This window comes from Nymphalis io, chromosome 20, assembly GCF_905147045.1.
Source record: "Nymphalis io chromosome 20, ilAglIoxx1.1, whole genome shotgun sequence".
Taxonomy (NCBI): domain Eukaryota; kingdom Metazoa; phylum Arthropoda; class Insecta; order Lepidoptera; family Nymphalidae; genus Nymphalis; species Nymphalis io.
Window position 1 is genome coordinate 719023 of NC_065907.1, and position 232703 is coordinate 951725.

At 34.8% G+C, this 232703-nt stretch overlaps 12 protein-coding genes across 16 annotated transcripts; 7 read left to right on the top strand and 5 right to left on the bottom strand.

Annotated features, from left to right (window-relative positions):
- Positions 1-30291: 30291 nt before the first annotated feature.
- On the top strand, positions 30292-33272 carry LOC126776486 (proclotting enzyme). The gene is made up of 6 exons (XM_050499050.1): positions 30292-30329; positions 30415-31401; positions 31553-31745; positions 32042-32202; positions 32482-32738; positions 32994-33272. Exons 2-6 carry the CDS (start codon positions 30444-30446, stop codon positions 33147-33149), a joined length of 1725 nt encoding a protein of 574 aa, XP_050355007.1. The 5' UTR covers positions 30292-30329; positions 30415-30443; the 3' UTR covers positions 33150-33272.
- A 2078-nt stretch (positions 33273-35350) lies between these two features.
- Positions 35351-41322, top strand: LOC126776516 (protein unc-50 homolog). Its single transcript, XM_050499108.1, has 6 exons — positions 35351-35763; positions 36612-36677; positions 38053-38173; positions 39691-39827; positions 40409-40510; positions 41044-41322. Exons 1-6 carry the CDS (start codon positions 35529-35531, stop codon positions 41178-41180), a joined length of 798 nt encoding a protein of 265 aa, XP_050355065.1. The 5' UTR covers positions 35351-35528; the 3' UTR covers positions 41181-41322.
- Positions 41323-41459: 137 nt separating this feature from the next.
- LOC126776468 (calcineurin-binding protein cabin-1-like) lies at positions 41460-47632 on the bottom strand. Its single transcript, XM_050498995.1, has one exon. It carries the CDS (start codon positions 47561-47563, stop codon positions 41525-41527), a length of 6039 nt encoding a protein of 2012 aa, XP_050354952.1. The 5' UTR covers positions 47564-47632; the 3' UTR covers positions 41460-41524.
- Positions 47633-47975: 343 nt separating this feature from the next.
- Positions 47976-49023, top strand: LOC126776523 (probable 28S ribosomal protein S26, mitochondrial). The gene is made up of 2 exons (XM_050499116.1): positions 47976-48511; positions 48727-49023. Exons 1-2 carry the CDS (start codon positions 48044-48046, stop codon positions 48889-48891), a joined length of 633 nt encoding a protein of 210 aa, XP_050355073.1. The 5' UTR covers positions 47976-48043; the 3' UTR covers positions 48892-49023.
- A 1524-nt stretch (positions 49024-50547) lies between these two features.
- LOC126776508 (DNA-directed RNA polymerase III subunit RPC4) lies at positions 50548-58276 on the bottom strand. Of its 2 annotated transcripts, XM_050499091.1 has the most exons (9): positions 57933-58276; positions 57393-57508; positions 56297-56403; positions 55231-55363; positions 53496-53585; positions 52703-52809; positions 52175-52267; positions 51522-51629; positions 50548-51112 (listed from the first exon to the last, which is right to left on the bottom strand). In XM_050499091.1, the coding sequence occupies exons 1-9, from the start codon at positions 58094-58096 to the stop codon at positions 50954-50956; spliced, it is 1077 nt and encodes a 358-aa protein (XP_050355048.1). In that variant the 5' UTR covers positions 58097-58276; the 3' UTR covers positions 50548-50953. The 2 variants fall into 2 exon arrangements, with proteins under 2 accessions (XP_050355048.1, XP_050355050.1); XM_050499093.1 differs by lacking the exon at positions 53496-53585.
- Positions 58277-59450: 1174 nt separating this feature from the next.
- LOC126776528 (uncharacterized) lies at positions 59451-61074 on the top strand. The gene is made up of 4 exons (XM_050499123.1): positions 59451-59625; positions 59695-59940; positions 60148-60294; positions 60862-61074. Exons 1-4 carry the CDS (start codon positions 59538-59540, stop codon positions 60918-60920), a joined length of 540 nt encoding a protein of 179 aa, XP_050355080.1. The 5' UTR covers positions 59451-59537; the 3' UTR covers positions 60921-61074.
- On the bottom strand, positions 60980-62754 carry LOC126776534 (trafficking protein particle complex subunit 2). Its single transcript, XM_050499129.1, has 3 exons — positions 62531-62754; positions 62073-62222; positions 60980-61574 (listed from the first exon to the last, which is right to left on the bottom strand). Exons 1-3 carry the CDS (start codon positions 62618-62620, stop codon positions 61395-61397), a joined length of 420 nt encoding a protein of 139 aa, XP_050355086.1. The 5' UTR covers positions 62621-62754; the 3' UTR covers positions 60980-61394.
- Positions 62755-64557: 1803 nt separating this feature from the next.
- Positions 64558-70740, top strand: LOC126776484 (caldesmon). Its single transcript, XM_050499048.1, has 13 exons — positions 64558-64721; positions 65030-65213; positions 65442-65537; positions 66289-66374; positions 66444-66630; positions 66978-67112; positions 68310-68398; positions 68619-68734; positions 69012-69361; positions 69454-69587; positions 69808-69949; positions 70061-70275; positions 70479-70740. Exons 1-13 carry the CDS (start codon positions 64669-64671, stop codon positions 70624-70626), a joined length of 1935 nt encoding a protein of 644 aa, XP_050355005.1. The 5' UTR covers positions 64558-64668; the 3' UTR covers positions 70627-70740.
- A 690-nt stretch (positions 70741-71430) lies between these two features.
- On the bottom strand, positions 71431-79072 carry LOC126776479 (nucleolar complex protein 3 homolog). The gene is made up of 13 exons (XM_050499027.1): positions 78964-79072; positions 78617-78894; positions 78318-78535; positions 77661-77881; positions 77079-77244; positions 75659-75779; positions 74811-75024; positions 73937-74125; positions 73461-73642; positions 72922-73130; positions 72665-72843; positions 72241-72446; positions 71431-71847 (listed from the first exon to the last, which is right to left on the bottom strand). Exons 1-13 carry the CDS (start codon positions 78967-78969, stop codon positions 71652-71654), a joined length of 2385 nt encoding a protein of 794 aa, XP_050354984.1. The 5' UTR covers positions 78970-79072; the 3' UTR covers positions 71431-71651.
- Positions 79073-79399: 327 nt separating this feature from the next.
- LOC126776472 (regulator of G-protein signaling loco) lies at positions 79400-168486 on the top strand. Of its 4 annotated transcripts, none has more exons than XM_050499006.1 (10): positions 79400-79980; positions 82757-84267; positions 84870-85097; positions 161291-161380; positions 162287-162447; positions 163035-163224; positions 163418-163549; positions 163967-164182; positions 165879-166491; positions 166828-168486. In XM_050499006.1, exons 1-10 carry the CDS (start codon positions 79575-79577, stop codon positions 166932-166934), a joined length of 3654 nt encoding a protein of 1217 aa, XP_050354963.1. In that variant the 5' UTR covers positions 79400-79574; the 3' UTR covers positions 166935-168486. The 4 variants fall into 4 exon arrangements, with proteins under 4 accessions (XP_050354963.1, XP_050354965.1, XP_050354966.1 ...); XM_050499008.1 differs by having other exon boundaries at positions 166837-168486; XM_050499009.1 differs by having other exon boundaries at positions 164015-164182.
- Positions 168487-169439: 953 nt separating this feature from the next.
- On the bottom strand, positions 169440-172222 carry LOC126776512 (probable 39S ribosomal protein L45, mitochondrial). The gene is made up of 4 exons (XM_050499097.1): positions 172045-172222; positions 171666-171912; positions 171108-171496; positions 169440-169753 (listed from the first exon to the last, which is right to left on the bottom strand). Exons 1-4 carry the CDS (start codon positions 172066-172068, stop codon positions 169472-169474), a joined length of 942 nt encoding a protein of 313 aa, XP_050355054.1. The 5' UTR covers positions 172069-172222; the 3' UTR covers positions 169440-169471.
- A 563-nt stretch (positions 172223-172785) lies between these two features.
- Positions 172786-187190, top strand: LOC126776502 (protein krasavietz). Its single transcript, XM_050499080.1, has 12 exons — positions 172786-172943; positions 173290-173361; positions 180809-180985; positions 181256-181356; positions 181774-181839; positions 182483-182555; positions 183556-183721; positions 184633-184744; positions 184946-185077; positions 185360-185506; positions 186294-186489; positions 186869-187190. Exons 2-12 carry the CDS (start codon positions 173301-173303, stop codon positions 186895-186897), a joined length of 1260 nt encoding a protein of 419 aa, XP_050355037.1. The 5' UTR covers positions 172786-172943; positions 173290-173300; the 3' UTR covers positions 186898-187190.
- Positions 187191-232703: the final 45513 nt, after the last annotated feature.

Here is a 232703-nt window from a genome sequence, read left to right on the forward strand (position 1 = left end):
TTTACGTGGTTATACGGAGGCCGCAAATACAACATATAAATTATACGTGTAAATAGAAAAGACTTAGTCTATTTAATTTTTCTTCTACATTCGGTTAAAGGATTGTGTTTGGTTAAGGGATGGTCAATTAATAGATTATTATTAAAAGAAAAATATTATAAGACAACCCTTTGCCTCCTTTAAATATTTCATGTTAACATTCCTTTATATTTTCCTTATTCATTATCTGTATGCAATAGAAATATTATATAATCTTCTTCTTCTTCTTCTGCCTAGCGTTTTCCCGGCCTAGTAACGCCAGGGTCCGCTTTCCTGCTTCTACGCCTCCACTTTGCCCGATCTAAAGCGTCCTCCTTAGTGAGATCGTGGTCTTTCATATCGTCCCTCACAACATCGAGCCAGCGCTTTTTGAGCCTGCCGCGGGATCTAGGGCCTTCGACAACAAAGTCCAGGCATCGGTTCCCGACATAGTCTGGTGGTCTGCGGCTAATGTGGCCAAACCAACGCAGACGGCTTTCCTGCAACTTATCCGCTACATCGCAAACGCCAAGGCTACCACGGATGTGCTCGTTACGAATGCGATCTAGTCGCGTAACGCCACACATCCACCGCAACATCTTCATTTCCGCGACGTGAATTTGCTGAACGTGTCTCGCGAGCGCTGGCCACGTCTCGCCGCCGTACAATGAGACTGGTCGGATGATGCACTTATACACAAGGCCCTTTAATTTCACCGGTATCCTGCGATCACAGATTACCCCGGTGACTTCCCGCCATTTGGCCCAGGCTGCGTTTATTTGAGCTCTGACGTCGTCGTCGATTGTACCAGACTCGTGCAGTACGGACCCGAGGTATTTAAGCTGTTCCGTCTTGATAACGGAGTCTCCGCCTATCTTTATGGGTTCGGGGTCCGTACAGGCCATATACGCGGTCTTCGCAACATTTAGCATCAGACCGCCTCTCTCTAGCACACCCTTCCACTGGTTCACCTTTTACTCCAATATCTGGTTGTCCTCATTTACCAGTGCAATATCATCAGCATACATCATGAGCCAGGGAGACGGCTCATGGGCTTTCGCTGTGACACCGTCAAGCACTACACTGAACAGAAAAGGATTTAGGGCCGAGCCTTGGTTGACACCAACTGTGATCGGGAAAGAGTGTGTGTCGCCAACGGCGGCGTGAAATATTATATAATATTATATTATTATTAATAATTATTAAATTCAATACCAAGTTAAAAATATAAATAAATTTATTTAATAATAATAAAAGTTTAATTTGTGTCTATCTGGAGTGATACGGGTTCGTTGAAACATAACAATATCAATTGTACTTAACAATTAAATATATCGGTGGGGGAAATGAGGTGACATACCGTCACCACGAAACTACGTCACATCTATATAACACCCACCAAGCGGTACAATGTGAATTTTTCTACTCCCACGCATAATTTATGCCGAAAACATTCTGTATAAAAAGTAAATTAAATTTAAAGGCATTCTATATCAAGAATCTACTCTATTCAAATATTTAGTAATCACATTGGGTGTTGATTTATGAACTGCTCTCGCTACGAAACATTAATACACTGTTATAAATGACGTAGACGTAGAGACATGCCACTTAAAATACATAACACATATCTCATAAATCAATTTGTTTCGGATTACTCGGTAGTACTGTACTAATTTTACAATAGATAAAATCACCGAATATGCACTGTTGGTTAATAGTGTAATTGTTTCTCCCGTGTTAATTGTCTAAAACTTATTAAGTGCTTACAAAAAAACATTATTATAGCGCGATGTAAAATACATCTAACGCCATCTATTGATGAAAAGAAAAAATAATAAGTTATTTGGCATAATGTCATTTGATCTTGAACACAATTTGTATTAGAACCGGTTGGATTCTTTTTACATATAAAAAGGCGTTGTAACAAGTATATCCTTACATCACCTATTCGCTGCCAACTTTAGGAACTAAGATGTTAGGTCCCTTATGCCTATACCTTTTTACTATTAACCAACCCCCTCCCCATTTTGGCCCCTAACCATTTTGACAACGGGGGAACGGTATTCCTATACGGTTAGAGTAAAATTATAGAAAGATATAGAAATAAGACAATAAAATTATGTATAAATTAATAAAGTATTACAAGATAAAGAAGTCTAAAAATACATATGTTGCTATTTTAAAATCCGATAAAACGAAGCAGATATTGAGCTTTCGATCGGAAACGAACCGTCGAGTGCACTTGTGGCCTGTCAAGTTGTCTGTCGGCGCATCGCACGTCAAGACAAAGCAATCGATAATATCATTACCTCACTACGTTCAAAGTTTTCAAAACCCGATATCTTGTGAAATTTAAATACTACAGAATTGTTATTTATTGTGAAGTATATCATGAACAGTCAGATATAAGAATTATAAAGATATATATTTAGGAGATTCCTTTATCCATAAAACAGTATACATAAACGTAAATGTAAAAAACGCGTGCTAATCTCAAGCCGCCATTTGTTGGTGGACAGAAAGATAAGGTCATTTATTCATTATTGGTGGTATTAACCACTTCTCACTGGACAGGGACTTGATACTCAACTTAGGAGGACGTAATGGACCCGAGGCTCAACCTCAGGGCAATGTTGCATCATATTGAACCTAATGCTAAAGGGAGAGTGTCATCAAATCTCTCAAATGGTCTGAAACAAATCGTAAATAAAAAGCACAACGTACCTAATCATATTTAACGAGGTACTCATTAAACAAATTGGTGTTATTGTGGTTGCAATTCAAATGTCAGGAACGCGTGAAACTCTGCTAATAGGAGATATCGACCAGCTGCTTTTTATCGCCCAAAATAACTAGTTCCAACCCAGCTATGTGCGTCCAAAACTTGTCACCAATGACTTGTTATATATACGCACCGGAGCCCAATGGATGGAGCGTATGCCCCGAATAATAAAGAGCGATATGTACGTAATATATAGTACACATTTAAATCTAAAGTAATATAAAAAATAGCCCTAAATGTAATTTGTTTATTCATAACATAAATTATTAAATACATCTATAATACTTAATACATTTATAGAGAGATAATTTTAACTGTGATGTTATTTCAGTAATTAATTTATCATAAACATTTTCTTAATCGTTTCCTATTTCTCACACCAAATTTATAGATCTAATATACACATTTAATTCGATTGGCAACATTATTTCTTTAGGTTTCCAGCAATCACTAATAATAACCTCACACGGATTACGTGTCTATCATAGAATTTTAATACTTTCTTAGTATGAATGATTACTATTTAAAAAAAAAAGTGAATGTTCCTTTACATATTTAAAAATTGACCTACCTGGTTTTTAGTTTATTCATAAATAGTTCTATCCTTTTTTAGAGTGGCTTGGGTAGCTGTTCTTCCTTCCTTCCAAATTAAACTTCTGGTATAAGTTTTATGTATATTGGTTTAGTATTTTATTTAGGCATTAAAGACATCTCATTATAGATAGATAATTAAATATTACATAATATACTTTATTTAAATCAGTTAATGTTCACATTTTTTCGTATAAAAACCATTAACTCAAATATCATTTCAGTAAAATGGATCGCTTCAACACAATAGGTACATATAAAACCGTTTTAAAATAGTCTTGGTATTTTTTTCCATTGTAGCGCCATCACTGAAAACGGGGACGCCGCTCCGTGACAAGTTTGACACCGAGGAGTGGTAAGTCGCGTGGTACAATTGTATAGCAAACACGATTTGCTCATATTTATAATTGAGACTATAATGGCATAAAATAAACGATTTCTAACTTTTTGTACTAGGAAATCGCGGATGCACATCTTGGCATCGATAACATCCAGGTTACGTATTTTCTTAAACTGATATGCTAAATTTAGGCATTGAAGAACACGTAAAACAAATTTCTATTTTTATTTTTTTTAATAAAATCCGGAAATATCCAGTGATAGCAAGTCCTGGCTCAGATTGTGTAAAGACAAGATTTTTTTTTTGTCGCTGGAAAAACGCATTACGCGTTTTCCCCACGGGAACAGTGGGGGGTATGTGGGGCTCGCCGATGTCCGAAGCGCCGAGTGCGCCCCGAACAACGGAATACCCACTAAAAAAACAGCGGTACCCTTTCCGTCATAACAAGGAGCGCCACGGGATCGCTTGCGCATGCTACCACGACGCTCTGACGGTCGGCCTGCCTATGCAGACCTCCATTTTCTAGGGGGATTACCAGGGTACTGAGAACGCCCCTAGTCCCGGCGACGCCTATTGTGTCGGAAGGAGAAGGTGCGCATAGCGCCTCATTCTTCTCCCCGGTCTTCTTCGGCGGAGCAGGCTTGCAGCGGCGTCCTCTTCCCGCTCCCGCTCCGCGGCCTCCTTCTTTGACATCACATTTTCACAGAAGGAGACCATTTCCGACCAGCATTCCTCGCTTCCGAGCATCGCGTTAATGATGCTCGGCATGGAGAGGTCTCCGCCGACAACTGCTGCCAGGGAATGCCTCTGCGGCCCCCACGCGGCATACTCCGTCAGGGTGTGTTGCGCCGTGTCGATTGGCGCACCACACTCGTGGCAGGAAGGTGACATTTCCCGCCGTGTGTATAGACAAGATATGACATATAAAAAAAAAACATTGATTTTTCGTCAGTCTGTGGTAACAGTGCCCAATAATGTGAATATGGAAAGCAAATCTTGTACTATTTTAAAGTGGCATATTTCCACATCATTTCCAAACTTTATTTTTATTTTCTAACGGAAGCTATTTGTGGACCCTCTGCATAATATTCCATGGTATCCATTATTTACCTCACACTTGTATATTAAACCACTTACATAATCGGACGTAGGCGTACATATGATTATATTCAAAGCTTTAAATTGTAAAATCTCAGTAATTATAGGTCTTAGGAATATAAATATATGAACAATTTTTGTATATAAATTGTACGATTTTTGTCTAATCTATTTTTATGATAACACTCAATAACGTTTATAAGAAAAATTAAAAAATGTATTAAATATCATAAACGTCATACAATTTCATTTCAGTGTAACCAAAATATAAAATTTAATTACAGACAATAAATAGGCGTCTCTTTGAGTTTTTTATATCCGCTACGAACTTACAAGTAGCTCGTCCGCTTTGTACCGCCCTAATTGTCAACGAATCGTCACCGCTTTCCGACCGCATTTAAACCAATTCAACAACCAAATGCTATATATTTCTCGCCTTGCAGTTTCTTAATGGTACACCTTTAAGTAAAAAAAATCTATACATGCTATAAATTTTAATCCTTCTCCGCGGAGATTAATATGTTTCATTATTTTAATTAATTTTTATCAATAAACAGTGATATATAATAGCTAACTTTATCTATATTTATGAAAATAGATATTGGTATGCTTAAGATCAATATACCATGCAATTTGACAGACGGTATAGTGGACACATTTTTTTTATGTAGAAGAAACCTCCGTGGAATAAAAAACTTTTACTTTCCACTTCGTAACGCGCCTTTATATGACGCTAAAGCTAGGGCTGCCAGATCGGAAGATTAAAATATCTGGACAAAATTACAATAATTTTTTTTTCGCGATGATATTGGTGATATTTTTAGCAAATCATATACTACCTTTATACAATTGTCAATGCAGCGCTACAAGTGTGGCATACCCAGTCCTTAATGTACAAAAATATTAATTAATTATTCCCGTCACGTCAAAAAAAAAAAAAAATATATATATATATTAATGCATTTTATATATATATAATTTTATATATATATATATATATATATATATAATGCAGTATGCAGTAGCGATGTCTAATTACACTATTTACGACAGAAAAACCCAATAAATTTTTACTGGTCTGAACTGGGAAATTGAATCCAAGATCTTAGAATCTGCGGCCTTATATCTAGCACCTAGACCAACGAGGCAGTCATCCAACCCGCATTGGAGCTCCAAACCTTCACCCCAAAAGGAGAGTAGGCTTAATAATTTTAGTATTCATAATATAGGCGTGAACTATTCTGAAAGGTTGAAGAGAAGCGAAAACACATGGAATACTAAGATCAAGTGCCTTTATAAAAGATAAAACGCTAAACGGCGTATTGCTCGCAATATCCGGCAGGCGCAACGCCTACCGAATACAAATTACGTTATAACAAAGTTTACGAGTTCGAATGAATTAACAAAATACATACCTAAACATATCTAAAAGCCGAGATGTAATAATAATAATAAACCGAGATGAATACTCGTGATGATTAGTAAATAGAACGAGATGAGATTACCCGAAGATAGCAGGATAAATTTCGGACAAACCTTACATCATATCAACCTAACCAAAGCCAAATCTTTAAGTTACTGCATATAGCCATTAAATCTTTCCGTGGTTTTCCGTCTCAAATACATACTTAAAAGCTCACACGTTTATTCCCCGGGTTGGCTAACACACCGTACCCTCGAGAAACCGTGCCGTGAACAAGAGAAGGTTGTGTATGGGTACACAAGGTACTTATGGCAGTATAGATAGAGAAATACGGAGATTCCTTCGCTCTCTGCGGACATATCTGCCGAGCAACGAGCGGGGCACAGAACGGGAAGGTTCGCAGATGAGTTATATCAACGCGATCATGCAGCTACCTCGATCCGTGCCGAGGACGGCCATCGCAGTGGTTTTAGTGGGTAAGAATCCTACGTAGCCCAGTTCCAAGGGGGCCAGGTACTTTCTTAAGGTTTCCACTGCATGAGAAAAAAGGTGCTTGGGGCAAAACTTGTATAGACTTACGACATTTACGACTTTATTTCAAGTTACAATGGATTGCATACGAATATATGCAATGCTTTCTAGTTAGAACGACCAGTTGTGGTAAATTTCTAATTAGTGTTATACTATTATTTTGTATCTATAAAAACTGCTCACGATGCTTACAACGCACTGCGAGTTATACACGATCTATTAAAGATTATTTTTACTCTATGGTAAATTTTTAAGAGGAAAATTTTACAATAATATTTTAGTGAAAAGGCAAACGGTAGCAATTTAATTATATTAACTGAAAATTGGTATTCAATTTATGATCATATCTGTATTCTGTTTTAAAACAATATTTCCTTATAATTTTATCATTATATAAATTTACTTGTAAGAAAATTTATATAGATTTTTTAATTACTACATAACAATTAACTTATATTTTGGTAAGACTAATTTTATTGTAAAACAAATATAGATAATAAAATATTTTATAAAATTTTAAAAGGAGTTTTTATGCCAGAATGTATTTAATCCTCAGTCAGATCCACGTGCTTAAGTCAGTTTTTAATAAAAATGGGTTGCGGTTCTATACAGGTGATTCCTGACAATGGCCCTCCACTGAATACGGGAATAAGAGGGATGGGGGTTCCGCGTCCGGGATATAGAATACACCTTTATTCAAATTGAAAGTCATATATTCTATACCCTATTTATATTAGTTTAACGTTCGAATACACAATAGCGAGGCGAGTAGGGTTCGTTAAATTATATATTTATTTTAATACAACGTTATATGAAAACGAAAATAGCTTGATGTTATAAACGTGAACTCTGTTTAACCCGATAATCTCAGGAAATAACAGTCAAATTGGATAATGTTTTGCTTATTGTTAGATAGCTGTATTATTATCACTATAAGCATCTACTATTGTTTGTGTATTAATTCAAAATACATATTAAATACTATAGATATATTCGGCATAGACTACTATAGCCTTCTGGCTGTTAGGAATATGTCAAAACATTAAAAAGTACTAAATTGTCTATGATCTTAGTCTAATTTCTTTGATCTTAATCAAAGATTTTAGTATTGATAGTACGCCACAGAGCACGTGTGATTAGGGTCAATGCCGAATAACTCTGTGACAATTTAGATATAGTAGATAGTTAAATAAACAAGACAATTTTTTTTTACTGTGTGATATTTGTTGAATTGTTCTTTAAGTGAACTGTTCTTTGAGTAATAATAAAGATCTTTAAACTGAAAAGACCTATAGTGACAATAATACACTTGCGTACTGGCAAATATTATAGATAACAAATAAATTCCTCATGCATTGTAATTTTTCCATAGATAATTTACAACTTTTTATTGATCTGACATACCTATGAATAGCTTACACATAAAGCCCCATCACCAAATAATAAATGTTACCTGTGACTACTATTTTTTACAGTAACTAAGCACCGACGTAAACTTCACGAGTATATTTTGCAGGTGGTTATTGAAGTAGCACATTCCCTCTTCAGTTCAATCAAAGTGTATTCGTTATTATGTTTGCAAAATTTGAACTAGATGTCGTCGAATTGGAGGGCGTTAGTAGTTACGACACAGTATTACTATTGCAATTGTTATCGTTTATAATGATTGTTTGTGTTACGTTTTAATTCGAATTCAAAATAAATAAATAAAGTATCTATTAAGGTTTTGCGGTTGAATTACTAATGAGAGTATCCACCCAGACCGGTAAACAAATATAAAAAAAATCTGTTAGTAAAATAATTCTTCGTAAAATTTTATTCAAAACTCATATTTACTAAGTACAAATAATATAAAATTTTAAATGTTGCTTTAAGTATCCAAATGAATGCAAATGCAGCTGAAACATGCACAACCACGCCAGCGAGGCTCGGGAACGCGTTTCGGTAATTGGGTATAGAGGTTTTATACAGAGCTTGCATTACAGACAAGCAGGTTTAGCAGTTGTAATTACGTTCATATGATAATATCTTATATCCTCACATATAAACGTTATTTAGCGGGTGCTTAGTAAAACAATTTCTCTGTTTCTGTCATTAAAGATTTGACATACGAAAGAAAAAGACAGCATCATTTAGTTTGTTACTTACAGCCTTATTTTTTTTATAGAATAGGAAGGCGGACGAGCATATGGGCCACCTGATGGTAAGCGGTCACCAACGCCCATAGACATTGGCATTATATATATATATATATACATAGCCAATGCGCCACCAACCTTGGGAACTAAAATTTTATGTCCCTTGTGCCAGTAATTACACTGGCTCACTCACCCTTCAAACCGGAACACGACAATATCAAGTGCTGTTTCGCGGTAGAATATCTGATGAGTAGGTGGTACCCAAACGAGCTTGCACAAAGCCCTACCAGCAGTGAACTTAATTATAAACGTTGCTTAGCGGGTGATTAGTTAAACGCTGATTTCTTTCTGTCATTATTTATTTGATATTTGAAAGAAGAAGGCAGCATTGTTAAACTAATTACTCGCTATACACAGTTTATAAATAAGGCCGTTAGTTTATATAGTGGCAGTGTAAATACTAGTCATTATTATATATATGTTGTCATCTTCTTAATAAATAAAAATGTATATATGTTAGTTCTCTACGCGTTGGTGAGCCATTCATTGATGTGATGAAACTTTGGTGACTTGTTCGGCGAACGAATTTAATTTTGATTTAATATGTAGTTCATTTATGTTTTCATTTTATGTCATATGAAAGTAATATTTTAAATGCTTAAAATAATACCTTTATTTATATTGTTTTTATCTACATAATTACCAATTTTCTTAGCGTTTCTTATTGAAATATATTAATGAAATAATTTCATTCTTTCCATTGTATGTAATGATAGTATTTAATTATACAAAAATAAATAAGAAGAAAGATTTACGCAAACGTTATCCAAAATATTTTTTCTTCTTATCCTTAACCACCCGAAGACCACGCGAAGCCGGGACGATTAACTAGTCTCAATTAATTATATTTAAAAAAGCTACCACATCAGCAAATACCCTTGACCTGTTCCGTTAACTTTAGGGAAACTGAATATTAAATATTATTCATAATTCACCTTCGTTTATGTAAAAACCCGATTACCTAATACAACCCATTTCTAGAAACATTACAACAACATGTTGCATAAGAGAAATTGTGTACCAGTGGTTTCCTTTGCCTTATGAGTCTTATTTATTATCTGTATTCATAATTATGTATATTGTATTTAATCTGTGACATCTTATATATTTTTTGAAATACTTAACGTTTAGTATTTTTTTTTAATTTACTAAATCAATACTCACGGTATTTTCATATTTAAAAAATATTAATGTTATTAGTATTGTCTTCTATTTTATCACTAACATAAAATGGTTGTTTTCTTTAATAAGTTAGATAATAAGATAATTAGACATAAGATAGATAGACGTAAGATCGTTATGTTTTAGATTTGGATAATCTGTGGCCTGTAGTAAGTGTCACAGCTTCGTCATATTTAATAAGCAATATAAAAAAAGAAAAAGAAGTTGGAACAGTACACTACGAATATAGTAAGAACACCACAATACGAATATAGCTCATTAAAAAAGAAAGCAACTGCTTATCGTAGACGTCGTGACAATCATTGATATTGTATAAGTCAAAAACAATAGAACTTATTTAAATAATTGCTATTAGAGAGGATACATTATACAGATACATGATATAACCATAGAGCATGCATTGTTTATAATAAATATGCGAAACAGGATGCTTTTGGTATTCAACCAGAATCGATGAAACATTTTTAATATTTTTTATTACAATAAGTAATATAAGTAAAAAAAATATATACAGTTTCGCAATACGCGTTAACTAAATAAAATCCATTAATTAATTATTATGTATCGTTAATCAGAATGGAACTGCTAATCTCAAATACAAATGCGTAGAAGCATGCGACATACACTCTCATATCCTTGAGAGGTACGCGGAGACGACCAGAAGCTTAACGAGCTTTCTGAGGGATAGGGAGTTAGAACTACAAACTTCCTACTATTTAATACTACCTATCTTACCTAGCTAAAAACTATTAAACAATTTCGTCAGGACCAAACTCGAATATAAGATATTTTCATAATATTTGTATTCGTGTAATAAAAGTGCAGTCTACCACACAACCGGTGGAAACTTTTGTACAAATAATGTAACGGTAGTATAATGAAAAGAAGAAATAATTGGTTTAAAGGGTTTGGGCTGATCAAAATATTGTATCTTAATATCCACGCGAATGAAATCGCGAGACAGAATGATGGAGGTAACAAAAATGTAATGTAAAGCACGTTAAGTTAATTTTATGCACAGATAATATTACTGATTTTTTTTTAAATTCTTTAACAATGTCGTTTATCACCCTCGCATGGGACGATGATCACGACAGGTCCGCATAATTCTGATGAGCTCCCCACTGTATTTCGTGGAAAGTAAAAGCACGCGGCAAAACGTGCGCGCCTCACTGCCCGCCAAGAAAGTGAGCGCGCGCCACGCGTTTTTTTTTTCAAATATCTCCCGCCAAAATCTCTCGATTTGACGTTGACGTCCCGAGTTGCGTCCAAAAATCGAAGAAGTTTTTTTTAATTATTTTGAGTTTTTAACGGTGCGTTGAACTTATTGAGTGCAGCGTCCTCTGGTTTCATAAGTGATTATGTTACGCGTAGTGAAAGTGCAGTGACGTAAACGTTACATTAGATCAGACATTATGGCGAGTACTATTGGGTTAGGGAAGTGCTACACTTTTGATATAGTTTTCGGTAAGTATTTTATTTTTATAAAATAAAATTTAATTTAATTTAATTTTAAAATTTTAATAAAAAAAATATACAAATATTAATGAAATATGAATAATATTTATATAATTAAAATTTATAAGTTAACTAATAAAAAAGTTTGCCAGATTTCTTTTTCATTTTAAACTTTTTAAATATATACATATTTTTTATATCAAACATTAGCCGCAAAACAATACCATTGTAAAACGTTGAAGTTACGTTTAAAATTGATTTGTAAAATTATTGTGTCATACTTTCTGAACGATGACATATTATTATGCCTATACAGAAAAATAATAGTAATTACAATGCACACATACTTATATTTAAAACATACAAATTAATTAAGTAAGACCAGAAACGTAGAAAGAGACCTGTATGGCTATTGTGTATGAACATAATGATTCTAACATTTCAAGAACACTCGCATCAAAATAGTATATCACCGTAAGACGGTTGTCAACATTTCACGGGTGAGTGAAATGAGTTCTTACAGAATAGCACTGATGAATAGTTTTCGAACAAAACTACCTACTTTAGAAGATGATAATGTGCCACTAGTACTAGGAGTTTATTAGTAAAATATTTTTATTTTTTATTTATAATATATATTTTGGTATTATATACAAATTCATGTCATGCAAAGTTAACTCATTGGAATTTTACCGTACAGTGCTCGCGACATTAGGTACGTAGTTTTATAAATTTGGTACAACTTAGCATACATTACATTCATATTATATAAAGCTACTATATATATATATATATATATATATATATATATGTTTAGCCCAGCAGTGGGACATTCACAGGCTGTTACGGATTACGGATATATATATATATATATATATATATATATATATATATATATATATATATATATATATATATAACGCCTGCGCCAAATTTGTATCGCCTTATTTAACAAATTCATTTTAATAATCTTTCGAGTCGAGATAAATTTAACATAGTTGATTAAATACAAGCAAAGTTGCAAGTAATCTACTTTAATATGATAAATACGAAAGTAAGTCTGTCTGACTGTCTGTTACGCTTTCACACCTACACCACTGAACCGAATTTGATAAAATTTATTATGAAACAAAGGAAGGAGGGACATAGGCTATTTTTGATAACTAACACCTCGCCTGCCTTAATAAGGGGTGAGCTAACACGCGGTTGAAGCCGTGGGCGAAAGCTAGCCACCTATATCATCTTGACATACTTTGTCAAAAACAAACAAAGGAAATATTGAATTCCAAGATTATATAGACTAGATACTACAACTGCAAAACGCACTATTTAAAATAATTATTTTTAAATAATGACCCCGTTACAAACACATTAAGACCGGACAGTTATAAAACATAATACAACCAAAATATACTAATAACATAAAATACACGGAACAAAACTAGTGATCTAGAAATATGACAAAAGGGTAAAATGGCGGTTTTTATATATATGTAATAACTATGTATTCAATAATTGATTAAATTAAATAACTATAACGCTTCATGTTCGTTTATTACTTGTTATAGTTTATTAGTTGTATTTAAGAAAACTACGACTGGCTTACTGCACTTAAAAAGACTAAGTGAAAAACCAAATTTTCAAATTTATTTTTATAACAATAAAACACTACAAAAACCACTGTCCGTCTCTGGATTCACATACGATATATGCACAATTAATTGATTTAAATAATACAACTCCAACTTCTACTTAATATTCATATTGGTTATCTGTTGTCTTAATCTGTTATTTAAATTATTTATTAAGCGAGGAATCATGTCAGTGCTGGTACGCTGTCCGTATTTATTTTAAGCTAAAATAGTTACCATTTTTTGTTGTCAATTATTCGTTTTGTTTTCTAGTTTATTATATCAGTAAACCCACAAACTCGCACAGATTATGTCTATATATACCTAAAACGTTATCCTGGACTTGTGGGGCCTTCGATACATTTCCAATTCTATTCCGATATTACATTAAAATAAAAATAATAATCCAATTTAAAAATGCGGAGAAGATTCTATATTCGAAGCTTGTTTTTTTTTCAAAATAATAATAATAACACAAAGATTATTTATTTTATTTTATCTATTTATTTATTTGGGAAACATACAGCATAATATATAACACAGATAATTAAATATATATAATTAAATATAATTAAAATAAATATATAATTAAATATATAATACAGAACGAATAAATAATTAGAAAAAATAGACTAAAGTCAAAGACAATAATATGAATTGGGTTTCTTATAAAATTCTTATTGATCTTGTTATCTATGGAATGCTATCAAATCTGTGAACTATACAAAAACTTCTCCTAAGTATTAAGCGTTTTATTGTTTTATTTGTCTAATGGAACGCGCAGAAGAGTAAGTGGGTGCCGACTGCCACTTTCACTCATAATGCCTTGGTTTAAAAACGTAATTACGTAATCTTCACATATAAAAAAACCAAAAAAGTCAAATTTATATAGTGGCGAGCTTATTTGGCTGAATATGAAAACCTAAGATCAAATCTTAATAGTAGGTAGATAGTAAAAAAAAAGTTGGGTTTTCTGTTAAGATTTTCAGTGGAAGCCTGGAATGCATACACTCATCGCGAGGAAACCTTCTCCACAAAGAAGAGCCTTAGCCCAACAGTGGGACATTTACATGCTGTTACTTTTACTTTTGACTTCTATAAAAAACATGTTTTAATACATTTTCTGTACTTACAAGAAAAAGTATAAATTAAGGTAATATAAATATTATTAAGATAATATTTAATACGGGAAATATATTTATTTATATGTATTAAAATATAGTAAACTTAATATAAGCCGAGATGGCCCAATGGTAAGAACGCGTGAATATTAACCGATGATCGTCGGTTCAAACCCGGACAAGCACCACTGAATTTTCATGTGCTTAATTTGTGATTATCATTCATCTTGGGCTTTACGTTGAAGGAAAACATCGTGAGGAAACCTGCATGTGTCTAATTTCACAGAAATTCTGCCACATGTGTATTCCACCAACCCGAATTGGAGCAGCGTGGTGGAATAAGCTCCAACCCTTCTCCTCAAAAAGTGGAGAGGAGGCCTTTAGCCCAGCCGTGGGACATTCACAGACTGTTACGGAAAACTTAATATGCAATTACCTAAAGATTTCACGGGCAAAAATCTTACATACTTTAATATGAAACTCAAACGAAGCCTCGCTTGCTTCATTATATATACTAAAATATATATGCTCAGATAGCTTGGTTAGGTGGAAATATTCGAAAAAGTGAAACTCCTTTTTGTGTCAAAAACGTTACACAAAACATTTAAAGTCGACCTTGTCGAATTCTACTCTCATCATTAAATTACAACTATAATATAATTTAGATCAAGTTAAGTGGACCAAACTTAATAGGTAAATAAAATATATATATCTAGGAACTTTCCATAATACATTAAGAACCGTTAATATAATTCAAGAAACAAATAATGCGTCGAAGAATATTTTCTGCTATTGAATTTGTATGATTTATTCAAAGTTTATCAACTTTTACAATATTCTGAGAAAACCTATATACATATAGATGCGCTTACCAAAAAAATATTAAGTATGCTGTTTCATAACATGTCTCTATCTAAAGTGCTTTAGCTGTGCGTTGTGTGTTAGTCAGTCTGGCTGTTGTTCAGTTTGTGAATTCTCGCATTGTTGTCGCATTTTTTTTTATTCGTTTAATCTCTCGTCTCATACAAGATGCTATTTAAATTACCGATTTTCCTGTTCTATTTTCCAAAAGAAAATCTTTCATATAAACCCTGTCCAGACAATTACAGCATCTTTCAAGCTTGCGTCGATTTATACGTGTCTCAGCTAAATAATATATAATGGAGAGAAATACTTCCCCATTGTCACCTAATATTAAGTCCTCTTGGGCTTCGCTATTACAGTTGAAACAAATACATTTTACATTTCACTGGTGGTAAGGCTCTGTGCAAGCTCGTCTGGGTAGGTACCACCCACTCATCAGATATTCTACCACAAAACAGCAGTACTTGATATTGTTGTGTTCCGGCTTGAAGCGTGAGTGAGCCAGTCACAAGGCACAAGGGACATGACATCTTAGTTCCTAAGGTTGGTGGCGCATTGGCTATGTAAGCGATGGTTAACATTTCTCACAATGCCAATGTCTATGGGCATCGGTGACCACTTACCAGCAGGTGCCCTTTTTCTCGTCCGCCTACGTATTCTATAAAAAATAACATATTAAACGGCAAACGAAAGTAGCGTCAAGGTTGTGTTATGTCCTAATTATTGTTTATTCAAACAACGTACATGCGTCGGCGTAATAACTGCGTAATATGCAACCCGTTCTTCTATAACGTATCGCGTGATACTTTGTATCTGTAAGAACTCACTTCATTACTCACCCATGAAATGTTGACAACCGACTTGTTGTGATATACTGTTTTGATGCGTATATTCTTGAAATGTTATAATTATAATAGTCAATTTCGCATATCACATTCTTACATTTTACGACCGTTTTCTGCGGTGAGTATGAGTTTGACTCATAGAGTAACCTTACAACGATAAAATCTTGAACGATTATCCATATAAATAAATATAATTGAAGATTCTGTCTGTGTTTTCAAAATAACCGCCTATTATGTAGCATATTGCAAAGATTTATCAGTTAATATGGCTATTTGCATTTTAGACATTGTTTTCTTGTCGGAATATCTATATGTTTGTTCGGGGTCCCCAGTTTTTTTTTTATTGATAATAGATTGATAGACTGGCAAATGAGCCACCTAAGTGGTAAGTGGTCACCAGTACCCACCCATAGACATAGGCACACCACCCACAATTTTAACGCCAATGCACTACTATCCTTGGGAACTAAGACGTTATGTTCCGTGGTAAAAATTTTGATGAGTGGGTGATCCCTACCCGGACGGACTCGCACAAAGCCCTACCACTAAATAAATTTTCTTTCGGTACTTCTCAGTGTATTTATTACCGTAACGGTGGTAGATTTTTGACAATCAAAAAGTGTGCCTTCCTAACGCTTCTATATTGAATAAAGATTTTGCCTTTGATTAATCTTCAAAACGAGAAACAAATTTAAATGTAAATAATTGAGTTATTATAGGAAGTATTCCTGTCTTTATTTCATCAAAATCGATTGAGCCTATTTATAATGTTTAACAAAACAATTTTAGGAGCATATGTAGATAAAACTATGGATTAAGTATTTTTCGAAATTCTGGCAATTTAATAGGGTTATATATGCATACGAAAATGAAAACTTTGACTTTCAAAACATTTCGCTTTAATCTACTTCTATGGTTTTTTTATTTTTATGAAACCAATTTCAATTTTTTATCGAAAACGTGCCTAACTTAGCGTGTCTTACCTAACCTTAGCTAAGCTACTGGCCAGGAAGGATTCATTCAAAGTCTTAATTATTTTGTAAATCCAATGCTAAATGCCATCAGCAATGTCTATAGACCCCATTGCTCACTTTCTATCAATCGATATCTATTTTAGTATCTTGTTTTCGATTTCAATGGCTTTCAATGAATGTCCACGCCATGTTTTTGTTAAAAAATATGGCCATCCTACTCTTACGTTTAAACTAACTAAGAGCAGATATAAAATTGATCAAACTGTGTTGGATTTCCGATTTCACCTTTTGGTTTATTATTAGAAGACACGGTTAATTTTCTTGTACATTTAAATGAAAGATAGACAAATAAATCGTTCGCTTGATTGTAACTTGCCACTTTTGCTCATAGAGACTGGCTTTAAAGAAAACTTTGACAACTCCATAAACCATCTGGGATATGAGCTTATAACATTTGTATGTAACAACAAATGCTTAGTGAGTGATTTGTTATATGGCGAGTGCACCATTTATACCGGCACAAGGAAATGCATATAAAATTAAATGATGTTGGATGACAGAACATATTCCAAATGAAACTTTGTTGGCTTAAGTGAAATTTATTTTGTTACTAAATTTTATGTATTATATTATGCTGTATGTTTCCCAAATAAATAAAAATAAAAATAAAATAAAATAAAAAAATTTTCCAATTTGAAATTACTATTTTTAATTACATTTTTTTTATTATGAGTAACATCATTACGCAACAATTTTTTCAAAAATTTCGAAAGATTTTGCTTTTCGTTCCGTATGCCTTCAATCTTTAATGTGTTGTTATACGCAATTTCGAAATTACCCAATCTTAATACTTAACTCACCCGTCTATGTCGAATTACTTTTAACGATAGCAGTATCGCAAATTTACCATTTATAAATAATTTATATATTATTTTCTTTTTTTTATTATCGAGAAATAAACGGGACATAACAAACCTCCATGGCTTTATACTCATGTTAAACGAACTCCATAATAAAACGTCAGTACTGGCAGGTGCGAGATGGCCTAGTGGTTAGAACGCGTGAATCTTAACCGATGATCGTGGGTTCAAACCCGGGTAAGCACCACTGAATTTTCATGTGCTTAATTTGTGATTAAAATTCATCTCGTGCTTGACGGTGAAGGAAAACATCGTGAGGAAACCTGCATGTGTCTAATTTCATTGAAATTATGTCACATGTGTATTCTACCAACCCGCATTGGAGCAGCGTGGTGGAATAAGCTCTAAAACCTTCTCCTCAAAAAGGGAGAGGAGGCCTTAGCCCAGCAATGGGACATTAACAGGCTGTTACTGTACTGGCAGGTGAGACAAAGCGTATTATTTGGCATTGAATAAAATAACTAAATAGTATTGTATGAAGTTATAAACCGTTCCATGTTATATTGTCTATGGACTGCCATTTTCAGTCAACGAGATAAACTCACGTGTAGCCTATTCCAATGGCAAAAGGAGTAGAGATAAACAAACATTAGATTTAACATGTGATTTGCTAAAAGCTCTCCTTTATTATGTACAACAGTTCTTAATGAATGTCTCTTTATTCATAATATAATTCATTTAATCACTTAAATCCACTTTAATTTTACTTTAATCCAATAAGATCGTCACCGACATTCAAAACGCCAATATTTCACGAATCCATTATGAATACTTTAGACTTTCACTTGGTGGTAGGGTTTTGTGCATGCGCAAGTACTTTTGGGTGGGTTGGTAAAATAAATAAAATGAAATTAGTTCACAAGGCTGGTGGCGCATGGTTAATACTTCTTACAGCGGCAATGTATGTGCGATGATGAACATGAAACATCAGGTAGCTTATTTGCCCGTCCTACCGTCCGTAAGATATATAAAAAAAAGATTCAGATCTCGACCAATGATGTCATATGGTCCGTTGGCGCAGACTTCATACATAATGTGCGTTAAAAGTAAGACCATTTATAAATTATAATGCCATAACTTATAAATAACAACAATATAATCTTGAGGCCAGAGATGTTCGTCTTAGAGCCAATGGCGTTCAAAATGTTTTAACAAATTAAAAATATTATACGTAAGTGAGATAATATATATATAGCTTAATAGAAATAGAGATAAATGTTGTATAAACACGATAACTAACGATAAATATGTATCACCAACTTTCCGACTTCGCAATGACAATAAATCGTTCCTTGGACGAGGTGTTTGTTTCTATAATTAAAACCAACATTGTAGATTTGCTTGTTCATTATAAATCATATAAAACATTCATAAATAATAAAGTATATAATTAATTAAATATTATTAATATTGATATGTATATATTTAGTTTATTTATATATAATGCTATACATTGATTGTCTTAAAGAATAATCACACTAATGATAACAAACAGAGAACTGGGATTCGAAGAGCTGACTAAAACGGAGGGTTGCGAATTTTAATACAATTTACGTAAGCATAGTAACTATCTCTTGTTTCTGTTTTTGTTTTTGTTCTTTATTTAAATATTTTTATTTTCTGTTTTTTTTTTCTATTTTTGATTTGTATATTTTGTAATCGTGTTTGTGAATGGTGTGTTCTCCTGTCATTGGTTGTGCATAGTTTTAAGTTAATGTAAAAAGTGATTTGAATGTGTATTATGTTCAACTGTTGGAGATCCAAATAAATAAATAAGCATCTTTGGCGCGGAAGCCACAGCTATATTACAAAGACGCAAACGTGTTAAGTTATTAAGGTAATTAGGTATAAATAATTAATTTAATCATAAATTACGAGCCATAAAACGTTATGTATTTTAAAAAAACGCATCACCTTCAATACTAAAAACTAATATCCACAGTCTAGACTAAGGTGGTGTGTAACGGTATATAGTAATAGTAAATAAAGCCTACTACCACTAAAATAAAATTGCATGCAATTGCAGCCCTCGACACGGGTCGGAAAGGCTGATCGTAAGAAACCTTAGTCCAATCGAAGGAAAAAAAAGCAAACAAATTTACATATTCCAAACAATTTTTTAAGAGTTTTTTTTAAATATATCTTTATTCATAATAGAACACTATTCCACTAAACTATTTATACCCGCTTTGATTTTACATCATAACTGTGCCATCATTTAAAACGAATTTGTTTTTGCATATCCGTAATGAATATCATAGATGATTCAAGATGTCGACCAATGATATCGCGTCAATTTGATGTCAACGTTGTTTATTTGCCTTTCCTCTTGTGGCTGAAAAGAGGCTACTAACTAAGGAGGTGCGTTAAATATAATATTAAAACGAGCAATGACATTTCAGTCACCGGTTGCAACGGTTACGATACACGAACCGGACGTTATAACGAATGAGCTGTAACACATTGGATCCGGTTAGCTTGACCGAGTTACAATGGCGAATATGCAGTCTTATATAATATAAAGACGAATATTGAGAAACATTTTATTTTTCTTTGTTATGCGTTTGTTTACGTGATTTTTAATGATGTGTCATTCATTTTATAAACTTTTTGAACCAGGGAAGTCCAGTCCAACTATAGTATATTAAACGAATACCAATATTTTTAATTTAAGTTTAGTTTAGAATCAAAAATCCCGTGTGTTAACTGATGTTCGGTAGTTCAAAACCGAATCACCTCGGAATTTTTATAATAATTTATCTCGTGAGGAAAGCAGAGAGGTGGCCTCGTACAAACCTTAGTAAGAAAGTCTAAGCCTTTATTTAATTTATTCTCGCATACAACAGAGAATAGATAGTATCAAGTCGTTTCACATGAAAATAACAAAGTGAAATTAAGATTACAGCATATCGGACTCCGATAACAATAACTTTACATAACACAATTCATCTCGGCAACAATTCCTCATTGCTTTTATAAATATTAAAGAGTTCCGTTCACGAATAAGGTTATGTACAAACGATTACAAATTAATTATTTAATCTGTGGAACATTGGTACTCCGTCATGGCAAGTGTTCAAGAGAAATTAACAATCAAAATTAATATTTGATAATCTGTAACGGATTACTAGATAAAGTTACGATTACAAGCAGCAATGGCTATGATTTTTCTTAAATTTTTTTTATATATATAATTGACTTATTTTTGTAAATAGTTCTGTTTGCACTTTTAAATTGCTTTAAGTTGATATAGTAGTCCACGGACTATGTATCTTTAATTAGGAATATTTATCATTAATTAGTAATTGATGCCTTAAAAATATTTAACAATTAATAAATAAACAAAAGATTTGCATATTACATATATCGGTAATTATTTTGTTACAACCTCGTGTATAAGCGCCTTTAGTGTCGACAAAGTACGATTCCGCACGATGACATCACTAGCTTTCACTGACGAATGACGGTCAGTGAGTCAGAGCGGATAAAAACATTTCCAAACGTAATTTACTAGTTTTCGCCTACTTAACTCTCGTATTCATTTCTCGTATTAATTTTATTGTTAATACTTATTTTTTATTTAAAATAAGTAAACTGACAAATGTAACATCTGATGGTTCGTGATCGCCACCGCCTATAGACATTGCCTTGCAACAATCCCTTACGTCGTCAACCGTCAACCTTGGTGATTAAGACGATGTTCCTTGTGCCTGTAGTTACACTGGCTCACCCCTCAAATCGGAACACAGCAATACTTATTACAATTGTGTTCCATACTTAATCATCTATACTATAAAATCTTATTTGAAGGCTGGATGAGTGTAGTAAATATATAAAGATAAAATAATAAATAAACATACATAGCGTGCTTGTGAAATGTGAGGCGCGAAATAAATTTATAGTCAATAAATGAATACTATTTAAAAAAGGTGGCAGGTTCGGGATGGATGCGGACTGCCCAAGATCGGGACGGTTGGCGTTCTATGGGGGAGGCTTTCGTCCAGCAGTGGACGGCAAAAGGCTGAAAAAAAATGCTAAAATAAATTGAAAACCTAACATTAAACCAGTATTAGTATCTCTACATATTATAAAACAAAATTTCCCGCCATGTCTATATGTCTGTGAGAACGCGATAAGGTCCATACCTATCGAGCGGATGTTCATACGGTTTTCACCAATGGACAAGATGGTTCACGAAGAAGGTTTAGGTTCATTAATGTTTTGTGTAAATAGGCCGAAATATGACGATGCTTGTTCAAAATGTCAGAAAAAAATCATGCTGATTTGGATCTTTACCGACGTGTGTCACGTAAACCAATAGTAAATCTATTGGTTGTATGTATATATGTATTGTATATGTATATATGTATTTTTACCCGTGCGAAGCCGAAACAAGTCGCTAGTAATAAGTACAACTATATACAAAACCTAGTCTAGTGGCTATTTAGCTAATAAGGCCTCCAAGATCTCGAGATATGTCTTCTAGTGGCTATTTAGCTTATAAGGCCACCAAGATCCCGAGATATAAGGTTTATCATATATTACATTATTGTAAAACTCTTTATAACAAAACAAAATGTATGAGAATTTTCATAGCCAAAAAAAAACAATGATTATTACTCCTCATTGAGTAACAAATGCAATATTTTTCAGGCCAGTTATTTGTAAAACGCATCGATTTCATAACATGTAACTACACTGATTGCGCTGGGAAATACGCGTTATAAATATTCCGCGCACGTTTTTAAATCATTCATAACCCACTTACGTTACGTATTTACTTTGAAGAATACTGGTTTTATATCTTGTTTTTATTTTCATGGCGATCAAGACATATCTAGAGATAAACGCTTATGAATATTGGGGTAGCCATTCGTTAAATATGTACTCAGTGGTTCTAAATTGTTGTGTTGGCAACATTGGGCTTTCAACTTTTAAGTACACAATTAAAAATGTCTCGAAAGAAAATGTTACATTTTTTTAATGGTCCTCTTCATGACGCGAATATAAAATATTACCTAACGATACATATATACTCATACAAAAAAGCTGAAGAGTTTGTTTGTTTGAACGCGCTAATCTTTGAAACTAATTACTATTCAGATAGAAAATGTTTGCTTTTGATTGCCCGATTATTATAGAAAGGTTATAAGCTATTTAACATCACAATACTGTCCACGAAGACGGAGCAGGAACGTTCAACGCGGGTGAAAACACGCTAAACAGCTAGTTCATTTTATAAAAACTTGCGATACTATATGAGTTTTTTTTTTAATATAAGAACAATCTCCTTTTTTTCAAATCATCGTCTTATTCAAAAAAGCCCCGTCTCTTGTTAAATTATCACAATATATCGTATTTGTACCGTCATAATATATAGTTTAATGTTCCCGCCATCAAATACTTTAAGAGCCACTGACGTACTTTGCTAAATCGCTTCCCAACATATTCTGTTCCTGCACCTTGTTATTGTTAATTACAATAGCCGACCCATCCGTTATACTGCAATATTACATCGCGAAGTACAGCTATTTCACCTAATACATACATATATGACCTAAAATCCGTTCTATGCATTCCGTCCGAGTCTAATATTATATATATTTTAAATAATTTTCATATTTCGTTTGTAAATGAGGATGTTAATTAAAATGTTTGAATAATTTTCGTATCGTAATTATAAATTTAGCGATTAGTAGTAATAATAAAATACAGCGAGATCGGTATGGTTTGCTTTCAATGTACATGATGGGAGGCTTTCGTCCACCAGTGGACGGAGATAAGCTGAGAGTACTGTGAAGATGCAAATGCGTCTATATAGCCCATCAATTTTTTAATCTTGTGGCTCTGAATGAACCTTAGGAACTAAGATATTATGTCTACTGTGCCTTACACTGACTCACTCACCCTTTGAACCGGAACACAACAATACTAATTGCTGATGCTTGGCAATAGAATATATGATGAGGATCTCCTTATAGGAGCCAGTGTACCAACAGGTACATAACATATTAGGTCCCAAGATTGGTGGCGCATTAACAACGTAAGTGATTGATAATTTTATAAAGTACAAAATCAATGGGCAGAATTGACAACTAAACTTTAGGTAGCAAATTATGGTACCTATGATCCGTATATGAAATAAATTTGTTAAAAAAAAAAAGATAATTTTGACCATGACTGTTACATGACGCACGTCTTCTCACGAAAACTCAACTCCAAAACAAAACAACGTGACGACAACCGCGAGTTACGAAACAAAACTTTCTAATGAGCAAACGGATTTAGAGGAATTTTACGAAACGAGAGTTCACGATCACAAGAACCAATGCCACATAAGGTTTGCATAATATATAACGTATTTACGTAAGAATTATTTACCTTTTTTAGTATTTATTGTTTTTTTTAACAGCCTGTGAAGATCCCACTGCTGGGCTAAAGACCTCCCCTCCTTTTTTGAGGAGAAGGTTTGGAGCTTATTCCACCACGCTCCTCCAGTGCGGGTTGATGGAATACACATATGGCAGAATTTCAGTGAAATTATACACATGCAGGTTTTCTCACGATGTTTTCCTTCACAGTATAGCACGAGATGAATTAAAATCATTTAGTATTTAAAAATAAAAATCATGACTGGTTGGAATGGTAAAAGCTAGTAAATAGCTTTTAACGTTGATAAATTACACTAATAATTTTTACTTAGGTACTGACCCAAGACTTACAAATTCAATGATACGCAAATCTTACATTGTCATGAAGATTGCGTTGACCAGCCGTGACGAAGACACACGCTTTAATTTTGCTTGCAATGAATTCATGATTACTTTTCAAGTTTAAATAATCATTCGTATTAGTTGGTCGAAATCGAAACTAACAGGACGTTTATTCTTACATATATAATATTAATAATGTCTTACATATCAATTAAGTTTCCACATATCTCAAGTATGATAAAAGCTGAACGAAAATTTATTAAAAGTAAAAAGTTATGAGAGTAGGGAAAATGTAAATATTGAAGATATAACTTTAAATACGTAAGAACACCAATTTCCTACAGTTTACGATACGATTGATTCAATAAATATACACTAGAAAAAATGCTTATAAGTTAAAATGACTATGTATACATTTCATTTAAAAGAAATAATTACTATTTGAGTTTAAATGTCGAAATGACGCAAATATTGAAATGAAATTGACATATTATATTTACATCCAATTAAAGTACACTTAACATTTTCAAAGAGAAATTTGCGAACACATAAACATTCTAACACGATATAACATAAAATGAAATTATACATTATTTGTTACAAAGCGAGTTTCTTATACATAACACTCTACCTATTTAATCTCTAAATGTAAATAGGCAAAGAATAAAGTACTATGAAGTACCTTTTAATCCTCAGTTTCTCAACAGATTTGTCTTATTTTTTATTTGGCAGCTATTGTCGAGCTTTAGTGTATTAAAATTAAAATTGAAGTTGAAAAAAAAAGAAAACATACAGGGGCGAGGGGTCAAGTGCTTGGTAAAAATAGCCTATGTCCGTACTTGGTTTTCAAAATTGCTACGTATCAAATTTCGTCAAAATTAGTTCAGTTGTTTAGCCGTGAAAACAGACAGAGCTACTTTCGCATTTATAATATTAAAATAGATTTACAGTTTTCACTGCAAATCCGCCTATAATATTTAAATACTACACCAAACAAAAACGCTGCATTCCAATTTGCATAAAGAACGTATACTTTTTTTAATTCGGTAACAATGTACCATGGTTTTTGTGCAACCGGTTCCTTACGACCTCACATATACAAATGCGTTCCTTAACCCCACAAAAGAGGTTATATAACAAACCCGATAACGTATCAAAAGCTTTACTATGTTGTGATCATTTTAATTGCTTTTGACATATATTAACTTATGCGCAATGGGTGTAACATTTTAAGTAATGTAGTAGTTTTTATAAAAAGTAATAATAATAGTAAAAACAATAAGTTTTTTTTTTTATAGAATAGGAAGGCGGACGAGCATATGGGCCACCTGATGGTAAGTGGTCACCAACGCTCTTAGACATTGGCATTGTAAGAAATGTCAACCATCGCTTACATATCCAATGCGCCACCAACCTTGGGAACTAAGATTTTATGTCCCTTGTGCCTGTAATTACACTGGCTCACTCACCCTTCAAACCGGAACACAACAATATCAAGTATTGCTGTTTTGCGGTAGAATATCTGATGAGTGGGTGGTACCTACCCAGACGAGCTTGCACAAAGCCCTACCATCAGTAGCAATAAGTGTAATATTTCTATATTGGATAAAGGACTTTGAGTTATTTTTCATTCAAACTGTATTGTAAGAAAAACGTCGAACCTCACTATACAAATGTATTTATTTATTTATAATAACAAAATATTAATATTTATTTTTATTCTTGGCACAGCAGCCTTGTCGGCTTACTTGGGTGCTGAGTCAATATGCGACTGCGATATATATATGCATATATATTATATACATAACATATAATAATATTCGATTCACTGGGTAGTAGGGCTTTGTACAATCCTGTCTGGATAGGTACCATCTCATCACATCATTCTACCACCAAACAGCAAAACTTAATATTGTTTTATTGCGATTTAAGGGTGAGCCAGTGTAATTGCAGGCACAATGGAATAACATCTTTCTCATTAATATTTCTAACAATGCCAATGTCAATGGGCGGTGATGACTACTTATAATTAAGTAGCTCAATTGCCAATCTTTCTACCTAATTTAAATAAATAATCTTAATGCTATAAACATAATATTTCATGGACCAACAGCTTCAGATCAAGTTTGAATGCATTTGGGATGATTACATTCGAGTATAAGCATATGGATTCTTATCAGTTATATTTTATGTTATTTAAAGCTGTTTTTTATTTACTGAACATTTTTATCTCTAACTAGTTTTTGTCCCTTGCTTTGCCCATATTAGGGAGGGGGCATGAGTTAGGTATAAAAAAGTCTATGTCCTTCCTTTGAGTTCAAACTTGCGTCCTACCAAATTTCATCAAAATCAGTTCAGCGGCTTAACCGTGAAAGCGTAACCGACAGACTCAAACTCAATTTCGCATTTACAATAATACCAGGATATTATTGTAATAGACATGATTCACACACGGCCATCTGATCCCAAAATAAGTAGAGCTTGTACTATGGAAACCAGACAACTGATATACTATGTATACTACTTTTCTTTTGTAAATACATACTTATGTAGATAATGACACCCAGACTCAGAACAAACAGACATGTTCATGCACACAAATGACTGTCATGGGTAGGAATCGAACCCACAACCGGCTCGTCAGATAATATTACAGACAATATCAGTATATTTTAATTTACTTAATGCTTTGAAATTGATATCAACGAAACTTTATCTTTATACATTACCGCTTATGTTTCAAATCTCCACAAACGGAAAATTGTCAAACCTGCCGTCGCCTTATAACATATAGATTAAAGGTACATCTACTTGTGGTAGGGCTTTGTGCAAGTTCGTCTGGGTAGGTACCACCCACTCATCAGATATTCTACCGCAAAGCAGCAGTACTTGGTATTGTTATGTTCAGTTTTGAAGGGTGAGTGAACCAGTGCAATTACAGGCACAAGGGACTTAACATCTTAGTTCCCAAGGTTGGTGGCGCATTGGTGATGTAAGCGATGGTTAACATTTCCTACAATGCCAATGTCTACGGGCGTTGGTGACCCATCAGATGGCCCATATGCTCGTCCGACTTCCTATTCTATAAAAAAAAATGTTTTTAATTTAGCAATTATATTAAACGAAATAATAAAATATATACTAGCACGTAATATCTCGCTTGTGTTGCAAATTTTAAATCGTACATTCGTTATCATTTCCAGTATTTGATGTATTAAATAAACATAAAAAAAAAAATTATTTTCTTGTTTTTTTTATTCAACTGGTCTTGCCAAACGCCCTTTACCAAAGTTTGTCACTACCTATATGCCTTTACAAAGCATTTTTCCTTATTTTCTGTTTTGATACTCTGATTTGATCGCATATGTAAATATATATAATTTAATATTAGTAAGTAACAGCCTGTTAATGTCCCACTGCTGGGCTAAGGCCTCCTCTCCCTTTTGAGGAGAAGGTTTGGAGCTTATTCCACCACGCTGCTCCAATGCGGGTTGGTAGAATACACATGTGGCATAATTTCAATGAAATTAGACACATGCAGGTTTCCTCACGATGTTTTCCTTCACCGTCAATCACGAGATGAATTATAAACAAAAATTAAGTACATGAAAATTCAGTGGTGCTTGCCCGGGCTTGAACCCACGATCATTGGTTAAGATTCACGCGTTCTAACCACTGGGCCATCTCGGCTTATATATGCTCGGATATTATATGCTAGTATATAATATATTTTTATTATTATTTCGTTTAATATAATTCCATTTAATATAATTATAGGTACATGAAAATATATAATATAAAAGTTAACACGCCAATATTACGGTTTCAAGCAGCGCTGAATTTTCTACAGATGGTGTTGTATCATTATCATATTTTTTTGTATGATCATCGATAAATAACGTATTATCGACATGTAAATTGCATGTTCAATGTTTTTTCAAATATGGTGACATTTTATATCTCATTTATATCCAGATAATACAAACCAGGCCGCGATTGTTCTTTGAAACTATCTCTTCGCACTTGAAACGTCTGCTTTTTCTTTTGCCTATTCTTTTTTTGTTTATTAATTTTTGTAATAATCCTAAGCGGATGCCTTTCGGTGAAAAGAGATATAAATAAAACAAAAATAAGTACTTATAATGCCATCTGTTTTCACTTTCAACCGAAACTTTTTTGTAATTAGACAAAAATGAGTGTTTTTAATACATTTACTTGCCAAACATTATGCAGAACTTTTTTCTTTATTTAGTAAAAGTTATGTTATATTAGAATAAATAACCTGTTTAGATTTAAGTAAGTAGTTTAAGTACCTACTTTGAGATTGGGTACGTGGAAATAATCAAACACGGTTGGATGAATGAGTTACGATAATTTATTTAAAAAAAATAATAAAAGTTATTTTTACCATAAACTAGCGAAGACTTTTTTTTTCAACATAAACACACATCGTTGATACATCTTGTTTTAATTGGCATCACATCTTGAAAATATATAAATAAATAAAAGACCGATAATTTCTCATTAAAGAACTGTCAAATTTTACTTAATGTAATAGATTGCCAGTAAAATATTGCCATACTTTATTATTACTAATTAAAAAAAAAACTATTTTCGCATTTTAATAATAAGCTACGAACTATGACAATATTCTTTCTGTTTTATTATTTCTAATGATTATTTAATGTTAACAAAACAGCTACGGTCATAGCCTCTTTACTTTTATTGTCGTTATAACAGGAGTGAAGACTACAAAAGGAGCTAACTAGTGTCGGAAAGTGCTCTGTACACAATAAACATGCAACAACGCTTTCGAGTCCATTGTAATAGTAATAAGGTCACTCATGTAGCATATACATAGCAATAAGTTGAAACATCTTTAAAGAGCATACATTCTTATAGTATATTCGTGTCGTCCGGGTTGTACAATTAGACCAATAATGACTTTTATAGGAAAAAAATGTATATCTTGGGTTACATTATTGCAATTTTTGTAGGGGTTCCCAATTTTTAATGAAAATAAAATAAATATACGCCGAGGAAAAGTTATCGTTGGTTCTTACCGGCGGGTAAAGGTGAGGTAGTTAAAATCCAAAAATCTAAAATAAGTTATTTATTTATTATCAATTTTGATTACAAATGTTATATTACATTTTTTTTTAAATGACATAGGTTCGATAAGTCTTACATTCAAAACATTAATTATATGAATCATCGAAGTGCGTGAAAATTTTCCCAAAAGATGAGGACATTACCAACGTTAGATATTAGATTTATAGTTTTTTTTTTTTTATCAACATAATATTTATTTATCAACATTTAAATAATATAAATGTATTCACTACATTTTTTTATCAAATTTATTTAATTACTTAGGCACGTTGGTTAAAAATTAATAAGTTATTACTTCCTACGAAGTACAATGATAATAAATTATACGAGTACATTATTGATACTATTCTATGTGAGTTAATGAATCTATACTGAAGACCGACCCATACTGAATGTATTAATGTTATATTATTGAAGGCATATTCATAATTCCCTAATAAACAGATTCCTTATAATTGTTTTACTTTTCAGGTATTTTGTTCCTAACGTCACAAGTAAGATGCCAGTATCAAGCAGTCCACCCGGGTAGGTATGCATCAATAACTTTACCCAACATATCTACTTCATAATTAAGATTTAACAACTTATTAAAAACATCCTTATATTTCAGTATCCTTCATACAATCTCCGGGACCACCGATGAGCTCATATCTTCAATCGGGTCATCCACCTTGGCATCAGTTTTCTTCTCCAAGGAAAAGATCACCTGACATCCAAACTTATTACAATGGGGCTCACAATCAACCACATTCATATAACCAAAACCCCTTTCAAATGCAAGGAACACAAAATTTTCAAGATTTTCCTCAAACATACAACAGCCGATCATCATCAGCTGATCTAACCAACTCGGAAACAAGGGGAAACGTAAACGACGGCAGGCTGCTATCAGAATCAGCATTTACCAGAATATCTGAAACTCTCGGGGCGTTTAATACAGTAGGCCACTACATTATTGATATGGTGAATGAAAATGAAAGAAACGAAACTAACCCTAACCTAAAACAGCTCCCACAGGCCCTTTATACAATCAGTAAAAATTTTCTTGGGAGAAACGTTACAGATAAAATTGCGCCAATAGTAAAAAAAGCGTTACCTAAAGTTTTACCAGATGCACCAATAACAAGAATAGCAACAGCAGACGTTAAACCGAATGATAGCAAATCATGTACAACTCCAGAAGGAGAACAGGGTGTGTGCGAAGATTTGAGCAACTGTCCACAGTTACTTTTAAATCTTGTAAGTCTTCGTGAATCGTTATGTTTCAAAGATCTCTTCGTTCCTGGCGTATGTTGTCCGAAAGATGCCGTAGTTCCTTCAACACAAGCAATAGAGAAACCAGTATTAAGTACAACAAGTAAACCCACATACTTAGTGCCAGTGACTCAGCGACCGACACAAAAACCCATAACTACTAGAAAGCCCTCAGCAATACTTGTGTTGACGACTAAGAAACCAAAACCACAAACAACTACCACTGCTAGACCAGCAACGACATATTCAACTGTCTATACAACACGAGCTCCATCGACGACAAGCTATTACACTGTTACATCTCCAATCATCGCCAATTTCTCGAACATTGTGGATATTAACGGTAATTATTAACTGGTATCACTATTTTGAAATTAAAAAAAAATATTGACTCATTTCTAAATTTGAAAACCAGGAACTTTATACAATCCAAACATTAAACGATCATTGAAAATGACCATTGGTGATGATAAATGGATTATAATTCATTTTAGATTGTGGTCAGAGGGAAGACGAAGGTGGACGTATTGTCGGCGGCACGGAAGCCAAGCCCGGCGCTTGGCCGTGGATGGCTGCCATATATCTGCATGGGAACAAACGTCGTGAATTCTGGTGTGGTGGCACCCTGGTTGGACCGAAGCATGTGTTAACCGCTGCACATTGTACAAGAGATTCCAAACAGAGACCGTAAGTCAAGCTGTCATTAATAATGTTGACCTAGATTTCGCCCGCGGATCCGCTCGTGCAATATAGGTTGAGGACGATTTGTAGTCCTTCCCCCAAGGAAGGCTAAATCCATATCAAATTTCATCAAAATCAGTGGTTTAGCCGTGAAAGCATAACTGACATACAGAGTTACTTTCCCATTTATAATATTAGTATTAAGTTTCAAGCTTCGATAGTAAATATACGATTATATTTACTCAAATATAATATGTATATTACTACAAACAATTCTCTTTAATAATGATCCTTATTCCCAGTTTCCCAGCCCGACAGTTCAGTGTACGTCTGGGTGACGTAGACTTATCACGTGACGATGAACCTTCGCGGCCAGTGACGCTGCGTGTGACGGCAGTGCGCGCGCACGAACAGTTCTCGAGAGTCGGCTACTATAATGACATCGCTGTTCTCGTGCTAGGTGGTATGTTGACTCGACAATATATTAAAAAGTAAACCCAACTCATATTGTAAAGCTGGCCTTAATCATAACTCATCCTCTGGGTGTACCGTGTTATTTATTATATTTTTAATATATACCAAGGTACACACTTACCATTGATAATTGTTAAATTATAACTAGCATATGCCTTTACATTTTTCCGTAATTGACTGTTAGACTTAAAGTTATGTACATCATGATAATTATGCTACATTCTTATGGAATCTTTCCCATTACAAGCTAATCTGTTAATTATTGCAGAAAACGTTCAAAAATCGAAGTACGTGATACCGATCTGCCTGCCACGTGGCGAGCTCGCCCGTGAGCAGTTTGCACGCTCTGTGGCTACGGTTGTAGGCTGGGGCACTACCCGCTATGGTGGCACAGAGAGCTCGCGGCAACTAGAGGCCCGTTTGCCCGTCTGGAAAAACGAAGACTGTGACCGTGCTTACTTTCAGCCCATCACAGATACCTTCCTCTGCGCCGGCTATCCACGGGGTGGAGTTGACGCGTGTCAGGTAATCGCGATTGTCGTTAATAATTTATAGCTGTCATAATGAGGAACGGTTTATGCATTCTCATCTAAAGTAAAAGCAGTTTAATGTCAAATAAACTGTTTAATCTGTATTGCTTTCTCTAATTTAGATAATACTGTCTCACTTATTAAGTGATTAGATCCCCAGATCCAAGGTTCTTGAAAATAATGCAAATGTTTTATTTTATTTAGTCATGTTTGTATTATATTCTACATTTAATATTTATCTAATTTCCAGGGTGATTCCGGCGGTCCGCTCATGCTTCAAGCTAACGGCCGTTGGACCCAAATCGGTGTGGTGTCCTTCGGTAACAAGTGTGGAGAACCCGGCTATCCCGGCGTTTACACCAGAGTTACACATTACTTGAACTGGCTGCAGCAGAACATAATATAAGATTGTCTTATGATATCCAATTTTGTATCGATATAATCCGAAATTAATTTCTTCCACAAATATCAAAATTTATGACTCGATCTAGTCTGTTCAATTGCTATTGTCCAATAAAATAATGATATAAATTGTAGATAATATATCTTAAGTGATATATTATGAAATTAAATTACGTAATATATTTAATTTCTTAACAAAACATGTTTTCAAATTTGAATATATTAATTATTCCTATCATATCATATTTTTGAGTAAACACTAAGAAAGCTCCAGCTAAAAGAACTACTACTACTACTCCAGCTAAAAGAAAACACTAGCTGTCAACCTGTCAAAACATCGATATGACATAACCTGTCTTAAAAATGAATGAAAATAAATGAATAAACTAATAAGTAATTTGAAAAGTAATCTACTTGTTGCAATCCAAAATTCAAATCAGGCTTAGTAGAATATCGTATTTTGTAATTCGTTACGTAAAGTATAGGCTGAATACAACTGTAAAATATGTATGATTAAATCTTAAAAAATATAGTCATCTACATTTTTGGGATTATATCGATTCGACTATTTAACCTGTGGACGCAGCATTAATATTAATTTTTCGAAAGAAAACTACAGCTCACTAATAATATTGGTATTATTCCAATTTTCGTATCATGACAATCATGAAACTATTTTAAGTATTTAACTTTACATATATTTTAACCTAAGGATATTTATAATAATTGTTGCGAATGATATAAATATTTTTTTTAATTCGTAGATTTAAAAAATAAACTGCCTTCATTTCCTGATTGCATGAAACTTAAAACGAGCGCATAGAAATTGTTATAGCAACTAATTACAAATGTTAGTCGCCCATGACGTTTGTGCCATTATCAATCGTCGCTAAAGTGAAAATCTCGTGATTGCATAGAAAATAAATTTAAACTTTACAGTTGAAGACAAAACCTGTCAGATGAAATAAAATTATATGAAACCGAAGTCGGAATAAAGCAGTGGTTCATTGACGTTTCCCGAAGCTCTAGTTATAATCAATAAAATGCATTGACATGACAGAACTATGCACGCTCCTTCTAAGTCTAATTCCAAAATAAATTTTCAACACAATTAAATTTACCTTTTGTAAGACACAAAAGAACATACAATAAGATTTTATGTGGGTGATTAAATAATAACTTTGTAACCCAATTAGTTCACCATAACATTAATTATCATTAGATTATTTTGAATAATAAGTCAATACGATGATTTGCAAATATGTAACATTAAGGTATATGATCAAATAAGTAAATAAAATATTCAATTGTTATTTATAGTTTTATTATTATCCTAATATAACATAACAACCTAATTAATTATTAACTTAAAAAATCCTAGATAATGTAATATAATTCGGAGCAGAGTGCACTATATACACGAAAATTTTATATTTTACCCGTATAGCCTTCCTCGTATAGATCGTGAATACACGATCTCATTTTTTATGTTGAATATATGTACATATATATAACGACCGGCAATTTCAATTTTTTTTTTCATTGTCATTAATATAAATTAATTACCAATTATTATAGAATAGACTAGTTCATCTTATAACATTTTTAAATAATAATCTTCTGTAGCCCAAACTTTTATTAATAGCGGCAGCATTACCTCAAACGATAATGCCGTAAGACATTTTACTGTAAAAATCATCGGTAAATAGTCTTATTTTTAACCGCAAAAGCCGCAAAGCTTCGTCTACTCGCCAATTCGTTAATATCCCCCATATTAGCGTAGCGTAGCAGCAGACAACTGAGAGTCAAAGTAATAATAATTATATAAAAATAGTAAATAAGTTATGCAAAAAAACAAAAGAAGGTAATTATAGTATAATGTACTATTGTGTAGGGGCCTAGGGGTTGTAGTGTTTGACCACTGGGACAGGTTTCACTCTACTTTACTATGTCGTCTGCGCGCTCCTCTACGCTTGCAATTACTTTTATTCCGAACCACTGTTAAATTTAATCAATAATATCAATCAATAAACCGGTGTCATAAGCAGGTATTAAGAATATTATATTAATATATTTTAAATAAAATAAATATTTATTTTATTGGCAGGCGTTTTATCAATTTTATTAGTAATCATTTTAAAACAGTATTTCTAAACGTTTCAGTCAAATTGCTGTCAATTTGACTTAACATTTTACGATGACAAAATGTATAGCGAGCGAAAATGACGTTAAAGAGAAAAATAAAGATTATTCGAAGAATGTTGTAAAAGTGACTTGGTGTTCCTAATATTCACATTTATTTATTTCAATATAAGAACAGTTCATATAGAACTAAAAATAAGTGAAATAATTTTGAACATATATTTAAATAAAATTTGTAATAATGATGAAATACTCAACATCACCTACACCTTCGACAAGCTTCCCTCGGAGTACTTCTCCTCTGCCAGCTCCAGCAAATTATCAGCCAACAACGGCCAGCGCTTCTGTGAAACGATACAAATATTTGAGACGATTGTTTCAATTTAATCAAATGGATTTTGAATTTGCTGCTTGGCAAATGGTATACCTCTTCGTAGCACCACAGAAAGTATTCAGGAATTTCAACTATAGAAAACGTAAGTAACAATTAACATAAAGTTACAACTTTGTCTCATTTTACACTAAAAACAATCTTAATTCGACCCAAAAAGTGGATCGCTTAAGACTTTTTTACATTGAATACTTACCTAATAACTAAATATATACTAATCAAAATTAACAAATGGCATGCTAGATACATTTACAATATGGCATTAAAAAGGCCAATATTTAACCCGTTGATGTTAGTTTAAAATAAAAACTTTTTAAAAGAAGCTTTGGGCCAAATCTTGTGTTAACCATATAAAATTATCATAAATATTTTTACAATTTTTTATAAGAGGATAATGCCTGCTGACTGATAACTATAATTTGAAAGGTACCAAGACATAAATGAGTATTAATAAATTTTGTCCAAAACTATCCTAATATGTATACACACTGCCTTTTGTAACACTACTAGTATTACAGCATAAAAATATTATTAATTTGTATGTATTTAAATTTATAATTGGTTTTTTTATTTTATTTAACTTATATTTAATCAATTGTCATAAAATGTATTTCAAACTTTTATCCCATTATAAATATAATATAAAATATTATATAAAATATTAATTTTATAATTTCACTATTTTATTCTTATTAGTTTTTTTACAATGTTGACTTATATTTACCATACACCAACCCGCACTGGAGCAGAGTGGGACATTCACAGGCTGTTACGAAACGGCCTTATCTTTCAAGTAATTTTTGTAAAAAAGTTGGCAATTACCCAAATAATTTTAGATTAGATTTTTGGCTGATTATGTATATTTGTTGTACTACTTGTTGGTATTGACAAACAAATATATAAATTAATTAATTACATGTTTTCTTATTTCAGATACAAAGTCACAATTTGCGAGAGATGATCCTGCTTTTGTAGTGCTCCTTAGTGTATGGCTCTTTTGTAAGTTTAAACATTTATTACACCTTTATGGTGATTAAAAAAAAGGCCCCGACTGCCTCATTAGTGCACTGCCTAATTTGTAGGGCCTCATGTCTTAAGGGTCTTTGGTTCAAAGCCTAGACCTTTTTTTTTAATGCTGGAAAAACGCATTACGCGTTTTCCCCACGGGAACAGTGAGGGGGTATGTGGGGCTCGCCAGTGTCCAAGGCGCCGAGTGCGCCCCGAACATCGGAATACCCACTAAAAAACCAGCGGTACCCTTTCCGTCTTAACGAGGAGCGCCACGGGATCGCTTTCGCATGCTACCGTGGCGCTCTGATGGCCGGCCCGCCTATGCGGGCCTCCATTCTCTAGGGAGGGTTCCCAGGGTACTGTGAACCCCCCCTAGTCCCGGCGGCGCCTATTGTGGCGGGGAGAGAAGGTGCGCATAGCGCCTTTTTCTTGACCCCGGTCTTTTCTGCATGCGGCATCTTCTTCCCGCGCCCGCTCTGCAGCCTACTTCTGTGACATCACACTATCGCAGAAGGAAACCATCTCCGACCAGCACCCCTCGTTTCCGAACATCGCGTCGATGATGCTCGGCAAGGAGAGGTCTCCTCCAACAACCGCCGCCAGGGAATGCCTCTGGGGCCCCCACGCAGCACACTCCGTCAGGTTGTGATGCGCCGTCGAATGGCGCTCCACCCTCGTGGCAGGAGGGTGACACCTCCAGCCGCGCTATCTCGTTCAGGTACTTACCGAAACAGCCATGTCCGGTAAGCACCTGCGTCAGCCTGAACGAGAACGTGCCTCGTTTCCTTTTGACCCAGCGACTCAAGTGGGGACGTACCGCTTCCACTGTCGCCAGGCCCGCCGTGGGGTTCAAAGCCTTGACCTAAACCAATAATAATTTGTTGTAATTTTCTAGAAAATGTATTAAATTCATTTAATTATTGGAATGTGTACCATTTTTTTTATTGAATAGGTAGGCAGACAAGCATACGGGTCACCTGATGGTTATTGGTCACCAATGCCCATAGACATTGGCATTGTAAGAAATGTTAACCATCACTTACATCACCAATGCACCACCAACCTTGGGAACTAAGATGTTATGTCCCTCTTGCCTGTAATAATACTGGCTCACTCACCATTCAAACCGGACCACAACAATAACAAGTACTGCTGTTTTGGGGTAGAATATCTGATGAGTGGGTGGTACCTACCTAGACGAGCTTGTACAAGCTCTACCTAGTAATACTACTACTAGTAATATATGCTCTTATGGCATTTATTCTATAATTGTTAAAGTGAAATCTATGGCTGGCTGGCACAAGTAAATGCCTGTAACCAAAAAAAAAAATTAAAATGATAATATTTTTGTGTGTTTGTTTAGTGTCCTCAATCTGCTTTGCCCTCGCGATGAGTTTGAATTGGAGCCAGTTAGCACTATTCGTCCTTTTTGTAGTATTCGTTGACTTCATTGGAGCTGGAATAATTGTCTCCACCATATTTTGGTAAGTGATTAATTTGGCTATGTGAACTTAGCACCCGACTTTTGAAAACCGAATTTTTTATTTTGATTCTTATAGATATTCGTATGTAGTTGATTGTAGTATTTTTTTTTTCGTTTGTAGTAGAATCGTTTGTACTCTAAAAAAAATTGGAGGACATCGAAAAAACTCATGCCCCTTTGTCGACACTCAAAATAAATAGTTGATTCTTGAAGTGAATCGTTTGTAGTTGATTGTAGTGAAAAAAAACATCGTTTGTAGTTGAAGCAAAAAAAAAATTCTTTAAGTAAAAAAAATAATTTAATCTTTTAAACAAGTTTTTTTTCTTTCACAAAACATATACAAACGACAATGAGATACACCAAGTTACTATAAACGAAATGACCGTTACTACAAACGAATAGAAGGTACTACAAACGAAATTAACGCTTCTACAATCGAAAAGACGTTACTACAAACGAAATGATCGCTACTACGAACGAAAAATATTTTATTTAATTTTTAACACACTGTTGTATAAGTTATAGATTATTATTTATATTTTCAACAATTCGGGTATACTTAAGTTAGCAACAACTTTTTTTTGCATGTTAAGTTAGCTTATAATTGGTACATACTGTATAACTGCTTTTATATACATAATAAAAAAAGTATTACTTAGTGTATATAACGTCGGCTTCCTAATAAATAAATAAAATAACTATAAATGACAAGTGATCATTTCGTTTGTAGTAACGTCTTTTCGTTTGTAGAAGCGTTAATTTCGTTTGTAGTACCTTCTATTCGTTTGTAGTAGCGGTAATTTTGTTTGTAGTAACCACTTTTCATTTGTAGTAGCGGTCATTTCGTTTGTAGTACCTTCTATTCGTTTGTAGTACCGGTCATTTCGTTTGTAGTAACCTCTTTTCTTTTGTAGTAGCGTTAATTTCGTTTGTAGTAACTTGTTTTCGTTTGTAGTAGCGGTCATTTCGTTTGTAGTAGTGGTCATTTTGTTTGTAATAACGGTCATTTCGTTTATAGTAACTTGGTGTATCTCATTAGCGTTCGTATTTATTTTTTGAAAGAAAAAAAACTTGTTTAAAAGATTAAATTATATTTTTTTATTTAAAGATTTTTTTTTGCTTCAACTACAAACGATGTTTTTTTTCACTACAATCAACTACAAACGATTCACTTCAAGAATCAACTATTCATATTGAGTGTCGACAAAACCGGGGGATGAGTTTTTTTCTATGTCCTCCAATTTTTTTTAGAGTACAAACGATTCTACTACAAACGAAAAAAAAATTACTACAATCAACTACATACGAATATCTATAAGAATCAAAAAGAAAAAATTCGATTTTCAAAAGTGCCAAGTTCACACAGCCGATTTATTTAATGTCCAGATTATTATAAAATTGTAATTGATGGTTTCACAATGTAATTGTTAATCTGATTACATTTTCTGTATAGTACATTCACGGGTTTTACTTTAAATACAAGTATTATTTAATGATGTGTTTTACAATACTTGCCAGGTATGTAAGTAACAAGTACCTAGCCGTGGACGGCGCGGGGGGCGACGTGGAGTGGGGGTACGCGTTCGATGTTCACATAAATGCATTCTTCCCACCGCTATCCTTGCTTCATTGCTTTCAGATTTTACTTTTTAACAGTAAGTAAATATACTATAATAACCTTTACTTATATAGCCGGGATGGCCCAGTGGTTAGAACGCGTGAATCTTAACCGATGATCGTAAGTTCAAACCCGGGCGAGCGCCACTGAATTTTCATGTGCTTGATTTTGTCATGTTAATTCATCTCGTGCTTGACGGTGAAGAAAAACATCGTGAGGAAACCTGCATGTGCCTAATTTCATTGAAATTCTGCCACATGTGTATTACACCAACCGGCATTGGAGCAGCGTGGTGGAATAAACTTCTCCTCAAAAAAGAGAGGAGGCCTTAGCCCAGCAGTGGGACATTCACAGGCTGTTACTTAACCTTTTCTTGATTACCACAGGTTATAAAAGTTCGGCCTTTTAGAGAAAGCGTTCCTGACATCTGTCACCTGTCAATTGACATAAAGATATAGTTTTTTAATGCTATTGGTTGGTGACGCATTGCTGATGTACGAAATGCTTAATATTTCTTACATCGCCTATGTCTTTGGGTGATGGTGACCACTTATCATCAGGTGGTCCAATGGCCGCGTCCGCGTATCTATTTAATTAAACGAATGTCCCATGTTTCAGATCTGCTGGTTCATGGAGGTTTCCTGTCGTGCCTTGTGTCGAATTCATTTTGGCTCGCATCAATCATATATTACCTCTACATAACATTCTTAGGTTATAGCAGTAAGTACTAATTTAGCATTCATATTTACTTACACGCTCTAAAATTATTTACGATAAACATTTTCACTGTAAAAAATATTAACTATTCCTTACATTCTCATGCACAATTTTATTTTATTATATTTTTGTATCTCCATAGATGTAAAATAATAATAATAATATCCTGGGACATTTTTCACACACGGCCATCTGATCCCAAATTAAACTTGTACAAAGCTCATGCTATGGAAACCAGACAACTGATATAATACATATACTACTTTTCTTTTGTAAATACATACATATATAAATAATTACGCCCAGACTCAAGACAAACAGACATGTTCATGCACACAAATGTCTGTCCTGGGTGGGAATCGAACCCACAACCTTCGCCGTGAAAGGCAAATATCTACCAACCACGCCAACCGACTAAAATACACAAAAGTATAAAATAAAACAGATTCAGTCTGGTGGCGCATTGACCGTATAAGGAGTGGGAACTTCACAGTGTCAAAGTGACCCTTCACTATATTAAAACATTTCTCTTCCAGATTTACCAATGATCAAGAATGCTCGAGTATTCCTTTTGCCGCTACCAGCTCTAGTATTGGCTTTCTTTGGAACGTTGATCGCGAACTGGAATCTAAGTCATATGCTCATGAATTTTTACCATTATCGAGTACTTTAATGGCGCCGAATTAAAATGAAAATATTAATTATATGTAACAATCGTTTTTTTTAATTGAAAGATTTTATATAAAAAAAAAAACAAAAAGGCATTAATTATCTAAGATTTTTTTTGTCATATTAAAATTAAGTCATTATATTTTTCATTGTGTAATATCATTGTAAATAATATATCGATTAACAATAAAATGTTTAAGTTAAATGTGTTTTCTTAATTCTAAAATAATAAACGAATATATAGAAATCTATTTATTTGTTTTCCATATATGTACATATTGTAATACAGTTTGATAATAAATTTATTACAACCTTACATTTATTTGCATAAATAAGTATTAAAACAGGCTAATCATCGTCTAGTACAATCACTTCATCTGAAGATATGGGCTTTGGTCTCACTTCAATTTCGCTGAAGGTCAAAGATTTTTTAGCTTCGGTCTTCTTGCCTTGATCCGAAGAATGTTTGGGCACGGGTGTCTTAGTTATCGTCAAAGAAGACGGCAGTCTGCTAATTGACGCGTTAATTTCTTGAGGACCGATCTTCCCTGAAGGCATACTTTTTTGTCTTTCCGCCAATTTCTCCTGTAACGTTTTCCCCGGACTGATTTGCTGATGCGGCATCGGAGGCTTCGAATGCATTGATGTTGAAACTATAGATGCAGTCGACATATGTGCTTGTGGAGCTAAACTGTGAGGATTAGCGTGAGACACTTTAGCCCCAAACGAAGATAGATTCGCGGTCATCGATGCAGGTAATGATGACAGAACCGTGCCCATGCTAGGAGTTATTGGATTTGAAGTAGATTTTTGAAGACTCGTTATCACTGGCGTTGGAGTAGCTTTGGTGACAGAAGTCGTAGCGGAATAAGGTTTCGTAGTTTTCATTTGAGTTGCTCCACTTGAAACGGATCGATTTAAAGAAGGCTTCGGGCCACGCTTCTTTTTTTGTTGCGGCATATTATACGACGACAAACTCTGTCCCAAAAACTGTCGATAAAATTCAGCTTGGAATGAATTTTGAAGTGAGGTCTGTAGAGATGACGTTAAACTGTTTTGATAAGACGTGTAGCCAGCTAGTGCACTGATATTACTGAGATAGGATAAAGACAATGCCGCTGCGGCTTGTTGAGAGAGAACAGGATCATTTAACATTGGGACATAATTTTGAAAGGCTGCTGCCATTTCATGTGCTGATATCTTAGGTAAGCCTGTACTAGATGTTGTACTTTGCGACTTTGTATCTGTTTTCGGCTGACTCGTCGTGGTTCGAACTATCTTAGAACTATCAACTGATTTACTACTTTGTTTCTTATGCAAATTCTGACTTTTCTCCAAATTGGCTTCGCGTATACCTTGCTGCTTGTGTGTGTGAAGTAATGAATAACAATATTTCATGCTAACGTCAACTAAATTAACATTTTCTGCCACGGGCGTTGCACTGATGAGCTTATAGGCATCGACAAGTAAATTAGTGAATTGTTTAGAATTCAATTGCTTTTGTGCTCTTTGATGAGCTTTATAAATATCAACCATTAAGCTTTTCAGGGCTTGACGTTCGATCTCGTTACTCTTTAAATCAGCCTGTTGACTAAACTTTACCAATTGCCCTCTCAGTGATTGAACACATAATGAAAGCGCTTGCTGCGCTAGGTCCTCTCTATCAGAATCTCTTAAATACTTTTTGTCTAATTCTGGCGTTCTTTGTAAATGCAAACTTAAATCCAGTAATGTTTTATGGTCATCAATTTCTTTCAATATTTCCAAAGTAAGTAATACGGAACGATTCATATGGAACGCAAAACCACCCGGTCTAGCAACTTCCTCATTTTTCATCATCCAGATATTATTAAAAAAGTTCGTATTTCTTCTCTCACTAAAAAGTCCATTCATTTTATGCCCTGACCTTGAAACGAAGGTCGATAGCATGAGATCTCTGCACCGTTCAATATCTCGACCCTTTTTGTAGTAGAAATGGTAATGTGCGAGTCTGTACAAGGCCTTATAATGCGGTGTATACCGACTCGCACAATCTTCTAAAGCATCCAGACTGGACGATACTATTTTCATTATTTCTTCATCCGTTAACGGTGTAGAATCTTCAGAAGATTTACACGAAGTATCAGAATCGCCACTGGAACTACTACTACTACTACTAGAAGATGATTCACTAGAGTTTGAATCCGACGACGAAGATGATGAAGAGGAACTAGAACTTTCTTCTTTTTTATCCACTTGTAATGCAGTCTCGGATTTGTTGTCAGCCTCTTTAGGGCTCTTTGATTGATTGGTTTCACCATTTGTGTCTTTTTCTGTGTTTACCTCAAGATTTTCAACATTACCGATTTCTTTACTATCCTTCGTTTGGCCTTCGCTTTGAATAGACGAATCTTTAAAACCAATATGCTCAGTGTCATATGAAGCTGATCGTCTTACTTTTGCAGCTGCTGCCTCCATCTTAAGACGCTTAGCTTCATGTGTATCATCTTCGCCCGCGTCACTAACTGAACGCTTGAGTATATTAGCAGCTTGAACAGATTGAGTTTCATCTATCTTAGTGTCATTATCATTTTCTACACCATTATGTTTTTTAGGTTTTCTTGTAAAAGGTCCTTCTTGCCATTCTTCTATACAATTTAAAAAAACTTTACCGACTGATGACGGTATTGGCTTATTCTCATGTTGCTCAATATACTTCAGAATAGATGCGTGCATTCTGTAATGTAGCTCTAGGACTTTTATACTGAGTTGCGTTGTTGTGTTGTAGTTTATTTTCGTCGGATACGTAGCTCCTACTTCTTGCAAACTTCTAATACCTTGCATGTAAAATTTAAGATAAATATAAGGCGGTTTATTTTGCTTTTCAGCCACTTTTCCTAACATGTAATACAACAACCAGTTGTCTTCATTAGATTTATCTACATCAGTTCTATTAAGATCTTCCACAATAGTGAAACATTTATGAGTTGTATCCAAAAGATCTTCTTTTTGTTTCTCGAGCGCTTCAAAACTCTCCATACTTAATGACTCGCTAGCTTGTTTTAAGAGTCTCGAGCAGAAAGAATGTACTATATACACGAAACTACCGTACTCTCTCCATATTTCACTTGTTTTAGTATCCAACTCTAAGGAACGTTTAAAACATCGTATTGTTGATTTGGCCGGATTTAGAAAATCTCTTTCACTATTAAATTTTTTATACAATTTCAATGCTTTCCCCAAATTAGCCGCTTTAGCAAGCGCTATTTGAGCCCAAGAGATAAAGCGATCGTTATTTATAACAACATCAAATGTGTTATATTTTATAGACATTTTATTATCTTCCTTTTTAAAAAAGTAGTCCCCTAATAAAAAATATATATCTTTCATTTTATAAGGTAATAAGGGAGGAACTAATGGCAGCTTGTCCTCTATGCCCTTGATATATTTCTCTGTTTCCAGTACATACTTGGATGGATCGCACTCTGCTGGCAACAAAGACAAAATGCGATGAAATAACGTCTCGATATCCGGTGAAATCGCGGACAGTTTTCCTGACAATTCAGGCAGAGCTACCGGTCGAAATATTTCATACAGCTGTTGAGCTCTCTGCCAGTCTAATGTTAGATGTGTGACTTGATGGTCTTTGAGGTAATTCTTTTTTTTGCCCTTATGACCATACAGACAAAAAACACACTGTTCCATGTATTGATTAATTTGCTCTAATGATTTCGCAAGTGAAGGTGATCGAAGGCGAGGGACAACCGTGTCTAAAATAAAAAAAAGGAGTTTTGCGTCTGATTTACAACACCAATGTTTTTCTCCCAACTGATCGTGTGCTATGAATAAGACTTTTAATGGATTCGGTATTTCATCACAATATTCCAGTGCATCTTTATCCGAGACAGGTCTGCTTCTTCCTTGATCTTCTTCTCTCTGCAAAATGTAATGCATTATAATCCAAGGGGAAACGGTATCGAATGGCATATTATCAGATGCCTTTGTTTCTACTTGATGACCAATTATCCTAATCAAATCTTCAAGTCCCCTGCTTAATTCTTTTTGTGTCAGTGTTTCTAAGCACGACAGCCCCTCAGTTGCAAGTATATGTTCCATAGTTTTTAATATTTTAATGACAGTAAGATTCCATTTTTCATAATCAGCTGAACCCGATGTATAACGGAAATAGTGCTTGAGAGCCTCGTGCAAACATGTCAAAGTCCATTTAAAACAGGAGTCTACTTTATCCAAGGCCCAGTATGTATCCAGTATGAGGGAGAGCTGAACAGCAAAGTCTAAGCACATTTCTTCTTCTTGTTCTCGGGCAATGGTTTTACAATGATCAAAGGAATCAATTATAATACTCAAAACTTCTTCGTAGCTACCCTGGTTAAATAGATCCATTACTGTTGAAAGTTTTTTATTTCTCTCTAAAAATGTTATATATTCTAATATTTCATTTTCATTTATATCCGATTTATAAGTAAAATTGACAAGATTCAAACTATATGTATCATGGTGTTCTCCCATTGCCTCAAATTCACTAAGAAGCTGATAAAGACATTCCAGAGCTAACTCTTCACACTTATTTAATATATGAATATGTAATTTAAGCCAAAGGGATCGAAGGATCATATCCAAACATTCAATGCTGGGATATATGTTCGGTTTTAATGTTAATATTACTTCTACAGATTCAATCACATTCAAATCATGTATAGGCACTTCATCCGAAACTATATTTAATTTTTCATTTACAATAATCTCCTCAGTGAGCATATTAGCCAATGTATATTGCGCTAAGCTTTGGTGATTATCATCTGTACAGGCGGGAATATCAACATGATTGCTATAACACTTATTTGCCTCTGCATATATTTTTAACAGATCCTCCGGCCATTTAATTCTCCACTTTTCAGATAAAATATTTATATAATCATTGAACATGTCAATTATATCTTTGTTATTTTCTATGTATTTATTAATAAAACATTTAACGTCTTTGTTTTCATTATCAGTACCAAAATAGTCATCCTCATTTATTCCTTTCTCATTCTCTTCAAACAATTTGTTCAAATCAACTATTTCAGGAGATGTTTCTTTATCTTGATTTTCATTCATTTGAATAATTTCAGGAACCAAAGCAACGGGTACCATTTTACGCAGAGTATCATAGATAGTATCTTTTACAGGTTTCTTACGATTTGATTTCCGTTTACACCATTCCCATGGTTCTAGGGATATTAGGGCGCTGCCTCTACGTCTCACTGAAGTTTTCTTTTGCACTTTATTTTCTGATACATTCTCCATAACAGGTTCTGAAGGCACCATCTCAATATCACTTTCCACTTTTTCATTATCAGTTACTGGTTTTTCCTTATCAGATAAATCATTATTCCCGCTGTCTGCTATAATCTCTGGAGTATTTCTGTTGTCTATAGTATCTTCTTTACTTTCAACAGGATTAGATTTTAACTCTTCACACACTTCCATTTTATTTACCTCATCACTTTCTTTTTCATAAATAATTTCTATAAAACAGGCATGACTAAAACCATACTCAGTCATATATTTATGCATATGCACTAAAGATTCACCAACGGAAGCCCAACATAATCTCGTAATCGGCTTTTTCAATTTTAAATTAGGTACCATATATTTAAATGTTTCTGCTTTTTGTTGTTCAATAAATGACTCATGTATATCTTCAGCTTCCTTCAGTAACTTTAATGCTTTCTCATCATCAATTGGCTCATCATCCTCGTTCCATTTATAAATTGGATTTATACATTCCATATATTCTCTCATGTGTCGGTAAACTGTATAAATGTGTCTTCTATAAACAATACCTCTCATATAGTCTGGGTCGAGTTGTAAAGCATTGTGAATGATAGCTAAGCATTGTTCCTTATAGTTTAAACCGAGTAATAATATTATAATGTTATCGAGACAAGGCCAATGTCGTGGATTACGTTCAATGCCTTTTTGAAATGCATGAAGTGCCATTTCATAGTGTTTTCCTTGCAAACACGCTAATCCTAAGCGATACCAGAGTGTAACATCTGTTCCGTCCAGTTCAGAAGCGGCAGTGTAAGCTTCTATAGCGGCGTCATTTTCACCGGCTGCGTTTAACATCGACGCGAGATTTTTGTAACACAAATACTTTAAATTGAATAAAGGCCCGGATACTGTCTCTCCGTCGTTCGGTTTCTTAACATCGTACAATAATTCAGTATCCAGGAGATCTTTTAACAATTGTGTAGCCTCAGATATATTACCTTTTTTATGCAGATCAAGAGCTTTGGTATATTGCTGTAGAGCTATCTGTTGTAAAGCTTCTTTTGTTATTTCTTCTTCTGAGCTACTTTCTTCTTCCGATTCGACATTAAACGCTGATATTTTAATCATTTTGCTATCTACTATCAAACTTCATGTGAAATAAGTTACTTGCCGTATTTAATAACAACGTCGAATCAAAAAAACCTTACAATACAAATAGATGTCAATTATTATATATGTAGTCAATACACTTTGCACAGCTTATAAACATAAATATTGAAGTGACTTTAAGATGACAGATTATGCTTACAGGTCTTATTCATTTAATAGTTACGTCCTCAATGCTAATAATTGCAACAACAATCATTTATGATAATTAGGAAATATCAAATTATAAGAATTGTGAAAATTTTCAGTGACACTCTTGTGTAAGCATCAAACGCCAAGGATATTTTATAATTAAATTAAATATTGTTACAATAAGGCTGTAGGGTCCAATGCCTTCGCCTTTTCGTAAAGGGTATAATAATATAATAAAAAAAACTTTTAGGAAATAGGTTATGTTGTGATAATTTTTGTACCTTGAAAACTATAATTTTATAACAAATAATGATACCCAAAAACGTATTTCTTAAACGTTTATGTCCGTTAATTATGCAAATTGCGGAAGCTCATCGGAAACCGAGATGGTTGCCTGTAGCGAAAAGCAAAATATATCGCATTCCAAAACGGCCTGAAATATCAGAAGAGGAGCGATTAGAGTTACTACGAATTAACAACAATTATAAGACACAAATGCGTGCAATACGACGATTTTATCATGAAGAAATGATAAATGAGAAGTCATCTTTACAGAGCGCCAGCTCGGAGATGTCTCAGCGAGTGGAGGCGGATGAATGGGCGAGATGCGTACAAATTAATGAAAAATGGAACGCACAAGTAGCTGCAGAAAGAGAACAAAGGCGAATTGTAGAGTTGGCAGCAATGGAGGATTACGCACTCAAAAGAATGGAAGCAAAGGATAGGGAACTTAAGGAGAAAATAGCAAGGGCGTCTGCAGAAATAAAACGTGAAAAGGTAATGACTACAAGCATAAATAGGTTTGCAGTAAAGTTCTTCGGTTCTTAGGTCTTAAGTTTACAAAACTATTCAGCGCAACACACAATTGGTTCTCATTGACACATATTTTGGTAAAGGTTTATCTAAGTCACTGTAAAAAGTTGTTATTGTATCTTTAACTGTTTAAATTTTAGGTTCATATTTTATAACTACTGTATTTCTCATAATTTCAGGAGTTAAGTTCAACATTTATAACACCGGATAATCTCGAAGCGGCCATAGATCACGCTCTAGCTAACCCAGTGGACTACAATTATGCTATTGATTTAAAAGGTATCATAGTGTCTGGAAGAGACACCCCGATAGTAAAACCAGAAAAGAAGGAGCAGACTGCCTAGTGTTTTAGTGTTATTTTAAATTTTGTCATATTCATTTTGTCAATGAATGCTTACAAAGTTAATATGTAAATAGTAGTATTTTTCAATAAAAAATATATGTTATGTACCATTAAAAGTAAATCAACACATACATTGGTAATTAATTTAATCATATAAATATAAAATAACATTATATTTTTACTTGATGGTAGCGTTTTGTGCCCTGTTTAGGTAGGTACCACCCACTCATCACATACTCTACTACCACCAAACAGCATTGCTTAGTGTGGTGTGGTCTCTAAGAGTGAGTGTACCAGTTAAACTACAGCTAAAAAATGTAACATCTTAGTTCCCAAAGTCAGTGGCACTTTGGTGTTACAAGGGACAGTTAATATTTCTTAGCAATCTATAGTTCAAGACGGTGACCACTTCCCACAAAAAAATCACACTACAACTACATAAGCACAAATTTCACAATATTGTTTCACTGTCAGCAAAGTAAAAGGAAAGTTGTGATAGGTCAGAATATGCAGACATAATATAAAACTTATACTGAGTGTTGGAACCTTTGAGAAAGCATGCCTTTATTTTTAATCATTAATTCTTTTGAGTTACCTTTTTTTACAATTTACATTATAAAAAAATTAAAACCACTTGAAATTGGCACACATTCTGAATCAATGAAGAAGTCATCTGGACTCTATAACATCTAATACAATCCAATAAATAGTAACCATAGATTGTGATGCTTGTAATAAACCCAAGGGCACATTAAAATAATATTAAAAGATATGATACACCAGTGGAATGGACAATGGATAAATATTATTAGAACGAAATAATGGACCCAGGTAAGAATGCCTTATTATTTTGTATTATTCCATAACTCTCATTATCCGATGGGACGGCAATCGGAGACGACCGGAAAGAGTTCAGATGCAGGACCACGGCTTTACTTTCCGAGGCACGGTAGTGTACACACTCCCAAGTTCCAGACTCCAGACTGCTACTGAGAATTTCCTGACAGAAAAACCCAATTACCTTTTTCTGGCCCCACCTGGGAATTGGACCCAGGACCTCCGGGTCTGCAGCCTTACATCGAACCACTAGACCAACGAGGCAGTCATTATTATTACATAATATATTGTATGTATTTACAAAGAGAATAAATAACATATTCTCTTTCATCATTTATCCATAGCACAGACTTACATTAATATAAAAGCGTTTTGATGTTAAATGCTCATCAATGGCAATATTATTCTTTTAATTTGTTGTCTGATTTTCCAAAACAACACAAGTAGTATAGACAATATTATATTGCGATAAATATTTCTTTCGAATGGAAAACCATAATTTTGACATTAGACCTAAAAATTGAGGAAACAGTATGACAACTTATGTTCTATAAAGAAATAACTACAATGAATTGGATAAACATTTAATTTATATATATACAAATGCAAATTGTACAATTTCTTATAATTAACATATGGAGTGTAGAAGTATAGAGTATTATATATATAACCTAAATGGTTACCTGAAAAAGTGTCTATCGAAATAATAATAATAATAATATCCTGGGACATTTTTCACACATGGCCATCTGATCCCAAATTAAGCTTGTACAAAGCTTGTTCTATGGAAACCAGACAACTGATACACTACATATACTACTTTTCTTTTGTAAATACATACTTATATAGATAATTACACCCAGACTCAGGACAAACAGACATGTTCATGCACACAAATGTCTGTCCTGGGTGGGAATCGAACCCACAACCTTCGGCGTGAAAGGCAAGTGTTCTACCAACCACGCCAACCGGCTCGTCAGTATAGCAATTTATGGAAATGTATATAATATTTCCATAAATTGCTAGAATGACATTATTGTTTATTAATATAGTGTTAATTAAAAACTTCATTAACATTCTCTCTTTCCGTTTTACTCTACCGAATATAAACAGCCAGCGGTGACATTCAAATTCAACACATTTCAAGAGACACCTTTTATACATAAACGTACCTCTTACCTCTACACTCCATAATTTAACATCACTCTAATACCAGACACCACCCATCACATTGACATATTGTCAAACATGGTCTGCCAGTGCGGTGTGACGTTCAGCTTGTGCTGCAAGGCCCCGAGCGACACGAGGTTGGCTGAACGAGACGCGTCGTCTACCGCCGTCGACACCACCTCCTGGTAGAACGATGCCTTTGTACCCGAACAGACCTATGGACGAGTTCATAATCTTTAGTAATGATCTGTTACGTTTTCACGGCTAAACCACTGACCCGTTGAATGAAAAAGCTTAACCATCCCCCCCCCTGCCCCCCCTCCACTGTAACACGCGGGCGAAGACGTAAACGAAAGCTAGTTTTATAATAAACCCGAATTGGTTCAAGTCGTATGTTCCGGATCAAAATTAAATACTTACGTTACTCACTAATGGCGACCATAAAAGTTATAAACCAGCAATCATGGAATGCTTGGTCGGTTGGATAATTGAAAGCTCTGCACCGATATTTGATATCTACTTCCGAATACGCGGTTTAGATAATCGGAAACGCGTAGTCGATAACTCAATATGACTTTCAGATAAGACGAGGGTGTGATCACAAGCAGATGGTTGCGGGCTCACCTCGAACAAGGAGTCTCCGAGGAGCAGCGAGACGCGTCCGGAGCGATGCACGCGCAGTTTTCCTATTTTTCCTTCTTCCAAGTCGGTCAGTCTACATCTATTATCGACCTGGAAATCCAATTAACATAATTTTAATCTCATCATTAATACACTGATTAATTAAATATGAGACCTCCGTCCTAATGGCCACTTAAACAATGAGACAATCGTCAGTATTCCAAAAATCTGAATAAATAAGTCGCAATTAAAGAGCCGAGATGGCCCAGTGGAAATACGTGAACCTTAACCAAATAAAATAATTTGCATCTTCCACGTGTACATACCAACCCGCAATGGAGCAGGGGGGTGGAGTAAGCTTAAGCTCAAAAAAGAGTAGAGGTCCTAGCCCAGTAGTGGGACATTTATATACTATTACTTTACTTTAAGGTTTGTTTATTATTTCCTCTACCATTGCTAAATACATTTATATTATTGCATTGTTTCCTCGATTTGAATAGGGCACACATAAAAACTTTAGAATTTAAAAAAATATGAAAATCGATCGAATTCCATAGACAAGTTTCAATATGCTATTGTCCTCAACATATATGCTTTGGACTAATATCGATCCGATGGCTCAGCCCTATGGCGACACAGGAAGTAGAATCACTAACAGGTGTGTCGTCGGGCGCGGAGGTGGTCGGCGCGCCGTGCTGGCGCCGCGGCTCCTCGTCGGCGCCGCCGCGCCCCGGCAGGCTGTCGGACAGCTGGAATATTATTACACGTCTAATTAGTCATCTAACGAAGAATCACTGTCGATTCTACGAGAACAGCCCAGAAGGCGAAATTAATATTCCTTGATTAACTTATAGGGCATATAAATTTAATTATATATTACATAGTTTACTATGTGTTACGTTAGAGAAAAAAAAATATAAATATAATATATTACTATAAATTTCGATTAGGTTAAACCTCGAGGTTTATAATGAGATAACAAGCTTTCATATTATTATACGCAATTGTCTTTCCATAACATTTTATTCTTTTGAAGTGTTTTGTTGTGTTTTTGAAATTGGGAAGTTTTTTTTCGAGAGTGTAATCTTACGTACGTACTTTTTCCGTATTAACTTTTTTTTGTTTTCGTAATAATATATTTAAAAAAACATTTCGACGGGAAATTGTATGAATGGCCGATCTACCTGCAGCAAGATAAGAGCTGGCTTGTCGCTCCGCAGTAGGTTGGCAACATTTGTGTCTTCGAAGACTTCCTTGACGTCCGGCTTTGGTGTCTCCTCCATAACTGGAACTAAGGATAACATTTACTACAAATTATTGTATTTTTTTTAATATTAAAATCACTTATATCACGCTTAGATAAATAAAAAAGCAAAATAAATTCTATTTTTAAAGTAGCACTTTCAAAATAGAAGCTTTTTGATAATAATAAATTAATTTAAAAACTATTTTAATTTGTATAAATATTTGTATCTGAATAGCGATTACCTTAGTCTCGATAAGCCTAAGCATATGCTTAAAAAAACTGCTTATATCAAAAGGACATATCAATCTTTTAATATTTTAATCATAAACAGTATACCATAAAAATAATTTCATAAACATCTTCTAGCTACAGATACAAAATTATAAATTTATTGTTCAACTATTTTAAGCCATTTTTACAGTACAATAACAAAGTAGAAAATGGCGCGAAAGTTAAACTAAAAAAAATATATCTGTAGTTGAATTATTTAAATTACAATGATTGCAACTTTAAATTAAAATAATTTTTAATCGAAAATCAAAACCAAGAACCACCAAAAAAATCATTAAAATATAACATAGCTAAACAGAACATTCCGACAACAAATGTCAAATCGGATGTTCGTTCATATGCAAATAGAAGCGGAATGTTTTCTGTAGCACCATCATAGCCCGAGTAAAACGTTTCACTGGGCGTTTAGGAGATGCGGCGGTATACAAAGCCTGTCTTACGAGCATCGTCCACATCGTCAGTGGGCTCCTGTTTCACAACCACCTCCTGTTTTATCTTCACGGCGGCTTTCGTCTGGCTTTTTGACCAGCCTATAAAAGATTATTCAACCAGATTGATTTACTTCTTTTTAAAACTACATAATAAAAATTATTTACTTATATAATACGTTTAAAAATAAAGAGAATTGTTGATGCGTTGAATTAAAGAAGGATTTAAGCCCACGTTCCACTGAAATCGCGAAATTCCATTCAAGTTTCTAACATGGTTCAAATTAACAAGCTATGCTTTTATAAGCGATATCTATCAAATTATGCCCCGCGCTTCAGATAATCTATCACGAACGGAACATAAACTCCACAGTAATCATTTTACAGCCAAATCAGCTTGAAGATGTTTTTGCATAAATTGATAATAATTGATAAATGTGCATAATTTTGTATAATTGAATAAATAATAATAGATATATTAACAAACATAGACAAACATTTCTCCATTTAGCTAATGTCATTTGTATGACATAAATTTTTATTGTCTATCCTCATATATTTTATTATGAATTAATTAATAAGAAAAGAATAATAAATAAAATAGCATGATACTTCTAACTCTACTTATGCGAGATTTCATCGAAGTGGTTACTAGCGCGTGGTTAATTCTGAATTTAGTCACTGTGTGTGTATTACACCAACACAAATACAAAAACGTCTCCAACCTGAGGTATCTATACTCATTATCATATATTCATTATTATAACATACCACAGTGTACTTACCTAAGAATGTTTATGTACTATATTAAATAATTAAAATGAAAACATTTTAAGTCAAGCAATTGTAATATTAGTTTTTTTTTTACTTAAAAAGGGTATATCTTAATAATATAAAGTATTTAATTGTGAAAAAATTCCTTTTATGGGCTTCAGGCGCGATCTAGTCTTCCAAAACCTTTTTAATTTAGTATCTTCAATTCTAATATACATAAAGCTGAATAATTTTTTAATTGTGTTGAATAATGAAATAGGTTAATATCAGTCTGTTAAATCAGACTTCTTCACTATCAGTCTGTTATCAGACTATCAGTCTGTTAATTCAGACTTTCTTTAAAGAAATGTTTTTGCGTTAGATATCTTTTTTCTCCGACCTTCGACCGACAAAAGCAGAGCACTGACGTTAAACGTGGATAAATCCGCTCTAAGTAACTAGTATAAAAATTTATAAATATATTATTCACCAATTTAAAAAAAAAGGTGTGTTTCATTTAACACTTCAGATGGAATATATAGGAAAAATAATTAAATAACCAAAAATCAAATTAAGTTTTCATTTATATCCAAAATTATTTTTAAACTTAATAGTTAGTAACTCTTTTGTGGGGCAATTTATATGGTTTTACAAAGATATTTCAAAAAGTGTTTCAAACAATAGGCAAACAAAATAGAGGCATCTATTGCAAATGTTAAAAACTTCTAAATGTCCCTTTTTATCAAAAGATTATTATGTAGATAATGATCATTGGGCATGAAACAACTGCCTTCTATTTCATTATAACATTAAAAATTGTAAACAATTATAAAATAAGACTAAAAAAACGGGTTTTCCCAAATCAGGGTATAATTCTTTTCTGAACCGATCATATTTTTCATTACGATTCTAAATGTGTTCAATTGTACTAAATCGAATAAAGGAATTTAAATTTCAATAATAGGAAATTTCAGTAATGTTTCAACTTTCATACCACCATCGTCCATTGGGAGCTTGACCGGTGCTTCAACATCGAGTACCGTTTTGAAATCTTCACTTTCATTTTCGTACGATACATCATCACCAAATGCTGCTTTAATTTTCTTCTCTTCTTGCTCATTATCAATCTTAAATAGAGAGAAAAAATACCATTAAATATACATATATATTTATAAGCAATCCTAATGACTAATTTTATATAATGTTTATACCTTGTGCATCTCATCTGGTAAGAGAGCTAATAAGAGCTTTGATTAGTTGAGCATTGATGGTTTAAGGAATTGATAATTAGAGCATGATATATTATATAGTTTAAGATTCACAGTTAACAATACTATAATATATTAATATATTTCTATGTATGTAAATATATAGTCTACTTAGTAGTATACTTAACTACAAACCAAACTGTTGCACAATCTAGGATGCAACAACAAAAATTATCTAGTTTAATGTCCTCCAGACCAATTTCGGCCACAGCGGTCAATCTCAAGAGAGATTAGCTAACTACCCAGGAGATATTATAGTGCACATGTGTGTGCACAAGCACAGGTGCACTCTCTATTCCCTAACTCTCATAATCCGATGGAAAGGCAACTCGACACAATCGGAATGAGTTAGGGCGCAGGACTTTCTGAGGCATGGGAGTGTATACACTTCCAACTTCCAGACTCCGGCTGCTACTGAGAATTTTCTGACAGAAAACTCAATAAGTTTTAATTGGCCTGAACTGGGAATTGAACCCAGGACCTCCGGGTCTGAGGCCTTACATCAAGCCACTAGAACAACGAGGCAGTCAATAGTTATCTAGTTATCGGTAGCATGAAGTAAAATTAACATGGATTAGTATGCCTTTGATGTGAGTGAAATTATATCGCAATTCAGAAGTATATCAGTGCCATCTTTTGAGTATATGTTGAATTAACATTACCTTATCAACTGAGATATTACAATATTACATTTTACTTATAATTTTAACTGCCAAGAAATATGACTGTATATCAACTAATATAAATTAAATAATAGATCAAAATAATTATATAAATATGTACAAAACATACCTTTACATAATCTTTAACTTTAATTGTTGGCTTCTGAAGCGGGGGACCTGAATCGCTATCTCTATTGTATGAAACCCTGGTAAATTGCCTTTCCACGCTGCCGAGACCTGCAAATATATAATATACATTTCAAAAACAATCTTTTTCGTTTTTTTTAATCATGGGACACTATTCACATATGGCCATCTGATCCCAAATTCAGCAGAGCTTGTACTATGGAAGCCAGACCACTGATATACTATATAGACTGATTTTCTTTTGTAAATACATACATATATAGATAATTGCACCCAGACTCGGGACAAACAAACATGTACATGCACACTAATGTCTGTCCTGGGTGGGAATCGAACCCACAACCTTCGGCGTGAAAGGCAAGTATCTACTTACCACACCAACCGGCTCATCTAATCTTGTATGTACCATAAGTAATACTAAAGATAGACAGTGAGGCAAATGAGCCTCCTATTTATTCAGAGTGGTGCACACCAAAATGCAATGTAAATTATAGTTGTTAAATGATTGAATAAGGTTACTTCAATAAGTTTACATATAACAAATTGCATTAAGTTCACTGTTCACCAGTTTGTTGTTTGGTTATTATCGCCACCTGACTATTAAGGGTTAATATTGTGCCATATGAAATGAATTAGAAATCCAAAAAGTTTAAATATTATATAACTTTTACATTTAGTTAGTTAATAGATATCAATTATATATAGTAACAGCCTGTAAATGTCCCACTGCTGGGCTAAGGCATCTTCTCCCTTTTGAGGAGAAGGTTTGGAGCTTACTCCACCATGCTGCTTCAATGCGCGTTAGTAGAATACACATGTGGCAGAATTTCAATAAACTTCGAGACATGAAAGTTTCCTCACAATGTTTTCCTACACTGTCAAGCACGAGATGAATTATAAACACAAATTAAGCACATGAAAAGTCAGTGGTGCAAGGGTTTGAGCCCACGATCATTAGTTAAGATTCACGTGTTCTAACCACTAGACCATTATATATAGGTTCATAGCTAATTACAAAATTATAGTAAGAATCTATGATAATTTGAACTAGGTATACTATGTATTAATAAGCAATTTACCCTCTGAAAAAACTCCACTTGACTTAATTATATTTGAACCATTTCTGGTTCTCATTTTACGTTCTTTTTTATTTCTATCATCCTTCTTGTATTCTCTACTGTTTGCTGCTGATGGGCTAAAATGAAATTAATTATATTATAAAGCAAATTATATTCTTACAGAACAATAAGTACAAATTCATAATATATCCTATTGATAGGGATAAACAGCTTATTTTAGCTTTATCGCTTAGGACAATGATTTGGAGCATGTCATGATGGATTATATCCATCCAAATTATTTATTGTACATGTCTTCTAATTTCTTTTGACCTTTGGAATTGTTAACTTCACCAATAAGCAGGTAATCAAATATTACGATAAATTTAACCTACAAGGTACATAGTTATTGCCTGAATAAGAAACCTTCATATAATATTCTTCTCTTCTATTTAATAAGCCATCACAGTGCATGCGGAAATATTTCTATCGGCAAATTCATATTTAGATGCCAAAACAATAAATTCTAAAATCATAACAAATTTCACTAATTTTACTAACCCTTTGTTTTTATTTCTGGTGACATTTAAATTAGGTGTAAAAACTTTTTTATTGGGTTTTAATCCACCCAGTGAAAGATCTCTCGGAGCTTTGAATGAAGCCAATCTTTGGAGCGGATCAGCTGCTGTTATGTTCGCATTTGATTTGTCCCCTGAATTAGACATTCTTTGTTTCTGCGGTCCTTTTGTCGTCTATGTTTTGAAGTAATACAAATGCACTATTAAATCTCAAATTACGACAGATATTCTGAAATAGTAGTATTGAATAAAAGCCGTGAAAAAATTAATAAAAATATAAACAAATGATCAGATTTAATTTACGCCTAAGTCGTCTGTCACCTGCGACATTGGCATCACTGAAACTTAGATATGAAAATCTAAGCTTCAGTGATGCCAACTCCTACAGAATATTCCCCCTAGAACCTTCAAATTCTCCTAAATATCGATTAAAATCCGATTTTTTTTGTACACTTGTTTTGAGAGGTAATTTCAAATACAAAAAATAAAAATACATTCAAGTAGTATAAAATTGCTGTTATATTTATGCAGGTGCATTTTACACATTTATATACCATTAATGACCTAATAATATTAATGATGATAACGATGAAATTACCGTAACCGTAACAGCCTGTGAATGTCCCACTGCTGGGCTAAAGGCCTCCTCTCCTCTTTTTGAGGAGAAGGTTTGGAGCTTATTCCACCACGCTGCTCCAATGCGGGTTGGTAGAATTCACATGTGGCAGAACTTCAGTGAAATTAGACACATGCAGGTTTCCTCACGATGTTTTCCTTCACCGTAAAGCACGAGATGAATTATAATCACAAATTAAGCACATGAAAATTCTGTGGTGCTTGCCCGGGTTTGAACCCACGATCATCGGTTAAGATTCACGCGTTCTTACCACAGGGCCATCTCGGCTTTAAACTAAACGATTTGATTTAAATTAAACGATTTTTATTTTTCATTCAGTGACCAAAAATTGAAGCTCGGGCCCCAAAAAACAAAAAAATCTTGAATAATAGACCCCCTAAAAAATCCCCCTAAATAAATGTACCCCCTAAAAACCTCCTAGACGTCTTGAATCCCCCTAAATTTGGGATGAACACCCCCAAGTTGGCATCAATGCTAAGATTGTCTTTCAATAAGGTACGTAATGATTTTTCTACTTGGGCGAAGACCATAGGCTCATCTATATTATAAAAAAAATATCACAATTTTTTAACAACATGCAATGACGTCTTCGTGGCCACCGTCTAGGATGCACGTTATTCGAGTTAGTTTCAGATTAAAAATCCCAAAAATAATAAAAAATAATTATTGATTGATTATCAAACAGAATATCCATTGAAATTATTATTATTTTATCATCAAAGTCATAGTTAGTAATGGGTATAAGGTATAGTGCAAGTAGCAACCAAAGGGTATAATCATACTTACTATCTTTCTAAATATAATTTGCCTAAAGAAGTTGCAGCTTGCAACACTATAATTTAAATATTATTGAAGTTTAAAAATAACGTTACGCGTGAATTGTGATACAAGTTTAAAGAAAGCTACTTCTTAATCCTTTAAAAAACTAAATTAGTATTCTTTTTTGACGATATGGCTGAATCTCTTTTTGATATTTTCGGAGATCATCTATCAAGACAAGCCGTGAAAAATGTTTCACGGCAGCCGTTATCTAACATTGGTAAGAAAACATGCGTGTTATTGTATCATTAATCATATATTATTTATTTAATATTCATTATTTTAATAGAAAATATGGGGAAAATGGTGTCGTCTGGACCAATTAAGCCAAATGAGCCATTGAGAAAAGGCGAAAACAAGAAATCGTTTCTTTCAAATACCGGTAAAGCGTTGCAGAGCACACCTTTGCGGAAGGTTTTTACTCCACGAACAATAAATGTTGGTTCACTTATATACAACGACGCAGACACAAACATTAATGACAAAGGCTTCAGTTTTGCTGAGCTGGAATTTACTAAGCCTTCATACAAATATGGTAAGATTATTTAGTCTGGTTTTGAAACAAAATAATACCTACTTAAGTATATTTTAAATTTCATATTAATTACAGTATTCGTTTTTTCCAATAAGAGGGTAATAACAAAATTTCTTGAACACTGCTTGCCCAACATAGCTTATTAATTTTTCTTTTTTAAAAACTTAGCCACGTAAAAGTTGAATCTTTATAAACTTGTCATTACAGATAATTATCACAGGGATCTTTTGGACTTTCTCCCTGTACCCGAGCCAGAAATAATGAAGCAAGTTTCTCCCCCAAACACACCTCCTCCGTCAATCAAAAACCACAGCTTGGAATTTGATTATTCTTACCAGGATGAATTTTTTACAGGTAAATATAAAAAAAAATTTATAACAAGTTGAGTGATTTTAATATTTGATTACTGTTAAGGGACAACTGACTTGCATGTAAGTTTATATTACTTCTATGAATTCATTGTTTATTGTAAATTTTTGATTACATATTAGATCATGTATCTTTTGTATTAGAAACATGCTTCAGGGTTCAAAAAATATTTTAATTCGTCTTTTATCAAATAGGATCGTCCATTTGATAACAGAAAGACCAAGCAATATGAGATTAGAGAAATATAAAGATGTTTTTTTGGATAAAAACATATTATATGGTGAATGTAATGTTAACTTTAATGGTATAATACCATTAATTTTAGCTCAGTTTTGTAGCAGTTACTTAAATGTTTAAATATTCTACTCCCATAAAGCAATTCTTTCTAAGAAATAGAAGTGAGTAATTATTGAATTATGAAATTAATAGTTTGTATTTCATCAGTCAAGCATAGCACCAGAACTAATGGCAGGATTTATTTGCACATTTAGTATAAAAAATTAAATTCAAACTGATATTAAAAAATTATTTCATTCTTACATATATTTTCAGATGATTTCTCAACTGAAAGCATTCCAGACGACGATCTTGGTCTTCCTGATATTTATTAAATATAGTGGTATAATTATTGTGTTAGTTTATTACGATATTTATAAAAAACAAAGTGCTATTAATATTTCACTAATTTAATTCCTTAATATATAACAATGTTTTATATTTACATTTGGTTTAAATATAACTTAAATATATGATAACATTTTCGTATGAGATAGTGTTTTGGATAAAAACCAATGTATTCTCTTAAAAATAATATTGTTCAAAAGCTTTTTGCATAAGTTCAACAGCTTTATATGAACAGTATTTTTTTTTGTTTTAATAAAAGTTTTGTAACAATTTGTTTAATTTTTTTAATTTTGTCTGAATTAGAAATTAAATAACTTTACAAAATTGTAACAGATACTTTTCTATTGTAGTTTAAAAAAATAATCTTTGAAGAGCTTATAATCCGCTTTCAGAGTTGTTTTTGCAACAAAATTATTGACAAGTACATACAAATTATTCTTAAAATTAAGAATAGCCTATTTCTAAGTTAAATATTTTTTTCCGAGTAGCTGAACTTTCTTCTCAAATGCTGGGAATGCAATAATAGTGTCCTCCTTGTAGAATGGATTTAAGAGGAGTTTCACATAGGTTTCATAAACATCTGTGAAGAAATTCTTGATACCATCTTCGTTGCGTGCATCATGAACCATTATAAACCTCATCTAGAAAGAAAAATACAAATGTCAAAATTAAATTTTTGATAATCACAAAAACTAATTTGAACCAATTAAGAATAATTGAATGAAATTAATTTTTAAATATACATTTTTTATTTACTGCTTTGGGTGAGATATATCATAATATCTTTGAAATTTCTTTACTGATTCATTTTAACTTCATACATATATTTTTTTATGATTTTTTTTATTATTACTATTAATTTAAATTAATGAAATGTTATAATAGATTAACTACAGTGCAGTATTAAAGTAATATTTTAACCAGATAAAAGTATTGGGTTAAATTCACTTTAAATGTACAATATACAACATCAATCTCTGTATTTAATGGTTTGACATTTTTTTTTTTTAATATTTTCAGTAGGTAGCCACAATATTTTGTTAAATTTAAGGATATATCTGAACATAATCAGTAACTGATTTATTTGTGGTGTTAAAATATAAAGTAGTTGTTATAAATATTTATTTATTCAGGTTTACCTGACTAGCAGTCACAAATGCGGAGACAAACCATTGATTGAACTTATCAACTGACTTGAGGTATGTATTGGTGACCTTCCACATGTGCTCATCAACTAAATCAAGAGCTGCGTGAGCTATGAACTGATTCAAGTGTCTGTTGTCTTCTTTCTAAGAACAAAATCATTACATCCAAATAATATGACCTATTTTAATAAAAATGAATATTAGTTAGTTTGTCCTATATATGTTGCATGTATAAACATTCTTTGATTATGATGAAACTTTGGTAAGTTGTTTTACGCCAAAAAAGCTTCAGAAAAAACAAGTTTTTTTATATTTTTACTTCAACACAAACATTGACAAATACCATTATGGATAGTTTCATATTGATTTATTGTCTGTTAAATTAATGTTGCACCGTAAAATATTTACGAAAACTTTTATGATAAATATTAATATTGATCATTATAATTTACCTTTACTTCTTTGGTGGCTGGAATGAAATCTATTTCAAAAATTGGATTGTCCGAGTGGCCTACTATTACAAAGTAATATGTTCCAGCCATATTTAGTTATTGATAATAGTTTAATTGTTCATGGAATTAATAAAGTTAGCAATACAACGTAACAATAACTATAATATTTCCATTTCGATTGTTTTTATCAAGAATGACAACTAGACATTTAGATTTTAGCATATGACAACGGACAATTGACAATGACAACCATTATTTGGAAAATGCGAATGTATTGCTAGATACGGCCACGTGCTTAAAATTAAAGCATCGTCAAGCACTAAATACCAAAGGAGAAGGCTTAATAAAATTTTTAAATAATGTTTATTATATGACAAAAAATATAAAGGAATATGATAATTCAACTTCATGTAGATTGAACAAAATTAATTTATTATTAAATTTTATAGAATTCTGTTGTAATACTATTTAATACAAACATTTAAAAAAAAAAAAGAAAATAAATTGGCGCCAAATTACAAAATATTTTTTGCAAAAAATTACATATAAATGAAACGATAAAGTTTTATTTATAAATGTTGAATTAATGGAAAGTTATATTATTAATTTCTAATATAACTTTTCTAATATAGCTTAGCTATGGCTTACCCCATTAAAAATTTAAGGATTTGGCAGAGTGGAAAGTGGGTTAAATATGAATCAAAGTCACCGTATCTTCTACTAAGGATACAATATGATCAGATTTTAATTACTTCACATAATAAAGTACTAGAATCCTTAAGTGTTAATGGAAAACTCAAGGGTATCCTTAAAGATGACATTTTAATATTAATAGTAAGCGACGTTGGACAAGACGTGAGTTTTTCTTTAATAAAAATATTTATGCTCTATGAATTCTCTTCCATTACAGAATAAAAGGACGTTAATATGACGAATGTTCATTCTTATGACTTTATTTAAAAATTTAGCTTACTATTAAAACTTATTTTTTATTAGGATAAACATTGTCCTATAACTCGTGGTACATCTAATTAATTTCACTTGTAATAAAACAAAAACTTCTAGATCTCAGGACCTTGGGATCTGTAGACTTTAGGCTAATCATTAGATTAACGAAATGATATACACATACATACTTGCCTATTTAAACAAAAAAATATGTCTTTTAAATATTGCTTAAAAACATATAAACACATTTTGAATTTGTTGAATATATTACGTTATATTAATATGAAATTTGAAATACTGCTTGGTTATACGTTCTATTAAAATATTATTAATTCAGGTAAGAAAAATCAAATTTCAATTAAGAGACAATTTCCCAAAGTGTCTTCAAGAACTAAGTGCTCGTTTTCCCATTGTAACTTATGGCTCAGTGATATCGAAGACTAAGTTAATAACAAAATATCGTAAAATAGAAGATGTAATTAAAGACGCCGTAGAGGGAAAAGGTTTTTTTATATTATTTTTTTAATTGTTGAGTAACATCCAGTAATTATAAATTATATATATATTTGTTTTATACTTCTTTATAATTACAGTACACTTAAATCCAAGCCATGCGTTACCAAGGGAGCTCCACAATTTTGTGAACTTATGTTTGATTGACCCTACATTTCCACAAATCGTAATTGAAATCGAAAAAATACTCCAAAACAAATAATATGATTAAAAGAATAAAACTATTTAAAATATATTGATTTTTGATTAACATATTTATAATTTGTTTATATATAAATTATTTACATTCTGAACTTAAATATATATTAATACACAAATTAAAATTAAGTAGACCTACTATGCGTCGTAATGCCAGCACGAGATTTTTCTGCTTCTTTTATTTTTATTCTAAGCTATATATCAATTAGGCAATAATTAAATACCATGTAATGGTTATAATATAACGTAAAAGATAGTTTTTATTTAGTTGATGCTAATGTATACGCACCTTATTCAATGCTGCCAGCATAAAAATATGGAATTATTCAAATTTTGAAATGTCAAGTTTGAATGAAGCCGTTATTTCGTTGTGCTTATTATTTTGAATTATGTTATGATTGAAAACAAAATAAACTTTGAGAATTTTTCTATTACTTATAAAATAATTATATTGAAACCAAATTAGGAAATAAGCTAAAATGATGTCAAATAGATATGCTACTGGGCAATCATCGGCTATTAGAAAATCAAGGTACGATAATTCATCAATTAATTAATACTATTACATAGGATCGATTTTTAACTTAAATGCTTATTAAAATTGCTAACTTTAAAGTAGTTTGTGAAACCTTAATTTAGATTATTTAAGGATAGAATTGGAATCCGTTTTATACAAAGTATTCTTAAAGTAGGTTGACTTTAGGCTGACCTTCGTACATGAGAGTCCGTCTAATGGTCTTATGAGTAGCTTACACAGTGCGCTGATAACAAATGCATGAGATGAATGCTAACGGTAATGATGATCTTTAACAGATTTTCTGTTGGTTTTAATTATTGTAGACTCGAAGGAAAACCGTCGTTACTACCAAAACCGCGACGTCCCGGCTCTACAGATAGGTTGTCGACGGAGGCTCGTCGGCCTTCAACGACGGGACATCGTTCAAGCAGCGCTGAGCCCGCTAGAGGAACTTTTGGTGCTCGCTTGAGTAGAGAGGCCTCTGCTACAAAGTTACAATTGAATGGGGTAATAAATTATATAAATAGAGCAGTTCTTACAAATTTGTTGGCTAATGATTATTATTGGTTTGCCATCAACTTTATAAAAAACCTTGGTAACTATAGATAATATTGGAAATTTGTACAATATGTATAGTCGTAATAAAAACTATATAACAATGATAAATAGGATTATAATATTTAAAATATTGTGGTTAAAAACATCTGTGTATAATATTAAATTATTTTTTTTCAGAGGTCTAGGTCTCAGACAGGGGAGTCAAGATATGGTCAGGCTACTACTACTCCTCTACGAACAACTCACTACTCTAGACCCACCACTACCCCAGTGGTATGAAGCATTAATTTGAATACTAGTATTGATTCAGTAGTTAAATTAGTTAGATATATGTATTTTTTTTTTATATAGAATAGGAAGGCGGATGAGCATATGGGCCACCTGATGGTAAGTGGTCACCAAACGCCCTTAGACATTGGCATTGTAAGAAATGTTAACCATCGCTTACATCACCAATGCGCCACCAACCTTGGGAACTAAGATGTTATGTCTTTTGTGCCTGTAATTACACTGGCTCACTCACCCTTCAAACCGGAACACAACAATACCAAGTACTGTTGTTTTGCGGTAGAATATCTGATGAGTGGGTGGTACCTACCCAGATGAGCTTGCACAAAGCTCTACCACCAGTGAGCAAGCATATATGTTGTATGGTATATAAATGTATATATGTATCTTTGTGTATGTATTGTTTACATTTATATATATGTACGTATAATGCACTCACCCTTTGGATCCTGCAAGCATCTTAATGCAGAGTTGTCTGGAAGAGATCACTACTTAAGTGATAAGACCTTTTTGCACGCATCATGTTGAGGTCTGCAATTTTATTTATATAGCATGGCTTTTCTTGAACCTTTGTTTCTCTCTTTCTTTTTTTTTACTTGTGTTTGTCTTTTCTTTTTTCCTTGTGAGTGTGCAACGAAGTCGTTTAATAATAATAATAAATCTATTTAAAAACTACAGTACAGTACTACAGAACAATTCAATGTTGTCTATTATTATTTTGTATGGCATATTACAGAGAACACCGTCGGAGGACCGCTCGAGTCGCAGCTGGCAGACGTCCCTGGAGCGGGCGCTGGCGTTCGTCACCATCAAGGACCAGCGGTGAGTAGAGGACGCGCGGGTGTGCGAGCGAGCGGGCGAGTGCGCGAGTGCTGAGCGGTGGCTGCGCAGGCCGCTGGCGAGCGCGGCGTGGCAGCGCGCGGAGTGCGCGCGCGTGTCGGAGGCGCTGTGCGCGCGCGGCGCGGGCGCGGGGCTGCTGCGGCCGCTCACCATCGCGCGCTTCGTGGACGTGGCGGGCGCGCTGCTGGCCGCCGTCTCGCGCGACGCCAAGCTCTCCTCCGACAACTACGTCACTAAGGTACCTGCCTAGACTCTACGTAATTGGAGAGTTGTACTCGGTTTTAAATTAATAAATATTATTTTTTCTATGAAATCATTACTTGGAAATAGTCACCTAACAAAATTAGCTAAAACATACGGTTATTGTTTTAAATTGTGAAATTAATAATTCTAATTAAATTTCAAATATATGAATAAGTGAAATATTTGCAAGATATATATATATATGGTTTAATCAAATAAGACTGTGAACGGATGTAAATAAGGGCAAGTTTTTATTCTGGGGTAAGGAAACTGATATCATTACGATATTGCAGAAGAGTAGAGCTGTTGTAATGAACATTATAATGAGTAGTGTGTTCGCAGCTGCCGCACCTGTCCAAGCGCCTGCTGTACCCGGGCGCCGTGTCCAAGTCGTGGCTGCGCACCGTCAACACGCTGCACGCCTTCCCGCACGCGCTGGCGCTCATCGCATACCTGCTCGACCTCGTCGCGCACATCGTGAGCACACTGGCAGCACTTACTGGCACCCCGTGTTATGAGTGACAAGCATTGTAGCATTAGGGCTATGGATTATTTATATATCAGAAGCAGATGTTAAAATTAGTTAACTAGATCAACATTAGACCTATATACTTGCAAGTGTAATATGATATCTAGAGGCTGGCTCATAAGGTCGCCGATCCCGAGTCCTGCTTTCCAATCTCAAATTAGAAGCTATTTAGTTTCCTGTCAAGAAATTCGCAGTCATGAGTTTTATGTGTGAAACTTTAACTGAGACAAAGTAAAAAATAATAATAATAATGAAATAAGTTAACAAATAACTGAACAGTAAAAAAAATATATAATTTCTACAATATTATTGTGTAAAAAACACAGTAACACTGGACATTGATTGTGATGGGCTCTCATCGTTCATGAAAAAATGTGATGTTTCTTTTAGTTTAAACTGTTTAGTTTAATTTGTTTAAAAATTTAATTAGTTACTACTTTTTGTTTGTGTTCTTTATTTAATTATTTCTATTTTATTTTTAATTTGTATATTTTGTAATTGTGTTTGGGAATGATGTGTTCTCCTGTAATCGGTTGTGCATAGTTAGTTTTGAAGGTGTGTTATAATAATAATATTAATGTCCTCCAGACCGATTTCGGCCACGGCGGCCAATCTCAAGAGAGATTAGCCAACTACGCAGGAGATATTATAGCGCACAAGTGTGTGCGCAAACACAGGTGCACTCTCTGTTCCCTAACTCTCATAATCCGATGGGACGGCAATCCGACACGACCGGAAAGAGTTCAGGCGCAGGACCAACGGCTTTACGTGCTTTCCGAGGCACACACTACCAATTTCCAGACTCTGGGCTGCTACTAAGAATTTTCTGGCAGAAAAACCCATTAACTTTTTATTGGCCCTACCTGGGAATTGAAAGCAGGACCTCCGGTTCTGCGGCCTTATATCAAGCCACTAGACCACCGAGGCAGTCAAAAGGCAGGTGTGTTATATACATCTGTCGGAGATCTAAATAAATAAATAAATGTTATGAAATTGGTGCCTCAATAATGTCTTATGGAGCTGGTTTGCTTGTTAAAGTTTAAATAAGTTTGTATATAACTCGCATTTACAAGAAAGTCATAGATTGATGAGAAGTAAACCAAATGTTTTCCATTTTAACATTTATATATATATGTTTTTTACAGGAAATGCCAGTTCTAGATGAGTGGCTTTACGTCGGGAAGGACGAGCTGGCGTGTCTCCGACGCGACTACCTGTATAAGTGTTGGATCAGGTATGTGTTACTATGTAATAGCAATATGTACTTCTTTCTTGCTTATGTTAATTTATGGAACTTGGAACAATTTTTCATTTATTTAAAAAGTATATAATTTGATAGCAAAGCGTCATCCATCGATTGTCCGTAACATCCTTAGAATAATAATAGTTATAATATTTTTTATTATTTTTGCTATTGTGAGTAAAAATAATTAATAAAACATACTGTTAAATAGGTTTCAAGATCCCGGACATCAATTTGAAGATTTGAACGAGGATTACTTGGAAAATTTAAAAGTGCTTCTCGGAAACGATGAGGAGAAGATAGCGGAGCTGCAACAAGTTATCAAAAGTTGGTATTAATTTTATTAAAAATATGTCTTTAATTTAAATTTTCATTGGCAAATGGCAGCCGAAGAAGCAATCGCCAGAGAGCGTTTAGTATCTTGTGTTTAGGGCTTCGTCTCACTTATATGTAGCAATGATTAGTATCTATAGGTTACCTGAGAATTACCGCGCATCTACTCTATGGCGGACACCAGAAAATATCGCTGTGAAGTTGTAATATAACGTAATTATAAACTATAATACAACCAGTGAGCGGCGAGTGTAGCACTTCCCCTTGTCAGAGTACGAGACGTGCCTGGAGGACGAGGCCGAGAGGAGCGCGCGCGCCGACGAGCAGCGCCGGGCGGCGCGGCGCGACGCGCTGCTCGGCGCGCTGCGCTCCGCCCGCGTGGCGCGCCGCGAGCAGGCCGAGCGCGCGCACGAGCAGCGCGCGCTGCGCGGGCAGCACGCCGACGCCGCGCGCCACCTCGAGCTGGACGTGGAGCGCGCCGCCGCCGAGCTGGAGCGCGTGCGCGCCGAGCTGGACGCGCAGCCGCTGTCCGTGGCCGAGCGCGCGCGCCTGCTGGACGACGTGGACTACGCGGCGCGCGTGCACGACTCCAAGCGCGCGCTCGCCGACCAGATCGCCAAGGTACCCCGTCTACTGTCCCCGTCTACGGCTCCTGTCTAAAGCTGAACGTCACGGGATATCACTCATCGTGCTCATCTTCGATCCGATTTCAGATGGTGATGACCAAGGAGACCGAGCTGGCGCTGTGGCAAAAGAAAACGTTGGACAGCTGCGTGGAGTACAAGCAGGGACTCATACACCTCTCCGCGCACCTCCCCGCTCTGGCCGGGCTCGCCGTCGACGAGAAGTGAGTTGGGTTTTTCTTTCAAGAAATTATTAGCAGCCGAGGAATAAAAGTTGTCGGATTGACAATTCAATCCAGCGAGTGTGCCAGCAGCGCGTTATGTCTGCACATATAATATCTCGTAGGCAGTAGATTAATCTCGTTCTAGAATGGCCGTCGTTCATTATTTTCAAAAGTTAAATACTCAATTTTGGTTCTCTCTAAATCGATGGTATGTCGACAGGGAGCTGATGGGCGCGGAGTGCGCGGCGAGACTGTGCGAGGCGGTAGAGGCGCTGCGCGAGCAGGCCGCACGTCTGTCCGCAGCACGCGCCGACTGCGCACGCGCACGCTCCGCACTCGCACGCCGACGCGCGCTGCTGCTCGTGAGTTACCACATCTATACACCACAATATTATCTCAAAGAAATGATAAATTGATGACTGATGGAATATGTTTAGTTTAATGAGTATATTAATCCTTTTTTAAAAATACAGGAGGAGGCTCGCACAAAAATTGCAGAGATGAAATCGAATGTTCAACGGGAGCAACAATCGTTGGACGCAGAATTGAGCAAGGAGTCTTCCGAAGCCGCCGCCTGGACCGCCGAAGAATTGGAGGTGGCCGACAGGCTTGAGAAGCTGAGAGGGTGTCAAGAGGAGTATGCGAGAGTAGATAGTGAGCTGGAGTTCTGGGAAAAGCAGGACTTGGAGTAAGTAGGAAGGAAATTACCTCTGATGGTATTTTATATATTTATAAATATTTTTGCGAAAACATTTTGAATATTAAAAATAGTAACTAGATTTTTACAACTTAAAATGACGCCTCAAAATACTTTGCTGGCTCTCGAACATTAAGAAGTACATTGGGTAATAATAAAGTTTTATGGTTTATGTATTAATTTGTAACGGTCAGATGGCGCACGCGGCTGGCTGAATTGGAGCAATACATCGCGAATCAAAAGATTGAAAGCAAACGAATGCTAGAGAGCGCGCGCGAGCGACGTCTGCGGCTTGTGCTGGACAATCTCGCCTTGTGGAACGAGAAGCTGGGCCGCGACTGATGCAAATTTTGTTTATGATTAGATTCTATCACTGTTTATATTAGGGTTACATACTTTTTTATGAGTTGTGAATAAGTGTTGAACTGGACAGGAATAATTTTTATTTAATACTGAATTGAAATGAACTTTATTAATAGATAATTTGATGAAATTGATTTGTTTCTATTTTATCTAAAAAGTTAATTATGATGAGCTTACGCCTATTTTGTCAACGCGAAAAAAACATTTGACTATTGAGTTAATTAAAAAAAAAGATTTGTTTCAAACCTATGTAACAGTTATAAAATATAATTTAAGCTCGCCTTATATACTTAAATTGTATTTATACCTATAATTCATTCTAAAGCGAGCCGTAGTGTTAATACTTACGTTAGCTCTCGGTTGAGTCTACGTTTGTCATTACTCATTACAAATGCGTTTAGTTCATAAGACTTACATCAGCTAAGGTAATCTAAGTTTATTTAATATCTTAATGTGACACGTCTCATCGCCGAAACGAGCGACGTCGATTTGGGCGTTGCGATGTCGCATTGCGTGTTTATCGGTCGTGAACAAACAACACAAATCTGATCACAATAATAAGATGATCACCACGCCATTTGTTTTTTTCAGCTTCTAAAGCTGTTTTTGAAAATCTAATATGATCATGTGCTACTTTATTAAAGTACACATATGTATAAATCAAAATGATCGCCAGGTTTTAACTATTATATGCAGTTATTTCCAAACTAAAAAACACTGTTAATACTTTTACTGGCAAGCTCATTTACAGAATATCAGGAATCTAAATAAGACAAATTTTCTTGTAACAATTATATTTATTTCCCTGTAAGTTTATATACAAGTCCTAGTACTCCTACTACGAGTACCATGTAGTTGTAAAGATAGAAAATAAAATAAAATCGAGCACCAACTGTTTGTAGATTATTTTTAACTGGGCCGTGCAATCCATACCTTGAAATAGACGAGGAACTAAATATATTTTTTATTTAAGAAATTATTTTTATCTATATTTTCTGTAGGAATCATCTCACAATATTTTCATTAAATTTCATTTGTACACTATCTTCAATATCAGTGCAATAGGTCTTGAAGTCGCTCTGCGCCCACGCCTGGCCGGACTTGATCTTAGTGGTCGGGTCGATGGGTTTGGGCGGCGGTATAGCGGGCTTAAATGCCATCTGAGACGAGTCGTATTGATCCAGAATTTGCATGGGCGTCCTGAAATGATTACTATTTAAATTTCGTTCAAAGTAAATGTTAAAACAAGTAGTAGTAGTTGAGAGGGCTTCTACTTTCTTCTTACTTTGATAAGTATTTTTTAATTTATTATGGACAGATGGATCAAACGGGTCAACTAACGGTAAGTGGTCATTACCACTACTGGACATAGACTAGACTGACACTAAGAAATATTAACTTATCCTATACATCGGTTAGCGTTTTCAACCATCTAGAAATGCATGCCTACCTATTGTTGTTTAGTGGTAGAATAAACAAATGGGTGGTAGATATCCAGGCAAGCTTGTAGATTAGCAGTAGTACCATCGATTGCTTATCATCTATCAGAGTAATAAGAGAGAGTAGGTCGCGTGCAGAGCACGAGGTACGCACATCGAGACGAGGTCGTGCGAGCGTCGCGTGAGCAGCGCAGTGGCGAGGTGTCGCACGTGCGGGTGGTAGTGCGCGCGCAGGGCGCAGGCGTCGTGCGCGGTGGCGGCGTGCGCGCCGCTGTGCTCCGGCGACGGCAGCAGCGGGTCGTAGCGCCCCGACCCTACCACCTCCTCCGTCTCGAACAGGGACCCCAGCGACTTATTTTGCTGTCGAACATCGTGTGTAATGCATTTATAAGTACAATGGAATGATAGACAACGCCCAGCCTAAATCTGTGCATTTAAAGATTAATCGTTTACAGGAGTTTCTTAAATAATAAGCGCAAAGTAGTTCAGTCAGTCAAATGTAATTTTTCGCTGCGAACATAATTTGTAAATTTATACTGGAGAAAAAATTGATGGTTTGTAGGGCATCGAGGAAGCACCTGCAGCAGGCTGTGCAGCAGCGCGAGCGCGGCCAGCGCGGCGTGGTGCGGCAGCTGCAGCGCGGCGCCCAGCAGGCGCTTGGCGAGCGCGTGCAGCACGGCGCCCGGCACGCTGCGCGCGCGCGCCGCCAGCGCCGACAGCGCCTGCAGCACGCAGCGCGCGCTGCCGCTCGTGCCGCCTGCGGACAGCTCACGTGTTTACGTGCTCGGTGTATGTACGCGACCCCGCAGTCGGGGCGGGGAGAGCGGGGGCGTACCGGCGTGCACGGAGAGCATGTTGTGGTAGAGATGCGCGTGAAAGTGCGCGGGGTCCACGTTGAGCGCGTCTCCGGCGCCGGACAGGATGCTGAGCACGGTGTTCACGCACAGCAGCTTTTCGTGCGCCCCCACCCGCTCGTCGCGCAGCATACGGGACAGGATGGCCACCAGGTCCGAGTAGTACTCCAGGTTGATCACGTGTGTGAACCTGGAGTTTATACGACGAATGTTACCGATGAACTTATTTCATAATGTTACACCGACTTTATCATTGAAATAAGTTAAACGCTTACAAAATAAAATGTCTGCGGTGGGTTTTTATAAAATAAGTAGTTCCGGCGTGTGCGTTGTTTCTGGGAATCGGGTACAAATGGATAGAGATCATGTGAGTGAGATTATGTGCTCACAGACACACGAGGGTGAACCTTACTTAATAACTTTTTTTTGGCTCGACCCAAAGTTAGAACCCAACCACTCGAGCAAGCCGGCAGCTGAACGAACTGAACCGAGTATAGACCGAATACAAAGAGGGTCGCACCTCGCGAGGCCGGTGAGCGCGGCGGCCAGCAGCCCCGCGCGCGGCGCCGACTTGAGCAGGCGGAAGTAGATGTGGAAGAGCGTGCGCGTGACGTCCGTGAGCAGCGCCCTGCGCGCCGCCGCGCTCTCCTGCGCGCGCGTCTCCAGCAGCTCGCGCTCCACCTCCTTCAACTTCTTCGCGCGCTGGAACAGACACGAAATATTGATGACATGTTATTTCTTTTTTATCAAATAGATAATGTTACAGAATCATTAACGTATCTGTTATTAAAAAAATATGACATTTTAAACATTGCACAAAAATAATAATGTTTCACTCCAGCCCCTAGCGTCACTTATGTATCTTTGGTGAATAAAAAAAGCTACTTGGTTCAGTGTATCCTTTTGAGCGAGTAAATTCGAATACTTAACAATGTGAAACACTCCGACAACACCGTTTACAGAACGATTAACAAGCAAATATCTTATATTTTTTACCTTTTTCTCTTTTTTAGATAAGTTAATGATTCGTTTCTTATGTTTCTCCTCCTGTCGCTTCTTGTTCTGCAGGTCAGCTTCCTTGTCGAGGTCCACGTCTTTGATTTTCAGCGTGAGGAGGCAGTCGAGCGCAGAGGGATGGATGCGGTCCCCGCGACGTTTCACCAGCTGGTTGATGAGACGCACTATCTGTGGATAAAAATTAAATTTTTATGAAAAACGCACACATTAGATTCTCATGTTTACTCATTACTCTAATTTTACTTTTAATTCATTTTAAATACAATATAAACTAACATGTTGTAACGTTGCGTATTAACCGAATGAAAAATTTCTCAAACGTTATAGTGTAGATCAGTGTTTCCCAACGTGGGGTCCACGCCCCACAGAGGGGCAATTTGATAGTTAAAGGGGGCAATTTAAAAATGGACTCGACACGACTTTAACCCTTTCGTTAATTATTTACAATGATTTACTGATAAAAAAAAAGAAATCGACTCGATATAACACAACTTGGAGACTTGATATTAAAGCTAAGTAAATTGGAACTTAATATAAAATCTCTGTGCAGCAAGGATTAAGCACAGGGATCGCACTAAATGAATATAGAAAAATCAATATTAAAATTTTGAATTTCAGTTTTTCATTATATGTTTCGAATTTTACTTACGGTGTTTCGATAACAATTACATAGTGATTTCTTCCTAAAACTTATTATTTGTATTTCTTAAGGGAACGAAACAATTTTTAAAGGTTAAAAATTATGTATGGGGGGCATAAAAATTTTTGAAATGTTAAGGTGGGGCATGGCCTAACAAAAGGTTGGATAACACTGGTGTGGTGACAGATGGTGGCGGTGAGACAGAGGACTCACGGTGAGCGTGATCTCGCCGCGCTGGTCGTCCGCGAAGACGGCGGCGGCGCAGGCGGCCACGAGCGCCCGCACGCGCGCGTCGGCGGCGCCCAGCAGCGGCACCGCGCTCTGCGCGATGTTGGCGGCGTAGTTGAAGTAGGGCCGCGCCGCCAGCACGCCGCACAGGCAGCGCACGCTCACCAGCGCCAGCGACTCCGCCGACGACTCCGCCTTGCTGGAACCGATTACCGACGCCACTTAGTACCGTTCACCTCCGCGCACTGCTGTCACATTTTTTTATAACATATTTACAGTATTACAGCCGAGATGGCCCAGTGGTTAGAACGCGTGAATCTTAAGCGATGATCGTGGGTTCAAGCCCGGGCAAGCACCACTGAATTTTCATGTGCTTAATTTGTGTTTATAATTCATCTCGTGCTTGACGGTGAAGGAAAATATCGTGAGGAAACCTGCACGTGTCTAATTTCATTGAAATTATGCCACATGTGTATTCTACCAACCCGCATTGGAGCAGCGTGGTGGAATAATCTCCAACCCTTCTCCTCAAAAGTGAGAGGAGGCCTTAGCCCAGCAGTGGGACATTAACAGGCTGTTACTGTTACAGTATACTGCTTATTTTGTTTTTTTTTAGCATTTTTTGTAAATAAATAAATGAATCATATCACAGTCATTAATCCATACTAAAGTTTAAATTTGCGTTGTAGCGCTAATCAAAGTCAAATGAACTAATCTGATTCGCCATTGGTCAGTTGCGGACATGACGCGACGCGCGACCAATGAGCTTTCAGATCAGCGAATCAGATGTTTTAATTGAATATGTATAAACAATAATAAATCGAGCAACTGACCGGTTATCGCCTTTCTTGCGCCTGAACACGTTAGACGCTTTCTCCAACCTCTGCAGATATCTCTTGTAGAATTCCAAAAGTTCCTTTTCGTATTTGTACAATGTTAGTGTGTCCTTTTTTACTGGAAGTAGAGAAAATACATTTTTTAGGTATTTAAATTTTGTTTTGTCTTATTCTTTCAAATGTCAAATTATTGATGATAAACAGAGACAATCGGATGCTGTACATCACGAGTATGAATCGGTGATGCATTGTGTGATAAAGTTTTTAAATATATTTATATAGTTACATTTGTCAACATATAATTTTTAAAGATCATTTGAAAAATTTATTAATGTGTTTAAAATTATCGATATAAAGCATATTAAGGTCCTCCAGACCGATTTCGGCCAGGGCGGCCAATCTCAAGAGAGGTTAGCCAACTGCGCAGCAGATATTATAGTGCACAAGTGTGTGCGCAAACACAGGTGCATTTTCTATTCCCTAACTCTCATAATCCGATTGGGACGGCAATCCGACACGACCGGAAAGAGTTCAGGCGCAGAACCAACGGCTTTACGTTCTTTCCGAGGCACGGGAGTGTACACATTTCCAAACTCAGGGACGTTACCGAGAATTTTCTGACTGAAAAACCCAATAACTTTTTTATCGGCCTGGGAGTTGAACCCAGGACCTCCGGGTCTGCGGCCTTACATCAAGCCACTAGACCAATGAGGCAGTCATAAACCATATTATACTGTGAAAGATTAAATAATTCATAGAAGAGCTTTGTGTTAGTATTCCTTGATTATCATTGCGAATACATTGTAATGCAAATGAGTGACTACTAAGTTCCTGGCTGGTTCTTCTTGAAACTACGTAAAGAACCGGTGATAACTTAATATTAAATATAAGCAAGGCTTTTATGAGCTATAATTAAATAAAGTATATTTTAATTACTTACTGCCCTACCTATAAACGTTGTGACTGTTTAGTTAAACACTGATTTCTCTCTCTCTGATATCATTGATTTAACATACAAAAGAAGAAGACAGCATTATTTAACTAATCACCCGCTAAACACTGTTTATAAATAAGGTATTTATAAACATATATATAAATTTACTGGTGGTAGAGCTTTGTGCAAGCTCGTCTGGGTAGGTACCACCCACTCATCAGATATTCTAACGCAAAACAGCAGTACTTATTATTGTTGTGTTCCGGTTTGAAGGGTGAGTGAGCCAGTGTAATTACAGGAACAAGGGACATAAAATCTTAGTTCCCAAGGTTGGAGGCGCATTGGCTATGTAAGCGATGGTTGACATTTCTTACAATGCCAATGTCTAAGGGCGTTTGGTGACCACTTACCATCAGGTGGCCCATATGCTAGTCCGTCTTCCTATTTTATAAAAAAAAGGTTGTTAGTTTTTTATTTACTAACATTTAACATCTGAGTAGTCCTGGTGTCGTATCTTGTAGTCGGGCAGGATGTCACAGAACACTTCTGCAGCGGATATTGTGGCCAGCTTACGTACTGAGATCAGATTCTGCGTACCATCTTTTAGTCGTTCATCCATCAGATATAAGATTGGAAACAGGTTTTTCAACTGGAATAATTAAAATTAACAATTATTATGAGATTTGCATTCATTTTCTTTTATTATATTATATCTTACGATCAGAGAACTGTCTGACCTTCTTCCAATGAATAAACATGGGACACAGTAGATGTGAACCATCGAACATGGTGGTTATTGAAAAAATTTAAAGGAAATGAAATAAATTTCTTTTTCATATTATTTTAATAAATGACCACAACCGGACTAAGAGATCCAAGACCCCTAGGCACTTTGAAATTTGAAGTCCCTAATTGAGAGGTTAGAGTGAAATTATGTAACTTTTGACTGCGGCCGGTAGGCTGCCATTGTATGTAGTAATTCCTTAAAAATGGGCCTTGCTAGTTTTTTTTTTTTTTTAAAGAATAAATTTGTTGTGATTGGTTACATGTCTATAAATAAGTTACCTTTTTCTCTGGACTTTCCAATAATGATGAGCAAAGAGCTCCTATTCTGAGCTTCTCATGGTTCAACCTGTCACGTCTTTGTGCCATCAGTTCTACTGTGGTGATGACATCTTTGTCTTCTGGCTTTCCTTCCTCTGTAGTTACTTCCATGCCAGAATCTGCCTCCTCTTCATCTGATTTTTCATCATTTTGCTGATCATTTTCTTGTTCTGTTTCTGATTCTATAAAATCATAATAATAAGTTACATGGTTTATATACTTGGTCATTCCAAATCTAGAAAGTATGATTTTATTATTTTATTTATATTTATAATAGGTAGTTTATTTATTTATCTATTTATCTTTGGGAAACAAACATTACAGTTACACAGAAATAATAAATATCAATAAAATAACACATAAACCAATCAATTTTCCATTAATATCTAATACAAATAAGAAGCAGAAAGTAAATAGAGACAAAAATGATTAGTCAGAACTTTAAATAATTATATACAAAATAATTTATAATTATAATACTTTCTGGCTTTAAAACACTATCCGTTCTTACATAGTTTATGATATTTAGCTTTAAACCATGAATACCATGTGCCTCACAGTGAATGCTTAATCAGACGTCATTATTAAAAGCAAATTTTTAAAAAAAGAGTATAATACCGTCGCATTCTTCCATCCTTTCCTCGATTCCTGTTTTAGTCTTTATAGGCAAAAGAGACCTCATTTTTTTGGTGGGTTGTTCAGCCAGTTCCTTCTCGTACTTGTCCTCCATATCTGTATCTGTATCACTCTCAGCACCACTATCACTATTTACGTTTCTGGTGGGTTTGGCTGGTTTTGGTAATTTCTCCTTGCCTCTTTTACGCTTTGATCCATGTCTGAATTAATTCCACACTTTAGTAAAGTAGAGTAACAGTTTGAGAATGGTGTGTATTATATATCATAAATACTATACTTACTTATCTTCCTTCTCTTCGTCAGGTATATTAGACAACAGCTGTGGCTGCTTTACTAGCCTAGAAGTTATGTACTGTTGTTCCTCCTCGTCCAACATATCGGCCCATTCGTTGCTGGATGATTCGCTTTCACTGCTATATTCCAGCTGATTTTGTGTCGGTTGTTTCTGTTTCTGTACCTTTGCTTTGTGTCTTTGCAGTTTTAATTTACCCTGCTTCTTCATTTTATTTGTAGTTTGATTGTTTCTTTTGACTTTACTAATCTTTGCTTTACCTTTTTTCTGAAATATTTAAAAGTTTATATAACGAACCTGCATGTAAAAACAATTAAAGAGATTTAAAATACGTACCGCCATTATTGTATATTTCACTTTACTATTACAAATAAACTAAAAATCTTTAATATAATGAAAAAAAATATAAAATATCAACGTGAGTTCTCTTGACACTGTCGATAAATTTTTGACAACTATTGAAAGCATGCGTTTATGACAGTTGCTAGTAACGCTTCGATCTTCAACAAGCTATAAAGTAAAATGTTGATTTTAGTATTTAGTATTAGTATTATTTAAATTTTATATGTTTAAAATAAATTTACACATAGTTTTATTTCTTAGTTAATAAATGTATTTGTTTCATAAGATAATCATAAAGGAACTAATAGTTTTCGTTTGTAAAATGTTGACAGTCAGTGATATACTGCGTGAAAAGAAAAAAACAAGTTTTGTTGTGCCTATAAGCCGTTTTTGAACGTACTCAAACTTTCTAAACGTCAAGTCTGTTATAAAGACCTCGAAACTTTCTTGAGCTTTGAAATTCTTGTTTTTCTAGTTTACTTACTTTGAATAATCGATTGGCACGCCTATCTCAATAATTTGATATCAGTTTTATTGACGAGACGTACAAAAAATAGACTTTTGTAATGTGATTCCAAGTTTATAATCAGTGAAAAGTTTTCGCGATGGTGCCTCAACAGCAAAGACGGAGACGCCGTAGAGCAGCTTTATCACGGACTACGGAGCGGCGTGTGGTAGTTGTGAGAGGTCCTGGAGGTTTTGGATTTACCATAGCGGGGCAGCGACCCTGTGTAGTGTCGGCTGTTGCTGCTGGCGGGCCAGCGGAAAGAGCGGGACTGCGAGCTGGCGATGCTTTACTGGCTGTTGACGGAGCGAGTGTAGCTAGAGCTCCACATGCTTCTGTAGCTCGACTTGTCGCAGCTGCTCCTGGGCCGATAGCACTGAGTGTGGCGCCAAGGGAATCACCGCCTACAGATACGGAAGACACAGAACCCGAAGAGCGAGCGAGAACAAGACGAAGATATCCTCCTCCGCGCCGCAGACCGCAACCGGCCATGCTACATCATCCAGGTAATAAAAAATACAAATATTATTATTCTTTATAGTCAGCTAAACTTTAAAACACAATATTCCTTATGCAATAAGATAATTTTCTAATCAAAAGTAATTTATTCAGTTCCATAATGTTATAAGCATATTACTATGAAGTAGACTCTTATAAGCACATTTGAATACCATAACTAAAAAAAAGGGAAGGAAATTCAGAAATTAGTTATATTAATCAATCATATATATTGTATAAAACTCGACTAATATTAACTTTGTTTATCATAGATATCATGTAGTACATATTTAATCATTAATACTTACTATACTGAAAAATGATTTAAATAACATGGATTGATTTGTTGATTCTATAGTAAATGTACAATTAATTCCCTTCGCCCTGAAGTAAAAGATGTAAAGTGAAGGACTGAAGAATATATCGGGTTTGTAAAGTGAAAGATGTGTTACAAGAAAGGCAAATATAACAAAACATCACCTGTGGTTAGCTGCACATACTCTATGTCCAAAGTTTTTTACTAACTACTACTTTCAAAAATGACAGTATATCTGGCCTCCAAAAAAATCGACCCACCTACATTTTTTGTAAAAAAGCTATCGTATGGTTTTAAACTAACACATATTTATATTTTTAAGATTGATAATGAAAAAATGCAATTGTAGGATTGTACAAAAACAGAAATAGTGCGCAAAAAATAGGTTTTTAGGTATATATGTGACAAAACACGAAAACACAAAATTTTACGCAATTTTATTTTTTTGATTACAAAACGATTATGCCGTTTGTTTTTAAATTTGGGTGCCTAAATCTTACTTCAATAGGGAGTGTTTCCTCCTCTTGACCTAATCACTGCCTGCATACGCCTATTAAGTGACCTGATTAGCTTTTTAATGTCTTCCTGTGGGGTCCGTTGCCATTCTTCAGTTAGGGCAGCTTCCAGTTGATTCAGGGTTTCTGGAATTGGATTTCGTGCTCGAACCGTACGTTTTAGCTGGTCCCAGAGGTGCTCTATCGGGTTTAAGTCCGGACTATTGACTGGCCACTGCATAAATGGAATTTCGACTTCCCTGAGATAGTCTTTAACAATTCTAGCGACGTGAGGTCGTGCGTTGTCGTGCATAAGTTGGAAATTATCCCCAATATATCCAGCGTAAGGCATCACATAAGGCTCCAGAATGTCCGTTATGTAAGTTTCAGCATTAACAGCACGATTACGGAAAAAAACCAGCTCTTTGCGTCCCGTCAAAGAAATACCTCCCCAAAACATTGTAGAGCCTCCACCAAATCGGACTGTTTCTCGAATGCAACACTGAGAGTAGCGTTCTCCTGGCCTTGACGCATGACGATACGTCGTCCATCAGAGCCTACTAGAGACATTCGGCTTTCATCACTGAACAATACTGTCTCCCATTGGTCCAGTGTCCAATCGACGTGCTGCCTAGCAAATTGTAGTCTTGCTTGTCGATGGGATGCTGTGAGTTTTGGTCCTGTTGCTGGCTTGTGAGGGGTTAAGTTTTGCTCTCGAAGTCTTCTTCTTACAATATTTTCACTCACAGACACTCCACGACTTTCTCGGAGTCTACCTTGAACGTCAACAGCCGAAAGATGTCGGTTTCTTAAATACGTCAAACCAATAAAACGGTCATCGGTTGGGTTCGTGACACGCCCCCTGCCAGATCCTGGTCTCCGGCGATACTCCCCAGTCTCCAACTAGCGTTTATACACTCTTCGCACTGCTGAACGACTTAATTTTAGTGTTCTAGCCACATTTCGCTGACTTATTGTAAGTTTATTTATTTATCCCTGCAATGTGATGTTTTTACTTAGTAGACTTTAGAAACTTTTTTCTCTTTATATTGAGATTTATTTTTGATTGATGAAATGTTTATTCTATTAAGTAGCAATTTCTTTACAATGATCATAAGAATAAATAGATGATATTTCACTCAAGTCTTGGTCAGTCAATAAAAATACTGCACTTATCTATAATAAACTTAATTTATCTCTCTGCTCGGGTGGGTAAGATCGGCAGCTTTATAAGTGGAGTCCTGGGTTCAAAGTCCAGATTGGGTCATTAAGCTGTTTCACTGCTGTGTCACTGACCCTAGTGTAGGAACCACATAATGCACTTAAAAATTACATGTTTGCTAGCACCAAAACCATGGTTTTTATTGCATTTGTAATTGCACCTTTTTTGTTTTGTTGTTAATGTTACTTAAATTATTATATATTTTTTTATTTTGTTAATAAGTTTTATATGTTTCTGATGTGCAATTACACATCAGAAACATAATACACATCAGAACACATTACAAAATGTCAGTGTCGATTTGATATATCTAGGCCTATAAAGCACAGGCCTAGGGGACCCCCAGCCTAGGGGCCGAGCTACCCGAAACTAATTTAATTTTAGTCTAACCGCTTCGGTATGGGCCTGTAATGCCTAGGGGCCTTGGGTTCTAAGTTCGGTCTTGCATATTATGTTTGTACAAAATAAAAGCAAGTCCATAAAAAAACTAACAAATTTAAAAATTAAACACTTGAGTTTTAACACCAGTCAACCTAAGCTCAGCTACCACTGCCAACAATCAACACTTTTTATTGTTGTGATATCATTTGAAGAGTGAGTGAGCCAAATAATAAGGGAAATAAGATTTCAGATGGCATTAACCGTGAAAGAAATGGTTTATAAATTTAATGTGCACTTGTTTGAGCAGATGTCCGTAGGCTTGGATGAGTTTTATGTGCGGATTATTATAAAAGCAATAATTCACTTTACAGGTTGTCACGCAGCTCCAAGTACATCGAGTGTCAACGAAATCTTGCAAAATTTGAGTCGTGCACAGCTCACGCCGAGTCATATCGCTAGACTCGAATGTCGCGCTGTGGTCGGGTATTTAGGAACAATAGAAACACCACAGGCTTCTCCGAGCGCTGCTCCAGGTAACGTACGCACCGCTGTACGAAAATTAAGACAAGAAAGACGTACAGCTGCTCCCGTGTTACTCTCTGTTCTACCAAACGCATTGCTCCTCCGACGACCGAATGGCCAAGTTCTTGCTCAATATCAAAGAGAGAGAATCGTTTACGCAGGCTGTGGTTCAGATGCCGATAGACGGTTTTTTGGACTTGTCACAGCAGCCGAGATTACTGACTTAGAGGCGGAAGCATCGCATAGCTGCCACGTATTCGCAGTCGATCCCCGAATGGCCGAGCACGAAGCTCATTGCGTAAGAGCAAGGGAATTCCAAGTATCCTGCACCAGAGATCCAGTTGCAGAACGTTGTTTGGAATTTCCACCATCCGCGGAGTATGTTGTCGGTGTCATACGAGGTATGTACTCGCTGCCGCCAGACGATTGTGCTAGTCCTACAATACAGCAGATATCAAAATTAGCCGTAAAAGGAGATAGTCCAGCTTTGGGAAATTTTTCGAGATGTAATCGACCAGTTATTAGAGGTGTGCGAGATCGAAGACCGAGAGACGAGGCTCGAATAGAACCGCCGGAGTTCGTAGCTAATTCTCCGCAGCCAAGCAACCACAGTGAAGTAACAACAACATCGAGCAATAGCGACTCTGGTATCGGCTTTCATAACGATTGTCGTAACATAGCGGATAGAATATTAGTCGTCGATTTCGCCGGACAACAACCGGCACCGAATCGTTTCCGTCAAGAAATGCCGCGAAGACCTCTAGGCTTAGTGGGCTGCAGTAGCTTCGAAGCGGATGGCTCATTTCTCTCGAACACTACACCTGTTGTCGACGGATTCGGAGGGCAGGGTAGACCTTTGAATTTAGATGATGTCATTCTGAACGCGAATGATTTGCCGCGTCAAGTGAACAGTAGGAATGATGAAGATACGTACAACTACAACAACGTATACGGCAACGTACCATCCAGCTCGAGGAGTTTCAACGGAGCTGTGTACGATCAGGTGTACACGGAGACCGAGGGTCACTATGAATTCATTCCGTCGCAGCTGGAAATGGATGAGATAGATCGCGTTGCGGAGGCTTTTAATTCCGTTGAAATATACGAAGAAAGGCATCACCAAGTTGATTACCAGTCAACTGAGTCGGTGGAGAACGTCACGGTTATCTCCGGGACGAGTAAGGCGAGTGTTGATTCTGTATCTATTTACTCATCTCGGAGTCATGAAGATACGAGACCGGCACGGAAAAAACATTTGCAAGCATCCCTGGATGATATGTTAGTGTGCGGGCTCAGAGATCCTCCGCCTATAGATAAAGACGATGGCAAGTTTGTCCATCCAGCAAGTGTCAAATGCAAGGTAATTATTTTAACTATTTATAAATTATTTCATTACGTATTCGATAGCGATAATGTTAACTGCTATTAATATGAAATAAAAACAGCGCCGTCTATTGACAATAATCGGAATTCCACACAAATCGAAGTTAACGTGAAAGCTATTCAAGAAGTAAAAAAAAACTATCTGTAATCGTTATTATTATGTAGTTTCATATTAATATATTTACTTTTTTTATATAATAACCACTTGGACGGTCAGGGGGGCTACCTGATGGTAAGTGGTCACCATCTTCCATAGATATTAGCGATGTAAGCAATATTAAGCATTCCTTATATCGCCAATGCGTCACCACGCTCGGGGACTAAGAGGAAATATGTCCTTTGTGTCTGTAGTTACACTGGCCCATTCTAAATCATCAGTGTGTGATGAGTGGTCGGTACCTACCCAGACAGGTTCGCACAAAGCCCTACCAACCCACCAAGTGCAACGGTACTAATGTGAAGTACCATTAGTATTTAGCGATAATTTTTTTATGTTAGTCCCGTTGATAAAGAGATACCGAAGAAAAGTTCTTAATATTTTATACTTTTTTTTTAAATGCTCTCGTTTTACATTTACAGATACGAAAATCGAAACCACTGAACATTCTCAGTAAGACCCGGCACATCCTCACGGGCAAGGCGGACAGGCAGAGGGAGAGGGAGCGCGAGCGGAAGTCGCTGAGTGCGAGCGCGGGGGACGTGTCGGGCGCGGGGGGCGCGGGGGGCGCGGGCGGCGCGGGCGGCGCGCGGGGGGACGCGGACGGGCTGCCCGCCGCCGCCAGCGAGCCCGACCTCAGGGGGACGCAGGTCAGTCGTAGTCCGGACACTTACACGATATGCAATAGAAGATTAGTATACTTTTTGGGATCAGCTTGATTCAAGGTCTTTGTTTCGAGTAGCTAGATACCCAGGTTGTGTAAGAATGGCGGCCCTTCAAAATATAAATGCATTTTGTGCTTAAAAATTTAATATTTAAAAAATTGAAACAAGAAAAGGTCAAATACTCAAGCTCAAATATTCACTTTTATTCACCGAATATGAATTTGCAGGGCTGAGTTTTGAAACGTTAGGCCCGTTGTCGCCCGATACATAAAAAAATAAAAATATAAAAGATCTCTCAAAGGAGTCCACGCTTCTGTTGACCCAGGAGTAGGCGCATATTTAGCTCAAAGGCTGAGTCTAGCGGTGCTGAGAGGCAATAGTGCCAGCGTCTTGGGTACAATGCCACGGGACAATATTTTAGAGTGGTTTATATATATATATATATATATATATATATATATATATATATAAATATAAAGTATATTATATATATATATATATATATATATATATATATATATATTATAATAACTAATAATCTATCAACTGATATAGCTTACACGTAATGTTGAACTAACGGACATGATATTCATTATTGTTTATATATTATTATATTATATATCAATTAAAAATGTTAAAACAGCTTTAATAAATTGATAATTTAAAAAAAAAATCGAATGCGAGTGCTCTTAGCCGTCGACTAATGTAACTAATGGCTATAGGAATGGGACTGGCTTATAAAGAATTTATACATAAGATGTTCATAAAATACAGTTATAAAAAACACCGCGATACTAAATTAATACGTAAACAAAACGAAATAAAACATTATTCTATAATCAACGTGAACTAGAAAACTATATCAAAATAAAGTCATTATTGATAAATAATATTTATCAATGGATATACAATATCGATATTAATTTATTACGATATGATAAATAAACGTCTTACATATTTTCATTGCGGTGTTGTAAATTCATTCAAATAACTTACGTATGAAAAGTAAATGACCATTCATTCATGTATGTTCAAATGATTTGAACAAAAATGTAAACAGAGATGACATCGAGTATACTTGTACTTATTGTGACAGATAAATAATATTATTATATATGAGGCGCCAATAGCGCAACGGCTTAATGGCAGTCAAGGTTCGATCTTGATCCCTTTTTTTTTAACGCTAGAAAAACGCATTACGCGTTTGACCCACGGGAACAGTGGGGGGGTATGTGGGACTCGCCGGTGTCCAAGGCGCCGAGTGCGCCCCGAACATCGGAATACCCACTAAAAAACCGGTACCCTTTCCGACTTAACGAGGAGCGCCACGGGATCGCTTTCGCATGCTACCGTGGCGCTCTGACGGCCGGCACGCCTATGCGGGCCTCCATTCTCTAGGGAGAGTTCCCAGGGTACTGTGAACCCCCCCTAGTCCCGGCGGGTCTATTGTGGCGGGGGTAGAAGGTGCGCATAGCGGCATCTTCTTCCCGCGCCCGCTCCGCAGCCTCCTTCTTTCGATCTTGATCCCTAGGGCTATTAGTCCTATAAAAAAGTGTGCTTGTGTCAGTATTCTTTTTTTAAAAAATAATTCAAAGTCCTACTCAAAATGATCATTGGTTTATGTATAATATCTCTTATGTATACTGTCAGAATTATCAGACGTATGCTAGGATTGATTCTACTAACAAATTGTCACTTTATCGCAATCGAATCGAAACGTAATCGTCGCGGTCTTACCGATTGCCTATTCTACTAACACTCGTTGCGTTGTGGTTAGGTCGATATTGGATCGGAATAGAATCGAGTACATATTATTAATTTAAATACCAATAGTGATCGGTTGAAAGGTATAGAAATTAATGTACTCCAGCGCCATATAGCGTCGCCATCTTTTTTTTTTGAAATATTACGTATTAACTTTTGTATTGTTTCATTATAAATTGTTATTTAGCGGTTGTTTAGTTAAATATTAATTTTGTTCTTTTTATAATTAGTGATTTGACATTTGAAAAAAGGAGACAGCATTATTTAACTAATTACCCGCCATACAACGTTAATAAATAAGGCCATATATGTTTTAAATACAGTCAAATTAAATTCCGTGATTGAAACGTTGTACTCAAACTGTCCTTGAACTTGTATACCCTGAAAGATACTCTATAAAGAAGTAATAAAGAAGTATTACTTGGAGAATGAAATTGTTTGTGTCAGCCATACTTAATCTTTTTTGTATACAAACACATGTTAGGGGGTCGTGGGCAAAAATGTTTATTTGTTTCGGGATTGTTACAAATTGAATTAAACAACTATGAACCGATTTATCGCGTGTATTTTAACATATTTTTATCATTACCTGACGTTTCAAACACTTTGCCGTGTCCGTGGTCACAAGCAGTTTTTTAATACATATTATTTAGATGTTAATAAAATACCTATGAAACCAGGTGGGCCAACTACAAAAGCCCGGCGGGGCGCAGGTCGACTACAGCTGTTATGCGTATACCACATCTATGTTCCCTGTTCTTAGTCCGTTTAGCTCTGTTGCTTATCTACGTAATAATTGCCGATGACGTAAATACAACACTAAAGTTTACAATGGCCGCTATCTTGATGTATAATCTATTTTCGGGTCTTATTATAAACGGACATGTCACGGCGCTGAATGATCGGCTCTGTTTGTTGACACGGCTTTTGCATTCCTGCGTTTTTCCGATATTTTAAATTTTTTTTTCTTTTTTGGCGATAAGACCGCCTTTTGTACAAAATAGTTTTCGTTTTTTTGTGGTTCTATAACTCTTTTTATGTACAATAAAGCATATTCTATTATATTCTATTCTATGCCATTGCAACCACCAATGCAGTCGAATTGCGTGCCCGATAAACAAGGCGCCCAGCTAACACAAATTCTCTTTTTACTAGAACTTACCTCTCAGATGTATTACGAAATTAAAAAATAAAATAAAAAGACATTTTTCTTATAATTTAACGTGAAATTATTGTTATAAAAATTGTTTACTAGTTCTCCTCAATAATATTATATGTGTAATAATGATTTACGATAAAATGTATATATCGTGGATAAAAATCAATTAATAATTCCCGGCTGTTTTTATTTTATCTATATAAACTTGTATAAAATAATATGACTTGTATATTGATAATATTTAATAAAAAAAAAACAAATAATTTTCAAAATCAATTCAATTCTTCTTAACGATAAATGTAACGAAATAATTCCTATGCCTGGGCACGCCGCGCTCGCCGGTCAGAGCGCCTACATGTCTAATTCAAGCTCAATTGATCCTCGTTAAGGTCATGTCTTTGTTTCGTATTGTCTGTTGAAATTGTTTATCTCTTCTGAATGGAGAATGGACGACATATTTATTAATTATTATTATATAAAATAGCATATAATAAGGTACAAATATAATTTCACGGTAGCTTGCCCATCGATTCCGTGGCGCTCCTCGTTCAGACGGAAAGGATACCGCTGGTTTTCAGTATTTCGACGTTCGGGGCGCACTCGGCGCCTTAGACACCGGTGAGCCCCACATACGGGTGGTATGTGTTCCCGTACGGAAAACGCGTAATGTGTTTTTCCAATTCAAAAAAAAGGCACAGATACAACTTATATAGAACAGGATATTATATTTATAAGACCATATTTACAACTATATTTTATTATTTTCTTAACTTAATATAAGTTACAGTATTGTCATTAAATCATTAATTTTTAGGATACGATTGCTTGTTTTTTTTCATATTTATTGTGTTGATTTATGTACCAATTTGTTGTATATAGTTTTGCGAATGAATTAAATAAATGTAATGGTTTAAATTTTGTAATAATAATTATACAGTTCCTAAATATTAAACTACTTGTTATTACAAAAAAATAGTAAGGAAAAGGATAAAATAACTTGTATGTATACAAAATCGTTTTATATTCCTTTTTATTTTATTTTTTTATCGTAATGGGTAACATTGTATTTGTGTATATGGGTTATGGAATGCACGCCAACGGAAGTAATTAGTGATTCAGCATCGAATTGGTATTTCTTCATACATGTTTACGAATGCAGTGGAAGGTCGTTCGTTCTGTAAATAAAACCCTCTTGAAAGATAAAATATAACGTTTGTTTGATCGTGTAATTAATCTATGTGTATACATATGTACCACAAAAGAAGTCGAGACGTCCTTTGTCCTTGGATATAATATAATTGACAATATATATGTAAACTCGTTGAATTTCTTTTGGATTTTTATCAGAACTTACATATTGCTCGTACCCAAACGGCAATTATGTTGTTTAAAAATATTTTTTTTCAAGTTTTTTTTAATGTCAAATTAACTGAATTAAAAGTAAAGTGTATAACGGTTTAATAGCTTAAGAGCTTGAGAGCTAGGTGATTGATAGTCGATAAGTATATATATGATCTCTGCTGAATAAAGATTTTGAATTTAAAGCTTAACCATATTGCGTCACACGAAGAAATTGAAGCAATACACACTAATTGCACCTCAGCGTTTCCCATACTTCCTGCATATTACGCAATAACACGAAGAATTTTTGCATACTACACCGACGACAGTGATGCGTTTGGGAAACTGGTAAATAATATGGTAACTACAAGGAAGATTCTGGACTATACAGGCGACCCCGTCATGGACAGGCTGGCCGAATACCATCCAGACTAGGAATCCGAAATCCCAATAACATAAAAAAATTGCAATCTTAAATTTTTGATTGTGGTGCAGTCTGGAAATTATATATGCAGATTGCAGGTACATAAAATACCAAACTATATACCGATGGGACGATACAACAAAGGCACGGATAACGCGTCTGTTAATACTACAAGATAATATAAAAAAATAAATTTAAATTAGTTTAAAAAAAAGACATAAGATAATTCAAAAGTAAATAAATAAATATTTTGCTTGTATTTTTGTGATGTTGATGCGGAGAAATAAATATAACTGGCACGTGCCTTTCGATGAGATTATTTAATTCTCCTGTTGACTTCCGTTATCGTCATTATCAAGACGTATCGGACGTCGAGAGCCGCTAAAAATAGCTACACGGCTAATCTCTTATGTACAATATAGATTATTGCATACATTTTATTCATTTATGGTCATAAAAATATTAAACCTTACCGATAATAATAATATTAAATATTGTCTTATGTAAAAAAAAATCGGACTGTTTATTGCTGTTGGCCCTAGTGGCCTCTACGACGTCAACGGGTGGGATGGGCGAGTTGAACTTGAGCCGAATGTTGGGAGCCACATAAGGGGCTCAAGAGAAAAGGTCGTCCTAAGGGTGCCTCCTGTGAGGGCGGATCTCGGCTTAGGACGCCGTTGATATCGGGGAGGGGGTGGGGGGTATATAATTCAATAAAAGTTTTTATAAATGATATTTTTTACACCTACGGTTTCGAAGCCAATCCGCCAGCAAAAATATTTCAAAGAGGGATTGGCGTCTGGCAAGCTGTTGGCCTGTCTAAACTTCCACTTAAACACTACGAAGCAAAAAGCGAATTATATTGATTATATCATCATCGAGAATACATTTTTGTTGATATACTTCCTTTATCAGCTAAGATTCTAAACAACTCAGCATATGATTTAAAAAAAATATCAATAGGCTTAAATCTAATCTCACATAATTGTTATATATCAGATTGGATTCAAACAGATACATATCGTTTAGATTAATACATGACTTTTTTTATTATTGATTGAGTGGATTCTGTTTCTAAGAAATTTTGATCATAGTTATATAAATATCAGTAATTTCTGGAACCCGGTTTAAAGATTCCCTTCAAAATTGTAGATAATTTATCCTATTGGACTTTGGGCGTTCGTGTCTGTGTAGACCAACCACCGATTATTCTACCACCTAACATCAATACGTCATATTGCTGTGATTCTATTTGAATGGTGTGTTAGTATAATTACATACATAATATAACATCTTATTTTTCAAACATGGCGGGGCATTGACCTGTGAACAGATAAAAAATTATGTACCATTAGGTTCCTCATTTCTTCTGATATTATTTAAAAAATACACGACAGATGTATGTTGAGATCAATTAACAAAAAGACAGTTATTTCTTACAGTGCGAATGGTTATGCCCGTTGATATTGATGACATCCTGATCGGGTAGTTTCAAGGGAGACTAGCCAACTGCGCAGGGCATATTATTGTGTACAAGTGTGTGCACAAACACAGGTGCACTCTCTATCTATCACAGACGGCAAATTCGATACGACCGGAAAGAGTTTAGGCACAGGACGGCTTTACGCCTTCCATTAATATTAGCACTGTAAGAAACAACCAATCCTATTGTCATCAATGTGGCTTAACCAAAGGTACTATTGTTGCACCCTGGAGTCTATTTTTACACTGGATTACTCATTATTTAAACTTGAACACATTTCAAAGTATAACATTAGTCGATATGCGGACTAGATATTTATTATAATGGTAATATATGGTGTGTTCTCCTGTCATTGGTTGTGCATAGTTAGTTTTGAGTTAATGTAAAAAGTGTTTTGAATGTGTGTTACGTACAGTTGGAGATCTAAATAAATGAATAATTTGTTTATTGAACAAGGAGTGGTATTCAAACTAATATTGTGAAGTGCGTCGTGTTGCCATCCTCATCGCAACATTTATTGTATAAATCGTTATCGCAGGGATCGAATCAACGGCGCTATTTATAGAATGTTATTTATGTCACTGCGATATTACTTACTTGATTAAAATCTATGATTTTATCGGATATATTATTCAGACAGACAGTTTTTAGATTTTAGTAGATTTCATCGACTTCACTTTCGCTCTTGTGGAATTTTTTGGGATAATAAGTAAGATTTGACTCGCCTCGTTCGTTGAACTATTTCTATATATATATTTTATGGACGTACAAACAGATACCTGAACTTTTAATTTAGTTGGGTGGCGTTACAGAACACCCCCATAGTGTTATCACAATTAGATGAACAGTTTATAGGCATAGAGAAGAAACCCTTATTTTTATTTTTTTAAGTGCGGTTCCGCGATTTCGCTTGCGGGTGGAGTGGAGAACCAGGGGATTAGGGTCTTTTTATGCAAAATTGTACGATTATAATTTGAGTAGTTACATATATACTATACAGTTATATAGTTACCTGAAAGCTAACGAACACACTTCCGCATATATTGTATTAGTAAGGAATACATTGTAATTAAGATTACATAAGGACTTTAGAATTTACAAGGACTTTGTTTCTCGAGTTTACTCCGGACAGATATCAACAGTTACGATGTGTAAACTTCTACTAAATAAAAAATTACACACACTTGAATGTGATATATACATTTTTTAAGCACATTATAACATAGTTTAACATTAAAATCAACCATCAACGTATTACTGTACTGATACAGTACAGTAACAGTAACAGCCTGTTAATGACCCACTGCTGGGCTAAGGCCTCCTCTTCCTTTTTGAGGAGAAGGTTTGGAGCTTATTCCACCACGCTGCTCCAATGGGGGTTGGTAGAATACACATGTGGCAGAATTTCAATGAAATTAGACACATGAAGGTTTCCTCACGATGTTTTCCTTCACCGTCAAGCACGATATGAATTATAAACACAAATTAAGCACATGAAAAGTGGTGCTTGCCCGAGTTTGAACCCACGATCATCGGTTAAGATTCACGCGTTCTAACCACTGGGCCATCTCGGCTTTTTTTTACACTGATACAGTGAATGTTATATTAGTTTATCAGTCTTACCTTTAATGGATTTTATAATCAATGCATCATTCGAACAGAGACGGAAATCTATTCACATAGGCCTTTAGCCCCACTAAAAATGATATGCTATTTGATCACACGTCTTGGTGATTTTCTTATTTTTTTAATAAATATTATCATATTGAAACTATATTTATGTACAATATACCTTTCTTAAAATTACATAGCTTACAGTTTATGGCGATGGTATTTTATTGGTCTCTTGCAATCAGATCTTTGGCAGTTGAGTGTAATTTAGCCAGCAGTCGTATATTTATGATTAAATTTATCGTTTCCTTGACATGGTTTGGAAATTATTTTACTATAGCAACAAATGTAGTAGCATTTTTTAAAATTCTTTTCTAAAATGTGATGGTCTGATTTTGATGAAGCTTTTATGCGTTTTCTTTCGAAGCAGTTTCTTCTATGATCGAATGTTTCGTATTGTTTTATAAATACTTGTTAGTCCGCGTGTTAGGAGAGGAGGATGTGTGGCAGGTATTGGGTAAAAAAATTGCCAATATCCTTCCTTTCAATGGGTTCAATGGCTTCATATAAAAATTCATCAAGTCGGTGTAGTATTTAGCCGTGAAAGCGTAAAAGACATACAGAGTTACGTTCGCATTTATAGTATTAATATAGATTATATAAATGACATTTTATTACAGAATATATATATATTAGTATATAGAATTATGTTTTTTTTTTTATAGAATAGAATGGCGGACGAGCATATGGGCCACCTGACGGTATGTGGTCACCAAACGCCCTTAGACATTGGCATTGTAAGAAATGTCAACCATCGCTTACATAGCCAATGCGCCACCAACCTTGGGAACTAAGATTTAATGTCCCTTGTACCTGTAATTACTCTGGCTCACTCACCCTTCAAACCGGAAAAAAAATAACAAGTACTGCTGTTTTGCGGTAGAATATCTGATGAGTGGGTGGTACTTACCCAGACGAGCTTGCACAAAGCTTCACAACCAGATTTATTTCAAATCGATCAAACAACTCTAGAATATATAAAAACGATGTAAGCATAGCTAAGTATCAACAGTTCGTATAGATTCCTCTTATTATTGTCGTCTCGATGTAACGAGGCTTCGACCTAAATACGGAGAGCATACACGCTCGTATTGACACATCATCTATATTTACTAGAAATATCTAACACCAATATTATAAAATCATATTACGAGTTAATAATTTAGAAATATAACTTAACTTGTAATGTGATAATAATATAATCTATGTGAATAGGCAAAGATAAATCAACATAGTAACTTATTCTACATTTTTTTTGTCAACCGATTTTTTTTTTCTTTTGTGTTTCTGTTTAGTAGCTACAGTAATATTAATTACTTTAAATAATAGATAACTGTAAGGTTTTTTTTTAATAATTATTTTTGGGATTTTTAGAAATTAATGATGATATTTTTAACTAAATCAACACTGGCTGGAAATTATTTAGCGAAAAAATTTACGCGACATAAAAAAACAAAACATGGAAAAGTTTGACTCGCTTTATGTTTGTCAGGGTGATTGCGGGAATTTCAATGAAAATTGTAATCGAACTGTAAATATTACAGTACAGTACAGTACAGTACAGTAACAGCCTGTTAATGTCTCACTGCTGGGCTAAGGCCTCCTCTTCCTTTTGAGGTAAATATTAATTAGTATTAAATTATATGGTATTACAAGTTATGTGTGAAAGAGAATAAAATGTTAAAAGTAATTGTGATGGATTGTGTTACTGGGGTGTTTTTACATAACTAATGTTAACACTTGTGGGTTTTATGATATGAAAAACTACAATAAATAATACACTCATTTATAATAGACAGCGTAACGTTGTACCAGGAATTATTTAAAACGAATGCGCTCTTTTGGCGCGTCCTACCCACTTTATACAAAAATTAATCTAAAGTTTGTTTACGAATTAATAAAGTTTAATTATTGTTTACAACGCAATTTAATAATATGATTATTAACGAAATTATTAATAATGCAGTAGCGGATTTACATATTTTTCAAGTATAAACTATCTTGAGATTATACCTTTATTTAGATTTCACAAAAATAACTTATATAGTTCGCAATACAGTAAAAAGGATATACGATATACGAAATTATTGGTAAGCTCTTGAGACTGGTTACACTGCCTCAGCTATAACAAACGCTTTTTTTTTTATATATTAAGTTACAAGGATTTGATAAATTCGGTGGAAGATTGCTGAGAATATATACATTATCTCGCGAAGCGATCTTTCCGCTCGTGACTAAGTAGCAGAAACAGTTATTATCATCTTATCTTCCACTTCGTCTCGCTTTCTTATATTAAGTACTTAAACTAAATAAACAAACACTTATTTCTTTATAAAAAGCAACAAGCTTTTAAGTGTCTCATTTCTAGCCCTCCTCTTTTTGTTTTAAACGGGTTGGTGAATTTGATGTTTATTGAAAATAAATCAATAAATAAATATCGATAGACTTTTTGAGCATTGTTTTTAGAGAATATTTTTTTATCATAATTATAATAATATATGGCAACGGAGGAGAATGAAGCGTCATGTCGTTTGCCGTCACGGTATACGAGTCGGTTTCAAACTGAAGGCGCGCAGAGATGTTTACATCAGTAAAATTACTTCAATCTTAATATATGAATATATTTCAAAGTTTAATAATACTACACGAGAAATCATTAATATTTATCATAATGTTTCGTTATCACGACGCTTAAATTACTGACAAAATGCTATTATAGTGATATAATAATATGATTGAGAGACAAGTTGGTCGACTTCGCGGGTTGTTTGATATGTAGCCTCGACGATAACCCGGTAAAATTGAAAACGACACGAAACTCGGTCATATTTATTGATAAGTAATATTGTTCCTTAATGTCGAATTGAAATTGTGTTTTAAATTTTAACTTAATTAATTGCTAGTGCCGATTTTAGTATGACCAGCGTCTTGGGCATGATTGCTACGGCGCCCCCGCACCCGCTAACCAAACCCAAGCTAAAAACATTAATAAAAAACAAGGGCAAATAATGAAATTATTAGAAATTAATTACTCTCGCTCGCTGAGCTGTCGCCCAACCGCGCCCTATCCTGACGCTAACTGGTGATATCTGAGTTTCAAACATCTAATTTGATCTTGTAAATTGACGATTCAAGAAGGCATTTGTGTCTTCAATATAGGTTTTTGATTGGATTTGTTTAGCTGTCCTAATGATGTGTAAAAATATTATAAAACATTTAGGCCGAGATAGCCTGTTGGTCGAGGACGGTCATCTTAAGAGTTGTTTTGGATAAAAATATCATATGACGATGTTATCCATCGTTGATTTATCGTAAGAGAAAATAATCGCATTCTGGGACAATTCCTCGTCTTATTGCCTCTACTGGTGACAGGGCTGGTTCATTTTTCGCTCAAGAGTATTGAAAATGCGATTCAAAAGGAAAACGCTGATAGCATTCTTGCCAGCATTCTACGCGGTCATGATTTGGACAGTGGATATTTTTACTTCACATTTTTTTACAAAAAACCAACCAACCCTACTGTCACCAGTATATAAATAAGTATTTGGATATATCTCTTAACCTATTCATTCAGATGACAAATTACTAATGTTTATCAGTTATTATAAACGAACACAAATTACAGCTACCTTGCACCGGTTAGGCAAATACCGGGATGTAATGAATCATGTTACACATGAAGGTCGTTTGATTCTGCTTATTTTATTTTATTCTATCCCACTTTATTTGTGACTTGAGATGGTCCGTGGTTAGGATAGAACACGTGAATCCTATCCGAAGATGTGGGCTCAAACCCGAGCAATAAAAAAGCTTATTTTGAGTTTGTAATTCATCTTGTAGTTCGACGATGAAAGAAAAGATTAAGGAAACCTTGTTTAGGATGATATTCTGTCACATGTGTAAGTGCCGGCTAGCATTAGAGAATCGTGTTGGAATAAGTTCCTAACCTTCTCCTTAAGAGGAGAGGCCTTTACATAAGAGGAGAGGTATAACTATGGGAGTCTAAGAGATATACAGACTGTTATTATTTTATTTTACAAGCTTTTATTTAACTTGCAATATTTATACATTATTTTACAAGTTTTCGTTGGAGTACTTTTTTGTTATGTCTATCATTTTGACTATTTATCGTTCGCAGTGTAAAACGAAGCAATTGTTATTGTTGAGATAATTCGAGAGTGAAGAATTTTATAAAAAAAATATAAAATGGAAAATTAGTTTCAAATCGAATGATACTTGTGACGTTTGCTTTCAGCGAAAAAAATATATTCAAGTGTCGTTGAAACTGTAATATATCGTATTAATGTTTCATACGAGGTTCAGCAATAAAGAATATGTTTCATTGGTCAGTCGTTACTAAGATTAATGTTCATCGTATTTACAGCGTCCCGTAATTGACGGCCAACGTTGAACAATTCTAAACCTTAACACAATTGAATAAGATGCATATAAGACGTGTATAACATCTGTCTACAGCATAAATGGTTTAGTAATCAGTCTCTCACGGACCATTGTAGATGGCACGCGTCTTTCACGTAACGAATAATTTAATTTTTAGTTTTCGTTGAACAAATATTATATGAGAACGCAACAGTGTTATTTATCATCTAAATTCGTTAACGCGCGATGTAATAATTCCGCGTCACGAATTTATATGATCGTCTAATTAGGTTCAATAAGGACTGAGAATTTAAATGGCAACACTTAATTGATGCGGGCTCTTTCGAACGATACTGGAATGAGAGGGATGTGAATAATAATATTGGTGCTTGATTAGTGTGACCGTTAGTGTGATGCGGTGAACATGGCGAATCGTGTGATGGGATACGTTATATGTGGCTACAACTCCGTCGACAACTTGATGGTGAGATGTTAATTAGTACGAATTGGGTCCTGTTTTCCTGTTTAATTAGTGCCGTTGAAATAAATTGCGGGCGGGTTGTCGAGCACGCGTTTGCTTGCGGCTTTTTGCTTTTAACTAAAGTATCAAGTTGATTTTTTCATCATATCAAGCATTTTAGATTTAATTTTTATTATTATTATTATTATTATTAAATATTAAATTTTTTATATTCTTACTGACTATAAGTCTTAATTTCTCAAGGTTTGTTGCTCGATAAATAAATTTAAAAAAATAAGTAAGAGCCAATAAATGTGGGCATAGGACACCTCTACTCTTTAGAGTGGCGGAATTTCATCCAAAACATACAGATTTCATCATAATGCTTAACTTCAATACCGAGCACTAGATGAACTTTTAATGCTTATAAACCTAATGGTGCTTACCCAGGTTTGGTCCTCAAACTGTGATTAGGTTATTTTACAATATGATTCTGTTGACCGTACATATTATGTATAGATCAAAATCGATATTAAACCGTATTCGAATTAGAATAACAATAGTAATTATTATTATTTAGTCAACCTTGTATTCTTCGACTCTGAGGGCTGACGATCCTTAGTCCAGGTTACTAAGTAACCCAATAGAAAGCTGCATGATTCTTCTGAAGTTGATGATAGTTTTTTTAAGTAACGTTTGTTAGTTTCTTTTGGACAAATCTTGCAAGCTGAATTAGAACCACTATATCTTATCCTACGGAATTGAAATTTTATAAAATGCTTTAAACATGACCTGATTCTAGACCCCGGCTTAGCTCCAAACAAAGAAACGGTCAAAAGCATAGACAAAAATAGTATATAAATGATTTTTGACTTTTAAATGTCAAGTGTCAAGTATTCGCCGAAATTTAAAGTTTTTTTTTTTAAATAAGCTAAAAGTTTTAAGCCCGATTTATTAAACACTACTTTTATTATTATTTAAAAATATATATAATATCAATAAAAGCGAAGACAGGATTTTTGTAATTGCCTTCGGTAAATACCTTAAAATTATTTAATAAGGCTTAAATGGTTTTATTAAATTAAGGTTTCAAGGAAAACTATGATTATAATATAACTTTAATTGTTATTAACGTAAAAAAACAATCATTCATATACTATAACGAATTAATTTATATAATAATGTCAATACAATAGTACTTAACGGTCTTATTTATAAAACCGTTATATAATAAGATCCAAACCTTCTTCTTTCCTCAAAAAAAAGGAGAAGAGGCCTTACCCCAGCAATGGGTCAAGTTGTTACACAGGCTTGTCATAGTTACTTTTATTTATAAACGTTTTTATTTATTTGTTTATTTGTAATAGCACACAACATACTTTATATGTATGTTTGCATTAAAAAAAATATATTTATAAAACAATAATAGTATATCTAATATACATGTCAATTATAAGTGTACATAGCACATTCAATTTCAACCAGATTCAATCTAATCAAATTCAAATTAACAAAAAATCATCAGTAATTTTTAAAAATATCAAAATTAAATAATAAATTAATGTAATTGTTATAATAAAAATCAATCGGCGATATCATAATTGAAATATATGTAATAAATAATTATGTAACTTATTTCTAAACATTGAGGGAGAATCATAAAAATGTCAATTCCAGGAATTGATTTAACGATATTATTTTTACTACACAACCGTACTAGGGAGCCTGTTTACCAATATGAGACTTTACGCGACCGTTGCGTAGCGGGTGTTTAGTTAATCTGCAATCTCTCTTTCTGTCTTCATTGATTTGCCACTCGTAAGAAAAAGACACAAGTTTTTAACGTACCATCCCTAAACAACATTTATCGGTAATGTCGTAGATTTTGTCAAACATTTCTATTTACAAGTTTTTATTTAACTTTTATTTAACCGGAAAAGAACCGGAGTCACCGACATAGCTTGCAAAATTAGCAGGCTGAAGTGGCAGTGGGCTGGTCACGTATGTCGTAGGACCGATGGCCGTTGAAGCAGACGAGTCCTAGAGTGGAGACCGCGAATCGGCAAGCGCAGCGTAGGGCGCCCTCCAGCCAGGTGGACCGACGACCTTAAGAAGGTGGCGGGCACCAACTGGATGCGGAAGGTGGAGGACAGGGAGCTTTGGCGCACCTTGGGAGAGGCCTATGTTCAGCAGTGGACAACGATTGGCTGTTGATTGATTGATTGATGTTTAACTTCATCTGATTGTATGTCTGTTTATCGCAGTAAACGCCAATAGACGTTATAACAAAGAGTTAGCTATTGCATCTAATGTACCTCATCGTGTTAATCGATAGGTAGAACTAAATTTTAGTTGCAATACTTCACCAAAAGCTTGTAAATATAAATCTTTGAGGAAGACTCTGTACGATCTAAGAAGTTGTTGCGAAACGCACTCGAAAGCAAGATGAGCGTAACATCGGAAAACATGAGAAAATGTCATCTATTTATTGTTACAATTGTTTGTCTTGTTTTTTAATGTTATTCGAAAGATTGCTATCTCTATCGCTCCACAAAAGAAATAGTACGTATAAGAAATATTAGTTTCCTTCAGCATCTCTAAGATATCATTCTTTTGTTCGATAAAGAAGCATTACACTTTCTTACTGAAGGTAAAAGCTACATTGGTTTGAAGAAAAAAAAACCAGAATGGAAATGATTTTGAAAAAGGAACGGGTATTTTTATTAAGCAATATATTTTAAATATTTAATTAAATTTATTCGAAGAAATAAATAAATTTATTTAATTATAATGTTGTTCTAGTAATCTACTGTATTACATAGTATCTACTGATCATCAAACACTTCCAAATTTGAAACCGATTGATCGCATATGTTTCGTCTCTTTTATACGTGAAATTGGCAGAATATTTTGCGGTTTACTAACGTAGATAAACGCCAAAAAAAAATTGATTTACGGCCTTGAAGTTAAGCCATTCGAAGACAATTGGCGTACAAGTAATAACATAGCATTCGAAGCGAAGATGATTTATCTAGAATGGAATATACAGCATAGTGTAAAGATAACGCGGCAAATATAAAGGAGTTCGAGATATAGTAACGTCTAATGCAATCAGCCGAGCAATCTGCAATAATTAGAACCGATAATTGCGGCTTCAAACCCTGTCACTGAATTTTTATGCGCTTAATTTGGGTTTATAATTCATCTCGTGCTCTGTCTAATTTTTTTGATGTCTAATTTTTATTAATTTCACTAAAATTCTGCCACATGTGTATCAACCAATCCGCATTGCATCAGCGTTGTGGAATAAGCTCCAAACCTTAAGGCTAGACGTGGATCATTCACAGGATGTTACTTTATAAAGCTTAAAAAAACTGTTTCGCCATATATATACGATATAGTTCCCATAGCATATTTAGCTCCCTTGCTACAACTAATTATTAGCTACGTCCTTTATTAACATATGTTCTATATTATCAAATAATTCTGTTTCTGTAATAACCAGTACCTTTAATTTCACTATCCATCTTATCGACCGAAATGATTATTGATGCATCCACTGCCAATTAAAGCGTGAGTTGTTAATGACATGAGTTGTTTAAATGTGTGCGTGTGTGTGTGATCTAATGCCTCTTCAAATGTTTTTTCACGTTGTTATTACTATGCTAGAAACCGCGCAAGTGTCAACAACAACTATACAAAGTTCCAACTCAATCGGATGGGTGGCATTCCTAAATGCGACACAGACAATGAAACATATATTTATGTAAGTATATATAAATAAACAGTTACTCTTTTACTCTCGTTTTCGTTCGCGTTCGAGAGGGGGATAACTGCTAGATTTTGTCCCTTGTGCCTGTAGTTTACATATTAGCTGTACTGTTTAGCAGTAGAATATCCTGATGAGTGGGTTGTACATCATCAGACAAACAAAGCCTTACCACCTAATTTTTTCATGGAAAGAAACAAAATATCTGCAAAGCGTTAATCTGGACACATTTGTAGCAGGCATACAGACAGATACTGATGTGATTCTAAAGGTTTAGGATGTATGAAACCCTGTCAAAGAAAACAAAATATTGTGGATAGGCCGCATTGCGGTAACCCGTGTGACGATACGACATAGCCCAAAGGATTATTAAGTTGAAGTGGTAGTGGGCTGGTCACATGTGTGTCACGGACAATCTTTGGAGTAGACGTGGAATAGAGGCCGCGCCTAGGCAAGCGTAGCTTAGGTCGCCCTCCAGCTAGGTGGAGTGACGATAAACGCAAAGTGGCTGGCAACGTGTGTAAAGATCGAGGCCTATGTCCAGCACGAAAAAGGAATGATAATGATGATGAAGATTAATTTTACGATTTCCATTTGTAAGCTTATATTGAACTTAATTCGATTTGAATTAAATGACTAAATATATGGAAAAATTTTCGCGAAGTTAATGACCTACACGCTATATTTACATTACTTTGATAACGTTAAGCGGAAAATTACAATATCGTGGTTTCAAATGTAAAATACCTAATAATAGGTCTATTTATATACTCGATTTGTTTTCAAATACTGTAATTCCAAGGTAAAAAATTCAGTTTTCAGATATCTATAGTAATATTGTCAATATTTATCTCATTATAGTGTCTGTATTTGCAGTGTAAGTTCAAATACAAAATGAAATATGAATTTTTTCTTTTTTGATATTTGATGATGTCCTCCTGACCGATTTTGCCCACGGTGGCCAATATCAAGGAACTCTTAGGAGTGCAAGACATACTATAGTGCACAAAGTTTTTGTGTGTAGTGTGCAAACACAAGTGTACTCTATTCCCTCACTGACAATCCGATGAGACGGCCATCCGACACGACCAGTATGATTTTAGGCGCAAGACCAACAGCATTACGTGCTGTCCGAGGCACGATTACTCACTTCCAATTTCCAAACGCCGCTGTTGCTATTGACAATTTGCGATAGAAAAGCCCAATAACTTTATATTGGCCCGATGTGGTTTGAACCCAGGGCCTCGGGATCCATGGCCTTATATCTAGCCACTAGGCACGCAATAAATCAACCCACAATAGGTAACGCAAGACTGGTACTTGGATTAGTTATTAAAGTTTAAAGAGGCGTTCTCACGCATACCGGGCATTTTCATGCGTTCAATATAATTTTGCAAGCGCAGCGTAGGGCGCCCTCCAGCCAGGTGGACCGACGACCTTAAGAAGGTGGCGGGCACCAACTGGATGCGGAAGGCGGAGGACAGGGAGCTTTGGCGCACCTTGGGAGAGGCCTATGTTCAGCAGTGGACAACGATTGGCTGTTGATTGAATTGATTGATTGATTGAATATAATTTACGTTGGAACGTTATCATATAGCGTTTAATTCCGTGATTTTTATGACTGCAATCGAAGTGTTCTAGCGATAATTCTATTTATATCTTAGTTACAAAAAAAACTCAGTATTAGTAGTAGTATTACCAGAAGTAGAAACCTAATGATTCGCCACCTTCATAAAGTTTTGTTTAAAGTTAGTACTTGTATGTTTTTTCGACAAATTTCGTTCAAAGCGATAATTCTTAACGCAGAATGGCTAGTCATCGCAAGAGATATATACCTATAGAGTACACTTGCACTGTCTATTGCACTTGCGCTAGCCAGAAACTACGGGCACGATTTTTCCTAGATAAACTCAATAACTGTATATGTTGATCCAGCGCAAGACTATTTTTTTTATATTATAGGTAGGCGGACGAGCAGATGGACTACATGATGATAAGTGGTCACCAACGCCCATGGACATGTGCGTTGTGAGAAATGTTAAACATCCCTTACATCGCCAATGCGCTACCAACCTTGACTAAGTTTTTATGTCCCTTGTGCCTGTAAATACACTGGCTAACTCACCCATCAAACCAGAACACAACAATACCAAATACTGCTGTTTTGCGGTAGAATATCTGAAGAGTGCGGTACCTATCCAGACGAGCCTGCACAAAGCCAGCGAGTAACACAAAGCCTTACCACCAATAAAATATACGCGGTTTCTGTATAAACTAGGCGATAAAACAACGACGCAGTGCAGCAAAATTAAAGCGAATATATGTGAACGTACAGTAAACATACATATGTGAACATTAACTCAAACACGCGAACAAAATTATTGTTTTCCCATTAAAAATAAACCGAAGACTCAACAAAGTAGCTTCGATCTTATAAATGATTCATAGAACGCAAAAAGTACTACAGACCCGGTAGTGGTTCCTGAAATAACTTTGCGTTCGTATGAATGACAGCTATTTATAAATTAACGGCCCACTTTGTGTAGATAATGTTAAACACTGATTTTTCTCTTTCTGTCATCATTGATTTGCCATTCGATAGAGGAAGACAGCATCATTTAACTAGTCATCCCCCTGAACAATATCGACGCGTTATGCTTTGTTATCTTCATCATATTTTTGGGACTTATTATTATTACACCCACTTTCAACGCTATATATTATGTTTAATAAATTAAAGGATTTACTAATTTATTTATTTAGGCAAACACAACAGGTTACAATATTATAAATAATTAAATCAAATGAATAGTTGTTTAAAGAAGATTGCAACCTTATGATTGTCAGCACAGCCTGACATTTTGTAACTAAGCTTAATTTAACAACAATAATAATAAAACAAGCTAACAACATCATATCGTACAAATAAAAATTATTATATTATCCGTAAGCAATACGAATCGTTTTTAATAAACTAGATTTATACAGGATTTTCGTTCAAGTCAAAAAAAAAGATTTTATATAAAAAAAAAATCGTTTCGATGTTGTGACCGTTGAGAAGTTTCTTCGTCCGGTCCTGGATGTAGAATCACGTCATCCTTAAATGTTTTCTCGTCGGACTGAACCAACATGTAAATCTTTCAACCCTTGCATCTGGATAAGAGAAAGTGGTTCTAATTCAGTTTGCGAGATTTGATCTGAACAAACTAACAGACATTGCAATTTCAATGAAAGCTTGTAAATAATAACACGGTATGCTTCAGTCAAAGTAACATGCTATATACACATACTTTTATGATATCCAGCATAAAAGTGTATTGAGATAGCGAATGTGCAGATCATCAGCAGAATTTAATCTTCAATTGTCATTGAAATACTTCCTAATTACTCAAATGACCGCGATCATGTTCTTTATTAAATTTGTTTCTTCCTTAGTGTTATATTGTACGTTCACTCGTGACTGGCTCGATGTTCTAAAGATTAGCTGATAAGGCTGTAAATTCTGACGTGTTGGGTTCAATCCTGGTCCCTGGTCGGGTCAATATGAGTTATTTGTGATTTCCTATTAGGATATTTTTACTAACAAAGGGGGCACGTAGATACATACAGTACAGTAGATGGCAGAGTTTACACAGGTAGCCGTTCCTCGGAAATGATGTAAAGGTAGTCTTGCTCCAGAACTCTTACTGGTCGTAACGGATTTGTCGTCTTGTGACTGCTACAATTGTGCGCTATAATATGCCTCGCTAGCCAGCTGTCTTCAAAATTGCTTATGAAGACATCAACATTCCATAATTTTTTTGTGAGGAACTAAAAATATATTAATGATTATTTTTTTACTTTTCGATATGTCAAATATTAACATGTTAGGTATCCAATTGTTAAGTAAAGCGATTTGTAATACATAACAATAATGTAACTTCTATTGTGATTATAATCACATTGACTCATACGGGGATATATCTATCAACGTACATATAATATTATTGTTGGACGTTATAATAACTGCCTTAAAATAAAGTCGCTTATTAAAAACGGGGCGAAACTAAGAAATTACGGCTTCATGATAAAAAGTTTTAAGTTTTCAAGTGTGATGTTATGGTTAATATATGACTTCCGGTTAACATAATAAGCCTTCTGAGACACTTTACTATTATTATTTTACATTACATTTTATTGAATAAACACGGGGGCTTAGAACTTAATAGCAAAGATTTTGTAATTTCTACATCATTTGTTTATTAAATATTTTAAACTATGACCGTAATTTTTGGTTCTGTTTCTTCTTTTCGTTAGGTTTCAAATAAACCCATGGGCAGATAAGGGTTGATAAATGATGTAGAAATATGATAGTACATATTGAGTTATGTACATCTACTCGTATCGTGCTCATACGTCAATAATATATATTTTGTATTATTTCTAAAACTATTCAAATAGAAACTTGAAAACGGTAATTTTTATTTACAGAAAAAAAAATATTTTTATTTAAAAGTACATGCGCTGTTTAGTTTTTTTGCCGATAATTCAGAAATGCTTGTAGAAAAGAGCATACTTAAAAAAAATTGATTTGGATTTTGAAATAATAGTCGCGTTAAAGAGCTAACTACTAATGTTCGTTCTTTGCCGCAAATCGTTAATATTGTATTAGCAGTAAGAAAAGCCCTGTATCCGATAATTCTACTTGCGACTTTGTCATTGTTAATTGATCCGCAAAACCATTAACCTATTCGGGCATAAAGACTAATTAATTCATTCACTTGAATCTTAGAAAGAAAGATATTGTTCTTCAGCGCGTTTTGTTTTTCGAACGCTATTTACTTAGACTTTTCTAACCGTCCGTCTGCATAGATTAGGTGTTGTAGATAAAATCTTTTAAGAAATACTTGATCTCTTTCGAACTTACCGTAGTGTCCATCTCGTCATCCCTTTCCCCTCACCGTTGCAGGGGCTTTGCCCTCGGCACGTGCGATACACTTTCGTGTCTAGCGGTGTTCCAAAAGTTCACAGTGATGTTTTTTTTTCATTTGCTTTTCGTTATAATGTTTTACACGCAAAATAACCGTGTCATAAATCGCTGTGATTGCAATCGGCGAAATATCAGTATGAGTTATAATTACTACAATTTTTGGGTTCCATGAGGTTATCGCGAAGTTGATGCGGTGCGGCTTTTTAAAGGAAATAATATATCGGTTGAGGCGCGATAATTGCATCATGCGTAAAAATTCTTACCAATAATATTATAAATGAGGAAGTGAGTTTGCTCGTTACGTTTTTACTCAACCAATCGTCATAAAATTTTGTATACACATTATCAGAGGTATAGAAAAAGACAGATCCGACAACCGATAGAAACTAGACTTCTATTTAGACTAATATTTTAAAGAGAAAAAAAATGATATTTTTATATTTATTTTTAATGGATATATTCAAAATCTACGTCAACGATTTTAAAACTTCAATTTTATATATGGAAGCGAGTAACAAGCTATATTTTATATTCAAAAAACTTTGAGATTCCTGTATGTAGATGTAAACGAAGGTATAATTTTTTTTCCTATAAAAGTAATTATTGAAAAAATATAAATGTTCAACTCGGACGAAGTTGGGACGGCCCGTTATTTATAAACTAAAATGTTGTCACATTTTCAAGCAGTAATTTTTAATACAATGTGTTTCGTGGTCCCATGATCTCCTTTCTATTTGAATAAATAAACATACGTTACTATTAAAGTCTAAGAAAGCTCTTAGTTTATCATCGAGTAATAAAATTCTAAAGTAAAATTTTAAATTAATACTTTTCTTCACTGATTACATTTCATGGCCAGGTTGTGGAGCAATTGGTTCTAATTCAATATTAATTGGTTTTAGGGTTGTCACCGATGAGATTTGAAAAATGTCTGCTTAGGTGTTATGAGCCGAGATGGCCCAATGGTTAGAACGCGTGTACCTTAACCGATGATCGTGAATTCAAACCCAGGCAAGCACCACTGAATTTTCATGTGCTTAATGTGTGCTTATAATTCATCTCGAGCTTGACGGCAAAGGAAAACATCGTGAGGAAACCTGCATGTGTCAAATTTCATTGAATTTCTTCCACATGTATCTACCACCAAGCCGCATTCGAGCAGCGAGTTGTAATAAGCTCTTCTCCTCAAAAAAGGAGAGGAAGCCTTAGTCCTTAGTGGGACATTCACAGGCTGTTACTACATAGGTGTTTATGTACTTAATTTTAGTTTTAAGGATGTAGTATTTCTGGCCATTGTTTATGAACATACTTTAAAATTGAAATTAACGCGAAGGTTTGTGAAACTGGATGCATGGATGGATCTTTGTTACCCTTTCATGCAAATATTACTGACAGGATATGGATGAAATTTTAAATAGAGATAACTTGCATCCTGACTTAATATAGACTGCCTCTCCTCATTCGCAGGCTCAACCGCTGGCGGAGTTAGTTAAGTGAATATTAGTTAATGTTACAAGGAGGGCGCTCTATTATATTTGTTTATTTACCGAACATACCGAAAATTGTTGAGTTACGTTACCCAAAACTCGAACTTTGAGCGAAGGTAACTTACCAGAAGGGGAACCATTTAAGAAAATATTTTTATATATATATATATATATATATATATATATATATATATTTCAAGCGTGAAGAGTGAAGCTAATTTTAATCGTATTCTTTGCAAATTATCTAATATGTAAATTTTTAATGTAATCTCATTTCATATTTATAATTCTAAAATTAGGCCTCTTATATCAGCCTCTCTTAGTTGGTTTCCCTAATCACTGATCGTTTACAGGATGCTGCGAAGCGTGAAATTGTTAATTAAGATTGCTCTCTGGGAATACTTGAATGAGTCTATAGACGGATTTCCTCGTTTTGTTTTTTTGCCATGGAAAATTATGGATGCTGATTGTTTGCCATGGTAAAATAAAATTATCTTGTTAAATACCATCTTTCTTATATTAAAATTTAAATGAAATGAAGCCAAAAACTTACAACGTCAATTTCTGAAAAATTATAGAATTTAATGCAATATAGATATTCATATATCTTTTCTTAATAATTCCTGTATTTTTTCACCCTTATAATAAATAACCCAAAGCTTCTTTAGGTGCGTTGCGCTTGTTTATCGTAGGCGATAGACTCGTGGCTTCGCGTCAATCAATATCATGAAATCGTTGAAGTAGAAATAATTTAAAGTAACAGCCTGTAAATGTCCCACTGGTGAGCTAAGGCCTCCTCTCCCTTTTTGAGGAGAAGGCTTGGAGCTTATTCCACCACGCTGCTCCATTGCGGGTTGATGGAATACACATGTATAGTATATGGCAGAATTTCGAAGAAATTAGACACATGCAGGTTTCCTCACGATGTTTTCCTTCACCGAAAAGCACGAGATGAATTATAAACAGAAATTAAGCACATGAAAATTCAGAGGTGCTTGCCCGGGTTTGAACCCACGTTCATCGGTTAAGATTCATGCGTTCTTACCACTGGGCTATCTCGACTTTTTAGAAAAAAATAAATAATTTAAGATAAAAAATAATTAAAAGAAGTAATTTAAGTACTGTGGAAATTAATGAGGATAACAATGATTGAAATTTGTGTAAATAGTAACAGTACACACAAAGAAAATAATAAGCATTTAAACTATTTTATTATTTAAATAAATGTTATGCTGTATTAATATTTCGTAACGAGTTTGCGACATACTGCTGTGACATTTTGATGAGTAAAAGGCTATATAATAAAAAAGGCGTAGAATAATTTTTTGGGAGTGCCAATAGATGTAAAAATTGGACAAATATATTTAACAGTTTCAAGTCTTCACTACAATCGACAGTCCCTCTGTCTTTCTGTTCTTTATATTTAACAAATGTTTACTACGTTTAAATCGTTTGTCTGGAAACAGCTTACGATTACTGCGTTCAGGGTAATCCTGACTCCTGAACTAGTCATAATTTAATTTACAGAATCTGTGTTTGTCTCATAAAAGTATAATTATGTCTATAATGCTGCACAGAAAAACTATACATACTGAACTTCGTTTTAGTATATTTTGGATTAAATTTAAATCTCAATTTCAGTTCCAATATTATGTTCGTTTATTTATTTGTTTGTTTGTAACGCTTTCGCGGCTTAAGTAATCATTCGACCGTCATGTGCATACATGTTGTCACTTCCCTGCCTACGATGTGGGCGAAGCCGCGACTCTTAATTATATATTTATTAATCACTTAAACCTAATATACAGACTTGTATCCATAATACAGCTATTTAAGTCTCTAAAACTGCAAAATTTTAAATACTCATCAAAGAACAAAATCCTATTAGGATTATACCGTCTATCGACAGCCATTTTAATTTCGTTCATTGTATTCGTGTTTCTGAACTTGATCGACCCCGCCACGTGCGCCGTCAAGGATAAAAGTCATTATGAAGTAATTGGTTAATATTATATTGTCTACTTGTTATGGGGAGCGCGTACGGGAAGCGGTGTGGGATGTCCTGCGATGGACACGCGTTGGTTCAGTTATTAAAGGATTATGTAATGTCCGGATTAACCTTCAGATATATTTCAAGCATTATTACATAACAGCGATAACGTATTTTGAATAAAGAATTTGGCAAAGGTAAGCAGACTGGCAAATGATACCTTATTGTATGAGGGAGGACAAGTAGATGATCGAGAGATGATGGGAAGGGAGTATTTTTTTTAATTTTGCAATTTAAAGACAGTTAAGCAATTGAACTATAATGACATACAACATTATTTCTTACATTACATATAATATACACGGAAGTTATTTAACTCGTTAGAATATTATCTAAATGCGATTTATCGATGTTAATGTGAATAAAATTGAACAACGCGTTAGGTATGTATGAAATTTGTATGTGTTTGGTTTTGACTAGTTTAGGTGCAGGATTTTAATGTATTATGCAATTTGCGGCCAATATTTAATGTCAACTTAACTACTAACTTAAAAACTCTTGACAAGGTAGATAAATAAAATATTATTATAAAATTATTATTAGATAAAATAGATATTATGTACATTAATGGATATTGTGTTGTTATATAATACACTTGATGCGAAGATTACTAATTCAATTCCGGATAAACAACATTTCCATTTTATCTCTGAGATTTATGTTTGAGGATTCATCTCGTGTTCAGCGTGTGTTTAAATTCTGCAACATTTGCATCCATCAAGCCGCTGTGGAGCGGCGTGGTGAATTAACCTCTAAATGCTTTAAGTGGAGAGAGGAGCCTTGCCCATCTTTGGGACATTTACTAAAAATGGAAGAAAACATTAACTACTGAGTTTCTCGTCGGTTCTTTTGGCTTAATCTTCTTTCTGAACCGGTGGTAGCTATAATATAATCCTGTAAAATGAGGACACAAAAAGTGCTTGGTGATTTGGTTCCTTTCGGCGCATCGATTCCACATCGACGTTGTATAATTTAATAATTATTGAATTATATAAATTGCGTTATAAATAATTCCAAGTTAATTCGTATGCTCAACGCCTACGTGACAGGCCGATATATCGGGTGACGTATTGAATCCAGGATAATCTAGAACGCAGTCGACGACCCGTGCAAATGAATCGGGACACAGCTAACTGGAGCACCAGGAAAAGGCGATCCATAATGCGAGCATAACTGTTTGTCTGTCTTCAATGTGTCGCGTTTCAAAACAAATCTACGTTTCATATAAATGGAATGAGATCATGTCCGTCCAAGATATATTTATTGAAAGAAAAAACAGTTTTAGCCGTTGATTTGTGTCGGTGAATAAGAAAAATAAGATTATGAATATATAATCTTCATTCCTCGTCATATGGTACTTTCTAGACTTTTAAAACTGGATTATGGACTCAATTTTTTTATATAGTCTTTGTCGGAGATGATTTTTTTTCTTAATTTATTGTAGGAAAGTTTATGAGTAAAGGGGACAGTGGACAGGACACTTAAAACAGTAATGGCTTCATGCATAGCCTATGCGCCGGCAACAACGGGATTAGAGATGATATATCATATGCCTGTTAATTAAACTAATTCGTTCTTCATTCATATCGGAACACAATATAAAATATAACTGATTGATGTTAGAGTGACTGGTGAGTGGGTGGTACTACCGCCACTCACTCAGTGTAGGAAATAGAGAATGAACACAATGGTCATCACGTCCCATAGACATTGGCACTGCAAGAAATATTAACTATCCCTTACATCGCGAATGCGCCGCCAAACTTGGAACTAAGATGTTATGTCCATTATGCCTGTAGTTATACTGGCTTACTCACCCTTCAAGCGGGAACAGATCAATTTTAAGCATTGCTGCTTGGTCTTACAATATATGATTATTGGGTGGTACCTACCCAGACGGGATCGCATAAAACCCTACCACTAACCAAAAACTTTATTTCTAAATCTAACAGCAACATTTTTTTTTACAATATTTATATTAAACAAAGTATTTATAAACTTACAGATAAAAATTAATAATACTTACTGTACTAATGATCGCTTTTTTTTTTTTTATAGAATAGGAAGGCGGACGAGCATATGGGCCACCTGATGGTAAGTGGTCACCAACGCTCTTAGACATTGGCATTGTAAGAAATGTCAACCATCGCTTACATATCCAATGCGCCACCAACCTTGGGAACTAAGATTTTATGTCCCTTGTGCCTGTAATTACACTGGCTCACTCACCCTTCAAACCGGAACACAACAATATCAAGTATTGCTGTTTTGCGGTAGAATATCTGATGAGTGGGTGGTACCTACCCAGACGAGCTTGCACAAAGCTCTACCACCAGTAAATAATTGTCTTTGATAAATTGTCCGCGTGGAGTAGCTGTACTGACCAGCCTGCCTGTCACCAGTTTAGCTAATAGCCAAGAGGCAGTTAAACAATTGCGAGCAAAGTCGCGTTCGATTTGAAATTATAATATAAATTTAGGTGTTCCACGTTAACCAAAACTGAACTATACTGGTGTTATCCGGTTTTATGTAAAACAAAACGGTGTTTCCGTTTGTCGGCCTCAAACGTTTTGTTTTGTGTTTGAAACGAAACTACAGTAACAGAATTGCCTTCGGTAAATGTATATGTTTGTAGTGTTATGATTATACATTTCTTGATTTTTTTTTATTCTTGAAATTTACTGTGATTTTTTTTTGGTAATAAAGATAAAGGCACATTAAAATAAGTTAAACATTATATACCAAAAGTATAGACAACACGTCTGTGGAGATAATGATGCAAGACAAAAAGTATATGTTTATGCGTGAGTATACCAGGGGGCTAATAATAATGAAATGTTAATGCAGTGTTTGTTTTTTTTGTAAAGAACACTACATCTTATATGTATAATACATACACCTAATTGTGCACCTCGGGAGTAAGACCGACTCATAAGCCGTGACGTCACATGGCATGACACTCGTATACCATCGTGTCTCCGCTGCTATAGAACTTATACTCGTATACGAAGATCCAACATTCTATGCTCGTCAAATACATTTTCTTCGTTCGTATGTGTGTAGGGCTTCTTTTGGCTCAACTACAATTAGCTTGGCGCAGCTTGGCTTTACTTGACCATTTTCTCTTTCACAAATTAAATGGTCTGCTGATTATATTAAGACCTAGACGGCTATGATCATTCTAGTTTATATTTATAAGTGATTAAGTGTGAGTAATTACTCATGCAAAGATTCCAACTACTTACAATACATAAATGGAATTACAACTAAAAAGTAAAGTGGATAGGACGATTCCTACGTAATGTTATGTCTAAATGCGTTGGAATGCGTGTGTCAATGGGCGCCACGTCTGCCGTCACGCTGACTCACGCCCTGCGATCATCACAATTGATGTCCGCACTCCGTGGTGGGTGTGTTTGTACTTAGTATAAGGGTCCAGTCACATAGTTCACACTCGTGTGGAGCGAGATGTTAATTTCTGGGTAGCTCTTCGTTGCTTCTCGGTAACATCTACATTACAAACCGAAAGAGACTTATTCGGATAACGAATATTTTGATTGAAACATTGTAAATCAAGCGTGAAAAGAACTTTTGATGTTTGCTTATTATTTAGTGCTTATTTACACTGGAATCAGTTCACTTTTAATTGTTTTAAAAGCATGGCCACGTGCATCACTTCCTAACGTTGGGAGATTACAACTTTATGTTAGAGTATGTGGAATAATTATGCTGTATTGTGATATGATTTTTTCATCATTGGCGATATTTTTGGGTCTTGAGAATGTTTCATGAATATTCATTCCTTTTGAGTCGAGATGGCCCGTGGCCAGAACATGAATTTTAACTGAAGATCGCGAGCTTAACTCCGGTAATACAATACAAAATTTTCATTTGCTTAATTTTTGTTGTACAATTCATCCCGTTTTCGGCGGTGACGGAAAATATCATGAAGTTACATGTATGTGCCGGATATATTTCGGCCCCATACCAATATTCGAGCAGTGTGACATTTACGGGCTGTTCAATTTCATATCTTCGCATGTAATTCGACCTGCACAAGTATGAATAGTGTTGTTTGCATATATCTCGCCATCTCAATACTACATCATATAACTTTAATCCACTAAACTCAAAACAAAACAATAGTAACAAGCTTAATATAATATATTAAGCATGTACTTTAGCGTCCTGTTTTATTTATACTAATATTATAAAGTTTAAAATCTCAAAATTAATCAGTTTTTTGCAATAGGTAGCCTAATTATTGTAAAAGTGAGAACTTTGTAGCATCAAGCTACTAGTTACAAGGGCGGAGTAGTCACAGTTTGACGTTGTTAAAGCCACGCGGAACAGCTAGTCTATGATAAATTTGTCATAAATAAGCCAATCGAATATGTACTAATATATTTTTTTGGTAATTGGTTTATAGTGGATGTGTAATGTTTTGCGTCACTGGTTTCTCGTAGTTTTTATTATTACAGAATTAATTATAGTAATAAACTGCCATTGAGTTATTTTTATCTTATTATTACAACATTTACTCCGTAAATATCTAGAATATAGTGAGAACATGTTCTAAGATATCTAGTCTATAAAATAATGTATAATCAGAGAAACGATTGTATAAACAATGTTGTTACAGAATCGTTCCCACGTTCAATTCTCTGCGTTCGTAATTGGTAGAAGGCGGAGAGCCGCCGAGCTCGTCATCTATAATTTGTCTCGATTGTTTCTGCAGTTATCGTATCGTGTCACATCCTGGGTCCGTCGAGATGAATGAGATGTGAATAAGATTCTTAATTTGAGGTCACCCGTTGCAGCTGATATTTTATATGTTTAAACGTATATATCATGCTTTAATTCTATGAAAACCATTGAACTTATTTAACAAGTTGATCTGAGATGGCTCAGAGGCTAAGTTGGAATCTTTACCAAAGATTGCAGATTCTTACCCGCAAATATCCGTAATCAAAATACATTACATATATATACTAACCCGCATTGGAACAACGCGGTGGAATAAACTCTACAATTTCTTTTAAAAACGGAAAAATAATCGATTCGACAAACGATATTTAAAAAATAAATGTGTTGAAACAAATAAATCCTATCAAAGAGCAGGATGAGGTGGCGCTCATCACAAACTGTAGTTGTCTTAATAGCTGACTAACAACATTGTTGTTAAGAACATCCGTATTATGACGTGGAATCAACCAACAACAAGACTCACCAAGTAAGTTGGCAACCTTCTCGTCCTGAAGAGACTTTTGCTGCTGTGCGACATTTAGGTACTGACTGTAAAGTCTGTCTTATTCTTCGTGAACCAAACTCAAATTAAAGGCACGAAGGCAAACAAATGATGATGTACAGATATTTAAAAACTAAATTACGATTCGAAGTTCAAAGTTCCCACAATTTTTGTATTTTAAATTTCGAACATAATACAGACTCAAAAGGCATTCTTCATAAGCAACCACAGAATAAAAAGGAACAAAAGACCATTTCAGATTGCTGATAATGTCACATAATGTCACGTGACACTCATATTCTACAGCTACAATTGTCGGTACAATTGTGTTTGCTATCGACTGGGAGATGAGGAGATAAAATATAGTTTAATATGTACATTATCTATGCAAAATTTAAATGTATTTCGACTTCTTTCTCGCTACTTCAGTCGAATTTATAGTACCCAAAATAACTTTGAGTCAAATTTGTTTTGACTAAAATTCCGACCGGTTCGGAATGTAGACTTTTACGGCAAGAAACTCGGTAATTAATCTGATTCGCGAATTAAATGACATATTTGAAAAATAAATAAGTGAAAGTATTAGAAGAAAATGGAACAGAGAAATCATCGATTTCAACTGGCAACTTTCATTCAACGTCCCAAGTAGATTGAATATCGTATACAAGCATATAAGGATCTTGTATACAGTATATGTTAAGAAATATGATATTGAATTTTATTTTATATTTATTTATTATACTGGTACTATAGTCGTTAATAAAAATTTAAATTGTAAAATGGCGGAGCACTACTTATTATTGTTGTGTTTCGGTTTGAAGGGTGAGTGAGCCAGTGTAATTACAGGCACAAGGGATTTCTTAGTTTCCTAAGTTGAAAGCGGATCGGTACATACATTATGGCGTTTGTTACATACGTTTTCACGATCAGCGTGATTTTTTGCATACACTTTATCAGAGGTTCAGAAAAGTACGTAGGACTAACTCTACCCTCCATCCCCCTCACACTCATGCTAAACTAGTTTATTATCTCATACAACATTAAATACAAACATGTATTTTCTATAATAATATGTATAAAATAATTTGTATAATAAATCCATAAGAACAACTGTTTACCTACGTTCTAAATAATTCGTTTCTGTCATGTTCCGTTTGTTTGTTCGGTATAAATATTGCAATGGATTATTATCTGATAATCCTAAACTTTTCTAGTAAATAGTAAAATAAACGTGTTTACGTTATTATTGTTTTTGTTAGGTTTTAAAATTTTTAATTACTTCCTTTGTCTCTGGAGATGTTACAAAAAAATGTATACATTAAATTATCCGTTACTTGTCTAGTAATATTTGTCAGGTCGTGGGTGTGGCTTTTCTAAAATAGTTAGCATTAATTTCAAATTTAATTTCTGACTGACTGAGATAATTAGTGCTTTAATTAATGCTCTCTGGTGCAGGAAGCAGTCGTTCTACACACGGATACCCTGTGACGAACAGAGTATCCGTGTGTAGATGTAGACGTCAAAAGTTCAACGGACCTGGAAATATTCTATATTCTTGAAATTATATAATTCATGAGACCGTAAATTTTATTTTATCGTTGATCTCTTTTATATAGACCTCATTTATCTGTTATTTTTGTAATTTTAAAGTATTTTAAATATGGTGTTGCATCTTATATTTTATCAAACAAAACAAAAATTTATATACGAGTTTGCTTCGCCATCGTGTTAGAGGAGAGGGATAGATGTTAGGTATAAAACAGTAACATATGTCTTTTCTTAGTGTGCAAACTTGCTCCGCACAAAATTTTATCATAATCAGCTTAATGGTTTAGCCGTGAAAGCGTAACAGCAAGAGTTATTAAGTTAGAGTTAGAGTTAGCAAGTTGTAATTACAGGCACAAGGGACATAAAATCTTAGTTCCCAAGGTTGGTGGCGCATTGGCTATAAGCGATGGTTGACATTTCTTACAATGCCAATGTCTAAGGGCGTTTGGTGACCACTTACCATCAGGTGGCCCATATGCTCGTCCACCTTCCTATTCTATAAAAAAAAAACTTTATAATATTAGTATGGATGAGTATAACGGAGAATAATTGTACAAATTAATATTTAAAAATAGTTACTAAACAATTGAATGTTTGTCCGACGTTTTGACAATATTACCTGTCGTAGTCACGAGCTGATCCATCGTGATCACGAACCAGACATATGTATATATAGATCGCGTGAATTTAAGTGGCTAAGTCAATATTATTTTGCTGTATGTATGTACAATTATATTTTTCTTGTTTACTGCTGCCCTGGCTTAGTAAATAAATATAAAATTGGAGATTTTCTTTGAATATTACCTGCGTTACCTGGATATCTGGATCTGTGTATCTGGATACCTGGTTTCGCCCCATAGATAATAATATTTAATTAGATTCCATTGAATGTTTTCCAACGCGACCCGTAACATCCATTTAGTGCCACTGAACTCAATGCATTATATTTTTAAAACATCTATTATTAACTGCGTTTCGTCATTTACTACCACCTAAACATTTTACCGTGAATGACAGATCCAAAGCGGGACGTATAACGTCTATGAACTATTCGCGACGCGTCATACCGTTATCATCCCTATTACAACGGTATAAAGCATAAAATGCTCGAGCTCTGACTGTACCTTGGTGGTCATAAATATGTCGTTGCAGATACGTGTTCACATATGGCGTAATGGTGAACTATCGATGTTGGTGCGTTTCTAAAGAATGTTGAATGTTATGTTTTTGTTACGATGATTTTCGTTTTTTAATTTTTAAATGCGTTTTTTTTTTAGAATTACCAACATACGTTACAATAAACACATATAAAAATGAATGTTTTTTTATCTATATAAATATGTATTTATCTATATAAATATGTATTTATCTATATAAATATGTATTTTTAAACCTTTGATCGGAATTTACGGAAACCGATGATTTGTGTGTATGTTTGTCCTTCAATATAAACGTTTTATTTATGTAGTGCGAACCTGTGCGAAGCCGGTACCAGTAGCTAGTACATGAATAAAACTTAAGGTTATTGCACTTTTACATATATACCTAATTATGTTTTACATAACATGTTTAATAGACTGAATCAAAATAAACACTCCTTCATCATGTCACTCATAAGTTCATTAATCAAATTATTACTGTTAATTAAAAACATTATAGTATAATTACAATTGAATCGAGGCGAAACATAATAAAACGATAATTGAAATCACTGACATTAATACTAATTAATCTTTATAAACACACAACGTAACACATTAAATGTTAATTAATTACTTATACGTTAAAGTTTACGTTATCAAATTATAATATGATTAAACTTTCTACAAAAGGTCACAGGACACTAAATGTATATACATATATCAGTAACAGCCTGTGAATGTCCCACTGCTGGGCTAAGACCTCCTCTCCCTTTTTGAGAAGGTTTTTAGAGCTTATTCCACCACGCTGTATACCACGCACATGTAGAATTTCAGTGAAATTAGACACATGCAGGTTTCCTCACGATGTTTTCCTTCAAAGTCTATGTACATATATATTTCGTTCAAATACAAAACGAATAAAATTAAGTTCACCTAACTGTGTATTTTTGTCACCAGCACCAACAGTGTACACTACAGAGCGATCGCTTGAAACTGTTTTAAAAAATCATTTGCACGATTTGACCCACAAATACACATTTAAAAAAAAGGTAATTAAAGTGCTGACTGATAGACTACTAACAATTTTAAAGCTATAAACGACATCTATTATCTAGTGGTCATGTAAGCTCCTATATCCCCAACGATATAGATAATGGATTATATTAATTAAGGTTTTCAATGAAATATACGAATCGCAGCCCCATAATGACGTCGATACAGCGGGTGGTTCGATTTATAAATTAATTCAGTTACTCGTGTGCTGTGTGCCGGTGCAGTCGTGTGTCCGTGTCAGTTATGTTGTGCGGAACAGGAGGTGCGGTGGCGGCTATGGATCGCGCGTACATGTCGCTGCGCGCGCGCAAGCCTCAGCCGAAAACAACGGTGCGTTTTTTTTTTGTTTATCGTAAACGTAACCGTCATGAATAACGATTGATTTATGATTTAAATTTGGAACAATTTCTTCATTATACTTCTTGTAGTTTTGGTTGACAAATAATGGCGATTTCATCATATATATATTATTGTTGTGTTAATATTGGAGCTTTTTTTTTTCATAAACGAGTTGTTTTCCATTTGGTTTAAATCGATGAATTATTTTTGTAAATTATATTTAGCGAAATATTACATATCAACTGCAATGTCATATAGTATGTTTGTGCTGACTAATGTAAACGGATATACCAATATCTTAATATTGCAATGTGAACTTAATTATTCAAATATTAAGATAGAAAATCGTAATAAACTAGAAATTAGTAATATAAGCTACATCATCAATTAATAGCAGCTTTAAACGTATATTACAAATAAGAACAGACATCGTATGTTAATATTGTGTCTCTGTTACTCAAGAGTATGTTTTAATGTTAACGAAAAGGATAGGCATATGAATTTTGATAGGAGGTAAACTAACACGCTATGGTTTGTACGACCTTTGTTTATATTCAATACGAATTGTATTCTTTAAATAAAGCAGGGGTTGGCTCACAGTTCGTATGCGTTTTTCCTCGTTGACAAAGAACCGTTCAACTAATTATATTTTAATGTTTTTGCAGCGAATTGAATAATTACTTTTAATGCGGCCAGTATAATGGTTTGAACAGATTTAGTCTTGAGTTTCGGTGTAAGTAGTATATATTACTAGATAAAGTAACAGTAACATCATGTAAACGCGATTTAGAGTAGGATTAGAGACTATTCCACCACGTTGCTCCACTACGTTGAGAAGTGTTCGATTCCATCACACCATTCCAATGTGCAGGTTTTCTAACGGTTTTTTCTTCCACTATCTCTTCAGTCTTGGATGAAATCACTGAGCCATGTCAGAGCTTTTATGAAATAAAAACGCTCATTTAAATATTTATTTTCTCTTTCTTCTTCTTGAATATTTTGTTTTTGAATCGTAAAATTGTATCGTATTTGATGTGCTTGTAAAAAAATCTATCATTTATGCATGAGAGCATAAATCTCTAAGCTGTCATAGACTAAACTACTTTAATGTATACAATAGATCATAGACAAAATAAAAACAATATTTACTATTCGCAAGACCAAGGTCAATGTCTCTGGGTTGTGTTTATAATGAAAAATAATTATAATATTTCTTTGAAACACGATGTTTATAATAAAATCATCACGCGCCATATTGGATGACAGCTATTATCATTAAACCCCTAACGTTCGTGTCTCACTAACGAAATGTCGAAAGTCGACGTACGGTGATACGCTATTTAGATGCGTGTATTCCTTTAATTATATAATTAGCGAAACCAATATCGCATATCACTTTTTGACCGTTCTGCGCTGAATTTCGAGTTTTTTCTATAAGAATATAGTTAGTTCAATAAATGTAGACGATAGACTATATCAGCTTGGACAAAAGGAGCGGATCGCGTCGTAGTGGATTGAACTATCAATTGCTGTATTGAAAGAAGACAGTGCACAGATGCACACAACAGATAACCCATATTGTCTCCGCACACTTTTGCTTAAGTGCCTTTTTTGTCATTTTTTATCTTTATCTTATACGGCTCATACACTCGTATTCTTATCTATATGTATGTATGTATGTATGTGGCTAAATTTAGTATTAATTACCTTACTATTACATGCTCTTTGTAGTTCAGCCGGAGATTCGACTGTAAAGAAGATAAAATGGTTTATATTTTGTTTTATTTTACTATAACACTATAAAAATGTATATAGTTTAGCTATTTACATTGCGGCAATTCTGATAAGTTAGACAATTCCTGATAGGTACAACGTTGGTGTCTTTAAAATCCAGAGTGAACAGGTTTCTTCTACAAGCGTGCTAAATCCTAGACCGTGCCGATGCTTAACATCAGGCAAGTCAACGGTCAAATGCTGGCCTATTAAGAGTAAAAAAAATAAAAATTAATATCTATTGTAAAAAACACCCAAATGTATAGAAGTGACATTACATTGATATGTCACGTGATCAAATAATGAATCGAAAGCATTTGTCTACGTATATTATATATAATGATTCGGAGCTTTACCGGCTACCCAGATCCACTGCGGAATGGCTTATGAATGTATTATCTACCTTTGAAAGAGCACAGGTTTGCTCACTGCCGAAAATAAGACAAATTAAACACTTCACGATTCTTGCCCGGATTTGAACTCATGACCTTAAGATTTTATTTGACATTGGTGGAATAATCAATCGGTTTTGTTTCTTGTAGTTATTTTAGTTGAATGAAATTCTCGTTTGAGCGTTGATGAATGAAAGTGAGTCATTTATCACAATGACAGCATCGATTTGGTCGAGAGGATTCGACACAGATCAATTTTTTGCCTTCTCAACCCGTAGATGGCGCAAGAGCTGACAGGGAATTGTTGTTCTATCTAGCATTAAGCGAACGATGGATCACCTGATGGTGTCACCCGCGCCCATAGACTCGCGTCGTAGGAAATATTAACCATTCCTTACATCGTTGATGCGCCACCAACTTTGAAACTAAGACGTGATGGCCCTTATGCATGTAGTTACATTGGCTCATTCACCTAACATAACAATACTAAGTATTTTTGGTTGGCGGTTGAATAAGTGATGATTGGTCGGTACGTACCTTAGTGGCTTGCACAAAGCCCTCCCACCACGTACATATTTACTTCTTTTGTTTATTTTAGTGACACATTCTTGTCGTAACTTTATCATAATTGTTGTTAGCAAAAAATTTTGTCCTTCAAATGACATTAGTACAGTTGCGAAATCCGTTACCGATCTCGATGGCATTACAAACAAGATCAATCTTCTCACGTCCTTCCATTCGTATTTATAACGATATGATTTTTTTAATATGTCACGCTTATTAGCAATTTAACCGACAATCCGCTTGAATTATAGTAGCTGCTTCATTATTTTTACAATTGGTTTATTTTTAATAGTTATGTTGAATCGGAGTTTGATTTTGACTCAAGTTTTTTTTTTTTTATTGTAATTGTAAGTAGTAATTATAAATTTGCATCCTGCGTTCGACATATTAATATACATATATATGAGTTAAATGTTTTCTAAATATTTTCTAATATTTGAATTTTTATGTTAATGCATCAAAAATTAGATTTTGTCCATTCGTGGTGTTGTTCCGACCGTTATAGTTCAAGTCAGGTGGTGACCACCTGCCCGTCACGGCAGGTGATCACCCCTCTATCAGAGCCTGACAGAAACTCGGGTGATTTAGTAAGGTTCAATAATATATCTACTAAGAAAAGTCAGCAAATATGTCTATATTACTATTTTTTATTAACATACGAGTACGTAGTTATACTTAAGACTGCATAAAATATATAATGAATCGATCTAAACTAATAAACGTGGAGACGCTTTTTTTTGTAATGCCTAACTGAAAAAAACTACTAAACCAATATACATAAAACTTATTTGACGAGCCGGTTGGCATGGTTGGTAGATACTTGCCTTTCACGCCGAAGGTTGGGGGTACGATTCCCACCCAGGACGGATATTTGTGTGCATGAACATGTCTGTAATTTATTTACAAAAGAAAAGTAGTGTATGTAGTATATCAGTTGTCTGGTTTCCATAGCACAAGCTTTGTACAAGCTTAATTTGGGATCAGATGGCCGTGTGTGAAAAATGTCCCAGGATATTATTATTATTATATCAGAAGATGAAAAACGTTTCCGAGGAGGTTTTAGTATAAAATCCTCACTATTATATTATATTATAAATGCAAAAGTGAGTTTGTTTGTGTGTTTTTTATGGTTTCACGTCTTAACTACTCAACCGATTATTATTAAATTTTTGCAAACATGTTGTCATGGATACAGACATCTAACCATAACTACTTCCCCACCCTTATGACCCCTCACACGCAGACCTGCGTGGAAACTTGTATTATAATAAAAGTAGACGCGCTTCGCAGTTTCACCGACTTCAAATTTAGACTATTGGCGTGACATGCACGAATTTCATGTTCTTGTTATATATCTATTATATAAAAAGATTAAAATAAAATTAATACATACTAAACATATTGTTAATTTATTATTACTAACAAATTATACGATAGAAGTTTATAAAGATGGCATATGGATACGTACGATACCTCTTTATTAGATACGAGTCCCCCGCCATCTATCTTTCGTTAATAGTACTACGCTAGTAACTTACACATGCGTGACATTAACATAAGTAATAAAATGGTGCGGAAACTATGGGACCTTACACTGACATTCATTACGCTTTCAACTGGAACACCGCTTTTTTATTGATTAAATAAATAAGCAAATAAACTGTACAAGTTAAATTCTCAATCGGCCGAACCATAGGTATTCTAGTAGATTACGAACAAGCTTTTATTTTATATATGTAAAAAGCGTGAAGTTAGTATTCGTTGATAACGTACCGGATATATAAATTTTATTGTATATAAAAACTAATTGCTACTGAGTTCCTTGCCAGATATCAGTACACTCTTCATTCAAACCCGGTCGTAGTGATGTTTGATTTAAACTTTTCAATTACGATTTAACAACTAATACTAAAAAAGTATATATATGTTTATTATTTAAAAATAATATTTATAATTTTTTAAGGAATTACTAATATACCTATTTACTTCTACATTTAAGAGTGAAGTTATTAGGAGTGGGGACGACAACAGGCTGAGGTCAGGACAGAACTGCGGTATTTATATTACTAGGCGCCCCATAAATCATTGCTCTATTGACGCTTAAAAAGTTGGCAACCATAAATACATGTTTTACGACTCTACAACTTTGAAAGAAATACTATTTTGAAATACATTTATAAATATATTTTCGTGTTATATATTACATTTAGCATCCAGAACTGAAACTGATGTTACAAAATCCTTGAATTGGTCTTTTTAAAAATAGAACACCAAATCATACAAATTAATGTAAATAACTCACTCAATTACTCTTAAAAATTCAAATAACACATTTGAACACATTCAATAAATCAAAAGGTGCGCCAATTAATTAATTACTTTACCTTTCGGTACACTCACACAATGGCGGTTTTAAATGATGTTGTATGGATCAAGGAGACTCCTAACGATACTATATTATAAATCATAATCGGTAACTTCACAAATAATATTGTTGTAACAGTAACAGTAACAGCCTGTAAATGACCCACTGCTGGGCTAAGGCCTCCTCTCCCTTTTTTGAGGAGAAGGTTTGGAGCTTATTCCACCACGCTGCTCCAGTGCGGGTTGGTAGAATACACATGTGGCAGAATTTCGATGAAATTAGACACATGCAGGTTTCCTCACGATGTTTTCCTTCACCGAAAAGCACGAGATGAATTATAAACAGAAATTAAGCACATGTAAATTCAGAGGTGCTTGCCCGGGTTTGAACCCACGTTCATCGGTTAAGATTCACGCGTTCTTACCACTGGGCCATCTCGACTTATCAATAAAATATTGTTAAATATTGTTGTACCAATTATGAACGTAGGTTACTGGTATAACCACCCTACGTATGTAACCGTCAGCCCAAGCATAATTCATTAGTTTTTTTATTAGATATCCTTAATAGGTTAAAAAAAATTATTTATTTACTTTGATGATGGCCACGTGATGGTAAGTGATCACTGGTTGGTCTGTGACGTCGATACGTAGACCCGTACAGCTTATACATGTTCATTCGCCTTTCAACCGTAACATAGAGTATTGTATTCTGACGGTGTAATGAGTAATGACTGTCGGGTGGGTGGTAAATGCCTAGACGGACGTTTTAGTACTAACAGCTTGCTTTTTTTTTTTATAGAATAGGAAGGTGGACGAGCATATGGGCCACCTGATGGTAAGTGGTCACCAAACGCTCTTAGACATTGGAATTGTAAGAAATGTCAACCATCGCTTATAGCCAATGCGCCACCAACCTTGGGAACTAAGATTTTATGTCCCTTGTGCCTGTAATTACACTGGCTCACTCACCCTTCAAACCGGAACACAACAATATCAAGTATTGCTGTTTTGCGGTAGAATATCTGATGAGTGGGTGGTACCTACCTAGACGAGCTTGCACAAAGCCCTACCACCAGTAAAGTCATCATAATGTCTCACTGCTTCATCTTTAAACCTTTAGATAATTTGAAGCTTATTCCACTTAGCTGTTCAAAAGTGGAATAGTGAATACATTTTCCTTTCAAAGCCTACTAAACATAAACAAAGCAGATAGAAATTAAGTAGTGCTTTCCCGTTTTGAACTTTTATTCTTCGCTTAAAAATCACATGTTTTAACCACAGAGCCATCTCGGCGTTTTTCAGCGTCACAATAATAATATATGTGTATCTTGTTTGCGCACATGAATAGAGAGTAGTCTTGTCAGTATGTAGATTAAAGTATCGGCTTGCGTATTTCGGACTACGATAATTTCAAATTTGCTTACATTACATTGTTGTTAAAAGGATTTGCAAATATATGCGTTGATAGTTATAATCATTGGTGGATACCAACAGTGCGAAATGTGATATGATGAAATAACTCCGTTCGGAAACGATGTGATGCTGTATTCAAACTATTTTAAATATCAAAGTTAGTTGTCTATTCTAATAGATAAGATACTAAACTAAATTCTAACTAATACCAGAAGTTGCAGCACGTTTCGGTGAAGGTTTTACTATATTAATTTTATTATGTAAGTAGTTTCATCCGTTTCGAATTTAGATTATTGACGTGACGTCATATTCATGTTCATGAAGCACGTAAAGCCTTAAAGCAGTGGTATTGCGCCTGAACTTTTTCCGGTCGTGTCTGATTGCCGTCCCATCGGATTATGAGAGGGAGGGAATAGAGAGTGCACCTGTGTTTGCGCACACACTTGTGCACAATAATATGACCTGCGCAGTTGGGTAATCTTTTTTAAGACTTGCTCCCGTGGTCGAAATCGGTCAGGAGGACATAATATTACATTATTAAAAACACAACAAATATTTCTCGTTCAAATACTTATCTTATAAACGCCGAGTTAAAAATATTTAGAAGCGTAGGGTAGCGTAGTCAATATTTATTGCTGTTGCGGAAATAAGACGTAGAAATTGGGAAATACGCAATACTTTTCAAATAAATCAAACAACGCCTAAGTAAGATAATTTTAAAAATTTTGCCAAAGTAAATATATGCATTGATTTGTCATGGAGAAGTCTGTGATTGTTTTCTATAATTATGAAAATAGACTATGATAACAATTTACCATCACATGGGCCATCTTCCCGTTCGGATTCCAATTTTTACATAAAAACCCCTCTCGTCTCCCCTCTTAAAGTATTACTTATAGAAGACGTTTTTATAACGTATAAAGGACATGACTAATTTAAATTCGTTAAAACACTTCGTATGTTTTAAAAACAGCTGTGTAGACAAAAATCCCACAACAATAGTTCCTTTATAGCGCTTTTAATCGAATTCATTATTACTTTTATCTCATAATAAAGCATCCACTTCTTCAAACCACCCATTCATACAATTTTCTATCTCAAACAATTCCTGCGGAACCATTTAAACCTTTTATGTACTATTAACTACCATTATGACTTCCTGCTGTTACGTAAGAACAAGCATCTTTTGTATGACGTTTACAACCTGACCAAATTGTAAAGATGCCTTTCCGGTTTTCTCTGGTATCGAAAGAAGATATTTTAAAATATGCTTCTTATTTCTTTTGAATGCTATTTCCTAGGCGGTAACCGGAACTTCTATTTTATTGGTCTTGCAGTCTCCACTAACGTGTTACCCGTGTCTGGGTTGTATTTTTCTATTATGTCTAGGGCAGTACAATGAACTTTTAGATTATCATCTTCATGTTGTGTGTCAGTTGTTATTTTTGTGCATTTGTCAATGTATTCTGGATTACGAGGCTGATGTAGATGATATTCATCCAGGCTGTCCATGATGGAGTCATCCCTATTATGGATTGTTATTGAAAGGCTTTAGTCAAAATTCTTTTTTGTAGTCGCCGCTTATTTATTTACCAGTTTTTACGCCGCGTCGTCACAATATTGGTATGGTATACGAACTTCTTTGTGTTATGATTATTGCAAGCACTATATGAAATACATACTTGTGCAATTGTAGCTTTTCCGTCGCATATTTTATGAGGATTATCATCTCGTAATCTAGTCCCTGTGCCTCGTGTATTATGAGGAACTTCTATTTCCTCACTCTTTTAAGCCCTTCAACTGCGTTCCAACACAACAAAAGAGGGTAGTTGCTAAATCAAATGCTCGAGCCTTAGAAAGCAATAACGCGTCAAAGTTAAGAACTTCTGGCTTATAATTACTCGTCAGAAAACAAAGAAAAACAAATTATTTTCTCGTTGGGTTATAGCCGGAATTTGACAGAAAAAGCTAATATTGGACCAACGACAGTCAAAGTAAGTATTTAATTTAATCTATACTAAGACAGGTTCAGGTTGAGTTTAATTTAATGAAAATATACGGTTCCTTGAAGGTAATTTCCATACCAGATCGTTATCATTCGATCACTGTTCAATCTCGTTATATAAACGTTATCGTGGTAATGTTCTCTTTCTAGGATCTTTGATTTCTAATTCTATGGCTATGCAACAATCATACACACATACAATCAAAACATCATTAGGAATCATGACACACCCACTCACACACCCACGCATGCACACACTTCTAGTATTTCTAAGTCTAACTATAAGCCTTTTTATCCATAAATTTAAACATTTATTTTTATTTATTATTACGATGATTACAAATACAACGCAAGTTGTAGATATCTAAGTGAATCAGAATTTATTTAAAATAAAACATTGTAAAAAAAAAGATCGTTTAAATTAATCTTCTGAGAAGTCTTCTTGTTTAAATGTAATAATGTTATATACAAGTTTAGATGATTATAAATTAATAAGTCAAGATTGTTAAGCGGATAACACTCTGGGAATTCAAATGAAGTTGAGCATTCATATTTAGCTTTTGTCATGTCATGTCGTTTTTAATTCCTCTATATCGGTAATGAAATTATAAGCAAGTGCGTCAAAATGACCTTTAATGTACTTAGTATATACAAAATATTATACGACGGTGTGTGGTGAATAAACACTGAGATTTAGCGAAATATTGTTTTATTTAGTTAGTAACTCGGAGTGTTATGTAGATCACAGATAAAAAAGACAAAGTTTAGTTTAGTTAAGAACCATGTCTCTAATACCATAATTAAAAAAAAAATTAATAGATTGTGCTCAGTACATGAACATATAAATAATATAAGTTAATTTTAAGTTGAAGTTCATCAAGATTTTTGTACCTATGTGTTTTCGATGATACATCTTTGCAACTTAAAAGCTACCATTTAAAAGCCTGTCTAAATTTCATCAATATTTATCATAATGGATGTATATTTCAACAAGCCGAGATGGCCCTGTGGTAAGAACGCGTGAATCTTAACCGATGATCGTTGGTTCAAACCCGGGCAAGCACCACTGAATTTTCATGTGCTTAATTTGTGATTATAATTCATCTCGTGCTTTACGGTGAAGGAAAACATCGTGAGGAAACCTGCATGTGTCTAATTTCACTGAAGTTCTGCCACATGTGAATTCTACCAACCCGCATTGGAGCAGCGTGGTGGAATAAGCTCCAAACCTTCTCCTCAAAAAGAGGAGAGGAGGCCTTTAGCCCAGCAGTGGGACATTCACAGGCTGTTACGGTACGGTACGGTATGTATATTTCATGGCGATTTACACCGTGCTAGGTAATTTATAGTCTCATAAATCCCTAAGTCCATTGTTAGCTTGATTTCGGTATTTTTTTATGCTTCGATAATAACGTTCATGCAATGAAATTTTTTATCAAATGGCTTAACAACATAGAATTACATTTTATTGCTTTTGAATAAATACGTTTTGCTTTATATTTTGATAAATAATATGTTACTACTATTACCACATACATAATAAAAATATTAAATAAACTTTTCCTACATATATAACATACGTCATAGTAATTTCAAAGATACATCTAATTTGGAAGTTAAAGATAAAATAACAATATCTATCGCAAAACAGCAGTACTACTGGTGGTAGGGCTTTGTGCAAGCTCGTCTGGGTAGGTACCACCCACTCATCAGATATTCTACCGCAAAACAGCAATACTTGATATTGTTGTGTTCCGGTTTGAAGGTTGAGTGAGCCAGTGTAATTACAGGCACAAGGGACATAAAATCTTAGTTCCCAAGGTTGGTGGCGCATTGACGATGTAAGCGATGGTTAACATTTCTTACAATGCCAATGTCTATCGGCGTTGGGGACTACTTACCATCAGGTGGCCCATATGCTAGTCCGCTTACCTGTAGTATAAAAAAACACATACATAAATATATGAATCACATTTTTTTATCTTTGACGATTATTATTTATGTTTATGTAAATTACATTGGCCGGCCGGCCAGGCGAGTAGTGGGGAGTTAAACAGTCAAACGAGCTCACATTACTCAGTCACAAAATGCAATCAGTGATTTACATCATATTGTAACAATCCCATATCTTTTACGTTCATTAGATTGTGAATATTTTAACAAGCAAGTCGACGCACGTTAAAAAGTTACACAAAAAAGCAAACGGTAAGCGATATAAGATAACTTGATTGCATTCTAATCACGGCGTCCCTCATTCGACAGATGACATTTAATTAGAGCGAGATAGCCTTCCTGTTTTACTCTCGAAACGTCTAAAGTAGATAAGATAGACAAGGATAAGTCATAGGGACGGCTCCAATGTTTACAAAGATAAAGTTAGTCGATATCTCAAACTAAACTAAGACTCGAATGGTCTTGATATATGTATGACTCAGAAATACACCGTTATATAAGATAAGTTGTATATTTGGAAGTTCTTCAAGAAGAGCCTAATTTAAAAATGATGTTATTAAAGATAAGTATATTGTTTTCACTGAAACGAATTTATGTCTGATCTATGTACCTGATTACTGGGCGATTGTACGGAACTTGCACCGGTTTCCATCGTCGCAGTTTTTATGTATCTATTTACTATTATATTATAAAGCTGAAGAATTCATTAATTAGTTCAAACGAGGTAATTCGAAGATGTATTTGATAAAATCATATTGCATTTGGCCGAGGGAAACAATAGACGTGGTTGTGGTAGGATGCAAACCCACGCGGTAGATGGATCATCAGATATTCTACCGCCAAACAGAAATATTCAATATTGCTGCGTTTCGGTTTAAAGGGTGAGACAGTGTAACTACATAAGGAATAAAACATCCAATGCGCCATCCATCTTGCGAACTAAAATGTTTTATGGAATTATTTAAATAATTAAATTATTTAAATGGAAGGAATGGTTACAAGATATATCTTACAGTGCTAATGTCTATGGGCGGTGTTGATCACATACCATTCAGTAGCCCATTTGCATTCTACCACGATATTTTATAAAAAAAATCTGCAGTTCTTTAATTTATACTATATTTCACTTCATATCATAATACGGTAAGGAATGAGCTAAGATTTCGAGCGTCAGATGAGCAAGCGTAAGATTTCGAGCGTCAGATGACATCAGCGTAAGATTTGTTATTGTAAGTGATGTGTGAGTAAGTTCGGCACACGTTAGGGGCTAACTCAACTGAGAGCCCACATGTTTATACATCAATTATTGTGATACCTTGGTACTCACACTATCAAATAATGAAAAAACATAAGCTTCGAACGTTATATTTCATTCTTTTCGAATATTTTAGTGGCGTTAAGTCTGTTGTCAAGAAAATTTCTCGATGAATAAGTATTTTGATTTAAAAATAACAACTATATATAATTTTCTGTTGATTTAAAACTGTTTCCTGAATATTTACGTCTGTATCTTTAGCACGTATCTATTTTCGCGTAATCTATTTTGGTAAATAAAAATACATATATTCCGACCAGGAATTCCAATTCTGCGGTTTGTTATGTTTTTTAAATGTCGTTAGTACAGGATTTACGATGTGGATGATCTCACGATTTCAAATAAGAACATCTTAAAATATCATAAAGTGTAAAAATATACTAATAACTAACAATAATATGTTTTAATTCATACATATGTTTAATAATGGCACGTTAAACATCGGAAATTATGTAAACAAGGAAATTATTTAAAACATGGTACACAATACAGCTCGGAGGGGCTCTGCCGAGCTACGAGAGGGGCCGCGGATTCGTAATATCGACACGATCCCGTAGCCTCTTCGTTCCTTGCCGAGGACGGCTATCGCTGTGTGTATAGTGGGTAAGAATCCCACATAACCTTAAGGGTACCATTCTGAAGGATTCCACTGGGTGAAAAAGCAGTACACAATATAAAATAATGAAAACATTATAGCTGATTAACAGCAGTGATTATTTCATATAGGTGTTGAACTGAATAGTTTTGTTTGCAAAACGAGCCAGGTTAAGCGATGAAAGGATTGTTTTATTTCTAAGATAATTCTCTGTGACGTCACCGCAATAATATCCATGTATTTTAATATTATCTCGATGATTGTCAAAGGCAATACTCTTTAAGTCATGTGACATCGACGTATCGTGAGTGGCTTTAGTAAACACTATAGTTATCGCGAGCTGCGCTCAACCAACATCTATTTTACGACTACCTATTGTCCTCAACATCTGTCATGTCACTTTTAAGATATCGAGATTTGTTTCAGAATATTCAGAGTAATTATTGCAGTCGTTATCTTCAGATATTTCAATAAATGAATTTCAAGTTCATATTATAAATGTATTTTATTTACAGGTTATGTAAATTTATTGTATATGATTATTATATGAATATATTTGACGGAAGTGTAACTTCCTTTTTGTTAATATATAGGTAGGTGGACTATCAGATAGGCCACCTGGTATTGTCCATGGTAATCCATCGCCCATAGACATTGGTGCCGTAAGCACAAAACCCTAGCGTCAAGTAATGGTTTACGCGACGTCATCTTTGGTTATTCTTGGTAGAATCTATTCGGCGGTAGCTTTACATTCAACAAAGAGCCTGTTGATTAAATGTTTTATGACTATTTGTAAAAAAATTTAAACTACCAACATTTTGTCAAAGTTTTGGCGGAAGTTGAAAATAATAATTTAATATTGATAACCGATTCATCGATATTCAGCAGGCTCTGGATAGTGACGCGTGTATTTGTTCCTTAATCTATTTCTATAACCTAAATAAAAATCTAGTGATAGCTAGTTTTCTTCTTTTTGTTAAATAATAATAATTCATTTAATTTTCCTGTTTTTTATTTTCAAAAGCTTTACTTATTGTAACTGGATTTTGATAAAGCCTTCTTTACCCCTATACCTTATTTATGCAATGATTTAACGTTTGTTTGGAGTATGAAGTAAGTATATAGTTTTTTTTTAATTTCCTTCATGAACATTTAAACTAAAAACTTTAAAAAATATTTCAATATTTTCAATACGTATATGGTTGTTTTTAGAGTAGTTGTTTATATCTAAATATAATTAAAAATTTAAGCTTCGCTAAGTTTTGAATTCGTTTTTTATTTAATTTTTTTTAATTAAGAATTTTTTTTTGGTCTTTGTTATGTTTTTCGTTTCGCAACTCGACCGCTTTAATCGCTTTAAGATAAAAAATTATAATGATAAGTGCTGTCAATTCATCGACCCTGGGATAAAAATATTGTGACGAAACTAAGATTAAACTGTTTAAAATGTATCTATATTTATTTCTTTGATCGTTTTTCTTGTCTCGGATATTTTTCTATTGTTGTAATTAACCCCTCCTCTTACAACCTGGATTCCTTTAAACGAGGCGTGAAGAGGGATCTTGCGGGCCGGCAAGGCGGGAGCGGCTAGTGCAGAACATTCTTCCTGACTGTACTAGCAGTCGTCGCGTTTGGACTCCACTACCACTTACCATCAGGTGGATTGGAGCCATTTGCCCGCTATATATATAAAAAAAATAAGTTTAATTTATCTGTATTTAGTATTACATGAATTTGTTATAACTACTTTTTTTTTTCTTTTTTTTAATTACAAGCGGTGTTTACCTATTATTAATTGTTACACTATTCTATTTGTTTTTTTTTAATGTTTTAAGTGTTGTTTTTTAGTATATAGATCTGTTGGTAAACCTTAATAAATAAATAATTGTTTGGACACACAATAATCGATTCAGTTTCACGTATATTTACCAAGCTTTATTTAAAAAAAAATAGTATATACTGTAAATTATATATATACATAAATATATTATATACATACAAATCTGACATAGATTTGTAGTTATAAGCCGTTCATATTTCTTCATTTGCATGTTGTTAATCAACTTTCGTACTTTGCATTGCAGCTTTAAACATTCCAATTAAATGTGTAGTGTATTTTGTTAATTTTCATATTATATTTGTGACTAATTCTAATAATTTGGTTCCAACCTACTTACGATTAAACGAATACAACGATCGAGATTGCTATTTTAGTACCGATGGCTATTGTATTACGATAATGTCAACAGTCTGATTCAGAGCCATTCGTAGTCTGTTTAAGGTCCTACTATTGACGTCACTGGGAACAATGGGCTGTATCCATCGGATTTGGTAGTCGATCTTCGTCGAACTCCGGCTTATCACGTAGACAGTTTCACGTATAGCCAGTACTACTTGCGGAACGAATAGAGATGAAAAATTAAAGCGATTTACTAATAGTTCTGCTTTATTATGTACTATAAACAGTTCTTGATTAATATATCTTTATTCATAATAAAACACTTTTCCGCAACTACATACATCCATTTTAATATTTCTTCTAAAGTTCCGATAACAATTTTGCCGATATACGAAATAATGTTTTTTTCCATAATCGATATCATAATAAATACATTACATCTTAGATCTCAACCAAAGATGTCGCGTCAATCGAGAAATATCTATAGTAATAATAATGTCCTCCAGACCGATTTCGGCCACGGCGGCCAATCTCAAGTGAGATTAGCCAACTACGCAGGAGATATTATATTGCACAAACACAGGTGCACTCTCCATTCCCTAACTCTCGTAATTCGATGGGACGGCAATCCGGACACGACCGGAAATATTTCAGGCACAGGACCAACGGCTTTACATACTTTCCGACTGCACTTCAAACTTCCGGGCCGCTACTGAGAATTTTCTGACAGAAAAAATACAGAAAAACCCAATAACTTTTTATTGGCACGACCTGGGAGTTGAACCCAGGACCTCCGGATCTGCGACCTTGCATCAAGCCACTAGACGAACGAGGCAGTCAAATGTCTAGTAATCTATATGTGTATATAAAAGAATAATTGACTGATATATCAACACACAGTTATAACTACTGGGACTAGCACCATGAAAGTTTGCATATGTGTTCTTTTTACATTGTAGGTTAGCACTATCGAAGGATTTTTGAAAATTTAACCCCAAAGGTAGTGAAGATGAAAGTTATAAATTGTTTAGCATTTCTGAACTATAACACTAGTGAATGTACGATAAAACTCTAGTAGATATATATCAGCTAAGTGCATCGCATGTATAATTTTTAAATAATTGAATTTGATATAATAGAAGCCGGCCAGTGCTGAGTAGATACATACAAAAAAACATTAAATAGGAAATGTTTTCACTTAAAAAAAAGACAGTTACAACCTGAATTTGTGACATTAATGTCACGATAGACGTCTCATGATATGTCTCAAGGTAAAATAAAAGCGATAAAAATGAATTTCATTTCAATGTCGATCTCAAGGATGTATACAGCGAGGTCTTTGCTTTTTATTTTCGCACTTGATAAAGTATTTTTAAAAAGGTAAAGTAAACATTGAAATATTTCTTTAAATGTGGAACGGTATTCTGTTATTGTTCGTTTAGTTGACGTCGTTAATGTTTTTTGTGTTTTGTCGGTTAACAGGTTTATATATGTGTTCATTGGGTAGATTAAATAGTATGTCATACTAGAAAAACCCGACAACAGTTGATGTGATATCGAGTTCCAACAAAGTGATTAGTATAAACACCTTCATGAAAATAATCTTAAATGTTGATCGGTCAAACGGTGTTGAAGTATATTAATCCCAACAGATATCAATGAACATCCATTTTTATATTTAAGATGAGAGAAAGTTATCACTACCCGTATGGCGACGGAGAACCAACAAAAAAAACAAAATAATTCCTTAGGATCTTCTTCGTTCTGGCATCTGACATGCTTATTTCCAGCCGTTCATCTTCTGCACCGGACCCGAACCGGACCTGGACATGCGATTGATTAATATTACATTATAGAGTTATCTAATATTATATGTTACTTATAATTAGAGTCGTGTACATTTGTTTATATTGTATGAACATCACAAGTTACTGCTCTCGTCAATGACAAATCCTGAAGCGTGTCTATCATAACTATGACCTGCGACCGTATCCTTTTTTTAGAATTTCATAAAACGCAATTGTCGGATAACAAACATTCCTGCTGATTAGGCGCTAACTACGGACTCATCTCGACAGATGTCGTGACCGGCCCGTTAATGTAATTGACATGCGAGCTCTAATTCGTTATCGTTCGGAAAACCGGTGAGCTTAGACTTTTCCAACAAAAGATTTTCTGTTTTTTTTTTTACATGTGTAACAGTTCAAGTGCGTCATAATTAAATATGTCTTGTCGTTAATGCCTTTTACATAGCGAAAGCCACGTTGTAGAAAGGCCTAGCAGATCTTAAATGCGTATGCCGTAATATCTGATTTGATGTACATATTTTTATCGGCTTAAGCGCAATTATTATTGCAATCAGCTTTGAGTTACCTACTTCTATGGTGGTAACAAATAAAGCAATGAAAGCATTCCTAACGAGTATTGGTGACAGTCGGGCAGACGGCTGTAAAAATCCTATTTTTCAACGTGTTTTAAAATACACAGCAACGACCCCGAATTTATCGCATCAGCGCAAGCGATTTATGATATAATTTAGGAGAGTAATAACCTAAAAAAGAAGTCGTTAACATAAAAACATAAAAATTAAGACATTGCCGTATTAAAGAGACGAATGTAAGTTTTAAACAACAAAAATTAAAAACGGTTTGTCTTTTTAAGAAAATCAAATTTTTAATTATTTTATTATGACATAAAGCATTGTATAAATTTCATCTCATAATATCACATCTGTAATATCTTGAATGATAAAGGGAACTTCAAAAAATATTTCTAAAATATTGTTTTATACCAAAACTAATATCGAGTAATTAGAAATGAATACCACTGTCTCTATGTGCTGTGTTCCCTCCTGTTTCCGTTCTATTGTTTTTTAAATAATGTTACCAAATAGTTTGTAGAGCTTTAATGCAATGAATCAACAATATATCTCATTATATCAGTTCTTTAATAACTTTTTGAATTTGATTGTTGGGTGGTCGAGATGGCCTAGTGGTTAGAACGCGTGAATCTTAACTGACGATCGTGGGTTCAAACCCGGGCATGCACCACTGAATTGTCATGTGCTTAATTTGTGATTATAATTCATCTCGTGCTTGACGGTGAAGGAAAACATCGTGAGGAAACCTGCATGTGTCTAATTTCTTTGAAATTATGCCACATGTGTATTCTACCAACCCGCATTGGAGCAGCGTGGTGGAATAAGCTCCAAACCTTCTCCTCAAAAGGGAGAGGAGGCCTTAACCCAGCAGTGGGACATTAGCAGGCTGTTACTGTGTTACTGTTGGTTGGTGTTCAATTTTCACATTCAACTTACTGTCTTCCATTAAAATAATATTTTATCTCTATAATCCTATAATATTTTACTACGACAATCTAATTCCTTATACCTTTCTCAACTTGCGTCGCATTTCTATTTATGATGTTCAAATATAATTATATATAACTGCTCGTATCTCATATTTACATAATAATAAATATCATAACTGTTCCAAAATTAAATAAAGTATATGCCGAATGTTCGTATATAAATTTTAAGTGGTTTGCGGTTTTTAATGTTTACCATCAGATTTATATGTACTAAAAGTTCGATTACCGAATCATACCTGATGTTTATTTAAAGAGCTGTGTCAGCTTACATCGAGTGTAATTACTATGTGATATCAGTTGGAGCTACGGCGTGGGTCGGTGTTATCGAAGGATTACGTTGTCATTCAATTTGTACCTATGGTCGATTGTCAGCTATTCAATATTACTTAAAATCAATACATAGTCCGAAAATCGATATTTATTTGTGTCATATTACATTGTCATTTTACTGGTGCTAGGGCTTTGTGCAAGCTCGTCTGGGTAGGTACCACCCACTCATCAGATATTCTACCGCAAAACAGCAATACTTGATATTGTTGTGTTTCGGTTTGAAGGGTGAGCGAGCCAGTGTAATTACAGGCACAAGGGACATAAAATCTTAGTTCCCAAGGTTGGTGGCGCATTGGCTATAAGCGATGGTTGACATTTCTTACAATGCCAATGTCTAAGGGCGTTTGGTGACCACTTACCATCAGGTGGCCCATATGCTCGTCCACCTTCCTATTCTATAAAAAAAAAAAAATTCAATTCCAAATTCGATTTACTGACGTCATGTAACTTAACTGCAAATAGTTATCCTAGATTTATATCGGAGCAACGATTGTCCTGGACTTTGGAGCTATATTATACCTTATATTATACAAAAAGAAGGAAAAGGATTGAACAGTTTATAAATATAATAACAAGTTTTAAGCAATGATAATTAAACTTAATGACTATTGGAGATTTGGCATAAGCTGCGCTGATCATCCGCTATCTATAAGACGGATTTTTCATTAACTTAAAAGCAAGGCATAGATGAGTAGTGTCTTACGATATTGCCTACGTATTTTTTATATACATGCGTCTTGGTAAAATTCCGTAATATAACGATTCATAAACTTCGATTCCGATTATAAATAGTGTTAAGAATACAAAGAAGCATTCATTATCATAAAGAAAAACGTCTGAAAAGTTGTAGTAATTTCAGCACTTCGAAGAAAATATAACGTCTACAGATTCAATGTATCGTATGAGAGAGTTGGCGTACGTCGTCTACGCTAGTCAGTCTGCTGCCAGCTCTTGATAGTAACGTACGTAGCTCGCGCACGGCGGCTCAGTACCGGCTTGAATTATTATCAATTTAATTATCTACCTTCGAAATAAGTTTTGCATCAGCAATAATGTAGTTTAATAAACTTTGTCGACAATTTGCTACTTTTTATAATCGTTTATAGTGGAATGTGACATTAAACAGTTTTTGTGTAGTATTTTGGGTGATAGATGATAGTTCAAACGTAAGGTCATTGATGAGTGTTTGCATTTAAATATCTTAGAAGAAAGTCCTCGATTAACTTTTTATTTATTTATTCAAATATTGGTGATAATTTTGATATCCAAAATGGCTCGTCTAGCGACCAGTGCAGTTCAGCTTTGCCAGCGGCTTCAAGAAATGTATCCGCAAAAATTCCAGTTCCCAAATAAACAGGTTATTTTTTTAATTATTTTTTATTTAAAATAAAATTTGAACAATATCACGAAATAAAAAAAAAATTAGACTCGGTTGAATGTAGATTTTTTTATATTTACTTTATTTGTATTGGTTAGGTGTTATTTATTACTTCCTTGTGTTACTTTGAATAGGTCGTAATAGTATTGTATATATGGATCATAGAAATATCAATTGTATCAAGTTCAGCGTCTGGTCCAGCCGAACGATTCTTATATGTGGAGAGAGCAAATATTTGTACCGGCACGTCACGAATCATGTTAATATGTAAGGTATAGTGTGCTGTACGTACAGACATGCACATTTTATATGCAAACACTTAAGCAACAGCCGTGAGTTATTTATTTACATAGTTTGTTAATATTGATGTAATTTTCAGTATACGCTTACGTGGTTCGCATCTAACTGTTGTTAACTGTTAACATCTACTACTCTTTTTTAAAATGAAACAAAACTCCTTTCCTTTAACTCCTTTCTTTGTCGCACTTCCAAAAAATGGAATTCCTTACCAGCTCACGTGTTCCCCTCCTCTTACAACCCGGGTTCCTTCAAACGAGGCGTGAAGAGGCATCTTGCGGGCCGGCAAGGCGAAGGCGGCTAGTGCAGAACGTTTTTCCCGTCTGTACTGGCCGTCGTCGCATTTGGACTCTACTAACACTTACCATCAGGTGGAGTAGAGTCATTTGCCCTCCCGGCGAATATAAAAAAAAAAAAACATACACATCACCGAGTATATTTATTTCATGACATTATATCATTATACATTAACACAGTAAATATTACAGTAATACAAAATTCGTACCATTGATTTTGCTACCGATCCACCAGACGAACGAGAGACAAATCAATTTACACGACCCTTTTAAGTCCTTACTCCTAATCAAAATTACAATTTATTTGACTACCCGTCTTGTTGATTTTCTTACATTTTAATAAAAAGTCAAATCAAAACCATATTTATGTACAATATACCTTTCTTAAAATTACATAGCTTACAATTAATATCAGTTAATACTTCAATTAGTTTTTCTTTATTAGTATCATATAAATTTAAATTAATTCAAGTATTATTCGATACAGTTTCAGTTGTTTCCTGTTTCCAAATAAACTTATCTTCAATGAGACTGATTATTTTGATGATAGTCACTTGAGGTAGGCGTTCCGCCTCCAATAAACGATTATCTGTAACGGTATTTAAATTTCCTGTAATATATAATCGTTAGTTCACGTGTATCTGTCTCTCCCGACTTCAACGACGTCCTAAGCCGAGGTCCAGCCTCACAGGAGGCGCCCTTAGGACGTCCGTTTTCTTGAGCCCCTTGTGTCGCTCCCAACATCCGGCTGAGTTCAACTCGCCCATCCCTCCCGGTGACGCTGCAGAGGCCAGTAGGGCCAACAGCAACTAGACAGTTCGAAAAAAAAAACGTGTATCTATGATGGTGTACGTAAAGAAATTAATTAAACTTTTATTCATTTACATTACAATATATGTATTTTAACTCACAGTGAATTAGCTTGAAGGTTGTGATCTACTGACTAGTGATTATTAACTAGGTAATATTATGAATTTGATAGCTTATTATACACACATATATAATATATATATATATATATATATATATATATATATATATATATATATATATATAAACTAAGAACCACCCACGTGACCGTCTGTCAAGCGGGAAATAAATATCAACACACACACAGGATTTTTATATTAAATTATAAATATTTCCATAATTAATATAAACGGTAATACAGACGTAAATTAGGATTTAAATTAATAGATGTACAAGCAGTAATATGAAAACTTATATCTCGTGAATGGCAACTTATTGCCAATTCAAATGGTAAAGAATCTATGAACAATAACGGTTGTAGATTCGTGTCATGTTGAGTGATCGACAATTAAAATTACAATTTGGTCAAATTTCTTATCTCCCTTTGTATAATATGTTAACGAAAAAAGTTATGTGATCAATATAGTTATATAAATAGTTTGCGGTAATAATCATATTACGATAGCTCAGGTAATCGACGCGGTATGTACGTTATGTAAGAATTTTAAAAGGAAATTCGTTAAATTATTGTAAGAGTCGAGTGTCGCCTTATCGACTATGTATATATATATATATATATATATATAGCTCGTCTAGGTAGGTACCAGTGTAATTACTTAGTTCCCAAGGTTGGTGGCGCATTGGCTATAAGCGATGGTTGACATTTCTTACAATGCCAATGTCTAAGGGCGTTTGGTGACAACTTACCATCAGGTGGCCCATATGCTCGTCCACCTTCCTATTCTATAAAAAAAAAAAAAACATAATTTATGAAAATATAATACATAAGATTGTTACTGTATGCGTATGATAATAATTGATTAAAAAAATGATATGATGATTAAATATCTTTTTTTTTGTTAAATAGATTGTTATTTTTCCATCTATTTGCATGTCACGTCTCACAGAAAGTTGGAAACGACTAGCGAGTTTGTAAACACTTGGTATAATCATGCTATCATAGGTAAATATTTAGAACACTTATCGACTCGGGCGTAGAACGGGTTTCCAGGGGATAAACAAAACAGGTACAGCGATACCGGGTACAGGGTTTAAGGAGCTTTCCTAAATAAATTATTTTTATAATTAATTGAATTCAGCTTAGCTTGCTCAACTACAGATTGCAGAGTTCAAAACCTCATTTAGATTTATATTCTTTTGGTGTGTAAGTATCTCGGTCCCGAAGTCGACGTTCCTAAAATACACGCTTGTTTAAATAAAAATGTTTTAACTGAATCTTTTCTGTTTTATCGCTAGTTCAACGTCTGTACGTTTCTTTTTTATTGCAAATTTTTGGCAATAACAAGGCTTCAGCAATAGACCTGGAACATTGCGTTTTTATAACCAACGTCTCTCGTTTAACAGCTTCTCTGTGGTTGTTTTAAGTCGTGAATTTGATATTTCGTATCCGCTGATAAATTAAATTTCATTGCATTGAATTGTAGTTAAATGCTTCAATTTATCTACTATCAATATTTATTATATAAAACGATATATGTATATATAGTGTAATGATTTTGTACTAAAAATCCTTCCAGATTTCGCTGACAACTTCTATTACCAAACCGATGTGGCATAGACACCTTCAAGAAAAATGTCTACTCATTTCTTAAAAGCCGGCAATGTCCATGGACGGTGGTAGTAACATTCGATTAGGTGAGGTTCCTGCATATTTGCCTCGTCTTAAAGAAAAAAAAATTTACTCACCGTAGGAATGTCGGTCATAGAAAGTCTCATATATATTTGTTATATATGTTTGTTTTCAGCTCGAAATGACTGCGTTTGTCTAATCTCCAGACTTATATAGTATTATAAGCATCACACTACTAGCTGAGGCAACTTCCTTTGAAAACGTCTTGATGGATGGATACACATATATAAAAAATTAATTCGGCACGTGGATATACCTCATAAACACTTACCGCTGAACAGCAAACAACCATATAATATGACCACATTTATGTACCTTGGTGTGAAATGGTGCTTTCAATGGATCTAATTTAGGGCTGCAGCACACCGCTTAGAAATTGTAAATCCTTTCTCAGTCCTCTATAATACAAAACAAAGGCTGTCCCCCTATTCGAGTCTGTGTCATATAGTTTAATGTGTGTGTGAGTGTGTTGATAGCAAGTATTCAGAGAATTGCCATTTATAGTATTTAGTAAACTATCAGTAAATAATTCTTACTTCAATAAGTTTTACCGATACTGATATACAAAGCGTTACTTAACAAGGATAATCCGCTGGTGACGAAAACAATTTTCAGACCGACTAAATTACGTTTAATTGTGCCAGATGAATATGTTCGCGTATTTCTGTCGTCGAAATTAATTATGACTCACGATCAGTCGGGACGATTCGACGAAATGGTTTGTTTTGTTCATACGATTACTGTAAGTTGAAATTATCATAAGGAAACGGGATCACGGTACGATTCCTCCATTGTGTTCCAAAATATTCGGATAATATATTGTTTGTGTATTAATGTTTACCGCTTTTAGGAAATTTGGATGAAACCGGATATAACCTGATTTTTTGAGATTTTACAATAATAACTGTAAGCTGTCACAGCGGGGTGCGCTTGAATTTATTGTGACCGGTGCGTGGGCCAACGTATTGATATCACGGCATAAATTTGATAATGATAACGTTGACGAATGGTGATAGTATGTCGACCTAATGCTATTTATACCCCCATAAATGCCCGCGACTTCACTTGCCTGGACTCTTTGACATAGAGAGAGATCATTTTGATCTGTCATTTGGAAAAAGTCTGTTTATGATGAAAAGCTTTAATAAGTTTATCGTAGGAAGTACCCAGTACCCTAGAAAATTGACTTATGTGGAGTCACCGCTAAAACTAGTGGGATGGCCGTCCTCCACACGGGTTGAAGAGGCTACGGGATCGTTTTAACATGTACATTTGGTACCGATTCCTTTTATGTACCGTTATCTGCTCGTGCCTTGGTGGAGCTCTTCTCACCCCGTCCACCGGTAAAGTTGTCTCTTCGATCGTAACACGTGGAACTATTTTCGTTCCCTCGCCTAGTACAAACTTGAGGCTTATCTGAAATGGAATATCGGTTATTTCTTTGATACAGGCATTCCTAGTATGTTACGTTTTTAAAAAAATAATATGCACGAAAATAATATATAGAATATGAGACAATATTTAGAAAATTCGTAATTTGACCTTCGCATATAGTTATTGGTAACATCAACATACAAACGCGGCCCCATTACATATTTACTAAATAAATTTGCATTACGTATATAAAATAAATTATATTTTTATTGAACTTTTTTATTATTTCTTTGTGAACAATATACTTTCGATATTTAAATTTGATATTTTAAAAGGCACTTTCTTTATGGAATGAGGTATGTAAATCATATCATCTAGTATAATAATCAATAATCATATCATCTAATCTAATAGTAAATACATAAACAGCTTTTAATATAGCACGCTGCTCTACATATCGTAACGTAAGCGTAACCATTATAAATTAAAAGAGTAAAACAGAGGAGTATTGTTTGAAGATCATTGATTGTTGTGATCTCGTCATTAATAGATTATTTGCCCCTCTCTCTCTCTCTCTCTCTCTCTCTCTCTCACACACACACACACACACACACACACACACATACACACACTCGCTCGCTCGCTGTATATTTTTTAAACCTTAATATTACCGCAAATGTTATCTTTATGATTTATAGATTGAGAATCTAATCCAACATGCAATCTTTCATGTATCGATCATTAATTGGTGTTGTGGCATCGTGTTGAGCAATATCAATTGCGGAGCGCATGTCGCACGCGGGCACAGTACATACACGGGGGGTCGCAGAATAAACGTCACTTTATTTAAGTAATTACCTTTTTTTAATATGTCTGTTACGTCATGTTGTACTATATGAATGGAGAACCTTGACATTGACGTATTTTCCATAGAATGTAGGGGGTGCTCGTCAAGGCCAGCTGTGTATAGATTAATTAGTCATTTTACTGTGATCACGTATTAAGGAATAGACAAGGCAAGTTGATTGGATCATAATCGTACTTGCTCGAGTTTTAAATTTTGTAATTAACACATTCTTGGACAGTAAACGCCTATAGACGTCATAACAATTACTTAGCTGAAATTATTCTTTCTTAAATGCAATTCTCGGTGTATATTCAAATAATTCTAACAGTTATAATCTTCATCATCGCGAATAAAGTCGGTGACAATTATACGTCTGCGATTTCGGTGATGTAAGCGACATAATCATGTAATCTCATAGACAGAATGATCTCGACTCCTTGAATACTCGGGGGCAATAACCTGAAATATACATCAAATATATTAAACTATATCAACTATATTAGTCTTAAGCGAAATAATCTAAGGGGATTAGTATGTACGTTATATATTTTATGTTCGAACATAATAATCTTGCGTAATTTTATTATATAAGAGGAAGCTGTGTGCTGGTATTTGTATCCCGGAAAACGTCACCAGTTATAGTCTTACATAAAAAAAATATTACAGTCGATATAGAAAAGAATGAACACAACACAACTTATATTTAGTAAACCTTATGCTATTATAATTTAATGTAATGTTAATATATTGTATTATAAATCAAATAAAGAAGTAGAATTATATAAGCTACTTACGCTGTCAACGCGCTGCTCTCCGGATTTCGAATACCATGTCATGTATAACACCAGTTATAACACTAGCTCGAAAAAACAAATGTCGCAAATAATACCTACTCATCGTTACTGCTAAACCCGAGAGCCAAACAGTTGTACTTTAGAGTTTGTGGAAGCATAATGTCTGCGCTATATTTTGACACGCCACGGACCTAACTCGTCAGCACGTAAATATAACCGCGGTCTTTTGTTGTCCCGCCGATGTATTCTACCGATTACTTATAAACCGCTTTGAATCCCGCTGGTTTATATATATGTCGAAATAAAAATATATATTCGATTCATCTACCTAAACAATTTGTCTTTCGGAGAACGAAACTCGTATGGATTCATGAATAATTCTATGAAACAATTTCATTTGAACTTTAGAAATTTTATAATTACGAATAATTTTATATAAACAATATATAAATTATCAATTCTTAAAAATTCAATAAATTCATTATTTTTAACTCGATGACCGTTATTCGCCATTGTCCTCAACGATACGGTCATACTATTATTGAATTAAAACTGTGTTATTAGTTTAGTGGTTAGTTTGAACGGCTACAGATCCCAACGTCCCAAGTTAGGTCAAAAAGGTTTTATTTTTCCACACACAAAAAGGTAATGTTTGATGAGCCGGTTGGCGTGGTTGGTAGATACTTGCCTTTCACGCCGAATGTTGTGGGTTCGATTCATACCCAGGACAGACATTTGTGTGCATGACTATTTGTCCTGAGTCTGGGTGTAATTATCTATATAAGTATGTATTTACAAAAGAAAAGTAGTACATGTAGTATATCATTTGTCTGGTTTCCATAGTACAACCTTTGCTTAGTTTGGGATCAGATGGCCGTGTGTGAATAAAGTCCCAAGATATTATTATTATAGTTTTCTTAGTTACAATTTTCATTTTCAAATAAGAAGCCGAATTCTCAAATAAAGCAGAGGGACACATATGCCGTGTTATTGACCCAGTTCAGAAAAATCCTAGATCCGGGTCAGACCGTCCTCTCTTATTCCTAGAACCTGCACTGTAATCATACTTAACATATGTATATATCATAACTGTAACTACTTTTAAGTGTTCAGTCACGATGCAGTTAATCGTCGGTTGATAATTAGTAAGTAATTATTGTTTTTAAATGTTCCGGCTTCATTAACGTTATTTATTGTCGAATGTCAGACAGATATTTCATTTCGGCGACGTGATTACGACGCGCCAAACGCGAAACGAATTGTGCACAGAAGCGCACCTGTCAAAAATTTGTCAAGCTATCCTCGACAAATAATTGTTAACATATTATACCGCCAAGACAATAGACACAAGGGACATAACATCTTAGTGACCAACGTTTGTGGCAACATTGGTGATATTTGTTAATATAATTTTCTAATGTCCATAGGCGGTGTTGACCATATATCATTTGCCAGTATGCCATTCTATTTTAAATTTTGACGATTAATGACTAGTATTTGCAAGCGGCTTCGCCCGCTTGTTAGATAAGGGAGGGAATGTTGGGGTCTAGCCGTGAAACCGTAACAGACAAGCAGAGCCTCTACTTCCGCATTTATAATATTTAGTATAGATAATATGAAAAATTACAGCATATTAAGTAGTTAAATTATTAAGCAAGCTTGTGGCCATTACACCAGTCGTTGATGCAACTGCAAATTCTGAACGAGATCATAATCCTTGACTTCGCAACATGACCGCGTGTAACACTGTGAGACGATAAAAATATTTTAACGAAATATATTCTCATAGAAATTTATTGTTTTTTGTTAACGATACAAGTATTAATTTAGTGTAACGTATATAGTCGTTTTGAGCTGTGCTTAAATTGTATTTTGTATAGATGTTTGCACAAATGTGCGTTTGTTTTGTTAACACTTCGGCGCGTGCGTTTTTTGAAATAAAGGCGACCTAGAATGTTACTAAATAGATGTCGCGAACTCTAAGAGTGCATTGTCTGACAATTGTTTTATGATTTCCGTATATTTAATGTTTTGATAAAATGTCGGTTTAAAGTCTAACAGTCCGTAGTGGGACAGCGTGTTCCATACCAACTCCTCAAGAGAATACAAAGTCTTTGCCCAGTTGTGGAACATTTTCGGACATCTTACGGACTGCTATTTAATGTCTACTACTGTTTGAAATGACTTGACAAAAGCCGTAATGTATTCTATAATGCCATACTTTCCTAAGGAAAGTTTTCTATTTTAATGAACGTTTTAATTGAACCGCATTTAAAAAAAATGTAAATGAACCCACAACACTCTAAAGTTATTATAATTTCTCACGAAAATCACCTTTACGAGCTTCGTCATAAGAATTAAAATTATTATTATTAGTTTACAGTACAGATTAATGTGGGAACATGACGTAGACCGTGACAGTATAAGTTGTTATTTTAACAGTTGGTATTCGTACGTAGGCTTCGCTGGCCGAGTCTAACGTTTATATTACAAAAGCGCCGATTTCATTCATAAATATAACTTATGACATCGTAATAAGGCTCTTAATTGTGTATTCTAACGAACGTATTTAGTGTGTTCAAGCTAAATTAAAGTTGTAAGTTGAAAATATAATTTTAAACTAATTTATGTCTTATGTGATTGTAATAAGAGTGTTCGGTGATTTTTAAATTAATAAAAGTGATTTAGTTCAATGTGAAAGTTTGAAATTTCTAAGAAAGCTTACTTTTTTTACTAGGCTTTACGTGTTAAAGCATAAGGCTTATATTTGCATACGCGTTTGCTGTTGACTGGCTGGTAAGTAGATTTGTAATTGAATGAATGAACATTTGCCTGGTATGTTTCATTTGGAATTTTTAAAAATTCTTATTAATATTAATTATTTTTTATAAAACCTTGTTAACCGCGGAGGTTGTATTTCATTACATGCTTTATATACACAGTAGGAAACTCCTTAAACTAATATTAGACCTATTTTGATATAACTTTTTTGCTAAGTATATATTGTAACAAGTTGGTGATATATTATAGCCTCAAATTATTATTATTATATAATTGCTATATTCATTAATAGAGTTAAGAAGTTTACCTTCTGACGAGAAAAAAAAACTAGATTAAATAGTCTTAATACTAAACGTAGGAATAATAATAATTATAATTAAATGCAAATGCTAATTAATTAATATCAGTAACAGCCTGTGAATGTCCCACTGCTGGGCTAAGGCCACCTCTGACTCTTTGAGGAGATCACTAATTAAGCACGCGAAAATTCAGTAGTAATAAGCGACGCCAAAGAAAAAAATAATGAAGAAAAAACAAATGAATGTCTGTTCAAAACTCAAATGTACCAGCAATTATTGTCCACTGCTGAACATAGGCCAATCCCAAGGTGCGCCAAAGTTCCCTGTTCTCCGCCTTCCGCATCCAGTTGGTGCCCGCCACCTTCTTAAGGTCATCGGTCCATCTGGCTGGAGGGCGCCCTACGCTGCGCTTGCCGATCCGCGGTCTCCACTCTAGGACTAGTTTGCTCCAACGGCCATTGAATTTATAAATTTGAATTTGAAATTCTTAACCAAATAAGAGATATTTCAGATCAAATTGGTCATTATGCCAAAACGCAAATTTCCTATGTAAAGACCTAATATATGATTATTTTAGTATGTAATAAAATACCTTATACTTGCTTTACTGTACCTATAAAAATAGTAAGAAAACATACAAAATGCGTTCTTATCGCTAAGAGATCAATATCTCGCCAATAATACGTTATTCAGATAATGAAGCGATAATGGGCGTATAATTTGAAAAATTAATACTAATTACGATGTTTAGTTTATACGTTAGTAGAGTTGTTACGCATAAATCGTGTGGTAATTTAACAATTTGCATTCTTTGTATTAATTCATCATCAACATTTCATAAGCTTCGTCTCTGTTTCACCATCGTCGATGTTCTTATACTCTTTGCGTATTTATTTTTTATTTATACTAGCAATATATCATCTAATCAATGAGCTTCTGGTCTTCAAGTGTCGACTATTATTTAAGAGCCCTATTCTTTCCTTATCTGGTTCTATCTCGTTCTAACCGGATTTCGAAAGTCTTCTAAATTAGGCAGCCTTGCTTTATATCGATTCCCGTAACGATAAACGTTAAATTTTTTATCTCATTGAGATGATCGGATCTATTTTTGTAAATCTATTTTCGTCATCTAGAGTTATCTGACCTATTGCTCCAGTTATTCCTATTTTAGCTCACGTGTCGATCATCTTCAACGGTTGCTGTGTTTTCTTGTTTATTGATAAAATCCAAATCATAATATTCTACGAAGTTGGACCTTGAAAGCACTTTATAATCGCCATAGATTAATCAGACGAATGCTCGGTCGTTTTTATTTTATTTTATTACTAACATACAAAACACTTACATTCCAAATTACATAAGATAAGATTTCTTTATTGACTAAATGTAATCCGTTGGATTATTGATACAAATTGGTATGTATTGTTCGAATTATCTGCCACTTATCGTTCGTATCAAAAGTTCCTTCACATGACGATATCGTTCCGTATTACATAGATAAAGCACGGCTGCACTCCCGCGTCCTAAAATAAAGGAATATTAATTCTATAATAAAGCGATTAGAGTTCAAAATATAATTAACTATATGATTGTTTACAAAATGTCTTATAAATTCTTGAGATAAGTCTGAAAGAAAACTTTTCATTATTGTCTTGAAGTATTTTGGTGATTGAGTGGGAGAGTCGGAGGGGCGGAGGGTGCTGGTTGCGTGTTATTCTTTGTATATTCATTATTGAGCTTTCGTATTACATTACTTGTACTGCTGTGGAAAATGCTTTAAAGCTTAAATTTATGTATATTTCTCTCACAATTCAATTAATTAATATGGCCAACAATACGCTACCAACTACTTGATGGTAGGACATTGTGCAAGCCCATATTCTACTGCCAAACTGCAATAATTAGCATTGTTATGTTCCGATTTGAAGGGTGACTAAGCCAGTGTAACTACAGGCATAAGGGACATTCGAACTTAGTTCCCAAGGTTGGCGGCGAATTGTTGATGTAAGGAATGGTTAATAATTCTTACAGCGTCAATGAGCGATGTTAACCATTTATTATCAGATGGCCCATGTGCTTGTCCGCCTTCCTATTTTATATAAAAAACTAACTACTGCCTCGTTGGTCTAGTGGCTTGATATAAGGCCGCAGACCCGGAGCCCTGGGTTCAATTCCCAGGTCGGGCCCATAAAAAGTTATTTGGTATTTCTGTCAGAAAATTCTCAGTAGCAGCCCGGAGTCTGGAAGTTGGAAGTGTGTACACTCCAGTGCCTCGGAAAGCGCGTTAAGCCGTTGGTCCTGCGCCTGAACTCCTTCCGGTCATGTCGGATTGTAATAGAGAGTGCACCTTTGTTTGCGCACACACTTGTGCACTATAATATCTCCTGTGTAATTGGCTAATCCCTCTTGAGATTTGCCGCCGTGGCCGAAACCGGTCTGGATGAAAATATAAAAAACCCACTTTAAGATCTAACAAGTTTTGCCCTTTGTAATTACAACAGCGGTAGAGCACTGATCGGTGATTGATATCACCTTGACGGAGTTACACAAGACCACTACCTTCAGTACCACTCTGGGTTCTACTTAACTGGTAAAGGTTGTTTATGAATTGTTTACATTCTGAAGTAGGTACTCCACTCAGAGGGCTGTGTGGGTTTGGTTCTATCCCGTTGCGTGCTTCACGGCAGCACGCAGTAGCTACGTGCTAATTTGATAATGTTACTGATAAGGAAACAAATTAATCAACGCCCATTCCGTTTTAGAACCTTCGTTAGTTCTCGAGTGACTACGTCGCGAGACGGACGTCTCCGCACTAGTTGTTAAAAATCTTTGCATTTAAAGTGTCGCGAAGCGCTGTTTTTAAAATGTAAATAATTTTTATAACTTGTTTAGTATTTCAAAAAACCCTATCAGCGAAAGTTATTATTTTTTTATAGCTTAGAACAATGTAGCTCTCACGATTTATATTCGAGAATTCTCGCTTCATTAAATTGCTGTCTTGTCAGACTTTAAAATTATATTTGTTATAATGCTTGCACAAATGGCGAGCTTAACGGTGTTGCACTCTAATCCGTTACATTGATAGTATATAATTTAAATATTTATTGAAAGTTATAAAATATTTATAACACAATGTTTTATTTAAATAAATTAATTAGCTTCTGCCATCCAATAAAAAAAAATTACAATATTTTTTTTCTTAGCTTTTATATGCAGTAACTTTTTCGATGTATAAAAATAGTTTGTATAGATTGGATAAATTAGGAATTATAGACGAAATAAAATAACTCGATGAAATTTTATTACTACTTTTATTACGGATAATCAAATTCGGTGCAGTCGTAAAACAGCTTCCGCTGACTGGTTGAAGTTTAAATCTAGATTTTTTCGTTATATTATTTTCTTTTTGCTTATATTTTTTTAATAGTTATTTATAATGCGTTCTTTTTATCGATAGATAAACATCGAGTCGATTGATTTGAGTTGAGTGCGGTTGTCGTTGTAGTTTATTGTTTCTGAAACGATGCCTACGCTAATTGTGGAGAAGTTAGTGACGAGATTACAGTGGATTGTGAGTATAATAATGATTTTTTTTACCTCTCTCATACCTATACCCACTATTCTTGCTGATATTATGATAATCAAGAGTCCGATTTGAAAACGACATGGGAGCCAATCATACTAACAAATTGACACTTCATCTCAATGGAATCGAATCGTTGCTGTTTAATTGTTCCTATTCTATTAACGCAACGATGCAGTTGTGGTCCGGTCGACGTAGGATCGTAAAAGAATCGTCACGGTAGCATCCGAAAGCGATCCCGTGGCGCTCCTCGTCAAGACGGAAAGGGTACCGCTGGTTTTTTAGTGGGTATTCCGATTTTCGGGACGCATTCGGCGCCTTCGACACCGGCGAGCCCCCCACTGTTCCCGTGGGGGAAACGCGTAATGCGTTTTTCCAGTGTTAAAAAAAAAGGTTCGGAAAAGAATCGGGTACTTATCGTCACCGTCATTAATCAGTAGAATTGAGTTACTGTTTACGTTTTTTTTCTTAAATTAATTATTAAGAAAGGTTGTTGACGTACACACACATATGTATAAAATCACGACCTACGGGAGCGCAGAGGGGCAGCCTTTAATGCGGAGCGCAAAGCAGTTTGCTCTTAATATAACATTTAATGAAATTATATTCTATGCGATACTTTTTTTATCCTCAATTGAAAGGATTCAAAGAAATTCATTGAATTTTATGCTTATAATACCAATTTTAATTCATTCTTAACTCGATTGTATCGAATAGGTTCGAGAGTTTTCTTCCAATTTTTGACAAACTATGCAGTTTGCCCAAAATTGGTCAGTAAATAAATAAGCGAATGAAGTAATTATCTTATTACTTTAAACCAAATTTAATGTTTTCCTGTTTTCAAGTTATATGTAATATGTTTTGACGGTACAGGAAAATGTAATTACCTAATACGCTGTAATAAGATATTCGTAAGTAGGTACTTGAAGGGTATGCGATAAATACCATATAAAAAGTATTATATATTTCAATGCAAAATGACCTTGGTATATGATATATGCGAATGTAATAAAGCCGCTAGCGAAGATGCAGAGAGCAATTGCATATTTTTGACGTTAACCAACGGTATTAAATGTAATACGTAAAAAGCCGAGATGGCCTAGTGGTTAAAACGCGTGAATCTTAACCGATGATCGTGGGTTCAAACCCGGGCAAGCTTAATTTTTGTTTATAATTCATCTCGTGCTTGACGGTGAAGAAAAACATCGTGAGGAAACTTGCATGTGTTTAATCTCAATGAAATTCTGCCACATGTGTATTATATCAACCCGTATTGGAGCAGCGTGGTGGAATACGCTACGTAGAAAAACTTTGTGCCTAGTGCGATTTTTTTACTTATTATGTTTTACTATGTTATGGAATGAAAACAGCGCCATCTAGTGACAGTAATCGTAATTCCATACAAATCGCTGCTAATGCTGAAGTTTGGTTGTGGTTTTCAAGTTTGACATATTTTACTGACGCTAGACGCCATATAAGTACATTTCTATAGAACCATCGCGACGCGACGTACGTTGTGACGCTATAATACTTTTGGCGTTTAAAGAAGACCAGTCTTAAGTTTACAATGGGCGTCGTGGTCGAAATTGTTCAAATATACGACTTCATCAAGTCTTATTTTATACCATATATACCATATATATTTATTTTATACCATATATAAAGTTACTCAAATAAGTTATACACCTAGTGAACACTCGCTACACCAAATCATATTAATCAATCTCTAATTACATAAAGTGTAATTATTGATAATAAATAACGTTGAGAAACGTTAATTGCGAAGTAGTTTGATAGCGATATACAAGTAAGTGCACCGCTCTGCGGATGTTATATAATATCTATGTTACAAAACTAACATATAATTCTTTTTATGTACTAAATTTTTAATGAGGGTATTAAAAATGCAATTTTCTGTTCCACTTTTATGACAGTCAAGACATGAGTTTTAAATATATATTAATTAATTTGTGTTTATAAGGAAACCTGGATGTGTAGTTACGTAGTCACCTTCAGCCTTACTCGTGTTATACATAATGTAATAAGCCTGAAGGTTAATCAATTAGACAAAACATATAAAAGGCGTATGAATTACGAATACATTTGTCGAAATCAGTAACAAATATCAAAAATTATATCCTGTAATTAACCTTCCAACATCCTGGAATCGATTCCAGAATCTATGGACCTTCATCTCGTTTCATTGACGAGATAAATTGTTTAAATATAAACATCCTGATTTCGGGCAACACTGTGAATCATTTTTACAGCTTATGATGAGATAATTTATTTTGTTATTCGCTGTTATACGTCTGATACGCTGCGACAATTCAGTTTTAATTGTTTTTTTTTTAAATATAAACTATGTAACGTAATTGTCCCAATTCGAGGCTTCCCCTTCCTTTGAGGAGAACGCTTGGAGAGTTACCTCAAGTTATTTAAAGTTAAAGAACAGCGCATGCTGGCATCGCATGGTCATTCTCCTAATTTTTGGACATGCATGACACGAAAGTGAAACAAACAGTAAGAGATTTTAAATGTCCCACTGCTGGGTTAAGACTTCCTCTATTTTTTCGGAGCTTATTTACCCACGCTGCTCCAATGCAGCTGAATACTGGCATAAGTTCAGTTAAATCAGACACATGTAGGTTTCCTAAAGATGTTTTCCTTCACCGCCGAGCACGAGATGGACTATAAACGCAACGCTTTCAAAGAAACTCTTCAATTTTTCATATAAAAACATATTAGTTTTTGACTGTTTATTTTTTAAGAATATAAGTAATGCTAATTTTCATAAAATTACTAATATTCGCATTTTCCCCTTCAGTTATGCGTAATGCTTGTGTTAGTAGTGAGTAATACAATATCCCACGAGTAAGGATCAACCCTGTGACTCTTAGATCGATCCATAAGGCCATACGATTAACTATTCAGGGGACGAATTCTACTAATTTATAACGATTAAGATACTTTACCGATTCAATTAAAATCCAACTTTGATTGTTCTATATTTATTAGGATCGGAATCGAACCTAATATATATATATGTTGATATCATATCATCATAAAGAATAAGAAAACGGATAAACGGCAACGATTTCGCTTCGATTCGATTGCGATAAAGTGACAATTTGTAAGGAGAATTGGGCCCCGATGTTTTTGTCACTCAATTATTTATTTCAAACGTATAAACAATCAAACAATGTGAAACTGAATTGCGTCAATATATATTGTTGGATATAAAACACAGCCGTATGTGGCGAACAATGCGTGTCCTTAGCGCCATAGTGGTCATTCAAGTGACCAACTGGATGGTAGCCAGAACACGCGGCCATGCGATGTGTGACGTCATAGCTGCCGTATAAGTTAGAAGCTACAAACGAAAAAAAAAATACATCGTTTATTGGTTGCGAAATAATCGTGATATACATTTTTACATGCATTTTACTTGTATGTGTGTCTATGAGTATAAGTAAATAGTAAAGTAACAGCCTCTGAATGCCCCACGTAGTCCAGACTTACGGCCTCCTCCCATTTGTTTATCCAAGTGGACTTATACGTTTTATTACGTATACTTTATTAATTCATCACCCGTTTAGATTATTCAGTATTGAGGTTTTCCAAATTGATCACCAAAAAAGCTCGTTCTTAAAAACTTGTATTTCTCAAATCCGAAAGGTCATCGACCCAGTGCAGTTACTAGTGCGATAGAGAACAAATCTTAGGACACAACTGACAAATAAATAGTGAAAAAGTTAAAATTAACGACATGCCATTAGGTAGGCAATTGAAGTGAACCAGTGTTCACCCCAAAAGAAATTATTGAAAATTTTAGATATATATATAATTTGCAACTTGCACACAATTTTTCTACATTTATTACCATTTATTTCAAGCATAAGAAAATCCTGTCAATCAGAGGAGATAAGGGTGCAAAATAATTTTTTTCTTTACTTTTGCGTACTAATATTAATAAATATTAATTTTATAATCTGAAAATCGTATCATACACTTGCATTATACTGAATTATAACGTAGTTATAAATTATAATTCAATTTAATTCTTAGCTTAATAGACTTAAGTTGTGCTGACATCGCACAGATTAATTCGCCAATGTCATATAGGTTGAATAAGAACGAACGATTGATCATCGGTGCGGTGGAGATGAAAAATTCAATAAAGGAAAACATATATATTTTCTTAACCTAAAACAAAAAAAAATCTGGGCAGTTTTTTTTTCCTCTTCGACAGATAGCTTTTTTTTTTAAATCCAAAACAGGTCCGCTACAATGTTTCTATTAGCGTGGAAACTATATAGCTATATTGTAACGGCCCTAAGACCTTGTATTAAATCCGACAATGTATATAAAGATTGATATGATCATATTTTTTCATACAATTTATAAATCAAATATCAACTATAATTTATGTATTAAGTTTAATATCCTCAGTAAATGGTTATCGTAAATATTTAATTCGATTTGGCATTGGCTAGTAATAAATGATCATATCTCGTCCGTATCCAGCCAGGACGTTACTATTCAAAAGGAGGTCGGACGATCGTTTTAAAGTAATTGTAAATATAGGATCGCCCTTGGCCATATTCTAAGAGACTGTGATTTGCGAAATATTTATCGTTTCTGTTATTTAATGTTACATATCAAGGTTATTTGTGTATGTTTAAATGAGATCAGAGAAATTTGTATTTGTTTTTGTTATATTTTTTTATAAATATTATTGCATAGTTTTGATTTGATTCGATATAGCCCAGTGGTTAGAACGTGAGGATTTTAAACGAAGATAGCATGTTCAAATCTAGGGAAACGCAACTGGATTTTGGTTTGCTTTATTTGTGTTTATATGCTATTGTTTGTTCGTGACGTGAAGACAACTACATCATTCAAATGTCGGTTGAAATTCGGACACTTTTTTATCCCCTTAACCGAAATCGCTGGATTACCTAATAAAATAGATCTTCCATACCATCTCAGAGTAGAGGAAAATTTCCCAACAATAGGACATTTATTAGCTTTTATTTTGCTTAACTTTTATAAAAAGCACATGTGACATTACTCGCGTCTTCCGAACCCACTATCGTTGTTCGAGATTAACGTGTTTTATTTACTGGGCCATATCTATTACATAAACATTCTCCCATTCAATTAAATACTGTCTTCACTCTATGATGACTAGTGATCAACATTTTCCGCATCTCCCCGCCTTCACGTCGCACATTGCGCCGGATCGCCGCGACCGGAAACGGGGCTGTTTGGTCTGTGATTGTTAATGGTTTGCGCATTATGTTCGCAATGGTGACTACTGTTTTAGCTCGCTTAGTGCACAGAACGATACGCGTTTATACGAACGTTTTTCGTGTTAAACTAACACACTTGTGTCAAATATTAAATTAAGTGTTTTGGTGAGGTTTCCGTGTGCTCCTTCGTATTACTGTGAAATAATATGTTTTATCTCTAATTATATGTGTTCTTTGACGTAAAATGGTTGTTTGGTATATATCTGATTCGAAACCTGAGGTAAATAATGTATATTATATAATAAACATTACATACATATTGGATTTTTTAATATTTAGAAATAACTTTTTTCATAATCGGATTGAATGTTTTTCTATAAAATGTGAAACAAGTTCATCAGATAAATGACAATTGAAATATTTAAGTATATTTTTTTAATATCTTATCTGTGTTGGAATAGAATACAAATTAAGAAGTTCTAACATAACATATAATTTTTTATTTAAAATTTGAATGAGCATAAATATTGACAGTAAATCATTGGTCATGTATATATTTTTAATTTTTAGATACGCAACAAAGAAATTCACTAATAAGGGCTGGCCGTTCCTATTTTAAAATACAAATTAGTCTACATAATTAAAAACATTTAACAATCTAAGGTCTTCATTGATATATATACTTAGTGCCAGTGTGTATGTTTGTTTGCTCAGATATTTTTTATGTAACGTAATGTTGTAAAAAAAAAAACAATAAATTTGCTAGCGACCTTTATTCTATAAATAACTTTATCAATACAAGGCTAAAATAATGTATGAAAATCAATTTATCGTCAATGACATGTATGATGTGTCCATCGAATTTTATTCAAACGAATTTTACACTCTTTCGATGGTTTTTTTCGAATAAGCCAGTGCAATCAGAGGCACAAGAGACGTCATTAGTTGGCAATGTGTACGTACTGATTATATTGTAACCGATTATAAAGAAATTTTGTGTACACGTTTTCAGAAAGGGTACCGGCCTCCCACGGAACGGAAACCAACAGTTATAATATTTCTTACAGTAACAATGTTTTGCGAACGTTTTATAGTTATAGTTGGCGTGTGTCGCTATCCTTAAAATTTGTTTTTTTTTTCTGTATAAGGATAAAAACCGATACAAAGTATGAGTTCATACCCTAACATCGTAATACCTAGCTATTGTATAAGCTGTTCAGGTTTTTCCAGTGCTCTATCTGCCCATCACTGCTCTCATCACAAATATATTTATGTCATTCTTATTAAAGATAAGAATGTCGAGACAAGGCGCCATGTCTTATAAAATATTTTCAATTAATTAAAAAATATATGATATTATGTTTAAATTATTATCAAACATTTTGACTGTGAATTTAAAAAATGAAGTAAAATAAATTTACAGGAATATACTTGTGACGTAATAACTTTTTTTGAACTGTATGGTTATATTAAACGTGACCAAATAATGACTAAACAATATTACATTTATTAATATGTTGCTAATAATATTATTGGTATCCGCCCGCGACTTCGCGCGCCAGTGAGGGGACGTGTCGTGAGGTGTTAGGTACCTTATGCCGTTTTCTGTGCCCAACGTTAATGCAAAAGGCATAACAAACAAACTAATTCATTTATTAGTAACAGCCTGTTAATGTCCCACTGCTGGGCTAAGGCCTTCTCTCCCTTTTAAGGAGAAGATTTGGAGCTTATTCTACCACGCTTCTCCTGCTGCTAGACACATGCAGGTGTCCTCACGACGTTTTCCTTCCACCTTCCACCGTCAACCACGAGATGAATTATAAACACAAATTAAGCACATGAAAATTCAGTGGTGCTTCCCCGGGTTTGAACCCACGATCATCGGTTAAGATTCACACGTTCTAACCACTGGGCCATCTCGACTATTTATCCATTTATAATATTACGATTTTATATAAGATTTTATATAATCTGTTCGGGTGTATATGATGAATTTTTAACTTACTGATTTCTAAATAAACACACCTGACCTATATATGAGTGCTTGTTTGATATTAAACAAATAAACGCGTCTCAATATTCAGGTCGTACACGGTAACCCGGTCGTACGTTATTTGTGCCAGCAAAGTATTTCACACGTTTATTCCAAATCATATCATCAATTAGTAATGTTAAGTAATAACCCGTGAATGCTTATCGCTGGGTAGAGGACTCTCCTCTTATTTAGAATTTAATCCAACACGCTGCTCGAATGCGGTAGGAGCTAGGACACATATATAGTCCTCATCGATTTCTGTGACGACGACCCTAGAAATTATTTGGTTTTTCTAGCATGAGCCCTAATGTGGCTCGCTAGACCAAATTTGGTTTTACCAACAACAAGTATTACATTAAAGTTGGCCCGCAGAGTTGTATGCATATATATATATATAGATTAGGAAGGCGGACGAGCATATGGGCCACCTGATGGTAAGTGGTCACCAACGCCCTTAAACATTGGCATTGTAAGAAATGTCAACCATCGCTTACATATCCAATGCGCCACCAACCTTAAGAACTAAGATGTTATGTCCCTTGTGCCTGTAATTACACTGGCTCACTCATCCTTTAAACCGGAACACAACAATATCAAGTACTGCTGTTTTGCGGTACCACCAGTAAAATATAAATATGTAGGATGGCTTAGGACTCTCTTTTCTTAACTGGCGCTTTTCGTCTAGTGCATGAAGGCGGTTTTGCTCAAACGTCTTGATCTTTTTGTAGATGGTAGAGCGCCAAGATGACCTTTGGGAAGCGAGCTCCTCCCACATTCTGTGTCAAAATGGGGGTAGGACACATATGTAGGTGTCATTGTGATGTTTTTCTTAACGCTTATACTGCGTCAACCCGAATCCGTACCAAATCGTATGGCGTCCGTATGCTTCTCGACTCGGTTCCGTATTTATACTAATATTATAAAGAGAATGGATTTGATTGTTTTGTATGTTTGTCTTTTATGGATAAACTCAACATCTACTTAATCGATTTTAAAATTTTTTTCACTTGCAGAATACTCTACATCATAGAGTAATATAAACTATATTTTATTGAAATAAAAATTGAGATCCCTACGAAAATTAAAATGTAACCCAAGGTATCATTTTTCTTTCTATACAAGTCATTATTAGCGTAAAAAAGATAATTGTTCAACCCGGACGAAGTCGGGACGGGCAATAGTCATAGATGCGACGATAACGAGTGACAACCTAATAGGATAAACTAGCTGTAAAAGGAATTTATTTTAAGTTTCCTCCAAAGAGGAATTATTGAAAATGATAAATAAATAAGTTCCATTTAATCATAATCATATATAACAAAAATAATTTAAAGTAAATTATGCGTAAATTTCTTATCACAAATGAAAAGTGTTCAAGGCATAACCTGAGCTGCCCTTGAATTTCTTTCCCACGCTATATGAAATCTGATCCTCCTTATACATATAGCAGCGTGGTGTTCTCGGAAAGAATTGTCGGCACTTTTTAACCGCCTTAAAAAGCTATACGGCCTTCTTTATGAAAGTTGCTTAGTGACTGTTTAGTCAAACACTGGTTTGTCTCTTTCTATTATTATTAATTTGACATTTGAATGAAGAAGACAGTATCGTTTAACTAATAATCCGCTTAACAACGTTCATAAGTAATACCGTATGGTTATAAATCAAAAATGTAATTCCTAAGTTGCGGTTCAGCATTCATATCAAATATCATTGGATCGACAAGACGAGGAAAGAATTTAAATGCAAGAGACGATAGTGTAAATCTATAGTTTAAAGATATTATAATGTTTAAATGTGTACAATAATAAATTTAAATTTCAAATAAGTAGCTAAACTGGCTAGTAGGATACCAAATGGTTCGTGGTCATCACAGTCCATAGGCATTGGCACTGTAAAACATCTCTTGCATTGTCAACAATACATTGCAACACAACTCTGGTAACTAAGAAATGATGTTTCCGTCTTTAGTAACACTGGCTCACTCAACTCTCAACCCGTAACACGACAATACTAGATATTGCTGCTCGGCGGTCGAATATGTGGTGATTAAAACTAATCTACAATATGTTTGTTACAGAGTGAACAGTCGTCGCCGTTCAGACGTTGGACGACTGGCAGCGGTGCCGGCAGCTCGTATCGCCATCACGATCATCGCATTTATAGCAAGGTAACCTTTTTTTTAACGCTGGAAAAACGCATTACGCGTTTCCCCATGGGAACAGTGGGGGGGCATGTGGGGCTCGCCGGTGTCCAGGGCGCCGAGTGCACCCCGAACATTGGAATACCCACTAAAAAACCAGCGGTACCCTTTCCGTCTTAACGAGGAACGCCACGGGATCGCTGTCGCATGCTACCGTGGCATAGCAAGGTAACCTAACCGAATGTCCGCGAAATCACTATCGGAAATTTGAAAGTAAATTTTGAAAAAAGAAACAGTCAAACAGAGCTACTTTCGCATTTATAATATTATCATAGATTGGTATCAGCGAAACTTCTGTATAAACAAACTCAAAATTTTGTGATTTTTACCGTTTCTTTTTATATAAGAACACGTTCGTGATGTGTCAAGACAGTGATATGCAACCGTAACAGCCTGTGAATGTCCCACTGCTGGGCTAAAGGCCTCCTCTCACTTTTTGAGGAGAAGGTTTGGAGCTTATTCCACCGCGCTGCTCCATTGCGGGTTGGTGGAATACACATGAGGCAGAATTTCAGTGAAATTAGACACATGCTGGTTTCCTCACGATGTTTTCAATCAACATAGACTTTATTCTGAAGGATCTTAATGAAACAAAAGCCTTTAAAAACAAATACCTTTACGTGTAAACTTTTTATAAACAAAAATGCTGAGAAAAATGTTGTTTTAAATGTCGTTTATTTTGACGGATTTTAATGAAGCAAAAGCATTTAAAACAAATAATTACATTTTGCGTACAGGCACACCTGTAAACTTTTCATAAAAATGGATAAGAAAAACATTGTAGTCAATGTCATGGGTCTCTCCGCTTCGTTAACTGTCTTAAGTTTTGTGATGTGTCATACGTCAGGATCATGGGATATGTATTGTCAGCAGCAAATGAGCGAAGGTTCAGCGTCGGTGCCGGCCAATAACAACACGAGCTGCGGCGGCGTGGCGAGATGGTCGCTCGGCCTGGAGCAACTGCTGGCAGACCCGCCGGGCGCGGCCGCGTTTGCGCACTTCCTCTCCAAAGAGTTCGCCGCTGAAAATATTAGGTAACTTATCTCAAGGTTTTAAAACATATTTTCTAGAGCAGTGCACACAATCTTAAGTGTTCCGTGAGAAAATAAAAGAAACGATTAAAATCTGTTGCAAAAATCAATTCTCAATAATGGTCTATTTTGTAAAGCGAAAATGATATTTTAATTAAAAAAACTGCCTTGGCCGATAAGACGTGAGCGCGTCATGGGATTAAATAAAGAAAAGTGCTAGAAAGTCATAAAAATGACATCTCGTTATTGTTCGGGACGTTTCGTTTTGAATAATGAGAGTTATTGTGGGCAGCGATGTCCTCGCTCTGGATTGCGCTGCGTTCTCGAGATAAGAATCTTAATATCGTATATTTACATGGAATTTGTTTAATTGAATTGAACGTTTAGTGAGCTCGTAAGTACTAAATGTTATCTTCGTGATGGAATTCTACCACAAGTATGTTCACCTACCCATGTCACCATGTGGTTGATACAGCTCCATCTTTTCCTTAATAGGGGACCTGTGCCCAGCTGTGGGACACGTATGAGCTGTGTATTAGCTGTTACGATCGTTCGTGCCAAATTATTCTAAATATATAAACTTCTTACAGATTCTGGTGGTCATGTGAGCAGTACAGATGTTGCGAGGAAGATGAGAAACGAAGTAATCTCGCTACAGAGATATGGCAGAGGCACCTCGCCGAGGGAGCCTCGGAGCCCGTCAACGTGGACGCTGCGGCCAGGCGAGCAGCAGCACTTAGACTGCATCAGCAGCCGCCCCCACAGGACCTGTTCGCACAGGTATTTTTACGTTTACCAAATATTACGTTTAAATCTGATCTTTCGGTCTATCGGTGTCGTGATTTGATCAACTCGTAAAATAATATTAAAAATGCGAAAGTAGCTCCACCGCGAAAACGCATTTGATCAGAATTAACGATTGTTTTTGTAAAATATCAAGTGTATGTTGTAACGGAGGCCGACGTGTCCTCAGGCCCAGAAACAGATCTTCAACGTGATGAAGTTCGACAGCTACCCGCGCTTCCTGCGCTCGAGCGTGCACGCGGAGTGCGCACGCGCGGACCTGCGTGGTCTGCCGCCGCCGTACGCGACCGACGCGACCAAGGTGAGCCACTACACTCGCTCGATCGATAGTTAAGATCGACTAGGTATAACAGGAGTGCAAGGCCACATTAAGCCCGTCCGAGGAGTTGCCAAATATTTATAATTTAAAAAAAATACCCTACAAAATCAAGAAAGGCAGCTCTCTAAATTTGCCAGCAGCAGCTAGAGTTGAGGAAGAAAACATTTCATTGTTATAGAAATATGTCAATGTCGAATTTTCCTTTTGGAAAATTTTAAAAGTTATTTCGACAAATAATTAACGTAATCGGGACCTTTGACCTAAATACCCGTCACGTCGATTTCGTATCTCATTATTTTCTTACAAACGAATGCTGTTATAAAGCATGTCAGTATTATGTCGAAAATGTCTAATCGAAATCCGTTTGCATTTATGACAACTTTGGTTTACTATACATAGGGCTCGGAGTCACATTCAGAGGGTAACGGGGGTGGCGTTCGCTTGCAGCTCAAGAAGTCCGCGTCGAACGCGTCGGAGCGGCGCCGCAGCGGCTCGCTGCTGCCGTGGAAGGCGCGCGCCGCCTCGCGCGACCGCGCGGCGCCCGACGCGCCGCCCGCGCCCCCCGCGCCCCCCGCGCCCCCCGCGCCCGCGCCCCCCGCGCCCGCGCTCACCGACGTGAGTGACCGACTGCTTGCATTTAGTTCACTTAGCCGACGGACCCCCATAGACAATCGGTGCGACCTTGGGAACTAAAATGTCCCTCGTGCCCGCGGTCACACCGACTCCCTCGCCCTTCAAACCGAAACACAAATACTAAGTATATTGAAATATTAATAAATATTGAATATGTACATAGGTATAACCCACTATCCGTTCAATGTTTGTATATCGATAGTGATTTTGAAATCACGCATTACATAAAAAGCGTAAACATCTGAAACATCAAAGTAGTCGGATTCCCTAAATTCATCTTTAGGCCTCATCCTGTCAATCCGCGTTTAGCGTAGTATGTAAACTAAAATAAGGTTCTATCCAAAAGAGTTTTTCTGTTTAGTTTTTTAACATTTAAATTATTATTATGAAATGAGAACCACAGGTGTCCGTAAGACTATAAGAGCCTCCTTGAATAGTAAATATTTCGTTTCGATTTCGAAGCCAACAATGAAACAACAACAAATAATGACACAATACGATATATTATTTACAAACATAACTCTAAACCCAACTAATTAGACGTCGGCAAGTCATCGTGAATCGCGACCAAACACGCTCATTGTCTTAAACTATCAGTGTTTATTGTTCTGCAATATTGTGAAACGCGGAGCGGAGTTTGCGCATCGCTGTTTGAATGGAAAACCTCGATAAGTCGAACAAATGTTTGCGGAGGCGGAGAGAGAGAACTTAACTATTATTGCTTAATATGTATCAACCTAATGCTCGATATTTAACGTTAAAATTTGTTATCTTTTAAATTAAACATTCAATGTCATATTTAAACTAGTGTACACACACGATTCTAAAAAACACTTCCGTAGTTCCGGTTGACACACTTAATACCACAGGGAGTTAATTGAAAAGAAATATAACGTTCCAAAAAGCCCAACTATATACTTTTTTAAGTCGAGACCCTATATATATTGGTGCGAACCAAACTTCAGCGTGATTCAGGAAAAACGGTTTTCATACAAAATTTTAGTATCGAAATTTGTAACGTACATGCATGTATTTAGGTGTGTGTGTGTGTGTGTGTGTGTATGTATGTATTAACTCATATGTAATTAAATGAGACTAAATACTCCAATTATCTTTTTCTAAGATTCATTTTCAATTAGTAAATATGACATAAGACATTCGTAACAATTTGAATCTGCTAACGATACACAATCGGTTAATTTTAAAAGCGAAATTGCACATATCAAATGCAATATAATTTGCGGACCGAACACGTACTCAATATGTACTCGTAACATTAACACGATCGTCGTGAATCGGTTTTCCATTTGCACGTTATCGTTTATCAACTTTATCATAATGCAGCGCACTAAATAAACTCGAGTCTATTTTAAGCGCTGGAAAGCCGTCGAGAAAACACTGCGATTACATTACAAGTTTACTTTGATGATTTCAGTCCGATGTGTCGTTTTATTTTCGTCCCAGAAATACTTTAATATCGGTACTACATCGTGTCGCGCAGATAACAAAATAATTTATCGCATTATAAAAAGAGACGGACTTTTTGGTGCCGTTTAATCCTTTCATAAATAAAAATGCCGTATAAGTATTTCAATATTATCTCGCGACTATTACCCGCACTCGGTCAGGCGAGAATCATGCCCATCGACTCCTAAGCGAGATCGTGATCGTCCGGCAGGTGGTGAAGTCGAGCCAGACGGGCGACGGGCAGTGCTCGCTGTGCCGCGTGGTGCTGCCCGACGGCGCCACGTCCGTGGTGGGCGTGGACGAAGCCGTGACCGTGCGGCGCCTCGTGGACCGGCTGCTGGCGCGCCGCAACCTGGCGTGCGGCGCCTACGACGTGCTGCTGCGCGAGGGCGCCGTGGACGGCGGCGCGCCGTCGTCGGCGCTGGGCGGGCGCGAGGCGCGCGTGGAGCGCCGCGTCGTGCTGCGCGTGGCGCTGGGCGCGCGCGCCGTGGCCGTGCGCTGCCGGCCCGCGCGCCGCCTGCGCCACGTGCTGCGCCCCGTGCTGCAGCGCTACGCCGCGCCCGGCGCGCCGCGCGCCGCGCTGCTGGCCGGCGCGCCGCTGCACCCCGACACGCCCGTGCACGAGCTGGACGGCGCGCGCATCCGCATCGTGGAGCTGTCGCCCGCCGCGCCGCACCTGGCGCTGGCGCTGGACGCGCCCGACGACGACGCCGACTCGCTCAGCGACGTGGCGCTGCGCCTGCACGACGACGACGACGCGCCGCCCGACGGCCGCGTGCGCGCCGCGCTGCGGGCCGGCGCCGCGCTGCAGCACCACCCGCCCGGTCAGCGCCTATTCTATTATTTCTGTATCATAGTTGACAAAAATATAACGGGATACCTTTATTTGTCGCATTACTTTGTAAAAAAGCCTGTCGAAAAAAACTTCTTAAGACTTTTGGCTGCCATTGAATGTACGAATGTACAGAATAAGTAGTAAATATTATACATATATATATATATATATATATATATATATATATATATATATATATATATATATATAATATAAATATAATATAAAATATTATATTTATATTATATATATATATATATAATATATATATATATATATATATATATATACATATTTATATCTTCAATATTATTTATTTATACAGATTTTCTAGAGAATCTCCGCGAAACCCAAAGACAGAGGCTGCAGCCGCGAACCCCCCCGCCCCTGCCGCCCAAGCCGGCGCAGCGAGCCGCGCCCACCGTCGTCTGAACACGAGCGCTCGCGTGGCACCACCTGTCGCCATCGGACACGTTACACCGTGGAAAACGGAGCAACAAGCCTTGCGGTCGGCTACCTTACTACAGTCGAGCTGAAAGAAGCCAAAAGAAATTGTACTTTATAAAGAAATACATAAGTATCAATATCGCAGGAAGCTACTCGAAACCGCCCGCGACAAATGAAGACGATAAACACGAAGCGGGCTCCACGTCGATACCCAAACATCACACTTACACAAACGTGTTACGCAATAATACACTCTATACGTATAATCTCAAGCCTTAATGTCACGTGTAACGAGGTATCTGAGAATGACTGAAAAAACCAATTGTTCATAAAGAGCTGTTTCAGTAAGACAAAGAAATTAATTATAAATATATTTATTTTTAAGTATCTTAAATGACAAATTATTTTGATTATACAATGTTACACTAGCTAAGAAAGTTAGCTAAATGAAAAAACAGATTAATATACAGATTAAATAAGACATTACACATTTAAAAATAGATCTCTATGATTGTTATTATCTTTGACCTTAGGCTCTATAGAATGCATTCGTAGGCAAAATTATGTAAATAAATACTAATGTAAGTTAAAGTTTTAGTTTTAAAAATATATTATGCTCAGTCTTCCTAATAGTAATAGCGGATTGGTCAAAATAATTTTCGAAAAATATTTGTTTTATAAACAATTTTATATAATAAAGTTTAAATCAAATTATCGATATTAAATAATAATCTGTTGCCAAAATCTCATACTGTAAAAAAAAATTACCTCAAGTAAAATAAAGTGACTTTATATCCCCGTTTATTGTAAACGACGCCTCTAATTATTGAACATTGTGACATTGGATATAACACGAAATGCGATTTTTTTGTACATTTTTTTTTACTTATGTTATATCACGTACAGGCATTTTCGATGTTCATGTAATAATATGTCAATATCGGCAAGTGCTCTAAATGTCTATCTTACACGATACTGGCATGTGTAAAAAAAAAGAAAAAATGAAATAATTAAATACCAAATAGATTTATATAAGTCATAGCTAAACTCCGTGCCTTAGAACGATTCTCTAACAAACATATTGCATAGCATTTATGATTATATATATAACTAGTTTCCACCGTCGTGTAAAAGGGTGGGGGTGTACCCTATATCCTTTTCTGTATTATGATTCATGTATATCACCATAGTAAATACGTTGGTTTCACATTAACTGTATAAATTAAAACGATATCCGTGTAAATTTGTAAATATTATAATAATAATAATGAAGTGAAAGATCTTTTATATAAATTCACGGTATTCTCAACTAAGTATTTTTTTATTTAAAGTATTTTTATGAGTAAATATTATGGGAAGATTTTGTACGTGACTCTGAAGTGAGTATAGACTAGATCCACTAGACTTGAGGCAACTATAATTATTTATATGATAAATAAAGATCACTACTGGATATGTTCCGTTTTAAATTAACTTATTGTAATAAAGTATGACAACATTGAAACTCAGATTTACCGATTACATATGATTAAACATTTACATGACTTTTCTTTTCTTCAATAAATTTCCTTTAGATATTAGTTTATTTTGAAATTTTGCTATGCAAAAACATATTTCGTTAGGATGTTCCTACAAAAATATTAATAAAATTGTCCGTGATAATATTCATTTACATCCTTAAATATATTATTGCCACTGTTAAATTATCATTCGAAACAAATTAATCCCATCTAATTTGTAATCTGTACTATTTAATTTGAAAAAAATAAATTATAATAATATTGGTGACGTATCAGGCATATTCATAGAAGCTCGAGTGAAATGCTTTTAAGACACAGTGCTGGTGCGATCTGCGACCGCATCGCTCGTACTGAGTGCGGGCCGGCCCCAACATCGTCGTCTGTCTTGTTCATATATGTATAGCGTATTGTATATATATTATAGGTATGCGAACGAGCATATGGGCCACCTGATGGTAAGTGGTCACCAACGCTCTTAGACATTGGCATTGTAAGAAATGTTAACCATCGCTTACATCGCCAATGCGCCACCAACCTTAGAAAATAAAATGTTATGTCCCTTGTGCCTGGCACGCTCAGCCTTCAAACCGGAACACAACAATTACTGCTGTTTTGCGCTAGAATATCTGATGAATGGGTGGTACCTACCCAGACGGGCTTGCACAAAGCCCTATCACCAATAAATATAATATAGTAATAATAAATTATTATTAGCACCTTTTTATAATCGCAGTTACTGTAACTACATACAAATCACTAAAAAAACCGGTAACGTCCTCGCTTTATTTGCTTAAACTGTGATTTATTAATGAAACGACTAGCTATCGGCTTCCACTTCAGACAGTAGAGTATACTTAAGAGGAGTGTAATTAATTAATCTAGGAGTTGCTTAAAAAAAAAACTACGTCATGTTTTAATTTTTGGTTATAATAACGTTTCAGTAATTGAATATTTGTAATAAAAAACAAACAACGTAACTAAACTATTTATTTCTTATATAAATTATTTATCAGCTATCGCCGGCTGCTCGACCTCTTCCTCCACTGCGACCGGCACCGGTTCAGGCTCCGGCTGTAGCCTCGTCAACTTAGACGGGTCTTTGGGAGGAGCCCAGTCCGGTATGATTTTGTCGTGAACGCGCCACGTGCCGTACAAATTGGAGAGATGTTTTTCGAAAACAATATATTCTAGAACATCCTTGGCAACTATCTCACTGCCGTGGAGCAAGCGACCGAAGCGGTCGTACACAGCGAGCTGCTGCCGCGTGTGGAAACGGACGGTCACCTGAAAACAAATATATTTACAAATAAAATAAAAGGTTCTGCCTGCAACGGACAAAAACTTTTTTTGGTTAAATATTATTACTAAATAAGTTACATAATCATTCTAAAATGCACAATTACTTTTAATTATTACTTTTACTAATTTCAATTACGATATCGCCGATTGATTTTTTATTATAACAATTACATTAATTTATTATTTAATTTTGACATTTTTTTCAAAATTACTGATGATTTTTTGTTACTTTTAATTTGAATTAGATTAAATCTGGATGTGCTATGTACACTTATAATTGACATGTATAATAGATATGCTGTTATTGTTTTATAAATTCATTTTTTCAATGCTTTATATGTAAGTTATAAGGGTGCTTATACAAATAAATAAATAAAATAAAATTATAAAATCATTATTTCTAATAATAATCAAAACAAATCTTGTAACACATTTGAGCAAATATTCTTGTCCGAAATTATTATCTACAAACTATATATAACAATTATTTATAATATAATAGTAGACAACTAATTTCAATTAAACTTTATATAGTTCAGACTAACTATAACAATAATATAATATCCTGGGACATTATTCACACACGGCCATCTTATCCCAAATTAAGCAGAGCTTGTGCTATGGACACTAGACAACTGATATAACTGATACATATACTAATTTTATTTTGTAAATACATACTTATAAATAATTACAGACTCAGGACAAACAGACAAGTCCATGCACACATAATCGTTACCAGTGTTTAAATACAGTTAAAGAAATAGAGAAATAAGGCCTAACACCTGTTTGGCTGACGACTTGTTGATGAATTGTTTCCAAATAAACTAATACTAATAACAATAAATATTATCATATACTTCTATATAAACTAGTATTTTTTGGGGATATAAGGTTACAAATGACATTCAGTAAATGGCATTACCCCAGTAGGTACTGGGGAACAGATTATTTAAATCAGTAAACACTCGTAAAAAATAAACTTAACTGATTAGATGAAATGAATTTCTAAAATATTACTAAAAGTTAGATGATATTTTGGCACTATATTATAAATGCAAACAGACAATTATTATTTTTATTTGTTTAAAATTGCAATTGAGAAAATTAAAGTTTGCAGTTACTTGTTAAATTAATTAATTTAATGGTATTTAATTTTTCTCATATACCAATATTTTAAATTTCCTTTCGTTTTTTTTTATGTTTGTATTTAAAACTATGGTTCTGTAACTCTTTTGGTGTACAATAAAGCATATAAATAAATAAATGTTTTCTATATGACAACAATTACTAGATCTGAATGTGCTTTTAGAAAAATGGAATTACAAATAAATAATACCTGAGCAAAAATATTTTCCTTGCTGATAATATCAGTGCACCGCGCATGCACTACACGGGGAGGTTCCAATGAGTCTAAAAATCTCCATCTTATCGTCTTTAGCTGGCTATTATGTCGGAACTCTTGGTATGCTTTCTCCGTGACATACTTCCTCAAAGCATATTTGTCATTGTTAGCCAAACTTTCATGGGCTTTTATGTAAATGTTCTGAGCTTCTTGACAAAATTCCTTACTATCAAAGTCTTCTTCATAAGACTTGATCTTACGGATGGCCATCATGGATTTGGATTTTTTCTCCAGCAATTGTACTGTTTGTTTTGCACGAGTCGTTGATACAAGGGAAGCTTTGCCATCCCCTTCGGGTGGAACATACCCCTCAAAGACGCCACCTGAAAACATTTTTATCCCATTACATATGAACATTTTAGGAAAAATTTTGTCTATTTATCATATTTCATAACATTTTTGTTTAATATTAACACAAGAAATTTGATTGCTGCTAGTGAATGATGCCTTAAGACATAGTTTTGAATAATAAGAAGGTTAAAGCTTAATCACCTGTTGCAGAAATATAAAATGGACGTTCCATCCAAGGACGAGGTGGCATCAGTCCCCGCTCCTTCATCTTCTGTCTCATCTTTTCTGGACTTACATTATTTTCATCTTCATTCATGTCTGGTAGGTCTATCTTGAGATATTTTTGTGCACGGTGCTTTTTGAATTTCGGATTAAAATGCTTGGAAGTCGTCGATCGTGAGGGTTGAATTAACGTAATTGACGATGGTAGCTTCCATAATGGGCTGATCTAAAAGATTTTAGGAACATTAGGCAATTGATTGCTATATAAAATTAATTTACCTTAAAAATTATTTTATTACATTGAATAAGAATAAAAATATGACTTGAAGTTTTCATTGTAGTATAATAAAATACTTACTTTGGTTAATATAGAATTTGCCATAGCGGAAATACTTCTTGCTTTTATAAGCCTTGTGACTTTTTTTTTAATAAGAATAGCTTAAAATTGTCATGACATCAGTTTGAACCAGAATTACAATTAGGTTGAAGTAAATTGCAGAAATAATAAGTAACAGTACCAAACATAACCTAAAAATTAGAAATTACTGTCAATTGTCAATGTCAAGTAAGATCCAAGTAATAAATATCAGGAAAAAAGAAAGATGTATGAAATTATTTCTTAAAACATTGATGTATGAAAATTGCTTTAATTTTATTTGATAATTATTTCGTTTTTCTGTAAATATATATTATTTTAGATCGAACAGGAATAAAAAGATTGTTCTGTAGTCTACAAAATAATAAGCTTAAAAAAAAAGCATTGTCTATGAAAATATTTTTCACTGCCATTTTTAGTCATATGTTTTCCTTTCAAATTAAGATTTTTCATTAAAGCGTCATAAAATTTATCAAATTACCGTGCTGTACTTATAAAATACTATCATTAAATTTAAGTTACAATTGTTTATCAATATCGTAACGCTTCTTTTTTTGCGAATTAATATTTCGGATTACTGTCTTTGCTTTTATTTAATATAAATTTATATTTAGAAGCTTCCTACTGAGCATATTGGTCACTTGTAATATCGGCTTTCTTTAGAGATCAAATTTTTTCTAATAAATATAAGAGAAAAAGAGACCAGAAGATTCAAATCGATATTTGTGACCTACAATACCGGATATCCGGCGACTCCATACACGTTGTCTCTAGCTCTCAAAGGAATAGAGACCGTAGCAGCGTTTCTTTCTTTTCTGAACAGGCGCAGTCCGAGAGAACTCGCAAAAGGAGTAAAAGGCTCCTACATAACCTGTAACTATGTGAGTATCAGTGCACATCACATAAGTAGAATGTACATAATATAAGTCGATCTTTGTCCTTTATGTACTGAATTCACTAGAATCACGCGATATTCATTTAGTCCTTGCTGAGTCATAGATTCGTTAAGGGTTTGTCAGGCTTTATTATATAGGGAGACACGAATCGTTGTACTTAGGGCGGTTAACTCGCTTTCTTAGTAAGTAAGCGTCATTATAATTGAAGGGGTTATAACTAAATAATTAATGGTATATAATCTTGTGTGGAGAGAACGCGGCCGATGACCCCCCCGACAGGCATACAACGGACCCTGAACATAATCCTAATTGCCACGTGTGTTTGTTTCAGCAATATATTGTATGAGTCAGAAGGTAGAAAAACCAGTATTATCGGGTCAACGGATCAAGACCAGAAAAAGAGGTGAGTTAAATGTAATAAAAGTACTCATTTTATATATTAATTATTTTAAATCCAGTCATGTTTTTTAAACAATGATCGCACGTAATACACCTACATGTTGAAATTTTTGTTTACTCATTGGCCTTCCACGATGCTTCACGTTAATTTTTATGCAATAGTTAACATTGTAGTGAATACCTAATTATTCATATTTCATACAAGCATAATTCGCAATTTTCCCAACCTTGATCGGCCGATATTTGGCAAGGAAATGTGCTTGGAGTGATATATAATATCTCCTTAGCTGGCAATAATTCATTCTAAGTAGGTCATGATTGCTGGACGTCGGTTGCATAGTTGCAAAAGAAAGTATGTTTATATATTTCCATTAGTCTTGTTATTATTTATAGTCGTTTTATCAATTAATGATTTTAACTACAGTAATATCAGTCTTGATATAGAGCAATGACCTTAAACTTGGACCATCCAAGGAAATATTAAATAATTACATATATTTACGTTAACTTCACATTACATTAATAATTAATTAAAGTTATATTCATATGAAGATATTTCTGGTTTCATATAATCATAAAATAAAATAAACATAATTAATTTAGCCATTGAAATAAACTTATACTTCTGTCTTGTTAATTACATAAGAATATTTAGTGACAAAATATTGTCAACAATAATATATAACAAATTTTAATATTTAATTAGTAACAGTTTACATAAAGCTTTATGTAAACAGTATACATATTAAAATGATTCTTACAATATTATACAAAATGAAATTTGATTTAATTGGTTTGGGATGTGGATTCTTTCATGAACTATTAAACCTAAAAAATTCTAAGTCTAACAAATTTAGTAGTTACTTTTAATTTAAATAAAATTATTATATGTATATTTAACTTTTAATGTATAATTTGGCTTCATAAACGACATGCTGTAGGTTACCCATCCATAATTTTAGGAAAGCAGATATGTAAGACCCTTCTGATGGTAAGGTAACCTTCACAAATAAACATTATCCTTGTGAGAACTATAAATCACAAATGACTATCCTCAGTAAAATAATATTGTATAATATTATATAATATAAGTAAGATTGACATTTAATCATCAGTTATATATAATGTAATACATTAAAATTGTTCATTTAAAATTAATGTGTATGAAACACCGAAGACAGCATCTCATTGCTTTATTTTGTGTTTGTTTTCCTCAACACTTCTCGTAGAATATTTTTTCAATCTATTAACGCCTCTGTTCTCATATGTATCAAGTCATATAATAAACTAAGTATACAATACACAACCAATTTTTCTGTGTTAACAATAGTTATTAATATATTTGTTAAACAATATTAAATTAACTTGTTAATGAAATCAAGTGATCCTTGTGAATAATTTGTCTTTTGTATGGTTCTCACTTGAGTTGAGTGGTGTGGTGCTTGGTCTCATTAGTGTTTTTTTTTTGTAAATTAATTAAACTGTGGCTCCTATCCACTCCACCAAGGTACAGTTTGTAGTGTCTCATTAAAGACAAAAAATTCTATTATTAACTCGAGTAGTCGGCAAAATATGAAATGTTGTTAATTGATTGTGATTTTCTGATGTATATTTGCAAATGGCAACTGTCAACATTAGTGGTTAGTTACATTAGAAAATTTCATTTAAAATATTAATAGTGGATTGTTTTCTTTTCATTGGGATGTTTTTCCTTTATTAGATCCGTTCATCGAGATTTATTATAATGTCATGGTATGTTGTTGCCATAAAAATGCCTGAGCACCATCTCAATAAAATTAAGTTGAGTTGGATATAAATTTCCAAGTATACGTATATTGAGTTATTTAATAAACATGAGTCTGTCAGGACGAGGCCCCTGTAGATGACATTGAGTTGCAGTTTCATTGACACTTCCTTATAAACGCCTATGATAAAATGATTCCTATAAAAAACTAACAATTCTCGTTTCTAAGTATCGTTAATCTAACTTTCTTATGATTCAAATGATAAGAGAAATGTATGAACTAGTTTAAATTTTACATTGATTAAGTTTGCGTAAGCTTATATACTTTTATTGACCAAATTCGAGTAAAAGATGGCAATATATTCAATCTTTTACTGGTTTCAATTTCGAACTCAAGGTTAACAAGATGTACTAAATAATTACGGTCATAGGATTCCCACCTAAGCCCAGCGGTAAGAACGCTTTTCGGTTAAGCGTTCTTACCGCTGGGCCATCTCAGCTCTACCCACCTACCGATAGGAATTAATTAAGCATAAAAAAAGTTATTAAATATTTAGTTTATTAAACATCTTAATTAAAAATTTAATCGAATATCTTGCCGAATAAGGTTTAGAAAATATAGATCGCTTTATTTTATTAACCATCTAGGCAATATTAAAAACCGAAATGGTCCAGGTGAATACTTAGACTCAATATATAAATACAGTTTGCTTGAATAAGGTTTCAATTTGCAAAAATTAGTCTCGTACCAATTCCGTCAGTCGAAATTAATTTAATTTGAAATTCATGCTTTCATTTAGTCGAGTCGTCCGCTTTTCTCGTGAGATAAAAAGCATGGCGTGATGTTGACGTTGAAATCAGACGTACGAAACTTGGATTGTTTTTAACATAAATTTCATTATTTATGTACCTATATTTATATAAAAGAAGTAACTGATTGACTGACATCAACGCAACCGCCCAAACTGGGGTTAGCACCATGAAAGTTTGCTTTCGGGGTTCCATAGTTGGTTAGCTTAGCACGAGACTATTTGAATTTAACCCCTGAGGTAGTGATAAAGGGGATGAGTTTGTATGGCATTTTTTTTTGTAAGAGTCATAGAAATTGTTATATAGCAATAGTGATAAAAAAGATGGTTTAGGATTTTTTTTTTAATGTACCGTTAACGAATAAGGCTGAATAGTTTTACTTTATTCTAAGAATCATTCCCTTATTATTGTTATCTTAATATTATAAAATCAAGTTATTTCAAGTACTCGCTGCACTTAACAAGTAGTTATCACGTAATCTCTTTATATTTGTCTATACTAAAGGAAAAACTGTTGTGTTTGCATCAATGCGTTTAAATATTATTTCAACATTTTATCGTCTGTGATAACGACAATTGTCTGCCATGTCATCGTACTAGGAAGTCTATGAAGTTGGAAACATTCTCGGCGTTTTGTTAAACGTTACTGTAAGAAAGTTTAGTATCAATTCAATAAACTACGATTTATGTATGTGATATAAAGTTAATGATACGAAATATATATTTTTTTCGTGTCGTCTCTCTCATGTTTGTTGTCACGTTGTTTCACTAACCAGCCAAACCAGCCGTATATATATATACACGTTTGGCTGGTTATATATATTGTTTTAAGTAAGATATACCGTCGACTAATCACTAAACATTCGTAATATACAGTGTTTTTTTGCCTTTTCATGTATATAACATTAATACTTCATATAAAAATCCAGATTTTACTTTTAATTAAATCTAGAAATTTTAACGTTTCAATTGACAACGTATTATATGTATTTCTTAAAAAAATATCACAAATATAATATGCAAGTAGCTGTTTCGAATTATTGTTAAATGTTTATGAATATTTATTGTGGAAATTTTATATAAACACGGTCTGTTTATTGAAGTGTTATTTATTAATAGATTGATTACTGAGTAGTGACGTACGCATAATACACGATATGGACGTAATATTGTTGTTATTGAACATCGAGTGTGTCAAATGTACTGCTCGTACGAGTTCATGATTAGTTGTTACATCTTTGATGATTGTCTCGCTTTCAAAAGGCGCAGATACCGTCGCAGATTCCCAGGTTCGATTCCGATTTATTTGACGAGCCGGTTTGTGTGGTTGGTGGATGTTTGCCTTTCACGCCGAAGGTTGTGGGTTCGATTCCCACCCAGGACAGATATTTGTGTGCATGAACATATCTGTTTGTCCTGAGTCTGGGTGTAATTATCTATATAAGTATGTATTTACAAAAGAAAAATAGTATTTGTAGTATATCAGTTGTCTGGTTTCCACAGTACAAGCTCTGTACAATCTTAATTTGTGATCAGATGGCCGTATGTGAAAAATAATATTATCATTATTATTATTCTATCTTTGTAATGCAATTTGGCAGTGTTATAATAATGCTTTGGAAAGCACGTAAACAATAATTCCTCGGGCGGTGACAAAATGGCCGACAGATTTTAAGGATACAAGTTTTATTACACTTCTTTTTTCCCAAGCGTATTATAGAAACGTACATAAATTTGTGATATTAAGATTCTTTTCGGTTTTCGTAAGTTGTTCTGCCATAGACTAATAGAACTGCAACAAGTAAACAAATCTATAGATCACTTATGATTCGTAAAGTTTATCGAGTAGACGGTAAATCTACTTTATTATAAGTCTATTAACACGATGTCCTTGTACGCACCGACCGACTCGTTGATATAAAGACTTTATATAAATAACACCATTCATCGCGCGACCCATTCAACTTTGTAAATATTTGTTGCTGTTATATACATATAAAATGAGAAAAAAAACGTTTCTGTATAATTTTCACGACTGTCTTTTTTTTATAGAATAGGAAGGCGGACGAGCATATATGGGCCACCTGATAGTAAGTGGTCACACCAACGCCTTTAGACATTGGCATCGTAAGAAATGTTAACCATCGCTTACATCAAAAATGCGACCACCAACTACCTTGGGAACTAAAATGTTATGTCCCTTGTGCCTGTAATTACACTGGCTCGCTCACCCTTCAAACCGGAACACAACAATACCAAGTACTGCTGTTTTGCGGTAGAATATCTGTATGACAACCGACTTTCTGTTAATTTTTATTGGTATCATTTGACGAGCATAAAAAAATGGAAATTAGAAATAAATCGTTCGAAACATACCAATTCATACACGTTTTACTCAATTTTCTATTCGAATTTAGACCATTGAGCGAATACTGATAGAATATAAACGCCGTATCGTATTAGCCATTTCTGGCGTGTTATTTTATCTTTGCGGGTTGCGGCTCACGTCCAACGACGTTTGTATTAAAAACGTGCCCTACGTCTGACTTGACAAGGGTAATTTCGTAACTACATTGAAAGACTTTTATTACCTCCGACAACTAAGTTTGAATTGACTTGTTTTTAAGAATATATTAGAAGTAGGGGGGGGGACTCCTCCTACTATAATATATTTACATAAGATGGTATATTTTAAAATAAATTGGTTTAAATCTGAGTACCTTTTAAATATTTATAATATATATTGTGTCGTCTCAAAAGAAATAAAATTTTAATTTTCATATTTTTTGTGCGGATATGAATAATTATTCCATAATATTTTTACACAATTATAATTTTACTCAACTCGTCACTAAAGTTTAGTCTATATAAAAAAAAATTGGGAGTGTCGGTTTAAATAACTGCCTTATTAAGTTAATATGGCTGTTTGTGAGCGTTAGATATAACTATTAAAATAGGTTTTTTTAATAAAAAAAGCTATCCTATAAAATGTTAAACTAATTAATTATTTAAATTAAAAGATGCTTTAGCAGATTCCACGTTAATATATATATTCATGACTACGGTCTGTAGGCGATGTGCCCTCGTCATTCGTCACACATGGCGTCCGAATGGCGATTACCGCTCCGTCATAAATTCAAAACGAAGCAGATACGCGGTCTAAAACATATTCATCGTTACAACGATTAATGTTTAAAATGTTATACGTAAAAAACTAAATATATACCGCCATAAAATACTCTTCGACTCTCGATATCTCGCCGTCCGTTGCACAGCTGCTTTGTGAGAAAAAAAGTCCGAGCACTGCGCTGGCGCTTTTATTATACATATTTGTATAGGTTTCAATATTTGCAATATGTCGCAATTCGTTTTTTTTTTTATAGAATAGGAAGGTGGACGAGCATATGGGCCACCTGATGGTAAGTGGTCACCAAACGCCCTTAGACATTGGCATTATAAGAAATGTCAACCATCGCTTATAGCCAATGCGCCACCAACCTTGGGAACTAAGATTTTATGTCACTTGTGCCTGTAATTACACTGGCTCACTCACCCTTCAAACCGGAACACAACAATATCAAGTATTGCTGTTTTGCGGTAGAATATCTAATGAGTGGGTGGTACCTACCCAGACGAGCTTGCACAAAGCCCTACCACCAGTGTAAAAGTAGTTATTGTAAAACTTGTTTGTTAGTCATACGTACATCCTTATTGTATACTCCTAAAGCCCGTAAGGATAAAATAATTGAGTGATCAATATATATTAGCATTTGTTCCTCGTTTACAATGAACTCCACATTTAACTATGCCGAAGAGATTGAATGTGTTTACCCCGTTTACATTAATTTGTGTATTTATGTATACTATCACTCGTAAACTGATATATTAATTAAATTTTCATTTTCAAGCTAATATCGGTTTCGCTGCTTGCACGTTATGTTTGCGCTGGCTTCGTAAATACTTAAAATAATACTATTCTAAAATAATTTTATATAGACATTTTGCTGATTTAATCCTTGATCGTTGTTATATATTATAACATTTAATTTTACACTACATATAAACATTTTTGCTCTTAATATTTTTAAGCGGAAAGATGTATTATAATTATTGATAGCCAGCTAATAACACAAATCTCGATAAGTCTTTGATTGTAAATATATTTATACAAATTAAATATAGTACATACATACATATATATACTGTATCGGAACAAGGTATCATAAGAAAGCAGAGTTACACGTGTCGTGTAACGTTTGACGTCACGAGAAACGTAATCTTGTAAAGTTACAATGTTACGTAATAAAGGCTTATGTTTCCGTCGTATGCCAGGCGAATGGCCTCGTCTGCTTATTAGAAGTAAGCCTATACCACCATTGATGTGAGATAAATAACAACTTTTTATTCCTTACTTCGCCACCAACATTGGGAACTAATGAATTATGTCCCTTGTGCCTGTAGTTGCACTGGCTCTCAAACTGAAACAAACAAAGAACTGGTAGAATATGAGTGGGTGATACCTACTACCCAGATGGGCTTGCACGAAGGCCTACTACCAAGTTTTATTATTACTTTGATAACAACGTCATGCAGCTCGATCACTAATAGTGGTGGTTTTGTTTATAATTTATATTATACGCATTCGATACATAATTATGGCACAAAGGACATTCAGAAGGGCAAATTTAGTAACAGAAATTAGACGAATTTAAAAATAAAAAAGAGCAAGAAACATAACATAGGTTTTTAAATTTTTCTGTTTATTTGTTTAATTATAATGTACATAAATATATAAAAGATTACATGTTTATATAATACAACCATAGCTCACACAAATATTGATTTGTAGTAATGATTAATGTTTGTATCTTTGTCTAATAACGGTTTAATTTTTCCAGATGAGAAAGAGAAGTACGATCCGAACGGTTTCCGCGACGCTCTGGTGTGCGGACTGGAGCGCGCGGGCGGTGACCTGGACGCGGCATACAAGTTCCTAGACGCTGCCGGCTCCAAGCTCGACTATCGCCGCTATGGCGAGGTCATATTCGACGTGCTCATCGCCGGGGGGCTGCTGCGTGAGTATTGTCTTCATTACGGAGTTGCTAGACATGAATTTGTAAGATAAGAAATAAATATAACTTAACACAAATATGCTCTGTTATATTACATTTTGTCGATATGAGACCTTTTTAAAATAGTCTGTTATAAATGATGAAAAAATTAGGCTAGAGTCCTGAAATTTATGTTGAAACATTTCGTTCGTTATATCTGATTAATTACAATGATAAAATTATTAAATAATCATAATTATGAAAGTTTTTAAATATTGTAATCTGTGTTCCCAGTACCCGGCGGCTCAGTGTCGATGGACGGGGAAAGCCCTAAGACCAACACATGTATCTTCAACGCCAGCGAAGATATGGAGACTATGCGAAACTTCGAACAAGTGTGTATTCATATAACTCAGTAATAGAATAGTTAAAATCCTATTTCTATAGTAGTAATGGTAAAACAATAAAAACAATTAGAATGCATACAAGATTGAGTAACAATCTCAGATTAATTCTGAACGTAATTCAAATTTGCCTTATAATCATTTTCTACTATGGGCATTAGTTGACCTGAATTTCAAGCTGTGGGTTGCTAGTGAGAAATTAAACTAAAAATAAAATTAAAAACAAAACCCTTTATAATAAAAAAAATTATAAGTCTTGAAGTTTTAATGATGATAAAAATGGCTAGAGTCCTGAAATATTATGTGGATAATCACATTCTCGTTCGTTTTAATGCTGACATATTATTACGTAAATATCTATTGTATCTGTGGTGAATTATTGTTAAAGTTTAATTAATTTTGCGACAGGTATTCGTGAAGCTAATGCGTCGCTACAAATATCTAGAAAAGATGTTTGAAGAGGAAATGAAAAAGGTTAGTATATCTAATTAAGGTTTTTCCATGTAACAAAAAAAAAAACAAACAAAAAAAGGTTCTATGTAAAAAAGGATTGTATGCACCTGCCTCACAAACGATAACGATACTCGCCTTACAAGATAGGTTGACCTTTTTGTTACTGCTCCGCTTTTTTTGAAAGAAAACGCCACGCTAAATTTGGTGTACATATATATGTATGGGTTCCATAATAATTGCCATAGTCGTTGACATTTCGAATCGTTGTCGCTGCGTTTTATTGGGGCATGTGACGTAAAATCTTATTATAGTCTCTATTGAATGAATTATCTTACTCAATAAACTGTGTATCTTAAAAACAAATGTTTAGACCAGTAGTTCTAAGATACAAATTCCTCCCAACTTTAGAAAATATATCAATAAAGTTTGTAGCAATGTACAATTTTTTTTTAGAAGTGTATATATTTTATAAATGTTTTTGACTATTTGATAATCTTTATAAGCTATTTTCGACTAGAGACTAGACTTTTTTTTATTATCTTTCATATTATATATCAATAATAAAAACCTTCGAAAATAACATTAGCCTACTATAAAGCAATAAAGAACATACATTACCTTTGTGGCTTGAATGACAATAAAATAAAGGTTCTCCTAATTTCAGGTTCTAGTTTACTTGAAAGGCTTTGAACCGTTACAACGCATCAAATTGGCGCGTATGACTGCACTATGGATTGGTATGTAAGATTTGCATAATGTTCATTTATATATTTTTATATGTATGTAAATAATTGTTAGTTAGCTGTTATATAAGCCGCGATGGCCTAGTGGTAAGAACGCGTGAATCTTAAGCGATGATCGTGGGTTCAAACCCGGGCAAGCACCACTGAATTTTCATGTGCTTAATTTGTGTTTATAATTCATCTCGTGCTTAACGGTGAAGGAAAACATCGTGAGGAAACCTGCATGTGTCTAATTTCATTGAAATTCTGCCACATGTGTATTCTACCAACCCGCATTGGAGCAGCGTTTTGGAATAAGCTCCAAACCTTCTCCTCAAAAGGGAGAGGAGGCCTTAGCCCAGCAGTGGGACATTAACAGGCTGTTACTGTAGCTGTTATGATTTATTATTTTTGCTCACAGTAGATATTAGAAATGGCAATTATATTATTGGCTTTTTGTAAATTAAATAAGTATTTCCAATTTCGTCTTATATCTTAACTATAAATATAGAATTCAATAATTTCTGATTCCAAATAAATTAATTACCCTTTCATAAGACTAGTAATGAGTGAATATGATACAATATGCACCCAATTAGAGCCAATTCATACCTTTTATAGTTGAATTGGTGTCGAAGTGTGCAAAAGTGACTTTACAGGTAGCGTATCCTCGGACACAATATTATATTGTGTATTGATTCGCTGGCTTTAACACATGTCTCAAATAACACATTACAAGCTATTTTTTAACTGTGTTCTTAGGAGAAAGAAACGATTTTTTTTTTTAAATAAGAATGCTTAAAAGTCAATTCATACATTTTCAAATGATATGTAGTCACCACCACCCATATACATATGTAATTTATTAATATTGGAATCGCATTTCAAACCGAAAAAACTAAAAGGAAATACTAATGTTTGGCGGTAGGATAACTAATTGCAGGTGGTACCTACTACCTCCCCTCAAGAAAATTATGTACGAGGCCTTAAATTTAACAAAAAAATATATTTGCAGGTAATGGCTGCGTACCGCCGTCGGTGCTGCTGGTCTTGGTGAACGAGCACTTGCTCAAGGACAATCTGGCACTAGAGTTCGTGCTGGAGGTATTCTCGACCGTCAAACAGGAGCGTGGGGTGACCTCGCTTGTCACCGCGCTCAAGAAGGGCCAGCTGGAGGGCAGGTATTCACGTAACTGCTTTAATTTACATTTATATCGCTGTTTAACTTGCTGTGACTACTTTGTTTAAATACACAATAGCATATTTCTAGCCTTATGGGTTTTCGTCAATGTTGGCCAAAACTAATTATGCAGGTGGTATTTTAGTGCACAAGTCTGTGCAAACACTATTACATATCTAGAGATCAGGCAGGAGGTTAACTAACAATGCTTTGTTATCCGAGAGACTTCGGTGATATAAAAAATTGCTTAGTAGTCCCAATACAGACTTGAACGCTGAGAAACTTATGTCTCTGCCATCCCCGAAGTAAATTCCTCTTTCTTTAAAAAAGTGTCTTACATTTTTATTGTATAACATCATATAAGGAAGCTATATGCTGTGTATGAGTGGCTTACTACACTCTAGAGCTATTATAATATTGTTTTTCAAAAAGTTGCTATGCAATACAGTAAATCTATACATTGTAGTCATGTCCTGAAGTAATCATTCAATAGTCGCATAATAAATGTGCTTCTACTTTAACTCATGAGCCATATTTCCTTATCCCCATTCCATTCGGTAGCAATTTCGTAAATAAAAATTGCACGTTAATGCAGTGGGCAGACAAGCGCGGCACGTACTGGCTCGTCGTTTCATTGGCGATGTTGTCATTGATGTCGCTACATTTAAATATGCATTTAAATTTATCTTATTTTTAGATAAACTTTTGCTTTTTATTTCTTATTTGAAGTGTTTTCTTGTTAAATTAATAACTGAAAGATGATACAAATTTGATGGTTTTTATTCCTTCAGTAATATTTATTATTGCAATTGTGATAGAAGAGGTTTCATTTGTATGTAATTTAAATGAGTGTTTTTTTTTTAAATTAAAAAGCGTGTTATATTCATGTGGTATGTATGTCCTTTCGCACAGACTGCTGGAGTTCCTTCCGTTGAATCGTCGCAGCGAAGAGGTGCTGGCGTCGTCCTTCGCCTCTCGCGGGCTCGCAGAACTACTGCGGCTGCATCGCGCTCAGGCCTCGCAGGTACGTGAAACAGATCCAATTTTATATAGAATATTGTTTTTAATCAGTAGTCAAGTATTAAGTTTTTACTTGATAAGTGGTTCGCCTATAACAGCTGGAACTACATGAAAGTAGAAGCTTATATCTGACACTGTCACAAAAAAATGTTAATAAGTTTAAGGCAAGGAAGCCTATAACATAATATGTGGTCGTCCCCCCCAGGAGGCTCGTCGCGAGCTGACGCAGGCGCTGCTGGAGCAGCTGGCGGACGAGCGGCCCGTGCGCGACCTCATCGCCGAGCTGCGCGACATGGCGGCGCGCCACGACATCCCCGACCACGAGGTCGTCGCCATCGTACGTGTCACACTATACTATTATATCGTATTTCACATACTGAATTAAAATAATAATAGGGGAAAAAAAACTAAAGTAGAACTTTCAATGATGAAACTTGATGACGAGTCGGAGCTCTGCAACGTGACTTTACGAGCTTGGCTCGGCTGAGTCTTTCGGCCGTTCCTATGATCGTTCAGTTTGTTGCAGCGCACTGTCGATATGGCAATCTGAGCAAAAACTAATTCCAAGCGATAAATATTTACATTCGAAACTCGATATGACACATATCATTGTTTTCAGATTTGGCAATGCGTGATGTCCCGGGGCGAGTGGAACAAAAAGGAGGAATTATTGGCCGAGCAAGCGGCGAAGCACTTGCGCAATTATACGCCACTGTTGGCCGCGTTCGCTCAGTCCGCCAAGGCTGAGATCGCGTTATTAACAAAGGTTTGAATTTTTTTTTAAACATAAATAAAATAATTTTAGTATTATGTAATAAAAAAGTCAATCGTCAATTTTTTCCTATACAATACACAAGAAAAACTGCATTAATCACATATTTCCCAAAGACAACACCAGTATGTCAATCAATTTAGTAATGTGTATTGTAATGAGTACTGTTTTATAGGAAATTATTTTTTATATTACGTTGCAAGAGTAAAGTTTATTGTACAGTGTCATTTTAATTCACCAAAAAGTCTAATTTAGCACACGATTAGAGCCGACCCGTGATCTCGATGAGCGGGCCGGTGTCGAAGTGTGCGAGAGAAACACGCAGATTATCGGGGAACACAAACGAGTTACGTGTTTTATTGTACTGTCTGTGTTACACTGTTATATAGAAATAATTATATTATACTATAATGGGAACACTGGCGAAGTGTTGTTATAATCTAATCTCAACCATTTCTCAAAAGCATCATAGTCTGGTGGGGCGTACATAGTGTTCTGTGTTTACTTTCGCATCATACAAACGGCCGTCATCAGAATCGTAATAGTTAGATGTTAGCAAATACGTAATATATAAAAAACAGACAATAAATAATCTCCTCTATGTGAATGCGGAAAAACTATAATCTGCTAGCTATGAAACTTATAGTATATTTTTAATTTGCCTTTAGAATATATTATATAATTCATGGGATGATGGGAAGGAAATTACTAACATGTGCAATGTGATCCATACAAATAATGTTCAAATAACATTTAAATTAATAGAAATTATCACTAACAGGTCCAAGAGTACTGCTATGAGAATATGAGCTTCATGCGGGCATTCAGCAAGCTGGTGCTGATGCTGTACAAGACCAACGTGCTTTCCGAGGAGGTGATTCTCAAGTGGTACCGAGAGCCCAACTCCAGCAAGGGCAAGATGATGTTCCTCGATCAAATGAAGAAGTTCGTCGAATGGCTTCAGAACGCCGAGGAAGGTAGGCAGGCATTCACCTTTTGTATTTGATCAATCATAGTTTGAAAAATAAATTATTGATGACAATATAAATGACAATTAATTTATAGTTTTATCTTAAAAACTAATTAACAGGCTTGACTTAACTACTTACTAAGTCAATGGCTAAACCATTCAAGGATACCTATCTTTATAGTATAGTTTTATTTTCTGAATTGTCATTTTTATACAAAATAAGAAGGTAGGAAGTTGCTAAATACATGTCAACTATAAAACTCCTTCACTTTCATCATTATTTAAAGAGAGTGATTTTTTAAATCTATACTAATTAGTATCTTCAAGTGACCGCTAAACGTTTCCGAGTTCAGTTAGTTTCTAACATGTAAACTTTACTTCAACAGAATCTGAGAGTGGCGAAGAGGAAGATTAGTTTAAGGGCAGCGAGTGAGACTGAACACATAGCACCGTCCCACACATCATCACCAGCCGAACGACCGCGACCCGACCACCGCCGCGACCACCACGTGACCATGTGACCGCCGCGGTCGCCGACCTCCACATACGATAACAATAACTGACATAATAAACCGTTAGCACATAGCGACACGTGCGGGACGTTTTCTACAACTGTATATTATTCATTTCTAAAATAACATGTTGATGAAATACAATATTTTTTATTCAATTTTTTTAGTAAAATTCAAATAAATGGTGGCAACACTGTCCCTTTGTTTTATTTTTACTCGTATTATGATATTCTTTTATATTCCAATCATCTAATGTCCGATGCGTTGACAAATGTGATTTATGTAGAAAACCTAAGATACATATTTAACCGATTCATTTCTGGCATCGTAGCTCGTAAACGGATAAACCGACTTTAATTTAGTATGTTTGAAAAGTATCTTGACATAAAAAAGCTAGATTAAAGAAAATCTGTTCATCTGTTTGAGAAGATCAGCAGCTCTGCTAGTTGGAGGGATTTTTTTTTAAATATATAAGCTAGCGCTTGACTGCTATCACATCTAATAGAAAGTGATGATAAAGTCTAAGATGGAGCGCACTTGCCTAGAATAAACGTGTGGGTGTGAATAGGTATGGGGAAATAAAAGTACGAGGTGCTACATTTTAGACACCGTAACTTTCACCGCAATAACGAGAATGGTAGACTCAACTGGAGACCGCGATGACCGTGGTAATGCTAGCTGCGGCCGAAGCCTACCACCTAGAGTACTATGCTCAATTAGCACTACCCAGGGGCCACGTGTAAAGAGGGATGAAACCTGACTTTGGTAAGACCTACGGACGCGAGCAACTTTGATACGGATTTGAGCAACTTCTACTTGTCTGATTAATAACTTCAATGATATTAATGAAACATGACAACCCCTGACAACCCTGGCTGATGCCGCAGCATCCTTACCAACTTGCATCATTGCATACGACATTGCAAGTGTCGTCACTGAGCTCATAGGAATGGTCTCATCTCAGTTGCTCTCAATTTATAGGTTATAAACGTAGTATATACTTTTTAGAGCTAGGAGTCGATTTGAAGAGGGTCTTTGGTTTATGAATACGAAACTTGCGATAATTTAAGATTCTATAATAAAGACCGCTTACGGTGCGGCGCACAGTGGGTCGAAACCGTTATTTAAGGGACTTCGGGTCCAAGTTTGTTTTTTCAGTTTTTTCTTTATGCTAATCAATAGAGAACATTAACCCAAACAATAGTTGTCCTATGCGTTTTATCTAAACTTAGTTTGGACAGAAAAAAATATTCTTTCTTTTTTTTTGTATGAAACACATCAAACAATACAAAATCGTGTCGAAGTCTTGTCAGATCGTGCCTTCTAACCTTTTTATCTTAGTCTGGTCTATTATCGTAATACATAATAGTCATATGTATATGGTTGCAATTCTTCGAGATTAAGGGATTGGAAAAATGACAAATAAATACTATTTTTATTTATTTTATCTTATGTTACTGCTCTCATAAAGTAACCTAAACACGATGTTCTGTGTTCTATTTACTAAGAATATATGTATAATTAAAGCAATAATCAAACGATCCTAAATACTTTGACAAAATTTTGTTTTGAAGGTACCTGGGATCATTAACAAAACAATCCTAATTACTGGTATTTCGTAATGATCTAACTAATAATCGATTGATGAAACAATAGTATGGTTATTGTTGTCGTAATAATATATTTAAATGAATTATAGTGGAGGTAATTTTTATCCCGAGTTAGTTAATCACTGAGGGTAGTTCATAAATCATTAAGTGACGATTCGGGATATTTAGTAATAATAGTTTCTGAAGCTAAAAATGACAGTAATACATAAATAATAAATATTATCCATTCGGACACAGTGCTAGTAACATCCGAAATTGTGAAAATTATTTTCCATTTCTATTATTCGTTTTACCTTTGTATTGATATGGAGAGTATAGTCAATAATTTAGATTTATTTATGATCTTAAAAGAACAAGTTGGATCACTATCAGACATTTAAAAACTTTTTGATTTGCTGGAAAATAAAGTGAATTGAATATATGATGAAATAAGTGAACAGTGGAGAATCGAGAATCGCTTCGAAAATTTTGCGTGCGATTTTGTTGCAAAATGAAATAATGAAAAAAAATGCAGATTGGTTAGAAACACTAATAAACTGGGCAGCAGGAATACACGAAAAACGTGAAGACTCCAGAATTTGTGATTCGGAGAATATTTAAAATCTACTAATAGCTACATAAGAAGCTTCGATATCCACATATACAGAAGACTAAGATAAAGTCAATGAGTGCCTAAATAACAGCAAAAAAGCGACCACACCGGAAAAAGCACTTGCTTTGTTAGTTTCCGTTAAACTATCAAAATGGCGGCGGTATATCAATCTCAGAGACAGCAGGTGAAACTGGTGTTTATTAACGGTTTCATAAATTGTATCAAAAGTTAACTATATATTAATTCACTATTTACGCGATAATTTTGTATGAACTTTATAGTAATAATTATTTTAAATTTTAAATTAAGGAAAATCTGTTGAATTAAATAGAATTGACTGTTCTCTTAGATATTTGAGCATTTTTGGTAAATGTACATAAAACAATCATATAAAAATATATTAACATAAATATAGTAAAATTAACTTCTTATAAAAACAGAAGCTAGAGAAAAATTTACAATGTAATTGTAACAAAACAAAATTAAAGCATATGTCTATAGAAGTATTAATTGATTTTTATTTTGTTTTCTTTTCTACTAAACATAAACTCATTAGATATTCTACCGCAAAACAGCAGTACTTGGTATTGTTGTATTCCGGCTTGAAGGGTGAGTTAGCCAGTGTAATTACAGGCACAAGGGACATAACATTTTATTTTCTAAGGTTGGTGGCGCATTGGCGATGTAAGCGATGGTTAACATTTCTTACAATGTCTATGGGCGTTGGTGACCACTTGCTCATATGCTACCTAAATTTTATAAAAAAAAACAGCACTGAAAACACTGAGTGGTTTGCCATAGAACTTGCGGTTAAGATAGCTACCTATTGGGCCATACAGTCTTAGACCTCAAAACGGCAGTACTTCAAGCGTGAGTTAGTTATAATAATACATTGAATAGGTATTCGAATTGTTGCTAAATGGATCCACGTGGATGTTGGATTGAAACGATTCTGAATGACACTGGATCTTATATCACGGTCAAGGTCTGAAGGCTTTTATTATGTTAATCGATTCGAGAGAGGGCTGACATTGCTTTACAAATTACAATAATTGTACGGCTGTACCCCTGCTTTGGATTGGATGACGATTTAACGAGTCTTCCCTTCATTCTTAACTTCGCCATACAATAACGGAAAACTGTTGCTTTATTCCTGCATCTGGTTTATTTTGGACCCGAGAAACAAGTTATAAATTTTGGGGTTTTTAAATAAGGTACGTTTTTAATATTTCAAGTTTCATTTTAATGCCCGTTATACACGTGCTAAGCAGAAAAGTGTGCTCGAGTTGATACATAAGTGGTATTAGAAGTTATGTATGTTTACTTGCTGGTAGAGCTTGTCCCGTCTGGGTAGGTAACTAAGAAAACTAAATGAGAATATGTTTTTTTTAAATAAGGGCACTTATTTAAATTAGAAAACAGCAATGGAAAGTGTCGCTGTTTGGTGGGACAATAACTGGTGATTGATAGTACCTACCAACATCAGCCTTATGTGTAAATAAAAAAAAAATTGATTGTATTAGTATGATTATTCAAAGTTTTTAACGTCATCTTTCTTGAATAGAATTAAACATTAATAGTATTGAAATCTATTTGAGTTTTATTTAATTTTTGTAATCCGTAACAGCCTGTGAATGTCCCACTATTGGGCTAAAGACCTCTTCTCCCTTTTTCAGGAGAAGGTTTGGAGCTTATTCCACCACGCTACTCCATCTCGGGTGTCCTGCTCTCCTCGGTAAGACGTAAATACGTAATGACGTAGGTACTATATACTATATATTAAATATATATATATATATATATATATATATATATATATATATATATATATATATATATATATATATATATATATATACAAAAAGGTAATCAGGTAGGTAGTGAACAGTATGAAATCTAATATTCCTTACCCATTACAACGTTTGCCGACTATTGTTTGAATCCTGGTCAAGTAATGGACGTAAATATTAAATTGTGAACAAAAGTCACTGCGGCTTCAGCCCTATTTAAAAAATCAATAGATTTTTGAAATTTCTAGCCTAGCTTTTGAATGAAATAACAATTTTTACAATAGCTATTAGGTAGTTCGACCCTCTCTGCCTTTGTGTTCCAAAATTGTTTAATGCACATTTAACAATAGTGAGCTCGGATTTTACTATAGTTTATTGTTATATGGAATTGTTTGGAATACTTTTAAAACCAATTTCATAGTTTTTAAGTAGGTTGCTATGTTGAAAATGTGTTTTCGCCAACTTTTTGAAAATCACATAATTCTTTTTTTTTTTTGTCGTGTTCAGAGAATGCAAAATGTAACCGTTATTTGCAAATGAGAATGGACAGCTTATTTCTTAGTTTTTCTAGCGAATGTTAGAAATATACACGAGTAAACAATAAACGTAATGCTTGTCTATGGTATATGTATATTTGACAGTAATAGTTATAATGAGAAATTAAAATATGAGTTATATTAATATGTCAAGAAGGATTTATTGTAGAGAGGATTGAAATAATAATAAATTGTATATATAAGAGCCGAGATGGCCTATTGGTTAGAACACGTGAATCTTAACCGATGATTGCGGGTTCGAACGCAGTATACTGATTTTTCATGTCCTTAATTTGTAAATTAACCCGGTGCTCAGGGTTGAATGTCTATCGTAAGGAAAGCTGTGTCGGATGGAAATATATCACACATGTATCTTCGAACCCGTATTGGATCAGCATGAAGGAATAAAAAATCTTTTAGGCTTTAAGCTTTCTTCTCAAAATTTGAGGGCTTAACCCAGCAGTAAGACTTATTTTATTTACAGGTTGTTACCTATAATATATTAACTACTTATATGCACTTTAATTTTACTCTCAGAGGATGATGCTAGAGAGAATTCTGGTCCCACTGCCATGTTTTATAATGTATAACTCTGAACGGACTACGATTTAAAACTTGGAGCCAAAACTTTCCTTCAGCTCAAAAATACCTATCCAACATGTAACTGTAGGGTGGGACCAAAATTTGCATCCGCCTTTACGGATAATAACTTCGCCGTCATTCAAAACGCCTTTATTTCACGAATCCATAAAAATAGCATAGATTTTATTCAAGATCTTAAGCAATTATATGATATCATGTAATTATATTGGATGTCAAAGTTTTTTATTTGTCTTTACTCCTCCTGTGATAAATGGCTAAAGTACAAATGTTTTATGACATTCTATTCTGGGTTATACAGCCGAATTAATACGATTTTTGTACTGCAGAAGAGGTCTGTTCGTGCAATTTATAACCTGGGCCCAAAATATTTATTAAGAAGTAAATTTAAATAATAATAATATCCTGGGACATTTTTCACACACGGCCATCTGATCCCAAATTAAGCTTGTACAAAGCTTGTGCTATGGAAACCAGACAACTGATATACTACATATACTACTTTTTTTTGTAAATACATACTTATATAGATTACTAATTATTAATAATTACACCCAGACTCAGGACAAACAGACCTGTTCATGCACACAAATGTCTGTCCTGGGTGGGAATCGAACCCACAACCTTCGGCGTGAACGGCAAGTGTTCTACCAACTACGCCAACCGGCTCGTCAAATTTAAAGAAATTAATATAATGACGCTTCTCAATATATATTTGATAATATTATTATGTATGTACACAAAAAAATAAATAAATACAACTTTTTTTTTGTGTATTACGTATAATTGTGAAAATGAGATATCAAAAAAATATATATATCGCCGAGTTTCTTTCGCCGGTTCTTCTCAGGTCTGAGAGGTAGATGGTAGATTTATGACAATTAATAAGTAAGTGTAACACTTCTATATTGAATAAAAATTCTTGACATTCGACCTTTGTTTGCCAGTATCAAAAATAGAATACTTAAATTTCATAGAATATTGATTTATTTTCTGAGAATGTCTGATAATAAATCAAACATAAATATTAAATATTATAAATAATGTCGCGCGGATATTACAAAAGACATAATCCGTTCTCATAGTAATAACAACCGGTGTCTCAAGTAACAGAACCAAATAGAAAAATCGTTAAACCGTCGATGTAATTTCGCACAAGTTCGTGCATAATATAATTTGATGGTAGGGGAGTGCTTCCGGAGCATTCAGGCATTCAGGCGGGACTCGTTTAACGGCCCCGCTTTGTGTCGTCCCCCTCACCCTCGTGGCGGTCCAAGGCCACGGGAGCGGGATGCCAAGGTCACATCAGGTGTTAGCAGGAACATCTTGGGCCTATCGGAGATATTAAATTCGATAAAACCCCTCAAAAGCGAAATTTCAATAACTAATTTTTTTATGTGCCCTATGGGTCTGAGGTCTCAGTCGATAATACCATCAAATTCATAGATTAAAAAGTGAAGAAATTAATATAAACAAGTCTATAGTCTATTCCAGCCACAAGAGGAGTGAAATCAAATAAGCAACAATTACATTAAATTGACGCGATATTATTGGTCGAGATCTTGAATACTCTATGACATTCATTATGGATTTGGGAATAAATAACGATTTCAAAGCCGTACAAGTAGCAAGTAGTTGGAACTTTGTAAGGAACATTGCAAGGAATATGTTAATCTAAAGTTTGTTTACCTTTACTCCTTTTTCGATTGGAATAAGTAGTAAATTATTTCTTGCGAGTTCGTCGAGGGTAGCCTGTAACTAGATAATAAAAAACCACTCAAGCTGTTGTACATTACGTGACAAAAAGAAATGAAATTCAAAAGCCTAGCACTCTTATCAAGTTGTATCAAAAAAAAATTTCGCCCGAACCCTGAGAAACTAGTTAAAACTTCAAACATAAAAAATGTAAACAAAACACGCCAGTACTAGCTAAGTTGTAAGTTGCTGCCGAAATATTATCCCCCTTTACAAATTATTTCTATTATTGATATCTCGTTTATAATAAATAATGTGTAAGCAAATAGTAAACAATTAAGAAAGTTAACGAGCTGATTGAATTTTTTATCAATGAAAATTACATTGGGGCTTTATTGAAAACTTGTAACTATACATTGCTCTTTAATCACATATATTGTAATGTAACACTTCCCGAGACTTTATTGGAAAATATTTGACACTTAATCAGTATCCGGTTTTTTTTTTTATTACTGACATTTTTTTAAGGCAGACAGTTAAAGGCATAAATTGTATCATCTATATATTTTATTACAAGGCGTGTATAGACTGCGATCATAATAAAAACGATAACCTACTATCTTACTATTAAACAGTCACAGATACAATGTCAATAAATGTATAAATAAAATAAACAAAAAAAAGAAACAATGAATACAAAATAAGATAACATATTAATATCAAATGTAATTTTTTCTAGTATAAATGTAGGCAAAATTATTTCTAAATAAAGGATCAAGCACCAAAAATTTCAAGTAACATTTACCTACGTTAAAAGCCCACCTTTTGGAGCTTAACAAAAAAAAAACTCTCAGTAGTCTGTCATCCAAATCTCAAATCCCCCAGGTATATAACTAACACTTGCGCAGAATCTTTATCCCTTATTGTACGTGGGCTAAGTAATCTTTGTCTTGATGTCAGTGTGTGTGATTCAATGGTACCCAGGTGCGCCTTTGAACGTACTCCTCGAGTTGATCTCCTATTCTTTAGAGCTGGGTATGATTTCCGCGCGCAGCTGTCCGCTTCGTTTGAAACATCTACTCAATTTTATAAATCCGTCACGAGGTCGAACATAATTTACGTACAAATATTTTTTTTAATACATATCCAATTTTAATATAAAATTAATATAATTGATTTAAATTAATTGTTTGAAAATCAATTATTAATTTTAATTTTTTTTTGTAAGCTTATAGGTTTGAATTCCAATAAAATAGTTTATGCCAAAGATTATATTGTTATAACAATTAGCGAGTTATAAAAAGACTTATAATAATTTATTTGAGTTTAAATGTAATTAGATAATAAACTATAACTGCTATATAATACGATGTATTGTATTATTTTCTTCGTACAAGATATCCCGTTTTACCCTATTTATACGGCAGCTGTTTTATTCAATACATGTTTCTCCTATTATATCACTTTGACTCACAGTTTTTACTGTAAAATGTAGTTGACAATATTGCTAGTATTATTAAGTAGATTAATGATTTACGTCAAATAAAGATAACAATAAAAAATATATATGACAATTTAAAAAAAAACTAGTGAAGTAAATAAATAAAAACTATAAAAATAAATATGAATATTTGGCTTTTAAAATTAGATTTAAATATTTTTTTAATATAGTGCTGTATTAATTACATTATAAGCTGTAATATGAAAACGGATTTATAGTCTGTGGTCTAGTTGTTACTTTAAATATCTGATATAAACTAGTCTTAGTTTCGAGTATACGCTAGGATGCTTTTACGGTTTAGAGTCAAAGGTGAAAGGATCACGGAACGGTACCGCTGTGACTCATTACATAGAGATTAGCGTACTTTACTCAAGTTAATTAATTTCTGACGTTCTCTGGCTGCTAATGAAATGCGTTCAGACCACAAGCGTTATTTATTATCTGAGGTAGAAGCTTTTAGCTCAACTTGGAGGTGAATGTGAAATTGCGAACGAATAAATTTTTGGCTTAAGATAACTTTCGAAAAAAAATCTTTATTATGCAAAAATATTTAAGTTATGTAAAATAAATAATAATGTTAATAGTGTCATTAAAATTGGTTAGGTACATTATAAATAAATTAGATATACAATAGTTTTGACTGAATGTTTTAAAAAAGGCTTTAGAAATGTATTGATATAATCTTATTATCATCATACTAATATTGTAATATTATAAAGTGATAAGTATCGTTTATTTTTTTTTCCCGGTTTTACGCAAAAAATAGTAATCAGATTAATATAGAATTTACATATCATTTTGTACCTTTGTTTTCCAAATAATATGCTGATGTATATTTCATTTTAATAAAACTGGCACCCAAAATACTAAGGAAACGATTTTGTTAATAATATTTTTAAATAATCACGTTTAACTGCAAAAAATTAAGATACTTACATTTAATTTTAACGTTACTTTAAAAGAAATTTAACTCCGTCCGGCAACTAAATTCAAAAAGATCCCCGGAAATAGTCACAAAGGATCGTTTTGTCGGTAAATGTGCATGCAGGTAGACGGGCAGACAATACATCTATGACTTATTTGGGGTGCAATTGAAGTAGAAAGCTTGAATTCTTAGAATTCAGTTATTGAAACTAAAGTTTTTTTTTTACCCAAAAACGCTGGTGCCTTGGAAAGTAGTGTATACAACCATGTTTGAGTTTATTTATGATCCTGCATATATCATAAACCAAGTATTAGTTTTACATACGATACAATATTTTTTTAATTTAGGTTTTTATAAATATTTTTCATTATTAATGTTACCATTTAAAATTTATTAATTATTTTATAGATTTGGAATTGCAAATTATTACTGACCTTAGTGCTAAAATAAATAATAGGTACTATTATTTATTACTATACAAGTAGGATTTTATAAATATACAAATATTATAAATGCAAAAGTATATACATATATGTATGAATAATAAACCTCAAGTACAGACATGACTATTTTTTATACCTCACAGCTCATCCCACTAACACGCAGGCGACGCCGCGGGATAAAGCTGTTTAGAAATATTTTTAAAATTTACATTAACGGGAAGTGCATGTACATACAAAGATATTTTAACAATGTCATTTTTACCTGGGGTGTGGGGACGTCAAAATGTATGATCTATTAAGGTTCTGAAATATTTTTTATTATTGAAATGAGTAAGTAAAAAATAATACGTTTGTTAAACTTGCTTATTTATGCAATAGATCATTATTATTATTATTATATTATTTATGTAAACTATTGTTTCTATTTATTTCTACTGAAGTATTTCTATTTTAAATATATCAAAATATTTTTATTCAATTTTTACAAGTACTTATCAATTATTAACTATTCTGATATATCTTAAACTTTTTGGTAGTTTATAAGGACGCTGGGCTTGAGGTCCCGGGTTCAAGTCTCGGAGGTTTAACAATTCGATGAACCCGTGCTTCGGAGCGCACGTAACGCTATAAATCCTGCCCAATCCGATTTGCCCTGTCCGATTTTTTAGTCTTCATATTTTGGTACTTTTTAATTTTTATTTAAAAAATATATCAGAAAAGTTTCTTTTTTTTACCACAGATTAATAAAAACGGTTAACAAGTTACATAGTTAATCTTATCAAGGTGTTGACGTGTCGTCTTACGATTGTAGAATTTAAATCATTTCTTGTGTTCGTGTTTCTTGTGTTTGTGTTAAGTACTGTCGCTGATTTTGATATTTGATCTATGTTTACTGCTACAATACTCCGGTCACTAGGGCTGTTGCGTTGTATTTTTTTTTAATTGCTTAGTTAAGCATAGCAAAGGATACACAATGTTTAGCACCGATCTTAAAATATGTATACACATATCCTCGACATTATATATTAAGAGAAATATAACATCAATATTAAATACAGGTATATTATATTATTTTAATTTTAATAATAGGTGACGTCTTGAAATTTATTTTTTGTCATTCGTAAAAATACCCCAGTAAAACAATCCTTCATAATTACTTTTAACATTTTATTCTCTTTCACACGGAAATTGTAATATAATTTAATACTAATTAATATTTTACAATTTTATTACAATTTTCATTAGAATTTCTGCAATCACCCTGACAACCATCAAGCGAGTTAATTTTTCCGTGTTATGTTTTTTTTTTTATATCGCGTAGTTTTTTTCGCTCAATAATTTCCAGCCAGTGTTAATTTAGTTAAAAATATTACCATTATTTTCTAAAAATCTCAAAATAATTATTAAAATCAATATAACCTTACACATTAGACGTTGTATTTACATTATTTTAAACATCAAATTAATTATTTATATCTCATACGTGTACATCGTACATCTATACTAATATTATTAATGCGAATGTAACTCTGTTTATCTGTTACGCTTTCACGGAACCGATTTCATTCAAAATCAGTTCTGTGATATACACACACAGACAGTGGCACCACCCGTCATGAGATATTCTACCGCTAAACAGCAATACTTAGTATATATACATCTCTCATCGTCTTCAAATACGTTTACACTTGACGTGTCAACAGATTGCATATATTTCAGGGTTTCGTACAAAAAGTTTTTATTGTTATAATATTAATTTATAGTAAATGTAATTTCATTCACGATACAAGTGGTGTAAGGTATCCTGTGCCCTATTCTTTACTCATGACAACAAATCAACAATCGATTGGTCGAGTGTTCAAGACGTGAAAGCATAAACCGAGACGGCCTTTCACACCCTACCCCCAAATAAAGCCTTACTTTAGGACTTTAGCCCATATTCCCAATACTGAAGTTTTGTTCACGGAACCACACTACGTAAAATCTTACTTAACTGTTGTTGTTGAAGTTATATTTTAATTCAAGATTACGTGACGATGGATTGGAAAAGTAGCCAGACTTTTGTTCGTGTGAAACTTTGAACGAATCATTGTTTTTTTTTTAAATTTAGAAATAAACCTTACTGGGACTCAATTCTACTTATTTATAAAAGTTACGATACGTTCCCGATTAAATTCCAATCCAACTTTCATTATTCTGTGTTCTATTGAGATTGGAACCTAACCGATATGATTTTATCATATACCGTAATGTCATAACTAATTAACTTTTATATCAATAGTGGATAATTAAATTAAATAATAAGAGAGATAGTGACAATTTTTTAGTAAAATTGGTTGATTTGATTACACATTTTAAAGTAGTTCTATAGAAGAGTTAAGCCATTAAGGACATTATTTAAAAATATTTATAATCCAACATAATAGTAAAACGCTTTTTACTTATGCCTATCGATGAATTTCAATTTCATGAAGAAAAACATCGTGAGGAATCCTGCATGTGTATGTGAAATTTTGCCACATATGTATCAACCAATCCGTGGAGCACCGTTGCAGCAGTGTGGTGGAATTATATTTTCTTATCAAAGGTAGACAAGCCTAGCAAATGTTTGAAGTATGAGCGACCCTTGATACTTTTTTAAGTACTTTTGCAATTAAAATTCGAGCTGTTTGTACGTAAATAATCAAGTTATCAAGAAGTTATCAAAGTTCCGCTCCGTAATAATATGTAAGTAATTACTTCATTATAACTGTATCCGATACTAATAAATGTATTTGTTTATTTTGTTTAACGAAACATAGTAATCAGTACATTCTTTGTGCTCCGTAATTTTGTAGTATAAATCCAATATACACAATACGTAAATTCAAAACTTAAGCATTTGAAATTACAATATTTACTAATATTATAAATGTCTGTTTTTCAAGACCAAACCACTGAACCGATTTTGATGAATTTTTTTTTTACGCAGTAAGCTTAAACCCCATGGACACGAGTGTTTTATAAAATTTTATTATAAGGTTTTGATAATTATGTTATTTATTTTTATTGGGATAAATGCTGCCTAACAAAATCAATTAAACTGAAGTTCTTACATAAATATGATTCTGCTACATGTGTGTTGATAGTGATAATGATGTCCTCCTGACCGATTTCTGCCTCGGCGGCAAATCTCAAGAGAGATTAGCCAACTGCGCAGGTGTAAGCCAAATGTGCAAAGTGCACAAGTGTGTTAGCAAACACAGATGCACTTTCATAATCTGTTGGGCCAGCAATCCGACACGACCGGAAACAGTTCAGGCGAACAACGCCTTCACGTGCTCTCAGAGGCACGGGACTGTACACACTATCAACTTCCAGACTCCGAGCCAGAATGTGATTAGTGATTCTTCGCCAGAAGATCTCAATAACTTATCATTGACTCGACTCGACTCGGTACCCTAGTACCTGGGAGAACATATGTATTAACTCGCCGTTTATCAATCTTTAGTAGCCGTTATAAAGTTTTATATACCGCGGATCGGCAAACGCAGCATAGGGCGCCCTCCAGCCCGGTGGACCGATGACCTTAAAAAGGTGGCGGGGACCGACTGGATGCGGAAGGCGGAGGATTGGGAGCTTTGGCGCACCTTGGGAGAGATCTATGTCCAGCAGTGGATTACGAAAGGCTGTTGATTGATTGATTGATAAAGTTTTATATAACTTACGTAAAATGTTTTCATGTACACCCAATTAAATATTATATTTTATTGGCTTATTTATTTCTAATCTGCTGTCCAGTAAGCAGTTAAATAAATAAATATGGGCGTCTGCTGGATTTGTGGCGCTTAAGTTGTCTCTTTTGCTACATTAGTTAGCCTAACAGCTAACATTTAGGTACATAACTAACTTAATATACTGATTGAGACTTAAAACTATCAAAATATAACAGTTTCATATAAATCGAATTATTAATTGCCTCTTTATTAGTTTGATAATAAAATAGTTGTTAATAGAGAAGGAATAATAAATTAATATTTAAACTGTTTTGTAACGATGCTTTTATAAGAATTTTATAATACATTTTCCAATATAAATATCTACCTTAATATTATATGTCCAATATCTATAAATATCTAAGCGAAATACACTTGAAATATTTACCTTTATAATATTCCAAGCTTAGAAGATTATTAAGAGATATTTAGATTTTTTTTTGCACAATATTGTAAATTTTTGTCACTATATTATAATATCAATGTTGATATTTTTTATCTTAACATAACAAATCTCCACGGAGTTTTTGTTCTTGCCTTTGGTGTAAATAATTATAAACAATAGCCTTTATAGCCTTACAATCGTTGTTTAGCGGATTAATTAAACAACGCAGTGTCTTCTTCTTTCGAATATCAAATCAATAATGATAGAAAGAGACAAACCAATGTTTGACTAATCAGTCGCTACCAACGTTTATAAGTAAGGACGATAAAGATTATTTTGATTTTTGTGTGTTTCCAGTCAGGTTTTTACGGATTAGACTTTACGACTTAAATATTTTTGCATGACAGTTGTCTTACTTGAAATACATTTTATATTTAAAAAACATCAGTGGATGATAACAATGTACAACTTTTTTTATTTTGTTTTATGTCATAATCGAAGGTGTGGAGCGTTGCAGCGTGGACCCGGATATATGGGTATGGTCCGCATCACCTGTCCCATTACGGTGGCGAAGAAGCTGTCTGACGCCGGTCGTCTTCTGGTAAGGTGGAGCTCAGCCAAAGTGTACGTCCTGGAACAGCGCCCTCTGCGCTGTTACAAATGCATGGGCGTTGGACACACAAAGATGCCCATCCAAGGCGGAACGAGGTGGGCTTTGCTTCCGGTGTGGTATCGAGGGCCACAAGTCTTCGACCTGCACTGGAAAGCTGCACTGTACAGTATGTGCGGACGCTGGAAGACCCTCTGGGCACGTGATGGGCTCGGGAGAGTGTAACCCTCCCTTCACAAAAGGAAAGATGGTATTAGGCACTCACACCATTACCAACGTCGGACGGCGCCAGGCCGAAGAGGAAGCACCCATGTCAACCTGAGCGACAAACTCGGCTTCCTCCAGACGAACGTCAACCACTGCGTCCGGGGTCACGACCTGTTACTGCAGTCCATGGCGGAGTGGCAAATCGACCTGGCTGTGGCCTGCGAGCCCTATTTCGTCCCTCCCTTATCTCACTGGGTAGGGGACTTGGACAGCACCGTGGCAGTCCTCACTCGGAACGGTACGGGTCCTTTCCTCTTACTCATTGAGAGGGACTCGGGCTACGTAGTGGCGGGATGAGGAGAGTACGTAGTAGTAGGAACGTACTTTTCCCCCAACCGCGGCCTGGCGGAGTTCGAGAGCTACCTCGGTTCTGTCAGAGTTGCGGTGTCCAGGCAGTCGCCGAAACCGATAGTGGTTCTCGGTGACTTCAATGCGGAATCACGTGCCTGGGGAAATCCTGCCACAAACCCGCGAGGGAGGGCTGTCCAGGTGTGGGCCCTACTCTCCAGCCTGTCCCTACTTAACAAGGGGCAGGTGCACTACTGCGTGAGGCAGCAGGGAGGGTCCGTGGTGGACTTATCGTTCGCTACGCCTGTCACGGCGCGCAGAATGAGAAATTGGAGAGTGGAGGAGGAGGTGGAGACTCTGTCTCGGTGGGGTTCCGCGGGAAGGAGGGAGGGTGCCAGTGTCGACGAGCTGGCGGACCGCATGCGCAGCGCTCTAAAGGAGGTGTGCGATGCGGCCATGCCAAGGACCCGGCGCAGGGTACCGCGCCGCCAGGTATACTGGTGGTCGCCCGAAATAGTGGAGCTTCGAGCGACATGTAACCGGTCGCGGAGGGCATACATCCGCTGTCGCCGGCATAACGGCCTCGACGCGGACTTGGAGGGACGGCTGTGGGCCACTTATCGCAAGCTGAAAAAGGAGCTGCAGCAGGTGATAAGTCAAGCTAAGGAGAGAGCAAGGGAGGAGCTTCTGGTGGGCCTGAACAGGGACCCGTGGGGACGCCCGTATCGTGGTGTGCGAGAAAAGTTCCGCACACACGGCGCCCCTGCGACGGAAACGTTACCGCCGGATCTCCTCCTGCGACTGGTTGGTGAATTATTTCCCCAACCAGGCGAACACGTGTTCTGCGTGACACCCTGGAACATCTAGGTGGGAGGCTTCGGGAACTGTTTATTGAATGTCTTTCCAGTGGGCAGTTTCCGAAGCTGTGGAAGGAGGGAAAGTTGGTTCTGTTACTGAAGGAGGGGCGTCCACTCGATTCTCCTTCGGCATATAGACCAATTGTGCTGCTGAATGAGACGGGCAAGCTCTTCGAGAAGATCCTCGCTGCCCGTCTTATTCAGCACCTCAACGAGGTGGGGCCGGGTCTTTCAGAGGCTCAGTACGGGTTCAGGGAGGGTCGATCAACCATGACGCCCTAGACGCCCTAAAGACCTGGACCACCGAGGCGGTGGCCCGAGGAGACGTAGTCCTGGCGGTATCGCTGGACGTAGCGAACGCCTTTAACATATTCCTTTATAGTCTCGAAGGGAAGACCCTTCGAGACTATAAAGGAGTCACTCCGATACCACAGGGTGCCTTCCTATCTCAGAAGGCTGTTGGGGTCATACCTCCGAGACCGAGTGGTCCTCTGGGAGGGGGGCAATGGGTGACTTGTCCGGCGTTGGGTAGGCTACGGCGTTCCACAGGAGTCGGTACTCGGCCCAATCCTGTGGAACGTCGGATTCGATTGGCTCCTTAGGGCCCCCATCCTTCCCGGAATGAGGGTGTTGTGCTACGCGGATGACACCCTCATCACGGCGACGAGGCAGACCTTTCAGGAGGCGGCCCGCCTGGCCGAGGTCGGAGTATCGCTCACGATGGACCGAATTGGGATGCTGGGCTTGAGGCTTGGGTCTCTGTCACAAAAACAGAGGCCCTCCTATTCCACGGTCCACGTCGGGGTCCCCCTCGAGGGGCGTCTATCACCGTCCAGGACGGTGATTAAGGTGCAAGCCCAGATGAGGTATCTGGGCCTGATCCTGGACGGAAGATGGAGCTTCAGGCAGCATTTTGTCCAACTCGGCCCGAAGCTCATAAGCGCTGCTGCTGCCCTGGGCCGCCTCCTACCCAATGTAGGAGGGCCGGAAACACCATGTCGGCGCTTATACGCTGGCGTGGTACGCTCCATGGCGTTGTACGGTGCAGCCATTTGGGTGGATGCTCTCACCGCTCGTAACAGAGCTTTTCTGCGGAGGCCGCAAAGAGTCATAGCGGTGAGAGCGATACGTGGGTACCGTACGGTGTCATGGACGGCAGCGACACTTCTCGCGAGCGATCCGCCCTGGGAACTCCAGGCAGAGGTGCTTGCGGAAGTGCACCGGTTCCGGGTGGAAACGAGGTCAAGCGGCGTCCGTCCAGGATCGGCGGAGGTTGAGCGAGTCAGGGCCCTAGCCCAGCGAGCCTTGATTCGTAGGTGGGAGGAAGACCTGAGGTCCCCCTCAGCAGGCCTAGTGACAGTGGAGGTGGTCCGCCCCCACTTGAGTCGCTGGGTGGAACGGTGTCACGGCACACTCACATTCAGGCTGACGCAGGTACTTACCGGACACGTTGTTTCGGTAAGTACCTGCATCGGATAGCAACTAAGATTTGGAGGCCTGCAGAGGCGGACCAACCGTCGGGGCGTCACGGTAGTATGCGCAAGCGATCCCGTGACGCCCCTCGAAAAGGCGGTGTGGGTACCGCTGGTTTTTTAGTGGGTATTCCGGCGCATACTCGGCGCCGGCGAGTCCCACATACCCCCCCACTTCAAGTGGGGGAAACGCGTAAAAGCGTTTTTCCAGCGAAAAAAAAAAAAAGGTGTTATGTCCCTATGCATATTTTCTTTCGATTGTCATACGAATGTCATGAGAAAATGTCCTTATTTCGTATATTACTTTAATTCATTTTCTATTTGTACTGACGAAATAAGGTGTTATGTTCCTATTTTTTATCAATAATACTATTTTTGTAAGCTCAAAGATAATATAAATTAATACAACACTATCTATCACATAACATATTATTTCTATCTCAAAACATATGTTCAAATATTCGCGAAATAAGAATTTAAATTTGATGCTCATCTTATAAAATTACAAATTTGTAATACATTCATCTCACATCTTCAATTGGTTATTATTGATTTTTGTTATATTAAGCAGATTATAACAAGCAAAGTCGCTGTATATCTCGAGCGTGAAGCACGTGGGCAGGCTAACGGTCGCCCCGGATGCGACCGGTCTCGCTCGCCATCACATACCACTAAATGCAACGCTGTGTCTTTATCGAAACGATTTCTGTGGTAACTTCTAGTAGCACCATTATAATATTATTGACGAAATATATATTACTGATTCATTTTAGGTCATATCTAATATTATATGTCTTCAAAGAAAATGATAAACGAATTGTTTGTTTTTTTTATTTGGTTTAATTGAGCAAAAGTCACTCGTATTGATTTTGTTATACTTAGTACATACAGTGCCAAGACAGCTTTATTTTTTGTTCGGACGTGTGTCATTCAACTTTACGCGGCATTATAATTTTTACGTGTGATTTATTTGTGATGACAATGATGATCTCGTTCTTTGTGAACGAAATGTGAACATTTCGAAAGTAAATATTGGTTTATACATTAAATTATTGGTTTATATATATATATATATAAAAATATATATATATATATATTACAGCGTTAATGTACCTTTATCTATCCGTAATGAAATAATATTGGGAGTTAATTAGGAGGAATTCGATTAGCCCATTGGCGTAGTGAAATTGCCTTCCGATCCGGGGTTGCGGTTTCGATTCCCTAAGTATGGGTGTATTGTGTATAAAAGTATGTATTTATACATGAATTTAAAATTATATTTGTAAATATGTATATCAGGCGTCTGTTACCTACAGGAATTACGTTTTTGTGCTTATCATATAATACCCTATCATCCTAGATTCGAGGATATATTACACAAAGTTGTTCCCGTAATACTGCATTGATACTTTATAAAAACTTAAGAATACATTATACATCTTAATCATAATAAAACACTAATGGTTGTTTACAACAGACAAAGAAACTTTTGACCTAGAAATCGAAATGCCTCAAAGGTGGCCAAACAGACATATTTTCAACCAAAAACTATTAATATATATTTAAATTGGATCGAAAATAGATATTTTGGTAATCGATTTAAACACAAATTTTACGATTTCTTATCTATGGAATAAAAGTTGGATTTTGGCAAGTTGTTTATAAATTGTTAATAGTAAGTTTATAATGCGGTTTCTGCTATATTTGATCTAATGCTAACTAGCGTATAATCCCGACTATACATGTAAGTCATATGTATAATCGGGATTCTGGTGCATCAGTTATAAAATGGATCTTTCCCAAAAAATCGGGGATTCAAATTCGGTCAATCATCATTGAGTTTTCGTGATTTTAATAGTGTAAATAGATTTAAATTTCGAGGGAAATATTTGAATTTGCATGTTTTAAATATTTTTATTAATCTTATTACAAAGCTCATAAAAAAATCGCTTATCAAATTATATGTTTCTAGAAAAAGGTAGTGAGCTGTTTGTCTTTGCCTATTTATATATAGGTGCCCCCTGTTGGGCGAAGGCATCCCTTTTAAGGACAAGGTTTTGGGATTTTTCCACGACGCAACTCCCATGCGGGTTAATAATGATCCATGCAGGTTTTATTACAGTTTTCTTTGTTGCGATCGAGATATATCATAAACACAAATTTTTTTTAAAAGAAATAGGCCAGCGCTTTACTGTTATCACACCTGATGGAAAGTGACGATACAGTCTAAGATGGAGCGCGCTTGCCTACGAATGAAGCACTTGTTCAGTTGTTTTTCCGGATTTGAACCAGTGAACTTCGTTAAGCGAAAAAAAACCACTCACAGAATTGCACATTACAAATGACAATTAAAAGCTACGTTATATGTGAAAATTATGGAAATCGGCGCGAAAAACAACGTTCTCTATAACAACAACGGCATCTATGTGTGAAAATCTTATTTAAGTTAGTCGTAGGGCTTTGTGCAATCCCGTCGGGGTACCACTAACATACCACATATTTTATCGCCAAACAGCAATACGTAGTATTGCTGTGTTCCCGTTTGAAGGTTGTGTGAGCCAGTGCAAAAAGGACATCTTAATTTCCAAGGTTGGTGGCGCATTGACCATGGTAAGGATGGTTAATGTTTCTTTCGGTGCTGCTATCGCCGTGGTGACCACTTACCATCAGGTGGCCCATTTGCCAGTCAGATCAAACTTTTAATAAAATCTAAATAATCCACGTGTTATTAATAGTGTTAAATCTAAATAATACACTGGGTTATTTTTAACCCGAATAAAACAATTGAATAAATTAAAATTAATTTCGACAATAAATCTTATTGTTTTTTGGGTTTAGGGGTCAAAAGTAAAACTCATAATCGGTTGACTTGTTTGAATTCCGAATTGGTTAAGCTTGGGCCTAGTGAAAGTGGCCCTTATCATATTTGGTTATTTTTATGTTTTCCCTGGAGTAGAAGCTATATTCCGCAAAGTCTATTTGTCTTTCGAAACAAATCGAGACGAGATAGCTGGTGGTTTTAATAAGCTTAATTTGTGTTTATAATTTTATGGTCGGCGGTGAAGAATTGGAGCAGCGTGGTGCCTAAAAGCCTAAGCCTCTGAATGAGAAAGGCATAGCACAGTACAGTCGTGGGACTTTCACGTCGATAATTAAAATCATCACGCTTTGATTCGATTGCGATAAAAATAAATTTGTAAGTAGAATTGGACCCCTGATCACTACGCCCTAAGATTGTATTGAACATTAAAAAACATAGTAACTGATATACATGTTAATATATATTTTAATACATATAATACGGGTACGTAAATACTAAGACTAAATTACGCCCATTTTTTTTAGTTTATAATGTTTTAAAGCAAAAAAGCTTTGGTCAGAAAGCTTTGGAAAGATCGGATGAGACGGGACTGTTACGTGACACTGGCTGGCACCGCGTTGTGTTCTATGATTATTCACAATAGCACGATGAGCTGTGTGATGTCGGCCATATTATTATTGTAACAAGCAGCCTGTTAATGTCCCACTGCTGTGCTAAGATCTCCTCTCCCCTTTTGAGGAGAAGGTTTGGAGCTTATGCCACCACGCTGCTCCAGTGCGGGTTGGTGGAATACACATGTGGCAGAATTTCGATGAAATTAGACACGTGCAGGTTTCCTCAAAATGTTTTCCTTCACCGAAGAGCACGAAATGAATTACAAAAAGAAATTAAGCACATGAAAATTCAGAGGTGGACCGGGTTTGAATCCACGTTCATCGGTTAAGATTCACGCGTTCTTACCACTGGGCCATCTCGACTTTATTATTATTGAACACATTACATTGCTCGCGCCCCGTTACCGTCCCGTCCCGTCCCGCCCGCTATCTAACCATACCATAAAAATATCAATGTCAATCATTGCAAAGACGATCGATTTTTATTTTTTATTAAATAATGAATTAAGATTAATATAGTAATAATATATAGCTTTTAAAAAGCAAATTTTAAAATTCGAATATTTATGACACTTTCTATATTGCGATTTAAGTTAAATTTGGTATAATTTAAATTATTAATTTTGAATAGAAATTTGATACATTGGAGGATAATTTGGCGCAGGATCAACGTACGCAGCCTGTTGCACTGCCTTATCTCCCTCTCATCGTGTTAGATGAGCTTTGAAGGGAGTCGACATGAGATTGAGGGGAATGGAGAGTGCATCTGTGCAATTAGACAGACGAGATGTTAGATAGTGTACAAGTTTGTACACAAACACATATCTAAACTAAACTAATATCTCGTGCGCATCGGGTTAGTGTTTGAGATTTGTTATCGATTTGATAACCAGTATTTTACCGATAAGTCATAAAAATAATTACACACTCTTACTATTACGATTACGTGTCATAGAAATTTGTCGTTATTTTTTATCAATTATTGTATTATTATCATTTATGAGCAAAAAATAAATTAGTATCAACTGATTTATGATAAATATAGGTTCACATTATACATTATGATATATGTATAATACAAACAGAATATATGTATAATAGATAATATGTAGTAGTAATATATAGTTATAATATTTTATATTTATTTTAATAAAAAAATATAAAATAGTTTTTAAAAATTTAATTTTATATTATACGATGTATAAAGATGAAGTTTTAAGGCTCTACCCGCACTGGTTTTAACATCGCACTGAATACAGAAGGTATTCGATACTGCGTACAGTTGTCAACGAAAGTTGCTCAATTTGTTTTACATTATGTAAGACATTATTCATCGTTATGTTTCCGTTTTATTGGGCAAACCGTATAGAACAATTAAGTTCGGTGAAGGACGAAAAATTAAACACCTCCAAACAATAGACTAGAAACCATTTGCACATTCCTTTTTAGTAATATTGTTTAATATTGCTTAAGTACTTTTTTAGTTTATTTATTTATGGCCCTATTTCAATACTTTATTTATTGCTTTCCAAAATGTGTTCTTTAAAAATGTTATTTATGGAGCTTCTAAATATAAATTATTTTAACAATAACAGACAGTTGTTTTGTAGTTATTACAAATAGAAATAATTTGCTAAATAAATACTATATATTTAAAAACATCAGAAATACTAAAGTTTTTATCGATAAGGGATTAGTTAAAGGATTTTTTAATTGACAACTTACTTTTTCTTTATTATACTCGTACCAAGTATATATAGTATGGTATTTTTTTAATGACTATATTATTTAACGTTATTTACTCGAGATATGAGTTAGTTTTAATTTTATCTTAATTTTGGAAATCTTAATAAACACAATAAAAAATAAAGTTACTAAGTTTATTATTATATACATATAAATATCTAAATATCTATTGGGTTAGTTATATATTGGATCGAGCTGTTTTAATTTTGTTTAAGAATTTACTTAAATATTTTGACGAGCCGGTTGGCGTGGTTGGTAGATACTTGCCTTTCACGCCGAAGGTTGTGGGTTCGATTCCCACCCAGGACAGACATTTGTGTGCATGAACATGTCTGTTTGTCCTTTGTCTGGGTGTAATTATCTATATAAGTATGTATTTATAAAAGAAAAGTAGTATATGTAGTATATCAGTTGTCTGGTTTCCATAGCACAAGCTTTGTACAAGCTTAATTTGCGATCAGATGGCCGTGTGTGAAAAATGTCCCAGGATATTATTATTATTATTTATTACGTTAAAATTAATCAAAAGTAATTTCTCAATTAAGCTTAGCTACGACGAAATAATTACCGAGCTTGCATGTGCAAACTAGTTTGCACTTTGCACGGTCAAGCGTGTGAATTTTAAACAGTAGCACGCGTGTAAATTTAATTTTTTAAGCAAATTATACGTTTTTTTAATTGACTTTAACTAAGTTATTCTTATAAAATGTTTTAAGATTTTAAATAATGTTGTAGTTCAAGCAAAAATCATGATTATTTGTATCCCTAATATGAAAGTTAATTTAATATACTTCGGTTGTGTTTTTATTGCAAAACTTGTGCGTTCCTCAGTACTAGATCCTCGTATGAGATGGCCAGCTGTCGGCGCAGCTGGGTCCCGGCAGATTGCAGCCGAACTGACGTTGGTCGAGATTCACTTGTTTCACCAACCATTGGCCCTGGCTTACCTGAGTATTGACTGATTATTGACAATAGCATTAATAATATTTATGTTAAAATTGTTGTGTGCTGTTACTCAAAATGTTAAAATGTACCACACATTCACCCTTCCAGGTAACAAGAAATTAGGGACAGGTTATAAATTATTTTACAAAAAAAAACATATATATACCTAGACTAAGGGATACATTATATAATTTATTTCACACATTATACGTTGCAGAAAATAATCTAGATATTTAAAAAAAAGTTTTTAGTATATAAATCACATCCTTGAAGTGATTTCCTTACAGTCACGAGGTCGCGGAATTTTGAGTGGGATATTATCGATGTCTACAAAACACATCCATTTTGAGTTGTATTATTATTATTACAGGTGGTAGGGCATACTCGTCTGGGTAGGTACCACCCACTCCTCAGATATTCTACCGCTAAACAGCAGTACTTGTGTTGTGGTCCGGTTTGAAGGGTGGGTGAGCCAGTGTAATTACAAGGGACATAACTTAGTTCCTAAGGTTGATGACACATTGGCGAAGTAAGCGATGGTTAAAATTTCTTACAATGCCAATGCTTATAGGCGTTGGTGACCACTTACGATCAGGTGGGCCATATGTTGGCCAGTATAAATATTTATATATAATAATGTGAAAAGTTTTATATGAATACAGGAGTTACTTTAAAAAAAAACTTTGATTCTCTTATTTACTATATTCCAAGTATTTACCGAAGTGTCCATAACGCTTTGGTTAGGTATTATAATCTAATTATAGAGTTGGGAACAGGTTTAAAAAAACAGATTATTTAGATTATTGCGTTCGAAATTGAAATATTTTTTGTCAAACATGATATTGGCTGCGATGAGCTACATTTTTTCTTTTCTATTTTTAAAATATAAATAATATTAAAAAAAAAAAACTTTCCTAGTTCCAAGACCGCGTTTGACCTGAACACCTGGTTACAGTCACAGATGGCATTTAATTACAGCTTCAAATTTTTTACGTCAACGTCAATTTGACGTTTTATAATATTAAAAAGAAATTATCGGCGGCCAAGCTTCGAGTTGTCAATTATATTATAATTATGATTTTAAAACGATGACAGTAATTAAAAAATCTTTTTATTTAATCTTATAATATTAAATGAAGAATTCTTGTAGATAAATGTATACATATACATTTGTACAGTGTGTCTAACATGGTTCAAATTTTATCACAAAAATAAAACATTTTTGTAATTAAATACTTGAGCAAAGCTCGGTCGCCCACGTACTATTAATGTACATATGTTATTAAAAAAAAAATGATTATAGAATAGTATTTCTTTATTTATTATGAGTAAAAATGTTTAATTATGTTTAAATAAAGACTTTAATTAGTCGATTATTTTATGAGCTTAAAACAAATATTATGACTTTATATCTTAAATGGATGTTATACGTAATTGAATTAGTAAACATAAACGATTGCTTATTTAAAATCGGATTTTTATTCTTTTGTGTACCAAGAAAGCAATAGATTTTAATTTACATACTTTGTATATGTTAATATAAATAATTCAAAAATTAATCTAATGTCGAAAAATAATACAAAAATAATGGTGTGCGTGCCGAGGTACTCACGAGAATGACGTTTGAAATCTTATGATGACGCCATCTGACGCTCGAAGTCTCCGTTAGCCCTTACCGTGTACCGAGGACCAAGATGTTTATACATAAATAAACTACTTGCATATATTTTTACTATATCATTCGTACGTTAGTGCGCCCCCTGTCGTGCCAAGCATATGATGCAAGAGCTGATGCCTTTCCACTGTGTAGGTAATCGTGTAGGCTCCACGTCAAACAAGCCCCTATCATAATCGGCATCGCTATGTATTTACGATGTCTTTAAGCATTTGTCTAGAACTTTAGATTTAAATGTTTCAATATATATTTGTAATATTTTTTATATTGGAATTACGTCGAAGAAACAAATGAACAAACAAATTGATGACAGCATCTTGATTTAATTGATAGTAATGGTTAGTTTTTTAGTTTTAAATTTTTTCATAAGCAAAGGAAGTGAGACGCGATTTTGTTGTATTTTGTTATTTAGAAAAAATATGGTTTTCCAGCAAATGAAAAGGCGATATAAAATTCACAAGAAAAAAAAAAACCGGTATCGGTAACGGAACTATCACATTAATGTTATTATTATTATTATAGAAAAAAACCGGTATCGTATCGTGCCCTATAACGGAACTACCACATTACTAAGAATCCTTACCATAAGAATTTTAAACATAGAACACGATAAATAAAAAAAATGGTCGATATGGTCATCGTCAGGGACAATGGTATAAGTCATGGACATAACAGCTATTTTACATAGAACAGATTTTCAGATAGACAGAAACAATTATGATTTCACGTGTTTTATTATTATTTATAATTCACCAGTATTACATACAGTACAGTGACTGCCTCGTTGGTCTAGGGACTCTAGTCTAGTAGACTCCGGGCTATAATTGAGAATTTTTCGACAGAAAAACCCAATAACTTTTATCGATCTAATCTGGAATTCAACCCATGACCTCGGAATTTGCGGCCTTATATCTAACCACTGACCAATGAGGCAGTCGATGACAGGAAATGAGCAACATATAACATCATATATATAAAAAAATAACTAACGATTAACCGACCCTGCATCAGGGTAAAATGTTCGTATAATTGGCTACAAAAAACTTTAAATAGCTAAGCTCAAAGTATGATAGCTTGTGACTCCCATTGATTCAATTCCTTTAATACATAGTTCCATTTAAGCCTGCGAAGTGTAAAAACTCATTACACAATACGTCAGATGTCGATTTATTTTCAAATAAGCGTGTAAAATTTAAGACTCTCATGTTGAACATTGTTGGCTCAAAACAACTGATTTATATTTGTCGTAATTTTGTTATTATATAGTTTCTAGTAGTATCGTAATATTAATACCACTTATATTTCATTTTGTACTACCAAATTGTGTTAAATTTATTTTTTCTTTATTTATCTCTTCTTTCATTATTATTTAAGATGCTGGTCACCTATAGATATGACAACTTTTATCCTTAGAGGTCTAATAGGTGGTTTGTATACTTTTAATTTGTAATTTTCAAATGCATGTCATGTTATTGATCCTAAATAAATAAATATAAAGTGATGCTTTAAAAGTGCTTGTATGAGCCCAAAAAGAATATTAATAAATTAATAATATATATAAAAAAAAGAATATTCAGATATTCTACCGCAAAACAGCAATACTTAATATTGTTGTGTTCCGGTTTGAAGGGGGAGTGAGCCAGTGTAATTACAGGCACAAGGGACATCAAATCTTAGTTCCCAAGGTTGGTGGCGCATTGGCTATAAAGCGATGGTTGACATTTCTTACAATGCCAATGTCTAAGGGCGTTTGGTGACCACTTACCATCAGGTGGCCCATACACTCGTCCACCTTCCTATTCTATAAAAAAAAAAAAATTAAGTAAAATAAAATAATATAATTGAATAATATATTTTTTATTAGATAGGTACTGTTAAAATCTTTGAAATTTAAGATAAATTATTTTAAATGAGAACGGAATTCCATTTTATCCACGATCAATGGCCAATCTGTTGTCCTTGTACTATGTATAAAAACGAATATAAAACTCGGATTTTAATTTATTCTTATATGTTAAATTCAAAATAATTAAGGTTCTCGGACGGTAATAAATCTTATATTGTACTAGTTTCTGCCCGCCGCTTAGCCCACGTGTGAATGAGTTCAGGAGATCAAGTCTACTAATCTATAACGATTACTATATTCCCGATTCAATTACAAACCACCTTTTCATATCCTATATTATTCGGCTCGGAACCGAATATGATGTTAATATGTAATAATAATATCCTCCAGACCGATTTCGGCCACGGCGGCCAATCTCAAGAGAGATTAGCCAATTACGCAGTAGATATTATAGTGCACAAGTGTGTGCGCAAACACAGGTGCACTCTCTATTCCCTAACTCTCGTAATCCGATGGGACGGCAATCCGAAACGACCGAAAAGAGTTCAGGCGCAGGACCAACGGCTTTACGTGCTTTTCGAGGCACGGGAGTGTACACACTTTCAACTTCCAGACGTCCGGGCTGCTATTGAGAATTTCTGACAGAAAATAACCAATAACTTTTTACTGGCCCGACCTCGGAATTGAACCCAGGACCTCCGGGTCTACGGCCTTATATCAAGCCAGTAGACAACGAGGCAGTCCAGAGAGGATGTCAACATATACCGTTATTTCAAGACCAAACTTAATTGTTAACTTTTATTCCAATAGTCGATAAATAAATTAAAATTTAGGAAAACGGATAAACGGCAACGATTACGATAAAGTGACAATTTGAAGTAAATATACCCTAGAATTTAGGTACCCTATGTCCATTTCTATACCCCTGATAATATATATGCAAAAGTTCACGATATTCGGGTGAGAATATCTGGGTGAGAATATGTGAGAATGGCTGACAAACAAACTCACTTTTTCATTTATATCTTCGTTGGAATTGCTTTGTTTACACAATGTTATCGGGAATAAGATGGTAGGGCTTTGTCCGGGTAGGTACTAGGTAGCACCACATCTATTCTACATCTGAAAATCAATAAGTTTTATTACTTTGTTACTTTTAGAGAGGTGAGTGAAACAAAAAGGAGTCCTTTAATATATTAAGTTGCTTTGTCGGTGCCGCACCAGATAATTTAAAAAAAAAAAGTACACATGCGTAAAGCGATGGTTTAACCCTATGAAATATCATCTTAACTAAACACAATTTATGACATATATAAATAATATTAAATAAGTACCTTTAAGTACATATTAAAATGTAAATAATAACAAAATATGATAATTCATTTATTCAAAGTATATAAATAATTAAATTAATTACAGCATAATTTTTAATATGACTATTAACTGTATTAAAAAATATATGTTCAGTTATTATTATAAGCAAATAGTTTTATTGTATTTTGAATTAATAGCGAGGGACTAAAATAATACACGGTACAATTATAATATTGATTTGACATAATCTATGTAAGGAAGAGAGCCCAGGCCTATATACCTAATGTATACCTAGTACCTATATATATCGACTAATTCAGAAATCTATAAATAGAATTACGAAATATAATACAAAATTATTAATTCTAAAATATTTATGTAATATTTTATTGTTGTTTAAAATAAATCATAAAAAAATATATAGAAGTTTTTTTTACTGTGGCAACCATATAAGTATGGCGATGATATATAAAGTTAATACACATCAAGAAAAATACCTAATAAAAAACAGTAGTTAAGTCATTTATAAATAATGACTGTAATTAAATAAAAGAGAACTCAAAATAAAACCATTTTTCCAACAGAAGCGTTTGTATAAGCATTAACTTTTAAGTTATTTCTAATTAATTTTATCGCGGTGAACTCAATGTGTCTTATAATAATTCGCGATAAAACACATTTACATACAATAAACTTGTGCAGATGCCTAAGAGAAATTCAACGTGAATCAATCTTTGAACAAAGAATAAAAAGGCGGGAAGGTGGTGTAGTAAGCGCGTGCGCGCGCAGCTGCCCCCACATCTGCCGCGATGGCCGACGTATGTCCATAGTCGAAGTCGAAACTTATACATCCAATCATTCATTATTAAAGCATTATTTAACCTTGGAACTAAAACCTTCGTCGTACATAAATTATCCCTTTTTTTAATGTATTGTGTCGGCTTATACGGGATATTTGATATCAGTATGTCTAATGAAAATTCAAAGTCTTAATTTTGGTTGCTGTGTAGAAGCATAGGTTTTTTTTACAAAAATATTATATTAATTAGAAATTTGCTATCGCTGTTTTTTTGTTTAATTTTTAAAATATAAATGGTTTGTTTTTTGTATAAAAAAGGATAGTTTTGTCGTAAACTTTTAAGTTAAATAGAAGTGGGTGGCTTTGAAAAAGGTTATCATAACTTGGCTACGTTAATACAATACTTAATATTAAACTTGTACTGACTTCAATATGAATACAAAAAAAAAAGAATTTAAAAGTATAGGAAATATATTCGTCCTTTTTAAATATATATTTTTTTTGTTTATAATAATATCGTTGTTCTTTTTTTGAAAACGAAAAATATTGGTACACTAAGTGCAGGCTAGTCACAAATGAGTGATTCTTAAAAATATATATAAATTTAATAACTGTTTATCGACATCTAGTTATAAAACCTAGCTTAGCGCATCGTTATCAGCTTCTACCCAGTAGTCCAGTACTTACGCAAGCACTAAGATATCGTGGGTCGAGGATGTTTAGGCTAAGACCACCGTCGACTCACTTAGTGGCGTAATTTGATAACATTACATACAAAAGAGTTATAATATATACTAGTTGCTGCTACAACTGTATTCGTAATAAAGTATATAATAATATTTAGATACGCACGGATTAAATATATTATATTGCACTCAATAGTCTAGTAGTTAGATTGGCTAATTGGCCACCTGGTGGAGTGTGGTCACCTCCGCCCGTAGATATTGGCACCGTAAGAGATATTAACCATCCCTTACCATGTCCCATAACCCATACGCCAATACGACACCAACCTTGGGAATGATATGTATGGCCGTAGTTACACTGACTTACTCACTATTCACACCGGAATCCAACAATACTAAGTATTACTGTTTGGCGGTAGAATATGCGATGAGCGAGTGGTACCTACTCAGACGGGCTTGTACAAAGGCCTACCACTAAGGGAATTAATTCACATTACATTGGTCAAAATCGATATTTAAGCTCTAGGTAAATTACATACCTATATAAAGTAGTTAGGTAGGTTACTCACGGTAACATACATATATATACACAAACAAGGTTAAATGAGTGCTATCCTTGGCTGTGTAGCCTTACACGTAGTCGTATAAAAACATAGTTAAGTTTAAAAAAATTAAGCGTCATCTGTTGTGATATTAACCGGGAGCATGCGACAGATGGCATGGAAACGTAAACACCAACTAATTCGAACTCGTTTCAACAACTTGATCTAAAAACGATCTTATTTCGTTTTGTTTTCGGTAGAAATTCCATTAATCTAATACAATATTTACCACTTATATTTCAACTGTCAGAATCGAATTCAAAAATTTTAAAATATTTTTAATCATATTCAAAATCTAAGTATTCTTTTACAAGAACTTTTTCAATCGTTATGTTAAAGAACGAAATTGGGATACAAGTAGTTAGGAATGAACACCTAAAACCTAAGGGGCTTTAAAAGACGCGGGCTTAGGTAATTTTATTGATAAATCGTAATTTATGATGTACAGTACCTATCTATAAATTACACAAGATAATCGTAATCGTTTTTAATTGAATACGTTATAGTGATAGCCTTTACATTATAATAAGATCAGACGAAGGTAATGGGATCAAACAGGATGCGGAAGTCGAATTAGACCTTTAGCGCAACTTGGGAGAGGCCTATCTCCCCAATGAGTTATGTGGGTGGCGAGATTACCTTGAGAGCTCTGCCGAACTACGAGCGGAGCACAGCACGGGAGAGGCAGCGGATCGACACGACCCCGCAGCCTTTTCGATCCGTGCCGAGAATGGTCGTCGTAACGGTTTTAGTGAAAAAAATACCAATTTTTCACTGCGTACAAAAAGGCCTATCTCCTCGGCGTAATAAATGTTGTATTATCTGTAATTGAGATATCACTTAGCTTGTATTTACATGCTTTTTATATAACGGTTTCATGTATGAGCTTTACAATATTTACCATGAGATAATTTAATTACAAAAGAACTCAACGCTGATTGCCGGGAATAATCCTTTATATTTAATCGGTGGTAGGCCTTTGGGCAAGCCTTTTTGATAAGTACTATCCACTTATCAGATATTCCACCGCCAAACAGCAATTCTTGTTGTTTTTTCGGTTTGAAGGGTGAGTGAGGCAATGTAACTACGAGAACAAAGGACATAACAACAAAGTTTCCAAGGTTGGTGGCGCATCAGTGATGTAAAATTTCTTACAATAGCATGCCACTATTACAGACACAGTGACCACAGTGACCATTACCATCAGGTAGCCCAATTGCTAGTCAGCGATGCTATATAAAATAAAAAAATAAAAATCCACAGCTCAATCGTGACCCTAGATTTCTATGGTAAAATCCAAAATCACCAATTTTTATCACGAAACGAAGACAAATGACACAATAGTTTAATATTTACAAACATTAATTAAGAGTTCAGTTACAAATAGAAAAAAAAAACACATGCATTGTTATATTACTTGTAATAATTTATCGGCGCGTTGTGATATCGGATGACACAAAATTATAAAGCCAGCCATTGTGTTAATATGTAGCTTATAAGATTCAAGAGTTGACATTATCGTGTTTATGATATATACATTTTAATGTAACATTGCAACTGGACAGGCTATCAGCCTTACATTCGGTGCGGAGAGCTCTTGAACTTTGAGCAGGCATCAGTCTAAACATAACGCTAGACGCCGCGAACTAAAAGCCTGTGGTAATGAGGTTTAAATATAATGATTGATCTGCGGTAAAGCTACATATTAATACAAAATATAATCGGTCCAGTTTGACTGTGTGACCTACCTTTACGTGGGTTCCTCCCTACCATTGTATTTGCATTAAGCTCGCCTCAAATATTCAAAAAACTTATCGTATTGTTACGTAACTCAATCAAATCTATAATCTATAACCTAAGTTCAAATTTAATACTTGATCTAATAAGTGCTATGTTTGTCGGGACGGCACGGTAGTATGCGCAAGCGATCCCGTGACGTCCCCCGACAATACGGAGTGGGTACCGCTGGTTTTTTAGTAGGTATTCCAGCGCCTTCAGCGCCGGCGAGTCCGACATACCACACCACCTCATGGGGGAAACACATAAATGTGTTTTTCCAGCGAAAAAAAAGTGCTATGTATAAGCAAAAAATACTACCTGTCGGTAATTGTAAAAAAAAATCTACCTGCATAATATTAGTAGTATGGTACTATTTGTTTAACAAAAGGGCGAAAGATTTTAATTTAACATTCTTTCGTTTTTATTTCTTTCAAATTGATATTATTAACGATCATAATTTAATAACATAACGAAATAACAATCTATACAGTTTTATTATTAATGTTTTATTACAAATGTATAGCATTCGAAAAGTGCAAAAATTTCATCGGAATGAACACTTTATGTTTTCTGAGAATCGATGCTTGAACAAGGCCGCATTGAATCTGAATGTTACATAATACCCACCTTAGCACAGATGAATAAGACTCAAAATCATTTGTAAATAATATAAGAAATTTGCAAAACCATCGGTTCTTTCGTTTTGTTCTAAATTGAACGAAATTCGCCGCCCGATTTCGTTGCAAAAACCCACTGCCCTATCTATTGTAATTTAATTCCCTAAGTTATTTCTGAGCGGAGAGCTCATTGAATGTCAGGCAAATGTAAAATTACCTGAACGGCATAAAGGTTTTTGTAATTGTTACCCCATTGTATGTACACGGGTTTTTTTTATTCTAAATTTCTATTTCGAAATTCTGGGAAGTTTTCTGAAACATTCGAAATACAAATGATTTTGAGAAAAGAGACAAATTATAGACGACCTCTTTTTTTTTTAGTTGGTGATCGACAGATGTTCAGAAATTATAATAAAGTTTTTACTAAATAATTACTTACTGAATCACAGAATTATACGAAATTTAATTGAAATTACCAAAAACCTGCCTACTTATAAATATAATCGGTAAAAAAACCTTTAAGTGGTCTATAAAAAGTTCCATAAAAATAGGTGTTTTTTTAATTAATAAATAATATATGTTTTTTGTAATATTCGTTACAGTTATAACGTAATTAAATAATTATATAACATTATAATATGTGCACATTTTAATAAAGGGACTTAGCCTTTGCTCTAGTAACAATTAAAAATGAAAATTAAAAAAATATATATCCATAGATGGTACAGCATAGATAGCATAACTTGATATTAATATACAATGTAAACTGTTTATTGTCAAGGTATACTCTGTAGTAATACACAAACGAAGTCCTCGGCTGTGATTGGTTAAAATACACATTAATACAGACCTTGATTTGATTAAATAATAAAAATAGATCGTTACAAAGTAAAGGTTTAAAATAACCAGTTACAATAGTTTCGAATTTATTTTTAAATTCAGATAACCTAAGCGTACAGGCAGCCACAAAAATAAGCAATCGTTGAAATGATTGTAATTTTCATTACGAATTGACATTGCATTTATTGAATGAAAAATAATATTTTTATATGGTGCTAGCTGACTTCGATTTCGTATGGGTAAAATTTATAAAAAGTTACCTTCGCTATTTTCTTTCACCCCTTAAAGTTGAAATTTCCAAAAATCCTTTCTTAACGGCTGCTTATGTTATAAAATAAACTCAAGTTCTAAATTTCAGTTTTCTAGACTCCATAGTTCTAACTATGTATTGGATTCAGTCACGACAAACAATTTTATAAGTATAGATAATCTGATCCGTAATAATGCATAATTTTGTAGTTAAATAATTTTAATGCAAAAGTTTTATTTAAAAAAAATAAAAATAAGACGAGATAAACAAACTAAATTACTAAATTATGTACAACAAACAGTTTTTGATTAATGTTTATTTATAAAACAACACTATTCCACTTAACTATTTATATCCTTTAATTTTACTCCCAAAGTTAACATAATAACCTCGCCGTTATTCATAACACCATTTTCAAGGATCCATAATTAATACCACAGATTATACAAGATCTCGACCAATGATATTGTGTCAATTCAATGTCAAATTTGTTTGTCTTTACTTCTTCGATTGGAATACGCTATTTATTGAAGGCGTTTTGTAAACGGTTATATTAGTTGATAATTAAAATTGTATCCGAATAAGGTATTGCTTGAATTTCAAAGTTTTTTAGGCAGACTGTACGTATCCTTAATATTGTGTAATAGTGAACAATGTAGACTAGCTTTGTAGCAGAACCATTTTATTTTTTTAATGTTTTAATTTCGTTTGAGCCAAGGTGTCACATTGAACGTTTCTACTCCTTAAAAGGAGTGTTAGCCCTGTAGATGAACATTTTAAGGCTTTTATTTTATAACTAATCAAATGCACAATTGATTTAATGTATGTTATATTAATGTCTTATCTACTACTAATTATGAAGTCCAAGTATTGCCCGTCACCGTATCTCACGCCAAAAGTAAAAATAAAAATATTAGTGCATTTAAATCTTTGGGGGATTGCATGAAGTTATAGTTTTAGGGGTGTATCGCCGCACTTGAAACCGATATTTGAGTTACAATATAATATTCTTATTAGTCACACTAGCTGTGTGGATGGATAATCTTATATTTATTTTATTATATTATTTATATATACTTGTTACGTCTTATTTTAGAATAAATATATCTTTAATCTCTTCTAGCTCTGTTTCTATGTATTCTGTTTTGTATATAATAATATATATGCGAAAGTTTATATGTCTGTATATTTTTACTGAATAACATAAAAATTGCTGAACGCATTCAAATCAAAACTTGGTTAGTAAGTAGGCTATGTCTTGGAATAAGATGAAGGACAATATTTTTTTTTTCATAAAATATTGTCGCCATTTTTAATATTATTACAATAAATAAATAAGCATCTAAAAGTTGTTCAAAATGAGTTATAATTTTATTAAATATATTAATATTAGATGAATAATATATTTAAAAAAATACTCAATAATTAAGGTTTAAGCTGAGGTAATGCTGCTTCCATAAGTAATAATGGAAGTCAATCGACTACAAATTCAAAAGAAGCGATGTGTGCCAGAACTTGTCATTACAAGGCTTTTAATTTTCCTGGATTTGTCTTTGTTTGGGAAGGAAGGCATTCTGACATTCAAAGTTTTTATACAATGCATCAGGTTAATTGTCGAACTCATTTAAAATGACTATGTGTATTGTTTAGGAATGTATGGAAATTGATCTCTTTTTAATGTTAAGCATTATCATTGATGCGAAATTGTGGAAGAATGATTCAATACGTCTATACGTTCTATTTATTTTCCAAATACGTCTGTATTTGGAAAATAAATAAATAAGTGAAATATATAGAAGTGATGTATATGCGTCACTAACCCGATAAGAGTATGGTATCTACCCAAAGGGGTTTGCACAAAGCACTATAGCCCATTGGTAATTATTGTATTATAATAAATAATTAAAAAAATATTCAGCAATTTCGAATTTCAAATTTAAAGCCGCGAATTTCCTATACAAGCATAAACAATTCGATGACAAGGAAATATCTAAGCTAAATACCTCATTTGATTTGCAAACAAGTTTTTATTTATTCGTTCGTAAAACTTGATATTAGAACCGTTTTAATCGTAGAGGAATATTACTATAAAACATTTAATACCTAATAATCATTATAAGAAATCGAATAAATACTTTATAAATTAAATGAAATCTACAATATCCGAAATTCTATAGAATTTTGTCCCATCCAAAAATCGAATGACCCTGCCATGTGTAGCGTTTTATTGTAGTCTTATTAGTGATAACTAAAAATAAATGTTAGAGAATTAATATAGAAAAAAAAAAAATTAAATGATATGTCATATAAATTTTTGACAAGTACCCGCGGGTACTTGTCAAAAATCAAATAAAAAAAAAGTCAAACAAGGGCAAAATTTCAACAAATTTTACTCAAGTCGCAACTTTCTCGCTGTAATATGCTTATATTTAAAACATAAACCTTTAACTTTAAGGTTAAAAAGCATAAAAGACAATGTTTGTTTCTTCTTAACAGTAATTTATCATTCGTTTTTAGGATAATCGATGAAATTATTAATTTAAAAAAAAATTGAAGTGGTCGATACTTCGAAATCCACTTTTCGAACCGGTAGCACCAAACGAACTATTGACTTGTTAAAAATTGAGACTGATTTTCTTCATAAAGAAAACTTTTGTAAAAGATTATATACTTGAATAAAATGCTTTTTACATTGGTTAAAATAATGGATTAATTACGAGTGCCTAATACGATATTTCTTTGACCTGAAACCTCTGTGGTGAAATTGCTCTGTGTAAGGCAAGCAGGTAGTCCAGCGCTCGGGATGGACGGCTTCAACGCGAGCATTTAGGGTTGCTATCGTCTAAAATCTGTGTTACCTCTAAACCTACAATTCAGACAAAAATAATTATATTTATTATCATGGTCATCGCTAATCTTTTTTGTTTATCTATTAGTATTATTCTTTAAAATTATGTTGACTGGTTGTTGTTACATTAGTAGCGTTGTAAGGTCGACCACCTCTATGATAAATATTGCTTTAAGCCATTCATGATTAAGAGCAACCTTGTGTTATGCACACTTTCGAGGCGACCAACGCGAAAAGCTCCACTATTACGTACGTCAGCGACACGTTGCACTAACATGTCAAGGATCACAACTTTTACGGATTACGTTTAGCGCATGCGGATAATTTCCCACGTATCGAGGAGGATTCAAGCTAACAACTCGGTCGGGAAGTTTAGGAACCACTTCCCAGAACGATAAAGGGCCGCGGTGAGACGGGAGGGGAGTGGATGCGCGACAGCTGCGCGCGCGTCGTTCTCCCCGCGCCGCCGCACTCCGGCGCCGACCGTCGTACGCGCCACACGTATCTAAAGTTCGGTGACGCGCGTGAAGATACCGTGCGCGAGTTCACTAACTTCGCAAGTTCACAATAGAAGCTACGCGTCGAAGACGAGTCGCATCGGGCGCGGCGCAGGAGCGGCCGCCTTTGTTCAAGAGGCCCGGGTGGCTAGGCGGTGATTGGCGCTATATTCGGTTCGTGAGCGATATTGCACCAGTCCCGGCCTATCCAAACGGGCCCGGCCTTCGGAGACCGCTACGCTCAGCATCCGCGGCGCGCGATCCCGTTACCCGGCCGGTCGTTCACAGCGGTGGCCACGCATAGGACGTGATTCGGTGTAAAAGTTGTGTCTTCTATCAAATTGCACCAATCCCGGCCTGCATGCGGTCATCGCTGGTGTGTGTGTTGTGGTGGATGTCGACAGGTTTGTCAGCCCCATGCACGTGGCATATCGCGACACTCAGGTAATGATGCATATAAATACACGACGAATGACGTTGACGTTTGAAATATTTCGTAAATGGAGTAGATTGTAATAGTTGTCCCATAGTTTTTAGAAAGTTTGTCTCAGAAGTTTATCGTGATTCATTTTGTGTGAAACATTTGGTTCGGGGTGACTGAATCGATGTAGACACCGAACACCGTGCAGGCAGACCGGTTTTCTTCGTAAATTGTATCATACAGCTATAAGTTAAGTATACGCCATTCGTAACAGACCGCCAAAATGAAGGACATTGTCGGTAAGTGCTTACGAAGCTCGCTAACATTAAATAAATAATTTGCATATTTCAATCAAGTTGTGAACAGCTGATTTCTTTGTTAGTTTTTTTTATTCGAATCACTTTGTTCATGATGTTGATACAATATTCATACAATTAACTCACGCACGGACGGCGCATTGTTCTGTATATTGAATAACAAATTCTTACAACTTCATACCTCGACGGAACAGTTCGCAACATGGATACCGTAGTACAAAGAGCGTCGTGAATCAAGCGGAAAGATGAATCACCGGGCAAGTTAAGAAGTCGTGTAACCGTTATGATTTAAATTACAACAGCTGTCATGGGCATTCACGAATTGCGGTATCTACATACCTAACTTATCCGAGTGATCGTGTATGGCGCCAAAACGGTAAAATGAAACTCGTTATTTGTACGTTCTTTAGTGCATCGCAGGCAATTTTTAATATTTTACGCCGTCACTTCAGTCACGATATGAGGGTATTTTAATATATGAAATTTATCACTTGGAGTTATTCAGTAATCACTGTCACAAATTAAGAAAACATTGTAAATTGATTGAAAAATTATGATTTTCGTTAAAAAATATTGTTGCTTGATAACTTTAGAGGTGTACGTTTTTTTATGGCGTCTGTGCAAAGTAAATAGAAGACAACCTATCGATATTATTTGTTGATCTTAGATAATCTGTATAGACACCAATGACCAACTGTCCCTGTGTCCCCTGACACAGATTATAAATACCTTAGTTTAGAATTCAGTGCATAACAAAAACTTTTTAAAATAGGTATAATACATACATTTTTTTTAAATACATTAATAATTATTAAATTAGATATTTTATTTGAAGTTTAATTACTACTATTAAATTTTAAGGTTAAAAAGATTTTATATGTAAATTTGTTTTCGTTTCGTAAATAAATAAATACGATTTCGGATTCCGAATATCTAAGGTATCGTGTTTTTTAGTGTGGTATCCATTTATAAATATAATAAAATTAGCAGCACTTTGAATTGTATTTTTTAAAAATTTGGAATGTATATTTTACCGCAAATAAACAGCTAGGAACTTTTTAAGGGAAACTTTTTAATCTATAAAGTTACATAAATATATACAAATAAATCAACATTGTAATGATAAGTAATGACAACTTAATATTGTTATACTTTGAAAAACACAACAAAAAACAACGTTGAACGAAATAGGCTAATTATTTTACACCATTTAAAACTTAAGTTGTCACGAAATTATAAGCTAAAATTAATTTAATATTTAATTAAAACACGATTCACGAGTTGCGGCTCGCGGTGTCAAATATCGTTTCGATCGAGCACCATTGTATTCGTGAACATAATTTGTATACCGAACGTCGAGAGAAAATGTGTATGTGCGGGTTAAACTTGCTTCGTGTGAATCCACTAATCCGTTCGTGGGAAGCGTGGTGGAATTAGCTCTAAGCCTTTTTTATATTAGTTGATATATTATATTAATAAACTTAAATAACGATAGCTATTGTACGCACGGCATGATTTTAATTTAAACTAGTTTAACTACAGATATCCTGACATTATTAATGCGAAAGTGAATTTTCTTAATTGTTTGTTTGTCACGCTTTCAAGTCTTAACTACTCAACCGAGCATTAAGATGCATACACGTTGTCACATACCCCCTCCCCCCGTGCCCGTGGCCGGAAACTAGTATTATATATATATATAAGTTGATATAGGATTAATTATATTAATATATGAGAAAGGTTAGGCGAGAACAACGATTTTATGCACTTTCCGAGGCTCTAATTACTAAGATAATGTAACACTATCTTATTCCGCTCACACAGGAATAAGTTAAGCCTGTAAACAAAAAAAATTATCAAGTTTTAGAACTTTATTGAATTTGTACAAAGCCATCAGTAATCACATCGATTATGATGCTGTTTGAAATAAGAAAACATTAGTAAATCAACAAAATAGAACTCCGGTAACCATAATACTGAGTAGCTATCCACTAGCGAGGTGTATGTATGCACGGTAACTTAATCAAAATTTGTTTAATATACTTAATCTATCAATACGATAAACTACCTATTTCCTTTACCAGGTAAAGTTGCTTATTACGTTTTTAAGTAAAGCCTTGGTTTCACTTTATATTTGTATATACAAATTGATGAATCGAGCAATCTCGTTCATGACAACAGTGTTGATATGAAATCATCTCTAAATGGCAGCGTAGTCAATAAAGAGTTTTTACTCTTTTTATATTAAATAAATAATAAATTAATTTTTATTCAAAAACGTAACTTCAATTATCCGATTAAAGTATTTTATTAGTGAATTTTAAGTATAGCTACTAACCAAAAAGAAAATATATAAGCTCCTTAGCTCCTAAGCTATTCGGTCCTTACAAATGAAATTAGCGTTTTGTCGTACTGACCACTTTGATCTGAAATATCTCTTCTTTGGTTAACCAAATATATTTACAAATTCTTAAGAATTCCAAATTCAAATTTATAAATTCTTTTAGCGGGTACATTTGAGTTTTGAAAAATTTTGGAGTCGCTTATTACCGCACAATGGAAAACATGAAACATCGGTATATTTACGAGTACGAGTTCTACCGTGGCACCATTGCTGCAGAAACAGCTCAAAGGATTAATGATGTTTACGGCGCTGGTGTCGCAAAAGAAAGCACGGTATGTTTTTGGTTTCAACGTTTTCGCTCTGGAAATTTTAACCTTCAGAACCAACCCTGTGGACGGCCGGAGACCAAAGTGGAAAATGAAGAATTAAAGGCTATTGTGGAAGCGGATCCATCACAAAGCACTTTAGAGATAGCTGCAGGCTTCGGGGTAAGTGATAAAACTGTATTAATCCACTTGAAGCAAATCGGGAAATTAAAAAAACTTGAACGATGGGTACCTCATGAATTGAGGGAATCGAACTTGCAAATACTCGTCGACTGCTGTGTTACGTTGCTCAACAGACACAATAATGTAGGGATTTTAAATCGAATCATTACTTGTGATGAAAAGTGAATACTGTACGATAATCGCAGGAATCTTCTAGGCAAGCGTTGCAACACCTTAGACCAGATACGTGCTAGTCAGGGTGTCGCGGGTCGCAATCAAAAAATAATTAGGTAAAGATTTTTTAGGTTTCGAAATTGTTACAAATTAAATTAAACAACTATGAACGGTTTTTTTGCGTATATTTTAATATTTTTTTATCATTTCATGAGGCTTCAAACTCCACAAGCAGTTGTTTAATTCCAGTTATAAAGGTGTGAAAAAACCTTTGAAATTTTAAATACCTAGTTCAAAATAGTGACATCAAGTGGGCCAACCATAAAAGCCCGGTGGGCCGCAGGACGGGTACAGCTGTTTTGGACCGTGTCGATGCTTTACATCATACAAGTCAAAGGTCAAATATTGGTCTATGTGATATCGTCAACGTAAATTTCTCCGTTATTTGAAATAAAGATTGTTTTTTTTTTACTCAAAAAAGATGGTTACAAGATACCAAACCCAAGACTTTAAGTGCTCAGTGGATAAATTGGTTCCGGCTCTTGACAGGCCCGGACTTAGAGATCCAAGGCCCCTAGGCACTTTGATATTTGAGGCCAACATTCTGAAGTGAAATTATGTTCTTTTTGGCTAGGTTGAGCCCCTTGGATGGAGGGGCCCTTAAGACGGTGACTTGCAGGCCTAGGAATAAATGTGGGGCTGGTTCTTACCCCAAAATGCTTGGAACACCCAGCTTATACTCTAACACTGCAAGAAGTAAAAACCTCTCTTTACAACGACCAACGAGAAAGCAATCATGAAATACAAAAGTGACGCTTTTTATAAAAAAAAAAGGTTTGAAGGACGACGTTAACGACTCGTAGCTCGTAACTCAAAAACGATAAGTTTCTGATGTACATTAACGATTCGTAAAATGTAAGAACTAGGAATAACTCACTCTTCAAAAGTTCAATACAGCGATACAAATTATTGCTGTTTGATGATACTCCGACATTCAAATTAGTACACAGTCACCGAGTATTCGGCTAATCATTAATTTGTTGCACAAATCGGAATAAATATTAAAAATTGATAAATATTTAAGTTTCGATGGAAGAAAGCTTGATTTGTGATGTGAATATTTATAAATTGACTACCCACAAAAATGTATAAACAGCGATGGACAGACTACTTGATGATATGATTAAGATGGTCCGGAGAAAAAACTATGTGATATAAAGTTTCATCCTGAAGATTTTTTTTTTTTATATTCGCCGGGAGGGCAAATGACTATACTCCACCTGATGGTAAGTGGTAGTAGAGTCCAAACGCGACGACGGCCAGTACAGACGGGAAAAACGTTCTGCACTAGCCGCCTTCGCCTTGCCGGCCCGCAAGATGCGTCTTCACGCCTCGTTTGAAGGAACCCGGGTTGTAAGATAAGAAAAGCCTGGCGTTTCATACTTAATTTCTATGTAAGATTGGGTAAAGTATAAGTAGGGATCCTCATTATTATCAGGGCGGGTCGATCAACTATCGACGCCCTGAACACCCTGAAGACCCGGACCATGGAGGCGGTGGCCCGAGGGGACGTGGTCCTGGCGGTATCGCTGGACGTGGCGAACGCCTTCAATAGTCTTCCTTTCGGGACAATAAGGGAGGCGCTTCGATATCATGGGGTGCCTTCCTATCTCAGAAGGCTGTTGGGGGCATACCTCCAGGATCGGGTGGTCCTCTGGGAGGGGGGCGATGGGCGACTTGTCCGGCGTCGAGTAGACTGCGGCGTTCCACAGGGGTCGGTTCTCGGCCCAATCCTGTGGAACGTCGGCTTTGACTGGCTCCTGCGGGCACTCGTCCTTCCCGGGATGGGGGTGCTGTGCTACGCGGACGACACCCTCATCACAGCGACGGGACGTACTTTTCAGGAGGCAGCCCGCTTGGCTGAGGTCGGAGTGTCGCTCACGATGGATCGAATCAGGATGCTGGGCTTGAGGGTCTCTGTAACAAAAACGGAGACCCTCCTATTCCACGGTCCACGTCGAGGTCCCCCTCGAGGAGCGTCTATCACCGTCCAGGGAACGGTGATTAAGGTGCAGGCCCAGATGAGGTATCTGGGCCTGATTCTGGATGGAAGATGGAGCTTCGGGCAGCATTTTGTCCAACTCAGCCCGAAGCTCATCAGCGCCGCTGCCGCCTTGGGCCGCCTTCTACCCAACGTAGGAGGGCCTTGCCGGCGATTATACGCTGGTGTGGTGCGTTCCATGGCGCTGTACGGTGCACCCATCTGGGTGGACGCTCTCACTGCTCGTAACAAGGCTCTTCTTCGGAGACCACAGAGAGTCATAGCGGTGAGAGCGATACGTGGTTACCGTACAGTGTCATGGACGGCAGCGACACTTCTCGCGAGCGATCCGCCTTGGGAACTCCAGGCAGAGGTGCTTGCGGAAGTGTACCGGTTCCGGGTGGAAGCGAGGTCGAGTGGCGACCGTCCAGGATTGGCGGAGGTGGAGCGAGTCAGGTCTCTAGCCCAGCGAGCCTTGATTTGCAGGTGGGAGGAGGACCTGGGGTTCCCCTCGGCAGGCCTGACGACAGTGGAGGCGGTCCGTCCCCACTTGAGTCGCTGGGTGGAACGGAATCACGGCACACTCACATTCAGGCTAACGCAGGTACTTACCGGGCACGGTTGCTTCGGTAGGTATCTGCACCGGATAGCGAGGCGGGAGGTCACTCCCTCCTGCCACGTGTGCGGCGCGCCTTCGGACACGGCCCTGATTGAGTGTGCTGCATGGGGGCCTCAGTGCCATTACCTGGCGGCCATTGTAGGCGGAGACCTCTCGCTGCTGAGCATGATAAACGCCATGATCGGTAGCGAGAGGGGCTGGAAGGAGATGGTCTCTTTCTGCGAAAACGTCATGTCGCAGAAGGAGGCCGCGGAGCGGGAGCGTGAGAACAGTGCTTCCGCTGACCCGCTTCGCCGAAGAAGACCGGGGAGAAGACGTCGGCGCTATGCAAACCTTCTCCTCCCGCCGTAAATGTCGCCGGGGATAGGGGGTGTATGTAACCCGAGAACCCCTTAGAATTTGGAGGCCTGCAGAGGCAGCCTACCGTCGGGACGTCACGGTAGTATGCGCAAGCGATCCCGTGGCGTCTCCCGAAAAGACGGTGTGGGTATCGCTGGTTTTTTGGTGGGTATTCCGGCGCCATCAGCGGCGGCGAGCCCCACATACCCCCCCACTTCAAGTGGGGGAAACGCGTAAATGCGTTTTTCTAGCGGAAAAAAAAAGTGATCCTCATTATTAAACGCACTTTCATAATAATTGATATTAAAATAAGAGATACGTAACCAAAAAGGTCGGTTAATGACCTCCTCATTACGCAGTTTACAAAACAAAACGTTAAAACATTTACTTAATGGTGAGCTGGTTGGCGTGGTTGGTAGATATTTGCCTTTCACGCCCAAGGTTGTGGGTTCGATTCCCACCCGGGACAGACATTTGTGTGCATGAACATGTCTGTTTGTCTTGAGTCCGGGTGTAAATATCTATATAAGTATGTATTTACAAAAGAAAAGTAGTATATGTATATCAGTTGTCTGGTTTCCATAGCACAAGCTTTGTACTAGCTTAATTTGGGATCAGATGGCCGTGTGTGAAAAATGTCCCACGATATTATTATTATTATATATCGCTTATTATATTGTTCTATTTTAAAATTTTAAAAATTTCCGCGTTTCACGCTCTTTTTTAATACGAGGCATATTTTCTCGTCTTGAATATACTTGACAATAATCTTATTTAATCTGTTTAAAAATAAAACTATCATTTTAAAACGTATAAAATGTTGTTTTGAAATCTAAAATGAAATTAGTTAATTTATTCTTATTTTTTTTTATATAAACAATATTTTATTACATAAACTAAAAAGGTTACAAGTTAATAAGATTAAGTAACCTAAGATCATCATAATAAAGCTTTGTTTAAAAGTGAAACGGACGGTCTAGTGATTTCGTGTCAAGGTCTATGATTCCCCTACACTAACCCATATAACTGTTTTATTTATTTTGTTTTTACTCTACGGTGAGCATAAGTGAATTAATTAGAGTAGTTGAATAAACTTAGGGTTGCCTGTTCAAAAATAAGAGACGAATATATTTAAAAAAAAATAATAATATTAGATCGAAAATATTTGCCGGTAAATTTTTAACGTCAATTACAATTTAGTAGATATGATAAAATATTATCTAAATACAATACTTTTTTTTAAATTAAATATTGATTATATATGCTATGATTAATTTTTGTGTATATATATGTTTAGTTAATTTAAATTTTCAAAGTAAATAATTTAATATGAATAAAAAATGAAATCTACTTCGAAAAGAGTAAATCGAATTTGCTTAGATCTTATAGCAGATGTCTAAATGAATGTCAATAAAAAAGGTTTTAACGTAAGATTATATATTTTCGTAGACTTTAAATCATAAAACTAAATGATTTTAAGTCCTACAAAATCACTTCATATTATCTTTATAATAAACAACCAATTGACGATCAACTATTCATAAATATATAATTTTATAATAAATAATGAATATACGAAATTTCTGATCGGATCAAAATAATATATACAATATACCTTGACATTTATAATTAATATTACACAACGATTTCATTCATTATAAATAGTATAAACGTAACTTAACGAATGCGTCACATGAATACTAATTTTCGTTAATTAATGAGCAGTACTAAAATTAGGATTTCCTTAAACTATAATTATAA

What these genes read in the sequence shown, in the direction of transcription:
- LOC126776486 (XM_050499050.1), top strand. Translation starts at nt 30,444, where the DNA reads ATGAGCTCATATCTTCAATCGGGTCATCCACCTTGGCATCAGTTTTCT. An exon ending in GAACATTGTGGATATTAACG is followed by an intron (nt 31,402 to 31,552) that starts GTAATTATTAAC and finishes AATTCATTTTAG; the next exon opens with ATTGTGGTCAGAGGGAAGAC. An exon ending in CGCTGTTCTCGTGCTAGGTG is followed by an intron (nt 32,203 to 32,481) that starts GTATGTTGACTC and finishes TAATTATTGCAG; the next exon opens with AAAACGTTCAAAAATCGAAG.
- LOC126776516 (XM_050499108.1), top strand. Translation starts at nt 35,529, where the DNA reads ATGATGAAATACTCAACATCACCTACACCTTCGACAAGCTTCCCTCGG. An exon ending in ATTGTCTCCACCATATTTTG is followed by an intron (nt 38,174 to 39,690) that starts GTAAGTGATTAA and finishes AATACTTGCCAG; the next exon opens with GTATGTAAGTAACAAGTACC. An exon ending in AACATTCTTAGGTTATAGCA is followed by an intron (nt 40,511 to 41,043) that starts GTAAGTACTAAT and finishes TTTCTCTTCCAG; the next exon opens with ATTTACCAATGATCAAGAAT.
- LOC126776468 (XM_050498995.1), bottom strand. Translation starts at nt 47,563, where the DNA reads ATGATTAAAATATCAGCGTTTAATGTCGAATCGGAAGAAGAAAGTAGC.
- LOC126776523 (XM_050499116.1), top strand. Translation starts at nt 48,044, where the DNA reads ATGATACCCAAAAACGTATTTCTTAAACGTTTATGTCCGTTAATTATG. An exon ending in CAGAAATAAAACGTGAAAAG is followed by an intron (nt 48,512 to 48,726) that starts GTAATGACTACA and finishes TCATAATTTCAG; the next exon opens with GAGTTAAGTTCAACATTTAT.
- LOC126776508 (XM_050499091.1), bottom strand. Translation starts at nt 58,096, where the DNA reads ATGTCTAATTCAGGGGACAAATCAAATGCGAACATAACAGCAGCTGAT. An exon ending in AAGTGGAGTTTTTTCAGAGG is followed by an intron (nt 56,404 to 57,392) that starts GTAAATTGCTTA and finishes ATATATTTGCAG; the next exon opens with GTCTCGGCAGCGTGGAAAGG. An exon ending in GCTCCCAATGGACGATGGTG is followed by an intron (nt 53,586 to 55,230) that starts GTATGAAAGTTG and finishes AATCTTTTATAG; the next exon opens with GCTGGTCAAAAAGCCAGACG.
- LOC126776528 (XM_050499123.1), top strand. Translation starts at nt 59,538, where the DNA reads ATGGCTGAATCTCTTTTTGATATTTTCGGAGATCATCTATCAAGACAA. An exon ending in TAAGCCTTCATACAAATATG is followed by an intron (nt 59,941 to 60,147) that starts GTAAGATTATTT and finishes TTGTCATTACAG; the next exon opens with ATAATTATCACAGGGATCTT. An exon ending in CCAGGATGAATTTTTTACAG is followed by an intron (nt 60,295 to 60,861) that starts GTAAATATAAAA and finishes ATATATTTTCAG; the next exon opens with ATGATTTCTCAACTGAAAGC.
- LOC126776534 (XM_050499129.1), bottom strand. Translation starts at nt 62,620, where the DNA reads ATGGCTGGAACATATTACTTTGTAATAGTAGGCCACTCGGACAATCCA. An exon ending in CAGCCACCAAAGAAGTAAAG is followed by an intron (nt 62,223 to 62,530) that starts GTAAATTATAAT and finishes TTTTGTTCTTAG; the next exon opens with AAAGAAGACAACAGACACTT. An exon ending in CATTTGTGACTGCTAGTCAG is followed by an intron (nt 61,575 to 62,072) that starts GTAAACCTGAAT and finishes TTTTCTTTCTAG; the next exon opens with ATGAGGTTTATAATGGTTCA.
- LOC126776484 (XM_050499048.1), top strand. Translation starts at nt 64,669, where the DNA reads ATGATGTCAAATAGATATGCTACTGGGCAATCATCGGCTATTAGAAAA. An exon ending in CAAAGTTACAATTGAATGGG is followed by an intron (nt 65,214 to 65,441) that starts GTAATAAATTAT and finishes ATTTTTTTTCAG; the next exon opens with AGGTCTAGGTCTCAGACAGG. An exon ending in GGGCTCGCCGTCGACGAGAA is followed by an intron (nt 69,588 to 69,807) that starts GTGAGTTGGGTT and finishes GTATGTCGACAG; the next exon opens with GGAGCTGATGGGCGCGGAGT.
- LOC126776479 (XM_050499027.1), bottom strand. An exon ending in TGGAAAGTCCAGAGAAAAAG is followed by an intron (nt 77,245 to 77,660) that starts GTAACTTATTTA and finishes TAATTATTCCAG; the next exon opens with TTGAAAAACCTGTTTCCAAT. An exon ending in TCGCACGACCTCGTCTCGAT is followed by an intron (nt 71,848 to 72,240) that starts GTGCGTACCTCG and finishes TAATCATTTCAG; the next exon opens with GACGCCCATGCAAATTCTGG.
- LOC126776472 (XM_050499006.1), top strand. Translation starts at nt 79,575, where the DNA reads ATGGTGCCTCAACAGCAAAGACGGAGACGCCGTAGAGCAGCTTTATCA. An exon ending in CAGCAAGTGTCAAATGCAAG is followed by an intron (nt 84,268 to 84,869) that starts GTAATTATTTTA and finishes TTACATTTACAG; the next exon opens with ATACGAAAATCGAAACCACT. An exon ending in CACAGGACCTGTTCGCACAG is followed by an intron (nt 163,225 to 163,417) that starts GTATTTTTACGT and finishes ACGTGTCCTCAG; the next exon opens with GCCCAGAAACAGATCTTCAA.
- LOC126776512 (XM_050499097.1), bottom strand. Translation starts at nt 172,068, where the DNA reads ATGGCAAATTCTATATTAACCAAA. An exon ending in ATTTTATATTTCTGCAACAG is followed by an intron (nt 171,497 to 171,665) that starts GTGATTAAGCTT and finishes AAATGTTTTCAG; the next exon opens with GTGGCGTCTTTGAGGGGTAT. An exon ending in AGGAAAATATTTTTGCTCAG is followed by an intron (nt 169,754 to 171,107) that starts GTATTATTTATT and finishes ATTTGTTTTCAG; the next exon opens with GTGACCGTCCGTTTCCACAC.
- LOC126776502 (XM_050499080.1), top strand. Translation starts at nt 173,301, where the DNA reads ATGAGTCAGAAGGTAGAAAAACCAGTATTATCGGGTCAACGGATCAAG. An exon ending in AAGGGCCAGCTGGAGGGCAG is followed by an intron (nt 183,722 to 184,632) that starts GTATTCACGTAA and finishes CCTTTCGCACAG; the next exon opens with ACTGCTGGAGTTCCTTCCGT. An exon ending in GCTTCAGAACGCCGAGGAAG is followed by an intron (nt 186,490 to 186,868) that starts GTAGGCAGGCAT and finishes TTACTTCAACAG; the next exon opens with AATCTGAGAGTGGCGAAGAG.